This window comes from Pollicipes pollicipes, unplaced genomic scaffold (assembly GCF_011947565.3).
Source record: "Pollicipes pollicipes isolate AB1234 unplaced genomic scaffold, Ppol_2.1 Scaffold_7261;HRSCAF=8764_pilon_pilon_pilon, whole genome shotgun sequence".
NCBI lineage: Eukaryota > Metazoa > Arthropoda > Thecostraca > Pollicipedomorpha > Pollicipedidae > Pollicipes > Pollicipes pollicipes.
The window spans coordinates 25,294,410-25,580,620 of NW_023597054.1; the positions used below are offsets into that span (position 1 = coordinate 25,294,410).

At 56.4% G+C, this 286,211-nt stretch overlaps 4 protein-coding genes across 7 annotated transcripts in view; 3 read left to right on the forward strand and 1 right to left on the reverse strand.

Moving 5' to 3' along the window:
• LOC119111227 (uncharacterized) overlaps positions 1-11,516 on the forward strand; it is a 58,546-nt gene extending 47,030 nt beyond the window's left edge. Inside the window, exons 2-5 of the mRNA XM_037235045.1 lie at positions 8,227-8,416; positions 10,007-10,160; positions 10,550-10,819; positions 11,436-11,516. Of these exons, the coding sequence (XP_037090940.1) occupies positions 8,227-8,416; positions 10,007-10,160; positions 10,550-10,819; positions 11,436-11,516 (695 nt within the window). The remainder of the gene's footprint in view (positions 1-8,226; positions 8,417-10,006; positions 10,161-10,549; positions 10,820-11,435) is intronic.
• A 79,365-nt stretch (positions 11,517-90,881) lies between these two features.
• On the forward strand, positions 90,882-235,348 carry LOC119112033 (uncharacterized). The gene is given in 125 exon segments (XM_037235993.1): positions 90,882-90,957; positions 95,503-95,555; positions 104,307-104,511; positions 105,651-105,755; positions 106,650-106,766; positions 111,809-111,940; positions 114,405-114,520; positions 115,222-115,477; positions 116,878-116,997; positions 117,735-117,868; positions 118,854-119,091; positions 120,525-120,605; positions 121,440-121,562; positions 122,090-122,224; positions 123,128-123,361; positions 123,624-124,139; positions 124,465-124,650; positions 125,011-125,271; positions 125,561-125,986; positions 126,345-126,638; positions 126,914-127,355; positions 127,731-129,280; positions 129,556-129,744; positions 129,985-131,886; positions 132,163-132,609; positions 132,836-133,219; positions 133,420-133,592; positions 133,810-134,146; positions 134,452-134,650; positions 134,882-135,211; positions 135,459-135,985; positions 136,247-136,489; positions 136,750-136,884; positions 137,714-138,487; positions 139,561-139,704; positions 140,198-140,272; positions 140,518-140,598; positions 155,118-155,312; positions 156,863-157,033; positions 157,399-157,596; positions 158,066-158,236; positions 158,430-158,549; positions 158,726-159,544; positions 160,603-160,890; positions 161,376-161,651; positions 161,942-162,283; positions 162,603-162,920; positions 163,150-163,482; positions 163,952-164,272; positions 164,510-164,818; positions 165,050-165,186; positions 165,429-165,636; positions 165,997-166,320; positions 167,884-168,207; positions 168,438-168,767; positions 169,089-169,412; positions 169,525-169,848; positions 169,980-170,309; positions 170,504-170,818; positions 171,087-171,410; positions 171,775-172,107; positions 172,323-172,646; positions 172,930-173,253; positions 173,574-173,906; positions 174,199-174,516; positions 174,889-175,221; positions 175,439-176,086; positions 176,420-176,755; positions 177,069-177,389; positions 177,708-178,025; positions 179,021-179,353; positions 182,435-182,770; positions 183,266-183,574; positions 183,757-184,422; positions 184,538-184,861; positions 185,343-185,672; positions 185,815-186,150; positions 186,275-186,583; positions 186,695-187,357; positions 187,507-187,824; positions 191,480-191,812; positions 191,949-192,281; positions 192,407-192,715; positions 192,839-193,501; positions 193,653-193,859; positions 203,712-203,822; positions 204,045-204,377; positions 204,604-204,936; positions 205,048-205,356; positions 205,469-206,134; positions 206,442-206,759; positions 207,609-207,938; positions 208,366-208,695; positions 208,827-209,135; positions 209,264-210,241; positions 210,458-211,117; positions 211,462-211,770; positions 211,899-212,876; positions 213,093-213,752; positions 214,058-214,366; positions 214,608-214,943; positions 215,120-215,440; positions 215,726-216,043; positions 216,208-216,867; positions 217,316-217,624; positions 217,803-218,135; positions 218,332-218,661; positions 218,853-219,158; positions 219,442-220,089; positions 220,398-221,279; positions 221,510-221,728; positions 222,414-222,611; positions 223,537-223,734; positions 223,998-224,363; positions 224,884-225,294; positions 225,689-226,099; positions 226,346-226,921; positions 227,171-227,359; positions 227,699-229,647; positions 229,649-230,357; positions 230,755-230,955; positions 231,983-232,216; positions 232,555-233,057; positions 233,382-234,015; positions 234,223-235,348. Coding segments are annotated over 125 exon segments (46,257 nt in total). The 5' UTR covers positions 90,882-90,947; the 3' UTR covers positions 234,474-235,348.
• A 5,823-nt stretch (positions 235,349-241,171) lies between these two features.
• Positions 241,172-253,764, reverse strand: LOC119112368 (dnaJ homolog subfamily C member 21). 4 transcript variants are annotated; one of them, XM_037236526.1, is made up of 11 exons: positions 253,681-253,764; positions 249,304-249,407; positions 248,576-248,704; positions 247,462-247,570; positions 246,768-246,873; positions 246,207-246,374; positions 245,374-245,574; positions 244,738-244,871; positions 242,807-242,946; positions 241,733-242,013; positions 241,172-241,479 (listed from the first exon to the last, which is right to left on the reverse strand). In XM_037236526.1, exons 2-11 carry the CDS (start codon positions 249,398-249,400, stop codon positions 241,300-241,302), a joined length of 1,545 nt encoding a protein of 514 aa, XP_037092421.1. In that variant the 5' UTR covers positions 249,401-249,407; positions 253,681-253,764; the 3' UTR covers positions 241,172-241,299. The 4 variants fall into 4 exon arrangements, with proteins under 4 accessions (XP_037092421.1, XP_037092422.1, XP_037092420.1 ...); XM_037236527.1 differs by having other exon boundaries at positions 253,703-253,762; XM_037236525.1 differs by having other exon boundaries at positions 253,620-253,753.
• Positions 253,765-269,047: 15,283 nt separating this feature from the next.
• On the forward strand, positions 269,048-275,270 carry LOC119112455 (dynein regulatory complex protein 10). The gene is made up of 6 exons (XM_037236654.1): positions 269,048-269,127; positions 269,582-269,820; positions 271,059-271,208; positions 272,930-273,059; positions 274,355-274,480; positions 274,691-275,270. The coding sequence occupies exons 1-6, from the start codon at positions 269,107-269,109 to the stop codon at positions 274,823-274,825; spliced, it is 801 nt and encodes a 266-aa protein (XP_037092549.1). The 5' UTR covers positions 269,048-269,106; the 3' UTR covers positions 274,826-275,270.
• The last annotated feature ends 10,941 nt before the right edge of the window (positions 275,271-286,211 follow it).

Consider the following 286,211-nt stretch of genomic DNA (forward strand, 5'->3'; position numbering starts at 1 on the left):
CGTAAATTGTTCAGTGCATTCGTGAGGGGCATCATTCACGTAGATAAGACAGGAGAAATAGCCTCATTCCTCGGATAACAACCAGGAGAATGGAGATAAAGATGGACTGATACTTCAACATGCCTTTATCGAAACAATAGCAGAAGTGAATTCGTGGCATGGCATGCTGTCGGAATATCGACCCAAATATATCTCTATGCTCTTGGTTTTTCTCCGAGGAATAAGACTAAGACTACTGTCTGTCCTATTTTCTGGAAAACTTAAGCATGCCATCTGAGGGACGGGGATAATCCCCACCAGACACCGTCAAATCGCCCCAGTAAACCGCGAAATCCTTTCCCCTCCCCGCTCCCAGTGAAAAGCTTGATTTGCCGGTACCTCAATACCCGACAGCCTTTGAAGCAACTCGGGCCGGTAGCGGAGTTGTGGTGGGGTGCATTTGTGGGCATTGCGCCAAGCGTTCTAAAATGGAACGGACTTTCTTAAATATGAAAGGAATAAAATCAAAACTACGCAAGAGCCTGCTTTTGAAGCGTCAGACAGTCAAACAGGACAGGTTGGACAGGCAAGTCCGCAAAATGTATTGCGTACCGTAAAACAGCATAGCATGTTCTCGATCTTATTCTTAGGCGTCCAAGTCTGTCAGCTCAAATTTCAGTGTCCCCGATGTGTGCCAAAATTTTGACAACCATATGACCATGAGGTGCTATTCATGCTTGTGACAGTTCTGCTGGATTCCATTCTGATTGGTTCAATCTCAGGAACAGCTGCGACCGCAAGCAAGATAAGACAGGCCGCGTAAAAATGCAGCGAAGCCAGCAGACGGGTCAGGCCAAAATGCATAATTTCGAACATGACGAACAGGCATCACGCACGTTTCATCCAAATGCAAGTGGAGCCTGTCTGATTACCCTGGGATCTGTCGGCCTTTGTCAAACTGTTTCTGATGACAACGAATCACCTGAGAGTTTTTGGAGGCAAACACGATTTATCCCTCGACACTGCATTAATTGTCATAATGTTTACGCCAGATTGTGTGGATGTGGGATGTAGCTGACCCTTCTTACGGCACCCACTCAATACTTGCTACTGCGGTTTGTCCTGTCGGGGGGAGGAGGGGAGGATGGGAAGGAGCAGACAATGGGGAAGCTTCCTATGTGTTTCCCTCCATCACTTCCACCGCCCTTGCTCACTTCTATGACTGTTGTGTGACGTGCTGTCAAGCAATCCTTTCTTTAAACGCAGTACACCACGGTTTGTACAAAGCCTCGTCCATGCCGGTCTCCGTTTACGTAGCATCCTTTAAGACAATTTGTTTGTGTTTGCATCTTTTGGACACGCACATGCACCAAGGCAGTAACCGGTAAAGTATCCCTGCACGCCCACGCACCGGTGGCAAAAGCGACGCAATCATGCCAGTCCAATTTCTGCAGTGACTCCAAATGTGCAGCTTACTTCTACATGTTCCCATCGGGGGGGGGATGGAGGTAGGAGGGGTCAACGGAAAAATATGCACTGAAAACCGAGTGAAGAGCGCCAAAGGCTTCAGTGACCATTCGTCAGTGATTTACAAAAGTTACTTACTTTTGCGCATAAGATGACCACATTTACGGATCAAAACGCCCTGTTCGGGGAAAACGAGACCCTTTGCTGGTTTCAGAGGTTTTGTTATAGGAAACCTTTTCATTTTGCGTCGAGAAGGCTGTTGTATTAATCAGAACACCCCTTCGTTGACATTTCATGGATGTTATTCACATTAATATCTAGAGCGGAAGAGATTTGAAAGGGGAACAGAAGTCTCTGGTACCCTCCCCCCCCCAAATGCGACACTTCCCAGGAGGCCGCCCTGTGAGAAGACCCCATTTTGTTGAGGAGGCCAGCTGGCAAATCTTGCCCCAGCTCAAAATCTGTAGCACCGACCTCGCATGGGCCTGCAATTGATATATTGTTTTGTTGCATTTGATGCAAATTCGTAGTGGTTGATGGAGAATGTATGAACTTAAATATATTATTTAAGCCTTGCACTACGTAAAACCATCTTGAGTACATTAAACCACACATTACCTAAAAACGCCCTGAATACTTCAGACCTTCAAATATATTGTTTTGTATCCGCAAGTACCCGTTTTTTCTCTAGGGTCGGTGGGTGGAATAAAACTGCTAACCCTTGCGAGGCAATCTTTTATTCACTTGCCGGACGAGAAGGGGCCCCATGAATCCCCTGCTTGCAAAATTAGCATACTAGTGCCAAGTGGAAGAACTCTAACAAAACTCGCCTGATATTAAACATGACAACATGCCACATTAAAAACATGTTAAGTATTAAGCAATAGTGTTAGTCTTTAAGTATCAGTGCAAGGACCTGAATTGGTCAAACGCTGGGTTCCTTTCTTAGGAAAGCGTAGATGGTTAGTCCGCCCTAGTTTCCGGAAGTGGCGGAAATTTGCTGCCGTATATCTTTCTCAAATTGTTTTTTCTTCATGCCATTCAATGCGGACGGCTATGGCACAATATAATACTTTCCAATGCCTGCTTGTTGATAGGCAATAAAGCCAGCCACCAGATGCCTGTATCGCTTCTTCTATGCTGAAGGTATTGACTGTTCTCCTGAGCCCATTTTCAACACTAAAACGATGGTTAAATCAGCTAACAGTGTACAAACAATGATTTAGGCAGTTTCTGCGTCTTCAAACCTATGGGTGCTATGTCAGTGGAGAAGGTAGATTTGTATATCCCCGTCATGAAGTATACATCTATAGTTATGCCAGTGGCTGTAGCTGCGGCATCAAATCACTCATGCAGGTCCGGCTGCGTGGCGTGGCTTTCATGCGCTGTTGCATCAACTGAACGTGCAAGGTCAACGAAGCAGGACTTAAGAGACTAACCACATCTGTACACCTGGGCGTACTACGCATTCGACATAGCTCGACGGCATTACCTAATGACATTCGATATAGTTGTATTATGGTGTAGTATGAGATGCAGACACTAAAGGCAGCAAAATCCTTCACTGAGCAACTCTACAAGATCGTGTGATCGAACACATACGAAATGCGGCTAACATGACCTTAACGAAAAGGTCCTCACCCATGTTCCAAAAGCTCAGATCTTCAAAGTCTTACAGAATGTGTAGGAACCCCAAAATTCGACCGCATAACATTGCAACCGATCATACTGTTTGGTTAAGTTTTTTTTTCGTTTGGTTAAGTTTCATAATCTCAGTTGGACTCATCGTTTCATGGCACGGTCTTTCAGCGCACCGTATCACATTCATCACATGTTCATGCCCAATGCAGTATATGCTTTGGAAGCTCAAAGTTATGGTGCAGTAAAATGTTTGGTCGTTCACTAATCCGTTGCTTGACTCAGAACGGTTGCATGCGTTGTTCTGGAAAAGGTCTTCATAATGTGCAAGCTTGCCAACTAAGGGGCGTCGCAGAGGAGTTTTCCATTTTGCAGATGTCACGTGATGCTCTTGCGACGGCGGCTCACAGCCGGCCCTGTCGCTGAACCGCTCTCAAAATAAATACAGCCACCGAATACCTGCGTCGTTGCATGGTCCTAGTGGTTCCATGTTGCTATGGCTGGATGCCTGCTTTGATCACCCAAACACCACCAGGGTGAAGTTGTGCCTCAATGTTTACCTGTGCGGCCTGTGGGATCATATGCTCGGCTAGGTCTGCGGCACAAGAATGTAATGTCTGTCAAGGATGACATGGCTTCTTGCGACCACTTGCAGCTTCGGGGAATTTAGGCAGCTGGTCACCAGCCGACATCTCTTCGACCATCTGATGGGTCGTGTTTCCTCGCTGTTTGCGACACACGCCAGCACCGAACCGGGCGAGACTGCTACGAAAACGTGATGCCGCCGGTCAAGAGCTCTCGCAGGTGCTGTCCTGTCCATTTAGGATATCGCACCGCAGTAACCAATGGCTGAACTCATCACTGATGTAGGTTGTTAAATTCACTTGTCTGGCAGTCAAGCTCGTCAGTACACGCACACTTGTCCAGTGAAAGTCATACAGAGAATTCAGCAGGCACGGCTGATGGACACTGCAATTCTAAAATGTTCGAATATTGTCCAGGCACCGAGACGCTCAAGACCTATGTGCGTAGTATTCCTCACCAGCCAATCACAACGCATTTTTACTGCTCAAGGCTACCAGGAGCTGCACAGTATTCTACTCGAATCAGTTTATTATGTAGTTGTCTGGACGACCTGCAACCAACTAGCACATGCAAACCGAGCCTCATAAATGGCTCGCTTAGCATCAAAGGCCCGTGTACTGTGGATTACCTTAGCAACAAATACCCGTGTCCTGTGGCTTACCTACTTGCTCGCAAAGCCAACAAGATCTCCAGCTTTGTAAGTCTGGGGTGGTAAATATTCATTCTGAAAATGCAGTCAGTCTGGAAAACCTTATTATGAACAGCCATGTACGCCTTTTTTTGCCTTTCAGACATCTCATTTGATCAGAAGATACCGTGAGAAACAGTGAATGTCTCAGAGGTAAGATTTGAGCTTAAGTTACTAATTGACGACTCGGGGCTGTGCACAGTCACACTTAATCTACTTCCAGTTGATGTTTCTCTGTGTAGTGTATCATAATACAATATTGCTGTGCTTAGACCTGTATGCATTACTTGTTTAGAAAAGTTGAGATTCCCTGCGGCTGGCTGATGCGCCATCCGCTGCATTATGGGCAGCCATGTTTAACTGTACTTTTCCATGGTATCACCCATTCTTGATTACAAAGAAGGAGCATTTTTGTTGGGTTTCCATTGACCGCTTTCCTGGAGAACAGATTTCCTTAAGCTTTGGCGCTACGTGCTTATAAAAAAACTAAGACCGGGCCCAGGATATTTTGCAACGCCGAAATTACACCGTGTGTCACATGATTGAGCTGGCTCAGCGGCAACAAAACATATGTCACCAACCAGAATCGGTGTGGCAATCACTCTCACATACTCCTACGCAAACAGAAGATCCTGCACTGAAACTGCCTCCTAACAGCATTTTTGTTTCATGATGCAAAACGTCTTCAGCGAACCAGCATTGGCTGATGTGCTTCTTGAAAGATGTAAGCAGAATGAATGTTTGTCATTATTACTCATGTTTAATGATGACCGTAGCTAAGACCTCAGATACTGGCAGACGAGCCACTAACATCCGAGGCGTTTCTTCACCATTGCCTGCCGGTACGTCTTCGTCAGTAGCGTTTCTTGGCTGTGTGGTTACGTCCCACCTCCCCCATATCTCCCAGCCTCCCCACACACCTCCTGCTGTGGGACAGATCCAAGCGCGGATAAAATACGAAGGTTACGGGTGCAAAGTTCTATCACGCTCATCGTATAAGTCACACTGCCGGATTGCCTGCCAAAACGTCACCCATGCAGTTGAACGTGCTATGCTTATCGCATGCAATGCCTCATGACGACGCAGCCCGTACTTTTGCAGGACATTTTTTTTTAAGTGAGAAGCTGTTGAGGGCAACGGCGTCCGTGCGGGCTTCAATTGCTTGCCTACGGCTCCAACGGGCTGCCTACGGCTCCATCGGGCTACCTACGGCTCCATCGGGGGGCCTGCGGATCCAATGACGTGCCTGCGGCTCCAATGGGATGCCTGGGCTCAAGCGGGGGCCTGCGGCTTCAACAAAGCGTGAGCGGCAGCTGGTGTTCTCTGTCCCATGAGACCCGTCTCAGCCTGCCTCTCTGGCCGGACCAGCCGGATGCAGAATGACAGGCAGCCTGGCCGTCCAGTCCGGTCCGGTGCGGTCCGGCGTGGTTCGGGAGACCACCGTTGGTCTGTCCGGTCATCCGGCCTCGGACGTATGTTTGGAAGCCGTCCGCACGCCGCCGGTAACGTATAAACCCGCGTAGGACATGACGGCACATTTCTTTTCACAGAAACGGACGAAAACGGGTGAGATGACCCGGACTTGTCTTGAATCTCGCGGCTTGCACCCCTGAACCGCGATCCCTAGTCCCATGTGCCCTCATAAATTTGTGGGGACAGTGCACTGGGCCCAGCGGCGAACAAAAACGACGGCTCACCAACGACACAGCCGTGGATGATTTTACGATTAATAAACTATCACCGAGGGTCCCCCGAGTCCACTGAGAACACATCCGTGATTTACATCGCGGGAGGGAACTGCCAGGTGTCACGACGTGGCAATCTAGCATTGTCGTCGCTCGCTTTTTGCTCGATCGCTAAAGCGCATATCTTACGAGATTTCTGCCCGGCCCGCGAGGCGCAACGCAAACAATGTGCTGACCCCTGGCGTCAGGCGAAATAGAGCCGTCAGGCGACAGTTCAGTCTCACGCGGCGGAGGTCTGGCTTCCATCAGTGCAGGCCGCGACGGGGGGAATCTGCCGCTGCGGCTGGACCGAGCGGTTGCCGACCGGAGCCGCCATGGGACACGAGCTCCAGATCAGCGTCGTATTCGCGTGTGGTGGTCAGGAGCGCGCGCACCCCCAGCACTAGGAGCGGTCATCCCGTGGGCCGACGTCTTGGGTCGACGTCCCGTGAGCCGATGTCTCGGGGCTGGCATCCCGTGACCCGATGGCTCCAGGCGGTCATCCCGTGGGCTGATGTCTCATGGCCTGCATCCCGTGGGCCGATGTCTCGGACCAGGCATCCTGTGGGCCGATGTCTCGGACCAGGCACCACGTGGGTCAATGTCTCAGGGCCGCCATCCCATGAGGCGATGTCTCGGACCATGTATCTCTTGGGCCGATGTCTCGGACCATGCATCCTGTGAGCCGATGCCTCGGGCCATGCATCCCGTGAGCCGATGTCCTGGGGCATGGCCGTGACCGGACCGGTCTGCTTGTGATTTATCAACACCGTCGGGTGAACAGATCAGCTGTTTTTGCGTCACTTGATCAGGCTCAGACAGGGGTTGCGGGCGGCTTTTTATGTGTTGGCAAGAGCTGCGACTGATGCTATCGGATTCGAGACCGTTGGAAAATGTCAGAGACATGCACTTCCTAGGCGTAAAGGGCAGTAACATCTGAAATACAAAGTACACAAAAAGATGCTCCCACGTGTTGTCGCGCGATCGTGACCGTGTAACTGTGCGGCGTCGCTTCAACTTACCGGCATCGCTGTCCGGCGGCGTTGTGGACTTCCTAGACTAAAGGGCAGGAACATCTGCAACACACGGTATGTAAGCAGCTGCTCCCACTTGTTGGCTCGCGATTCTCACCACGCATTGCGCGGCGTCGCTTTGGATCGTGGTGTCAGCTCCCAAGATATGATGCGCTAACGGCGCAGCGTGTTGACAATTTCTCGACGCGTTTGTCTCCCGTTAGGATTCGACGCACTTCGGGTTAGCGACGTGTGGAAATACGTGAAAGGAGCGTGCACGACGTGCAGTTCCGTTGAACTCTGTAAATGCGCATTGCATGCGGCTGGTCTTACTGATATTGTTTCTACTTGTTTGTCATAACAAGCCCCGTAGCCCAGCCTTTATTGCATACCGCAGCAGCGAGAGGACGCTGCTTCGCCATCTCTGGCGCAGACGTAGCAACCATTGCCTTGCCTCTCTTACATCCCTGCCGCTACCTTTTATCTGAGCTGTGTAAGGAAGGGCAAGATTACAGGTGAAGATGGGCAGTGTCTCATGTTAAAGCAAAACCACACAAGCATGACATGAACACTTTTACGGCAGTGAAAGTAAGAGGTAAGTGGTTAGTCGGTTACTTGGAAACACAGCGATTTGAAGAAACACGCTTAGGATTCTCGTCTTTGAAATATGCGGTGCAATACATGCAGGCTAATTTGCTATCATTATGTTTTACCCACATCCACCGCACTTTTGAAACCTAGCGAGACGATGCGAGGGACACAGGCCTAAACACAGCCACGTGGGCCTCGCTTCGCCATCTTTCCGTCCGCACGATGTCAGTGACGGGCGCTGTGTGCCGCACACACGGCTCCGCCCCTGTTGCGTAGGTGCAGGTCTCTGTTTCCCCGGCACGCTGCGCCGGCTCGGGTCTGGTGAACTGCTCCCAGCCCTCACCCTCCCGTCCCTCCGGGGCCCTCCTCGGACGTTCTTCCGCGCACTGACGTGGCCGAGCGCCAGTGCCGCCCGACTCGGCAATGCCCAGCCTCCGGCGACCCTTGCATGCACGTGCAGGAGTCAGTGACCCCCGTCTGCCACGCCGCGTTCATCCCGGCGCCGTGCAGGGTGGCGCCGGCAGTCTGCCTCCCTGCGCAGAACGGCGGGTCGGCCAGGCCTGTCGGGCGCAAACCGCGCACAGGCCTGCGATGGCCATCCGGAGCCTGTCCCGCTCGCGCCTGATGAGGCTCGGCCTCACGCTCACCCTGATGTGCGCTGTTCAAGTGCTTTTATCTGCACGCCGAAAGGAGAAGAGGGAGAGGGTGGGCCTGCCCACCGATGTTGACAGGTGAGTGTCTGATGAGCTACATATGCGCGCAACACGGCCGCAATGGTTGCAGAAATGTGGCTTCCAGAAGTTTCCCTCAAGATGTCGTATTTGGAAGCGTTCTGCATAAAAAAGGTTTGGTGTACTGGAGCTAGTAACGTAGCACACGTGCGTTCCTCAGCACAACCATTAACCAGCAACTTTGCTGGTTGCCCTCTCATCCAAGTATGTTTCACAACACCGGTGGAATGTCACTTATGCATATTTATTGGTTTGAAATGTACACAAACGTGTCATACAACCGTAAGCGAATATGTCATGATAATGTGCCTGCTTCGGTCCTAGATGCAGTTGCCTGCAGCGTACTGGCTGTAGTCAACTCGTTTGCTCGTCTTGCTCGTTCCTTATGTCCACCAATTTGCTAACCAGCTGAAATGCGTACTATCATGCAAATTGGAGCTTAGATATTTCGATTCCTTACGGTCGAATATTCGACAGAATATTCGATTCGGCGCATATTCCAATACCAAAACCCACTCAAATCACAATCAATTTTCCTTGTCGTGTTTGGAATAATGGAAGGGTAACTTCGACATCACAGTGGTAGACGGGATAACATCGGGCCCTGGCAGTTCATCGGTACGTGAGGGCCAGCCAGAGCAAACCGCGCCGGAATGATAACACGTCACAGTGGTAGACGGGATAACATCGGGCCCGGACAGTCCATCGGTACGCGAGGGCCAGTCAGAGCAAACTGCGCCGGAATGACAGCAACTTCGACATCACAGTGGTAGACGGGATAACATCGGGCCCTCACAGTTCACCGGCACGCGAGGGCCAGTCAGAGCAAACCGCGCCGGAATGACAGCAACTTCGACATCACAGTGGTAGACGGGATAACATCGGGCCCTCACAGTTCACCGGCACGCGAGGGCCAGTCAGAGCAAACCGCGCCGGAATGACAGCAACTTCGACATCACAGTGGTAGACGGGATAACATCGGGCCCTGGCAGTTCATCGGTACGCGAGGGCCAGTCAGAGCAAACCGCGCCGGAATGACAGCAACTTCCACATCACAGTGGTAGACGGGATAACATCGGGCCCTCACAGTTCACCGGCACGCGAGGGCCAGTCAGAGCAAACCGCGCCGGAATGACAGCACGTTACGGATGTCCCCAGGAGAGTTATCTCACGGCGCAATTTTCGTGGTGGCCGTTTTGAAAGCAGTCATACGCAGAAATATTGCAGCGTTAAGATCGAAAGGCTTGTAAAGTGATAAAACTCACGAGCCACGGGAAGGAAATACGCAATTTTTTGCCTCTGTTTTGTTCTTAGCAATTTGGACTGGCTCAGTCCTTACGTTTTCTTATGTGGTGAGGAAATGTAGAATACGAAGTCGAAATCAATATCAATCAAACCATGGCATGCCCTTAGCAGTAATTCTACTCTCTGGCCTGATATTCTCACAAATCGTAACGCAGCTGGGTGCGTCCGATAGAATGTTACGCCTGACTAGATAGAATCTACATTTTCTGCTGACCTGAGATCTCCAGTCCTCCAGAAAGGTTCACTCCGGGTGTGAGTCATGCTGACACCAGCGCCTCCCTCCAGTCCAGTCGAGTCCGTCTGCCGGCCAGACCTGCGGGTGAACGTCCTGCCACCGATGGCCAACAACAGCCGCACCGTGCTGAGGGACCTCTTCACGTATATCACCACGCCCCACGAGAAGACGTGTCGAAAAATCACCCGCTTCGGCGGTCAGACAGTGAGTGGTCGCCGTCTTAGCTGTTCATCCAGCTGCAGCCAGTTGTGTGTGTGCCGAACGTCTTTGTGACGCTTAGTATTTGACGTCGTGCGTGACGTCTCTGTCTTGCGAATAACGCGTGCATGGGCGTGTTCGATGCATTTTTTGATGTCACACTAGGCCTTTTCGGAGCGTAGCTGCGCACTTGGAAACATTTACATGCCTGTGGACGATTGCCCGTCCCCGCCTATCCAGTCGATGATGATGGTCAATGATGAAAACCAACTGGCAATGTTTCAATGTAGCACATTGTGTGTAGTGCAATGTATGTAGTGAAAAGTCTTTAGCGCAATGTCACCAAGTGCGCAATGGTCTGCATTGCTGACTGAATGTCTATTGTGGCTTTCCAGACTTGGTTCTGGGACCGAACAGCTGGGTCTGATGGTCATAAGTACGTCTGTATGGACCCGGAGTTCGACATCCTCGGCACCAACCAATGTCTGGTCTACTCCTTCGGAATTTCCACCGACTGGTCCTTCGACTGGGACATGGAACGGTTCGGCTGCTCCGTCTTTGCCTTCGACCCGTTTGTCCGCGAGAAGGCCGGTAACCAGAACGGCACCATCGTGCTCTACAAGTACGCCATCGGGTCGGCGAGCAATGCCGATAACGAAGTCAACGTAAAAAGCTTGGCGCATCGACGCGAACGCTCGACTTTATAGTTGAGCGTTTGGGACACGCCCACAGCCAGATCCACTACATGAAAATGGACGTGGAATACAGCGAGTACGGTGTCCTGAAGCAACAGACGGAGCGCATGCACAGGTCAGCCCTCTTCAAAAACGTGCAGCAGCTTGGTGTCGAGCTTCATTTCAAAGAGTATATGCCGTTGCTGGACCACATGGACTATTTCCAGTCCCTTTATCAGATATTCCTGAAGATGCAGGAGATGGGATTTTATCTGTTCCTCTACGATCCGAACCGACTATTGCCACCAGACCTTGAGGTTCCTGGTTTGAGCCAGAAACTGTACTCGGCCATAGAGGTTGTCTGGCTCAAGACCCGGTGCGTGGGCCAAACGCGGGAGTCCATCTGGCACGCACCGCCACAGACGGCGTGACCGGGACCACACCCGACGGAGGCGTGGCCACGAGACGTGACCGAGACCCGTGCCCCGGGCGTGAGACGGCTGACTGTCGCCAGCCCCAGGCGCCGCCTGGGGCTGGCGACATCACCGCCCAGCGTTATCACCGCCCAGCAGACGTCCGGCAGCGGCGACGGCGGGTCCGCCGGCAGGCGCGCAGCTCCGCGCGCGACGACGGACGACCGACGGTGGCGATGGCGAAACCGTCGCCGCGCCTCTCACGCTCCCTGTAGCGACCGCACGGCCGGGCGGGCCCCGCTGAAGGCGAGGCGACTGGCCACCGTCGCCCCCTCCCAGCTCCGTGCCTGAAGGGGCGCCTACGGAGAAAAGTCAGGCGTTGGATTAAAACTTAAAGAACAAAATGTGTGTCAGAACAGCAAGCCAAATAACTGGTCAAGCTACCATTTTGCTGACAGTTATTTTGTTTTGTTTGGTGTTTGTTCTTTGTCAGCTTGTTCCGAATGGTTTGCATGGGAGGTTTTTGGCTTGAACTTATTGAAAAGTGTGATTGTGTGTACCCCGAACTCAGTGGCCGAATGCGCAGGTCCAGTTCGTCGGATGATGCCGCACGCTGCCTTTCAAATCTACAGCCGCTGTGTACTTACCGCACATCACTCGCTGGAGTATTGCTTTGTCTAGGCCTGTGTCTCCAAGACGAATCGACCGATTGCGTGAATAAGAATGGCAAAAGGTAACTGAGCGATTATGTGCGGAGATAATAAACCTAGGTTTTGTTCACCTCAGTCTGGCTTATTGTATCACCGGCCAAGTCAAGTGAGAAGCTGCCCTGAACACAACTGGTGTGTCATTTATTGTGTCACTTTTTAACTGCAAAACGCATATCAAAAAAAATATTTAAGTCCTGCTGCATTTGATGATTAAAGGAATTATCGGTCGGACTGCCTCACACGCGACGGTGAACTGCCGCACACGACGCCGACAGGGAGAGACTCTCCCCACGCGCCCCGAGCAGCACCTCTTGCACTCCTTCCAAGACTCATACCCGTAACACGATCTGCGTGCGACTGGCCGGCGCCACCGTGACGCATCCCTGTCGGCGTGCCTGCAGGGTAACGCACCGCCCCGAGCCGTGACTGTTCTCCGCACTCAGACATGAATCATCGCCCCACTCGGCTTACATGTTGACCCCCTGTCCCGGGGCACGGTCTACCGCTACACCTGCCGGGGTCAATACGTAACGAAAGCACAAAACCTGCTGAAACCTTTCTTGTTAAGTCAAGGTTATGTGAGGCCATGCTGTATCAGTAAGCCGCATTGCTTATTCAAATCCCTTCCAGATGCGTGCTTTCATGGGGAATTTGGCAACGGGCCGAGCAGGACACCTGTGGTATTATTCAATGGACAGTCTCATAAAAACCTAGTTTCACAGTGATCTTACGGTCAGGTGATATCACAAGGTCGAACTCAAATGGTCAAAGCAGCATTCGAAACCTTGACAATGATATCAATACCTTTCACCTGGTAGAGCTCCCCGATTCTAAAAGTTTTAAGGCAACAGTAGCTGGAGCTGTAACGATTTGTTGGACGTAGCATGGACTGATCACGCGATTTCTGACGAATATGGAGAGTGAGCCGTCGGCCGGCCATACATGGACGTCACACAATATCTTGAGAAAGGGTGCTTCATACGGCAAGCGATGAGACCAATCAACCAGTAGATAAGCTTGGTCTGAATTCGACGCATCCTGCTTTCGTCATGCATCGGTGCGCGGTGGCGTGGGGGTAAATTTGCCCCCACCCCCCACCCCCGAAGGTTTTCCATAACAGCTTCCGAACAGCGCGGCGTAGCCAAGGCAAACGTTCCAGAGCGGTAGGCATTTCAATCGTCAGTCTTTTGGTGGGAGAAATTAGATGTAACTGGTGAGATCGCTGACCTGTGGCAGGACAGGTCAGGCCATGGCGATCAGCGAAGGCAATTCCTAGGAGACCGCTCACTAAGATGCAACAGCGGTATCTTCGACGAAGTCATGCACCTTTGAGATGGTTTTTACAACAAGACACTTGAATTTATGAGCGGGACTAATTCCACTGGCCTTGGGTCAGATATGGAGGTTACTTCGAGGTCAAACCCGATAAGCTATTTAACTGGAAACCTTGCTTTTTTAATAGTTTGTGACGCTCATTTTGATTTTTCCGATCACAGGGACGTCAGTGAAGGTAGTCTTTGAGTCACACAAGTGTCAGAACAGGACATTGACCTTGAGTGAATCAGATTTACACTTTTTGAAGGTCATCGCTCAGGGTAGCCTTTGATATGTATTAAGATATTGAAATCAAAACAATCTCACAACTTTTCAGTCAATGTGATTTCTGAATGTTTAATGAAGTTACTGACCTGAAATAAACATCAGTGACCTTTTGCTAAGTCAAGGTATCTAGGTTAAACGTCGTGGCATAAGGAGGTCTGAGGGATCTTCAGCCACCGACCAGAAGTTTATCCGTATCGAACTTTTTCATCAGAAGGCTGTGACATAGGGATCTCCATGCTGTACAAAGTGTTTTAAAATACTCGCCTTTCCATCCTGTGATTGATGTGACTCTAGCTCACCTGATTTTTAAAGTCTCAGGGGGTCAAATAGACCTCCGCCACCCGGGCGGGATCATGTTCAACCGACCGCCGGGCACGTCCTAAATATTAATATCTTCCAGCTTTTACAATGCTGATCTAGCCGGTTAGGATCGTGGCCAGGATTTACATCAGGTGAACCAAATGTCGACTGTTGGCATATGGCAGCAGGCACGTAGCGGGAACTTTCACCGAGGTAGGGGGACAACGTTAACCTTGGTCTGACACTCACGGCTACCCGCTCTTAGTAATGCCATGGTCATAAAATGACCCTAGCGATCCCAACAGACGTTTTCAAACTCCAAGCCCAACTGATGTTGATGCGATGGATTATTAAAAAACGCTCTTATAGGTGTGAGTGTTCTCCAAGACATAGTAGAATAACTAAGCCCCAGTAAGATAAATGTGCACGTAGCACAGTACAAAATATGCGTAGCAGTGCATATGTTTCACACTTCTTTGACCCAGTGTAACATCAACCCAAGGAGTTACCTGTAATTCGTCACACTATGCTTTTCAACATGGCGTTGATGTGGTTGTTCATAATGAATCATCCTGGAAAGTGCATGTGCCATAAATTGCACACCGAAGGACAACTGGTCATGTTTGACGTAGTTTGACTTCTGATGACATGATCCCACAACCTCAGTCATAATCGGACCTGACATCGCTGGCATCAAATTTGATTGCACGTACAAACAAATAAGTAGTACACCCCAACTACCAGCCGATAAACTGTATTGTCCATACGGCAAAAACACTGACTATCATGGCCTTCAGCTAGGTACCTTGCCTTAAAAACTTTACCCTTTGGTCACCACCTGTTGGAAAGTGCTAAAAAAACTTACCGGATGGTTAAGAAGACCATTAAGTCAGCTACTGAAGACATCAGCATGAAATCGTTACAGGTTGTCAAGTCATCCAAGAAACACCACCGCGGTGGTGGTGGGGTGGGGGGGGGGGGGGGGGCTGTCAGATGCCCTTCTCGAGCGTGGGCTAAGATTCTCAAAGGATATCAGCCGCCAGCCTTCCGCAGTTTGGAACCAAGTACTTTACGCGTGGTACACTCTCTGCAGTATTTAAACTCTGGTGGGATGTAATAACCCCACTAGTATCAATAAACGACCAGTCTGCGGGTTTTCAGATTTAACACACGCCCGGGTGGCCGGCTGGATACCCTTCGCTCGAGTGGAGGGTTAATTTGACCCCCTGAGATCTCGGAACTAAGAGACACCAAACTCACAGGGTGTGTTGGCCTGTACATGACCTCTCCTAGGTGAAAGTTTCAGGCTCCTAGGTTATGACCTTCGGGTCAAATAAGGTCAGCCAGGATCAAATTCCGGATTGGTCTCCAAAGGTCCCCTAGAATCTTGGTAACTGTTCTAAGCAAAATTTCACACGCTCAGTTAAGATCAGTGTCTTTGTTTGACCTTCACAGGCGCTTGGGTGGCCGGTTGGATACCCTTCGCTCGTGTGAAGGAGGGTCAATTTGACCCCCTCCCCTGAGATCTCGGGAACTAAGAGAACTAGAGACACCAAATTCACAGGGTGCGTTGACCTGTACGTGAACTCACTTAGGTCGAATTTTAAGGTTCCCAAATCATGACCTTCGGGTCAAATCAGATCAGCCAAAGTCAAATTCCAGAATGGTCTCTTAAGGGCCCTGATTACCTAGGCAACTGTTCTAAGCAAAATTTCACGCAGAAATTTAAGATAAGTAACCTTGTTTGACCTTTAAAGGCCATGGTGACCAAAATGATATAAGACTGCTTTGAGTTTTGCATTTGAATAAGGGACAAATATTGCGCTAGGCAGTATGCTCCTAAAAGCAAAATGTTGACGTGGGTCAATCTAGGTAAGTGACCTATTCTGACCTATCAGAAGTCCATAGAAGGTGTATGATACGGTTTCTGCTATCAATATATTCGAAATGAGTACCAGAAATCAGCCCATACAGCACGGCCGAGACCAATAAATTAGGTTGATTTGACCTTGGTCTGACCTTCATACCTTACCCTAGGTCAATGCTAGTGTCAATGTTGTGTTACCTAAGAAAACATTTTAGAGATGTATGGCTTCGTTTAACACTTCGTTGGTTGATCTGATTGAACGATTCCATCGAAATTGGCTTCGCTGAAACCATGGTCTGACTTTGAGCTTTCATAGTTCAGCAACCGTACAAGGTACATCTATATTTTCTCATGATAAACGATCAGCTATTCAATTGTCTACAGCTATGCAAAATTTGGCGCGGCTACGCCACGCCGTTTAGAAATCAGTCTGGGAAAACCTTCGTGGTGTGGGAGTCAATTTGACCCCCGCTCGAGCCTGTGTTAAGTTGTCAGACTCATCCATTTCCCCCAATTATCATCCTCTCTATCCGCTTCTATAACATTTATGCAAACATAATTGAATATATGGCCGATAGCATGCCACAGCAGAGTTTGAATAACCACACCTAGACTGACTTCTATAGCAAAACCAACACCCAATCGGCCATTATATTTGACCCTCCACTATATTCACAGCATCTGCCAACAGCAAACCTGCTTTTAATAGACGTGGCAAATTGTTAACTACCGATAATATACTTGATGACATGAAAGCTCACTTTAATCGATTATCGCTCTTCAGTATGTACACATCTACAACGACCTATCCGTCAATACCGCCGGCTGTGACGACCAGACCAACACCAGCACCAGCTGTGACGGCCCGTGCTGTCACCATCTGACTGTGGTGACGCGCACAGCGGTGGCCAGCGCGTTCGAGACGGTGGCGGAGCAGCGTCGCCATGACCGAATGTGACGGTCAGACTGCAGCCATCGCGGCATGAACCAACCGTGGCGACCGTTCACACCGCTGACTGCTTCGTCAGCAGACGGCTGGAGCGTCACCACCGTCAACCGTGTTTACCAGCATTGACCGAGATATCGTGATATTAGGGCCGTGTCATGCTCATTAGCCTTTACTGAGAAATTGTGATGGTTAGATATGCTGAAAATATTTTGTTTCACAGTGGACATGTAGACATATATTCGACATTTACAGAAGCAATAACTTATCTACTGAAAAATGGTGCTCAGAACAGTCACCATCTTCAACCCAGTGCCAAGAATCAATAGCGCCGGTTGAACCGTTACTTAGCCTTCCCAGTACTTTCGTGATTAAAGCAGTTTCGAACAGCTGATCAGCACTTCAACCGCTCGCAGCAGAGACTGACAGTACCCTGCAGAGCCACACCGTTGTCACCGTCTGCTCCCCGTTTTAAGGGCGGTGAGCAAGCGTCAAAGAGGTAGGCAGGTAGCGCCGTCCGACCGGAGTTTGACACATTGCACGTTGCATATTGACCTTGACGTTCATATTAGAAGGCATGCAGTTTCGTGCTGCATTGCAGAAACAAGGTCCAAGTGCTGTTGTTTGCCTAAAACTGGAAGAAATTGGCAGGTATGCGTCATGGTCTATATTCGTCCGCAATGAATCCCGGCGGGTCTTCCGCACCTGATCTGACAGCTTGAAGGCTTGTAACGCGGGCAGAAGCTATTGCTAAATTCCGGACGTTCCCAGTTGCTGATTGGCTCAAATTTGTTTTCAGCTGCAGTGCATGCTTCTGTTGGATGAGAGTGATTGAAGGCACACATGTGCGTGAAAGAAACCACAACCAAACAGAGCGAATCTGGCTATCGTGATGGCTATCTGTCAATGTTTGTTTACACCGCGTGCCGGTCACCGAGTGGTTTTTCATCCGCGGCTATCTGCAAATGACTGTACGCCATAAAGTGGCGTCATTGAACACTGATGGATCTAAGGTGGAGGGGGAAACGTTTTGGACTCGCCCTAAACTCTTAAAAGGGGTCATCATATATTCGGGTCTTCAAATGACGAAATTCCAGTGCCGTCAGTTATAGGAAAGGTGATGATCGAAATATTGAAACCATAAAATCTTTCATGTTTGGCAAGACAACGGATGCTAAACAGCCGTTCTGGTCATTGAATTCAAGCTGCATCAGTAGCGGACGTTGTCTGTAAATATCATAGGATATACGATGAAGAGTTAGTTCATAACAAGATAACGTTCTCCGTACTGGCCTCAAAATATTTCGAAACAAGGCTTGATCAATGGCTTTTGTTTACCCGTCCCAAAAAGGTAGCGCGAATAAACGTTCGCTTCACGTACCGAAACCGATGGGGCTTGTACACCGTTAATTAGGGACACATCTAACATATTATACAGAACAGGGCATGCTTAACGGTTATGTAACGCTCTTTTAGGCCCACAGGACCGCCGGTAAAGTATATGTTTGGCTAATGATGACGTTACATTCCAAAAGTCCTAAATGATGTGGATGGATCTAAAGCCATGCCATGTATGAATATGTTGCAAGAAGTAGCGTGGTAATGCCATGTATATGACAATCATTTGGCATGGTGAGCCTTTCGTGCACCGATGTCACCGTGGAGGTCTCAGCAAAGCGTGACATTTTCTCCGGATTTTGTCGCTGTCCCGTGACTCCAGACACTTTTCTTCGGCGGGCTAAACGTGATATTAGTGTCACTGATTCAGCTGTCTCGCAAAGGCGTAGGGCTAGCGACATTGGGTCTATTGCCCATGGTGGGCTGCCAGTCTAATCTTGTTTCGTTGCTGACCCAAATTTTTGTATTCCAGGGCGCCATGTTATCATACGGCTCAAAAAGTGCCTGCGCATGTCCGTGGCCTTTTTTCATATTGTCATTGTTAGCCCCTATCATCCGTCCGTTTTCGTTAACAGAGAATGCCCCTTTTGCTGGAATGGATTTTGAATCGGATTGTTTCCAAGGTAGAATGTATTACTAGCACTCTAACCCCGCCATGCCAGTATTAGGATGCCGATTCAACGGCCTTGTTTTGCTTTGGGCCCTTATCGGAAAAGTGCCGAAAGGCCTTAAGCGTGCCATAGAACTCCACGCCACGGTCGCCCAATAACCAGTCTGACACTCTGTTGTCAATGTACAAATGACGCTCTTTAGCGATAATGGACGAGCTTCTTTCTTTGGTCTTGTTAATCATGTAAACGCTGGGGTGCAAACCCACCATCGCTCGTTTCACATCACGTTTGCAGCCAGCGGAAGGTCGGCGTTCTACTGAAGCTGGACTTCGACAACGGCGATAATTGTGTCTGGACGGCAGCACGTCGTCTGTGTGGTCATGATGTCAGAGCCAAGGCGGGTTCGCATAAAAGCCGCGCCTGTAAATCGACCCTGCTATAAATCCATCTGTAGAATCACCAAGATGTTTCCTAGGACTTCGAAAGTAATCGCACGTAGTTACATAAAAATAAATGCACAGTACCAGGATTGAAAACGGTTGCACTGTTTTAACAGCTGTGCACCTCAGGGCAGCATTACGGGAAAATTTGAAGTTCATCTGAGGTCGTGTGGCTAATGTGGTCTAAAATATTTAGCTACGTACTTCTACCATCTAAAGGAGTATATCGATTCTTATTCGAGTCCAAAACCTCGGACTGCAGGGTAGAAGTGCATCAGCAGGTGCAGCGCAGAGGTACGTCACCGGGTGCAAATAGTACCATTTTAATAAAGAGAAATTTTACTCGCTTTAGTTAAGCTCATGGTGCGCGCCGGTCCCTTATGAGTTTGCAGTGCCAATCAGGTACTATCCTAACTGAAGTTGGAATGGTTTCGTTAGTGTGTCACACATTTGTCATTGTTCAATTGTTTTTTATTTACATTCATTACATTGCATTTACAATAACAAATTACATTGCTTAATGTAAATTTGCGCGTTCGTTTGGCGCGCAACACCAACGAATTGACGTTACCACTTGCCAGACGGGTCTTAACGATAATGACGTCATCCGACAATTTTTGTTTTCAGGCCATTCACCGAATGGGTTAGCTTAGTCACTCAATCGCAATCTCCAAGTTGTTCTTATAATAGGCAAGTGCAGTGCTGGCGCAAAGGATTTTCGAGTCAAAAGGGATGATTCTTCTAAACGTCTTCAGGAAAATGCACTCGGAAAAATGCTGAAACCCTTTTAAAGATACTAGCTTAGTAAGTGTTGACAGTGCCGTCTTCCATTAGGCTCATTTTTCTCAACACTGGGGTTCATTACGCTGCGACATGCGGGCAATTAAAAAAGAATCCCACATGCAACATATTTATAACATATTGAGAACGCTCGCCATCAACACTAGGCAAACATGGCTGCATTCCAAACTGCCTAATTAGCCGGAATTTAGGTCACGTGGGCGGATTTATGCAGCGCCGCGGGCGTCGCACATGCCTACCAATTGATTCCATGCGAGGCCTTTATTCGTGTTCAGCGCCGGATCACGTTGCACATCGGTCTCGTATCCGCACATTATGAACGCGACATCTTGCCCTAGATACCTCTTGTCCGGTGTAAGCCCCAATTGTCGCCTGCGTGGTCTAGGGGAAAGATGCTGGGCTCTTAATCCAGCGGCACTGGGTACGAGCCCCAGCGTGGGCGCATTGTTTGACCCGACTGACATGGAGAGGTCAGCTGGCAACTGGCCAACGAGAGTCAACCCAGGCCCGGGGCGGCCGTGCCGCAGCATTGTGTGGCACGTAAAAACCTCCGCAGTCCTGTCTGGCAAAGGGGCGGAGGCAAAACTATCCGTTGAACTGGACCGCACGACTTGGGTGGCGGGTTCGGGGTACACGCAACAAGCTATGCTTAGTGGGTACTCTGAGCCCGAAGTCACCCATGCAACCCATTCGGAATAAATTTATTTTAAAAAAATTGTAATTGCCGCGTTCTGAGGCACGCAGCGATGATTGGGCATGTCAGCCCGGAGTCAGCAACTGAGATGTTTGTGCTCTGATATTGCAAAGGGGGTTCGGAGAGGAATGTAGTTTTGTTGATATGCATGCAAACATGCGAGAAGCTTTGGCACGCTTAATTAAGAGTTTTGCGTCCCATTTCTGACATGAGTTGCGTCGTTACCTCAGGAACGACTACAGGGGCATTAACATCCTTGCATACCAGGATGCACAGCATTACAAATGATATAGGATAGATAAAGGTTGCATCGTAGGTTGCACATCTTAAAGGTTGTATATAGATTGTACACTAGATAGGTCGCATTAGTGCATCTTGCCCATAATTTAAGATGTTTTCCAAAATTTTGTGGAACCTGATCAGTGCAGGAAGGCATCATACTCATCTCCCAGTCGCCACTGTCGCCATCGAAGTTCCTTGGGCATATATACAGCGGGCCAACATATTTTTTCGCTTGCATCCCGTAGGCATGTAAGCGAAATATTTCAACTCATGTCCCCGCTTATATCCCTACGGGATGTAAGCGAGGAAGTTTTGTCGCCATGGAGCAGCCCGTCACCGCTCTTCCACTTTTCTGAACTATTCGGGCGGGACCCCGGTCGCTTCAGAAACGCAGAGTAAGGCTTTCGGTTGACAGTTAACCAGGAGGAGGAATTCCTTTTAGACAGTACCTTGGATGCCCAAAAAGCATGTATTTGGCATTGCTGAGGACTCCAGGCGGTTCTGTCGGTGTCAGTATTGCTGCGGACTCCAGACGATTCTATCGGTGTCAGCATTGCTGCGGACTCCAGGCGGTTCTGTCGGTGTCAGTATTGCTGCGGACTCCAGACGATTCTATCGGTGTCAGCATTGCTACGGACTCAAGGCGGTTCTGTCGGTGTCAGTATTGCTGCGGACTTCAGGCGGTTCTATCGGTGTCAGCATTGCTGCGGACTCCAGGCGGTTCTATCGGTGTCAGCATTGCTGCGGACTCCAGGCGTTTCTGTCGGTGTCAGCATCTGGAAAGTTACATCGCGACGGCTGCTCTTATGCCTCAGAGACATAACCGCAAGCCCAAGATTAACCACTCACCATGACCTTGGTGATAAAGCTGGAGTCATCTCTAGCCCCGCAAACGGGGCAATGCGATGTGCCTTCTGGCCGTCACTCATCAGAATCAAGTGCAGGTTCTTTGCTCCGTAAGATCTGGCATTGCCAAATCGCCGAAGCCCCTTAACAAGGCGTTCCTTAAACGAGCGTAATTCAACGAGCGCATTCAACGCGACGGCCGCTTGCACACTGGCTCAAAACCTATGCTATTCACTTCATCTAGCGACAAAAGGTCCGGAACTTTTGGGTAGCGCCTCTCACCACCATACGTTGGGCGCAGAAAAATCGATCATGCCGGCTGACTCAAGGGCGTGTCCAGCGAAAGTGGGAGGTCGGCAATCGACCCTCGACTTAAATTGTCGCCCCTGCACCAAAGGTGCAGGGACACCTGTCATGCAAGTAGGGAGCGGAAAACGCCCCGTCGTTTTTTGCGGCGTAATCACAAACTTCATCCATCTCGGCGCCACTCTGGATCACAGCTCCCTCACTGACACGCCGCCCCTACCCGTATGCAAATCATGGATCTGTTCCTGCGGATCAATAATGGCAAAACCCAACGCTTCACCAGATAGCGTTGCAAAGGCCGCCCTCACGTGCTCTCAGCCCTTGCAAACATTACCTCTCGTCCCGGAGCTTTCCATCACTGCCCATTGTAGTTATCTGCAGAACACTGCACTGGTTCCGAGCAGAGGAGACCATCAGTGTCGGGGAAGGCCGCTCAGAATCTCAAAATGATCCAAGACGTCTCAAGTTTTGCATAGCAATATGGACCAGAAATATATGGTATTTGCTAGTCCATCTCCGCTTTATCCACGCTCACCCCCTCCCCTACACAGAGACACCACCAGCCGGTGATGCCGCGCCTGGTCCATCACTGGACCCCCCTTGCATCACTGCAGACCGTTGATGAAAAATGGCAAAGCATGGGCTTAAGGGTCTTGATTAAAAGAAAACTGACTAGAAACGGTGAAACTGAAGAACTGACTAAGAACGGAAACATGCGCCCATGCTTGAGAGAACTTCCGTTGTCATTGGTCGCACCCTTCCTCGAGTGCCCTGCTTGCTTTGGGCAGTGCCCCTCGCGCTGCGCAACTCGAGACCGAACGAACATGACCCATGGTGAAACACTGGCGGCATTGAACTGCTGGCCTTCAGGGTTTTGCGCCACGTCACTCATGGGTGTGTCAGAGTCCAACCGCGACTGCCGCCGGGTTATTCAGTGCAGCTAGGTTCACTTCGCAGCCCCGTCTTGACGTCCGCGCCAGGAGGTGATCCAGATGCTTTTGCATTTGCAAATGCATCGCATTGCATCCCATTGAATTTGCTCGGCCCCTTGGAGCATACGGCCGAGCTACTCGCCTCACCGCCGCAGAAAACGTTCTGCGCAGCGTCTTATTTGGGTGATACGACGCCACGTTTGTGCCGCCTCGGCTCAGATCGTGACGGGACCCCGCAGCCGAGTTCTTGCCCCTCGCTGGGGTAATCAAATCGGCCCATCTCGGTGTCAGTGCCCTGCTCGCTGTTGGACCGAGAGCTGCCACTGCTGGTTCTGCTCAGTCAGCTGCTTCTGTCGCCGGACTGGACTAGCCTGCAATCAGGGGCACTTTGAATTGTGTATCCCAGACGAACAGGGAAGTGGCCAATTTTTCCTCAGGGGATCAAGGGTAAATTGGATAAAAAGTCGCGCAAATTTAGACCGAATTCCTGTGCAACTGACCAGTATCTAATGAAAACTTATTGACGCGAGGAGGGGTTTGCTAGGCGTGTTCGGCTCCGTTGGCTCTCTTTTTGGCTACGTCCGTACAGGGGAGCACGCTTAAATGCGCAGGTTTCCTGTAATCAGACGCGGCGGTTGCTCCACTTGACATGAACAATCAACTTCTCATCTGCATCCCCAGTGAAGCGCACAGCGCGAGGTCGCGTCCTCCGCCGCCGCCGCGCTCCGTGCTGAGTCACAGCCCGAGTCGACCGGCAATGGCTGCCGCGCCGGCATCGCCGCGCCCCCGCCGCTGCCCGTCCGTCAGGCCGCTGGAGCCGTTTTTGCCGGGCGGCGCCGACGCTGGCAGCGCAGCGTCCGCCCGGCCGGGCCGTCTGCGGGACGCGGCAGCGCGGTCCGGCGGTGCCCCGCGCGCCGGTCTGCGGCGGTCGGGGGCGGCGCGTCGCGAGCGGCCGCCGCCGCAGCCTTGACTGGCCGGCCGCGGCCCGGCGCGCTGCCAGGAGAGCCGGCCGCCCGCGGTACCGGAACCAGCACGGGGCCTTGACCTTCCCGCGCCGGCCGGCTCCGACCGGTGGGGAGCGGCGCCGCTGGAGGTGCCGGAGCGGCCGGCCGGCGAACACGTCACACGAGGATCGGGAGGCAGCGCGACGGCGTCACAGCGTCATCGGACGGGAGGCTCCGTTACAGGGTGTCGAGGCGGCCGGCCGGCGGCAACGTCACACGAGGACCGGGAGGCAGCGCGACGGCGTCACAGCGTCATCGGACGGGAGGCTCCGTTACAGGGTGTCGAGGCGGCCGGCCGGCGGCAACGTCACACGAGGACCGCGAGGAAGCGTGAGGGTGCCACAGCGTCACCGGACGGGAGGCTCCGTTACAGGGTGTCGAGGCGGCCGGCCGGCGGCAACGTCACACGAGGACCGCGAGGAAGCGTGAGGGTGCCACACCATCACCGGACGGGACGCTCCGTTACAGGGTGTCGAGGCGGCCCGGCTGGCGTAAACGTCTTATGCTGACTGGCACGAGGGAAACCGGGGGTGAAGCAGCAAGGACAGAGTGCAGTCAGAGAGATAGGGCGACTTATTCCGCGCGTAGCAGGCACTGCCAAAACTATCCGATGGCGCTGCTCAACCGGGTAGTGTGTACGTTATTGGACGCGCTGGAATCGGCGGGTGTAGCTGATACTTTTCATGTCACTTGAGGGACAAGACGCATCATGTTTTATGCATGTTACCATTATTCGAGCTATCGTCCACGTCTAGCTATTTGCACACTCCAGACGTGTGCAAAGGTACCTGCACAGCACACGATGTACATGCACAGTACATGATGCGCAAGGATCGTACACGGCGTACATGGAGTGTAGTACATGTACGTGCACACAAATCTAGTGTGTACACAACATTTCGGCTAGTTAGTCCTCCAACAGTCGTAAGGTATTCTTGAGTCATGAGAAGAACTGGACGGCGTTTAGCTTTTCATCATTCGTGCGTTCTATTCCAAATTTTCTCCTTGTGATTGTTCAATTCGAACTGATGCCTTCTGATCATGAGTCCAGTGCTCTACCACTTAGCCAGACAGACAACGCACGATGGTTCGAAAGCTTCGCGCATCCGTGATACCGATACTTCGTTCCCAACAATTCCGTAAAACTTAGATGGTTTCTTAATCTGAAGCACTGGTCCCAACGTTGTGAATTTACGGGTGCTGCGTATACATATTTTATAATAATCCCAATATATCCCGATGATTTCACAATTGAAAATTCCATCTCTTTTGTCACGAGCAATATATTTTAACGCGTAAATGTGTTAATGTATGTGTAAGGTAACGTAAATTAAATAAATTTAACGTATTAATGTACATGTATCTAGCAGGTCGCGGGTGTTGCACTGGTACATGATGGCTGACACTTTGAAAGTACATCAATCAATGGGCCAGGCCGAGTTTCCCGTACGACAATTGACTCTGTCCTCGGTATGGTTTTGAATATGCCCTTGGCTCAGTTGACTCCGTCCTGTCCTGGCTTTGTTTGCCGTCTGGAAGCGAACCAGGTGTGACACATTCCAAATCGGAATGTGTCATGTATAATCAACATCGTGCTCTCAGGATCGTAATTATCAGCGTCGTATCCTGAAAGCAAGCAGTCCAAGAACACCTCATGATCTTTCAGGGTTGCGCTTAAAATGTTCTCTTATGTAGTGCAAAGTCAGTTCTTACATGGAAAGCAATCATTTCTATAAGAAACACGTTTTCTGCTGGCCTTTTTGCTTTTTTCTCCTGGCTTCTTTGCTTCCGGCTTCCGACGAACTGGATCGCACAACGCCATCAACTTGTCCTTTTCGTCACCAATCAAAGCTGAACTGTTCAAGACCTCCGGAGACCAATATGACAACGATGCACACAGAGAGACGGTGCTAAATGCCCCTATAAAGTAAACATGAAAGGAAAAGCCAGAACTTCCGTTTTTACAGTCACTACGAAGTTGCAACTTTTCCAATTTCCGTTTCTACAGTCACTACGAAGTTGCAGCTTTTCCAAGCCGACCAAAAAGATAGCTTCGATCGGACATGATCGAACCAAATCACCCCTTGCATATCCAGAAGGCCTTGAGGCTCTGACTTGGTCTGCCTTCTGGCGCCTCTAGCAGTGCTGGTGCATGTTATTGCCACGAGAGGTCTACTCTGGCGTCTCACGGTGGTCACAGGTTCTCCACAGAATCATGTCGCTGCGGCTCATCTCGGGGTCAGGTGGCGCCGATCACGCACTGCCTCAGTTCCAGGTCAATGCTGAGGTCCGTAAGACGGGGCCGCGCCACCACCGCTCGTTCGCAGCGGAGACGAAGCCAAGGCTGCCGGGCGCTGGGGCGACTGCTTGAACCCTTGCACAAATGTGACAACTTTCAAGGACATCGTCACAGTGAAATAGGGAGTCGACAGCGGAAGGAAACTAAATGTATACTCTGTCATCGGCCAAGTTCAAAGTCCCTATGCCCAAAAATGTGCCTTGAAGTTGCTGGTCAGCATTATGCGTTCCTCAAACAATATGATAGTGCTCCCCGCTCTTCGTTGCAAACGCAATGTCGTGTAAATCTGCACAAGCATAGCATCCACGCACGTACGCAACCGAGCACAGTTTTACTCATCACAAATGCAAGAACTCATATGAATCATTCGTGGGGATTAACCCACCACAGGACTTAGTTATGAATCAGCATAAAGCAGAGATATACATCTCGCTCATATGGACCAATACATACCAGAAATGGGCATCTGAGCCTCTCACTTTTCTTAGACAACGCCACAACGTGCATTTTCATGGCCAGATTATCAGTTTACCGGAAGTTGGCCTGCAGCACTAGGTTCGCAGGTGTTGCGAAATATGGGAAGGTTTTGAAACTCGTCAGCTAAGCAACGGGTTAAAGCTGACGCAGCACCCACCTGGTATGTTTCTGAACGCTCGAAAGCTTCAGCCGTTGTTTTCCGTGCGCTGGCATTGTCTGACATCTATTAGAACTGCCTGACCTAGCTTGGCGATGTCTGAAACGAGGTAGCATTATCGCTTCGCCTGGACTCGTTTGATGTCACAACAATATCCGACGTTGTGCCTGACCTGCCCTTACCGTGCCTGGCCTGTTCCGACCATGTCCGATCTGCCGTGACATTGTCTGACCCAACGCTCTCTCACTCTTAAATGCGGGATCAAATCTGCAGCATTTTCTGATATATCGTGGTCTGTCTTGCCTTCCCTGGACAGTCTGACCGTCTGTCCTGTCTAGTCTTGCCCGGCCTGTCCGACCCACCCCAGCCTGTCCGGCCTGCCCTGGCTTGTCTGACCCTCCCCGGCCAGTCTGACCTCCCACGGCCAGTCTGACCCCAAGCATGCCCGACCCGATCGACGGTGAGGAGCTGCCCAGAAGCGGGGGCGGGTGGGTCGAGGTCTGCACGCCACCATCCGCTGACTCACACAGCGGAGAAGGGACGGCGAGCGGGCGTCGAGGTCATCCACCTCGCTGCACCACTGTATTTGACTACTGGAGCCTGACGGGGTGGCTGCTGGTGAAGAATATCGACATGCTAACGGACGCCACGTCGCCCAATTAACCGGCAATTACCAGCGGTAAGCCCTGGCGCTAGATGGGCTTGGTGGGAGGGGGAATGCAAATCACTGCTATGGGGAGAGACAAACAAAAGGCGGCTGCAGGAAGGCGGCGTCACGTAAGACGAGACAGTTCAGCATGTCTGAGTCTGGTGCACAGGTTTCTAGCAGCTCGTGGCTTATCGGATGGAAACGAACGTCGATATACCGTGGGCGCTCACGCTCAGCGTGGCAATCAAAAGATCTGGCCACCGCCCACGCAGCATGGTGCCTGACCTCGAAAACTAGCCCAGACACCTGGCTCACTCGGCACTTGTCCAAGCGGCTCTCTGGGCATTACGCCATTGCATCAGCCCAAAGCTCGTTACAAGCTGTCCATGTCCACATGGATGACGCGGTCGGACAGGAATCGTTGCAGCAGCGCAAGCCCCGTTCCCCATCAGCACGTACCGGCCGCCCTCATGCATGGGTAGAAGCATATAAACTGGCCCGGTGTGCAGGCAAATGTTGCGACCGACGTTACGTGACCGAGCATCGAGAGTCACGTGGTCCGATGGCGGCTGGTCCTCATTCGCTGTTCTCACCCAGGCTCGGGGCATTGCCACTTACATGGCAGTGTCTGCATCACCTTCTGTATGCCGCTGGATAAGAGCAGTGGAGCCATAGTTGGACATAATGGCAACGAGATTATGGTAGGATCGGGACGTCGGAGGGCAGCGCGAAGGATTGCTAAGCCGTGCCGCACGGTATAGGATTGTGCGGTCCGAGGCTCACTCGATTACCTCTGGTCGAGACTGCTGACGCAGCCTAAAAACAATGTTGGTCGGAGGAGCCGGGAGTGGGGTCCGACTATTTTGCATCGCTCTGTTTTGCAGCGGTGGAATGCTCTGGCCGATCGTAAGCTATGACATAGACTGGATATTCGACGGATGCTATGGAAAAGACCGCACCGTCTTGGTCATTTCACCCCACTGCATCCACCATCCTCTCACATAGACATCATGCACTCCTGCATAAGGGACACAGCTGAGATGTTTTCCCGGCTGCAGCTTTCAAATTAGATTGGGTGGAGGTCTCCGAGGAAGCGAAGCTGCATGATGCCGCTGCAAACATCTGCATTGTTCTTCTCCACGGCACGCGGGCGAACCTTCCCAGAACATTCCACTGTGCACGGCCTGCCCCTTCGCGGCCGGTTTGCCCCGGCGGAATGCCTTTGTTGACTCCCCTCGAACCCTGCAGGACACACGTTCCCCTCGCCGGAACTCACTGGACGCGCTCCATAACTCACCAGGCGGTGGCGAGCCGGGCCGGCAGGCGGATGGGGGCGAGCTGCTCGCTTCTTCGCCGCGTGAGCATGGGTTTTATGACGGGGCCGGGCGTTCTGGTTGACTGCCGCGCCCGTGACGCGCCAGCGGTGAGGCTGTACCGCCGAGGGTCATGACGTCCTCCCGCGACACTGTCTTTGCATAGAGGTCTGCTGCAACAGACAGAGAACGAGCTGCGGACTTGAGTGGGGTTTGACCATGCTGGAGCGGTCAAAAGGAGCGGTAGGTCCATGCTGAGTCTAGAAGATAAGCTCACTCACGTCAGGCAAACGTCACGATCAGGGCTCGAGGCTGCCCGTCTCGCGACGCAGAAAAAAGTTGCTACTTCAGGTCATGTGAGGCTACTGACATCGGCAGACGTTGAACGGCACATGCTAGAGAACAAGGAACTGTAAACCTCGTGGGAAGGAAAACTGCTGGCCCCGCAGGATGGGAAGTTCAGACGACGGGGAACCAGTGACCTCAGATGACGGGGAACCGGTGACCTCAGACGACGGGGAACTGGTGGCCTCAGGAGACGGGGAGCCGCTGACCTTAGAGGACGAGAGACCTACTGACTTCGGAGAACTGGAGGACTCGTGGCCTTGGGCTTAATTAAGTTGTGAATACTGTGAGACCCAGCTGAGCGACGCGATCAACACCCTTTGCTGGGCCTTTCCTGGTTTAGATGCGGCTCCCATGATTAGGGCAAGTGTACATTGTGCAGGTACACTCACAGGAGTCAAAATAGCTATAAAAGCTCAGTGCATCCGGTGTGGAACAGCGGCGCAGCACGGAAGACAGAGCAAGCAGTCCGACCCCTGTCCGGTCAAAGTTGAGTGTGTGGCGCTCGGCGTTCTGCTTCTGGCATAATAATAGCACTCTTCGAATACCAACATTTACGAGCTTTGGTTTTTTAGGGTCTCATATGAACTTACGGATATTAACAAAAAGTTTCTTCGGTGTTTGTGGACTCCCCTGCGCGATCGAATTTATTGAGCACAGAACATGAGGGAGACACAGGTGCGGGGAGGGAGACAAACTTCATAAAGTTTTTCGGTTGTTCAGATGCACATATCCTGCATAATCCACCTAGCAAAGGGATTGCACGGATTTCCTTTCTAGTGAGGAGTGCAGAGGGCTACGCCACTGCTAATGAATTCCGCGGTCGTGGTAGTTATTGCAATGGAACTTAGGACATTGCGATACTTTTGCGGAGAATAACCGGGGTCATGGTCTGATGCTACAATGGGAATCAGCTAACTTCATCATCAAGTTAAAGAGTGTCCCACATACGGACCAAATGAGAAAAAAACCTGATCTGGTGGACTATCAGGACCTGCCACTTAGATAAATAGCACTAGAAGAATGGAAATTTATCACTACCAGAATATGATGCGAAATCAATTTTAGTTGTTTAGGAGTCCAAGATGCATGGTTCACCTTTCAGATCAACACTGGATTTCTTTCTTCTTCTGGAATTTCCATACGTCATGCCGTGCATGCGTATTTTTAAAGGCTTGGAGATTCTAGCGCACGCAAGACGGTGTTCATCATTGCGAAGTTTACGGTTCTTCTAGATGATTGTCAGATTTTGCACGACGTACGTAAATTGCGCAAAAAGGCTTTCAAGACGTTAAAATAGCCCTGCTCAACGTGCGGTGGCTTGCATTTCCAAAATGTTACGGGAAAATTGCACGCCAACATTAGCAACCCGCATTGCAACAGCCGGTCAGACAGCAGTCGCAGGCTGCCCTTCAAATCAACTTTAACCACTGATGACCTTTATGAAGTAAAGGTACGCAGTGTTTTGCGTTGTATGCCCCATGTGTCATTAGAGTCAGCGCATCATCCAGTCATTATTCTACACTGTGTTTTTATTGAACTTTGCATTTGAAAAATTGGAGAGGCTCAGCTGAAATAAGTACGTAGATCCAACGTTCTGCAATATGACTGTCACGTTTCAAAAACAGCCCTCCCGTGCTCTTATCGTCATCACACAGCTAAAAATGGTTTGCTGGATTGAGTAAATTTGCTCCTCTTTCCATTTTGTCCATTTTCCCTGCCATGTACAATCAAAGTACATTGTAAGGCTTGCACTAAAACTGGGCTGGATGATAATCAGCGCATTTGAGACACAATTGTGGGAATTGGCAATAGTGTAAGACGTTTACCAAGATGTTCAAGGTGCCGCTCAATATGCCGTGGCTGGTTTAATCAAAATATCGCATCACAATCACAAAATAACATCCACACCCAATGCTGAAATAGCTGGCAATTTTTTTCCTTCCTTGTTTTATGTTTTGTGCTAACGGTTTTTGTGCATTATGCCTCATTTCTACCAAGAAAGTGCTTAATGCCTCTGTGGCTTTGTGCGGTTCTGCAAGCGAAGCACTGGAGATGCTCAGGTGAGGTAAGCTCACACAGCGATTGGACGCAAGCGTAGCCCGCGGTGGGCCTGGTCTCACTTTGATCTCACTTTACATAGATGTCAGAAGATCCACGCTATCTCCAGATCACCTGAAGCTACCGCTAGCGACTTCAGCATTTATTTGCTTTTTGAGACGTTTTGGGTGGCTTAAAAAAATGTGCCCAGAATAAGAATCTACATGCATTTAAGGGTTCGGTGAGAGCAATGGTTAGATTCTGGGAGAACATGAACGCAAATGCACCTGATAAGATGAGACAGTCGTAGCATTACCAGCGCTACGCTCGCCCGTTCCAATGACTAGGCTTATCAGGACCCCGCTCTGCGAGTGCATGCTGCAGTTCGGTCAGCTCAACCATCAACCCAATATGTGCTTCCTCTTCTACGAGGATATGAAGCGCGACCTGCCGTCCCAGATCCGCAAGCTGGTCAAGTTTTTCGGCCAGGCGTACTCAGACGAGCAGGTGGATCAGCTGTTGGCGCACTTGCTCTTCGACAACTTCAAGAAGAGCCCGTACGTCAACCATGATCAAGGCAAGGAGATTGGCCTCATGTGCACCAACCGCTTCATCCGCAAAGAGAAGATGCGTGACTGGAAGAAAGACTCGTAATAAGTGGATGTCACATAAGCTGCGATGAACATGGAGAGTCCATTAGTTCATCGCATCAAGCCTTCTTGGAGGCATTATTGACACCTGTTCACCTGCATGCGTAGTAGGGTGGAAGGAAGCTCATATAAGGACAGTGGAAGACGGCTCGGCCACGCGCCTCTTTAGTGCTGCCAATATTTTTTTTTAATGTTAAAAGCTTAGTTAATTTTCCCAACTATTCTGCCTATTCTAATGTTTTGATCTATCGAGGTGCCCATGGCATTTCAGTAAGCAAACACACCACCACAGTACGGCGTTCCTGTAAACCATAAATGCACGTACTTCTACCGGATAGACAAAACCACCAGGAACGACTGCGTTTGCCCTCCTGGACCTAAAGAGATTACAACAGGGATGCCGCGCACACAGCAGGCTCACACAGTCGCCGGGCAGCGCATCACGTATACTGCAGTTGTGTTTGAGTTGCGTGAAAAGTTAAGTGCTAGTGGGCCTGATTTGAAAACAAAATTTCTCCTTTGGGTATTTGAATTGCATTCCACAACTTTTAACATTGTTTATTGCTTGTGCAATGCAAGGCATGTTAAGTAATGAATTGCAATAAAATGACCTTGCATTAACCATTAACTATATACATTTCAGTGGTTTGGTAAGGTTTACTTTGCAAGTCGTTATGTGCATTTGCGAGAAATGTCATTCACATAGATAAGACAGTTGTAATAGCTTCCATCCCCTGGAGAAAAAAAACCCAGCAGAATGGAGATATAGATGCGTTGATATTTTGGCACCATGCCTTTAACGAAACAAATAGCAGAGGACGTCACGACAACTAGGCTTCTGATATTCGTTCCGCTAAGGATAAATGTTGCCGAAATATCAACGCATTTATGTCTCCATGCCTCTGTGTTTTTTCCGAGAATAAGGCTGTTACTAAAATCTATCTTATCCAAGACTTCTATCTATCCAAGACAAGACTACCGGGTATGTTATATATCTAAGTGCATTCACATCTTCGTCATGGTGCTATTATACAATTATTCGATTCCCAGTCCCAGGTCCATTATATCTAATGTCATTGCCTAAATTCCTGTGTCATGTCTCACAAAATGTGATTCGTACTCGAAACTTGCCCTCGACGCATTAAACTGGTTGTAGGCCAACTGCCGTCCGTTGATACCATAAACCGTGCTAATGTACACCAGGCACTAAATTCGATGATCATATCTTGATTGACCCCGTGCACTGTATGGCCAGTAAGGTGGTGGTGTTCGCGTGACGTGTATATGACGCCATCCATATCCGGGTGACCCTCACATAGGCTGCGCGAAATAATTTATACAAGTCCACGTGCTTCTAGAACAGAAACAAACCGGTTGTACGTCTTAATATGGCATGACTGTCAGTTGCATTGAACGATCTTAAAATGTATGTCGATAGAAAACCCCATAAAATCGGTAGAAAGCCCATAACAAGCCCATCATCAAAGGGAGTGTTCCACAAGTGCACGAAGTTTTTATGGACATTTCTGACGACTGAGTCATTCAGAGATAATCAGCTTCGAGACACCAGCCTATAGACGACTCCATTGCGTCGGTATACCCGTAGATACCCATCTGGAGTGACCAACGAATATGGGCAATGGTGTTTATAAAAAGTTTGAGAAATCTCCGATATATACTTGAAGAAAACTTGCGCAATGGCTTTGCTTGCGGTCTTTCAGTGATAATCGCGTTCATGCATTCATTCAATCATTCACACTATTCTTGCAGTTACAACGCAAATCAAGTTTCTGCGTAAGATGTTTTGAAACTCTTCAATAACTTGAACTAAAGTCCTGGAAAAGTACAAACCGGTGAACAACGGAGAGGCACAGCTAGCTCATTAGGAATGGATGCCAACAGGGCCGACGCACTGTCAAAGTTGCGTCAAAAAAAAAAATACCCGTGGGAGCCTCTACCAGCCTTTGCACCGACATGAAGGCCCGGACTCCAATATGGTGCCCATGCTACGCATTGATCTTTGCCATACTGAGATTACCACAGAACCAACAGCCGGTTGCCTCCGCAGTGAAGCGTCAAGGTATTCTTACTCAATCCGCCACGTACTTTGTGAATTATGGAACGTTTGGTCACGGCAGTAGGCACTCCCAGCAGGATCTCAGAGGCCTCAAGTGCGCCAAGATCCCAAACCAGGGGCTGTCTGCATATTGCCCCAGAAGTGTGTGCCATACCGAATCATCTGTGTGGAATGACCACAGGGCAGGGGCGGGGCAGTAACCAGGATGTAAACAAGGAAGGATTCGTTCCAAGAAAGTCGAGGCTGGCGCGTCGTACCAGCAGGCACGGTGCGGTATCAAGACAAAGTTGTCCCTACTGTGCTACGAAAGAATGCGCACGAGCGGCGATAGCCACAGTAGCGACGCTTGGTGCTCGGACTGGTTCTATTCCGCAGCTGACTACCCCGAACATTCTCAATTCATATCCGTCTCCACTGCGTCGAGCACACAGGCTAAAGAGACTCGTGCCGACGAGCCACCCCTTGACCGGGTGTTCGGACGCACAGCCATCCTTGCCCTCCCTTCTCCAGGCTGACCGGCGTCCCAGCCCTCCGGCTACGAACGGTTTGCAGTCGGGCCAGACGATCCCCGTCCTAGCAGTCCAGAAACCAGTGAGCTAGAATTGCTTTTGAACTAGGGTGGGAGGGAAAAATTCCATCGCAAAAAGACCGTCCGGGAGGGAAAAACTCCATTGACGAAAGATGGAACTTGTGACCTAGTGACTGATGCTTCAGCAAACAGACATCTAGTTCCAGTAGGCATGAACGTAATATCATAAACCTGACAAAACTGTTTTGTTTCTTAACATCTTAGGCCGTTAAAGTAGAACAGAATACATTAAAGCATAGCAACTTCATGACAGTTTAATAAGCATACAAAATTCAGTAACACCAATAATTTAATGCTGCACTTTGCACTTACCTTCTACAGCATTTTTAACACAAAACAAAGGAAAGGAATTCAACGACAAAATAACAACAAAAGATTCAACAAGGATAAAGCGCTCAGACAACAAAAAAAACCTAGGACTCCTACACATCAGGTCATCACCAAGTCAAGCACAATGCACATATCTCTGGCTTCTATTAAGATGGGGTCAGGAAAAACAAACATTTTGTCACTGTTCCCTACAAAATACCAATGTCTTTTTCTATGAAAGTAGCCTAACTATGCCTAACCCAAACAGGCCCCACTTCATATCATCCGTCTAACTTGTCGGTGTCACAGCAGCAGTTGTGACTTACCGATTCCTGCACAATTCCCATTGTCACTTGCCATGCACTTAACCAACGTAACCCAACTTAGAGTGGCCCATATGTTGAACGTGATCTCAACTCACCTTTCTGGTGATAGCAGCACTTAAACATGATAAAAACATGATAAAGCTCATTTTTTGGCTGGTTTCAACTTGCGCTTGTGTTCAGTTTATTTGTGTATGCTTGTTGACATCAGACAAAGTTGACAACACACAGATGAAAACACTTTATTCTGATTGTCATGGTTAACCTCTGTCAATGGCAATAATGGGTATGCTCCACAAAACAACCGCTCTTCTCCAAAAGTAACATAACTTTTGGACGACCATGCCAGTTTTGCTGCTTGCCTTTTCAGCTGCAGCAAAGGCATCCATTTAGGCTTGTTAATTCATATCTAATGGCATAGTTTGAGATTTTGGCCTCACATTTTTAATGGAATGGTCTGACCATTTGCTTAATGCTGATATTTACCTCGCATTATAATTACTATGCAGCTTACAGCATTCCAGTGTTAAAAATATAGTGCATATATACGGTACAGTCACTTGTCAGTCAGCACATCATGACAACTATGGAAAACACCTGCTTAAAGCAACCATGAGGGACCACTTCAAGAAATTTAGGACAAACAATCAAGAATATGGAACAAAATAAGCCCATTACTTGCCTTGTGGCATCATAATTTTTCTCAGACAAAATTCGATCGATCAGAACAGCAAATGGCTAACAATGCTTACAAATAATGTGTTGAAAGCAGGTGAGGTAAGCAATTTCTTGGTCCGCAGGAGACTTACTGGCTTTTTCAGAGCACACATCTTCCTGGTCCCCCAAAACCAAAAGTCAGTACCACAGTTTACACAGCTTGCTGACAGACATAGCCGTCCCACTCCCCCCCCCCCTTCCCCCCAATATAAATAGCGATCACGTCCACCAACCTATGAGATTAAAATGCGAAACAAGTAAGAGGTGTGCATAATAAACATTTCTGGAGGGCAGAATTTCGCCATCAAACACTTCTGTACTAGCTGCGTCAGGTCTGTCCCAAAGCTCCATATGGCAGCATAAGAATAGCCTTGTCAGGTAGCCTGGTGAGTTAGACACTCGAAAGGCTTAGATTTATCATTATCGAGCACCGCCATGAACCAAAAATTGCTAACAAAGGGTTTAACAGGGCAAAAATGGCGGTAAAAATAAGTTTCGTTCTTCAAGCTGTGTCCTTCAATCCCTGTGAATTGTTCACACTTGGATGCATATCAAATATGTTTGGGCGGCTGGCGAATTAATCCAATTTATGCACAAAATACGTGCAAGTTAGCAGTAGGAGCATCTTGTACAGAAATTGATCAACATTTTAAGCAACAGGTCGTACCTCTGAAGGCAATGGGAAAAGAAGGAAGAATAAAGTGGTACCACACTCGTATGATACCAAGAAAGACAAAAGTAGTTAGACAAATATAAAGACTGATACTTTTTTGGAAAAGTTTTGTTACCGCCTGATTTGACTTAAAATGTATCAAAAAGTGTTCAAATTGTGACAGTCATCTTGTAAATTTTATTAAGAACACATTTCTTGAATTTTTTACTCCTGCATTTCGGGAGTGATGCAAGTTGGTCGTCAAGTTTCTTCGAGTAAAAGAAATACCTGGAGCAAAATTCTCTACCGGGCCTTGCTGGTGTTTGCACCAGGCTCTGCATTCGTGGTGTGGTGGTGAGACCAAAAAAATAGTGATGCATGAAAGCCTTGCATTTAGCACGATGAAGCCGATTGCAATGCATTTTGTAAACAAAACCAAACTTGATGCGCACAAGCGGCTGGAGACGCTGGGGTGGGGGGGGGGGGGGGGGTCTTGGGCTTGAGGGTATCTGGTGCCCTTGCCCTGTGCATACATAGACATGATTCAGATTTAGGTGAGGCAGGACATAGCCAAAGGTGTCCAGGCTCTGTGGAGCCTTGTTTATGCTTGGTGGTTTCAAGTGAGCTCGGTTTTGTATCACATCTGAAAACCTCAGAAAGGGAACGTGGGTTTGGCATGTCGGATTAGACAACGTCAGGCAGAAGTGAAAAGTTCACATAAAATATGGGGAAAAGGAGTGAAACATTGCTCCTCATGGGGTATTGCTTTACACCCAAAGTCAGCAATTCTAGGACACTGCCAGAAACATGCGACAAAAAAAAACTCCGGACGGACCACAAAGGACCCATCGCCTCTGCACCGCGCAAAGCCTGCAGCAGCACACCGAAGCGAAGATCGTCGGTCCCCGGTGAGGGTGGCAATGGGCCGCCACAAGCCGTCTCGTCCCGCTAATGTCCGCCAACTGGTTGAAACGGGTGATTTTGCCGTCATCCGTGTTTCACATTGTCCAGTGGCATTTTCGATGGAATGTTGCTATATTGACGTCATATTATCACTAGTCATGCAAGGACATGATCAATAATTCTTACACACAGGAAAGAAGCAAGGAACTCCGATTATCCCCGCACTACATTGAAAACCTGTGTGGGGAAGCGTTTTAAACGGATGGGTTCCCATCGCACTGGTCGCACGGGACGGTATGCTAGAAAATCGATGCGGGTATTCAAACATTCGCAGCGCATAATATAAAAATGAATCTCTTTTAAACATGAGGATCATGCCACCGATGTGTTCCTCGTCATGAGCCGTGGCTAAAACACGGTCTCTAAACCTGATTTCGAAGCCTCGTCAGCTGGTCTTTAAAATCTGTCTTGCATACTATCTCGCCGCCCTTATTTCTGCGACAACACCTCGTGTAGGATGCAGATCTGCCACTCCGGAATCACCACCCAGTGAGCAGACTCCCAGAGGAGAGCAGCATCTCACCAAGTCCCTCTAGTTTCATGGTGTATAATTTGTTTGACGCATTAACACCGGGTATTTTCTGCTGGCCTTTCACTGACGCTAACACTATCTGATGCTCGGACGTCGAATATGGTCTGCCTGAACTTCGTTTCCCAGCCGCCCTGAATAAGGCGCATCAGTGGTCAAGGTGTTGTGCGATCAGATTCTTCGCTTCAGCATCTGCCCTCATGCTTTTCAGCAAACGAAGAATGGTTCATGCAGTTTTCGGCCGCTATGGATGATAATGTAAGGACATTGATTGCTGTTGTCCGTTTTAACTAGACAATGTCCTTATTTCGTGGTCTAAGTCTCTCGGCATCATTCTTTAACCGCGCCAGTCCACGCGGAAACACCTGGGTCGTATTTGCTCTAAGTGTCTGAAGCGACGTTGAAGTTCTTCAAGTTCACCACTAGGCCACGGCGCGCTACGGGCCGCCGTACATCATAACTTATGCATGAAGCGTTGTTTGTTCGTCATATAACTCTGCTGCGTGGCTTATGTGGGAGGGAGCGAGCACGCTCCTCAACATCATCCGCTGTTCGAAACATGTCCTTGTGGTTAAGTTTGCTCGGGGAGTACTGCAACAGCTCAGATACCTGACACGTGATGTGCATGCCGACAGAGTACACTTTCTCCAATTTCGGCACTAAAGAGTGAAGGCGCTCGTTGCGCTCGCAGTCCTCCGGTGCATGCAGCACTTTGATATAGCACACACTATCCCAACAATTGTCGTAACCCGGTGACGCCTCTATATAAGGCGGAACGATTTTCTCATTATGTTTCAATTCAATAAATCCAACAACAGACGCGCATTACATCAAGTTCATAACCTTTGCTCCACGACTTAGCAGGCAATGCTAAGCAATGCCGTAAATGTGCTCCGCGTCCGATGACTGGCCTTATTATGGGATGGTCCGCGTCGAGACACCAGCCTGCTCGTTTTGTTTTCTGAAAAAAAACCGACTCCAGCACCCGACGACAAACACTCAATCGGAAATTCTCGCTGTGAAGTCAAATAATTACTCCCGATCCACTCGTGTGTTTTTACTGCCAACGCTTAGCGCACGACAAGATCTGCAGGCGGAACTTCGCCTGTTATGTGGTCCGGTGATGCTCACATGAGCAGTCTGCATGCACATCACGGACCAGGTGTTTGAGCTGTGGCAGCTGTGAGCAGGGACTGTGAACTCAATGTCCCGTGTGGAAGAAAAAACATCGGGAGCGGTCTGTGAAGGTCAAGACGGATGCAACTAAGCAATTGCTAGTTCCGTAACCACCTGCACTTCCCCAAAGCGTATGCTCAAGAAGCCAGAAGACCAGCTGTGTCGTTCAAATGTAACCTCTCTCAGTACTGCCATCTCTGAACTGCTCCACTCCGAACAGCCCTATTTTGTAGGCGACTCAGACATTTGCCTCAGTTGCTTGCTCCCCGGAATCGTACCTGGCCCTCGCGCTGACAGCCGCTCACCGGTGCCTGCCTGGCTGGCGCGCGGCCAGCGTCAGGGCCCTCGGGCGGTGGGCCGTCCGAGCCCGGATCGAAGTGGTCGGGTGCCAAGCAACCGACATGGCGGCGGCCCAACAAACGGTATTCCCAGTCTTGTGCCGTCCAGCAGTGAGAGGGGCTATGAGACGGACGCGGCCCATATGCCACCCGTTTAAACCCCGGGTTAAACTGCAAGCTCCACGCAGTGCACGAAGCTTACAAGTCTCCTGGCACGTGCCTGCTGGCCGCCGAAGTAATGAGCACTAAAATAAAACATGGGGAAGAAGATGAAAGCCGCGGTGAAAGACGAGACAAGCGAAAAGTACCAACGATTGTAGCCCCCAAGCAACGGCACCTTCCGCCTCGCGCAAATTATACGTGCCCAAGCTCTGCACCCCCGCCACGCATCACTTGAGCAGCCCAGCGTGACCAGCCTTCTAACCTTCGGGCTGTGAACTGTTCGCGGCCGGAGCAGCCGCCGAGCCGCCGAAACAAGACCGCCAGTCCCCCCCCCCCCCACGCGGCAAAAACAAGTGGCAATGGTACGGACACGATTGCCGTCCAACGATCAATGCCTTCAACCGAGGTTCGTTGCGCCCTCCCACTCACCAGTGGAAAAGTACGGCATACACGAGAAGAAAGGCACCATCAAATACCAAAACTCAGCTTCCCACCTTGTTTGCCCGGACGTTGGCAACAAACCGCTTGCCCCGTTCGGAACGGCACTTAACGTGATAACCCTTGCGTCCCCCAGAGTCCTTCTGTTCAATTTGCGCACTTCATCGCGATGTCAGCACATCGCCCGTTTCCCTCGAGCGTCACTGGCCGTTGCCTCCGCTCGATCTTGGCCTCTGTGGTGCTTACTCGCTCTGACGCTTAGCTTGGCATGAAACTGCTCAATGGTCAGCATCTTTCCCAACCAATACGCCCTGGGCCGCGTGCTGCCAGTCCGTGCCGCGTGACCTCCGTCCACTCGGTAGCCGTAACCTATGCGCGCTGAAGTGATATGCCCAATTCTTCCGGCCGCAAGTCCACACACCACCGCGATGGTGTGGGTCTGCGTGATCTCGTGGTCAGCCACGTCCTGCCATACGATGTGCTTTTGCTCGGATAGCGAACTTAGACCAGGTCCAACAGCCAGGAGAATTTGCGCCTTCCCTGCCTCTTGAACCTAGGCGAAGTTTGGTTTCTGTATCCACTGACGTACCTATGCGTGGAAGAACTAGCAGTAAAAGCCAGGGATCAGTCGTAGTGTCGAAGTCGTCTCTCGGGTCCATCAAGCCATTTTTTGTCGGTGTATGTGCCCGTAGTTGTCCTGCTTTTGAACGTACGCTTTTGATGTTATTGCTGACGCTATCCGGGATGCAAAAGCCAGAAATGGCACCAAACAATCGCAGGGGGAAAAGCTTGGCAATGTGGTATGGAAAACGACTGGTCATCGACGAGGTGCCAGTGAAATGCGTGCTATTTGTGGAACACCATTAATGGTGTTTTGACTCGTTTTGACTAGTGTGGGTAGGTATGGGCGCGTGCGTTCCGTATAGACTAAAAACCTCTTCATCTACATAGAACGGCTAGGAAATGACCTCAAGCCTACAAAACGAGCCCGGATGTCACCGGCGACAACAGCCCGCCTACACACGTCCAGTGTGTTGACCAGAACGGCGAGATTGTCTTCAAGCCGGCAAGACGAGCCCTGGATGTGAGTGATGACAGCAGTCAGTTTAGACACGTCCAGGGTGTTGACCTTCGGCTGATGAGAATCGTCCATGCAGATTTCGGCATACGCGATGACGCCGCTCGGCAGGAGCTCCACCTCGATAGTGTCCAGCAACACAGGACCGTTTGGTACCCCTTGCTTGTGCGATTTCGGGGCGGTTCTCCATACGATGATAAACTCTTCTATCAAAGCAAGCGAGCGACAGCCTACTCAAGGAGCATCAACGATATTCTCTTGGCGTGCAGCCGTCTCCTCTAGGTCAGGGTAGTACCAGCTGGTGGTCGTGCGCATATGGCTGACGTCTGCCCTTAAGGATACAGAGTGACCTCTCCCACGATTCTCAAACTGTTGCCCTGTGGCCGAAGAACGGGATGGCTTCCGAACGTCCTGATGACGTTCTAGCTGTCGACATTCTACCCACACGCATGCGTCATCGCCAATCACCACCTTGGCCTGCGCGTCCGTGCCGTTGAAGCTCTCTGGCTCGCAGTTGGAGTTAACTCATGCAGACGTCAGGCGATGCCGTAAATGATGCGGTTTAGATAACAGCTGGGGGAGAAGATGGCGCAGAGGCCCGGAAGTGTGTCCACGTCTAAATGTACCATGCCATGTCTCCAATCTCGATGCGTGGTGGGGTAACACCCCTGCACCCACTACAATATCTTTAGGTTTGAACGCCAACAGCCGTAGCCGAAGGCATCTTCTTCGTCATTTGGTGACCACTGGGTGAGCAAGAACTCCCATACCACAAGGTGGAAGAAGGAAGAGGAAGAAAAGATGGAAGAGGAGGAAGATGACGTGCAGTTTTATTCTGGCAGGATGGAACAAACCGATCGCTAAGGATGGACCTGAAAAAAGTAGTTGTGGAGGGTCATCAAAGTTTGATTCATGGCGGACCGAGTTCCTCTCGGTGTTAACACGGGCTCTGCGAAACTGTATTGTTGCAACGTGGACGACGTAGATGCAGTGTTGAAATGACGTTGGAATGCAGTAACTATCACAAATGCAGTGTCCGAATCGTTAATGACTTCATGTCCTTGATGGCGTTCTAGTTGTCCACGACTTAATGAAGATGTTGTCCTCGGCTCCCACCTTCTTCCTTGCCTGGGCATTGGAGTGAATCGTCCACATGAACCGTGCGCGTGAACCGTCCGTGCCCGACTTCTGACATGCGATGACACACCTCGGCAGCCACTAACGCAGGACGGTCCTGCGCTCACTCTTGGTGCGATTTCGGCACTACCCTCCAGGTGATAAACGCGTCCGAGCTATTCTCGCGCCACAAGTGTCCGCATTTGCCTCCTCCTGGTCCGAGTTCTACGTGATAAAACGCATGTGGCCAACCTAAGCTGTGAAGGGATAGTGCAACTTCGCCCACGGGTCATCGACGAGCTCGTCCCCCATTCCTGTCCTACCACCGATACCACCTGAGTTCGTATGTCCGCGCCGGTAAAGCTCTTTGACTCACAGCTGAAGTACTCGCGTCAGGCGGTGCCGTACATGATGCGATTTAGATAGCAGCTGAAGGGTGAGGTGGGCCGTGGATGAGAGGGGAATCTGCGTCAAAATGTCCAATGTCGCTTTCCACGGGCCAATGATGGTGTCTTGGTGTAAAGCCACGTTTTGATCAACGACCTGGCACACCGTGTACTCTGGCTTGGACAGAAATCCTTCGGCCAGGTCTAACCGGCCCAGTGATGGTCAACGACCTCCTGGAACACTATGTACTCGGGCTTTAACAGAAGTCCTTCGGCCAGATCTTTCCGGCCTAATGATGCTGTCTGGCTAAAGTGTCACGTTGTTACCAACGACCTCTCGACCTCGGCCAGGTTTTATCGCCCCAATGATGGTGTCTGGCTGTAGTGTTACGTTGTGGTCAACGACCTCCTGGGCACACTGTTTACCCCCGGCTTGGACAGACGTCCTTCGGCCCGGTTTTACCGCCCCAGTGGTGGTGTCTGGCTGTAGTGTCACGTTGTGGTCAATGACCTGGCACACTATGTACTCTGGTTTGGATAGGGGTCCTTCGGCCAGGTCTTACCGGCCCACTGATGGTGTCTGGCTGTAAGGTCACGTTGTGGTTAACGACCTCCTGGAGCACTATGTACTCAGCCTTAACAGAAATCTTCGGCCAGGTCTTACCGGCCTAATGATGATGTCTGGCTGTAGGGTCACGTTGTGGTCAACGACCTCCTGGCACACTGTGTACTCCGGCTTGGACAGAAGTCGTTCGGCCAGGTCTTACCGGCCCAATGATGTCTGGCTACAGTGTCACGTTGTGAACAACAACCTCACAACAACCTCCTGGCACAAGTCCACTGTGACCTCGCGCTCAACAATGGGCGCGTGATTCGTTGGCGTGCGATCTGTGGTGGAGGCGCATGGCCACGTTCTGACGATCTTTCTAAAGACTAGCTGTCGACGTACTCTTTCCACATGCACGCCTCACCAAATGATCACCACCTAGATTTATACGTCCGTGCCGCTGAAGCTCTGACTCACAGCTGAAGCACTTGCGTCAGGCGACGCCGTATATGATGAGGTTTAGATAACAGCTGGAGGGGAAGACGGTGCTAGGCCGTGAGGTGTGTCTGCGTCGAAATGTCCTATGTCGCTTTCCACACCCCAACGATGGTGTCATGCTGTGGGGTCACGTTGCGGCCAACGAACCTCTGGAACACCATGTGCTCTGGCTCGGACAGTGGTCTCTTGGTTACGTCTTACATCCTGTATATGTGCACGTCCTCGATCTCTCGATGCGTGTTCAGACACATCTGCCGCGTCCGTTGAACTGTCTTTACGTTGAGAAGCTAATTCGTAGCCAAGGTCGTCTCGTCATCGCAGACATTTATCTTTTGGGGAACGGCTCTGAGATATCGTGCAAGAGCTCCACCATCACAGCGTAGACGACCAAGACCACGCCATCGGTTCAGTCCATTCTAACCTTACGTGGACTGCCTCATGCCGTTGGTGTAACACTGACTACAAAAGATTTGCAGTCCAAACCAAGCTCAGCACGAAACCGCACGCCAGCATCATGCGTCTTTGATATACGTCTGTTAAACGTTTGCCTGCTTTCTCGCTGTGATTGCGAATATTTTGCCGGCATCCAGTCACCGTGTACATGGTATCATGAACCATAAAAATGGCAACTGATCCAAAGTTACCGCGCCCTGGATGACGTTCTAGCTGTCGACGTATTCTACCCACATGCAAGCCTTATAGCCGCTCACCACCTGGGTCTGTGATTTGCATGTTCAAGCTCTCAGGCTCAAAGTTAGTGCTTGCGTCAATCGTACATGATGCGGTTCAGAAACGGCTGAAGAAGAGGGCTCTGAGGTCGGAAAGTGTCTGCGTCTAAATACCTCATGTCATTTCCACGCCTTAACGATGGTGTCTGACTTTAGTGTCACGTTGTAGTCAACGACCTCCTTGCACACTATGCACTCCGGCTTGAACAGAAGTCCTTCGGCCAGGTTTTACCGGTCCAATGATGGTGTCTGGCTGTAGGGTCACGTTGTGATCAACGACCTCCATGCGCACCATGTACTCCGGCTTGGACAGAAGTCCTTCGGCCAGGTCTTACCGGCCCAATGATGGTGTCTGGCGACAGGGTCACGTTGTGATCAGCGACCTTCTGGCACACTATGTACTCCGGCTTGGACGAAAGTCTTTCGGCCAGGTCTTATCGCCTGCATGTGTACCTGGCCTCGATCTCCCGACACGTGATCGAACACAATTTCTACATCCACTGGAGCATTTTTTGGTTAGGATCCAACAATCCCAACGACAAACGCACGCGAAGCGACAAACGTGGAAGGTCATGAGATATAAAGTTTATATGGTGACAAACTGTGACGTTTCTGTCGGTGCTCGACACGAGGTCTCTATAAAATCGTAGTGTTGGAGTCGTAGAGCGCTGATAACGCCATGTCTCTGATGGTGTTCTAATTCTCCACGAATCGGTGAAGGTGTTGTAGCCTCCCACATTTTTCCTTACCTGGGCTCATAGCTGAAATACACGCGTAGGTCGCTGCCGTAGCTGAGACAGTTGAGATATCCTCGGAGGTAGCACACTGCGTTTCTGGCCGGGAAGTAAAACTGCGTATAAATGTCCCATGTCATTTTGCACTCTCACGCGATGATGTCTGCCTGCGAAGTCAAGTTGTGGTCAACGACCTGCTAGCACACGATGTACTCTGGCTTGGATGGAAGTCCCTCGGCCCAGTCTTACAGGGTGCGTACCTACAAGTCCTCGATCGCTTGAGACGTGATTAAGCTCAGCTTCTACATGCACTGGGGCATCTTTTAGTTGGGAATGAATCGTCGCAGCCTATTGCATCTTCGTAAAGAATAGCGTAAAAGGGTGGATATGCCAACCATTTTGACCAGGTGCCGTAATAGTCCAGCATAAGACTAGGGCATAAGAGATCTCAACTCAGACGTCTCCACGAGAGACGGCACCTGGTGTAGGAATTTCATGCATCTGAGGCAAAAGAAACTTGTTCTGAACATATTTGGCTGTTCCCGACGAGGAAAGACATCACAACAAATGAAAACATTGCAACAGCCGCGAACAAAACACGCTGACTTCCCGCGGTGTGGTCCACGACCTCGTGGAACACTATGTACTCCGGCTTTAACAGAAGTCCTTCGGCCAGGTCTTACCGGCCCAATGATGCTGTCTGGCTACAGTGTCACGTTGTGATCAACGACCTCCTGGCACACTTTGCACTCCGGCTTGGACAGACATCCTTTGGCCAGGTTTTACCGCCCCAATGATGGTGTCTGGCTGTAGTGTCACGTTGTGTTCGACAACCTCCTGGCACACTGTTTACCCCGGCCTGGACAGAAGTCGTTCGGCCAAGTCTTACCATCCCAGTGATGGTGTCTGGCTGTAGTGTCACGTTGTGGTCAACGACCTCCTGGCACACTGTTTATCCCGGCCTGGACAGAAGTCGTTCGGCCAGGTCTTACCGGCCCAATGATGGTGTCTGGCTGTAGTGTCACGTTGTGGTCAACGACCTCCCGGAACAATATGTACTCCGGCTTTAACAGAAGTCCTTCGGCCAGGTCTTACCGGCTAATGATGTTGTCTGGCTGTAGGGTCACGTTGTGATCAACAACCTCCTGGCACGCTATGTATTCTGGCTTGGACAGAAATCCTTCGGCCAGGTCTTACCGGCCCAATGATGCTGTCTGGCTAGAGTGTCACGTTGTGATCAACGACCCCCTGGCACACCATAAACTCTGGCTTGGACAGAAATCCTTTGGCCAGGTCTTACCGGCCCAATGATGGTGTCTGGCTGTAGTGTCACGTTGTGGTCAACGACCTCCTGGCACACTGTTTACCCCGGCCTGGACAGAAGTCGTTCGGCCAGGTCTTACCGGCCCAATGATGGTGTCTGGCTGTAGTGTCACGTTGTGGTCAACGACCTCCTGGCACACTGTTTACCCCGGCCTGGACAGAAGTCGTTCGACCAGGTCTTACCGGCCCAATGATGGTGTCTGGCTGTAGTGTCACGTTGTGGTCAATGACCTCCTGGCACCCTATGCACTCTGGCTTGGACAGAAATTATTCGGCCAGGTCTTACCCGCCTAATGATGGCGTTTGGCTGTAGTGTCACGTTGTGGTCAACGACCTCGTGGTACACTATTTACCCCGGCCTGGACAGAAGTCCTTCGGCCAGGTCTCGCCGGCACAATGATGGTTCTGGCTGTAGGATGTACTCAGGCTTGGACAGAAGTCCTTCGGCCAGGTGAAACGGATGAAACGAAAGGGATGTTCGTTTTCTTGGAAAACATCTACTTAACTACGCATAAGGCTCCATGCTTCATAGAAGTGACCAACGTTCCGGAGCCACCGCGATAACTAAATACATCGCGTAAAACCCGTTTTAAGACAGACTAACATGAATTAACATCTCGCACTCGGTAGCTAACATGCCTCCATGTTGTTTTAAGTTCACATGCTCAGATCAACGTAGTGTTACACCTTATTTATGTACTTGCCGTGCTACTTGACGATGCAAATTCCGACCTTTACAAGTTTCCTTGTTTTGGCGATCACTCAAACTATTTAACAAACTTTAAACGTCATCAACCTGTAATGAACACGCTACTGTTGATCCAGTGATCAGCTATGGAACGGAAAATGCTAGGATCTGTGGCTAGGAATCACTCATATTGCAACATTAAAAGCAGGTTTTTTGGTTTTTCGTTGCACCTTGTCCAATTATTTTGTCAGAAAATTGTTTTTAGTTAGGCTCGTTGTGCTCTCCCGCTCACCAATGGGGACTGCACAGTAGGAGCAGGCGGCCACGTTCTGTTGATGTTTTTTAAGACATTCTGCTGTCGACATGTTCTACCCATATGTCAGCGCATGGTCACCGCCTGGGTCTGCGCGTTCGAGCCATTGAAGCTCTCTGGCTCACAGTTGAAGTGCTTGCGTCAGGCGATGCCGTACATGACGTTCAGATAGCTCCGTAAGAAGACGGCGCTGAGGCCGGCAAGCGCCTGTGCCTTAATATCCCATGTCGCTTTCCGCACCTCAACGGTGGTGTCTGGTTGCAGGGACACGTTGTGGTCAACGATCGCCTGGCACAGGATGCACCCTGGCCTGGACAGCGGTCCCTTGGTCACGTCTAACAACTGTCTTAAACATCCCCGATCTCTCGATGCGTGGTCGGGTAACACCCATGCACCCACTGCAGTATCTTTAGGTTTGGAGGCCAACAGCCGCAGCCGAAGGCATCTTCGTCATCGCAGATATTTATCTTTTGGGAGCCGCTCGGTGAGCAAGGACTCCCATATCACAAGGTAGGCGGCGGAGACCGCGTCGTCGGTTTGATCGATCTAGCCATACGTGCACTGCCTCGTACCGTTGGTGCTACAGAACAGGCGTGGTGTCCCTGGCCAGCATGACCCTATGTGGCCGGACGTGCTAGATTCTAGGATGGTACGAATATCCCGCTCGTAAACGAAGTCTATGACGTCCATATCGACGGGACTAAAACATGTCCCCGTAATAAGCACGGAAGAGGATGAGGATCACGGTGTTATTCTCGCGTCATGGATCAAACCGATCGTTGAGGATAAGGCTGAGAAAAAAGTCGCTGCGGAGGGTCATCAAAGTTTGATTCATGACTGATCGAGTTCCTCTCGGTGTTCAACGCAACTCTGCGAAACTGTATTGTTGGAACGTAGATGACGTAGATGTCATGCTGGAATGATGTTGGAATGTAGTGACTATCACAAATGTATGTTCGAATACTTAATGACGCCATGTCCTTGATGGCGTTCTAGTTGTCCACGACTCAATGAAGATGTTGTCCTCGGCTCCCACCTTCTTCCTTGCCTGGGCATTGGAGTGAATCGTCCACATGAACCGTGCGCGTGAACCGTCCGTGCCCGACTTCTGACATGCGATGACACACCTCGGCAGCCACTAACGCAGGACGGTCCTGCGCTCACTGCTTGGTGCGATTTCGGCGCGACCCTCCAGGTGATAAACGCGTCCGAGCTATTCTCGCGCCACAAGTGTGTCCGCATTTGCCTCCTCCTGGTCCGAGTTCTACGTGATAAAACGCATGTGGCCAACCTAAGCTGTGAAGGGATAGTGCAACTTCGCCCACGGGTCATCGACGAGCTCGTCCCCCATTCCTGTCCTACCACCGATACCACCTGAGTTCGTATGTCCGCGCCGGTAAAGCTCTCTGGCTCACAGCTGAAGTACTCGCGTCAGGCGGTGCCGTACATGATGCGATTTAGATAGCAGCTGAAGGGTAAGGTGGGCCGTGGATGAGAGGGGAATCTGCGTCAAAATGTCCAATGTCGCCTTTCACGGCCCAATGATGGTGTCTTGGTATAAAGCCACGTTTTGATCAACAACCTCCTGGCACACCGTGTACTCTGGCTTGGACAGAAATCCTTCGGCCAGGTCTTACCGGCCCAATGATGGTCAACGACCTCCTGAAACACTATGTACTCCGGCTTTAACAAAAGTCCTTCGGCCAGATCTTACCGGCCTAATGATGCTGTCTGGCTAAAGTGTCACGTTGTGATCAACGACCTCTCGACCTCGGCCAGGTTTACCGCCCCAATGATGGTGTCTGGCTGTAGTGTCACGTTGTAGTCAACGACCTCCTGGCACACTGTTTACCCCGGCCTGGACAGAAGTCCTTCGGCCAGGTCTTGCCGGTCTAATGATGGTGTCTGGCTGTAGGGTCACGTTGTGGTCAATGACCTTCTGGCACACTATTTACTCCGGCGAGGACAGACGTCCTTCGGCCAAGTTTTACCGCCCCAATGGTGGTGTCTGGCTGTAGTGTCACGTTGTGGTCAATGACCTCCTGGCACACTATGCACTCTGGTTTGGATAGAGGTCCTTCGGCCAGGTCTTACCGGCCCACTGATGGGTCTGGCCGTAGTGTCACGTTGTGGTCAACGACCTCCTGGAACACTATGTACTCCGGCTTTAACAGAAATCCTTCGGCCAGGTCTTTCCGGCCCAATGATGTCTGGCTACAGTGTCACGTCGTGATCAACAACCTCCTGGCACAAGTCCGCTGTGACCTCGCGCCCAACAATGGGCGCGTGATTCGTTGGCGTGCGATCTGTGGTGGAGGCGCATGGCCACGTTCTGACGATCTTTCTAAAGACTCTAATCTTTACGTTGAGAAGCTAATTCGTAGCCAAGGGCGTCTTCGTCATCGCAGACAGTTGTCTTTTGGGAAACGCCTCTGAGATATCGTGCAAAACCTCTGCAATCACAGCGTAGACGACCAAGACCGCGCCGTCGGTTCAGTACATTCTAACCTTACGTGGACTGCCTAATGCCGTTGGTGTAGCACTGACAACAAAATATTTGTAGTCCAAACCAAGCTCGGCACGGAACCCCAAGCCGGCATCATGCGTTTTTGATATACGTCCTTTAAACGTTTGCCTGCTTTCTTGCTGCGATTGCAAATGTTTTGCCGACATCCAGTCGCCGTGGACATGGTATCATGAACCATAAAAATGACAATTGATCCAAAATTACCCCGTCCTGATGACGTTCTAGCTGTCAACGTATTCTACCCACATGCAAGCCTTATCGCCGCTCACCACCTGGGTCTGTGCATCTGCATGTTCAAGCTCTCTGGCTCAAAGTTAGTGCTTGCGTCAATCGTACATGATGCGGTTCAGAAACAGCTAAAGAAGAGGGCTCTGAGGTCGGCAAGTGTGTTTGCGTCTAATTGCCCCACGTCATTTCCACACTTTAACGATGGTGTCTGGCTGCAGTGTCCGCTGTGGTCAACAACCTCCTTGTGCGCCATGTACTCTGGCTTGGACATAAATCCTTCGGCCAGGTCCTACCGGCCCAATGATGGTGTCTGTCTGGCTGTAGTGTCACGTTGTGGTCAACGACCTCCTGGCACACTGTTTACCCCGGCCTGGACAGAAGTCGTTCGGCCAGGTTTTACCGCCCCAATGATGGTGTATGGCTGTAGTGTCACGTTGTGGTCAACGACCTCCTGGTACACTATTTACCCCGGTCTGGATAGAAGTCATTCGTCCAGGTCTTGCCAGCCTAATGATGGTGTCTGGCTGTAGGGCCACGTTGTGGTCAATGACCTTCTCGCACCCTATTTACTCCGGCGAGGACAGACGTCCTTCGGCCAGGTTTTACAGCCCCAATGATGGTGTCTGGTTTTAGTGTCATGTTGTGGTCAGTGAACTCCTGGCACTATGTGCTCTGTTTTGGATAGAGGTCCCTCGCCCAGGTCTTACCGGCCCAATGATGGTGTCTGGCTGAAGCGTCACGTTGTAATCAACGACCTCCTGGCACACTATGTACTCTGGCTTGGACAGAAATCCGTCGGCCAGGTCTTACCGGCCCAATGATGGTGTCTGGCCAGTGTCACGTGATCAGCGACCTACTGGCACACTATGCACTCTGGCTTGGACAGAAATCATTCGGCCAGGTCTTACCGGCCCAATAATGCTGTCTGGCTGCAGTGTCACGTTGTGATCAGCGACCTCCTGGCACACTATGCACTCAGGCTTAGACAGAAGTCTTTCGGCCAGGTCTTACCGGCCCAATGCTTGTGTCTGGCTGTAGCGTCACGTTGTGATCAGCGACCTCCTGGCACACTATGCACTCAGGCTTAGACAGAAGTCTTTCGGCCAGGTCTTACCGGCCCAATGCTTGTGTTTGGCTGTAGCGTCACGTTGTGATCAGCGACCTCCTGGCACACTATGCACTCAGGCTTAGACAGAAGTCCTTCGGCCAGGTCTTACCGGTTCTGGCTGAAGCATGTACTCAGGCTTGGACAAAAGTCCTTCGGCCAGGTGAAATGGATGAAACGAAACGGATGTTTGTTTTCTTGGAAATGTAGTTGTAAACATCTACTTTTCATGCTTCATAAAAGTGACCAACGATCCGGCACCACCGCAATAACTAAATTCATGGCGCTAAACCTGCATTAAGACAAGAGTAACATGAACTGACATCTCGCACTCGGTAGCTAGCATACGTCCATGTTGTTTTAAGTTCACATGCTCAGATTACCGTAGTGTTGCACCTTATTTATGTACTTCCCGTGCTACTTGACGATGAAAATTCCGACCTTTACATGCTTCCTTGTTTTGGCGAGCAGTACAACTTTTTAACAAACTTTGAACGTCATCAACCTGTAAGGAAGACGCTACTCTGTAGATTCAGTGATCAGCTATGGAACGGAAAATGCTGGGATCTGTGGCCAGGAATCACCCATATTGCAACATTAAAAGCTCGTTTTTTGGTCTTTCGTTGCATATTGTCCAATCATTTAGTTAGAAAATTGTTTTTAGCTGCGTTCGTTGTGCCCTCCGGCTCACCAATGGGGACCGCACAGTATGAGCTGGTGGCCAAGTTCTGTTGATAATCTTTTTAAGACATTCTGCTGTCGACATGTTCTACCCACATGTCAGCGCATGGTCACCGCCTGGGTCTGTGCGTTCGTGCCGTTGAAGCTCTCTGGCTCACAGTTGGGGTGCCTGCGTCAGGCGGTGCCGTACATGATGTGGTTCAGATAATTCCGTAAGAAGACGGCGCTGAGGCCGGGAAGTGCCTTAATATCCCATGTCGCTTTCCGCACCTCAACGGTGGTGTCTGGCTGCAGGGACACGTTGTGGTCAACGATCGCCTGGCACAGGATGCACCCTGGCCTGGACAGTGGTCCCTCGGTCACGTCTAACAACTGTCTTAAACATCCCCGATCTCTTGATGCGTGGTCGGGTAACACTCCTGCACCCACTGCAGTATCTTTAGGTTTGGAGGCCAACAGCCGCAGCCGAAGGCATCTTCGTCATCGCAGATATTTATCTTTTGGGAGCCGCTCGGTGAGCAAGGACTCCCATATCACAAGGTAGGCGGCGGAGACCGCGTCGTCGGTTTGATCGATCTAGCCATACGTGCACTGCCTCGTACCGTTGGTGCTACAGAACAGGCGTGGTGTCCCTGGCCAGGATAACTCCATGTGGCCGGACGTGCTAGATTCTAGGATGGTACGAATATCCCGCTCGTAAACGAAGTCTATGACGTCCATATCGACGGGACTAAAACATGTCCCCGTAATAAGCACGGAAGAGGATGAGGATCACGGTGTTATTCTCGCGTCATGGATCAAACCGATCGTTAAGGATAGGGCTGAGAAAAAAGTCGTTGCGGAGGGTCATCAAAGTTTGATTCATGACGGATCGAGTTCCTCTCGGTGTTCAACGCAACTCTGCGAAACTGTATTGTTGGAACGTAGATGACGTAGATGTCATGCTGGAATGATGTTGGAATGTAGTGACTGTCACAAATGTGGTGTCCGAATCCTCAATGACGTCATGTCCTTGATGGCGTTCTAAATGTCCATGACTTAAATAAAGATGTTGTCCTCGGCTCCCACCTTTTTCCTTGGCTGGGGATTGAAGTGAATCGTCCACATGAACCGTGCGCGTGAATCGTCCATGCCTGACTTCTGATATGTGATGACACACCTCGGCGGCCACTAACGTAGACTGTCCTGCGCTCATTGCCTGGTGCGATTCCGGCACGACCCTCCAGGTGATCAACGCATCCGAACTATTGTCATGCCTGGCATTTGCCTTTTCCGGGTCCGAGTACTACGTGATAAAACGCATGTGGCTAACCTAAGCTGTGAAGGGTTAGGGCAGCTTCGCCCACGGGTCATCAACGAGATCGTCCCCCATGCCTGTCCTACCACCGATACCACCTGAGTTCGCATGTCCGCGCCGTTGAAGCTCTCTGACTCACAGCTGAAGTTCTCGCGTCATGCGATGGCGTACATGATGCGGTTTAGATGAAAACTGAAGGGGAAGATGGGCCGTGGCTAAAAGAGGAGAGTCTTCGTCAAAATGTCCAATGTCGCTTTCCACGGCCCATTGATGGTGTCTGGCTGTAGAACCACGTTTTGATCAACTACCTCCTGGCACACTATGTACTCGGGCTTGGACAGACGTCCTTCGGCCAGGTTTTACCGCCCCAATGATGGTGTCTGGCTGTCGTGTCACGTTGTGCTCAACGACCTCCTGGCACACTGTTTACCCCGGCCTGGACAGAAGTCGTTCGGCCAGGTCTTACCGGCCCAATGATGGTGTCTGGCTGTAGAGCCACGTTTTGATCAACGACGTCCTGACACAGTATGTACTCAGGCTTGGACAGGCATCTTTCGGCCAGGTCTTACCGTCCCAATGATGGTGTCTGGCTGTAGTGTCACGTTGTGGTCAACGACCTCCTGGCACACTACCCCGGCCTGGACAGAAGTCCTTCGGCCAGGCCTTACCGGTCCAGTAATGGTATCTGGCTGTAGTGTCACGTTGTGTTCGACAACCTCCTAGCACACTGTTTACCCCGGCCTGGACAGAAGTCGTTCGGCCAAGTCTTACCATCCCAATGATGGTGTCTGGCTGTAGTGTCACGTTGTGGTCAACGACCTCCTGGCACACTGTTTACCCCGGCCTGGACATAAGTCCTTCGGCCAGGTCTTGCCGGCCGAATGATGGTGTCTGTCTGTAGGGTCACGTGGTGGTCAGCGACCTCCTGGCACACTATTTACCCCGGCCTGGACAGAAGTCCTTCGGCCAGGTCTTGCCGGCCTAATGATGGTGTCTGGCTGTAGAGTCACGTTGTGGTCAATGACCTTCTTGCGCACTATTTACTCCGGCGAGGACAGACGTCCTTCCGCCAGGTTTTACCGCCCCAATGATGGTGTCTGGCTGTAGTGTCACGTTGTGGTCAATGAGCTGGCACACTATGTACTCTGGTTTGGATAGAGGTCCTTCGGCCAGGTCTTGCCGGCCCACTGATGGTGTCTGGCTGTAAGGTCACGTTGTGGTTAACGACCTCCTGGAGCACTATGTACTCATGCCTTAACAGAAATCTTCGGCCAGGTCTTACCGGCCCAATGATGGTGTCTGGCTGTAAGGTCACGTTGTCGTTAACGACCTCCTGGAGCACTATGTACTCATGCCTTAACAGAAATCTTCGGCCAGGTCTTACCGGCCCAATGATGGTGTCTAGCTGTAGGGTCACGTTGTGGTCAACGACCTCCTGGCACACTATGTACTCTGGCTTGGACAGAAGTCCTTCGGCCAGGTCTTACCGGCCCAATGATGATGTCTGGCTACAGTGTCACACGTTGTGATCAACAACCTCCTGGCACAAGTCCGCTGTGACCTCGCGCTCAACAATGGGCGCGTGATTCGTTGGCATGCGATCTGTGGTGGAGGCGCATGGCCACGTTCTGACGATCTTTCTAAAGACTCTAGCTGTCGACGTACTCTTTCCACATGCATGCCTCACCAAATGATCACCACCTAAATTTATACGTCCGTGCCGCTGAAGCTCTGACTCACAGCTGAAGCACTTGCGTCAGGCGACGCCGTATATGATGCGGTTTAGATAACAGCTGGAGGGGAAGACGGTGCTAGGCCGTGAGGTGTGTCTGCGTCGAAATGTCCTATGTCGCTTTCCACACCCCAACGATGGTGTCATGCTGTGGGGTCACGTTGCGGCCAACGAACCTCTGGAACACCATGTGCTCTGGCTTGGACAGTGGTCTCTTGGTTACGTCTTACATCCTGTATATGTGCACGTCCTCGATCTCTCGATGCGTGTTCAGACACATCTGCCGCGTCCGCTGAACTGTCTTTACGTTGAGAAGCTAATTCGTAGCCAAGGTCGTCTCGTCATCGCAGACATTTATCTTTTGGGGAACGGCTCTGAGATATCGTGCAAGAGCTCCACTATCACAGCGTAGACGACCAAGACCACGCCATCGGTTCAGTCCATTCTAACCTTACGTGGACTGCCTCATGCCGTTGGTGTAACACTGACTGCAAAAGATTTGCAGTCCAAACCAAGCTCAGCACGAAACCGCACGCCAGCATCATGCGTCTTTGATGTACGTCTTTTAAACGTTTGCCTGCTTTCTCGCTGTGATCGCGAATATTTTGCCGGCATCCAGTCACCGTGTACATGGTATCATGAACCATAAAAATGGCAACTGATCCAAAATTACCGCGCCCTGGATGACGTTCTAGCTGTCGACGTATTCTACCCACATGCGAGCCTTATCGCCGCTCACCACCTGGGTCTGTGATTTGCATGTTCAAGCTCTCGGGCTCAAAGTTAGTGCTTGCGTCAATCGTACATGATGCGGTTCAGAAACGGCTGAAGAAGAGGGCTCTGAGGTGGGAAAGTGTCTGCGTCTAAATACCTCATGTCATTTCCACGCCTTAACGATGGCGTCTGACTTTAGTGTCACGTTGTAGTCAACGACCTCCTTGCACACTATGCACTCCGGCTTGAACAGAAGTCCTTCGGCCAGGTTTTACCGACACAATGATGGTGTCTGACTGTAGGATGTACTCCGGCTTGGACAGAAGTCCTTCGGCCAGGTCTTACCGGTCCAATGATTGTGTCTGGCTGTAGGGTTACGTTGTGATCAACGACCTCCATGCGCACCATGTACTTCGGTCAGGTCTTACCGGCCCAATGATGGTGTCTGGCGACAGTGTCACGTTGTGATCAACGACCTTCTGGCACACTATGTACTCCGGCTTGGACGAAAGTCTTTCGGCCAGGTCTTATCGTCTGCATGTGTATCTGGCCTCGATCTCACGACACGTGATCGAGCACAATTTCTACATCCACTGGAGCATTTTTTATTAGGATCCAACAATCTTAACGACAAACGCACGCGAAGCGACAAACGTGGAAGGTCATCATATATTAAGTTTGAATGACGACAAACTGTGGCGTTTCTGTCGGTGCTCGACACGAGGTCTCTGTAAAATCGTGGTGTTGGAGTCGTAGAGCGTTAATAACGCCATGCCCCTGATGGTGTTCTAATTCTCCACGAATTGGTGAAGGTGTTGTGGCCTCCCACATTTTTCCTTACCTGAGCTCATAGCTGAAATACACGCGTAGGTCGCTGCCGTAGCTGAGACAGTTGAGATATCCTCGGAGGTAGCACATTGCGCTTCTGGCCGGGAAGTAAAACTGCGTATAAATGTCCCATGTCATTTTGCACTCTCACGCGATGATGTCTGCCTGCGAAGTCAAGTTGTGGTCAACGACCCGCTAGCACACGATGTACTCTGGCTTGGATGGAAGTCCCTCGGCCCGGTCTTACAGCCTGCGCACCTACAAATCCTCGATCGCTTGAGACGTGATTAAGCTCAGCTTCTACATGCACCGGGGCATCTTTCAGTTGGGAATGAACCGTCGCAGCCTATTGCATCTTCGTAAAGAATAGCGTAAAAGGGTGGATATGCCAACCATTTTGACCAGGTGCCGTAATAGTCCAGCATAAGACTAGGGCATAAGAGATCTCAACTCCGACGTCTCCACGAGAGACGGCACCTGATGTGGGAATTTCATGCATCTCAGGCAAAAGGAACTTGTTCTGAACATATTTGGCTGTTCCCGACGAGGAAAGACATCACAACGATTGAAATCACTGCAACTGCCGCGAACAAAACACGCTGACTTCCCGCGGTGTGGTCAACGACCTCGTGGAACACTATGTACTCCGGCTTTAACAGAAGTCCTTCGGCCAGGCCTAACCGGCCCAGTGATTGTGTCTGGCTGTAGGGTCACGTTGTGGTCAATGACCTGGAACACTACGTACTCCGGCTTTAACAGAAATCCTTCGGCCAGGTCTTACCGGCCCAATGGTGGTGTCTGGTTGTAGGGCCACGTTGTATCATTACCTCCTGGCACGCTATGTATTCTGGCTTGGACAGAAATCCTTCGGGCAGGTCTTACCGGCCCAATGATGCTGTCTGGCTACAGTGTCACGTTGTGATCAACGACCTCCTGGCACACTATTTACCCCGGCCTGGACAGAAGTCGTTCTGCCAAGTCTTACCAGCCCAATGATGGTGTCTGGCTGTAGTGTTAAGTTGTGGTCAACGACCTCCTGGCACACAGTTTACCCCGGCCAGGACAGAAGTCGTTCGGCCAAGTCTTACCAGCCCAATGATGGTGTCCGGCTGTAGTGTCACGTTGTGGTCAACGACCTCCTGGCACGCTGTTTACCCCGGCCTGGACAGAAGTAGTTCGGCCAGGTCTTACCGGCCCAATGATGGTGTCTGTGTGTAGAGCCACGTTTTGATCAAAGACCTCCTGGCACACTATGTACTCCGGCTTGGACGGACGTCATTCGGCTAGGTTTTACCGCACCAATGGTGGTGCCTGGCTGTAGTGTCACGTTGTGGTCAACGACCTCCTGGCACACTATTTACCCCCGGCCCGGACGGAAGTCCTTCGGCCAGGTCTTACCGGCCCAATGATGTCTGCCTGTAGGGTCACGTTGTAGTCAACGACCTCCTGGCACACTATTTACCCCCGGCCCGGACGGAAGTCCTTCGGCCAGGTCTTACCGGCCCAATGATGTTGTCTGCCTGTAGGGTCACGTTGTAGTCAACCACCTCCTGGCACGCTATGCACTCTGGCTTGGACAGAAATCCTTCGGCCAGGTCTTACCTGCCTAATGATGGTGTCTGGCTGTAGTGTCACGTTGTGATCAACGACTTCCTGGCACACTATGTACTCGTGCCTGACGTGCCTGACCGCACGCCAGCATCATGCGTCTTTGATATACGTCTTTCAAACATTTGCCTGCTTTCTCGCTGTTATTGCGAATATTTTGCCGGCATCCAGTCACCGTGTACATGGTATCATGAACCATAAAAATGACAACTGATCCAAAATTACCGCGCCCTGGATGACGTTCTAGCTGTCGACGTATTCTACCCACATGCAAGCCTTATCGCCGCTCACCACCTGGGTCTGTGATTTGCATGTTCAAGCTCTCGGGCTCAAAGTTAGTGCTTGCGTCAATCGTAATGATGCGGTTCAGAAACGGCTGAAGAGGTGTTTGCGTCTAAATACCTCGTGTCATTTCCACACCTTGACGATGGTGTCTGACTGCAGCGTCACGTTGTAGTCAACGACCTCCTTGCACACTATGCACTCCGGCTTGAACAGAAGTCCTTCGGCCAGGTCTTACCGGTCAAATGATGGTGTCTGGCTGCAGTGTCATGTTGTGGTCAACGACATCCTGGCACAGTATGTACTCCGGCTTGGACAAAAGTCCTTCGGCCAGGTCTTATTGTCTGCACGTGTACCTGGCCTCGATATCCCGATACGTGATCGAACACAATTTCTACATCCACTGAAGCATCTTTCAGTTAGGATTGAACAATCTTAAACGAACACATCTTCGTAAATGGAAGCGTAACATGGTTGGTAATGCCAACCCTTTGATAAGCTGTCGTAACAGGCTAGCATAACGCTAAGCCGTAAGAAATATAAAGTCCAATGCCTCTGCACGCGAAACGGCAAACACACGCAAAGCGACAAAACTTTGCGGAACGTTATCGAATATAAAGTTTGAATGAGGATAAACGGTCGCGTTTCTGTCGGTGGTCAACACGACGTCTCTGCAAAAATGTGGTGTTGGAATCGGAGAGCATTAATGACGTCATGTCTTTGATGGTGTTCTAATTGTCCACCACGACTTGATGACGGTTTTGTAGCCTTTCACATTTTTCCTTGCCTAGGCTCATAGCTAACATGCACGCGCAGGCTGCTGCCGTTGCTGAGACGGTTGAGACATCCTGAGTTAGCACACTGCGTTTCTGGCCGGGAAGTAAAACTGCGTTTAAATGTCCCATGTCGCTTTGCACTCTCAGGCGATGATGTCTGGCTGCGCGGTCAAGTTGTGGTCAACGACCTGCTGGCACACGATGTACTCTGGCTTGGATGGAAGTCCCTCGTCCTTCGGCCTTCGGTCCTTCGGCCAGGATATATCGTCTTCATGTGTACCTGGCCTCGATATCCCGATACGTGATTGAACACAATTTCTACATCTACGAGAGCATCTTTCGGTTAGTAGCCAACAATCTTAAACGAACACATGTTAGAATTGGTGGGAACCCTTTTGATGAACTGTCGTAATAGGCTAGCATAACGCTAAGCCGTAATAAATGTAAACTCCAATGCCTCTGCACACGAAACGACAAACACACGCGAAGCGACAAAACTTTGTGGATGGTCATCGAATATAAAGTTTGAATGACAAACGGTCGCGTTTCTGTCAGTGGTCAACACGAGGTCTCTGTGAAATTGCGGTGTTGGAATCGGAGAGCGTTAATGACCTCATATTTCTGATGGTGTTCTAATTGTCCCGACTTGATGAAGGTCTTGTAGCCTTTCGGATTTTTCCTTGCCTGGGCTCATAGCTCACATGCACGCGCAGGCTGCTGCCGTAGCTGAGACGGTTGAGACATCCGGAGTTAGCACACTGCGTTTCCGGCCGGGAAGTAAACGGCCGAAGAAGAGGGCTCTGAGGCTGGAAAGTGCGTTTGCGTCTAAATGTGCTATGTCGCTTTCCACATCTCAACGATGGTGTCTGGCTGCGGTGTCACGTTGTGGTCAACGACCTCCTGGCAAACGATGTACTCTTACTTGGACTATAGTCCCCTGGCCAGGTCTAACAGTTTGTTCGTGAAAGATCGTCAAATATAAAATGTAATTGGTGACCTCCGTAACCGCAGCATGGAAATGGTGAATTTACGCGCTCCGAACGAATACAGCAAGCACCTTGTCGAGGTACATAGCTGGTATATGGTCTAAAACTCACGATTCTCGCTCAGATGGCTTATGCAACGGCAACGTCTGTCTCTCTCTCTGAGCCTGGTTTTAAGTCAGCTTGCCACGGATATGAACAGGTCCACGCGCTTGAGTCCCTTCCAGTGATGTCATAACGGGGTTCGCCCAGGCAGCGGTTGATTGATGTATGTTCTAAGTTCGGTACGGACGTTAAATAACTGTAAGCATGAAGGTGTGCAACATGCCACCCGATCCATTTTACGGGATCCCGTCATGGTGCCTTTCATGGAATGGTACTCTTGTGTCAGGATACCATGACCCGCCACACGATTTACTCTGGCTTGGACAGCAGTTCCTTGGTTCAGGTCTAACAGCTTGTGTATGCACAAATCTTCGATCTCTCGATGTGTGGTCAAACACAGCTTCTGCGTCCACTGGAGCATCTGGCTATTGGGGAGCCAACAATCATAGCCGATGACATCTTCGTCTTCGTCTTTGATCAGGCGTAATAGGCTGGCATAACGTTAGGCCATGAGAAATCTCAACTCCGGGGCCTCTGAACACGAAACGGCACCTGCGCTGGGAAAAATACCTACGGTAGAAAAAATCTGAGCTGAAAGGATCACCTGCTGAACACGTTTGGCCATTCCAGACGCGGAAAACATAATTTAGGAATCACGACTGCAGCGAGGAAATGTCCCGCCTTAACGCGGATGGCTGTCACGACCCAAAACATGCCACCCGGCTCACAATGTCCAACCGCCATTCTCAGTTCTTCATAGCCTTCGCTGTTTGAAAATTGGCTGCAAAAATGTCCGAATCCAAAACACAGTACAAGGAAACAGAACACAAACGCTCCTCGAGTCTTCTTGCCCAGGATATCACACACGCACACATACACACACACATTGGTTATGCACTGTCCGTTCCACCTGACCATGTCAAATTTGACCCTCATATTTTCCCCCATGTTTCGGCAAGCGGTGAACCTTTTTGACAGATGTCTAGCTCCACCAGAAAGTGTTACAGCGCTGCATTCGGTGATCCAATATTAGTTTACCAAACTACCTATGCGTGAATCTGCATCCAGATATGGCAATATTCGGCCAACGAGCTACGGTTTTCGATTTCGTCGTAGCTTATCATTTCGTTGTGTATTTTAATTTAGGGTTGTTGTGCCCCCTCGCTCACCATTATGGAATCGTGGCATGCACAAGCAAAAAAGCGCGGTCAAAGACTGGGATCCAGGCCTTCCACATTGCTGCTTTGCTGAGGGTTTGCAAGGTACTGTTTGCTTGCTCGGGCTGACACTTTACATATGACCCTTGCGTCCCCCAGACTCATTATGTTCGATCGATCGCTGTCACCGCGCTGTCCCGACATCGCCCATCCCATCGAGCACCCGTGGCCTACTCCATTCGATCATGGCCGCTACGGTGTTTGCTAGCCCTGATGCTGTTCCTCGCGTGAAACTGCGAATGTCGGACGTCGGCGTTAGCGAGGTGCCAGTGGAACACATGTTATTTGTGGAAGAGAATAACTACAACATCTACTTTACTTATTTCATGCTAAGAAAGGTGCCCCAACAGTGGAACTCTGCACCCTGTATGGTGGGAAATTCTGGGTGCATGCCTTCCGAATAAAGGCGGCGAACATATCTTCATTAAGACCGAAAAACGTTTAATTTGTCTTCAAGCCGGAATAAACGGGTCACGGATATCGGCCAGAGAGGACAGCCTGCTTAAGGACGTTAAGTATGCTGACAAGGACGGCGTGTTCTTAAAGCCGGCAAATAAGCCCCGGATTTCGCCCATGACAACAGCTCGCTTAGACAAATCCAGTGTGTTGACCTTCAGACGATGTGAATCGTCCGTGCGAGATTCGGCACATGTGATGACACCGCTCGGCGGGAGTCGGCACATGTGATGACACCGCTCGGCGGGAGTCCCACCTCGATCGTGTTCCAGAGCGCAGGGCCGTCCGGCGCCACTTGCCTGTGCGGTCTTGGTACGGTGCTCCAGATGATGATGAACGCATCTAAGATTTATTTTTTACCTCACAGCAGTCCTCCAGATGATGAACGCGTCTTTCTTTTCATTCCTGACAGATACGTTCATCATCATTTGGAGAACTGCTAAGACCTTTTCATGCCTGACAGCGGCCCTCCAGATATGATGAAGGCATCTAAGATCCTTTCATATCTGACAGCGGCCTCCAGATGATGATGAACGCGTCTAAGATCCTTTCATTCCTGACAGCGGTCCTCTAAATGATGATGAAGGCATCTAAGATCCTTTCATACCTGACAGCGGTCCTCAAGGTGATGATGAACGCATCTACGATTTTGCCATACCTCACAGCGGTCCTCCAGGTGATGATGAACGCGTCTAAAAAAATGTCATGCCTGACAGCGGTCCTCCAGATGTCGGATATGAAAGGCTTTTCATGCCTGACAGCGGTCCTCCAGATGAGGATGAACGCATCTACGATTTTTTCGTACCTCACAGCGGTCCACTAGGTGATGATGAACGCATCTACGATTTTGTCATACCTCACAGCGGTCATTCAGGTGATGATGAACGCGTCTTAAATTTGTTTAATGCCTGACAGCGGTCCCCCAGATGATGATGAACGCATCTACGATTTTTTCGTACCTCACAGCGGTCCCCCAGATGATGATGAACGCATCTACGATTTTTTCGTACCTGACAGCGGTCCTCCAGGTGACGATGAACGCGTCTAAGATATTTTTTGTACCCGACAGAATTCCAAGCATGACGCGGATATCCTGCTTCCCAAGATGATTTTGGGAACACTGACGGGATGTAAGATATAGGGTTAATAAGCACCAACAAGATACAGAGGGCAGGGTCGATCCGGAGGATGGAAAGGACCAATTCTCATAAATGAGACTCTGAATAATATGTTTTTTGTAAAAGGCCACCTAACGTCTAAGACCCGGCCCACGTAAGGTTGGAAGAATTGCACCTGCCGCGAACAAGACCTGCCATCTTCACATGGATGAGTCCCGTGCCAAGGTCGGCCGGCGCACAGTATCTAGCAATCACCCGAAGGATTTCGTGGGCTCCGTTGTCTGGTCTTGATGTGATAATTTTTTTGCCAAAGATCTATAGTCGAAGCCAAAGCACACCACGATTACGCACGTCGGAGGCACGCGCCTTTGAAACTGGTGTCTTGTGTTCTCGCGACTGATGGAGGGAAGTTGCCAACATCTTACACTATTTGTAGAGCGTCACGTTTCATTGAAGAATAGGCGCAGTCCATGACCCAACTTCAGCCTACCACCTTGTTCCCTTGCTGGACGTAGGCAAAAGACTGTTGCCCGCTCTGGCTCACGTTCCACATAAGAGCCCTCGCGTCTCCCAGACTCCTTCTTGTTTGATCATGCACCCTCGACCTCGATGGCCGGACGCCGCCCATCTCACTGAAACGCTCCTGGTCACCGCCTCCATTTGACCTTGGCCACCTCGATTCTTGCTCGCTGTGACGCTGACGCTCAGCTTCGCGCATGAAACTGATCAATGATCCCAAATTCCCCAACCCGTACACCGTGGAAGCGGTGCTGTCACAAATCGTGCCGTTGTTGCGCGCTGTTACACAGCCGTTGGACTCCGGGTCAGCCAATCTAGTTGTAACAGCTGGTGCACGCTGACCCAAAGTGACCTACACGACCTTTGCGTCATGAGTCCACACGCCTCGGCGGTGGCGTCGGTTGCATGATCCCGTGGTGATCGGCGACGGTATTCTTTCTGCTTGGATGGTGCACCTAGACTAGGGCGAGCAGCCAGCAAATTTACACATCCCCTGTGTCTATGGCCTGATCAAGTTTGCTGCTGCATCTATTTGCTGTTGAACTTCCCATCTGTGCACGCACCTGTGCGTGATAGAGCAAGCAGTATTACCAAAGTCTGGCCATCAAAAACGTAAATGATCGTCTTTTGGCTCGAGCGGCTTAGGTTATCAAATAGTTCACCAAATAGTTTAAGGGGGGGGGGGGGGGGGGGAATTCGACGCTGTGACATGAGAACGACGGGTCGTCACGAAGGTGCAAGTGAAACACGTTATTTGTGGAAGGTCATGAATCTAAAATTTGATTGATTAATTATACGCTGATACAGTTGCCAACAGTACAACCACTTGATGGTTGTACTGATGGTGGTTTGGTGGTTGATGGTGACTATGACAGTGTCCATCTCTTGCGTGTGTTGTGTATTTAATTTGACCTCACCCTTGTTCATGCAAAGCCCAGGGTATTGGCTTGAGTTGGAGCTTGAGATTGAGTGCGTGCTGTTGACTAGGGTCGTTGAAGGACGTGGAGTGACTGATGTAACATCCGGTCATCAAGGGTGGGGCAATGTTAGAATAACTTTTGTGAAAGGTGATAAAATATGGGACACGACTGAGGACATGAGACGGTGAAAATTCCTCCCGGTGACTGGGAGTAATCCTCTGAAGCTGCACCGTTCGCAGGTTGACGCGCTCTGCACGAATGCAGTGTATACCTTGTCAGGATAGTTCTGAATAACTGGGGCATGGCCAAAAGTTCACGATGTGCACCCTAGATCTCGTATCAGCGATGACAACGGCCCTTTGTGGTGAGTTCGGTGTGTTAATGTTAGGTGCATGACTTGTATATGCCAAGTTCGGGAGCTTGAATCTAGTTGCATATATACACAGGAGTTCCACCTCGATCGTGTCAAAGACCGAGGAACAGTCCGACTCCTCCTCATGCCTCTAAGGCCCAATCAAGTGATCAACTTGCGGGATGGGGAGCCGACAGTCTTAGCTGATATCGACCTCGCTGTCACCGAGATAGGTCTACTTTCTTAAAGCGCTTGGCGATCTCATCGGAAAGCTCGACCATAGTCCAGGCGGCGACGACGTCGGTTGCATCGATTGAGCCTTACGTGATGTCTCTCGTGCCGATGGTGCAACAGCGGAAAAAGTGTGACATCCCCGGCCAACATGCCCTCATATGGCCGGGCGCGATGCATTGGAGGGTGACACAGATATCGCGCTTCCAAGATTGGACGACTATATCGGCGGCGTCACCGGGACGTAAATCATGTTGTTCCGATAAACGCCAAACAAGAAAAGCAAAGCAGTATTGGTCGGCTGGGATGAAAAGGGCCGATCGTCAACGATGGGGCAGTGAATAAAATCGTTTTTGCGAGAGGACATCAGATATGAAATTGTATTCCTAACAAAGGCTGTGAGAACTCCTCCCGTTGTCCGTAGTAGGCATCTGTGACTGTGGTGTGGGAAATAGTAACTTGACGCTTCCGAACGGATAGACCAGACACCTTGTCAGGAAAGTCTCCAATAACTGGGACATTGTCTAAAACCTTTGATTGTTAGCATTCAGCGCGTTATGGTCGCTGTCGAACTCAGGATGGCTTGAGTTACATATATGCTGGATTTACACCTCGATCGTGTCAAGGACCGGGGAGCCGTCCGACGCCCCCTCATGCGTTTTGAGATGCACGCAAGCTTTTCAGGCGATCATGAGATCTTGGACGGGTTATAGCTGGTGATAGCCCCAGTTCAGTGCTCGACAGGCGATGTCGATGTAGATGTGATTGACATCCCTGCTGAAGGACTGAGGCCAGTCCAAGTGTCGCAGCCTCGGCCGAGGGGCTGAAGAAACAAGACCGGTCGAAGTGGCACCGCGCATCGTCTGAGGCTCCGTCATGCCGTCCATGACATGGCACCTTCGTGTCAGGGCGCCATGATATGACGTGCCTTGCTCTAAAAAGCCATAATGTTTATGTGTGGTTCTGGGATGACGCCATGAGGTTAAGTAGCTAGTCGAGATATCATCAGGTCATACAGTCCGATGGTTGAAGCATCATTACGTTGATACAAATTTGAATCGGCATGCAATGAGGTTGCGCTGGCTGCACTCAAATGGCCGGGGCAGTTTAACAGATTTTGTTGCAGCTCATCATGCAAAAAGCTGCAGCATAGTTTTCTAACTCACTTGTTATCGTCCTGTGTGAAGCAAATAAAAAGCAAGGCTCTGCAAGGCATAGTAACTTTGTCCTGTTTTTTTTTTGTATACAGCGTAGCGTCCGGTGATAGCAAGCAAACTAGCAAACGTGTTGCTTATTAGAGTCGTTTTACGTTAAAAGGTTATGGGCGGTAACCACACCGTTTATATCATCTTTCGTAATAGTCTTGCAGAACTATATGCCATTGGAAATGTCAACTCCGAAACCTTTGCTCGCAAAACGGCACCTCGAAAGGAAATTCATTCGTCTTGATGCGGGCATTGACCTCACAATACGATGATGCGGGCATTGACCTCACAATACTATGATGCGGGCATTGACCTCACAATACGATGATGCGGACATTGACCTCACAATACGATGATGCGGGCATTTACCTCACAATACGAAGCCTGCCCGCCGGAGATTTACGTCTATGATATCCAGACGCATGGTCGGGGTCAGCTTCTGTAAGCACCGACGGGCCCAAGAAACGTGGAACCGAGAATCCACCTCGTCGGCTCCGAACTAATGAGCACTGGTCGGCGGAGCCTTTTGTGATCTTGCCGAAGAACTCTAAGTAGGGTATCTACAAAGTCTTCGGTCGGACCAATCGAAACGTACGTGCCGTTCCATCCGCTTATTCGTGCATTCTTATCTGCTGACGCAACTTTCAGCTGTTGGAACCAGTTCTAACCCACTTTACACCACATAGCATCTGCTAGCGGAAATTCATGACGAAAGATGTGCATCAGTGTTCTTTATTTCTTTAAAAACCGGGAGGCGGAATGACATGTTACGGCTTGAAAATATTACAAAGATGGTGCAAACCACATTATAGTTCATATCAACGATCGTACCCACACGTCAAATCACCAACCCTATTAGGCTAGCCGAAATCTGAGTTATAAGAAGCCTCGTCTCCACAACCTATCTACACGACACGCCACCAGATTTTTTCACATATCTAAGGAAAGGAAAATGTTATTGGTGCGCTAATGGTTGAAAATGTGACAACTGTCGCAAACAACACAAACATATAACACGAATAGATACCATTAGCTGCAACAGGCCGGCCGTCGAGAGATATAGGACCACCAATCGAAACATTGGATAGGCTCTGTTATCCCGTCTTAATGCTTGAATTGACTGCAACAGAAAATAATCAAAACGGAACACGACACGAAAGTCCGTCTGAAATATACGTTTATATTCTTCAGACGCATGGTAGGTTTCAGAACGGAGCGAAAGCTGGAGGGACGCTGCAAGATACAACATTTGTGTACACAGTCACCGACGAGAACGGAAGGGCAGATGTCGCTATGCCTATCACGGTCACCTAGCGCGGTACGGAAACCCCCGCCGAGGATAGCGAGGTGCCTTTCTCTTCGGGACCGAACGCGTCCACGCGGTCCGTTGAGGCGCCCGCTGAGGCCTCCTTCTCGGGGAAAAGCCAGTCGTCGCAGATGGGTGTCCCACCACCACCTAGCCCAATGACGTCTCCGGCTGGGCCTCGGCCGCCGCCGGCCACCCCCCACCGCCGATGCTGAAGCATCTGGAACCCCCATCCGCCCTGGGCCGTCTCGTTAAACACGGCATGTCGTGGAGATCACCCACATCAGACTGGAGTCCACGAGCGCTGCTTGAGCTTCACTGTGGCTCGGATGAAGCTCTTAGTTCGAGTTCTGCTGACTGGATGCTGCGCCAAAGTGAGTGTGCACCCTCGTGTGTATGTAATGTAAAAGACCGCTCTAGGCATCACACTCTAGACAGCACAGTTCGCTGTATAATAAATGCGCTTCTCTATACGTCGTGGTTTGATAACATAATCGTACCCCGCACCACATTGATTGAGAGCCAATTGGCGGCCGTTATTTCTGGAAATCGCGCTCACGAACGTCAGATATTAACGCCTCGACAAGTATATTTTACTTGGCCTTGATCGCCACATGGCTTGCGAAATGGCAGTACTTGGATGATATCATTATGACGTCATGACTGGTAAGGTGACTTTGAAAAACTCGCCCCCCGATATCCCTTGTCCCATTTTAGTGGGCGTATACCTCAGGAACTAGATGGACTTAGGTCTCAAGAAGTGCGGGATTGTGAACAGCAACGAAAGGTCTTCAACAAGGCTATTTCAGTTCAAAACCCCACCTAAATGCGGAGCGCTCCCTCTAACGTTATTTTTTTAATCGCCATCCTTGCCTCTGCAGACTGGTCCTGGGGCCGTGTAGCCGGGAGGTCGCCCTTCCGGTCCTTTCCCCTCCAGGTGGCGTGGCCGCCGCCCTGACGCCGACGCGTCCACTGACAGGTTACATAAGGTGCACACGCGGGCAGCGCCTCGAGACAGCCATCGCTGCCTCCAGGGCGAGGTGCGCCCTCTGAAAAACGGTATCTTCGCTTATCGAACATATCGTAGCCGTCCATAGCGCTATTTTCGTCGTCTCCCCACTAATAGTCAAAACGGGTCGAGGAGTCGCATGACATGCTCCAAGACTAAGACGTCGGATATGACGTCATGTGCAGACCTGGATGGACCTGCCCTGAACAAATTACTGGAACAGTCCATTTTTGCAGCAGCATCCCTCCAGGCTGATCTGTGACGCGCGTATCCCATCGTGCGTCACATGTCACGGACCTGATCTAGGAATCCCGACGCGGGACCCGGGTCGGTTCGCCATGAGTAATCACTGCCCAGAAATGTCAAAATGCCAACGTTTGAAATACACATTTAGACGTCCAAGACATCACGCACTGCCTTCTTATGTGTACTTGCTACTACTACGCAGTATGCGGTATAGGTCATGTCCTATTGGGAGTTCGTCTTTTCGCTGAAGCCATGCCTTTGCACGTACATGGCGAACCAGACTGTAAGCGGATCACTACTTTCGCGGCACCGTTCTCATGATCACGTCACGAAATGCCAAAAATAAAATAAGAAATAAAAAAGGAAATAGCAAGGTGGTGGATCTTTTCAATACGGGTTGCAGTCAACAGCTCAAGTCTCTTGTAAACGAATTGGAATTGCAATCCAGTTTCCTGAATTGCAATCCAGTTATCCTATCAGTTCAACCTCGGAAGAGGGATTGCGATCCCCATTGCAGTTCTCTTTGCAAAGCCTTGAACCGTGACGAAACTTAGTCAGACGGAGACGTTGATGCGAGTGCAATCAGACATGTGTTTGACTCTAGCTGTATCATAAATCGGCTCATCAGTCAGTCGTTCTGGGGTGAGTCGTGGGCTGAGTAGGCTGACGGGGGGAAAGCCGCTTTGAGTCATCAGCTGGATCGCATTCTTCGTAAATTTCATCAGCTGAAACGTGAGCCAATCATTTTAACAACTTTATTTCAGTGAGTCATATGGCTCAAATTAAAATGAGAACATGGGGATACACAGCATACCTCGCACAAATGAACAGCTCTTTGCAAAAGACGAATTGAACAGTATGCAGCGTTAGTACATACGGATCACATTATTAGACTTTTTGCGAAATCTACGCAAAATTTGCTATCATAATATCTCGGCAGCGAATACGATATTGTTGATTCTGAACTTAAGTTTGTCAAATTTCAGCTAGGAACCAGAGGATATTACATTGAACAGTTGTGCTACATTCCTATGCCCTATACAGAACTCGATGAAATGTTGCGTAATACCTGCATAGCCCAAGGGCTCTAATCCAAGGGTTGATCATATTTTTCAATGGCAATTGTCACAACACTGGTCTAATATGACTCGTAACTATTTCCAAGCAACACACGACTTGCAAGTGATAATTTGGCGTTCAAAGTAAGTAGCCCTGAAATGCGGGTAAAGTGGCGCACGGCGGCCTAATCAATACGCGGCGCTGAAACCTGTTGCGTGGCCCTGGGTCAGCGGGCTCCCGCCCGTAGCCGACGGTGGTAGGTCACGTGACCGGGCGACGAGGTCGGGATGGTGCGGGACGCGCAAGGACTGAAGGATCGCGACGGCCGTCGCTGGGTGAGGATCGTGCATGGCACTGCGCCACAAATGCAAGTAAAAAGAAATGCAATAAATCTAACTCTAGTCCAATCCAGATCCATGTTGGCCGCCCATGGGCGGGTCTGCGCAAAGCGTATCAGTTTGCTATCAGCAGGTCAGACGAGAGCAGTGCCAGAAAAAGGGTTGCACGAGCGTGAGCCAAACGAGTTTGCTTATCAGCCAGATAGTCATTCGACTCATTTGACTCATGGTGACTTTAGCCATCTAAACAATCAGTTGAAATTTTCGCAAACTCTTAGCCCATTCCTTTAGCTAAAAGCTTGTGAAAGTTGCGACAAACAGTTCAAATATCCGAATACAGTATGCGAAGACGAATCAGATGATATAAAAGCTCAAAATGACTAGAAATGAACACATGGGATTTACCTTTGAACGGCAGAGTGCTTTGAGCTCATCCGGCCATGGAAGCCCGCTGTCGTGGCCAAATCGGGCGAGCTCAATTACAGGGAACGCCTTGAGAACGGTAGACAAATACTGTTGGTACACCACAACAGGCTTAAGCCCCGTCCTTTTCCCCGAGCTGCCGTGACGCCTCAGTTGGGCGAGCGTGAACCTGCCGCTGGTTCCAGATCGCCTGAACTGACCATCATGAGCCTGCCAAATGTTCGGACGAGCCCGCAGTTGTGAACGTCGTGCTACCGCTGGGTGCGAATGCAATGAAGGCCGCGGGCCTAATGACCGTTCCGGTGACCTCGAATCAACCTCCGATCAGATGTCTGTCTCATTTCATGACCAGGTTGGGTTTGCCACGAGCGCGGAACCTCCAGTTCCGACGCCGTGCGTGTCGCGGCGTGTCAGACGTCCGCCTGATCGGTATGGGTTTTGAGTCATGCTGATCGAGACCTGATCCAGATTGTCTAGGTTCTGTTCCGTCGATGTACTTCTGTCAGCGCTTGATTTTGCTGTGGTCTGTTTAAAGCCTTGTCGTACTGCTCAAATATGTGCCGCTAACATGAGAGTTAACGTGATGCTGGTTTGTTTGGAAATCGCACGGCGGTTGATATAAACTACCTTTGTTACTGTAAAAGCTTGCCGTGGAGTTGGTGAAGTGAACTCGACTATGAATGGATATGGGTTGTTAACGCTGAAAGCTCATTGCCACCTGCGGTCTTTGTTTTCCGAGGACCAAAACGCAGCCATTATCACCGGTCTCTGACTTGGCGGGTAGGTCGGTGTTGACTGACTGATTTTGTGGGCAATGTCTGACGGCTGACAGGATTATTTTGTTTTCGCTGATGTATCGTGCTAATCTTTGCTTGCTAGCGTGCAACGAATCGCCACTTACAGTTTAACCTGTATGTCCCAGGGACTGGCGTATGGACGGCGGCACCTCTACGTTGGCGGGACTGGCAGCCGAGTTTTGGCAGCTTCGGTAGCCGGTACGCGGTGTTGGTGGGTAGCGCGGTGCGGAGAAGAGTGACGCTCGCCGGTTTTCGGCCGCCGTCGCTTGTTCGGATTAATAACAGATGTAGTCGCAGGTTGTTATGGGACCTGGTGTAACGTTCTATATACTAGTTATATTATACAGCTTGGATTCCTTTTACGTATGGGGGGGGGGGAGGGAAGAGTATAAGGCTGGATTATTAATCACGCTTGTTATATATACTTATATATATACTTATATATATATACTTATATATACTTATATATAAATAAACTTGATATAAAATAAGATGCTGCTACTGGGTTAACTATGCTAAACGTATGATTATATGATTATTACAAAAAATGTCTAAAATAAATTGTACCCACAATATGTGTGTCGGTCGTGAGCCGGCTAAAAAAAAGTCTTACATAAGTCTGGCTATAATGCCTAACGGGCATATGACAAGACGGGGACACATGATCAGCCTGATGCGTGGTGCTGTTTTTTTAAAAGAAATGTGTCCCGAAAGCCTTGCATGGGAGCACTAAGCTGCGAACGCATGCTAAGATGAGCCTGATACCCGTACCAGGAACCCAATGCCGAATTAGAGGTACTCCACTTCAAATGACCATTCTGCCCCGGCCTTTACCATAAAGATCGTGTAACGACATCCCTCGTGTCGCACAATGTTTTTTGTCGGGTACCCGTCTGCAAGCTTGGCTCTCTCTAACCAGCTGGTAGCTGGCAACCACGTGCATGGTCTGAATATCAGATTAGTCTATCTGAAATTCGAACTCCGTGTCGATGGACTACTCGTTCTCCATCCTGTTCCCTCAGCCACGGTGCTGCTGTGCTTTCCGTTCCAGTAGTGCTCTGAAAGTCTACCAGAAATCTAAGAAGCCTGAAAAGTAAGTCTTAACTTCTAAGCGTTTGCTTCTAAACGTATGCCTTCGAGTATGTGATCTTCAAGCAACAATTACAATCAAGCGTGCAATGTAAGGTTTGTAAAAGTCTTAAAACTTCAAGAACTTGCCTCCATTTGTGCGTGAGTTTTGTGCAGGAAAACCTCAGGATGATCTGAGCCGCTCCCCGTCTCTTCGGGATCACGAATCAAGATAAGGCCACCAAGGCACATTTTAATCGGTATTTCAGCGGCGCGCCAATGCCATTTTTGCTTACAGTCGACATACTTTAGTCTGAACACACTGTGAGCATGTGGTCTGTGCTACTGCTCGCCTGGCGAAGACGAAAAGTCTTCCCCCGCAGAGAATTAATTTTCCAGGCTGCATGCAATATGTTCCGGAGTCTTGTTGCTTTAAGTAGACGGCCGGTTGCAACCAGTTTGTGGTCAGCGCACTCCAAATCGTGCTTCTGAGTCTATGACCCGACCTTCAGTGCTCCGTAATTGGGCTTATTACAGCTGAGGCTTTTTAGACGGTCGAGCTCATCAAGCCCGCCACCATTAAGCTAAACGTAAGGGCGACCAATTCTCTGTATTTCAGCTCCTGGCAGGTTCGCTAATTGGAAACATTTGGAGGACGGCCGGGAGCATTGCCCTGACGTCTGTAACAGACGCCTGCGGAGCCTCCTGTACCACACTGATCAGGTTGCAGTTGGAGTGCGTTTGTGAAGTACTGGCATTTGGGTTTCGTCATTTGTTGGTTGCCTGTCACGACGCAGTCCCATTTCAGGTAACTGGCGTTAATGGGTAACGCTTCACGCTAACCGGTCACGACAATGCGTGAATCGTAGTGTGGATCGTCGTGGGTGCGGGGACAGACGGATAGGAAATCCTGTCCTGTTCCGGGAAGATAATCACTGACATGCGGTGATAAATGGGAGAAATTCGCTTGCAAATCTGATTTATCAGTTGGGAGTTCTTGGGTCGAAAATCGTGGCCTGCAATACGCTAGGATGCGCTAGCTAAAAGGCGTTACCGCGCAAGCTTGGGTTACTTGGGTTGGGTTTAGGAGAAAAATCGACGTTTTGAGGTTTTGAGGTTTTGAAAAATCGACGCCAAATCCTTTTTTGCTCACATCATGCTGAGAAATGTGGATGAACGTATATTTGACTGACCCTCCCTCGTGAAAACGCGCGGTTCGTTATTACAACATATGCGTTTGCGCATGTGCCCGCGAACATGACGAAAGCCATCAGTCATACCGCTTCAAGGCTGCTCCTTTCATAAAGAACTATGTCGTCATCCGTTTCATTCAGATCCGCGTGCATTCTGAACACCTGGCCTGCTGCTTAATCGGTCCAGATTTGGCATCCAGCGGTGCCCCATGCTCGTCACGTCGCCGTGCACTCCAACACAGCAGTTGTTCCAAAGGCGTGTTGCGCGCTGCGCTGGTCAACACCGCCAATCCCGGCAAGCCTCAATCTCCGGCAAACCCCAATCTCCGGCAAACCCCAATCCCGGCAGTCAGCTGGCCGTCTCAACTCCATCCGGGATTCGGACCCAGGTCTCCCAAGCCAAATTCCGAAGCGCTACCAGCTAAGCCGTGTCTCTCCTGGCCCGGCCAGTTCTCAGTGTGAGCGACTTCGAACTTCTGAAAACATCGATCTAATCAGCCCAACGTGTCGACCACAGCAAGCCAGACCTGTCACTTTATCGCGCGGAAGAGCGGAGCTCCTTCCGCCTCCTCGCCCGTAAGCGACCGCAAACGTTGGTGTAAGAACATTTGTCCAGATCCCGTCAATGACGCATTGTCACGACGGATTACGGCATGACAGGGTCGTGATGTGCACCATGCACCACTCCTGGTACGAAGTGAACGAACTGGTTGTGAAATGATCCCACCATACTGGCACCCGCGAATAGGGCACATGCAAGTAAGCGCAAACGAGGCATTTATATGTTCATGTGCAGCAGACATTTATGGTGGCCGCCATACGCCCACGGGCCGGGCGTTATGGACTGCTGGCACTCACGGCTGCGACTGTGTTCTTGCCCGGGCACAACTAGGAGTGTTGCCTAAGATGCTACGGATCTTTTGGGGAATTTTGTTGTTTCTAGCTGCCTGTTGGTGATATTTATTCGGAGCATCAGTTATTTGGAAAAATGTGGCTGCATGCCACACGATCAAATTGGAATCGAGGCAATCGCACTAAAACAATCGTAGAATGTTCGCGATGGTGGCCTTCGTTTTCGCGACTGGACACCACTTAGCGGATTATGCAACACTGTCCCAAGCTGCATGGTTATCAAGCTCACAAGGCATCGCCCACGGCGCTGCGCGGTACGCCACGGTCGCCAGCCCAGCCCAGCCGACCTGCGGCACGCAGTGGGCACGCTCGGCCCCCGCAATGATGACCTCATGCACGCCCGTGCGACGGCACCCGATGGGCCGGCTCTGATGACCTCATACACACCGGTATGACGTCATCTGATGGGCCGGCGCTGAACCCGGACCCAGCTCTGTCTGCCGCCCGAGGGCACAGTGGGGTGCAGGCAGCACCGAGACCGAAGGCGAGCCGGGCAGCACCGTGGGACGGACTGAGCAAGGCTGGCCCACCGCGCTTTGTCAGTTCGCTGCGAAAAATGAGCCGACGAAGGCCTTGGGTTGACTCCTCCGCGCAGTCGTGTTTTTACCCGCCACTGGCACAGAGCCGAATGAACGAGACCAGCTGAATGGGCAAGAATTGTGACTGTTATCCTGCAACGCACTGTTGCCTCTTTTTTGGAGCCTCGTTCGGCAAAGACCGATGGTGCGGCAGGCTCACTAATACAGACAGTGAAACGTTTCAGGCAGCAATCACTTGCACCGACTGGCTATAAAGGGAATGTTCCACATTTCAGGACACTGAAAGAAGCATGAGACATGATGAAACCAGCTCAGTTATAACTATTGGTGTATTTTTAAGTGGAAAAGATTGTTCTAGACAACACAATTCTGTGTTTAGCAAGCATGTTCCTCAATGCGTCATGGCTTGATTGCATCATAATTATATGCACAATACTGACTGAGGGCCAATGACGGCCGATACATCTGGAAATTGCGTTCACGGACGCCTGACATGAAAGCTTCAACAATTTTTTGAGCCTCCTTGCCGCATAGCTTATGAAATGGTAGGATTTGAATTATCTGATTAGGGCGTCATGAATGCCAAGGTGACTCTGAAATATTCTCCCCGAGATACTCTCCTAATTTTCGTGGGCGCTTAGCCTAGACACTGGAGGGGCTTAGGTCTTGAGAAGGGTAGGATTGTAAACAGTATCGAAAGCCTTCAAGATGGCTCTTTCTGTTTCTAACTTTATGTTGTCAATGAACAAACTGAACAAAATATTTTACATACATGCAATAGCTTAGGTAACGTCTGCATGTGATTGATCACTTACAAGCTAAATACAAGAAACATTTTATGGCTCAGTTCGAACATTGTTTTACAAGAGCTTTCTCAATTCGTTAGATATCACAACCAACATAACTGAAAGCAGCATAAGCGTTTGCTCCTACGCAGTGCAAAACAGTCGCGCTTCGGCTGATGTATATGCAGGGACATTTTCACGAGGCTGCAATTCTGCAAGTGTCGACATTCATTTGTATGCAAATAAATGCGTGCAAAAATATGACGAGTGGAGGGTTGGCACATGCCCCCTGTTACCACCCTTGAACTTCGCTCTACACTTGGGCTTGTTTCATCATAATTTTAGCAATTATACATGGCTTAGATACCAAAAGAGTTCCAAGTTCAACTCCGACATGCCCTAATATATGAACTACATTGATTACGTCCTCCGTGGCTTCGATCGGAGCAGCCAGGAAAACCGAGCAATCTTCTTTACCACGAATAAACAGTAAAGCGCCCTTTTCCATGACGTTTTTATCCTGGTCTTGGGCAACCAACTCTGTCGTCGGGCGCGGGGTTCACGAAGGCAACATATCGGCCGTGGCCATCGCGAAGCTGAAACAGGAACGATCACGCGACGTCGCGCTGCCGCAAGCAGCGCCGGCCTACCGCCGCCGCCGGCAGCCGAAAGCGGCAGCACCGAAGCACGCTGAGCCACCTGATTTTCTCGTTCCCAACGAAAATCATGCGAAGTATGCCGGGCTGTGCATGCAGTCTGAAGCTAAAAAAACAGGGGATTGAAAACCTGCAAAGTGTTTCATCTGGGGTGAAACTGAAGGAAGTGATGCGCGGTAATCCTGGCCAAGGCCAAGCTGTCATCCGCGACGAGGCTGACGGGACTCGGTGTTGTTAGTCACGCCGTCGTCGTCTCGGTTAGGATGCTTTGCAGGCTCGCAGGAGGCGGGTTTTCAGCACGTCACCGGCATCTCGTGGGCGACCGTCGTGATGTTTTGTTTTCGGTTGAGACAGCTGAAGTCGGACCGATCCGCCGGGGCGTGTTGTGATGTCTGGCGAACGCTTGCTGTGCGCGGGGTACCTTAACGCAGATCGCTTTAAAAACGCGATGTAGGCCTGCGCAGCTCAGAAACACGGGATGAAAGCGAGCCGCGGACAAAGAAGCCAGAATCATCGTGGAGAACACTCCTGAAGGCAAGGAAACCCCTTTGGTGGAATTTGGGAGAGTCTGTAAGTTGGCAGCGAAACAACGGACTCCAGGAATAAATCGCGCGAAGCATCAATGCTAACTTATGATCTTAGTACAACAACTATATCACAAAGTGTACACAACTTATGATTGGGTAGTTCTTCCAACCGGTAAGTATGTGTATATCATGTCAAACAGTTGCGTACTGTTACTTTCGCACTTTTTGAGCCGTCACCCCTGTACCAAAACGCGACCATAATGAAAATACCACCCGGGAATACGCGTTCCGTATCACGCGTGGATCGCGTAAAGGCAAAACTTGGCAGCGAATTATGAGACAAATTTAACAAGGAACTTGCATTTGTATCGGTTGATAACACCCTTGAACGAGCATCCATCGTAGCTGGAAGGTCAATAACACAGCGTAACGACTCCGAACTCATCACGATGGTTCAGGCAAGTTCCGCAGCTGCATTATTGCTCTCTTACGCAGGCTATGGCTTGCAAAATTTACACAGCTGTTTACTTCTGCCTCCGTCCGTGTATGCAAGTGAACCGTAAGCAGCACGGCTTTACGGATTGAAAGCCATCTAGAGCAAACGTGGGCCGCGATGCAGTACATATGGCGGTGTGTGGGAAGTAAAGCGCTTGGTAAGGCGTGGCGGCAGAGGGTCATTGCTACTTCCGTACCCATTCCCGTGGGTACCTTTGTTGTATTCTGCTCCAGATCCAAGCTCCTCTGTAGTCCGCGTGAACTCCCAAGTTCCTTACAATACATGGGTGGATCCTCTACTTGAACGAAATGCACAACCCAGCCCTCGCACGCATGCTCTCGCTTGTGAGGCAATCCACACGGACACCCAAAGCACTATGTATTGAATCGTTCTCACTATCAGAATCTCGGAGCAGCAACGCGTCATCCCAACCGTTTACGAGCCTACCCACAGTGAGCAACTCCGTATCTACTCCGTCTGGACGCCGCCGCGGACTGGTGCCGTTCTGTGCGCCGCGCCTGGCCCCCTGGCGTGAGGATGCACTGCGGGACCTGGCGATGCTTCTGCTTAAAATGAAAACTTAGCCCTAGATTTTTATTTGGATGGATTTTGGATGGACCTCTGCTTAGCGTGGGATCAGCGCCCACGCTAAGCAGCGCTTGCTGCGTAAACCCCGACCTCATCCGATCGTGAAATTGAGGGTCAAGGATGAATAATTACTTGATTGCTCGTTATTTTGCCCATGGTAGGTCGTCGCATTTTTGCTCATGGATTGCTGGATATGGCGTTCCGCAATCATTAATTGGCATGTCGAAAATCAATGCAACACATTGTGAACGGAACGTTGCATGAACTTATGACGGGTCAATACACATGCAACATAGTCGCTGTTTGGGTACATTAATGGTTATCAATATCGCTTTAAATCATATGTGGACAAAATTAACTTCTATCAAAATGAATGCGGACGTGGGAAGACCGCCCGCTTGTCAGACCGCTCCGCAAGGATCTAATTTTAACGCTGACATATTGCGTCCACTGTAGGACCCCTTAGTCACTAATCCCTCTACTGCGGGGTAGCGGTGCAGCCTCAGCAGCTGAGTGCGTCGTAAAGCGCCAATGACAGACAGACAGTCTCTGCATTACCTCAATAAGGATTGGAGTCGACTGATAACAGTTCAGCAGCACCAGGTCAGATACACACCGGTAGGTGCCTTACACCACCCACTGATAAAAAACTAAACAAAAGCTAAACAAACAAACAAACAAAAAACAAGCAGCAGCACGTCTTGCGTGCCTGAATCTCTCCACGTAATCACCCTCCCTTAAGCACGGATAACATCGTTTATGTCTTGAAGTGTGCCAAATATTCCGCTGTTAAGTTAATTGCCAAAATTAATCCCCTTGATATGCGAAGGAGCCTGTAAAACCAGTGATGACACATACTTTCTGCATGCATTCATGCCCACATATTTGCGTCTGATTGTGAGCGATGTTCAGCATAGTTGGCGAGCCGAGCGCTGCGGTTATTATAACGTCCCATGATTTCTGAGCCCCGTCAAGCATTGGTGTGTCTGAGCCTGAAAATCAGCTTGTCCTGCCACCACGTTTGCATTATTTTTCACTGTCGCTGAGTGATTGACGGAAACCTTCGTGGAAACTCGTGTCATCCTAGGTGGCTTATCAGTGACACGAAGCTTTTTACCGTTGTCACCTACGCCCTAGCTAAATACGGGGAGCCTTGGTAGACTGGTGGTACCGGACCCGGCCGAGGCACACATGGGCGTCTCAGAACGGCAGACAATCTTGTGCAATAGGCATACAAACAACACCGGGCCTTCAGGGAAAGTAAAGTGGTGCGAAAATGAACATGACACCGTGAGAGTGCTGATAATGCACCAGCCCTCGGAAACTGTGCGTTTTGTCTCGGAACGACAAGCGCAGCAATGTCAGTGTACCAGTTATGTAATCCGCTGAAGCCCCCACGAATGCGTCCGTAATTGCCGACAGCAGTGTCTTATCTGCGGAATACCTCTCACAGCTGTTTCGAAACAGCCTGGTAGAGCCTAGGCCTGCGCTGAACTCCGTACTCAGCCGGCAGTCATGTCGTGTTGGCTGGATGGCTCAGGTTCTGCCGGTCATGGCGGACCGCAGACCGAGCACCGGCCTAGGGGAGGGTGAGCAGAGAGGAGGGGCTGGGCCGCTGTTGGCACGTCCATCGGCGGTACCGCCTCTGCCGCCCGTCCCTCCAGCGGCGCCGCGGCCGCGGCCGGGCAGCGGCGCCGGCGGTACTGGCGGTCCCGGCCGGGCGGCGGCGCCGGCGAACCCGGCGGTCCCGGCCGGGCGGCGGCGCCGGCGAACCCGGCGGTCCCGGCCGGGCGGCGGCGCCGGCGGTACTGGCGGTCCCGGCCGGGCGGCGACGCCGGCGAACCCGGCGGTCCCGGCCGGGCGGAGGTCTCGACGGTACCGGCCCCGCGAGCAGGCGTGACGAGCCCGTGCTGCTCGGCCGACGATCCCCTCCCCTCACAGCGGGGAATCACGGGAGTGCGCCGAGCCGGACGTGAGTTCAGGGTGCGTCATGACCCGACGGATGCCGTGGGCCGTGTCCGGACGTGGGCCGTCATGACGCCGTGGGCTGTGTTCGGACGTGGGCCGTCATGACGCCGTGGGCCGTGTCCGGCTGCGCTAGACACATCCATGGCCTTCACTGTCGAACGACGTGCTTTGTTGTGAGGCTTTCGAGTGTCTCTGCTCCAAAGTCATCTAACGACCAAGTTCAGATAATGGCTGGACTTAAATCGATTTTTTTTAGTTGCCAAAGTTGACGATTTAGCCTCGCTTGTGCCCGTCTGGTCAAAACCAGTGTTCTCCAGACGTTAGACCTTGGGTTACATGGTTGGCTTTAACTGTGGCGATAATGGCGTCTTGGCCTAGATTCGCGGACCCCGTCACACCCAAGTGACGTCAACATTAGCCGCCCATCCCCAGCCCAATGGGCTTGCATGTGGTGTAACGGCAAGGATTGTCTGTGGTTTAACCCATCCGACAGGAAATGTTCGAGACAGGCTTAGCGGCACGGTTTGAAAAGGATCCGGGCTAATAAGATATTGCGGATTCTTGCTAATTTCCACAGATCTTCTCAGATTCCCGCTCCTCTCTCTCTCTCTCTCCTCTCTCTCTCTCTCTCTCTCTTCCTCTCTCTCTTCTCTCTCCTCTCTCTCTCTCTCCTCTCTCTCTCTCTCTCTCTCTCTCTCTCTCTCTCTCTCCCTCTCCCTCTCGTCTCCCTCTCTCTCTCTCCTCTCTCTCTCCCTATCTCTCTCTCTCTCTCTCTCTCTCTCTCTCTCTCCCTCTCTCTCCCTCTCTCTCTCTCTCTCTCTCTCTCTCTCTCTCTCTCTCTCTCTCTCTCTCTCTCTCTCTCTCTCTCTCTTACTCTCCCTCCCTCCCTCTCTCTCTCTCCATCTCTATATCTTCCTTTCACTTTTATACCGCAGTTCTCACCTCTTTACCGTTCGCTATATTACTGTTTACATTTCCAAGTAGATTTCCCTTTGGTTTCCTCTTTCTAAAGGGCCTTTTTCTAGCATTTTCTCGGCATTTACAAATCTGCCTGTAATTTGTTGTCATCTCCGTGCAAACATTAACATGAATTATGATTTCCGACAACGTTTATTGCCCGTCCTTGTAATCGCTGTCCAGTACTATACTACACTAAAGCCTTAGTTTAGCGACAGATTCGATTCGGTATCGTCTCGTATCGTATTCGGTCGGCTCATATTGTTCGTCAGTGTTTGCTATCTATGAAGCGGCAGAATATCTGTATGAATACCCAATAATCCACATAATCTCGAGCGTGAAAGCTTTGTCAGGTGTGTTGAGGATTGGCCTGGATGATTCATGAAACAGCAGCATTTTCTGCTATATTTCTATGCAAAGGCGTATTCGTCAGGCTGGAGAATCCGCATTGGTTTTTGAGTACTCAACAGTAGATACTGCATGAACCTCTCCTTTAGTATTTAAATTATTGTTGGCAAGTGCTATATATAACATATCGCTAACACATCGCTACCCCCATTGATGCTCTTCTCGTACTTTTCAATCACGATCAGCCTGGTAAGATTTGAGATACAACCGGGGACGAAGTACAATTATTGACTTAACTCTCGCCTTGATAGGAAGGGGGAGGGGGGGGGGGGTCCAGGTGGTAAAAGACGACTCCTCTAAGGTTTTCTTTAGGGCATCTCTCCGGCATGTCGTAATATTACACCCACAGTCTATGGGACATCCATTGCGTATCTTTGACAATAGGCACGTGTTTTTGGCTTTTCTGGTTTCGGAAAAGTGGCGTTTTTTGAGGAGCACTGCACGGTCTCCGGTTGGCGCGGGCAGTGGGCGGCAGCTAACGATGTCGCGGAACGCACGCGGCGGGCCGATGTCGTTACATAACGCAGCCAAGTGTCATAAGGATGTGTTCAAAACGCGTACAAATGCACACCATTGTACCACAAATCGAACAGGAAGCATGCCTTTTCAAATTTTGTGTCGCCATAAGGCATGGCCTCGCATGTGTGATGTAAATCTGAAAAGTGTGATTTCCAAAACGGTCTGACCTCTGACCTGGCGTAATGGGGCCAATTATTGATCTAGCAACATACAAACTAGTACTGATTGCGAGAGCTAGCTGAAGTCCACTGGCGTCTCTTGCTAAGCTCTATCTTCATTAGTTTGGAAACGCAGGGGGATGGGTCGCATTGACCCCCTCCCCTTTTAGTCCGCGTTATGGAAACGGCGGATCAAGGCAAGGGTTAAAACTATATAAGCGAATCCAAAAGGGTCGGCCACGAGTTATCCTAATGTGCACACATGTGTTGCACAAGCACATCATATGTTGCTTTGCATAACGCGTTGAACACACATTCGCAAGTGATATGCAAGTACATTGTGGGTCTTCTGCTATCTGAAAAAGACCAACAGACGGTTTTTAGACTACTGAGTAATGTATAACACATGCGTTTTTATTCCCCGAGATAATACTGCCTCATTAGACGCTGGAAAGATGCAGATGCTGTAGTCATAGGATGAGACATGCGCTGTGGCTGGGACCGTTCGGGCTTGCGGCTGAATATGAGCCGTGATCAACACTTACATTAACTTTTACATCGACAGTTTCCAACGTCCAACAAGCCGGTGTCGTTCAAACGAAAAGCAAACATGTGTGACACGATGTCAGAGCGCTCGCCGTTCTATTCATAGCGTTATATAACGTCTGGCGCGTACGGGACGGAGAGGGTGCGGCTGACGTGCCGCGACGGGGGGAGGGGGGGGGGGGGGTAGGACCACGTAGCCCCGCGCACCCTGGAGCCGCCCAAGACTCAGGACAGACGGCATACGGCGTATGATCAGCTCTGCTCCAGCACGCTGATTTACGGCAGGACTACACCCGGGAGAATGAAAGAAAGCGAAAGGGAAGACTTCATCACACACGGCAGTCGCTGAGTGTCGGATAGTTTTAAATCCGCTTGCATTTGCCGTTCAGCAGTTCATGAGAACGTGAGCGGAATAACACACCTTTGTGCGCTCCAAGCCTACATAGCTGACCTCGACTGTGTGCCAGTTATGTGTGCCGGTATACGACTTATGTAATCTGGCGTGATCAGTGAGTTTCACACCGCGTCTGTAACGTCAGCTTAAGATCGTGTGCAGCAACCGTTCAGCATTTTTCGATGGCTCATCGAAGTGGAAACATGCTTTTGAAATGCAAAACACAGCTTCGCTTATGCATCTGGATTTTGTGATATGGGCGTATTTGTGTCCGTGTTCAACTGCAACCTCGTGTAAATGCTGAGGTCACGTAAGTTAAGGCAGTCATGTGAAAAACTACAGTCGCTGTTTTTGTACTGCCTGATAAGCATTGCGTCGCTGAGTACCTGAAATTGCCAGGCTCGGTTCTGTTCTGCACTGCCCTCATATTCACTTATTTATACATAGTTCTTAATTAATCGTATCTTACAGTTCCTTTCTGTAAACAAAATTCTAACTGAACTAACCCCCATTCATTAATTCGGACAGCCATTCGCAAATTAACTCAAGCGCATTTCAGGCTTCGCTGTATTTTCTCTGTAAGGACAGGATGAAAATATGACCGGCCTTTATTTGCCCATGGCATAGCAACAAAATGTCGCAGTACCAAATTATGATTCATGCGAAAGCTTTACCAAACAATAGAGAATTCTCTCAAGCATCGTTCCCGACAATTCACAAGTAAAGGAGCTTTTTACTTTGCGTAATCCAGATGAACCTCTTTCCCTAAGAGACAGAGGTCTACGCATCGTGCCACCTCACCGACAACACTAGCACACGTTTCATGTGAGAACTTGCGAGCCACCTGATCGATGGCTCCATTGCGGTTACCGAGGCTCTGCAGACACGGCACGCTCAGCTCTGCAGTCACCCTTCCTGCAGACACGACATTCCACGGACCCATAGATAAACATTCATGGGATCAGATCCGGATCGAGAGCCGGCTACAGGTAGCCCATCTTTCGGCTGATGTCTCGTTCTCCGGAGTGGTCCTCCAGCCAGGTCAGGGCACCGTCAGGGCATCACATGGCACGTCCTCACGAGCCAGTGGAGCTGGCTGCAGGTCTCACCGCCGCCGCTGAGACCGGAGACCGGGTCACCCGTCAGGGTATTGAGCTATGTGTGCCGCCCGAGAGATGGACAGGAGGCGCTTGAGCTGCCGGGGACGGGACTGTACGGCTCGCAGCTGCCCGAGCTGCTACGGTTACCTGCTCATCTCCTGCGGCCTCTTGCGTAATATCGCCCCGTCGTGCTGGAACCAAATGTGCTTCCTTTCTTCTGCAGCGTCGTGATCCTGCTGCCTAAAGAAGCGCTACACCAAGCCGACGTATGGCTTGTTGCTGACCGTCGAAGTGGAGCCGTCCGCACATGGGAAGAAGAGGACAAAGGGGATGCTGGAACTCATGGTGCACCTTCGGCTTAAACAGTTGGCTCTCCAGCACGCTGTCCGACAGCTCCATGGCCCATTCCGACGTTTGGATGTTTGTTGTCCAGTCCCGGTGAAAGTGGCCATAATCGCTGAAACAAATATGCGGCTCACAAACCCAGAATTGGCCCCAGCATACAACATCATCCAGGTGGGCAAGGAAAAGCACTGTTACTTTCGGCTCTTGCCAGCTTCTGGTAGAAAACCGCTTCGTAGAGAAAGAGTTTAAGGTCATTTCCCAGAATCTACAAATTGGTTGTGTGACCAGTGCCATCTTCCTAGACCATCTTTTGGATGGATGGAGTCCGTAGCGGTGACAGACCTGACCTTTGCTATGCCCCCTGCTGTTTTTTATTGTATCCTCCCCATTCGCCCTGTATTTTCGTTCATCATACTCGTTTTTCACCAGTTGACAGCTAGATGAAAGCAAATTATTTTCTACCACTCGGCAACTAGCTGAGGATAGTAACTTTGTGTCTGATTTCTGTTAGTTTTACATACCAACTTTCCACCAGTTGCAGCAGCAGGCGCCAACTGTAATCAACAACAAATCTCACGCAGCTCGCTACTGCGGTGTATTTTCGTAACAGCGCATTTTTAATCAGCCTTCCGCATTGTCCCAGATGCATCTCTTGGATGACCGAACCAAGATCGCATCTGGAGGGTCAACAGACAAGGCTTCAGCTGACGTGGCTTTAACGGACGTGGCTTCAACAGACATGGCTTTAACAGACACGACTTCATCTGACGAAGCTTTAGCAGACGTGGCTTCAACAGACGTGGCTTCAACAGACATGGCTTTAACAGACGCGACTTCATCTGACGAAGCTTTAACAGACGAGGCTTCAACAGACGTGACTTCAACAGACGAGGCTTCAACAGACGAGGCTCAGATGGCTTTTCATCTACAGCCACGATTCGTGACCAGTTCAGGCGATTGGGGTAATTCGCTCAAATGCTGCCGCTTGTTTCGCTAGGAGGCAAGGCGCCAGCCACGCGGAACTGCATGAAACGGAATGGTCTCAGTATATGCTTGGATTACAGTTAATTACGCTTTGTTCTGGTCATAAATCCTTTCAGATGTATGTTTAAACGATGTACCTGCGTACTGCACTGTCTATTTCAATACACGCTGCACTATGCATGTTTTGTCCCTGCATGCGAGGTCACCGAATGAAAAGCGAACAAGCGTTTTGCAATATATGTAGGTTAGGTATGCGACGGGCTTGGTCGGCCTACGCATACTTCTAAATAGTCCGCAGAGTCAAGATGTGAGTGGTAGGTTTATACATCAGCATACTGAAATAACATGCATGTGTACATTACACTACGATCACATATTCAAAAAGGCACACACTAAATTGTATCACTCGAAGGGGATAAAGCTCAAAAGCCTCCTCAAAAGAATACGTCTGCTATCTTGTGTTTTTATACTTCGATATGTTATATACTCTTTACCTATGTGTATGTCTACCTACCAAGTACACCATGCCACGCACCCTTTCTGAGTTTTTTTTTTGCATGGATATTAGTTGACTCTTGTTAGTTACTGCTTTCTTGAAGGCTGACGAATGTGAAAAACTTGTGTTCTACTTTAGACACCATGTACTGTTATCATCATTGGCCGCGTTTGCAGTGGTGGAGCAATCTTAAGGATCCCCATTAATGCGTTTCACCCAGCAACATTCTTCACACGCACACATTGCTGGTGCCGGCAGTTTACTTTGCAACTAAACAACACAGCGGTAGATAAAGACCCTATTTTCTTACTGGTGACCCACCGTTGAAGACCGAGGCAAGACATTTGTGGCGCATTTTATAAAATTATGTTGTTTGACATGGAAAAAATACACCGGTCACCATGAAGCAAACTCATTTCAAGAATACAATGCACGAATATCATAAATATCTACCAGCACTTTTTGCAGACTTAAGAGTTACTGACGAGCGACAGTTATTGGAAACAGACTGTCAAGCTGCCTGGATATGTCACAAAGGATGCTAACGGTGTTGGAATGCTGAACAACTGGCTTGTTTGCAATATATGCCGTCGGTGCGCTGACGCATGGCCCACATCGTTATGTAAGGGCTCACGCTGCGTGTTACATAAGCTGTTTAACAGATGGTTCGAGAACATATGTATGGGGTTAATCAATTCCCTAGGACATTGAACACTGCACATGCCTGCTCAGAACTAATCTCAATAGGTGTGTTTTCTTCCTGTCTAAATTATTCATGTTACTGCATTGCTATTTATACTCTCTGTTAGCGCGCTCAGGCCGGAAATGTGCACCACCTGGGTGCATTTCACAAGAAAATGAAAGGCCCTTTCCAAAGTGACCTTCCAAAACCAAATCACACAACCAGATGAACTAAAGGGTAAGCCAGATTCGAACTAAATTCCCATGTCAAGTAAGTCCTAAAACCGGTCCGGGCATTCCGGGCGAGTGACCGCCGTCCTCCCCAGCGTCCCGCGACCGTGAGCGCGCCGGAGTCAGCGCCGTGGGACACGCGGTGGGAAAACGCGCTCGCCGTCGGACAGCTTCCGATAACTGTGCCCGTCCCGGCGCCGATGGATGGGCCTGCGCACCGTGCCAGTCCCATAAAGCGCGCGCCTGGCCGGCCGGCGTGCGCCGCCGCTGGGAACCCGCTCCTCATCACCACCGGATGTCTTCTTGTTCCCATGTTGACGCCGGCGCAGAGCGGCGTTTAACGGGCTGGGGCCGGCCGAATCTCGCCGGATAAAAGCCGCTCGCCGCCGGCCGGAAGTGAAGGTCCTCAGGCCGTGGCAAGAGGAGGGCACTACCGTGCGACGGCATTTGCCACTGGTCGCTTAGATCAGCTATGCTGCTCTCTCTCTCTCTCTCTCTCTCTCTCTCTCTCTCTCTCTCTCTCTCTCTCTCTCTCTCTCTCTCTCTCTCTCTCTCTCTCTCTCTCTCTCTCTCTCTCTCTCTCTCTCTCTCTCTCTCTCTCTCTCTCTCTCTCTCTCTCTCTCTCTCTCTCTCTCTCTCTCTCTCTCTCTCTCTCTCTCTCTCTCTCTCTCTCTCTCTCTCTCTCTCTCTCTCTCTCTCTCTCTCTCTCTCTCTCTCTCTCTCTCTCTCTCTCTCTCTCTCTCTCTCTCTCTCTCTCTCTCTCTCTCTCTCTCTCTCTCTCTCTCTCTCTCTCTCTCTCTCTCTCTCTCTCTCTCTCTCTCTCTCTCTCTCTCTCTCTCTCTCTCTCTCTCTCTCTCTCATGTATTCTCCCCTTTCGTTCTCTCCCTAACTTTCTCTCTCTCCCTGTGTCTCTACGTCTCACTGATAAAAATTGGTCACACTCTCTACAGGCCATTCAATATTAGTATCTACTCTCATAAGTAAGATGGATGATGGGTCTGCGTTGACCAGGACCTGCCCCACATTGGACCGCCATCAGAAGAGCTATCTGTGTGAGGATGCTCCTACTCGTGTTTTGTACGCTATAGATATGAGAGCTCTTTACTGAGAAGGATTACGACTGGACTCCTCAGGGTCAAAACATTATTTGACACTTAAACAATCCTATAATGCAAGTGCACAATAAACCACATGACATGACCGCGTTTCAAGTGGTGATGCCGAAGTTGTGTGCTCACTCTGGATATGGAACCTGTAACTTGTGGCAAGTGTGCCCTGGTGCATGGCGCTTTTGAAGACTTTCCTGAAGTTTGCGCTTGCATGCGTTTCTTTTTTGCTGAGGACTTTCTTCTGTCGTTCATAATTTTTCGGAAACACCAAATTAGTTATAGTTGCCCATGCTTGACCGCATTTGTGTCCGCATGTTCAAGGCCTCACACCAATGGTGTCCTGGGAATGGTGCTCATCATCCGTTCATTCGCGCTTCCTGAATGATGTTCTTGTAATGGTATGCCGTCCATAACGCAAGGTTGTCATGACCACTGATGGTACGTCATAAACAAGACCCACTTAGAGCCTGCAAATGCTCGCCATCCTTTCCCACTGTAGTGTTCCTTACTTCCTCACCTTGAAAACCCTGATTACTTCCGTCGCAGAAAATCCGTAAGTGTGAGGCCTTCTGCCTACCAATAATATTATTCCGAGTGCGCGCTCAGTGTGCCGTTCCAAGCTGTCGCAGGTTAGAGCCCGCCGGCTGAACCCTGTACGTGACCCCCTACATAGCGGCTCTTTCGTGCAGCCCGTGTCCGAGGAGACCGCAATGCCCGCCACTCTACCCACGGTGGTCCCTGGTCCCTGCCGCCCTGCCTGCGGTGATCCCTGGCCTCTGCCGCCCTGCCTGCGGTGATCCCTGGCCTCTGCCGCCCTGCCCACCGTGATCCCTGGCCCCTGTCACCCTGCCCGCGATGATCCCTGGCCTCTGCCGCCCTGCCCGCGGCGGTCCCTGGTCCCTGCCACCATGCTCCCGGCGGTCCCTGGTCCTTGTCGCTCTGCCCGCGGCGGTCCCTGGCCTCTGCATCCCTGGCCGCGGTGATCCCTGCTCCCAGTCGCCCTAACTGCGGCGATCCCGGCCTCTGCCGCGGTTCAGAACTCAGCGTCAGTCTTCCGTTCGGCCGGCCGGCCGTCCTCGTCGATTAGCGGTAGGCAGCCTCCGCTCGCGCCCCTCGAGTGCATCGCACAACTGGACCTAATGGTTCTCCCATGAACTAACTGGACGGGCGCCGAGCATGTCACGCACCGAAAGCGTAGCACCATTTCAATGTCATTACAGCGGACGGGCGCCTCGTCTCTTGCGGCGGGGCTCATGGACTAACTTGCGCATGCGCATTCCATTACGGGAATTCCAACGCCACGCTGTTTGATGCAAAATGACATGGGAATGGTTGCCTCCTTTGTTTTCGGATCGTTTGGGGCCGAGATTGGCAGGATCCATCCGTCTTTATTGTACGCCATCTGGTTTGGCTGATAAGTATGTGTTTGAAAATATCGTTAACATTTGTGAAATAGTGAGTTAGGATGATGCCATGATGGTAGGATGGTGGCTTTGACCGGAGCACTCGGCTGAACTGTTGGTCTTCAGAACTCATGCGCTCCTGTCTATTTTCGGATCATCAAATCATCACGCATCTTTAGGAATGTGCCACGCGATGCGATCCCAATCATGCACTGGAAATGCTTTGTCTGATGGGTACCCGCGCATGGACAATGCAATCGCTTTGATCTGAATGAGTCCTGCTTGCGTAAGGATAGCCACTTTGACATCTTGTCTCAGCTGCCTCAATTTCGGTAGACTTTGCGCAGGTCATTGTCCTGTTCGCCACCGCCGTCCGAATCGCATCAGCATACCGCACGTTCGCCTGATCACAGACTTCAGCCCAGCAGCGCCCCATGCGATGTCTGAGAGGATTCCTCCGCCCGAGGGCCGCCATTATTCGACTCGTGCCAGCTGTCAGTCACCGTTGCCGCTGCCTCCTCCCAGGTGTGCTCCATCGGCTTTGTCCGCCAGCGTGGAGCCTTGAAGGGCAAACGACTCTCGCCCCCTGAAAACGATCCCCGGGAGTGGTGATCGTGAAGCGCGAAATAATTTGCATCCTCTTGTTTACGGCGGAGACCAGGTGGAGCGAAGCAGATGGGTCGTGGGTTCGCCGGGCGTCGATCGCTGCTGCGTATCGGACCGTCCACCCCTCTCCCGCCCCCTTCCGTCTGCGCCCACCCTCCCCCTATCACGCACGGCTGGGGGGTGACGAGAACCGACGGTGTGGCATAGCTTCCAGAACAAGCATCTTTCAGCGTCAAAACGTAAGAATGGCCGCAAGTTTTATGAAAAAGAATGTCGCGGCTCGTCACAGCTGCCGTGCTGTCTTCCCCACCCAAGGGCTCTCGCCAAGGGGAGGGTCCCCCATCGACCCTATTGGGGCGCCACTCAAGGTGGTGCAACCCGCTCATGGCCGAAGGGGGGCGTCTGGGCCGGCGGCTTCTGCAACGGTCGACTGTGTGGGCAGAGGAGCGGCGCCCGAGCAGTGGCCTTCCCTCGCGGCCAATCACAGTCCGACCGCCTTACGTCACTGCTTTCTCCCGGCGGCAGGCGGCGCCGCGTCGCGCCAGTCTGAGACGGACCGGTGAGCTGCCAACACCACCACGCCGCTGGAGAGAGTCCAGCAGTGCGGCGGCACTCATCAGCCATGTTGAAGGGTAAGTGAGCCGCGCACTGACGCCCCTTGCAGCTCCGCCGCGCTGCCGCGCCGGCCGTCGTCGCGCCGGCGTCGCCAGCTGGCGCACCGCAGCCGTGTTCGCCGTGTTCAAGGTGATCTGTGCAAAAACGTGCAACGGCGCTGCCGGCCCTGTGTGCAAGAGCGGGCGTCCGGGTGGCGGTGAGTGCGGCCTGGAATGCGGCCGTGCTGAGGCCGACCGACCGACCGACGGCCGACGGGGCGAGCAGCTGCCGCCCGACGCCGGACGGAAGCCATCGATTCTGCAGCGGGGCGACGCGCACCGGACATCGTTTATCGGCGGAGGAAAGCCTCGGCTGTCGCCGGCGGCGCGGCGCCGGCGTTCTGGGAGCGACCTCTCAACCCACTTCCTGCGATGGAGATCAGTGAAATCTATCCCGCGCTTCCCGTCGACGCGTATAGCGTGGGTCATTGGGGTCACCGTTAGAGGCGATCGGTCTTGTCCACAGTCCTGCGGGCGTGCCCGTTGCGATTTCTCACGGTCCGCCGTGCAGGGCAGGACCCGTTCTCGACATGACGTTCACGGTCGCCCACGTCCAGCCGGGTCCGTAGTCGCCAGGAAAGTGGCCCACCTCGGCGAAAATGATATGCGCGCGCGTGTTCCCATTCAGCCAGCCGTTTGAGGCGCTGATAGGGGCGCCGTCAGTGGCCCAGGCCAGCGTTGGCAGCGCTGGAGGAGGCCAGGTGCGTCCGGTGTGTGAAGTGGACAATCGCTCGTCCTCCATGGCGCCGCGGCCGCCGCGCCCGCCGCCGCCAAGGCCGCGTTACAAGGCCAGCGCTCGTCTCTGCAACGAGCCCGCCTCGGCGCTGGCCGGCCGGCCGCGGGTCACGATCCGGCCCGGGTGCCGTGACCCAGCGGCCGTGATCCGCCTCGGTCACGAGAGGCAGCCGTGCCAGCGCCCCGCTGTCCGTCGGGGCACGAACGGCGGGGTCGGCCACGCCCCGGCTGTCAGGCATGTCTCTCGCCGCCGCGATGGTCGCTGTCGCTCTGATTTGGGAATGCTGAAATGTTCCCGCAAATCGTAGTCCAAAACGGCGCAGGCACGCTGCCTGGCATCGATTGTTCGGTGGGCAGCTTTGTATGTGATTTGATATATGTTACCTATAGGCCGTAGACGTTATCCCCTTGACAAAATTAAGTCCCAAGTTGGGCGGAAAAGTACCTTCTGGCGCGTCATGCTCAGTGCATCAGTTTGCAAAAACGAGCTGTGGATTTTTGATCTTCACCGAAGTGGTCCAGATATAACACCAAATTACTTTCGCGTACAGTAGGTTAAGTGGATACTTTCCTGCACCCATGAACGTTTTTTTAGCAACGTCACCTATTGTCTTCCTGTGACCTGTCGTGCGATGGTTATCCACGTCCGTTTCTTATCAGCTACCAGGCTAAATCCTCTCTGAGCCCGATAAGAATAAACCTTTCGATTAATTGCCTCTGGTAGCGCAAATAATCAATGCAGCTGACATGTCTTTACAACCCAATAACTAGTTAAGTGATTGAATGATTGCTTCATGCATAGTCATGCTTTGACATCGATGCCCATCCGTAGATTTCTTGAGTCGTTATCGCAAACACAATGCCACAGCGATGTAACGCGCATTTCAAATTTAATTTTGAGCCCATTTTTCCCAGCCACTGCCAATTCGATCTTCGTAAAAGCATATCACCTGGCAGTAATCCGACCCGATTTAAGATGCGCTGATAGAGTGGGATTTATGACGCGTCTGCAAAAGGCGCCGCCGCCGGCGCTGCCGGGCCGGTGCTGGTCCGTGCCGGGCGCACACCCACCACCACTGCCCACGCCTCAGCCGGTCCGCACCCATCGGCGGACGCCGCCCCGGCCCCGGGCCGTGCCGAAGGTCGAGGAAGTGTCGCAGGACCGGAGGGCCGCGAGCGCCGCCCGCGCGCCGCGCTGCCGAGGACAGCCCCGGCCGCACTGCGGTGTGACGGGGTATCCAGGTCACCGAAGGGGTGGGGGTAGGCAGTCCGTGGCCATCTCCCACTGATCCGTGTCATCGCTGTCTGGTGCTCTCTCGCTTTCATTCGGTTTCCCTTTGAGTGGCTTATTCTTTAGATTTACTGTGCTTCTGGCCGTGTGGTTTTCAGTCTCTCTAAATGCTTTCTTCGCGCTCCTGGAATAGGCACATAAAGTACGTAGTGCGTTGATTTGGAGCCAGCTGAAGCTCCACTTGCTCAGACGCTGCACATTTTCTGGAGACCCCCCACCCCCACCCCCTCAGCCGCCCAGACACTGCTAGCCGTCCCCCAGCCTGCTCACCTTCGATCTATCCAGATATAAATCCGGCTCACGGCCTTCTGGAGAAGCGTGGGCGGCGGAGAGCGGAGAAAGGAAGCGTCTGGCTGGCTCGCCGAGGGCCCACATCTGCGCCGTGTGCCGGTCCTAGATCGCAGCGGTTTCGATTTTACCGGCCGGCAGGGTTGCGGTACTTTCAGTTTCGCTAAATGATCCGTGGGTGCCGTTACGCGCAGACGGCGCGGGTCGGCGGGCACCGCCGTGCGGTGTTGGCCTCCTGTGCGCCATTGCTCTCCCCCGCGCACCGCAGTCTCCGACGGTCCCGTTGTCGCTCCCAGCGAAGGCTCTCGGCGCCAGGCGGCGGGCCGACCGTTCGCGGCCGATGCAGGCGATCGGAACCGTTCTCCTCGGCTGCTGGCGAGCCCAGCCCTGGGAGTGTCCCACAGCATGAATCAGCCGCATGCCGCCGCGGCGCCATCAGCCGTGAGTTACGCGACGATGCGCCGGACGCGTCCGTCGCGGACGGGACCGCGGACGGCCTTTGCCGACCGCCGCACCATTAGGGTGGAATTCCGAAACGGTGGGAATTGTTCGTGGCCAGTTTCAGCGCCGCTGTAAGGCCGCCGGCGCGATTACCAGCGACCTTGGCGATCGGCTGATCGGCGCCAGTTGCGTGTCGGCCGAGTCCATCATTACGCCGACCCGGACGAGTCGTCAGCGCTCCCACGTGGCTCACGTTGAGTGGCATTGGCGCCGCCGTATTATCCGCCCGACCTGCCAACCTCCGCTCGCCGTGTGGGCGCCGGGAAGGCTCTGGTGCTCTGTCCGATCCAATAACCCGTCCGGTGCGCCACTGACGGTGAGCTGGAGCGGGTAACAGACCCCACGGCTGTCAACGTGCCGCCTCCTCCCTCTCTATCTCGGCGCGCGGACAATGGCCACCCCTCGCCACTCAGTAAATATCGGGCGCATTCCTGGCAGTCGGCGCGGATGAGTTAGCATGTCAGGGTCGAGCGGTCAGTCCTCCTGGTTCGTCCAGCCGGCCGGGTCATCTCCGCTGTTGACAGACAGCCCGAGCCGCGCACCCCATCCGGCCGCTGATGGCTGATTTATAGCGCTCGTCCTCTGTAGACGCCGCCCGCCTATCTGGCAGATCTGAGCACGCCACAGTGACCAGCGAGGGGGACGGCGCCCGCGCGGCGATGATCTAGATGGCGGCGCGGCCGGTGGTAGCCCGAGCTGTCACTCTGTTTACACTTGTCGCGCCGGTCCAGGGGGTCGCACGGGCCGGCGGGCGGCGCTCACACCGCCCGTAATTGAGGGTTCGCAGGCGGATCTAGATTAGGGCAATTTGCCGCCAGTAATGGACCTCTGTGTCAGGGGTCATCAGTCCTTCCCCGCCGCAGCGAAGGTACGCCAAGCCGCCGTGTGGAGGGTATCCGTTTTGGAAAATGCTTAGGGCTCTGAGAGCCATCCTGGGATGTTTTAGCGTCACGTTCCTCGCTGCCTTACTCGTGATAGGCGACCATGGTGAAGAATCTCCCTGACCCTGCGCCTACCGAAGACACAGACAGAAGCCGGCCCGGCAAGAGGCCTGCTGTTCGCGCCTAATGAGCCATGAAGCGAAGGCAGCTGCGCGGAAGCACCTTCTGTGTCTGCTCGGTCCGGCTGGCACGCGGCCACCTCCGTCACACGACAGACGGATCCGTCAGAACTGCTGACTGCCACGCGGCACGTGTGCCGGAGACGAAAGTCGTCACGGGTGATGTCGTGTGGACGGGAGCTCGCTCGCTCGCTCGGACGTGCGTGTGACGCGCTTTGGTGTGGAGCGTGCTTTGGAGTGCGTCGCCTGTTAGGACTAAGGTTTTCCTTTGTATGTCTTAATGTGATTAAGTGCTCGTGGTTTATAAGGGGCACGGAGGGAGTGGCCGCTATGTCTTGAGCAACTGCGCCCAGAACCCGTGGTATTACAGCCAGTCCTATAACCGAGGGAATCCGCCGTCCATCGGATTGTGCTGCCAAGACACGTGCTGAGCTGATGCAAACCAAGGCTGATGTTCCCAAGCGCCCCTTTGCTTGTTGTAAAGGCAGGTCAATTTGTGTCTAGGTCACTGCCTTTCAAATTGCATATACTGTGGCCTCGCTGCATACTTAGCGTGCAATGTATCCTAATGTCTGCAAGCGGGGTGTTTTTCATTTTTCGGTCATTGCACTACCCACGCGTACATCTGACATGCGCTTTCTGTTTTCAGCTGAGATGCCGTTCCTCGTGGGACTGGTAGTCTGGACTACCCTAGTCGCCGCGGTAAGTAACGACCCGCCCTGCCTCCTTTAAAAATGCCGGCGGTGTATAGCGGTGCAGTCCACCCCCAGCCGCCGGAGCCGGTATTGGCCGTCACCTTATCGGGGCGGGGGCTGGCGCCTGTCCACCTCCGCACACTCCGGAGGTCCGCGGCTACCCGGACCTGGCCGACGGTCACCAGGGCGGCCCTCGCCGGTCTGGAGCCGTCGACCGCGCTTGACCGCAGTCCACAGCGGCCCAATATGGGATCACTTTGGCAAGCTGTGGCTCACCCAGGCCCACCACAGCTTAACATATGTTTACCCACCAACATATGCAGTAGACCACCGCAATCGGTTATATTCAACTTTGGCTCGCATTGGTTCACCGCGAAACCCTTGTTTTCTCATGTTCCACAGTGGTAGACAAAAAGACCATGACCAACAGCTTTAGCGCGTTCCTGTAAGCCAGTCGTCGTTCGACTTGGCCTGAAGGATGTCTTTGTTGAACACACGGAGCGTCATCGCCATCAGGAATTGTCAAAACCCTGGCAGGCGGATTTGTCGCGGCGGCTTTTCGGCAACAGACCTCGACAGCTTTGAAGCACTCGCCGAGTTCGCAATTTTCTAATCCGCGATGACCGGTTCGTTAGAGGAAACGTGCGCCCGCCACAAAGGCGGCCGGCCGCCGTCGGTTTATCCGGACCGTGCACGTTAGCTGGTCTGCGAGCGCCGTTGCCACTGCAGTGGAGAGCGCACCGCGACGGGGAGGTCGTCGGTAAACGAACAGGAATGGACTGCTGAAGCCGTGTCCGCCGACGCTCGGCCCGCCTGTGCAGTGCATTCCGTGGCGTGCCCGGCCTGGCACCGTGACGTCGCCACTTGCACGCATGCCGGCATGTTGTCTGCGCCGGCCAACATGCAGATAACACTTCGTCCGTGTCATCCGAGCCGTGTCCTGCCCTGGTGCAGGCAGTGGCACCGGCCGCGTCCCGCCCCGCAGAACCGTGTACCGCCCGGTCGGGCGCAACGCGCGCCACGTTCGGCGCGCACGGTGTGGCTCACATCTTGCCCAGTCACTGCCCGAGTCAACGTCCGCCGGCGGACGTTGCGCACGTCCGGCCGTGGCAGACGTGCGCGCCGGGCGCTCGAGGCTCGGACGCCGGATGCGCGGCATGTGTTTACCGGCGGCGGCCATTAGACAGGCCGCTGCAGCCGACAGGGCAGCTGGCGCGGCGGCGAGGCGGCGGCGCGGCGCGGCGGCGGCAATAACGGCGCGGGCATAGGGCGCTGACCCGCCCCGGCGGCCACGGCCGCGGTCGCGCGGCGCGTTTTTGGCGGCGGCTGCTCGGTCCGCTGGCGGCCGAGCGCGCCTCGCCGCCAGCCGCCTCTCGCACCTGACAGAGCAACGGTTTGTTTCTGGCGCGGGGTTTTGTACAAACGCGCTGTTATCGTGCGCAGCCGGCCGCGGATCGGCTCGTGTCATTAACACTGGAGTCAGCTGGGGTGACGGCAGGAAGACGCCCCAGCGAGCAGGCGCGCGAGAGGACAACAAACGGCCAGCTCAAAAACGACCGACAAAGAGGCGGGGAGCACTGTTGTTGCGATCGCTATCTCCCATTGAGCTGATATTTTCTGTCGTGTTTTTCGGCCTTACGACACGCACCCTCAAGAGACGGAGGCATTGTGCAAGCGCGAATGGCGTTAGTCACCAGCTGGAGCCGAGATCGAGAACATGACTGCACCTTATGAGGGGAGGATTTCCCTCCACCGCGTGATGCACCTGAGAGGCTCGAGAACAGCCCTTGACAGACGTCCGAGAACCGCCCGCGTCTTCCGGCGCCTCTCCCCAGACGCTGACGTCACGCCTCACGTGACCTCACCTCGCCTGGCGGTCTGCTCGCATCCGGTCCACGGACCCCCGCGGCGGCCCTGACGCTCACACCGGCCAGCTCTCGGCCCCCTGGGCAGGCACACGCCGCTGCCGACCCTGTGAAAATCGGCACAATGCCGACAAGGCAGGATTTCTGCTGCGCCCGGCCTGCTCACCGCATGCGGCTGTTCACGGCGGTCGCACAATGCCAGGAAGCCGTAACTCCCGCGTCAGCCGACCGCCGTGACGTGTCGCCGGCGTCTGTCGCGCCGACTGCCGCTCGAGGAGGGCAGCGTCACGCAGCTTCCTCTCTGGAGCTGGTGCGGGACTCCGCGCGGCGTCGATCTCCGCCGCGCAGCCGTCATTACACCCGGCCCGGCGGCCATTGCGGTGCGGCGGCCGCGGCGGTCGCGGCGCGGCCCGTTCTGGGCCCGGCGCCGCGACCCCAACCGGCTAAATTGCGCCGCGGTCGCCAGCCGCCGACCCGCCGCGAGTCATTGACCCCGAAGATGGAGCATTCGGGGCGACGAGCAGTGCGGCGCGTCCGCCACCGGTGTGCGCCGGTGCCGAAAGTGAAAGGCTTGGCGTGAGACAGAGGGTGCGATCGACCCCTCTCCGGCGCGGGGCATCACTCAGGGGGCACGCGCAGCCCCGGTGTCGGCATCCGGCGCGCGCGGCCTCCCGTCTGAAGGTCACTGCCGAGCGCCGAGGACCGGCGGCGCCGGGTAACGAGCTGTGGTGGTCGCCGGCCCGAGCAGCGCGCGTCCCTCCGACGCCCGGGCCGCGTCGCGTCTGCCGCCAGCGGACCGCGCGGCAGACCTGGCGCAGCGCCGCTCGCTGGCGCACGCTCTGCTGAGGCAACTGTGCCGGTGCCGTGCCAGTGGCAGTTTTGCAGTCGCATAAATCTGACCGCCAGCCGCGGCGGGCCACCTTGCGGGAAACAGCGCCCGACAGTTCACAGCCACGGCCGTCCAAATAGCGCAATGTTGCCGCAAATGGGTTCATGGCGAGACCACAGGCACCGGCATATATGACGCTCCTGTCGTACTAAGCGGCCGTGGGCCTTACCCGCTGAACCCTGTGGCAATAAATACTGCGTTCTATTATGTATTCTGCGTGAGTAGGCAGTACATTGGTGCAACCTGCTGGGCCTCACCAAAAGTATGGTGCTGGTTGCGTGCCGCATTTCAACACGCCGTGTGTTTGGCATTCCGAGCCACGGCACATCAGCTTGAGAACTTCGTGGGCTGACTTCTTAGGATCACCGGATGTGAGGCTAGGGAGGTGCTAATGTTATGCACAATGGTCTGCCGCTGAGCGAAAGTAAATACAAATAAGGAAGTTTGTCCTTCTTCTCTTCCAGTGCTCGTGCTGCGAGAATACCTTCAAGGTCATGCCCGGATAAGCAGATGCATTATCATACAACCTTGGAAGTCACTAGACCATCGGCACTGTCACAAGATGAACAACAGGTCATTTGTTTCCGTTCAGTTTCTCGTGCAGGAGCGGGCCAACCTCAGTCACTGTCATGTAACCCACATTGCAGCCAATATCCCCCTCCATCGTCTCTTCGTTCCATCATCAAACCCAACTCCCTAGTATTGTCCGGGCATCAGAACGGTTGCATAATGTTCCGAGCCTTGTCGACTTCACACGCCACCTGTTCCGCACGCAGATGGCCCAACGGCCGCGCCGCACAAAGCGACCGTCACCCGTCCCATTGATCCCATCACTGGGGTCCGGTCGCCCCCGTGCCGCCAGTCGCGGTTATGTAAACGGGACGGCGGCGCCGTCGTCCACCCACGGGCGGCCGAGAGTGAAAGTGCGGCAGCCTCGCTCGTCATCGCTGCGAGGCGCGTCCCCCGCGCACATGTGACGCGACCCCTCGCAAAACCTGCCGCAGAGCAGCTCCCGCCCGCCGCTGACCTCCTCACACGCTCCGCCGGCCCCGAAATACCGCCCGGCACCGGCCTGGGCCGTCTGCACCCACCGGCAGCCGAGAAAGCAGCCCCCGGTTCCGATGGGCCGCCGGTCTGAGGTCAGCACGTGACCTCCTTCTCGGCGCCGCTCGCGGGCGGCGCGGGCGGCGCGGCGGCCGGCTCTGCGCCGCTGCTGCGTCCGCTGGCGGTCGATCGCGCGCCGCCCGACGGCTACTGGGGCGTCGCCGACGACTGGAGCCGCGTCGATGTGAGCGATCAGGCGCCTGCTGCAAGGTTACCGGGGCCCGTAATGGGGCCGCCGGCGGCCGCTCAGCCGCGACGAGAAACTATCCGCGCCGTCTGTGCCGCTTGCGTCGGTATGTCTGGCGCAACGACCTGTCCCGTGCGACGGCAGCCCTGCTGGTGCGTCGCACTGCGGCCGGCTTGCTGGCGGCCGGCCTGCTGGCTCGGTCGGAGTGGCTGGATTACGTCGCCTGGCGCCGGCGGCGGTGCGAGCAGTCGTGGCTAACCCTGGCGGTCACGGGCGCGGCAAGCCGCCGCCGCCGCGCCCGGCCTCCAATCGTTGACCCGTGCCCTCTGACCCCGCGGACATTCCTGATGTCTTCTGAATTAAGGGTCTGCCCGGCCGCCGGGCGTCCCTTTTTCGCTCCGCCGCCGGCTTCACATCAATCGGCTAAAGCGACCAGCTGTCACAGCCCGGGAGAGCCTCTCCCGGTGGCCGACCGGCGGGTCTGTTCGCTGAGCCGGGCGTGCCGGATCTGTCCAAGAGGTCCCGAGGTCACCGCGGCCCCCGCAGTCATCGTCCGCCCAACGTCGCGCCGGCCGGCTCCAGTGCGGCCACCCTGTTGGTTGACTCGAGGCTGGGTTTCTGCGGAGAAAGGAGCGTCGCAAAACCTTGTAACGTTTGCTTTGGCCAAGGCTTCCCCACCCGACTTCGTGCGATGCATGTCAATGCCAGCACATGGCGAGTCGTGCTCAGGTCAACGAATTGTGCGGTAGCTCCAAACGCGTCGTTATTCCAGGCGATGCTACTACCTTGGTGGCGAGGTAGCTACATCGCACGGCTGCAGCACGCAGCCGGCCGAGTCAACGTCACGGACCGGTGCCGCGCCTGACTCTTCCCTCCACAAAAAGCGCCACCGTCATGCCGATTCCCCCGACCGCGGCCGGCGCCCTCGCTTCTCCCTCCGGCCATTATCGCCGACCACATCCTTGCCATGAACAAAGCGGACGCGGCCAGGCCGGTGATCTCAGCCCGTCGGCTCTTCGCCGCGTCTGGCTCATGATCTCACACAGTTCAAGGCCGCGACACGGCGCCGCGCGGCCGGCGACCGGCGGCGGCGGCCGGCGCCCGCGGCGGCGTTGCAGTGGCGCCGCGGGCGCGACCTTGGTGCCGCTGCCATGACCACCCCCGCCGCCGCCGGCCAACGCCGGGCTGAAGATGGGGCGCCGGCGCGCTTCCGCGGGCTGGTCACGCGAACCATGTGCCCTGTGCGGAGGAGATTCGGAGAAACGGCGCGCCGCCGACCGCGGGAAAGCGCGCGCCGCGATCGGCCGGTCTCACGTGGTGGGTGCGGCTTCCCTCCGTTTGCATTAGTCCGCTGCGTGGGCCGCTCCGTCGGGAACAGTGGACGCATTCTCCCACAATGCGGTGTTTTCTGTGAAAGCAAAACACCGGAGTGACTCGTGGCGCTCCCCCGGGCGGTGAATGTCACCGGACCTGCGCCGCCTCCCATGGTCGCATTGGGACACCGGCCGATCCCCAGCCGAGGTGAAAACGGCCCTCATCACGATCGGGCGCCCGGCCTGTCAGATAACCGAACCTGACCGGCCCGCGCAGGCCCGCCAGCCCTCCGCCGCCCACCGGTCGCTCGCTCGCTGTTCGCGCGGTCCGCGGGATGCCGTTCGAGAGACGTCGGCATGGGACGCCTCGAATGCCGCGCGTTATCCGCTGCAAATGCCGGCATGAGTCGGAGCGTCACGCGACCGGGCACTCCTCGCGCCCTGCCCCTGGAGGCGGCGGCCTCGCCGGACCGTCGTCGCGTCGTGCCCGGTCATTCCTGCGGCGGCGCGCGGGGGGGGGGGGGGGGCTCCAATCTGGACGCTGCCGTCCGGAGCATTGTCGTGTCGGCCGCCGTCGGCCCGATTCGCCCGACTCCGTCGCGGCTGGCCGGTTTTTCTGGGCGCCATTGTTTCCGCCGTCGGGCCGTCTCGGCGGCGGCGGCCGCTGACGATCAGACATGAGGACGTCGGCCATGCACTGTTGCGCCGCCCGCGGCCGAGCCGCCGTCGCCGCCGCCGCCGCCGCGCTTCAGGAATCCAGCCGCCGGGTTTGATGACTCGGCGGCCGGCGCAAAAACGGCGGCAGCTGCCGCGCCGGCGACATGAACGACCGCAGTAAAGCGAGAACGCCATCCTGCGCTCCGTCATTTGGCCGCATTACGGGCCCACCCGGCCGGCGACGCCCGCTCCGGCCATTTGCATATGCGGCACCCGCTCCGTCCGGGGCGGGCCGGCGGAGATGACGGGTCTGACGTGCAGGACTGTCATACCGCTGACGCCGACGACTTTTTGCCGCCAATGACCGTCACGAGGTGGCGCCGTGCCCGCCGGCCGCGAAGGCGGCGCCGGATATTTGTTTACGACCCCGTAAAGTGTCTCGGATTCCCCGGCTGCCCGGGAGCAAGGTTACAAAGGAGGCGATGACTCCGGCGGAGGCCGGTCGAGGGGACGCCGGCGTCTTTAGATAATTGACTGTTTTGACGCCGGCCTGCGGCGAAGCCCTCCAGCTGCGCACCCGGTGGCGGCGCAGGCACACACCGCCCAGCCGTGCTTTATCCGTGAGTCATCGGGAGCCATGGGTCACCGCTGCAGCTGGCGATTGTGAAACCACATCGGGCTCCGGGCCGAGAAACCTTGCAGCCACCGTATATGGCGGGGCGGCTTTGCACAAGTCCCGTTCACTTGGCGGCCGCCGCCACGGCGCGACCGGGCGGTCCCCTGCGAGCGGCCGGTGGGATAGTCTCTCGTCCCCGTTGCAGTCACCCGGTAGAGGTGATACGCACCCGTGACGCATTGGGGTCTTCGCTTCGTCGCGCTCCGCGGCGCTACATTCGTGGTTCGCGTTAAGGTCGCCTGTAAGGTTCGCCGCACGCGACTGGGCATCTGAGGTCGCGCGGCCTCTTGATGATGTATTGCGGCGCTTGTTGAATCGCGTTCGTTCTGCCAACGACCAGCCTTTCTGCCAGGTCATGGTTAGCAGGGACCCTGCGTCAACAATGTGAGGTGCACACACATCCCGCTGTGTCTCCAAGGTGCTTCTGCAAACGACCTCGGGTGCGGCAGGATCTGGTATCTTATAGCAGCTGCTCAGGCATGTCTCTTTCGGAAATTATGTCATGAAAGGTGATACGTTATTGCGCTGAAAGCGGGCTTGATCTGAAATTTATTGATGCAAAGATTATTGCTGCTTTCAATGAACCAAACTGAACTAAAAATTTGGCTGACTGGATTGTCTGTTTATAAAAGAAAACCATCTCTATGATGGCACTGACGCTTAGCTGTTGGCTCAGAAATCCACTAGCAATAGGCTTTTTAGAGATGGCAGAAGCATTCGGCTTAATCAGGTAGCTACTTCATAACAACACATCATTGTATACAGCGCTAGACGGCGTAGGCCACGCTGCATAGGTATTCGGGTGCGAAGAAGAACGAAAGGGGATTGTTGTCACCCCAATGTCGTACAACTAGTTTGAATGATGGTGAATCAACGGGCGAAATACACTTCGACATCCCCTTCCGCGGAGGTTGCTGCATGGGCATTAAAGAATCCCATTTAATTGCTCAGAGTTGAAATTAGTGGATCATGGATGTCTGTACAAATAGGGGAAAGCAGCTGGCAAGTACCGCAACTGTTTTTTGTTCCCAAGTGAGAAGGGGTTTTTACCAGGGACGTGGGGCCGGTACAGCGCCAAGAACAGTGTCCAGCGGCCTTCCCAAGGCCGGCATTTACCCGGCCGTCCTTCAAGCGGTACAATGTCGGCCGACAGGACATTCAGCGTCGGCGAATAGCCGGACGACCTGAACTGATGAACTCACTTTCATGAGCCGCGGCTGAATTGGCGGGACATAGGGAGGAAGCGCCAGCTCCGGTCAGCCACCATTCAGCGGGAAATGGTCGGGAAATCGCTCCCTTTAGCGACGCCACAGCCACCCTGCCGAGCTGCCCGACACCAATTAATTGTCGACGCCCTGTAACGGGGAGTCTGGGCGCCGGTTATGTTAAGCTGCTCTCAATGGCTGTCAATGCACAGCAAATGGAGTAATCGGCGGGATGGCGAGCATCACAGAAAACGGGTTTAGACGATGATTTGGCTTACTTGTAGGGTTAGGCCATTTGTACGCTTCAAGCTATGCTCCCAGTAATGCAAAACTGCTCTCCTGAGTTATGCTCATTTCGACAAGAATAAGAGTAATCTCCTGGGGGTGCTTTTAGATGTCTGGCATCAATTACCATACTCTACTGCCTGGGTTCAGTGCCCAACCCTAATCGTCGCTCGTTTGATGCGATCCATCAGCGCAGGTAATGGAGGACATCACGTCTTGTCCCAATCAATCGCTTGCATTGTGACGCAAGCTCGACGACAGAACAAACCCGCAACGGTCGGCCGGCTGACAAAGGCCGCAGTCAGCTGCCCGCCTGGCGACCGGCGATGACCGTCTTGGAATGAGTTCACGGCAGAGGTCAGACCGCGCTCCTCAGGGTCACCGGAGCCGTCAACATTCCCTCATCCCGCCGTGGTGGGCTCGGTAACCTGGCTCTGCACAATCGCAGTGGGGGTGAACATGTTTGGCCGCGATCCGTTTGCGATCGGGCTATCGGGGTAGTATTCGCACGTGTTGCAGCTTTGTCTGTGGTCGCGGCGTGCGTGACGCTAACGGAACATGTCTCTCGCTGTTTCAGACGTTCGGCCAGACGCCACCTCGACAAGACTATGGTGGCGCGACACGGGAAGTGTTTTTTCTGAACTTAGAGGACGGCTATTTTGGCTGTCAAGTGAATGAGTCCTCCGAGGTGCTCCAGCTTTTCGAGCTCTCGCAATTGTGTGATGGTGTGCCTCAGTGCTATCTCGGCTCTGACGAGCTGACCAAGGAGCTTAAGTGCACAAGTAAGTCAAAATGTCATACTTATGTATTACGTACTAGATCCGGTTATGAGTTTCAATAAAGCTTGAGATACACTTAATCTAACCGTGCTCGAAAAATGATGTGTAAGAACCACGGTGCCCGCGTAGAATCGCAGAGTTCTGTCCCAATGCCAATCATGGACATTATTGATATCTAGCTAGTGTTTTTATCAGTGCGTGTGTGCGTCCCCGGGCGATTGGGGGGGGGGGGGAGGGCTATATGTGCTGCTCCAGCGACCATTTTCGATGGCTCCATCGCTCCTATAACACCGGTCCCACATTACCGGTCGATAATGCCATCTAAGCTCCCACGCCCCAAAAGGTTGTTCGATTGCGTTTTGCCACCAGTTCACTTTCGTTGACCCCAAGGTCACAACGGGTCATGATTTATTGCTCTTCGATTCCCCACTTCCGGCATTGTGTGTTATATTTGCTCTCAGTGTAAACATTGTGTAGTGCACAATGTGTACAAACGGTTGGCAAAGTCTTCGCCCGAGTTATCTGCTGATCTCTGCCAGCCACAAATAAATGGCCATGGTTCGCAAGTATTAATGACATAAAAGCTGCATCAGCTGAACTTTGCATGGGTAGCCTTGAGGTCGTTAAGAGATCCCGCCTACATACTGTGCATTAACAAGGCATCCGTTCTGCAAGAAGATCAAAGCCCCTCTTTGACTTAGTGCTTAACTCGTAGCATCAGACAATCTATATAACTACCCTCATCTCATTTCAACTGATCACGCGAAGGTGATGTCAGAGTTCGCGACATCAGTCGCCTGCAGAGCGGCTCGGCCGGTGCTCGGCTGCAGTCGACACGAGGGGCCCCTCCGACCCCGACCGCATCGGCGCCGTGACCCAGCGTCCCGATGGCTTTACGGTCAGGGCGAACCACTCATCGGAGCATGTTTTTGCCGTGCCGGGCGTGCTATGCCTGCGATTACGTTCTTGTCCGGCGGTGCGGCGACGGCGGCGGCGGCCGAACGGAGCCGGCCGCGCTCCGGCGGCGGCGGCCGCCCGGCCGTGGCGCGGCCGCCGCCGCCGGACCGGTCCGCCCCGGCCGCCAGAGGTCGTTGCATCGGCTGCGGTGATGGCGCGATGACCCGAGCTCAACTCTGTTCCAGGCACATGTCAGCTTGCTACCGGCCGGCCCTGTGTCAACGGTGCTTGCTTAGATTCTCAATGTCACTGCAACGACGGTTTCGGTGGCAAGGGCTGCGAGATGCCCGGTGAGTATGGAGGCGCTGCGGGGTTGGACAATGACCTCTGATGGTAATGGCGCAGATAATGTGTCGTTTTGGCTGCAAATAGCTCAATTCTTTTTCAGTTCCAGATGTTTGCATGCCTGGTTCGAATTGTTTGTGAGCTATCGCGGATGAAAGTCGCTTACGTTGATCATTTAGAAACAGACTATGACGTGGCTGATGTCGAATGACTCTGTCCCTCTGCCTCTACTGTTCTTCCGGGCTTGCGCGTCCCCCCTCCCTAAAAAAAACTTATAAAATCAAACGATGAGTCGACGAAAGACACCGGGCTTCTGGGCCGCGACGCGCGCACGCAATCACTTCACAAGCAGCCGCTGTCGCAAGTGGCGCCCCTGGGAGCGCGAGCACAGACCAGACGCGCACAGCGTAGCAGCTCTGCCCCAGGCAGGCGGGCCCCGTCGCAAACCATTAGGCCGCCGCTGCGTCGGCAGCCGGCGGGCGTCGCAGCAGCCTCGGCTCGCAGTCGGCGGGCGCCAGATGTAACGGCGTCGAGGCCGGCCGGATCGCGCTCGCTTCCGGTCGCTGCCCGGTCGGTCGCGACGCGGGCGCTTACAGGCGGCGCTCGTGACGCGCAGACGATCGCTGCGCGGCGGCCCGCCGGCGACGGTCGTGACGTAGATGTGCGGAAGGCCGGCGGAGGCCGGCGCGGACGTGAACATAGGAAAAACGCCCCGCCGAGTGGTGGCACGGCTAAGAGAGGCCGTGTTTCGTCGACCCCCCACCCCCATCAGTCTGCGGTTTTTATTCTCAAAGCCGTGTCTAACCGATTTGTTTCCATTGGCGCCCCGGCTGATGATCGATGGCGATCGATTGTCTCTGCGGACCCTGCGGCTTGGTATGACGCGGCGCTGTTTCCAGATGAGAATGAATGCAAGTACCGGCCGTGCGACATCTTCGCGCGGTGTACCAACACGATGGGCGGCTTCTTCTGTTCCTGCTTTCCGGGATACGAAGGAGACGGCCAGACATGCAAAGGTAAGGCTTCGCGTTGACGCTCGGCCGTCCCACTCACCCTGCGATCGCCCTCACACATCCTGTTAAGCCCACGGTGAAGGACTGTTTGTCCACTTCGACGCCAGCCGCGTATTGCCTGAAACGGGCGAAGCGTATGCGGTAAGCCGCTTTCTGTCACTCTCCGGAAGCCCACGCGCCGCCTGCCTGACAGAACTCATCATCGCGGCGTCTTTACTTTGTTTTGAAACTACACATAGGTGCGCAACAACACGGCTTTGACGGGACGGGCGGTAACGCTTCCAGACAGCTGCGGAGGGCGTTGGCTAAGAGGCCCTTGCCGGCTCCGTCGACGAACCGTTAGCATTATTCGGTCGTGTGTCTCAGCAGGAGTCCAGCGAGTCTAGCGAACGGGTGTGGGCGGCATCTGCTGGCTCTGAGCCAGTCGGTTAACCTACATCGGCCGCCGACGTCGCCTAGGAAACAATGCTGAACCGCCGACGCCATCGCCCACCGGACTCAGAATCCTGCCCTGGACAGGGCGGCCCGCAGGCCGGGCTGGTCGCGGCGGTGGGTGCGCGGGACGTCGAAAGACGGGCCCACCTCTCGGCCCGCGGGCCCAGGGCGTCGGCGAGTTAATGCGGCGGAACGCGGCTGACGTCAGCACCGAGCTTATGGGAAAACAGCTGCGCACACGCCCCGTGACGCCCCACCCCTCATCAGGGCCCTCCTCCTCGTCTGGCGGCGAGGGGTGCGCACCCGGCGCGTGGGCCGCCCTCTCCCGAGAGGGGAAGGGGGGGGGGGGCGAAGACGAAATCGCCCGCCCGGTGGACCCGCCCGCCGGCTGTCTCTTCCCGAGGGTATCAGACGTTGTACCGCCTGCTGTTGGGTCCATGGTTCGGCCGGGCACAAAGGATGTCGAGGGCAAGCACGGCTCGTAAATCGCGCTGCAGCCGCGCCTGGCTTGCCTCTCCGTTTGCAGAGCTGGCGCCGACTGGCCCCTGCTACTCGGTGTTCCTGGAACTCGTCAGCCGGGCATGAGATATAAAATGATGGGGTGACGGGACTCCAAACGGCGCCGTTCAAAATTCACTCTGCCTACTCTGCACGCCGTCGGGCTCGTGCAGGTGCAGTGATGGACGTGAAGCGGCCTCCGCTGCGGACATTCCCGAACTTTCTCCGTTCGGGCGCCGCCCCGTCTCTGTTTCTAGGCCGACCTGCCAAAAGCAGCGCCTCGTGATTGAGCAGCTTCGACCCACTCTGTCGCCGCCGGGACGACCTCCTTCATTTGTCACGCAGATGAGCCGGCCGCCAGTTTAAACAGCTCTGGCGCCCGGCCGGCCGCCGTGCCAGGTGTGGGATGGCAGAGCCGGGCGGCAAGGCCGCCAGGCCGACTGGCCCCGCCGCCACCCACGCGCCGCCCGGGCGGCGGCGGCTCCTCCGCCCGCGCCCGCCGTCCGGCAGACACGACCCGCCGCGCGCCCCCGCCCGACGCGCGTGCGTCGCCCTCCGACGCTCGTGACGGGCGCGGCGCGCGGCCGGACCCGCCGCCGGCCGTTCCGTCGCGCACTCCCCGGCCGCCCACTCCGGGTGTTTCCGTCCCGGAGTGACGGCCGCGGGGCGGACGCCTCGGCCGGCGGCGGCGGCGGGTCCGTCCAGTCCGCCTCGGCCGGTGTGGGCCGGCCACCAAGGCCGCGGTGGCAGGCGCCGCCACCGGTGCGACGGGCCGCGGGCGGCGGGCGGCGCCGCTGACGCACGCGGCGCCGCCGACTGTCGCGCGCAAGAGGCGCTGGCCGAGATCGGCCGAGGGACGGCGGCGGGGCGCGACGACCCGTGCATGACGCGGCGAAAGCGGTCCGGTGTCCGGGGTAGGGCGGCGATGTGTTATTACGTTAGGCTCGTTAGACGTTCCTATTGTTATAACGGTAGCAATGGCCGGGCTTAATGACGGGTCCCGAACACGTCACTCCATTAGCCCGATCATGTGTTGCGACGTCTGAACGTGCATATCGCATCGCCCGTGTTCCCCAGTGCCGGTCGCGCCGCGTTTGGGTCGATCAGTCGGGGCCTGCAGCCTCCGAGATGAACAGCTGCAGCACAGCGCTGCCGCCCCAGGCGGGGTTTCGCTTTCTGTGGCCATAACGGTACGGGGCCGCCCGCACGCGAGGCCCAGCCTGGCCCAACCACCGGACTTCGGTGCAAATCCTTGAAAGTGGATTTGCAGCTAGACGAGCCCGTTGCCAGCACGATGGATGCGCAGATAACCGAGCCTTGTTCGGTTCCCCGGACGGCGTCAAATTCATGAGAGCGTCTCAGCGAGGTAGCCGGATTTCTTCATGGAATGTCGCCTCAACCAGGGCCAGCTTGCTTGGTTTAAGGTGCAACTGAATTGCAGCCAACAGCGTGCTAGATGGCGGTGGATGTCTGATACAGCTGTGCGCCCCCTCCCCCTCCCCTGCCTCCAGTACCGGGCAGAACGCTCCTCACGTCCGGGGTGCGCACCCCGGGTCCCGAACCGCCGCAGTCTCATCACGCGCCGGCCCAAATTTGGCGGTTTGCGCAACGCGGAAGGCTGTTAGCGCATGCCAGCTTTCACTTTGACCCAGGCTGTTTTTCGTCGGCTGACAGTGACGATGCGCCATTGTGGCCTCGTATCAAGCAGCCGCCGGTCCTGGCGTCACGTCGATTGAGCCGGCATTTAACCAGCTGACACGCCTTCACCGGCGCGCTGTCACGGTCACCACCGCCCCGACACCCTCCGGTTCACCCCGTCGGTAACACCTGACCCCGGGCTCAAGCCAGCGCACCACAACAAGGCCATCCAATGACACGTCGATGCCTGCACACTGCGCAAGGAGCGCCTCGGCGACGCTGACGCGTCCACGCGGTATCGCCGGCCGACGGCCAATCAAAACGCGGCGCGCGATGCCGCGCGGCGGCGGTGAAAGTGCGGTCGGGGCTTTATCAGTCGGCGGCGGCGGCCGGCGGCGCTCCCGGCGGCGGCGCGTGCCGACGAGCCGCGCGGCGCCGATTTCCCTCCGCCTCCGAGAGGTGACCGGCCAGCGCCCGACCGCTGATCTGCGGCCCGGGAGAGGCCGCCTGACGGCCGCCTGTGAGAACGCACATGACGGAGGCAGGTGCTGAAAGCCGCACCCGGGCCGTGGGTGGGCGCGGTCACCTGACTCAGGTGGGCCGGCACGCGTTAACACGGCTATGACTGTTCAACTGGGTGGGTACACGGGCCAATGTCAGGCGATCGAGTCCAACGAAAGGTACAGTTGGAACGGGGGCGCATTTTTGCGCAAGACCCGATGCAGACAATGCCCCAACACTCCTTCCACAGCGGTTCCGCCCGCTCCCAATGTCAGACCACCTAGCTTTGCACCAAAGGCGCATTGTGCGCTGCCCCGAAACACACCCATCATCCATCCGCCACACAGAGGCCACTGACGCGCTCGCAGCAGTGGACTGCAGCTGTCAGAACAGACCAGGCCATACCGGACCAGACCAACAGGACCAGGCCGGACCGGACCAGTCCAGGATAAACCAATCGGGACCAAAGTAAAGCCAGCCGGACCAGACATGGCTAGGGTGGACCAGACCAAGCATGACTAGAACAGACCAGACCAAACAAGACCAGACTGGAACAGACCAGAGCAGACTGGCCAAGAACAGACCAGAACAGACCAGGACAGACAAGACCAGGCTGAAACAGACCGGAACAGACACAAGCGACTAGACCAGACCATAACAGGCAGAAGCGACCAAACCTGGCCGGATCGGCCGGCCGCCTGATACCGATTCGTGCTCGGGTACTGCGGACCTCCCGCCGGGCGCCCCAGGCCCGGTCCAACAGAACCGCCCACGGACCCTGCCGGCCGGCCGGCGGGCCGAGCCTGTATCCCTGCATCTGCTGATGACGTGGCTGGCATTGAACCGGCCCGACGGCCGCATTGCAGAGGATTTCTCTGGATCTGAAGATAAGGGCCGGCTGAGGTGGCTCGGGCTGCTCCTGGGCGGCACGGCCGGACGGTCGCCGCTAGACCGAACGGGCCTGCATCCAAATGAACCCAAGCTGTCTTTTCCAGCTTCGGGGCGGAGTGTTATTCCAGCGCATGTCTTGCGTGGGCGTGGTTTTCCTGACAAACGATATAAAACGGGAAAACTTTCTCCCGGACAATAGTTGCCCAGATGGAACACAGGCCTCTCGCGGCGGAAGTAATAAATTCCACGCTTTGTCCATCTACGTCTGCGCCGCCTCCACTGCGCGCGGCATCTCACGCACAATCACTGTTCCCTCTCCTAAATTCTGGGCATGGAAGCCGGAGCTGACCGGGGTGGCCAGCTGGCCGCCGCCGGCGGAGATGAGCCGCCGATAACCCGCCGCGCCCGATCGCGGGGCCCCGATAACCTTGTGCACCTGTTGGCCGGACCGGGGTCTGGCCGCTGCGCGCGGTCTGCAGCCGAGAGGCTGCCGGGAGGGGAGAAGCCGGAGGAGGATGTGTGGCCAAGGTCGTGCTTCGCCGGGCTCTGAGTTCTGTGGAATGTATTGGGATGTGTTGTTGTGTGTGCGGGCCTGCGAGCCGTAGCTGGGCAGACTCTGTGTATTCAGAATGTTTGGTAGCTTGCTCGCACACATGATCTCAATGGCGACGATTAGGTAAAATCTAATACCTTCACAGGCTATTCCACCGTCTCTTGTGCCTTATTAAAGAACCTGCCAGGATCATTCGATGGTCTTGGTTTCCTTGGCTCAGTCTCATTGGTGACCTACTGACCAGTTGCTGAATGTGTGCACATTGCTGTACAGAATCGTATGAATTGCACAGTGGCTTTCACATATACGTTCAATTCGAAATACTTGCCTCGGCATCCTGTCGTCCCAGACTCTCCTCCCGTAATCCAATGTTCAAAGAGCACCGTCCGCGCGTGATACAATGCCGCTCCTGCCTCCTGCCCGTGAGGTCATGCTATGTAGCGCCTGTTTCCCCGAGCGGTACCGAGCGCCGCTGCACGTCCGTAATGCAGGTGAACGGGCCTGTGACGTCACACCCTGTCCTCCGCAGACATCGACGAGTGCCAGGATCCGGCGCTTGCAGCCCGGTGCGTCCCCAACGCCGAGTGCTGCAACCTGCCGGCCCACTACGTCTGCAAGTGCCTAGACGGCTTCGAAGGCAAAGGCGACGAGGAGTGCCGAGGTACGTCCTGCTCCCCCCCCCCCCCGTGCCGGTGCCGGCGGTGGCGCGACGCGTCCATACCGGGCCGTCGCGTGACGGCGCCGACTTTTGCGGCGCCCTGGTTTGTCGGCCAATTTTTGCGGATCCTCATGGCGCATGGGCCGACCGAGATCCGGGAGGAGTGGGGCCGCTGCTGCGCGAGGAGTGCCGGGCACGCGACACCAGCGACGGCGTCGCCGCGCGCCGCCCACGGGCGTCATTGTCCGCGGTGGCGGCCGGCGTTTCACCCGGACCCGGCGGGGCCGCGGGCTCCGGCTGGCCGGCCGCCGTGCCCGCCGGCTCCCCAGCTGACCGGCCGGGGTCGGGGCGCCGTCGCGCCGGCCGAACCCGGCTCTGTTGCACGACCGGCCGCCATCTTGCCGCGCCGGGTGAACGACACGGCGTGCGAGTCCGCCCCGTCATGGGTTCGCCCGCCCGTGCCGCTCCGGGCCACCGAAACCGTCCCCGAGCGGAGGCAGAGGGCTCGGTCGCCGGCGAAACGCAGCGCTCGGCGCGGCTTCCCGCGCAGAAATCGCCACTTGTTTTCACTTTTGTTTGTGCGCGCGCGCGCCGGTGTGTGTTTTGACTTGGCGTCGGCCTGCCGGCGGCGCTCGGTGCGTCAGCTCGGTTGCGCCGCCGGCGCTGGTTAAGCAGCCGATGGCCATTTGTCGGGCGCGATCAGTCATCGCCGCCTGTCATTAGCCGGCGAGCGTGTCGCGTGTCGGTTACCCGCCATTTTCCGCGGCGCTCGGCGGCGGCCCGCCACCGTCGGCCAAGGGGGCGCGGGAACGCCCGACCGAAAGTGCAAATACGCTTGGGAAGGGTGGAGCTATTTGGACAGTGGAAGGGGTTAACGCGCCGAGCCGGCTTGATGGGGCCGACAGCCGACGCCGCGTGGGATGCCTTTGTCCGTGGCGGCGGAGCGCCAGTCTTTGACCTCCGGTCACGCCCTCGCAAAGCCTCGCGGCGCGGAATCGACGCAATTTTCTTCATGGTCGATGCGGCGACAAAGCGGCATCCGTAACGCCATTCTCGGCGCCGGCGAGCGGTGCCGGGCGGCCGACAAGTGCAGAGCGTTGGCCCCAACGGCGCCGCTGCAGCGGTCCAGTCGAGGCTCGCGCACAATGGCGCTCACGCCGGTAAAAATGGCAGATGGGCTCGACCGATTAACCGCGCAGAAGCCGCGTCACGTCTTGGCTACCGCCAGCGTTACCCCGCGCACCGGGCCTGCACTTTTGCGGGCATCGCGCCCTCCGCCGAAAAAAGTGCCAGACACATAACTCAACAAACGCGCGGGCGTCAATAACTTATGACTGCGGGCCGGCCGACCAACACTTTACCGCCGCGTTTTTGCGCGGCCCGCCGGCGATACCATTCATTTGGGGCTGGGCGGCCGTCCGAAGCCATGAAGCCGGGCAAATAAAGCCCCAGTAAAAACACGTGAGGCGTGGCGTCTTCTTCTCCTTCTTGCCGCCGCGGTCGCCGGCAACGGAGCGTGCTTCCTACGCTCACCGGCCGCCGACGCCGTCACAGCGCGTGCGCGGCGCGCCGCGGACCTCGCCTTCTGCGGACATCTCTGGCGCGGGCGGGTCCGAGATGTCTCGGAGCACCACTTCCGAGTGCCGTTTTTCTCCCGCCGGTCGGCCGGCACCGGCCATTGCCCAGGCGCACCGAAAACCGGCCAGGCGAGACCAACAATGTAAACTAACCCGGAACAGCGGCGCTGAGACGAGCGCGCCGTAAACGTCCGCGTCGCACCGAGAGCGCCGCCGCGGGCTGGACCCGATACCGCTCTCCGCGCCGGCCGATGCTAATGGCAACGACGAGCTCTCGGCCACCGCTGCCGGCTGCTAATGGACGCGTGTAATTACGCGTCCATCGGATATGGGGCGGTTTTTGTCCGCGGCTGCCGCGCGCTCTGTCCCGGGTAACGACCCCGGCAAGAGGCACCCGGAACCGCCGCCGCCGCCGCCGCCGCCGCCAGGAATTCTCGGCGTCATCCACCGGCGCTGGCGCCGCTCACGCACAGCGCACTCCGTCATCAGCGCCGCTGACGCGGCCCGTTTTTGCGCGCGGTTCGCCCCGAACGGCGGCGGCACGCAGCGGCGCGTCGTTTATGGCGTCAACGGCGGCGCGGGGTGCAGTTTGCGCGCCAGGGTGTTCTCATGGCGCGACGGCGGACGAGCGGGCTGTTCGGCGAGCGCGTCCAGGCGCGGCCAAACGGGGAGACGTGCTCAGCGGGCGCGGCGGACGCCGTCAGCCGGCCGCTGACGAATGGTCGCGATCCGCCGGGCGGCGGCGGTGGAGGCTTTTCTCGGGCCGCTGCCCGGGCAGATTAGGCCGCCTCGTCGAGAAATGGCCGCCGCCGGCTGCCTGCCGCTCGCCCGGTCGGCACGCGCGGCCGTTCGCCCCTGCGCCTCTCACACGTGCCGCCTCGTGCCCACAGATATTGACGAGTGCGAGAAGCCTGACGCGTGCGGAGCCAACGCCCTCTGCCAGAACTACCCCGGCAACTTTACCTGCACCTGTCCCGAGGGCTACGTGGGCAGCGCCTATGACGGGGTGAGTACGACTTTCCCACTAATTTCACAGTCGGAGCCACGGTCTTTCACGCCGGCTCCGGCCCTTTCAGAGCCGTGTCGCGGTTTAATTGGCGTGTCGGCGCGGTGCAGGTCGGGGCGGTCAGCCCTCCGCATCGGCGAACCCCCTTCCGGCGGGCGTCACGGCAAACGTGACTGAGTGTCAGCTCCTCCCGAAGTGCCAGACGAGATCAACGGGCACTGCAGGCTCGCCCGGCCGCCTCCCGTTCGGCTTCGGTGCATTCCGGCGTCGCAGTGGCCGTGAACGACCATAAAAACTGGGTTTCACTGCGAGAAAAACGTTATCGGCCATAGCTGGGCTTGACTTATTGCATGCGGCCGAGAAGCAGCCGGTGCCGGAGCTGACACGCCGGCCGTCGGTGGGCGTCCCCACCGGCGCCCGCCCGCTCTGGGAGCCAGCCAGGTCACACGTGAATGTCACGCGCGCACCTCCTGCAGGCTCGAAACCCAACCGAGGTGTTCTCACGCCTCGGGCCGGTCGCTTTGACTGGGCGGAAAGGCAACGTCCGGAGGAGGAAATATATGCAGGTCAGGGTGGGAACTCACAGAGAAATGCCCGCCGCTCGAAATGCCGAAAGGCACCGCCACGTTCGCCTGCCGTTGAGTGGCTGGGCCTGGACCTGCGCTGCCGATCTCACTGACTCGTCCTGCCCTACACGACAGTGTGTCGACTACAACGAGTGCGACGAGCGGGGAATGTGCGGTCCGAACGCCCGCTGCCGCAACACGGCTGGCGGCCACGAGTGCTTGTGCGACGCCGGCTTCATCGGTGATCCGTACTCGCGCGCCGGGTGCCTCGACCTCAACGAGTGCACCAACGAGCCGTGCGGCGCTGGCGCGCTCTGCAAGAACACGCCCGGCAACTACACCTGCCTCTGCCCGCCCGGCTACCGCGGCGACCCGCTGGTGCAGTGTCAGGGTGAGTGGCCGCGCGCCGCGCCCGCCGTCCGCGATCGTTGTGCCTGTGATTAACCGGCGAAACGGTCCCGTAACTCGGAGACTAATGACACCCGGCCAGGGTCGGGGTCGGCCGCCGTGTAACAAGGCTTCTCCGTAACCCGCGCCGCGGGCGCGTCACCGGACGGGCCGCCGGTCGCCCCGCGTCCAGTTCACCCCGTGAGTGCGCTCGTACTGACCACTGGCAGGTGTGGTGCTGCATGCGTCACGGCGATGACACGTGTGGAATGTGACGGCATATCCCACTGACTACTGATGTCTCACCGCCCCGTCATGCACCTAACTCTAATGTACATACATGCGGTCCCAGATGTCGCCCCCTGCCCGGCTAACCCCTAACTTATGCGCCAAGACCGGGACGAGTGCCTGGAGGGCGCCGCCGGTCCCGAAGACGCGGCCGTCAACGCCAGCGCGCTGTGCGGCGCCGGCGCCATGTGCATGAACACGCTCGGGAGCTTCAAGTGCGCGTGTCCGCCCGGGTACACGGGCGACGCGGCGGCGGCCTGCTCGGACGTCAACGAGTGCGGCCGCCCGATGACGTGCGGCATCAACGCCGCCTGCCGGAACGAGCCGGGCGGCTTCGCCTGCTTCTGCCCGGAGGGCTTCACCGGCGACGGTCGCGTCGTCTGCGAGAGTTAGTGACGTCACGGCGCGCCTGGCGCTCCCGTCTTCCGGCGCCTGTCGCTCCTGCGAGGTCACGCCGGGCCACCGCCGGTGTCGCCGGCCGTGACCCGCCCGCCGCCGCCGGGCCCTTCGCGCGCTCTGTTAGCTAGCGTAGTAGAAATCTTCCGGCGACTGTTTTGCAGCTCCGAGACGCCCGGCGCCAGCTGACTGCCAAGCCAGCTGAGCTGTCGGCGGCGACTGCAAGACGCTGCGGGCGTCCGGCACTCCCACGCCGGCTAATTGGCCCGACTTTCTCCGTGCGAGTCGCTTGCCAGGCGCCTGCTCTTGTCCCGCTCTGCCTGCCGAGAGGCGACGACCTCGCAACTCGGCCGCCTGGCTTTGTTCGCGAGAGTGCAGCACTGGAATGCCCCGCCCGCGGAGGGTGCACGGACGGAGCGGAGCAGCGACCGCCGACGGGCGCCCGACCTCTGACCTTCCGACGCGCCCGCTCGGCGCCGCTTCTCTGTCCGCCTCAGCGAGCTAGCGTCTAGATGTCCGCCGTTCATGATGCATGTCGTTAATTAAAGTATCTAGCCATTACGTTATTAGGCTGTGGTGTGGTCGTCAGTCTCAGCGAGCGTCCTCCGCGGGCTAGCCTGCGGCGCAATTGGATGACGAGAGACGAGCAGCTGCCACGTTTGAAAGCGATTAACCAATCAGAGCACAGCAGAACGGCCAGTAACGCGATCCGTTTTGCAGACGTCGACGAATGCTCCAAGAACCCCTGCGGAAGCAACGCTCGGTGCATTGACACCGTAGGCAGTTACACGTGCCAGTGCCTGCCCGACTATACCGGAGACCCTTACAAGGGCTGCACGGGTAAGCGTGACAGCGGAACGGACAGGGCAGGCCATGCCCAGTGCCGCGGTTTGCAGCGAACCGCAGCCATCTGCCGTCACGGGATGCTCTTGCGCGAAATGAGAGTGCTTCGATTTGAATTAACCATAACTGTTTAAAACTAGCTGGCCATCAAGTGTCATTGTCCCCTGTAAATTGGCTCCACCTCGTTTAAATTGACGTCGACCTGAGTGGCCTCGTGGACGTTTGGCCCGGCGCGTCTGAGCCGGCGGTCACGACTGGTGGGCGCCGGTCGCAGACGCCGGGCGCTTAGTCGACGAACTCGGGTCCGGCCGGAACGTGTCCGTTCGGACCGGTTGGTCCTGGTCCTGACCAGCAGGTCCGCGGCGCCGATCGGTCCGGCGATACCGGCTCGCTCGGCTCCGAGAGAAATCGAGCCGGCCTGCCAGTCAAGTATGACGGCCGACCGCCATGCGCCTCCCGGCCCCCAAAATTGAAAACGCCCCGGCGAGGGCAGCCGTGGCGCCTCACGCCCGCCGCGCCACATTCAGTGCCAATCACTCACGCGCCGCCGCGTCGCACGGCACGGCGGCATCGCCATGCAACCGTCAGTGGCCGGCGGGCGTGGGCGCGCGCCGGCGCGCCGAGGGCGGCCGCGGTGCCGGCCCGTTCCTGGCGTCCACCCGTCCCCAATTGGCGCGCGCCCGAGCCGCGCGGCCGCCTCCGCCGGCCGGAAAGTGACGCCCCTTTCCTTGCAGACATCAACGAATGCGTCGTGTACGGAAAGCCGTGCGGTGACTACGCCATCTGCAAGAACACCGTGCCGGGCTACTCGTGCCGCTGCCCGCAGGGCTACCAGGCCAACCCGACGCCGGCGGTGGCGTGCGAGCAGGTGGGCGCCGCTGGGCTAACGGCTCTGCCCGTGCGGTCCGATGTTATCGCCGCGATGACCGCGGCGGGGTGACGCGAGAAGGTCAGGTGTCCGGCGCCGCGTGTGTTGGGTCAGCGGGCGGTAACTCGCGGCAGGGAAGGGGAGGGCGCGGCTGGTGCGACCTGCAAGGTCAGGTGTCAGGTCGGCGGAGTGCAGCTCGCATTCAGAGGAGGGCGTGGTCAGTCGACGAAAGAAGGCCAGGCGTATCTGAGGGACCGTCCGTCATGGTGGACCTGATCGAGTGGAAGGATTGGTAACTGGGTGTTAAGTAAGTGGTCGGATGGGTTAGGGCTACCGCTTCCGTACCTCTAGATACAGAGGGGAGACTGTGGCGCAGTAGCTGTACTGCGCGTCTGGGAAACCGGAGGTACTAGGTTCAATTCCCTCACGCTGGCTGCCAAGATGAGAGGCAGGCGACTCCACATGGCCACAGCCGCTACGTGCACCATAAAGCCCCAGCGACACACCCAGGATAGACGGGATCAATGTAGCGGTTCCACGGATGGAATAATTGTTCGGATGAATGTCGTCCTCGTCTGGTGTCCGAACAATTATTCCATCCGAGACACTAATTCCACGTCTCAATCCTTTCGCAAAACTGTAACGGTACCACCTGGCCGACAAAAGTCAGTCTTTTTTGGCGGTTTGTACGTTGTCGACGCGGGCATCTCTAGAGCCATTTGTGGTCTGAATGGCCTCCGGCTGCTGCTGACTCACGACAGCAATTTAACTAGCTCCGAATGGGGGTGTAAAAAAGGAGACGGGCGCCTGACTTCAGAGTGACAGATCAGGCCATTTTGGGTGCTGGTCCTTAACGATATGCTGGGGCAAATAAGCCTGCGAGCCTGTCGCGATGGGCGCTGGCTCCTCCGATTTAAGTCCTGGCGGTCGCTGATGTCCTCGCTCCTCCTGACGGTCGCTGACGTCCTCGCTCCTCCCACCTCAGGTGGACGTGAAAATCCTCTGCCAATCGAACTTCGACTGCGTCAACAACGCCGAGTGCAAGGAGGGCCAATGCTTCTGCAAGAGCGGCTTCCAGGAGCGCGGCACCACCTGCGTCGACGTGGACGAGTGCGCCAAGAACCCGTGCGGCGCCAACTCGCACTGCGTCAACCTGCCCGGCAGCTACCGCTGCGAGTGCGACGCCGGGTTCGTCGGCAACCCGCCGAACACGCCCTGCCGCGGTAAGTCGGCCGACCCTGACCCGGCCCGTCCGCAGATATGGCCGCGCCGACAGCACGAGCTTTCACGGCGCAGCGCCCGTGCGCCTCTGCGCCTGGTAACTGCGCCGCGCCGCTAATGGTGCAGTAGACAGATTCAGCTGTCAGGGAACATCTCAGCTGCTGCGAAGGAGCGGCGCCGTCTGCCACGTCATGACGTCATCAGCTGTCATTTCGTTCGACGGTACCGACTGTCTCACGAGGACGCCGCTGTCACACTGTGAAGTCATCGTCGGGCATGTCATGCCGTCGCCTTCTGTCATGCCGCACGACAGTACCATCTGTCATGTCGAAACGTCACCTTCTGCCACGTCACATTGCGTGACATGACGTGGCTCGTGACCCGTGTACGGGAGGCGGGACGCGGGCGAGCGGGAGGGCGGGGGCGGCAGCCGACTGGGGCGTGTGCCGGTCACTCGGGCGCCCGCTCTGGGCGCGGCGGCCAGTGAAAGTCGGTCGACCGGCGCGCGGCCGCCGCCGACACACTGGTCCAGAAAGAGCGGCGCGCGCCGCCTCCATGCCGGCGGTGACCCTGACCGGCACGGCCCCGCGGGCACCCAGCTGACCCGGCCGGCCGCCCGCAGACGAGGACGAGTGCGCGACAGAGCCGCCCCCCTGCGGCCGCCGCGCGCTCTGTACTAACACGCTGGGCGGGTACCGGTGCGAGTGTTCGCCCCCGCTGCGGGGCGACCCGCTCGTGGCCTGCTTCTGTGAGTGGCGCGTCACGACAGTCACGGCCGGCTCACGGCCAACTCACGGCACGCACCGGGGAGAGGCGGCGAATCACGAATCACGAACGAGTCAGATCGGACGATCGATGGTGACGCTTCTTCTGACGGACGCTGGCGGGCCTCGTCTGTAAAAACCGCTTCTTCGACGGCTCTTGCCTTCTCCTGTCAAGCGTGTGTAATTCCATACGACGCGGACGGGCTGTTTGAAATGACGCGCGCGTGCCGCCGATGAGCGGCGGGAATGCGGCCGAACCTCAGTCGCGTCACAACTTGGCTGCCGGTGGTGGGCTCCTAATGCAACCTGTCTAAACAAGTGAGCAGTAGCCTTGAGGTTGAATGTCGCGGACGTGTTTAAACTGATGTTTGCTATTTATACCCCGGAGGTGATAAACTTCAGCGATAAACTATCGTACTTTGGCAGCTTCGTGCCACCTAATCCGCGCGGACGGGATGTTTTCACTCGGCGCAGGGCGGTGCAAATCCGCATAGCCGAAAACAAAGTCCGCTTGGCTCCAGATTACGCACACCAGCCGGGCGTCGAGTGTAAACAACGCGAGCCGCGCTGCTTCGCGACCTCACTGAACCTGCTGACCCTGACGAGCATTTTGACCTTGACGGTACTTACCAGACCTGACCTGACCTGACCGGACGGCAAACCTCTTGCAGTACGAGACGCTAGGTGCGCTTGTGACAGCGTGCCTTGGAAGGCCATTCCTGTTGAATCCAGAGGTCGGATGTACGACCGTGGTAAGATATGCCTTCTACAGATCTATCTCTCGTTTTCTCTTGAGACTCTTCAATTTCGCTGGACGCCATGACGTTAGTTACGGACCGGCTGGGTCCAATCTCTTCTGTCCGGTTGGCCGCCCTTTCTTGTCATATCGACTCTCGAAATCTCCGCTCTTTTTCGGAGAAGCCTCACTTGCTGGCCCTTCTGCTGCATATCGTCAAATCTAAGTGTCATCGTCTGTGGAGGCAGCCTGACAACCTCTGACACAACTCTTGGGACTTTCTCTGGCGCACATGTGACGCTTCCGACCGCGCCGATCCATCCCCAGTTGTCACAACGCCTGTACGAACACCTGCCCCGTGCAGGCAACAGCACATCACGTGACACCCACCGGAACCGGGGCACCCTCACGCGGCGATAGGCCCCGGACTGTGCGAGTTAATCGCGAGCCCCTGATCGGGTGCGAGCGTGGCTCCGCACGCATGCGCCACGTACCGTCCGTGCCGGCACCGGATCAGACAAACGAGCACGGCAGCGGTCCTGATTGCTGGCGGTGTAGTGCACAGCCCCCAGCGGAACGCACAGACCGCGCGCGCACTCGTCACATCTCGAGTAGCCGGAATGCATACACACCGTATTCGTAACTCACCTGTAGCTAGACAGCACGGAAATTAGTTGTTGTTAAACCAGGTATTAGTCTTACGCATAAATACGATGACATATCAACATAAATAATCAATTGACAAACGTTAAACAGTCACCCGCTGACAGACTGCTAACACATCCTCACCTCCATTACGTCATGGACCCCTCCCCTGACCTGACCTGACCTGACCTGGCCCGACCCGCAGCACCCTGCGACGGCATGGAGTGCGGCCCGCATGCCAAGTGCAAACCGGATGGTCTGGAGGCGCTCTGCATCTGCGACGACGGCTGGACCTACGACCCGGTCAACGTCAAGGCCGGCTGCGTCGGTGAGTGACCTCAAGCGGCCTCGGGCGTTAGCCGCGCCCATGACGCCCAGAAGCGTCATGGGCGCGGCGGAGCCCACAGAACGATGAGATGAAGGTCGCATCGAGTGATGTGATCGTTCGCGCCTTACCGCGTTTTCAGATGACTGCCTGGAATGTCCGTGTCTTTGTTCTTGGTTCGAGGCCGTCGCAGTGAAACGGAGGGAATACCACCTGGTTTCGCTGTCAGACGCTGGTTCTGTGGCCTTTCCACCTCCACCTTTTGCTGACGTCACAGGCGCAGTTACGAATCTGGGCCATGTGACCGGCACTTTAAAAACCGATCCTTCGAATTCCGTTGCACGGCACATGGCAAAAAGGTGATCTCATGCTAATGGCAGACCTCTATCAATGCCTTTTTAAGTTTCACAGCAAAAACCTTCCAAGAGCAATGCCAATTAGAGGCTATTCAGATCCGCCACGTCGTTGTCGTACGAGGTCGAGTCGCGCTTCACTGCGTGTATACGGTTGCGGTTTATGTGTGTCCGCAGACGTGAACGAGTGCGACCCTCTGCTGGGCCCGGCGGGCATGTGCGGAGAGGGAGCGCTCTGCACCAACACGGCCGGCAGCTACAGCTGCGCGTGCAAACCCGGCTACTCGGGCAACCCGCAAGTCAAATGCATGGGTGAGTCATGAGTCATGAGTCATACGGACGTATCTTGTTCCGGGATTCGAATATTCGTGTTGGATTTTGTACGGTTGCTTAAGGCTTTCAAGGCGTGTTTGCGTGTTGCGAGATCAAAGAAAAAGCAGGGTTCAGAAAGAAGAGTATGTTGCGCCACGGCCCGGCCTCGCCACGCCATGATGAGTGCGGCCGCACGGGACGGCGAGTCTCTTCGCCACTGTCTCCGCCACAGTCTGACGTTTGGATTGTCCCGCGGCCGCGAATGCTCTCATTAACAACTGTATTGACGCTTTATAAAGCCTGTTGTCCTTGAGAATCGCCGATTCCGGCACGTTTCATATTGTTCTCGCCGGAGAACCTTTGTCGAACAATGCCGTCCGGCCGGAGCCAATTTCTATGCGTATCTTTCGTGGTCTTTGAACCGTACCGATTAACTTGAAAAGCCGGGACGGTCGCGACCACCAGCACGCTGACTGTCAGATGGTCCAGCACGCTCATGGTCCAGTTATCGCATTGCGGCCTGCGGTGTCCGTCGTGCCCATTATTGCACAGCTTCCAGCCCTTAAGCCCATTTCAAGGTGATGCAGGATTTTTGCACGAGCCCGGCTGGCTCGCCGGCGCTAGACGGAGCCGGGTGGCGCCGCCAGATTCATCCCCTGGTGGTTCTGGCACAAACCGGTCCGTTACCAAGGTCGAGAGGCAGGATCGGGCCGATAAAAAGTGAAATGATCTCTGCCATGCCCCTGAACGCTGAGCAGCAACGCCGTTCGTTCTCACCACGCTCGCTTGCGGACGTAGTCTGTCCGCAGCGAAGTCGAGCATACTGCGCATGCCGAACCATGTGCACCTTTCGCTGTCCGTCACCGCCTGGGTAACCGTCTCCCCCCCCCCCCTACCCCGCAGACATTGACGAGTGCCGAAGGCCGGGCGCCTGCGGCACGGGTGCCATCTGCGACAACACGCCCGGCTCCTACCAGTGCTCTTGCCCCGAGGGCACTGAGCCGGCGCCGGACGCGCAGACCCTCTGCGTGGCGCTCATCACGTGCGGCGGCGACGACGAGTGCCCCGGCAACGCCATGTGCGACGCGGTTGGCCAGTGCCTGTGCCCGGAGCCCAACGTCGGCAACGACTGCAGGCGTGAGTGCCCGGACCGGGCGGAGTGACGTCGGCGGTACCGTTACGGAGCGGTCGTCGGGCCGCCCGAACCCTGCCATGGGCGGCTTCTGGTCGCGGAATGTGGGCTGAGACCGATAAGAAGGTTGTTTTATTGACCGTTTTTCGTTGGTGGTTGCCGCGCCGATGACGCCCTTTTTGACTCACCGGCGCTGTTGACATTTTCGGGAATGATATATGACCCTGCCGCGGGCGAGACCCGCTGACCGCCCATCTCCGCCCCCAGATCCGTGCGAGGACGTGTTCTGCGGCCCCAACGCCGAGTGCATGCTGATCAACGGCCGACCCAAGTGCATGTGCGCCTCGGGCTTCACGGGCGGCGCGCTGTCGGGCTGCGTCGACATCGACGAGTGCGCCGCCTCGCCCTGCGCGCCGGGCGCCGTCTGCCGCGACGAGCGGGGCGGTTTCGTCTGCGAGTGCCCGAGCGGTGCCGAGGGCGACCCCTATCGGCAGGGCTGCCGCGAGCTCAAGGAGGCCGGCTGCGGACCCGACCAGCCCTGCCCGGCCAACGAGGAGTGCGTGCGTGACGACGGCGCCGCCGCCGACGTGTGCGTCTGCATGCGCGGCTACCGGCGCGACGGCGCCTTCGGCCGCTGCGTCGACATCGACGAGTGCACGGAGGATGCGGCGAGCGCGGCGCGCGTCTGCGGCGCCAATGCTATCTGCACCAACAAGCCGGGCACATACGACTGCAGTTGCCCGCCCGGCTTCGCCGGGAACGCCTTCTCCGGATGCGAGACGCGTGAGTGTGACTTTCGGACGGCGTCCGGGTGACGGGTTCGAAGAGAGGCGTGATAGAGGGAGCACTGGGACGCTCGGAGCAAGAGGCAGAAGCTGAAGGGATCGTCAGATGTTGCGGAACTGCGATTGTCACATTGTTTTAGATTGTTGGGCATTCCATCATCACGACTGACGTGTCTTTTGGCGGCCGCTGTAATCGTAGAGATCGTCGATAGTTAAATGTCAAAGCAGCCAAACCACCAGCCGCACTTCGTAACCGGTTTTGCGGGTACACCCCGCCATGCCCAGGCTCCTGTGACCTGACCTCGCACGCACCCCGTCGGCAGAGTCGTGCTCTGGCTCCGAGTGTGGCTGCCTGCCGCCCTTCAAGCTGACAGGAGGGGTGTGCGCCCTCGGCCGCTGCTCGGGCTCCACGGGCTGCGACCCGGGCGCCCGCTGCGTGCCGCTCGGCCGCCAGAGCTACTGCGTCTGCGACCAGGGCCACGTCGCTCAGCCGGACGGCACCTGCAGGGGTGAGTCAGCCGGCTGGGCGGCGCCGACAGCGCCCGAGAGCGGGCGGACGGGGCCCGCAGATGACTCCGCTGATGTGACGACCTGCCGCCTCGTTGCGTCAGTGTTACGTCGTCGTGCTGCGGCTGCAAGGTGCAGTGTGCAGGGTCTTCCACTGAATAATGTTCGCCGTCGTAATGAATAATTCACAGCTGAAGCCGGCTCTGTATAGCGTTATGTGGGAGTCCAACCGAATCTCAGGGGCATTAACGGGGTGCTAGTTTACTGCATCGCCATCTTGCTGACTAGACCCACTGTGCAAACGTTGCCCATCCCACCCGTCTGAGCCGCTGACTGACAGTCCCCTCCCCTCTCCCCTTCAGACGTCGACGAGTGCTCTGAGCCGACCCAGGACGGCCGGCCGGTCTGCGGCATCGGCGCCGACTGCGTCAACCTGGTGGGCTCGTTCGAGTGCGCCTGTCCCGAAGGCAGCTCCGGCAACCCGTACACTGGCTGCGTGGCCAACAAGGTGCAGTGCTCCAGGGACAGCGACTGCGGCCAGAACGAGAAGTGCGTGCAGCCGGGCCAGTGCGTGTGCCCGCCACCCTATTACTCCGACACCGAGGACGGCAACAAGTGCAAGAGTGAGTATCGCTCAGTGTCAAGGGACGGGCGTCTGGCTGTCTTTGCCGTCACACTTGCACGCCTCCTCTTCAGTGTTCTGTGGTAGTGTTGTGTCCTCATCGCAAGCTGGGTGAACCCAATTCACACGCTCAAATTATTTGTAGTTTCTGTGTGTTGTGGCTGAGAACGTACGTGTTTTCCCGTGTCGTGCCCGGAAACGTACGTGTTTTCTCGTCTTGTGCTGAGCGCACATTGCCCGAACCACGGCCGTCTCCCTTGTGTTGGCACGCGTCTCCCGTGCCGCGGCAGGCCCGTGCAAGCGGTTCCCGTGCGGCGTGAACGCCCGCTGCACCCCGTCGGACCCGCCCAAGTGCCTCTGCGACGCCGGCTACTCGGGCAACCCGTACGAGGGCTGCCGCGACCAGGACGAGTGCCGCGACAGCCCGTGCGCGTCCGGCGCCAGCTGCATCAACGAGAAGGGCAACTTCAAGTGCATCTGCCCGGCCGGCACCAAGGGCGACCCGTTCGTGGCCGGATGCACAGGCAGCGCCACCGGCTGCGCCTCGGACAACGACTGCGACGGCACGATGGCCTGCACGGACGGCCAGTGCCGCAACCCGTGCGAGCAGCTGCCGTGCGGCGCCAACGCCGTCTGCGAGCCGGAGGGCCATGCCGCCTGGTGCCGCTGCCTACCCGGCTTCAGCGAGGCTGCCGACACCGGCGACTGTGTCTCAGGTAGGTGGCGCTGCCGGCGGCAAGTAATCCGGGTAATGGGTGCAGTGCCGGAGTTCGTAGTCGTCATGGAGTGGTGGCGCCCATTTAGTTGGATTTATAGCTATCAGTGACACGTGCCTGCACTCATCGAAAAAGAACAGTCCATACCGAGGTAGTTCCACCTCATGGTACTGCACGCAACGGGGATTAAATAAGCAAATTAACTGCTGATTTCCTCATCCGTGCTACCTGCACAAAGCTCAGCTCTACCGTAACGTAACGTCACGCCGGGTCATCGGCATCACATATCGGCAGCATGCTCCACCGCACTCCGCGCAAGCACTCGCCGTTAATTGTCGTGTCTTTCCCGCGGCCGCAGAGTGTGACGGCTACCTGTGCGGCGACAACGCCGAGTGCTTGGTCTCCGCCGACGGGCCGACCTGCAAGTGCCTGGAGGGCTACAACGGCAACCCGTTCCCGGGCGGCACCTGCTCGCCGGACGTCTGCAGTCCGCAGAGTCCGTGCCAGGGCTCGGAGGTGTGCGTCTCGTCCCGCTGTAAGGTGCGCTGCGAGGGCGTCACCTGCGGCATCGGCGCCAAGTGCGACAAGAACACCAACAGGTGCACCTGCCTGCCCTTCCACGTCGGCAACCCGGACCTGCTCTGCGTGCCACGTGAGTGCTGGCGTGACGCCGCTGAGGTGGCTCGGCACCTGGCCCTCCCGGTTTTAAGGGTCGATGAAAGAATAGCGCTTCTCGCGTTGCCACACGCAAGCAGAAGATCCGATAGTCCGCTTGATTGATTGAAGTGGTGGAGTTTAAACGTCGTCAGCTTTTCTAGCCACCATGATGGACGTATAGCTCTTGACATGCCCTCAGTGGCCCTGCAATCGCGATTTTCTTGGTCGAACTCCCAGACGTGACCTCTAACCTGGCCTCTGCCTCTCCAGCCACGCTGCCGCCCGTCTGCGAACCGTCCTGCGCCAAGAACGCCCACTGCGAGTACGGCCAGCCCAACAAGTGCGTCTGCAACCGCGGCACATCGGGCAACCCGTACGAGGGCTGCGGCTCGTCGGCGCGCACGTGCAGCACGGCCTCGTGCGGCACGGGCGCCACGTGCAAGGAGGGCAGCGGCCGGGTGGACTGCGTGTGCCCGGCCGGCTACCGCGGCAACCCGTACGTCGAGTGCACCGACGTCGACGAGTGCATGGGCAACTCGTGCGGCATGAACGCACTCTGCATCAACACGCCGGGCTCGTACGACTGCCGCTGCCAGCAGGGCTTCCAGGGCAACCCGTTCCTGATGTGCATGCCGCCCAGCCCGGCAGAGGCCAGCTGCGAGAGCAACCCCGACAGCTGCCAGTGCTCTGCCAACAGCCCGTGTCCCGCCGGGTGAGTCGACGACGCGCAAACACCGTCCAGCAGGCGGCGTTTTGGTTCTTCATAAGGCTGACACCGTGACGTTTCTGATAGGGCGGCGTCCATGCTTTGAATGTTTTCCGCGGCAACATTTGTCGTATCGGTAAGCGTTGCCGTTTGATGTTGTTCATGTCCTTTGAATGAATGTTCGGTCTTGGTGTGAGTAGATCGATGCAGCATTTTGGTCAGGTATGTAGCAGCTTAAGGACGATCTTCACGCCTGCTCCTGTTGGAAAAGCGAGCCTTCAAGCTGTCACATCACGTACCACATGGAGATGACAATGCTTTCTCTGCGTGTGCCCCGCCTGCACGCCGGGCCGTGACTGGAACGCCCTCTCGCCGCCACAGGTATGACTGCCGGAAGAGCAAGTGCGTGAACCTGTGTGCCGGGGTGGCGTGCGGACCGAACGCCGTCTGCAGCGGCGGCAAGTGCTCATGCCGCGCCGGCTACGAGGGCGACGCGTCCGATCCCAAGGTGGGCTGCTCCACCGGCGGCTGCCAGAACGACCTGTACTGCGGCGACGACCAGATTTGCCTGCCGTCGGCTGGTGGCCGACGCCAATGCGTCAGCGCCTGCTCCAAGCTCACCTGCGGCCCCAACGCCTTCTGCGTCACCGAGAACCACCGCTCCAGCTGTCTCTGCAAGGACGGCTTCCGAGGCGACCCGAGCAACCCGCGCGTCGGCTGCCAGCCAGCCACGCGCACCGACGAGTGCTCCACGTCCCGTGACTGCGGCAAGGACCGCCCCGTCTGCACGCTGGACGAGAGCGGCCGTAAGCAGTGCCTAAACCCGTGCGACACCTTCTTCTGCGACCAGAACGAGGAGTGCTCGGTGCGGCGCTCGCGGCCCGTCTGCCTCTGCCGCGACGGCTTCAAGAAGAACCCGCGCACCAACCGCTGCGAGAGCCCGGGCGTGCCCGAATGCGCCACCGCCGACGACTGCCCCGGCACGCACGCCTGCCTCGCCGACGCGCTCAACGTCAAGAAGTGCGTGTCCGTCTGCGACCGCACGCAGTGCTCACCCAACTCGCAGTGCGTGGCGGCGCAGCACCGCGCCACCTGTCGCTGCGTCGAGGGCTTCTACGGCAACCCCAACGACCGCGCCGGCTGCAAGCCGCTGTCGCGCAACTCGTGCTCCTCGGACGCCGAGTGTCCGGAGACGGAGGCGTGCCGCGCAGGCGACGGCGGCCGCCAGTGCCTAGCCGTCTGCTCCGGCCTGCGCTGCGGCCCCGGCGCCGTCTGCGTCGCCAACAACCACGTGGCGCAGTGCCAGTGCCCGCCGGGCAAGTACGTGGGCGCGCCGGCCGACCCGGAGGAGGGCTGCCGCGCCGTCGGCTGTCTCACCAACGGCGACTGCCTGGCCACGCAGGCCTGCAACCGGCTCGACTACCAGTGCTACGATGTGTGCCGCGACGCGTGCGGCGCGCACGCCGTCTGCCTGGCCGAGAACCACAACCCGGTCTGCTCGTGTCGGCCCGGCTACACGCCCAACCCGAGCGCCGAGACCGACTGCGCCGCCGTCGATCTGTGCGCGGCGCGCCCGTGCCACTCGTCGGCCAAGTGCGTCACCACGCCCGGCTCGTTCTCCTGCTTCTGCCCGCCGCGCCAGATCGGCGACCCGTACACCACCGGCTGCCACCCGGAGGGCGAGTGCCCTGGCGGCGAGGCCGACTGCCCGCCCGACTCGGTCTGCCTGCGCGGCCGCTGCGCCGACCCGTGCCAGGGCGCCTGCGGCAGCAACGCCCAGTGCAACGTGGTCGAGCGGCGCGCCCAGTGCAGCTGCCCAGCCGGCTTCCAGGGCAGCCCGGAGCCGGCGCAGGGCTGCGTGCGCACCGTCACCGGCTGCAGCAGCGACGCCCAGTGTCAGGACGACGTCTGCATCAGCGGCCAGTGCCGAGGTGAGTGGTGTCAGGCTCTAGTCCGGCCACGGCCTGCGACTGCGTCCTTGGCAGGCTGTGCACGTTGTCGCTGATTGCAGTACGTGACGCTAATGCAGATCCATCAGTGTAGCACTATATTTGGAGCCTCGACTTACTTAAGTACCCCCGTTTTCATCGCGCGACTTCCCGTTAATCCTGTGAGCCACGCAAATGCCCACCTAACATCATTCTTCCTCCATCTCACCATCAATCGTCGTGAACGCTGTCGCTGACGTCGGTGCGCCTCGTTCCAGCTGTGTGCTCCCGCACGAGCGAGTGCGCCAGCGGTGAGCGCTGCGTACGCAACCGCTGCATGCTGCCGTGCCTGTCGAGCACGCAGTGCGCCAGCGGTCAGACGTGCGACGACGGCTTCTGTGCGCTCGGCTGCCGCGCCAACGGCGACTGTCAGCCCGAACACGCCTGCGTCAACAACAAGTGCCAAGGTGGGTGGTCGCGGCGAAGCCGTGCTCGGTGTGTGGTGGGTTGGGAGCGGAACAAACATCCCAAAACACTCCATCTGATTCGGACTAACTGCGACGGTCGGAATCATGTTTCGCTGCTTCTTAGTTGACCTTCGTTGCCTTGCATTTTGACCGAATGTCAGTAACAATCGATGCGCCTTTCTGTTCGGGAACAACCATCGTCTCATCACGGTTAATGGCAAGCGGACGTGTTCGTTTCAGACCCCTGCAAGCGCGACGGCTCGTGCGGCGTGAACGCCCTCTGCACCGTAAAGGAGCACCGTCCGCAGTGCGCCTGCCCGGCCGGCTTCACGCCGAACCCGACGCCGCAGCAGGGCTGCACGCGAACGCCGACCGTCTGCGCGGGCGACGACGATGCCTGCCCGGACAAGATGCGCTGCCGCGATGGCAGCTGTCGCCACGGCTGCCGCGGTAGCGCCGACTGCGCGCAGGGCGAGCGCTGCACCAACTTCGTGTGCGCCACCGTCTGCTACCAGGACAACAACTGCCTGTACGGCGAGGTGTGCGTGGACGGCACGTGCCGGCTGGGCTGCCGCTCGGCCGCCGACTGCGCCTCCGGCCAGGCCTGCGACGGCGGGCAGTGCGCCTGCGCGCCCGGCTACGTCGCCGACGACGACGGCTGCGAGGACGCCGACGAGTGCGAGAACCGGCCCTGCCACCCGACCGCCACCTGCATCAACCAGCCCGGCTCGTTTAAGTGCGTCTGCCCCGAGGGCACGGCCGGCAACCCGCTGACCAGCCCCGGCTGCGGCTCGCCGAGCGAGTGCTCCGCCAACGGCGACTGCGCCGGTAACCTGGCGTGCGCCAAGGACACGGTGGGCGGCCGGCGCTGCGCCGACCCGTGCCTGGACGCCACGTGCGGCGCCGGTGCCGAGTGCCGCGTGCTCGACCACAAGCCGGTGTGCCGGTGCCCGTCCGGCTACCAGGGCGACCCGACCGACCGCGCCGTCGGCTGCTTCCGGCCGCAGTGCAGCGTCGACAACGACTGCCCGGCCGACCGGCTCTGCGACAGCTTCCGCTGCGTCAACCCGTGCGACTTCGTTCGCTCGTGCGGCCGCGGCAGCTGCCAGGTGCAAGACCACCAGGCCGTCTGCTTCTGCAGCGCTGGCTTCGAGCAGGGCGCCGACGGGCTGTGCGTGGACGTGGACGAGTGCCGCGCCAGCCCGTGCCACCGCTCGGCTGAGTGCCGCAACGCGCTCGGCTCCTTCAGCTGCGTCTGCCCGCCCGGCACGGTCGGCGAGCCGGCCAGCCAGGGCTGCCGGCGCCCGGGCGACTGCGAGGCCGACTCCGACTGCCCCAGCTCCGCCGCCTGCCGGCTGGGCCGCTGCCAGAACCCGTGCGAGGCGGCCGCCGCCTGCGGCCCGGCCGCCGACTGCGTGACGGTGGCGCACCGGCCGCAGTGCAGCTGCCCGCCGCAGACGTCCGGCGACCCGCTCACCGGCTGCTCGCCGCTGGAGTGTGTCGACAGCGCCGACTGCGCCGCCGCCCAGACCTGCGTCCGCAACAAGTGCGTCGACCCGTGCGGCGCCTTCTCCGAGTGCGGCGCCAACGCCGACTGCAGCGTGGTCGACCACCAGTCGCTGTGCGCGTGCAGGCCTGGCTTCACCGGCGAGCCGCGCCTCGGCTGCACGCGCGTGCTGCGCTGCGGCGGCGACGAGCAGTGCCCACAGGGCCAGCGCTGCAGCGGCGGCGTCTGCTCCGAAGCGTGCGGCTCACCCCGCGACTGCCTGCAGGGCCAGCTCTGCCTGGAGGGCACGTGCCGACCCACGTGCAGCGCCGACGCGCAGTGTCCGCAGTACCACAGCTGCGTCAACCAGATCTGCGTGGAGGAGGTGCGCTGCCGCGCCGACACCGACTGCGGCGCGCAGGAGCGCTGCCGCGCCAACGCCTATGGCCAGGCCGAGTGCCAGGACGTGTGCAACGGGCTGGTGCTCTGCGGCAGGAACGCCGAGTGCGTGGCCAAGGACCGCCAGGTGGTGTGCGTCTGCAAGCAGGGCTTCCGCGGCGACCCGCAGGACGAGAAGACCGGCTGCCGGCCGATCGAGTGCGAGAGCAACACCGAATGCCAGCAGAACCAGATCTGCACGGACTACAAGTGTGTCGGTGAGTGGACCAACACTGGGCTGGAGGCAGGCTGAACTTCAGCCCCGCCAGTCCTTTACGCTCGGCTGCATACTGTGGTTGGCTTTCCGAGTCATGTTCATCTTGGCATTTTCCCAACGCAGTTGTTTGCATTATTTTGCGTCTGAAAACGCAAGCCTATTGGATGAAAGATCAACGCTGTTTCCGTGCGGGCTTGATTTTTCGTGTGTCGTGGGTTCGGCAGTCAACATTATTCACCCGTGAATTACCCACTGACCCTGCGCGCCCTCCTTTCAGTGGCCTGCAAGGTGAACAACCCGTGCGGCGAGAACGCGCTTTGCCTGTCGGAGGACTACCGCGCCGTCTGCTTCTGCCGCGAAGGCTACGTCGGCGACCCGCTGACGCGCTGCGAGCCAATCGACTTCTGCAAGTCGAGCCCGTGCGCCAGCGGCGCGCGCTGCGAGAATCGGCCCGGCTCGTTCAAGTGCCTCTGCCCGCTGGGCTCCATAGGAGACCCGTACGAGCTGGGCTGCACACCGGCCGTTGAGTGCAAGCTGAACGGCGACTGCCCAGGCTCGGCCGTCTGCAGCGAGGAGGGCGGCGAGCCCAAGTGCGTCGACGTCTGCGAGACGGCCCGCTGCGGACCCAACGCCGACTGCAAGGCCACCAACCACAAGGCGTTCTGCGTCTGCCGCCAGGGCTACGACGGCAAGCCGGACGACGTGCTGCAGGGCTGCCGACCCAGTGAGTGGCCGTTCACATCAACTGTAGCGTCTTCACTTTGGCTCGATCAAAGCTACACATGTCGTTAGCTAGAAAACTGCGCTATGTACCATTCGCTGACGACGTTTTAACTAGGGTCAGTTTGTTATGTCTTGTCGATTCGCGGATATGGAACTTCAGCCTTAGTCAAGGAGACTCCCCGGCCAGCCTCGTCACCGCTCACCGGCGTGACTCTTCTCTTCCACAGTCCCGGTCAAGTGCACCTACAACCAGGACTGCCCGCGCAACACCGTGTGCGACGGCGGCCTCTGCCGGCCGCCGTGCGCCACCAGCTCCGAGTGCGCCCTGACCGAGTCGTGCGCGCGCGGCCAGTGCACCAACCCGTGCAGCTCGGACGCCGCGTGCGGCCTCAACGCCGACTGTCAGATGCTGCGGCACGAGAAGCAGTGCTCCTGCCCGCCGGGCTACACAGGCTCGCCGGAGGTCGAGTGCGTGCGCATCCCAGTGCCGTGCCAGAGCAACCTGGACTGCGGCCGCGGCTTCTTCTGTCAGGAGAGCGTCTGCAGGAGCGCCTGCCAGGCCGACGCCGACTGCGCCCTCAACGAGAAGTGCGTCGAGGGATCCTGCATGTGTAAGTGCCGACCATCCCGAGGATTGGCGCTGTGTTGTCGGGAAGGCGGACGTGTTCTTAGACGCTGAGACCGGCGAATGAGTGATTGATTCCAGTGTGGTTTTTACGGCACGATGCTGAACATGAGAGGATTTTCTAGACCGCACTGGTCTTTGGCGGTCCAGAGGGCTTCGCTGACCTGCATTTCCTTCTCTCACCAGTGACCTGCCGCGTGGACAACGACTGCTTTCTGGGTCACGTGTGTCCGAGCAACCTGTGCGTCATCGGATGTCGGGCCAACACCGACTGTAACTCGGGAGAGGCCTGCCTTAACAGCCGCTGCACCAACCCGTGCGACGCCAGCGCCGTCTGCGGACCCAACGCCAAGTGCGAGGTGGGTGACCTGAACATCGGACATGACCGCCGCTACGGCCCCCAGCTCGGAGCGTGCAGATACCCTTCCGTTGTGACATTTGAGTGTGATAAGCCTGCACGAGTGGACAAACAACTGTGGTGTTATGCCATGGTCCCATGCACACTTCTAACGTTTCCAACGCTGCCCATCACTCGCGGCGTGCGTGCCCGCCTGACATTTCGGCGCCGGTCGACAGGTGCTGAACCACCGCGCGCAGTGCAGCTGCGCCGCCGGCTTCATCCCCAACCCGACGGCCAACGTGGCGTGCGTGCGCGAGCCGGTGCCGTGCAGCGTCAACTCGGAGTGCGGCTCGGGGGCCGTGTGCCAGGGCGGCCAGTGCCGGCCCATCTGCAGCGGCGACCGCGGCTGCCTCCCGAACGAGCGCTGCGACGACGGCCTCTGCATGCCCGGCTGCCGGCTGGACGACGACTGTGCCAGCGGCGAGATCTGCCGGCAGCTGGTGTGCGGTGCCGGCTGCCGCGCCGACACCGACTGCGCCGCCGGCCTCAGCTGCGTCAACAACAAGTGCATCGGTCAGTGGCCGCCGCTGGGAGGCGCAGACAGCCGGGGATGGTCACGGGGTCAGAGAGCTTGTGGTGGACCTTAGGAACGATGAGTTTGCTGCGTTTTTTATATCTTGCTTATTTGCTTCGAATTACTGCAGTTGTGGCTCACTCTATCCTTATGCGGTCTTGGCTGTCGTGTGCATTCCGATTGTCAAATTTCGTGAACTTCTTAGCTGTCGTGCAACTTTTATTTCAGTCATCACCCGGCGCTACCCTCGTCGGACCCTGATACGAGGTAACCGTACGCGACTAACACCCACCCGGCTGCACAGATCCGTGCGCCTCGCCCACTGCCTGCGGAACCAACGCGCTCTGCTCGGTGTTGAGCCACCGCGTGCAGTGCACGTGTCCGGCCGGCACCACCGGCGACGCCTACAGCAGCTGCCGCGCGCCTCCCACCGCCTGTGACGCCGACAGCGACTGCGACGACGGCTCCTGCTACGGCGGCGCCTGCGTCGCCAAGTGCTCCAGGTGAGACGCGGTGGGAGGCACGGCGGGTGGGTGGAGAGCGGCTGGCAGCTCGTGTGAGGGTGCTCTATTGGAGACGCGCTTGTGGCGGCGCGTTAGCCTGTTCCTCCGATGAAACGCTCATGGGCTCCGCACATTGTGCGGTCGGCGTGCGCGTGCATCTGTTTTTGACGTGGCAATCACGCAAAAACAGCCCATTCTGCACTAGTCTGACGCCAACGTCCTCGGCCGCAGCGACACGTCCTGCCTGAACGACGAGCGCTGCGTGGGCGGCATCTGCAAGACCATCTGCAGCTCCGATTCGCAGTGCCGCGACTCCCAGATCTGCCAGGGCCGCCTCTGCCTGTCCGGCTGCCGCACGGATGACCAGTGCGCCGCCGAGCAGGCGTGCATCAACCGCAAGTGCCGTGACCCGTGCCAGGGCACGGCCGCGTGCGGCACGTGCGCGCAGTGCGACGTGGCCAACCACCGCGCCCAGTGCACGTGCCCGGCCGACACGCGCGGCAACCCACAGGTGGCCTGCACGCCCGTGCCCAAGCGTTGCACCAGCAGCCAGCAGTGCGGGTGAGTGGAGGCGGGTCTGCTCTCGGGCCTAACGTAAATGAGTATTGTTTGACCTTTGTCAAAGCGGTATTTTTACAGGACGTGTCTCATCACGTTTTGTACCAAATAATCTCCCTGTTTGAACAAAAAAAGGTCTTGTTCGTCTGCATCATCCTCATTGCCTGGGCACGGCGCTGACTTACGCCACGTCTTCCCTCGGCACCCTGCAGCCCGTGGCCTGCTGACGGCCGCCTATTCTCCGTTGCAGCGGCGGCAAGTGCGAGTCGGGCCTGTGTCTGACGCAGTGCGCGGGGCCGTCCGACTGCGGCTGCGGCCACAGCTGCGCGGCGGGGGTGTGCCGGCAGCGCTGCGGCGCCGACGCCGGCTGTCCGGCCGGCGTGCTGTGTGCCGACGGCCTGTGCGTGGCCGGCTGCCGCTCCGCCGACGACTGCCCGGCCAGTCTGGCCTGCGCCGACGGCCAGTGCGTCGACCCGTGCGGCGCCGGCTCGCCGTGCGGCACCGGCGCCGAGTGCAAGGTCTCCAACCACCGCGCCGTCTGCCTCTGCCCGGACGGCTTCAACGGCAACCCAAGTCAGGCGTGCACCAAGGCTGGCTGCGCGCGCGACGCCGACTGTGTCGACCCGACCATGGCCTGCATCGACGCCCAGTGCGTCAACCCGTGCCTGCAGCCGGAGGCGTGCGGCGTCAACGCGCAGTGCAAGGCTGTGCGCCGGCGCGCCTTCTGCCTTTGCCCACCCGGCTACTACGGAGAACCCAAGGTCCAGTGTCGCAAAGGTATGTGGAGGGCGGATGTCAGACGCTAGAATCTAGTTACGAGGGACGAGAATGGTGGGTGGTAAACACGGATACATTTTTTTTTTGTCTTACAAATAAGGTCTTCTTGCCGTTGTGTAACCGGAGAGTCACTGCAGATGACAACATGCAGAGCAGGCATCAAGCTGCCGTTGTAACGATCCATTCTGAAGTAAAGTTTCTAAGTCAGCTAAAACAGGTGACCATGGATCACATCTGGCAACTCTTGCTATCCGTTCGCAGAGGCCAACGAGTGCGTGCGCAAGCCGTGCGGCGAGAACGCCTACTGCACCGACACGCAGGACTCGTTCACCTGCACGTGCGAGGAGGGCTGCGTGGGCGACCCGGTGCGCGGCTGCGTCTGCGTCGGCAACCAGTGCGACACGCTGCGCTGCGGTGTGAACGCCGAGTGTCGCGTCTCGTCGCAGGGCAGTGCCCAGTGCTACTGCCCGCCCGGCTTCCCCGTCGGAGACCCCAACGTCCGATGTGAGTGGGCCTGCCCGAGAGAACAGCCGCGCAACGGCGTGCTGACGGCACGCTCGCCGTTGCTTCTGCTGCGCGAGGTTCACGTTGACACGGTGGTGGTATGAGCAAGCAGTCCGTTGACGTGGTGATCACGCCCACTCCCGTGAGTCGTGGCAGCTGTCTTCATAGGCCAGGCCAGTCCCTGCTTATTCTGTGTCGCCCTCAGTGGGTTTGACCTCTGACAGTTGACCCCTGCTGACTCGTCGACCCGGCTCCACCAGGCTCGACCTCAGGCCGCGTCGACTGCCGCACCACTGGCTGTGGACCGAACGCCGAGTGCGCGCGCCAGGGCCTCGGCTACGCGTGCCGCTGCCGGAGGGGTCACACGGGCAACGCCGAGGCCGGCTGCAGCCGAGGTCAGTGCCCGCCCGGGCCTGCCGCGCGACGGTGGGCGGCGGGGGGGAGGACGGGGCAGGGGGAGGGGGCGTACAAGACGGGTCAGCACGGATCAGGAAGGGTGCGGCCGGTAGCGTATGATACGGGCTGACGGGATGGTGGTCTGTCACTGTTGGCTCAAAATGGCGACAGAGCTGGAGAGCAATTCGGGACGAGGTGTTATGCCATCAGCGTGAGCGGACAGACACCATGCCCTAAGTGGCTTTTCTGTAGATGGGATCGGCTGTTATTTATATATCAGCCGTCGATATCTAAACGCTGCTATCAGGCAACTTCCAATGAAAGAGAAGAATGACGGTATTTGTAAACACAAGGAGAAGACCGGATGCGCATCCCAAAATTCAACCCAGGCGGTCAAGCAAACAGGCTCGTTCGAAAACAAAAGAAATAAACAAAGTACACTCCCACTTCTTCACACACTGTTATTCGAAGGTTGGCTTGAATTTCGTCTTGAGTGTAATTGTTGGTCTTTCTTGCCCCTCAACCGCTGTCGAGTCGTAGTCGTTTAGTCGTGTGCATGCGACATTCCTTCCCTGACCGTGTGTGCTCTACTCGTGCGAAGCCAACGACGACGCGGCAGCGTCCTGTGTACAGTCCCTGCACGCCGGCCGGCGGCGGAGGAAGACGAGGTCCCTCCGCCCCGCCCCGCCCCTCGGCTCTGCATGATCCCCGCTTGTCCGCCCGCGCCCGCTCGACCGCCACCGCCGGCGAGGGACCTCGACTCGCCGCCGCCGCCGGCCGCCGTCGGCCGCATGCGTCTAACCGCGCGCCCTCTCCGCCTCGGACCAGAATCTGCATGCACCCGAGACTCAGACTGTGGCACTTCGGCGGCGTGCAGCGCCGGCGAGTGCGTCGACCCGTGCGCCGTGCGCGGCGTCTGCGGCCAGAACGCTCTCTGCCAGGTGGTCTTCAGCAAGGCGCGCTGCTCCTGTCCGCAATGCTACGTCGGCCAGCCGTCGGTGCTGTGCCGGCCGGACCCGGCGTGCGGCCGCGTGCCGGACCGGCCGGTCGGGCCGCGCACCCGCTGCGACCAGGACGCCGACTGCGCCGACAGCCTGACCTGCCGCGCCGGCGAGTGCGTCGACCCCTGCTTCGGCTACACGCTCTGTCCCGAGGAGAAGAAGTGCATGGCACGCGAACACATCGCCACGTGCGTCTGCAAGTACGGCTTCGTCGTCAACGAGAAGTTTGAGTTCGTGTGCGCCGGGCCGCGCGTGGAGTGTCGCGCCGACGACGACTGCGCCTCCAACCTGGGCTGCATCTCGGGCAAGTGCCAGAACCCCTGCCTGCTGCAGAACCCCTGCCCGACCAACAAGCGCTGCGACGCCGTCAACCACCAGCCCATCTGCGTGTGCACCAAGGAGTGCGAGCCGTCCATTTCGCTGTGCCTGAACGACCGTGGCTGCTCGGACAACCTGGCCTGCGTCAGCTACCAGTGCGTGGACCCGTGCCAGGGCTTCAGCTGCCCGCAGGACCGCCCTTGCTACGTGGAGGACCACAAGCCCATCTGCAAGTTCTGTCCGGCTGGCTTCAGCGTCGACCCCATCTACGGCTGTATGAAAGGTAACGCTGCACGCAGGCTGGCCGGCCGTGGCGCGCGCTAACTCGGCAGCCGCCGCCACTAACGTCCTCCGTCGGGGAGACGCGTCACACCTGCCCTGCTTGTGAATGGCAGCGGCGTCCTGCGGCGTCCCCCGCGGCGATGCGGGCCGTAGTGGACGCCGCACCCTGAGCGGACACCATTCAGCAACGCTTCTCTCTCAGTGTTGCACCATGCAACGGTGGTCTCATTGCCCCCGCTTCGATGCAGAGACGTCCAGCGCGTGGATGGTGTCCCCTCACCGCTTCACAACTGCTTATGCGCTTCCCCTAAAGCTTTGTAGCGGTAGAGTACAATAAACATCCACTCCAGCGGGTAGAGGACTCCGTCGTCGACCGTCTTCCGTCGGAGCTATACATGCGGCGTCCGGCCGCCTCGTGCCACTCTCTGGACGGCCTGGGCGGCCATCCTGACGCAGACGAGACAGTCTCTCACCCACTCAGACTGGCTAATACAAACTGTATACAGTACGCTACTGATAACGCTTTACAAATACCGTGTCTGTTTGCATCTTGCCGCATGTGGTGGTGGTGGTTTCATGCATGGCATGCGCCCTTTGACGTGCATGTCTGTTGCTTGCGATGTTGCATGCCCGTCCATCTTTTCCTTGAGTAGTCCGAATCCCCCAGCTGGTTACACCACATATCCACGTGTAACAAAAGCCAACAAATAAACAATTACCAACGACGCAGTTAACTAGAGAGCAGAACGCTTGCTAATAAATCGCACTCATCCGTGTCATGCTTCACTGTTGCATTTGTCGCCCGAGTGCTACAGGGCACAGCCACTCATCAACGATAATCACCCCGTCAGAGGCCGCAGCGAGTCACTAATCACTTAACTCGCTTACTGGTGCAACCGAGCGACACGTTTGCCTGCGTAGCTGCGTCGATTGCGCGGAACTGTGAGACCCCGGTGAATGTCCGACCTTGGAATGCGACCTTAACGTAGCCCGTGCGTGACGGGGCCGTGCGGCGCGCTCGGCCGTGGTGTCGTCACCGCCTCCGCGCGTGACGTCACTGGCCGCCGTTCGCAGTGATTGGCTGTCGGGAGAACGACAACTGTCCGTCAAACCAGGCTTGTATCAACGGCGAGTGCAAGAACCCTTGCCTGCTGGTCGACCCGTGCGATGCGCCCGAAGTGTGTCGTGTGGAGGACCACAACAGCGTCTGCGTGGATGGTACGTCAGGAGAGACAGGGTGGCAGCGGGCATCTGACACGGCGGAGGAGAACGGCGCGGAGGTAGCAGACATTTCAAGGGCACTCACATGATGACGTTGGATTCGGATGCAGGACTACTTCCAGCACACCTTTTTAAGGGACATCATGGGGCGATAGGGGCAGCATCCTTTCCAGTCAGTTGCCGACTTGAAGGGTTATTTTACGTTTTATCCATCTCATACCTAAACAATCCAGCGTACTGTCCTTCAACAGCATTGGCGAAATAAGCCCCTAGTTTTAACAATAGTTGTGTGTGAAGTCACTCAGCGCATGGACTGATGCTTCTGGACGTCATTTGGGGACACAGCGTGATTTGCGCCAGTCTTTTTCTTAAAAGAACGAGAGTGGCCACATGGGGGGATCAAAACGCTGGGTGGGGCACATCCACCTGGCCTCAAGCATCTCAGACATTCCACCACGTCGGGGAGTAAACCCCGACTTCGCTCCCGCAGACTGCGGCTGCAGCTCCAATGCTGATTGCGACATCGGCGAACAGTGCGACGGCTGCGAATGCCAGAAGAGCAGAGGTAAGTGGCGCTCGACGGCATCAACATGTGCCCCCTTTTGGTGCCTTGCTAGGGCTTAGCAGGACAGAGTCAAAAGTGCGTGCTGTTTTCCCTGGCTAGCGCTTCCCTCGTCCAGCTGAAATCCATAAACTTCTGCCTTCGCACCTCCCGTGTTGCTTGCGTTGCCGATATTCCGGCTGTTGTCAGCCGTTGATTTGCGTTCCGTGGCCTGGAACGTGCCTGTGACGCCGTCGCCCGGCCGCCAGTTCCCAACATCGGCTGTGTGCCGGGCAGCTGCGACGACGACGACGTGTGCGACGAGGAGACGGGCGAGTGCGTCGACTCAGGTAGGTCCCCGCGCCGCCGGCCGGGCGTACTCCCGTCTGAATGAGCCGCGTGAGAGTCGCTAAACGACGCCTGAGTAACCCGGCGCTAACTGCCCGTGCCCGCCGCCCGTCTAAACCCACTGCATCGGCACGGTTTGAAGCGCACCCGGCGGTCACGCCGTGCATCGCAGCTGTAGCGGATGATGCATTTTGGCCGGCGGCGCTCGGTCGTGGCATGTTGTTAACGCCTCCCGCAGCCTGCCCGCCCATTAACCCGCCTCAGACCCGCCCTGGCCCTCACCCGCCCGCCCAGGGCCGCCCCACCGCCGCCCGACCGGCGGCTAAGCCGACCGCAGCATCGCTAAATGGACCGCAGCATCGAACGCCGCCAGTGGAGGGCATCTGGATCCAGGCTTACGTGCTTCCTACGCTGTCCGCTTTCTTTCTAAACCCCTTCTCCAGAGCAGTTTCTTGGGTCTCGTATCTAAAACTAGCTAGAGAGCCCCTTGGGTCTGTTGTATAGACTTTGCTTGCTGCAGAGAATGAGAAAAGTGCGCTTGGCTGCAGATGGTGTGCAGTAATTGAGCAGGAATCACCACAGGCATGATATGCGTTTGGAATGACTATTAAGTCATCGGTGCTGGGCTGGATCTGCATGTTGAGGTGCATGAAGCTTGGCCACTCACAAGATAAAGACGGATGCGTGCGGAGTATGTGTTGGTGTGGTACCGGGAGGTTTGCTACGTGTTCGCTTCCACATGTATCTTTTACAGACGAGTGGCGGCCGCTTCATGTCCGGCGGTCGCTGCCACGCCGTGTGTAGCCGTTCTAGTTCCGCGTCCTGTCGTCTCTCGATGTTGTCCATTCGGGTTAGAACCAACGCGACACACACGCTCACCTCTTCGAAGACACTCGGGCTAGGCGAGGTAGCTCGCACTGCACGCGTCTCTTTCTCTCTGTCCTCTCTCGGCGTCCGGCCCGGCCGCGAGTCGGACCGAGCGGCGCGCTCGGCCGTCGCTGACCGCGCGCTGTGTCCAGTGCCGGGGCGGCCGGCCACCGTCCGACCGCCGGCCTCGGGCTCGCCGTGCCGCTCCAACGGCGACTGTCCGCCCTCCGAGACGTGTCTGGAGGCGCGCTGCTCCGACCCGTGCCGCTGCGGCGCCGGCGCGCTCTGCTCCGTCCTCCAGCACCGGCCCGTCTGCCGCTGCCCCGAGGCGCACGTCGGCGATCCGGCCGTGCTCTGCACGCCCGCCGGTACGTGCGCGGGCGCGCCGTACGTCCGCGAGCGTGGGGTTTCGACGATCGAACGTGCCAGCCGAGAGCTGCGTGCTAACGTAACATCGCTAATGCCCCAACCTCGTGCAGCGTTACTACTCACTAGCACTCGCTCCCCGGGAGTTTGACAGGCACCGGGGCTGTCATTTGGTTCAGTGGCGTAACACCGTTCACTGTGAGTAACCTTCACGTCTGGGAGCAACATTAACATCACAAGTACTCACTGTGCCACACGCGCGATGCCCGTGTTGTCGAAGTGCTTCGCAGCTCACAGCTCACATCATTGTCTAACTGTCATGAGGGTGATGCAACATTGTCGGATCCGCCGCACATAAGAGCAGTGGCAGCAGTAGCTGGTGCCTGTGCGACGGACCAACAATGCTGCACAGCCTGGTCGTGGCCAATCCGGCGCGCTAACACTGTGTTTTTGTCCCTAACAAGGCGGCACCACACCGCCGACGGGCGTGGCCACGCTCCGTCCCCGGCCCGGCCTTCCCTCGACTTCCACCGACCGATCCGGGGGTCAGTCTGACCGGTACCTACCCTCCCGACGTGACCGGCACCACGCCCGGCGAACCCTCCGACCCCGCCAGTCCCGGCCAGGTTACGGGGAAGCCAAGCGAACCCACCGGACCTGGGGGTGACGATGCCCCTTACAAACCCGGGCAGACCACGGGAAGACCGAGTAGACCCACTGGTCCTGATGGCGTTGATGAGCCATACAAACCCGGGCAGACCACGGGAAGACCGAGTAGACCCACTGGTCCTGATGGCGTTGATGAGCCATACAAACCCGGGCAGACCACGGGAAGACCGGGTAGACCCACTGGTCCTGGTGGTATTGATGAGCCATACAAACCCGGACAGACCACGGGAAGACCGGGTAAACCCACTGGTCCTGGTGGTGTTGATGAGCCATACAAACCCGGGCAGACCACGAGAAGACCGAGTAGACCCACTGGTCCTGATGGCGTTGATGAGCCATACAAACCCGGGCAGACCACGGGTAGACCGGGTGGACCCACTGGTCCTGGTGGTGTTGATGAGCCATACAAACCCGGGCAGACCACGGGAAGACCGAGTAGACCCACTGGTCCTGATGGCGTTGATAAGCCATACAAACCCGGGCAGACCACGGGAAGACCGGGTAGACCCGCTGATCCTGATGGCGTTGATAAGCCCTACAAACCCGGGCAGACCACGGGAAGACCGGGTAGACCCACTGGTCCTGATGGTATAGATGAGCCCTACAAACCCGGGCAGACCACGGGAAGACCGGGTAGACCCACTGGTCCTGATGGTGTTTATGAGCCATACAAACCCGGGCAGACCACGGGTAGACCGGGTAGACCCACTGGTCCTGATGGTATTGATGAACCTTACAGACCAGGACAGACCACTGGCCGGCCCGGTAGACCTTCTGGTCCTGATGTTGTTGATGAGCCTTACAAACCAGGGCAGGCCACTGACAGACCCGGTAGACCTACTGGTCCTGATGGTGTTGATGAGCCTTACAAACCCGGGCAGACCACAGGCAGACCAGGCAGACCCACTGGTCCTGATAGCATAAGTGGACCACTCAGACCCGGCCAGACCACAGGCAGACCGGGTAGACCCACTGGGTCTGATGGGATAGATGAACCATACAGACCCGGACAGAGCACAGGAAGACCAGGTAGACCCACTGGATCTGATGGGACAGATAAACCATACAGGCCTGGACAGACCACAGGCAGGCCGGGTTCACCTGGCGGTAGACCTCCGACCCGGCCGGGTGACCCCACGCGTCTGACAGAGCCCACCACCCCTCCCACCCCGACATCCGGCCCGAGCCCGCCGGCCAGCTCGCGCTCACCGTGCTCAGCCAATCCTGACTGTCCGTCGACGGAGGCCTGCCGGGACGGGGTGTGCGTCAGCCCGTGCCGTTGCGGCGCCGGCGCTCGCTGCGTGGTCACCTTCCACCGCGCCCTCTGCCGCTGCCCACCCGGATACGCCGGCGACTCCTATGTCGAGTGCCTGCCCCGGGGTACGTGCTAACTGCCCGGCTAACTCGGCCCCTCTGGATGTACAGCTGTACAGTGTACATACCGTTGTACGGTGCGCAACGCTTTGTCTAACGCGCTGGTGTGAGGGTAGCACAGTGTGCAGGATGGTGTGCAACACTGGTCTATTAACGTTTATGATGTTTTTTCCTTAACATCTGTCGTGTACACGTTGACACCGTAACTCATCCCGTAATCACTGCATAACCCCGCAATCGCTGTGTGTTTAATCAACGTGTCTTTTGGGTCGTAGTGAACGGGCGGCGGTGAGCTGAGTTGGTCCCACTCATCGTTTGCTACGTAAAACAAAATTCATAGTCTCCATTTTTTCACGAAAATATATTATAGCTGATCAAATTATCAGCAATTATTGAGCGTCAATAATTCTTGAAGCCTATTTCACAACGTTAAACGTAGCGTACAGCCACAGACCGAGCGAGTGACACCCGGCCGCCCGGTCTGAGGCGCCATCTGAGGGGACCCGCCAGCCTCCTGGCCCGTTCACTGCGCCCGGCACCGCCCCCACCGCCGCCACTGACCACTAACGGCCGGCAGGCTCACCGGCTCTAACCAGGCCGCCGCCCGGCGGGGCCGGCACGCCCCCGCCGAGGCCGGTGGTGACCCAGCGGCCGGGCGCCGGTGTCGCGTGTCGTCGCCACGACGACTGCGGCGCCGCCGAGGCGTGCGTGGCCGCGCGCTGCGTCGACCCGTGCCGCTGCGGTCCGGGCGCCGTCTGCCGCGTGCTTCAGCACCGGCCGCTCTGCCTCTGCCCGCCGGGCACGACCGGCGAGCCCAGCGTCGAGTGTCGCACCCCCGCCGGCGGCGCCGGTACGTACCGCGTCGCGCCGGCGTGCGCTTCGCCGGCGGCCCTCTGCGGTCGCCGCTCGCTCGCTCGACCGTGTTCGTTCCGGGTGGTTGTCGTCGGCTCGCCGTTTCGTCTCGCGTCGGTCAGAGTCTGACCTCGCACTCAGCACCGTCACTGTGTATTTCAGGCGCGGCTGCACCGACGGCGGAGGCGCCGCCCGTCTCGGTCACAGTTCTGTCTGGTCCCACCTCCCCCGCGACCCCGGCACAGTCACCGCCTAACCAGGTCACGGCCCTCACCGACTCTGCCGCCACCCCCGCCACTCCCCTGGGCCCCGGCTCGCAGGTCACGACGCCCTCCACGGTCCGGCGGCCCGACTCCGCGGAAGGGGGTGCCACGGAAGCCGCGCCGACCGCGCCCGCCACCACCGATACCGCGGTGGAGACGAGCAGCGAGGGTGACTCCTTCACCGACCTGCTGAATTTCGAGGAGCTGAAAGCCAAGCTGACCACGCAGACGCCGCAGCTGCTGCCTGAAGATGACGTCACAGATGACGGGTATCCGGAGAACAGAAATCCTCCCGCGGACGTCGATATCACACCCACGCCAGGTCCATCTGGGAGCGGGCCGACTGTCGGAGCAGGACACGACGCCTCCTCCGAAGATGCTACGGTCAAAGCGGGCGACTTTTCGACCCCACCGTCCGCAAACGTTCCATCAGAAGAGAGACCGGGGAGCGAAGCTGCATACATTGAGCAGGGCACGGCGACTCTGCCGGCGGACGGGAGCGGTCCACTGGTGTCCAATAGCTCGGAAACGACGCCGCAGGACGTCATCGTCTACGGTTCCAGTGTCACGCCACCGACGCAAGCTCCGCCGATGGCGGGTGACCCGCTCGACGGCACTGACCGGGTGGTGGCGTCGCCCACCGCCGGCCAGGACGCTGAAACTCCTGATGAGTTCAGTGACGTCACCTCGGAGTCGCCAGTTTTGCCAGCGGGCGTGACGGCTACGCCGTCTGGTGTCCAGGTTGGCGTTACGACATCGACTAGCGGTGACGTGGCAGAGAACGTGTCGTACGCGCCGGCTAGCGCTATAGACAGAGGCCCCACTGGGGGCGCTACAACCGCGACGATTACTGTGGCAGATGGCACCACCGCAGCCACGGCTATAGTGGGAAGCGATATCACCACACCCACACCGACTTCGGCTGCAGCTGACGGGGGAACATCTACTGCTGCCGTATCGAAGGAAAGTACAGCCAGCGCAACCAGTGAAGCTGGACCGATCGCGGAAACACCAGATAGTGGTGTCGTAGGAACGGGCGGAGGCACTCCTTCACCGTCCGACGGTGTCGACAGCAGCTCTGCCCCGGCAGTCACCTCGAAGGATAGCGCCGCCACGACCCCAGCGCCGGCTGCAGCCCTGCCGGGCGAAGACACACCGGGGCCAACGCCCATTGGCTCAGGTGGTGTCACACCGGCACAGGATGGAGTCGACGTAGACCCGGGGGTTACGTCTGGAGTTCCTCCGGAGGGAAAAGACCGCGTCACGTCTGCAACATCGGAGGCCGCGAGGGACACCACGTCCTCCCCGTCTGGTGGAGCAGCGGATAGCACCACGATTGCTCCGACCGATGATGTAACAACATCATCAGCAGACGCGGGCCTGCCGACAAAAAGAACCACTGAGTCGAGCACACAGGCTGACAACACACCAGATCATCTTGGAGTAGACCAAACGACAGCCAAAGCGATCGGAGCAAGCGTAGCCTCGCCTACTGCCTCTGGTGTAACAGCAGAAGATGGGACGTTTTCAACGGCTGTGGGAACGGCTGAAGGTGTGACGTCATCTTCAGCTGTAGACGTCACTGGTGAATTAACTACATCTACATCGACTGGAGGTGCCACAACAATTTCGCCGACTGGAGGGTCTATAGATGGTGGGACATTTTTCCGTCCTCCGACCTCTGAATCAGATGGTGAGACATCTATCACCAGCATTCCTTTGGATGGGGTCACTCCATCCCGTGCTCCATCATCAATAAGCACGATGTCGGATGAATTTCCCAAGGAATCAACACAAGCGGGAGCCGGCAGCACACCTCCATCAGTTGGTCCAGGACACTCAGGCGCAGCGCCTCCGTCCCTTGCTGATACTACAGAGGGTGCCAGTCAAACCCCAAACACAACGGCAGCCGCCAGTGCCACTCCCGCCAGCCCTGGGACGAATCAGATCGCAAACAAAACAACGGACGGATCGTATGGTCCAGCCACCGACACCACACTCTACCAGAGTGAGGGCGCAGTCAGCACCGCGGTGGACACCGCGACAGACAGCATGACCCTGCAGTCCACTGCAGGGAGCTCAACCTCACGGCCCGCTGCAGGAGGTTCAACCCCCTCCACTGCGACGGACGGCTCAACCTCACGGCCCGCTGTAGGAGGCATAACCCCGCAGTACACTGCAGGGGGTTCATCCCCCTCCACTGCGACGGATGGCTCAACCTCACGGCCCGCTGTAGGAGGCACAACCCCGCAGTACGCTGCAGGAGGTTCAACCCCCTCCACTGCGACGGATGGCTCAACCTCACGGCCAGCTGTAGGAGGCACAACCCCACAGTACGCTGCAGGAGGTTCAACCCCCTCCACTGCGACGGACGGCTCAACCTCACGGCCCGCTGTAGGAGGCACAACCCCGCAGTACGCTGCAGGAGGCTCAACCCCCTCCACTGGGACGGACGGCTCAACCTCACGGCCCGCTGTAGGAGGCACAACCCCGCAGTACGCTGCAGGAGGCTCAACCCCCTCCACTGGGACGGACGGCTCAACCTCACGGCCCGCTGTAGGAGGCACAACCCCGCAGTACGCTGCAGGAGGCTCAACCCCCTCCTACTGCGGCGGATGGCTCAACCTCGCAGTACGCTGCAGGAGGCACAACCCCGCAGTACGCTGCAGGAGGCTCAACACCCTCCACTGCGACGGATGACTCAGCCTCACGACCCGCTGCAGGAGGAACAACCCCGCAGTACGCTGCAGGAGGCTCAACCCCCTCCACTGCGGCGGATGGCTCAACCTCGCAGTACGCTGCAGGAGGCTCAACCCCCTCCACTGCGGCGGATGGCTCAACCTCGCAGTACGCTGCAGGAGGCACAACCCCACAGTACGCTGCAGGAGGCTCAACACCCTCCACTGCGACGGATGGCTCAACCTCACGACCCGCTGCAGGAGGCACAACCCCGCAGTACGCTGCAGGAGGCTCAACCCCCTCCACTGCGGCGGATGGCTCAACCTCGCAGTACGCTGCAGGAGGCACAACCCCGCAGTACGCTGCAGGAGGCTCATCCCCCTCTACTGCGGCGGATGGCTCAACCTCACGACCCGCTGCAGGAGGAACAACCCCGCAGCACGCTGCAGGAGGCAAGACCCCTTCCACTGCGACGGACGACTCAACCTCACGGCCTGTTGAAGGAGGCTCAACCCCACAGTACGCTGCAGGGGGTTCAACCCCCTCCACTGCGACGGATGGCTCAACCCCGCGGCCCGTAGCAGGAGACTCAACTCCCTCCACTGCGACGGATGGCTCAACCTTCCGGCCTGCTGCAGGAGGACCAACCCTGCAGTACGCTACAGGAGGCATAACCTCGCGGCCAGCTGCAGGAGACACAACCCTTGCCACTGCGACGGATGACTCAACCTCACGGCCCCTTGTAGGAGGCAAGACCCCCTCCACTGCGACGGATGACTCAACCTCACGGCCCTGCTGCAGGAGGCACAACCCCGCAGTATGCCGCAGGAGGCTCAACACCCTCCACTGCGACGGATGACTCAGCCTCACGGCCAGCTGTAGGAGGCACAACCCCGCAGTACGCTGCAGGAGGCTCAACTCCCTCCACTGTGACGGATGACTCAACCTCACGGCCAGCTGCAGGAGGCACAACCCCGCAGTATGCTGCAGGAGGCTCAACTTCCTCCACTGCGACGGATGGCTCAACCCCGAGGCCCGTAGCAGGAGACTCAACCCCCTCCACTGCGACGATGATCAACCGCGGCCCAGTGCAGGGGAGACACAACCATTGCCACTGCGACGGATGACTCACCTCACGGAACTTGTAGGAGGCAAGGCCCCTCCACTGGACGGATGGATCAGCCTCACGGCCCGCTGCAGAGGCACAACCCCGCAGATGCTGCAGGAGGATCAACACCCTCCACTGCGGATCGGACGAAACGACTCAACCTCACGGCAGCTGTAGGAGGCACAACCGCCGCAGTACGCTAAAGGAGGCTCAACCCATCAACTGAGACGGATGACTCACCTCACGGCCCGCTGCAGGGGGTCACAACCCCGCAGTATGCCGCAGGAGGCTCAACCTTACTGCGACGGAATGACTCAACATACGGCCAGCTGCAGGAGGCACAACACCGGCAGTTAGCTGCAGAGGATCAACACCCTCCCACTGCGACGGATGACTCAAACTCACGGCCAGCTGTAGGAGGCACAACCCCGCAGTATGTTGCAGGAGGCTCAACCTCCTCCACTGCGACGGATGGCTCAACCCCGCGGCCCGAAGCAGGAGACTCAACCCCCTCCACTGCGACGGATGACTCAACCTCAAGGCCCCTTGTAGGAGGCAAGACCCCTTCCACTGCGACGGATGGCTCAACCTCACGGCCCGCTGCAGGAGGCTCAACGCCCTCCACCGCGACGGATGACTCAATCTCACGGCCAGCTGTAGGAGGCACAACCCCGCAGCATGCTGCAGGAGGCTCAACCCCATCCACTGCGACGAATGACTCAACCTCACGGCCCGCTGCAGGAGGCTCAACACCCTCCACCGCGACGGATGACTCAACCTCACGGCCCGCTGCAGGAGGCACAACCCCGCAGTATGCTGCAGGAGGCTCAACCCCCTCCACTGCGACGGATGGCTCAACCCCGCGGCCCGAAGCAGGAGACTCAACCCCCTCCACTGCGACGGATGACTCAACCCCGCGGCCAACTGTAGGAGGCACAACCCCGCAGTACGCTACAGGAGGTTCAACCCCCTCCACCGCGACGGATGACTCAACCTCACAGCCAGCTGTAGGAGGCACAACCACGCAGTATGCTGCAGGAGGTTCAACACCCTCCACCGCGACGGATGACTCAACCTCACAGCCAGCTGTAGGAGGTACAACCACGCAGTATGCTGCAGGAGGTTCAACACCCTCCACTGCGACGGATGACTCAACCTCACGGCCAACTGTAGGAGGCACAACCCCGCAGTACGCTGCAGGAGGTCCATCCCCCTCCACTGCGACGGATGGCTCAACCTCACGGCCCGCTGCAGGAGGCACAACCCCGCAGTACGCTGCAGGAGGTTCAACCCCCTCCACCGCGACGGATGACTCAACCTCACAGCCAGCTGTAGGAGGCACAACCACGCAGTATGCTGCAGGAGGTTCAACCCCCTCCACTGCGACGGATGGCTCAACCTCACAGCCAGCTGTAGAAGGCACAACACCCTCCACTGCGACGGATGATTCAACCTCACGGCCCGCTGTAGAAGGCACAACCCCGCAGTACGCTACAGGAGGCTCAACCCCCTCCACTGCGACGGATGGCTCAACCCCACGGCCCGCTGTAGAAGGCACAACCCCGCAGTACGCTGCAGGAGGTTCAACCCCCTCCACTGCGACGGATGGCTCAACCTCACGGCCAGCTGTAGGAGGCACAACCCCGCAGTACGCTGCAGGAGGTTCAACCCCCTCCGCTGCGACCGATGGTTCATCCTCACTGCCCGCTGGAGAAAGTACAACCTCGTCCACTGTGACGGATGGCTTAACCTCACGACCCGTGGTAGGAGGCACAACCCCGCAGTACGCTGCAGGAGGCTCAACCCCCTCCACTGCGACGGATGGCTTAACGTCACGACCCGCTGCAGGAGGCACAACCCCCTCCACTGCGACGGATAACTCAACCTTACGACCCGTGGCAGGAGGCACAAGCCCCCAGTATGCTGCAGGAAGCTCAACCCCCTCCACTGCGACGGATGGCTCAACCTCACGGCCCGCTGTAGGAGGCACAACTCCCTCCACTGCGACGGATGACTCAACCTCGCGGCCCGCTGGAGGAGGCTCAACCTCCCCTGTTTCGACTAGGCCGGGCACGGGCCCTGTTACGCCATCGCCGAGTGGCTCCGCGACAGGGGTCTCCACGCCTGCGTCCATTATAGGTGTCAATGAGGCCCTCACGCCAGTCACAGACGCTATCGGAACAAGCACTTCAACGTCCTCTGAAAGTGTTGGAAGCATCGTTGGAGTCACACTGTCGTCTACTGGCGCTTCGGATGAAACCACAACACCGGAGACCAGCGTTGGGGAAGCGGGGAACGTAGCTTCGACTGTGGCACAAGCTGATGTGGTGGTCGAGAAAGCGTCTACTCCGACGGGTACCTCACGTCCTGGTGTCATCACTGTTGCACCGCCCAGCACGCCTCTTGATGACAGCAGCGCTCCAGTAAACGACACAGCTCCAGTTACGATGTCCTTACCCCTCCGGCGTCACCAAAGAGGTGACACCCACGCCAGCCACAACGGGCGGGTTCGGCCTTCCGTCACCGACCGCAGGCGGCACCGGTCCAGAAAGTCTCTCAACTCCAGAGACCACCACAGCCTCGTTCTCACCAGGCTCCGGCCGGCCTCCTCCGGCGATGACCACCGCCTGGCCAGCAGGGGGCTCCACGCTGCGGCCGGGCGCCGCGCGCCCCGCCTACCCGCTGAGCCCTGGTGAGCGGCCGTCCTCGGCGACGGACGCCAGCGGCGGCGTCGTCACCGACGTGGTGCTGCTGCTGCCGAAGCCAGAAGAGGATGAGCTGGAGCCGCTCGGGCAGCGGAACGAGACGGCTGCGGTCCAGGCTACGCCGCCGACGCGGGTGGGGTCCACCGAACCCACCGGAGTCGGGATGGGCGCGGGCATCACAGTAGGGACGCCAGATGGAGCGTCCGATGTGCATAATGCGACGGTCGTAGACACGGAGGATGCCACTTTGACACCGCTGGGAAGACCGCCGGCAGCCGTGGATGACGGGACGGTTGAGTCGCGCGTGCCGCCGGGCGACGGCCCGCCGGCTCCCGAGGCGGGTGTCGTGACCGAGACGAGCCTGCCCGCCAACCTGACCTGCCTCTCCCAGGCCGACTGCCCCGGCTGGCAGGCGTGCGTGTCCGGCTCTTGCTCGGACCCGTGCGCCGCGCTGCGCCCGTGCGGCCCGGCCTCTCTCTGCACCGTCCGTAACCACCGCCCGCTCTGTAGGTGTCCGCCCGGACACATGGGAGACCCGATGACCGGGTGCACCCCTCAAGGTACAACACACCGGTCCGCCGGTCCGCCCCGCCCCGTGCTCCTCTCACCGCTTCAGTCGCCCCTCCGCACTAACCGCACGCACCTTCGCCCCTCTCTGTCCCCGCCGCCGCCGGCGCTCTTGAGGACGTGCTCCGAATCTTCTTCTTGAGTCTGATCTGTGCCGACGTCCACGATTTTCAGGCGCTGGCCTCCGTTCGGCTCGTCGTCTTCCGTCGCTCTGCAGGTCGCACGCCCTCGCCGTGTGCTCGCTCGTGCGCGCGTGCCCGTGAGCGTGCCTCTTACGCCTGCTGTCTGTTGGCTGCCCGACAGGCGGCGGTGGCGCGGTGCCGCCGCGGCCCACCGCCCGACCCAGCTGCTCCTCCGACCTCGACTGCCCCGACAACCAAGTCTGCTACGACACGCTCTGTAAAAACCCGTGCGACTTCGATAACATGTGCGCACCGAACGCGCTGTGCGACACGCGCGCGCACCGGCCGCAGTGCCGCTGCCCGCCGGGCTCGCACGGCGACTCGCGCGTGGCGTGCCTGCTCGACAAACGTAAGCCGACTGAGGGTGCCGACCGCACCCGCCAGACGGCCGCCCGGCTCCAGACCGATCCTCACAGGAGGCTTGACCCGCCCTCGCCCGGACGCGCGCCCGGCTGGGAGACAGGGCTGCATGCTGGAGGTGTAACACGACAGGCTGGAGCCCGGCGGCCGGACTGGAAAGAGACTCGGACGATCTTGCTAACGGACTGCTTACGTTGCTCCTCAGAGTTTGAAGGTCATTGATAGTCTAATGCGTTGCACGCATTAACGGTAATTGCCGCTCACAACAATACATATCGAGTACATCTGCTCTAAACGTAACCGCATTGACTGCAACATAACACCGTGACTGTTGACCGTGACATGACCTCCCTGACCTGCCGCTTTGACCCGCTCTCACCGCCACCCAGTGGGCTGTCTGAGCGACGTCGACTGCCCAGACGCCCAGTTCTGCGTCGACGGCGACTGTCAGTTTCCCTGCGACGTGGGAAATCCGTGCGGTACCAACGCCGTCTGCTACAACCAGAATCACGTGGCGCAGTGCCGCTGCAAGGAGGGTTACCATGGCAACCCGCTCCTGCTCTGCCTGCCAGGTGCGCCCCGGAGACGTTTCTGTGCAATGAGCTGAAATTCCGCACTATTTTATATTTGACCGTGCGCCTGGTCTCAAAAACGTAACAGACGCAAACGAGCGCTTTGCGGAGATGCCTTGATGACGTCACACAAAGGGCTGCAATGCGTCTGAGATTCACACAGACGCAACAGCGCCGGTCCGCGTTATCTATCACTGTTCGAGGCCAGGCTTGAGAGCACCGTAGAGCCGCGCCGCCGAGCCCGACGCCGACACCGCTGGCCGCGTACCGCCGGCCGCTAACGGCGGCCGTTCCTCCGCCTGACAGCCGGCTGCATGCGTAACACCGACTGCGCCTTCGCGGAGGAGTGCGTGCGCGGCGACTGCGTGAGCCCGTGCCGCGCCTCGGCCAGCCCGTGCCACCGCACGGCCGTCTGCCGCGGCGTCGACCACGTGGCCACGTGCGAGTGCCGGCCGGGCTACGCGGGCGACCCGGCCGCCGGCTGCGCGCCGCTGCCCAGCTGCCGGCAGAGCGCCGACTGCCCGCCGGACCTCTCGTGCATCGAGCGCGCCTGCGCCAATCCGTGCCTGGAGAGTCCGTGTCCGGCGTCGGCGGTCTGCCGCGTGCAGCAGCGGCGGCCGGTGTGCGCGTGTCCGGCTGGCTTCACTGGCGACCCAGCGCGCGCCTGCGTGCAGACCCAGTGCCGCTCGGACCGCGACTGTCCGGCCGGCACGCGCTGCAAGGGCCAGATGTGCCGGCAGCCGTGCAACTTCTGCGGCCTGGACGCCGTCTGCCGGCAGGACCGGTGCGCCTGCCCCGAGGGCTACACCGGCGACCCGGAGAGGCAATGCACGCGCAGTAAGGACGCCTCCCTTCGACTCTTCTCCCTGTCGCATGCGCTCTTCCGTCTCACTGTCTCAGTCACGATTCGGACGCCACTTTTGCCGCCGGAGGCCGCCTGCAGCGGCCAGGCGTGGCGTGACGCAACGTAACGTAACGTGACGCGCTACGCCTTGCGCCGCTGTCCATCTGTCCCGCCTGTCAGCCGCTCCGACTGACGCCGCGCCGACCGACAGTTCCCGGCTTGTGCCGCGGCGACGACGAATGTCTGCTGAGCGAGGCGTGTGTCGAGAGCCGGTGTCGCAGCCCGTGCTTCTCCACGCCGGCGCCGTGCGGCCTGCGCGCCAACTGTGACGTCATCAACCACCGGGCCATGTGCTCGTGCCCGGACGGGTTTGAGGGCGCGCCCAAAGAGCGCTGTGACGCAGGTAACACTGCACGCGACGCACGCTGCCTGGCTGTCCGCGGTGACGGCTGACGCACGCCCGACACACCCCCGACGCCTGACGCACCACGCCCGACGCCTTGTCCCGCTGTCCTCGGGGGACACTGTGTCCTCCCGTGCCGCCCTGAGGACGCCTGTCACGGAATGTCGGCCGACGTCGGCCCGAGCATGAGAGACTCGGCCTGTCCAGCCGCTGCCTTGGGTGTGCGTGTCTCTGCACGCTCTGAGGTTCTGCGGTAGATGCGTCCGCAGGCTTCTCTCTTGGTCGTGGTTAGAGTCCAGCATCGTTTCCGACTGCGGAGCTTCGCGGAAGACCAGGAAGCATGGCGCTTCTGGACTGGGTAGATGAGGACCTTGGCGCCTGCTGATTGCTGCGATGAAGCAGCGATAAATCCAAGTCTGGTGGTGTTCGCTTGCATGCGTCGAACACATAAACGGCACGCTGTGATGCTGCAGCTTGTAGGGAGCATCGCTCCTTATGCCAGCTGCTCATGCTGTGCCACCACGGTCTTATGTCCAACGTCAGTGTTTGCAACAGTCTCCGTGAGCCTCGTTTGATAAGGCTTCAAGCCTCACTCAACGGGCGGTCGTGACCCGGCCTGACCTGTCGTGCGGTCTGTGTGCTCGGCGTGCGCCGCTCCTGCCGCCAATCCGCCGACTCCGCTCTAACGCCACTGTACGCGCGTGCCGTAGTGCCGGCGCCGCGGCCTGGCTGCTCCTCCGACAACGACTGCTCGCGCGCCGAGACGTGCCACCAGGGCGTCTGCCTGGACCCGTGCAACCTTCGACCGTGCGGCGCCAACGCCTTCTGCCGGCCCACCAACCACAAGGCGTTCTGCGTCTGCGAGCTCGGCTTCACCGGCAATGCACAGATCGAATGCGTCAAGTGTGAGTAGCCTACCGCCCAGCCGGGCTTTGGTGACGGTGTGACGCAGGGACGGCGCTGCGGCGGCACCTCTTCCCGCTGGAGCTCCGTTAAAAGACGGGCCAAGCTGTGTGCGCCGTTTGAGGATCCCAAAAACATTAAGATGCCAAAATATTTACATTTCTTGGTTGGGATCGGTAAAATGTCTGCCTTGAGATCAAGACATAGAATACATTTCTCCAAGAAAAGGATCAGGCCTTAGCCATTTGCTGTGCCTCAGAAAACATTCAGCGTTTTGTTTGTTTAAAATAATCTAGTGGCTTAAAACATACGTTTAATGTGATCAAATCCTGACCATCCTATACTTGGAACGTGAGTCACCTGTGAATCGCTGTCTTCCATGCGCTATGCGAATCTTCTCACACGGTGATACAATGTGTTCAAGTGGTAACTGGAAACACACGTCTTGCAACGCTGACTTTGGTGTGTTATCTGCTTACCTGAAAAGCTTCAACTGTGTTCTCGTCTGCCACCTATCGTCACTCGTCTTCTTTCACGTGTAACCATGACGCCAGGATGAACCGAGTTTGCAACCTGAAGTCGCCGCCTCCCCGAGCCCCACCTGACCTGCCCTTTCTTTGTCACGTGCCAGCCGGTCCCAAGGACGTCTGTAAGACCATGTACGATTGCACGAACGCAAAGACGTGCATGTACGGCCGGTGTGTGGACCCGTGCAGCCTGAGCAAGTGCGGCCAGGGTGCGCTGTGCAAGGCAGAGTACCACGAGGCCGTCTGCTACTGTCCGAATGGGCTCAAGGGCAACCCCATGGTGGAGTGCTCCAATAGTAAGCGACACAGGCTTGGATGCTTCTATCTTTCCTCTCCGTCTGTCTTTATCTCTCGCGCAATTTCGTCGTCCATAGACACTTCTGTCTTGGCGCGTCTATTGATCATGCTCAACCCGATGCACCCTTCTGCGTTTGGTTTGTTGTCTTGCGCCAAACCAACGTGCTCAGCAAATTTTGATCGTGGCATCGCTTTTTCGTCTTCGCTGCTCTCACTTTTTTCCACAACGTCTTTTTTCTTGTAGTGGGAGTCTTCCCTCTACATTTATAAGATTGATTATTCACGTGCGTGGCTCTGGTTTGACCAGTGAGTTTTCCAATATAAATCGCAACAGAACGTGCTGGCATAACTGGGAGTGTCGCATGCGGTGGATTGATGCATGATTTGGGAGGTGCTGGTTGCTGTGCATGCTGGCGGCTTTACCGAAGGACTGCAAGACTGCAACGACTATTCACCACATTCCAGATCCCACTACCAACTCACAGATCTAACCATTCCTAACAGCGTGCCTCTCCATTGCAAACAAGCGGCGGCCCGAGACTATCACGGAGAACGAGCGACCACGCGCCGGCTCTGGACCGGTATCAGCATCGCTCCAGAGCCGCGCGCCCGCGTGCACGCGTGCAGCGCGCGGTCGCCCGTCTCGTGTGCGTGTCTGGCCGCCGAGGTGTGAGCGGTGCTTCTCACCCACACGCTAACCCCGACGCTAACCGGGGCGGCGCCGCCAGTGACCTGTCGGGGCAACACGCCGTGCCCGTCTAACCTGCGCTGCACCGGCATCTACTGCGTCGACCCGTGCCCGGAGACGCTGTGCGATGCCAACCAGCGCTGCCTCACGGAGAACAACGTGCCGCGCTGCGTCTGTAAAGAGGGCTTCGGCGGGCCCGACTGTCTGAAACGTGAGGAGCCGACCGACCGACCGACACAACCGAGCTGCTGTCTTCTCTCCGGCGCCGCCGGTTTCTCTTTTTCTCGCTCCCAGTAGCTATACTCTCGATTTTACCGGTTTCGTCGACGGCCGTTTAAGCTCAAGCTGCGCTACTCTGTGGCCTCTGAGCTCGTAGCTCTCTTGACCGCGTCTGTCCGTTGTAACGGCCCCGTCTTTAGCTAACCCACCGCAGCTGTGACGCGGAGCCGGCCCAGTAGTCCGTTTTACGGACAGCTGTCTGCGTCCGCCTAGCTTACTTCTCTGTCGCTATCTTCCTCGCTGGCGTCGCCTCGAAAGGCCTCTCCCCGCTGACAGCGCGCGCTCCCGCCCTTGCAGTGGACGGCGGCGCGTGCGTGGCGGCCGCCGACTGCCCCGGCAGCAAGGCTTGCATTAACAGACAGTGCATGGACCCCTGCCTGGTGGAGAACCCGTGCAGCGCTTCGGCGCGCTGTCTCACCCGCCGCCACGTGGCCACGTGCACGTGCCCGGCCGGCCAGACGGGCGACCCGCGCGAGCGCTGCCACGGAGCAGGGAGTAAGAGAACGCGACTCGCCGCCCTCCCGACCCCGCCTTCTTCGCGGCCTCTGTTCACACTGACTCCGAAGCCCGTGGCATTCTCCAGACGACATCTGAGGCGGGCTGTGGAAAGACCAGTCTTCGAGCCATCAGAACAGCGATGGCTTGGTCTGGCCGTCTTGCGGCGGCTGTAGCAGCGATAACTTTAACAAATGCGGCACATGTCAGAGCAACAATGCGGGCATATGGCACACGGCGACCCTGATTCTAGCGTGTCTAACCATGTACATAATGCGTGACTGAATGCCGTAACACATCTACCCAGCCATCGCCGAGAGCTTAACTTTTAACGTTAACCAGCGCCGCGGCCGCCAGCCCACGTTGGCCAGCAGTAACACATGACGTGGGCCGGCGAGCCTGACCCGGCCGGCGGCCTCCGGGCGCGCCGCCGCCGCCCGAGCGCCAGCTGAGCACCCTCTCCCGACAGCGCTCGGCTGCCGCGCCGACAGCGAGTGCCCCAGCACAAAGGCCTGCATCAACGGCGCCTGTGACGACCCGTGCCGCTGCGGCACCAACGCTCTCTGCGACGTCAGCGGCCATCGCGCCGTGTGCAAGTGTCCGCCCGGCTACCAGGGCAACCCCAGCATCAGCTGCCAGGGTGAGTGTCTACCCGGCTACCAGGCAACCCCAGCGTAAGTTGCCAGGGCTAGCGGCGGCTAGCGTGGTGGCTGGCTGAACCAGGTCGATTTGCTGAGCAAAACAGACAAACATCTGACCACAGTATAAACATCTCACAGGAGCCGGCCACCCCAGGATGCAGATTTTGACGTGATGTCTTGTGCTTCTTTCAGTTCCCTACCGGCCGTGCGCGCCCAGCCCCTGCGGCATTGGCGCCATTTGCGAGATCGATGACGGCAATCCAATCTGCTCCTGTGCGAAGGGACAGACGGGGAATCCGTTCGTCAAATGCAGTGAGTACTACTTGCCGACGCGTATCCCCAGTATGTGTATGTCATGAGCTGAAGGTATTCAGGTTTGTGTCGAACCCAGGAAGCTTTGCACACCATTTACATCACGAGATGTTTAAGTGATTCGTTTTCCATTTAGTCATCAGGTACCTTCATGCGTACCTTGCTGCGTATTCCAGTGCCTGACGGCGACGAATGCGACGATTTCGAGTGCGGCGCCAACGCCGACTGCCGCGAGGTGAACGATGAGCCGGTCTGCTTCTGTCTGCCTGGCTACACGGGCAACCCACCAGCCACCGCCTGCACGCCCATCCGCAACCCCTGCGACCCGTCCCCTTGCGGTCCCAACACCGACTGCAACGTCGTCAACGGCTTCCACCGCTGCACCTGCAAGACGACCTACTTCGGGGACCCGAACACGATCCGCGGGTGCACGCCGCCGCGTGACCCGTGCAACCCGAACCCGTGCGGCGCCGGGGCTCGCTGCGACGCCAGCCGCAACCCCAACTGCTACTGCCCGCTGGGCACCATCGGAGACCCGTACCGCGGCTGCAAGGCCGAGGTCGTGGCTGAATGCGGCCCCGGCGACTGCGGCCGCAACGCCCAGTGCTTCGTGCGCAACAACAAGCCGCGCTGCATCTGCATGCCCGGCTTCATCGGCGATCCGGTGAACGGCTGCCGGCCCGAGAACCCGTGCCAGCCGAACCCGTGCGGCCCGCGCGCCAGCTGCGCCGTCTCGCCGAGCGCCGAGGGCATCTGCACTTGCGAGCCGGGCACCGTCGGCAACCCGGACAGCCCGCTCGGCTGCCGGCCCGAGTGCGAGGTCGACCAGGACTGCTCGGCCGCGCAGGCCTGCGTGGCGCAAAAGTGCGTCGAGGTCTGCGCCGGCGCGTGCGGCGTCGCCGCCGACTGCAAGGTGGTCAACCACAAGGCCGTCTGCACCTGCCCGCCCGGCTACTCCGGAGACCCGCTCGCCCTCTGCCAAGAGTTGGCCACAGGTACGGGCCGCTGTTCGGTAGCCGTCGCCGCCGCTGCCGCCCGCTGGCCGGCCGGCCTGACCCGGGTGGCGGCCGCTGCGGGGACCGACGATGCCGTGTTCGCGTCGGTGCTCGCTGCGTTGATGTGTACGTGCGTACCCCATGTTACCGTACTGTGGCCTCATTCCCACCTCACCCCTACCACCTCGACGACCTCACAAAAGCGACACCGCCGACACCGCCGCAAAAGCGACGCCGACAACGCGAGAAAACGACCGTCCAGACGGCGCGGGGAAGACGCGACCAGGTAACGCGAACCGGTCTTGGCATGCGGCTGGCCACGGCACGCGGGGCGTCCGTGGGTCGCCGGCGCGAGTGAAGACGCCGCCTGATTGCCCGCACTCGGCACCGGCACCCGACGATGGGCGCATGCCTGCAGCCGTGCTCCGACGGCGGTACTTGGCACCCTAGCGTCGCTGGATCGTAGCACCGGTTGGCGGTCGATGTAGCGGAGGCGAGACCTGGCACTGGCGTTTCCTTGCTGTGGAGGACGCGCGGAGACTGGCGGCTTGTCCGCACGCGGCGCGAGATGGCATGTCTGTGACGCGCATGACACACGTGACGCCCGCCACTTCTTCGGCGGCGCGGACTTCACCACGCGAGCACTCTTGACCGATAGCTACTTCGCTTCCTATTCGATGTTGCCGAGCTGTTCCCTGTCTCTTCCCAGTGTCTGCCTGCATGGGCGTGGTCACTGCTCTCTGTCATATGACCCCACCCAAAATGGCCGTCTGGCTTGCTAAGTAACGATCTCAGTCCTGACAAAAATGAGTTGGTGATACGAAGCGGGACATTTGTTGCAAGGCTGGAAAACTGCCCCCAATCCGGCGATCTGAAGCCACTCCAGCAGCATGTCAGTTTCTCTGGCTTCGAAAGGCCACAAAGCCTCTACCTCCCCGCTACGCGGCGCAGTGACCGCGCCCGCCCGCTTGCCTGTCTGTCTGCCTGTCTCTGTAGCCTCGTGTCCGGGGCGTCGGCGCCGCATGCCGCATGCTCAGCATGCCCGGCGCATGTTTCAGTGCGTCCGCCAACGGGCCGGCCGGACCCTTGCGCGCCGAATCCGTGCAGCCCGCAGACGCTCTGCTCGAGCGTCAACGGGCGGCCGCTCTGCACGGCGCTGGAGAAGCCCGAGTGTCGTCAGAGCGCCGACTGCGCCGCCACGCTCACCTGCCTCGGCGGCAGCTGCATCGACCCATGCCCCGGGTCGTGCGGCGTGGCCGCCGTCTGCGTCGTCCAGGACCACCGGCCCATGTGCAAATGCCCGGCCGGATACGTCGGCAACCCCTACCAGCAGTGCGTCCTGCAGCGTGAGTATCGCCAGAGGCAGGCTGAGAGTCATCCACCGCAGAGACGGCTCAGCGGTCGTCTCCAGATCGCTCAGTAGCAGAGGATGGAGACACTCTGAGGACTTGTGTCTCCTCCTGTTATGTAAACTTCAGGTTATGAGCTATTTCGTATTGGCCCGTTTTAAGAGCGCCGCATCCAAGCAAACTGTTAAGTAAGGGCATAGAAACAATCTCAAAGTTAAGTGTCTCTAGATGTCTAAAGCTGGAAACATAGATAAGCGTCGCCGCCGGCACCAGCTCGCTACCTGCCGCGTGCCGCCGGCGCCAGCTGTCGGTGCCGCGGCCGTCCCGGCGCCAGCTGTCGGTGCCGCGGCCGTCCCGGCGCCAGCTGTCGGTGCCGCGGCCGTCCCGGCGCCAGCTGCCGGTGCCGCGGCCGTCCCGGCGCCAGCTGTCGGTGCCGCGGCCGTCCCGGCGGGCTGCCTGCTGACCGCACGTCACCCCGGCAGCGGTGACTGTGCCGACGGAGCCGGCCGAGCCGCGGCCGCTGCCTGAGTCCTGCCCGCCCGGCCAGTTCTACACCGACCGCGCCGGCTGCCGGCCCGAGTGCGTACTCAACGCCGAGTGTCCGTCCGACCTGGCCTGCATCCGCAACACGTGCACCAACCCGTGCGTCGGCGTGTGCGGCTTCGGCGCCGACTGCAAGGTGGTCGGTCACAACCCGATCTGCAGCTGCCCGCGTACTCACACTGGCGACCCGTTCATCCGCTGTGTCCGGCAGCCAGGTGAGATGGGGCCTTCCGCTGCCGCGCGCGCAGGCGGGCGGGACGGGACGCGCAGGGCCGCAGCGGTAGTCTTCGGGTGCTCTCCTGCCTCCGGGATTGGCGTGGTGCTGACGAGAAAAATGCGCTTCCATACCGAGTCGGTATGCTGGTTTGAGACCGGCCGTTGAGTGAGATCGCGCGCGGCCAAAAGCATGTATTTCGAGTGTGATATGGCTTAGTTCAGATGTGTCGCACGACCGCCGCACTGCAGGCGACGGCCGCGTCACCACCCCCGCTTCCTCCCTTCGCAGTGACTCAGCGGCCGCCGTCGCTGCCGACGGACCCGTGCGTGCCGTCGCCGTGCGGCCAGGGCGCCAATTGCAAGTACAACGGCGAGCGGCCCGTCTGCTCGTGCCCGGCCGGCTACCTCGGCAGCCCGCTGGTGCTGTGCCGCCCCGAGTGCGTCCAGGACTCCGAGTGCTTGCTGCAGCGCGCCTGCATCGGCCAGAAGTGTCGCGACCCGTGCCCGGGCTCGTGCGGCGTCGGCGCTGAGTGCTTTGTGGTCAACCACAACCCGGTGTGTACGTGCCCACGCGGCTTCTCCGGCGACCCGCTGACCCGCTGCTCCCCGCTGCCCGTCACGCCCAAGCCTGGTGAGTGGCGGCCGCTCCGGCGCCGTTGGGGTGCGAGGGGAGTCGGCTCTGGGAACGGTCTGTGCGGGTGGCAACGCTCGACTCCCGTCAGTGTCAGTGGCGAGGTGGTTGTATGATGAAGCATGGAGGGTGATGAGTGCGAAAATGTACGTAAAATGGAATGCAGGACGCGTGGTAAAGCCAACAGATGCCGTGTCAATATCCTGTGAATCGGCTGCTCTTGAAATGGGTCGGTCAGGTGGAAGCCCTCCGCCGGTGTGAACTGGTCTGTTTTCCTCGTCGAGCCAGCCGTCTGACCCGCCCCCTGTTGCCGTTCCAGCCGTGCCGGCCCAGGTGCAGCCATGCGTGCCGTCGCCGTGCGGCCCCAACTCGGAGTGCCGCAGCCCCGGCGACCGCGCCGTCTGCTCGTGCCGCGCCGGCTTCCAAGGCAGCCCGCCGCTGACGCCCTGCTACTCGGTCGGCTGCACGTCCAACTCGGAATGCCCGCCGCAGCAGGCATGCGTCAACCGCGACTGCCGCGACCCGTGCGTGGGCGCGTGCGGCGTCAACGCCGACTGCCAGGTGGTCGGCCACCGGCCGGTCTGCTCCTGCCCCGAGGGCCACAGCGGCGACCCGACGCTGATCTGCCGACCTCGCCGTAAGTGCTGCCAGACAGCGGCGTCGGGTCACGGGGCGCAGAGCTGCGCTCGTCGCAGCCGGGGGCAGCATGCTGCGACAGGGTGTGACTTGCGGGTGTTATCTGTGGTGGCTCAGAATGGAGGCGGTGTCGCTTCTTTCAAGCGGCGCGTGTAATGATGCAGGGTCGTCGTGCTTTTCATCGCGTGCGGTTGCAGGCGCTGCTGACACCGCTGTTCTCTGTTCTTCAGCGGTGACGGTGCGTCCGACCGCGACGACGCCGTACCGGCCGTGCAGCCCGTCACCCTGCGGCACCAACGCCGAGTGCAATGTCAACAACGGCTACCCCATTTGTTCGTGCATCAAGAACTACTACGGCAACCCGCTGGTCAGCTGCCAGCCGGAGTGCACCGTCTCGTCCGACTGCCCGCCGAACCGCGTCTGCTTACGGCTGGCCTGCGTCGACCCGTGCCCCGGCCTGTGCGGCGTCGATGCCGTCTGTGACGTCATCAACCGGCAGCCGCAGTGCCGCTGCCCGGACGGCCTGACCGGCGACCCGTACCAGTTCTGTCGACGCCCGCCCGGTGAGTGTTACCCCGCCGCCGTCGCCGTGGAGCAGGCCCAGCGTCGTGGCGCCGGCGATCAGAGACAATGGGTGATGGGTGATGGACGGGTGATGGGTGATGGGCGGGTGATGGACAGGCTGCGGGGGACGAGCTCTGATGCGAGCTGCTGGCCGGGACTGGGCCCGGGGAGTCCGAGACCATGTCGGTGCCAGTCGCTGACCAGTGGACGAGTGGCTCGCAACGCCGCCGTGATGATATCTTGTCCCAACAGCAGCATCTACAGACACTACTCCGCGTGGACGCGGCCGATGGCTGACGGCCGCTGCTCCGTGTGCACGTGACCGGTTTCTGACGGCCGCTGCTCCGTGTGCACGTGACCGGTTTCTGACGGTCGCTGTTCCGTGTGCACGTGACCGGTTTCTGACGGCCGCTGCTCCGTGTGCACGTGACCGGTTTCTGACGGCCGCTGCTCCGTGTCTTCCCGCAGTGACGCCGCCGGCGCCCGTCTTCCCGTGCCAGCCGACCCCGTGCGGCCCCTTCTCCGAGTGCAAGGAGGTGAGCTCGCGCGCCGTGTGCTCCTGCGCGCCCGGCTACCACGGCTCACCGCCCGGCTGTCGGCCCGAGTGCCTCATCAGCGCCGACTGCCCGCCGCACAAGGCCTGCTCCAACAAGCGCTGCGTCGACCCCTGCGTCGGCGTGTGCGGCATCGGCGCCAACTGCGAGGTAGCCAACCACAACGCCATCTGCAGCTGCCCGCGCACGCACACCGGCGACCCGTTCGTGCGCTGCGTGCCGTTCCCGGTGACAGGTGAGAACATGGTGGCGTCCGGCTGAACGGTCGGGGAGAGGCAAGGTGCCTGTTATGATTGGGACAACGCGGCAAGAAAAGTTCCGTCTGATTCCAGAGATTGCCACAAAGGTGGTCACACACTAATCGAACGAACGTGACTTTCTCGGGAATGGCATCGACCTGCTTTCACCTCACGTTTTCCTACCGCCCGATTGGACCTGGCATGACGTGACGTCTACCTTTTGCTGCCAGCAGAACCACCGAAGGTGGAGGACCCGTGTGCACCGGGCACGTGCGCCGCCAACGCCGACTGCGACAACGGCCAGTGCACGTGCCGGGCCGGCTACTTCGGCAACCCGTACGTGCAGTGCCGGCCCGAGTGCGTGCAGGACTCGGAGTGCCGTCGCGACCAGGTCTGCTTCCGCACCAAATGCACGGACGCGTGCCCGGGCCTGTGCGGCACCGGCGCCGAGTGCCGGGTCATCAACCACGTGCCCATGTGCTACTGCCCGCAGGGCTACCATGGCGACGCGTTCGTCAGCTGCACGCTCATCCCCGTCACACGTAAGTCGACTAGAGTGGGCGTCGAGCGTTAAAGCAAAGGGCGTAACGAGCGCGCCCAGCGTGCGGTGACCGGTGACAGCGAAAGCCTAAGCGTTTGCCATCAACAGCATAACCAATTGTTTCACTGGAAGGTTTTAATCACGCTGGTGCGACGCAGTCAGTGGAGCCTGGCCTCCCGCCACCAATCGTGTGCACGCACGGGCCTCTGACGGCCTCCCCGGTCCGCCGCAGCGCCGCGTCAGCCCGCGCCCGGGCCGGACCCCCCGATCGTGGCTGTCAAACCGTGCTACCCGAGCCCGTGCGGCCGCAACACCGAGTGCCGCGAGGCCGGCCAGCGGGCCGTCTGCTCCTGCCTGCCCGGCTACCAGGTGAGCGGCGCCAGCCGACCGCAGCCTTCTCACCGCGCACACATCGGTGGCAAGGCTTTCTTACTGGATGACGGCTGCTGATTATAACCATGGCGCAGATGTGCATTCATAAGTCAGTCGTGTCAAGCTTCTGCCGAAGCTTTGCAGCTTCAGGGAGACGGTCTCCCGCCGCACCTGAATGTGGCTCGCCAGTGGTTGGCCAGACACCTGTGCGCTGAATATGGGCGTGGTCTGTGCCACAGGGTGACCCCACGCTGGGCTGCCGGGTCGAGTGCGAGACCTCGTACGAGTGCGCCGCCCAGCTGGCCTGCGTGCACAAGAAGTGCGTGGACCCGTGCCCGGGAACGTGCGGCATCAACGCCGACTGCCGCGTGGCCAACCACGTGCCGGAGTGTTACTGCATCAGCGGCTATGAGGGCAACGCGTACCAGGCTTGTCGGCCGCGGCCAGGTACGGCAGTGTGGCAGCCGTGTGCGCGGGCTCGATGGAAAGGTAGCTCGACGCCTGCAGGTCGCGCGAGCTGCAGTCAGGCGTGAGAGGCGCCGCCTGATCACCTGCTGTCCGTGAGGCTCTGCGTAAGCTGAAAGCAGGGAACGAATGATATTGTAAATGCAATTTCAGAGAACACCAATCTGGTATCTCGAGGAAAAAGCCAGATTCGAGCGTTTTAGCTTAAGTGGGTGTCAGTATTCAAGCTGCACTTGTAGCTGCAGCACTAGTGGCCACCTCAAGAGAAGCGTTCTGCCAATGTACCCCCTTGGGTGTGTGCGCTGCCCTCCGTCCTTGACCGGCTGTCGGGCCGTGTTACAGTGACGCCGCCCCAGACGGTTCCGTCGGACCCGTGTCTGCCGACCCCGTGCGGCGAAAACTCGCAGTGCACGGTGTCGCAGCGCCGACCGGTCTGCTCGTGCAAGCCCGGCTTCCTTGGCTCGCCGCCGTACTGCCGGCCCGAGTGTGTGGTGCCGCAGGACTGCGCCCTCCAGCTGGCCTGCATCGGCCAGAAGTGCCGCGACCCGTGCCCGGGCTCGTGCGGCGAGGGCGCCGACTGCATCGTGGTCAACCACAACGCGATCTGCAGCTGTCCGCGCGGCTTCACCGGCGACCCGTTCAGCAGGTGCACGCCGCGTCCTCAGAGTGAGTACCGAACGGCCGCCGTCCGCCTGCCGCCGGCGCTCGGGCACGCACTGGGGTCAACGACATGGGTCAGCTCCCTGACGTGGTTCTCGTTTTACTCCAGCTTTAAATCATGGCACCGTGATATCGATCACAGTCAGAGGTCAAACGTTTTAGTAAGTGTAGCTTTGCTTCACGCCATGCGGTTTTGTAACACAAAATTCTCAAGCTTCATTTCAGCAATATGCTGGGCCCGATAATGTGAACCCAGTAAAGACAGATCAAGATTTAAGCTCTATTCATAACAGCACTTTTGTTCACACGTATTGGAATTAGACAACTTGGCTGTTGCTACGTCCAAGCTTCAGGAAAATATAAAATTTTCATCCCGCGAGAAGTGAAAGGTACCATTTTTATGTTATTGTTTAATTCTTTTCATTTTATTTTGATACTTTTCCATTCCATTTAAGACCGCTTAGGACCACTCATAAGAGCGCAGTAATCCGTGTGGCTGACGCGATCGCCTGCTGAGCAGTGTTACGGTGGTGGGAGCTGCTGGCGACCATGCCTCTGCGCTGTGTTCCAATATAACCTTGTGACACTCAACCGCAGCGGCGACTCTGTGACAAACAGATGAGACAAATCGTATGAGCCATGCTTGTCCGCTACTTTCCAAGACCACTCTGCTGCCGACAAGCGCCGTAGCCTGGGCTGACTATGACAAACTGGCTAAGCGCGCAGCTTCCTGCAACTAGGCCGGCTGACCACGTTGTGACGATAATGCAGAGCAGCATCGACCATTAACTACATCAGAACGTGTTGCGTGACTGGTCTACTCACAGCTGCTTTAGAAGGGACCAACAGCGCATAACGCCGCAACTTATCCGCCGTCGCCTCGTTGAAATGCGCCATGAGACTGAGCGGCGGTGGGACTGATGTCAGGCTTACGAGGCTCCGCTGCGTTCTTCGAGCGCCCAACAGGTGTTCCGCTGCGACTCACCCCGCCGCTGCGGTGCTTCGTTAACTGATCGACCATGCTTGCTTGTCTACTCATTGCTGCAGAGGGGTGTGACGTTCGTTGGCCGTCGAGCACGACTGGTCCACAGACCGGGTGCTTTGGCGTTGGTCCGTCGTGGTCCCGGTCTAACGCTGCTTTCCGCCTCGCGGTCCGCCTCAACGGTGCTGGTCTCCGCGCAGAGCGCTGACTTGGGTTCGGAAGCTGTGCGTCCCGACGTGTTGTCGGCATCGAACGTCCCGGATTGGTTCGATCCAGTGGAGCTGATGTGGCTTCCGGATTGGTTCGGTTCATCCATGACGTCATCCGAGCTCCTGCCACCAGCTTCGCTGTTGGCGCTCTGACGCTCTAGTACCGTGTCCATCCATCGCAATCTGAAACAAACCGGTGCATCACGCGCTGATGTCACGCCACGCGCGCGCGTCCGAGAAGGCTCAGTCGACATTTTGGTGCCGATCCAGCAGTGTGGGGACCTCGTTCCGGGTCGGGGCGAGGTCTCCGCCCAGCTCCGCTGGAGTGCCGCGGACGGACGGGCCGCGACGGCGCTCTCCACGGCTGCTGTGTTTCAGCTCCGCCGCCGCCACCCAAGGCGGTCTGCTACCCGGGCGTCTGCGCCTACAACGCCCGCTGCACCGAGAACAACGGCGTGGCTGTGTGCACCTGTCTGCCCGGATTCTTCGGAAACCCGACCGTCTCCTGCCGGCCCGAGTGTGTCACGCACGCCGAGTGTCCGCGCAACGAGGCCTGCGAGCGCAACAAGTGCATCGACCCGTGCGAGGGCATCTGCGCGCCGACAGCGCTCTGCCGCGTGCACAACCACGTGCCCATGTGCTACTGTTCGGACGGCTACCAAGGCGACCCGTTCAACGCCTGCACGCCTCGCCCTGTCACCCGTGAGCATGACGCACGCACGACACACCACTTCTGTGCATGTGCTGTAAACTGCTGTTTAGAAACAGTCAACTTCCTGGGTTGCCTTTTCTTAGTTGGTCAGTCTCATGAATGTTGCATGACTTGTACGGGTACGTACGTGGGTTAGTTTTGAGGCGTGGTTTTATTATCATTTACCATTCTACTCCGGTACCGCCACTATGCATGCTCAGCCTACCCACCCTGTTTATAGCGCGCCCCACGGCGCCGACGTACGAAGAGCGTGACCCGTGCGACCTGTCGCCGTGCGGCCCCAACACCAAGTGTAGCGACAGCAACGGGGTGGCAGCCTGCAGTTGCCTGCCTGGCTACCAGGGCAACCCGACCATCGGGTGCCGACCCGAGTGTGTCTCCAACGAAGAGTGTGCGCATGACAAGGCGTGCGCCCGCCAAAAGTGCGTCGATCCGTGCCCAGGAGTGTGCGGACCGAACGCGCAGTGCAAGATCCTGAATCACAACCCAGTCTGCTACTGCGTCCAAGGCTACACGGGCAACCCCAACCAGGGATGCCGTCCCATACCCAGTACGTAACAGCAGCTATCGGCGACTGGGGGTGTGTTGCCTACCCAGTGCGTAATGCGCTAGTTCAGATCCCTCCGGTAAAGCTGATCTGAGTGCTCGGTCCTGTAGCCCATCCCATGGAGACTCATTTTAACCTGTAGCCACAATCACAATCAGCACAATCGGCTTAGACCTGAAATGTTCTCAAAACCAATCAGAATTCACGTTGACGGAATATGCCCCTTGCAAGAGCTGGTCAAATGGACCAAACATGCAATGATAACTTTCGCGGTTTGATACCAACGCCGGCGGCCTTACATCCCCGGCCATCTCGCCTCCATAGAGACGACGCCGCGACCGGACGTGAAGGTCAACCTGTGCCAGCCGAGTCCGTGCGGCCTCTTCTCGGAGTGCCGGGAGCAGTACGGGCGGGCCATCTGCTCGTGCCAGGACGGGTACCTCGGCGTGCCGCCCAAGTGCCGGCCCGAGTGTCTTGTGTACTCGGACTGCGGCGCAGCACTGGCCTGCATCGACCAGCACTGCGTCGATCCGTGCCTGGGCTCGTGCGGCATCAACGCCGACTGCCGCGTGCACGACCACAACGCGGTCTGCAGCTGCCGCGCCGGATACGAGGGAGACCCCTTCACGGGCTGCGTGCCGAGACCAAGTACGAATCGATTACTTCTCTGCTCGGGGTCTGCATTGGGTTCATATTTTGGCATTATGAATTGACACATTGCCACTTGCAGGCTCTAGGTAACCTGCATGCCCTTTTTTAGCCCCACCGCCGCAGCCCGAGAACCCATGCTACCCATCGCCCTGCGGCGCCAACACCGAGTGCACGGACGACGACGGTCTGGCCGTCTGCAACTGCTTGCCTGAGTACTTCGGCAACCCGTACGTTTCCTGCAAGCCCGAGTGTGTGCTGGACACAGACTGCCCCCGCGACAAGAACTGCTACAGGAACAAGTGCAAGGACCCGTGTCCCGGCCCATGCGGCAGCGGCGCGGAGTGCAGGGTGGTCAACCACATCACCTCGTGCTTCTGCCCGCCCGGCTACACGGGCGATCCATTCGACACGTGCAAGCCCACGCCCGTCACCAGTAAGCATGGTCCTCCTACACAGCCCATTTTTGTTTTGCATGCAGGCCTTGCATTCGCATGTTGATATGCCGCACACACAATGCCAATGGCCCTACGTTGCCAAAAAGGTGACCACGGCCTGCCCTCGCAGCTACGCCGCCGCCGGTCTCGGACAAGCCGACCAACCCGTGCCAGCCGTCGCCGTGCGGGCCGAACGCGCAGTGCTCGGATCGGCGCAGTGTGCCCGTGTGCGCCTGCCTGCCGGGCTACTTCGGTAGCCCGCTGGACGGCTGCCGGCCCGAGTGCGTCACCAGCGCCGAGTGCTCGCTCAGCAAGGCGTGCGTCAACCAGAAGTGTGTCGACCCATGCCCGGGCTCGTGCGGCGCCAACGCCGACTGCCGCGTGGTCAACCACGCGCCCGAGTGCTCCTGCCTGCCTGGCTACGCGGGCAGCCCGTACATACGCTGCTCCCCCAAACCCGGTATGCATGCCAGAGCACGACGTCCGCTGCGTGCGGTCCGTTTGCTGTTTGGTCTGGAGTGATCGTCGCGGATACAGTCTCTCTGCATGCCTCTCGCACTCTGTTTTGCACTCTTGCACGCCTCGCATGATGGCCGTCGCGCCTGAGCCCCGGCGCGGCCCTGACCGCTCGCTCGGCCCCGCCCTGTGTTTTAGTCACGGAAAAGGTCACCAGTCCCTGCAAACCGAGCCCGTGCGGCCCGAACGCTGCGTGCCACGAGAAGAACAGCCGTGCGGCCTGCTCCTGCGATGCCGGCTACCTGGGCTCGCCGCCCAACTGCCGGCCCGAGTGCGTGGTGAACGCCGACTGCCCGTCCCACCTGGCCTGCTTCGGCCAGAAGTGTCGCGACCCGTGCGACGACCAGTGCGGCGACAACGCTGCCTGCCGCGTCAAGAACCACAAGCCCATCTGCCACTGCGTGGCCGGCTACACGGGCGATCCGTTCCGCGGCTGCTCCGCCATCCCGGCCAGTGAGTGTGCTGCCGCTCGACCGGCGGCGTCCGGTTCACTCCAGCGGCGTCCTCTCGTTCGTTCCGCCGTCGGGGCCTCGGTCGTTTCCATTGATCGTTCTGCAGTCGCAGGCCAGCCCGTGGCCGACCATCGTCCAACAGGGCTGGCCGCTTCGATGACACCCTCTCCGCAGACGACTTCCGTCCGACGCATGTGACTGACAGTTGAGTTTAGAACCCGCTGCCGGCCGCCTGGGCCACTGTACTGACACACCGTGTCTGCTTCTAGCCACCCCGCCGCCGGTCAGGGAGGTGTGCTACACGGGCGCGTGCGGCTCCAACGCCCAGTGCCGCGAGCACAACGGCCTGCCCGTCTGCTCATGCCTCTCCGAGTTCTTCGGCAACCCGTACACCGGCTGCCGGCCCGAATGTGTCACGCACACGGAGTGTCCGCGCAACAAGGCCTGCGAGCGCAACAAGTGCATCGACCCGTGCGAGGGCATCTGCGCGCCGACAGCGCTCTGCCGCGTGCACGACCACGTGCCCATGTGCTACTGTTCAGACGGCTACCAGGGCGACCCGTTCACCGCCTGCACGCCTCGCCCCGTCACCCGTGAGAATATGCCACCTGCTGTCTGTCTTCCTCGCACTGTTTCTCCGGGCATGTGGCTTGAAGATTGCGGCGTTATTTTCCGTCGCATCAGCGTCGCAGATGCCCCGTATTTGCTTGTGTTATGAGCGCACTGGAGTCCACTCTCGGAATTTTAGTTGCTGCTCATAACGTACTCCTATGAAACACTGATCTGTCTTTCGTCGTGCGTAATTGGTTTTGGTATGAGCTTTGCGATATATTTGGCACTGCACGCGAAATACCACGTACATTCAGAGCTGTGTCTCAGGGCGGGCCTGACGCACGTGATGTGTGTTTTGCAGCCGCTCCGACGGTGGACCTGACGCACGTGATCTGTGTTTTACAGCCGCTCCGACCGCACCAGCCGTTTTCGAACCGCGCGACCCGTGCGAGCTGTCGCCGTGCGGCCCCAACGCCCAGTGTAGGGACACCAACGGGGTGGCAGCCTGCAGTTGCCTGTCTGGCTACCAGGGCAACCCGACCATCGGGTGCCGACCCGAGTGCCTCTCCAACGAGGAGTGTGCGCATGACAAGGCGTGCGCCCGCCAAAAGTGCGTCGATCCGTGCCCAGGAGTGTGCGGACCGAACGCGCAGTGCAAGATCCTGAATCACAACCCGGTCTGCTACTGCGTCCAAGGCTACACGGGCAACCCCAACCAGGGATGCCGTCCCATACCCAGTACGTAACAGCAGCCAACAGCGAGTGAAGCTTATTGCCTTTCATGCTTGGTGTTTTAGACAACTTATGAATCCACTAGATCTATGTGGGATGACGTAGACGATGTAGGAGAGAAAACATTCGCAATGTAATGCCTTTGATAAATTGAGTGCTAACCCTAAAACTAATGTGCTCGTTTCGCGTATTCGTACACCATTTGCTCCTCGTTTCCGCAGAGACGACGCCGCGACCGGACGTGAAGGTCAACCCGTGCCAGCCGAGCCCGTGCGGCCCCTACTCGGAGTGCCGGGACCTGAACGGGCGGTCCTTCTGCTCATGCGCCAAAAACTACTTCGGCTCGCCACCCGACTGCCGGCCCGAGTGCCTTGTGCACTCGGACTGCGCCGCATCACTGGCCTGCATCGACCAGCACTGCGTCGATCCGTGCCTGGGCTCGTGCGGCATCAACGCCGACTGTCGCGTGCACGACCACAACCCGGTCTGCAGCTGCCGCGCCGGATACGAGGGAGACCCCTTCTCGGGATGCTCCATCAGACGAAGTACGCCACTCGGAAGCAGTCGCTGGGATATGGAATTTGGGAAATAACGTGTCCAGACACCTTTTGATTAAAGTTTGGATTCTGCTTTACTGTGCGCGTTTAACGGCTGGATGGTCAAAGAATAGCAATGTTGCATTTCATTTTATGCTTACACCAGTCTCCCTGCATCCACCAAGGAGCACGTCTGCCAAATGCCGCAGTCTAGCCGCATCACATCGTTTGCAAATTTTATCAGTCGTCAGCGAGCGAGTGGAGTGAATGGTGTCCGCCTGCTGTTCTGCAGCCACGCCGCCGCCGCCGAGAAACCCGTGCTACCCATCGCCTTGCGGCGCCAACGCTGAATGCAGAGACAACAACGGCTTGGCCGCCTGCAAGTGCCTGCCCGAATTCTTCGGCAACCCGTACGCAAACTGCAAGCCCGAGTGCGTGCTGGACACGGACTGCACGCGCGACAAGAACTGCGTGCGCAACAAGTGCGTGAACCCGTGTCCGGGCCCGTGCGGCAGCGGAGCAGACTGCACGGTGGTGAACCACATCACCATGTGCGCCTGTCCGGATGGCTACATCGGAGATCCGTTCTCACTCTGCCGGCCGGTACCTGTGACAGGTGAGTGCCGATTTTTTCCGCCCATTCGCAAAGGCATCGAACACTTGATAGCTAGTCTGCGGAGATTTGAGCTATCATCATTGACCGATGTTCTAGGAGTAAAATTTGCTCAACTGTTTTGAAGAGGCGTATTCTAGACGTCATCACGCATCTTTGTGCACATGCTGACTGAAGTGTTTTGTTGCGGGCCGTGAGATTGCGAGGAACCCAATCACGCACCAGCAGCACCCAGCCGAGCCTTCGTCGTGTCGCCCCGCACACCATCCACGCCCCGTGCCTCGCGGTGCGCCGGCGCAACTGACGGCGCCGTGTCCCGACAGCACCGACGCCGACCGTGGAGACGCCGCCGGAGAACCCGTGCCTGCCCTCGCCGTGCGGCTCCAACGCCCAGTGCTCGGCCAAGACTGACGTGGCCGTGTGCGCCTGCCTGCCGGGCTACCACGGCGACCCGACGACCGGCTGCCGGCCCGAGTGCATCACCGATGCCGAGTGCAGTCTGAGTCGGGCCTGCGCCCGCCAGAAGTGCGTCGACCCGTGCATCGGCGTCTGCAGCATCAACGCCGACTGCCGCGTCGTCAACCACAAGCCCATGTGCACCTGTCAGGCCGGATACGAGGGCAACCCGTACTTCGCGCGCTGCGTCATCAAGCCGCGTAAGCTGGCCGTGGATTTGGGGGGGGGGGGGGGGGAGTGACGCCCGAATGTAGTGCGTGTTCTGGTGTACATATTTTCCTGAATTTGCGCTCCAACGAACCATGTCATCAATGCCGTTGTTCGGCTTCTCTCGACTCGAACCGAACCGTCGAACTCGACTCGTCGAAATCAATGCCGTTGTTCGGCTCGACTCGAACATCTCTTTCATGCCTGTTGAACGCTGTGGGTCTTATGGGGCCTCTGAACGATGTGGGTCTTATGGGGCCTCTCCACTGTGCCTGCCCCTTCCAGAGACGGAGCCGAACGAAGCGGAGCCGTGTGAGCCGACTCCGTGCGGCCCGTACTCGACATGCCGCAACTCGAACGGCCGCCCGGCCTGCTCCTGCCTGCCCAAGTACCTGGGCAGCCCGCCCAGCTGTCGGCCCGAATGCGTGGTCAGCTCTGACTGTCCCAGTCACCTGGCCTGCGTCGGACAAAAGTGCCAGGACCCATGCGCTGACTTCTGCGCCACCAACGCCGAGTGCCGTGTGTCCAGCCACGTGCCGGTGTGCACGTGCAGGTCCGGCTACCAGGGCGATCCGTTCGTCGAGTGTCGACCTAAGCCGCAGAGTGAGTGACGCGACACCGCGGACTGACGCCGATGCCGGCCGCGCCTCGGCGCAGGGTGATTCCTGTTTCGCGATCCCTAGGCTTGCTATTCATGCAAGGGCCAACCGTTTCCTATAAGGGAGGGCTTGTTTCCGACCGTGAATTGTCGTGACGCGGACTTAATGCATTGCACACGCCTTCCCAGCTTAATAACGTAAGGAAACTTGCAAGGCCGTTAACAATACTTATCCGCTCCAACGGCTCATACGTCCGTGGTACGGCCAGACGTTCTTCACACGATGACATGAGAGCAGACAGTCGGCCATGACCGATGTCCTGGCTGTGGCGCGGTCCGGCGAGCCCTGTTGTGACGCGCGTCCATCCGCTTCGCAGCGACCCAGCCACCGGCGACGGAGCGCAACCCGTGCTTCTCGGGACGTTGCGGTCCGAACGCACAGTGCCGGGTCCACAACGGCCTGGGTGTGTGCAGCTGCCTGTCAGAATATTTCGGCAATCCGTACGAGGGCTGCCGGCCAGAGTGTGTGGTCGACACCGACTGCGACCGGTCCAAGGCCTGTGAGCGCAACAAGTGCGTGGATCCGTGCCCCGGCGTGTGCGGCACTGGCGCTGAATGCCGGGTGGTCGACCACGTGGTCATGTGCTACTGCCCGCAGTACCTGACCGGGGATCCGTTCTCCGCGTGCGTCCAGCCGCCGCCGCCATCGAGTGAGTCACGCCTCTGCACGCTGCCTGGCAGTGCCGTTCAATGCGAGCCTCGTGGTTGTCCTGTATGGAGGACGGAGTGAGGGGTTGCATGTGTACGCTGCTATGTCGGGCTCTGGATGGTAGAGTGAGTCGCAGTTGCTCAAATGCTCATTCCGTCGTTTGCATGATGTGTGGCATTGGCTGCCGGCACTAGCTCACGCCCTCTCGTGCTTTTCAGCGGCGCGTCCGACGCCGCCGGTGGTGGTCAACCGACCATGTTACCCGTCCCCTTGCGGCGTCAACGCCCAGTGCACCGAGCAGAACGGCGCGGCGCGCTGTGCGTGTCTGCCGCCGTACGAGGGCGACCCGTACGTCGAGTGCCGGCCTGAGTGTACCTCCAACGCCGACTGCCAGCGTCACGAGGCGTGCGCCCGCCAGAAGTGCATCGACCCGTGCCCGGGCGTGTGCGGACCGAACGCCGAGTGCCGCATCACCAACCACAACCCGATCTGCTACTGCCTGTCGGGGTACAGCGGCGACCCGTGGCAGGGATGCCGCGAGGTGCCGCAGACGCCGGCCACGCCGCAGAACCCGTGCCAGCCGTCGCCGTGCGGGGCCAACTCCAAGTGTCTCGACGTGGCCAGTCGCGCGGCCTGCTCCTGCCTGCCCTCCTACATCGGCAGCCCGCCCCACTGTCGGCCCGAGTGCGTCGTCAGCTCCGACTGCCCCAGCCACCTGGCCTGCATCGGCCGCAAGTGCCAGAACCCGTGCCTGGACGTGTGTGGGCTCAACACCGTCTGCCGCGTCGTCAACCACAACCCGGTGTGCAGCTGCAAGCCCGGCTACTCCGGCGATCCGTTCGGTGGCTGTATCCGGGAGCCCATCAGTGAGTATCCACCTGCTGCGGAGCAGCTCGGTTGGGGTGGGGGCGAGCGGTGTCAAACGATATGCGCCGGTCAGCGTGAGTGAGCGTAGACGTTCAAGTGGGTGCCTTCTACAGAAACCCAAACGCTCAGCCAGTTCTCGTGCTTTAAGCAACTTGTCAGGCATGGTGTATTCGCACGTCGTGCCAAATCATCGACAAATGCTGAGCAATGCTCGCTGTTGGCTGCTGCAATGCTGGCTGTTGGATGTTGCAATGCTGGCTGTTGGCTGCTGCAATGCTGGCTGTTGCGGTGCCAGTCCTGGCACGATCTCAGACGCTGTCTGCGCCCGGCAGCTGTGCGGCCCACCGCACCCGTGGTGGATGACGACCCATGCAACCCGTCGCCATGCGGCACCAACGCCGAGTGTCACAACAACGACGGTCTCGGCGTCTGCGCCTGCCTGTCCGAGTACTTCGGCAACCCGTACGTCAGCTGCCGGCCTGAGTGCGTGCTGGACACGGACTGCACACGCGACAAGAACTGCGTGCGCAACAAGTGCGTGAACCCGTGTCCGGGCCCGTGCGGCAGCGGAGCAGACTGCACGGTGGTGAACCACATCACCATGTGCGCCTGTCCGGATGGCTACATCGGAGATCCGTTCTCACTCTGCCGACCTGCCCCCGTTACGAGTGAGTTCACCCAGAGATTTACGACGCATTTTTCAACACATCGCCGTTTACTCTTTACGTGAGCCGTTTAATTCTGTTGATATACATGACATATTGTCCAGCGACATAACCTCACCGCAAATCAACAGCCCCGTCGATTCACCAGATTTACCTGGCTTTGAATCGATTTTCTCGTCATGCTTTATCGCTTTCATGCTTTCTCGTTTCGTCTAGTTTTGGTGCCACGCGGGCTTCATAAGATCGTCAGCAATGTGAAAACGCCCCCCCCCCCGTCCAGGATCACCCCACTGATCGGCGCGCGCTCCACCCGCAGCGCCGCGGCCGCCCGTGCAGACAAACCCGTGCCAGCCGAGCCCTTGCGGCGCCAACACCCAGTGCAAGGACACGGGCACGGTGGCGGTGTGCTCCTGTCTGCCGGGCTACCAGGGCGACGCCGTGTCCGGCTGCCGGCCCGAGTGCGTCACCAGCGCCGAGTGCCCGGCCAGCAAGGCGTGCGTCAACCAGAAGTGCGTCGACCCGTGCCCAGGCCTGTGCGGCGCCAATGCCCAGTGCCGCGTGCAGAACCACAACCCGCTCTGCGCCTGTCTGGACGGCTACACCGGGAACCCGTATGAGTCGTGCCGCCCCGAGCCGGGTGAGTTGCGAGGCGAAAACTGCAGAGGAGGGCTGGACACCCGCTGCTTTGTTGGAGGACGGCCAGTCGTGGGTTTCAATGGCCTAGGCATGCATAGAACATCTAAAGTGCGTCAGGACTATCCCGGCACATTTATTGCTTAAGTTAGAGTGGGTGTCGCGTCACCCGTTCCTCCCTCATCCTGTTTCATCCGTGCTTCTGGATAGGCTGCTTTTTCAATACGCCCGCGTAGTCAGGTCCAGGTACTGCTTTACCATCGTCCTTGCGGCGGCTATAGGTGAGCCAGCGGGCCTCGGCTGACCCATCCTCCTATTACAGTGACGCCGGCTGAGCCATCCGACCCGTGCCGGCCGACTCCGTGCGGCGCAAACTCGCTCTGCCGCGATCTCAACAGCCGCGCCGCGTGCGTTTGCCAGGCCGGCTTCGTGGGCTCGCCGCCCAACTGTCGGCCCGAGTGTGTGCTCAACACGGACTGTGCGGCCCATCTGGCCTGCGTCGGACAAAAGTGCGGCGACCCGTGCGCGGGGCAGTGCGGTGCGAACGCGCAGTGTCGCGTGGTGAACCACCAGGCGCAGTGCATCTGCCTCAGCGGCTACCAGGGCGACCCGTTCACCGGCTGCCGACCGCGTCCGCTGAGTGAGTACAGCCCCCACCTGTCTGCCTGCCCGCGCCGGGCGGCGCCTCGAGGCGCTCGCCCGCGCTTGCCAGCCGCTCGCCCGCCCACCTCAGTCACTCACGCTCCTGAGCAAAGCCAAGCGAGCCTGATCAAGTGCAAAGCCAACGAATTTGGTCATGGATATTCGATTCGTGGCGTGCATGTGGTTTGGCTCAGGAAATTTTCGAGCAATGCCTTATAGTCCAAAGATTTAGGTCAAGGCGGGCGAACGGTTGGCTTATGCATGGCATAGATTGCCTGCAAGCATGCTGTATGTATGCACTATGTTTGCACGCATTTGTGCACCATTTGCATGTTATGCAATGTTTTCAGCTTGTCTATTTGAACCGTCGTCCAGAGCGGAAGGTAGGTGCCGATATACATAGGTTACAGTTAGCGTATCGTCAAAGTATGCATAGCACAATGCTTCCGTACGACGCAGTGAGTAAACATTCGGCATTGGGTAAATGGGTATGAACAGGTAATAAAAGCGTCCGATGCCAACAGTTATATGATTGGCGGATGCTTGCGTCTGGTAAGGGCGTTTCTGCGATATTGCGTGAAAAAAACATTTTGAGAAACAAAGGTGCGCTTATAATGTATGAACGACGAAAGATGAAGCTGGGTATGACAAAAAGTATGTGTAGCATAGGGGACCAAATCATCATGCATCGCTACGAGAGTGTCAGGGGCGTAACTACCAGAATGAGGTTGCTGGAACGCGGTTCACCCTAGATAAGATATGATATGGACGGGTTAAGATACATACCTTTACACATAATAATTTGTATAATCAAAAGTATCAGCGCGTACTGGGCCATACAACCCCAGCGGTGGTTACGTCCCTGGGTGTTTGCACCCGTTTTCGGAAAGATACTCGTGTTTCAAGGCTTCAACGCCGAATCAGAGCTTAGTTTATCGAAAGACGAGCGACTGCGCTTGTATTATGTCTGACCGGGTTTGTGGCTTTCTGCAGCCACGGTTCGCCCGATTGTCGAAGAGAGAGATCCATGCAGTCCGGGCTCATGCGGCTCGAACGCCCAGTGCCGGGTCCACAACGGCCTGGGCGTGTGCAGCTGCCTGCCGGAGCACTTTGGCAATCCGTACGAGGGCTGTCGTCCAGAGTGTGTGGTAGACTCCGACTGCGACCGGTCCAAGGCCTGTGAACGCAACAAGTGCGTGGATCCGTGCCCCGGCGTGTGCGGCTTCCGTGCCGACTGCCGGGTGCACAACCACGTGCCCATGTGCTACTGCCCGGAGGGCTACCAGGGCGACCCCTTCACGGCATGCACCCCGACACCAGTGACACGTAAGACCCCTATCCATTCCATTTCTCATAAGGTCCGTCAATGTGCCCGCATGGCTGATGCCAGACATTACAAGAAGCATGCATGCCAGTTTGTTTGCATTACGTGCACGTTGAATGCTGAACATTGCACGAATGTCACGTGCTGCATCGTGTGCACGCGGTCTGCAATGCACTGCATGTTTGTTCGAACAGCATGCTGGAAAATCAGTTTATGTGTTCTCAGTACCGCCACCACCAAGGCAACCCCAGGCCGTTGACCCTTGCTACCCGGCGCCGTGCGGAACCAACACCGAATGCACTGCCAAGGATGGCGTTGCCACATGCAAGTGCAAGCCAGGCTTCCCGAAGGGTGACCCGACTACCGGCTGTCGGCCCGAGTGTGTCACCAACGCCGACTGCGCCCAGACTCTAGCGTGCGGGTCACAGCAGAAGTGCGTTGACCCGTGCCCGGGTCTGTGCGGACGGAACGCAGAGTGCAGAGTCATCAACCACAACCCTCTCTGCACGTGCAATAATGGATACACCGGACCACCATACCAAGGATGCACACGCATACCACGTAAGGCTCGTTTGTGTTTCAAAAACTTAATTACTAACGCAGTTATTACGACTGAATGTATTCAAAACTTAAAATTGGTTTCATCCTACACTTTCAATAGACATCTGCAGCTTTCATTATCAGAGGAAAATGAAATGCACGTCTTGCATAGCTGGCTATCTGCATGGTATTCTTTCCCTTTCAGCTGAAGTGCCAAAGCAGACTTGCTATCCGAACCCGTGCGGTGCGAACTCGGAATGTCGGGAGTCGAATGGCCGTCCGGCCTGCTCCTGCCTGCCCAACTACCAGGGCAGTCCGCCCGACTGTCGGCCCGAGTGCGTGGTCAGCTCTGACTGCGCCAGCCACCTGGCCTGCGTCGGTCAGAAGTGTGTCGACCCGTGCCCGGGATCATGCGGACAGAACACGGAGTGCCGCGTGCATAACCACAATCCAGTCTGCTCCTGCCTGCGCGGATACACCGGGGATGCATATGCCCTGTGTACGCCCATACCCCGTAAGTGCGGCGTGACCGAGCATGGTATGTGTGTGATCCTGCATGATTTTATATGAAACTTATTGTTGGATGCATATTACATGCACACATCCTTACACAGGCATGCCATTTCAGAAACACCTGCACCCACGGCGCCCGTAGTTGCGGATCCCTGCTATCCGTCGCCGTGCGGAGTAAACGCCGACTGCAACGATAAGAACGGTGTGGGGGTGTGCATTTGTCGGGGCGAATATTTCGGCAACCCGTACAGTGGCTGCAGGCCCGAATGTGTTCTGGACACCGACTGTCCCCGAGACAAGAACTGCGAGCGCAACAAGTGCGTCGACCCGTGCGAGGACAGATGTGGCTCCGGAGCGGAATGCCGCGTGGTGAATCACATCATCATGTGCACGTGCCCACCGGGATACACGGGAGATGCCTTCTCCTACTGTAGCCCGGTGCCGCAAACTGTGCCACCACCACGGGAGCCGCAGTACACGAACCCGTGCCAGCCGGCTCCGTGCGGGCAGAACGCCCAGTGCCAAGAGAAGAACAGCGTGGCCGTGTGCTCGTGTCTGCCGGGCTACCAGGGCGACCCGACAACCGGCTGTCGTCCGGAGTGCGTCTCCAACGCCGAGTGCGCTCCGTCGCTGGCCTGCATCAACCAGAAGTGCAAGGACCCCTGTGCTGGTCTGTGCGGTGTCAACGCCCAGTGCCGAGTTCTCAGCCACAACCCGCTGTGCAACTGCCTGCCCGGATACGACGGAGACCCCTACAGAAGCTGCGCAGTGGCCAGAAGTAAGAGCTTCGACGCGCAAATCTTTTAAAAGCGATCCGAATGAAAAATCTTTTGTGACAAAACAGTGGTTTATGTCTAACACAGTGCCTGCATGTAGCGTTCCGCATGAACCCAAGGCATGCTGACCCTCGTGCTTTCACCTTTTTTAGCCGAACCACCCCGGCCTGAGAACCCGTGCCAGCCGACCCCGTGCGGTGCGAACTCGGAGTGTCGGGAGCAGAACAACCGTGCGGCCTGCTCCTGTCAGAAGGGCTACGTGGGCTCCCCGCCCGCCTGCCGGCCAGAGTGTGTGCTGAACACAGACTGTGCCGGCCACCTGGCCTGCATCGGGCAGAAGTGTCGCGACCCGTGCGTCGGAGAGTGCGGGGAGAACGCCGACTGCCGGGTGCAGAAGCATAATCCGGTGTGCCTCTGTCGCATCGGCTACACCGGAGACGCGTTCAGGGTCTGCCGGCGCATCCCTCCCCGTGAGTGCCGCCGAGGCGATTGGAATTGTACTTGACTGAGGTGGAGTTAAGCGCTCTTGAATGTTGGATTTCGTAGCAGATGTGTGTATCTTTTAGGAACTTACGGCGGTCGAACGCGTGGGACAGTTTCCGATGCTTTTATATTCTTGGTTTTCGTTGTTCGATGCATGGCTGTTCGGGTCATGGGTCCTGTAGCTTCTCGCTGGGATAATGATCGCTTCGATTTCTGGAGGAGGTCAAGCCGTGATCTTGGTGCTGTTTCTTCAGCGACGCCCGTGGCTGTGGTCGATACGAAGCCAGAGAATCCATGCGGTCCGGGCAAATGCGGTCCGAACGCCCAGTGCCGGGTCCACAACGGACAAGACGCCGGGCTGCGCGTGCTGACTGTGCCAGAGTACTTTGGCAATCCCGTACGAAAGCTTGTGTGACCCAGAGTGTGTGAGGTAGACTCGTCCGCGCCCGGTCCACCCGCCGTCGCTGGGGATGGATGGAGCGCAACAAGTGCGTGGATCCGTGCCCCGGCGTGTGCGGCTTCCGTGCCGACTGCCGGGTGCACGAGCACGTGCCAATGTGCTACTGCCCGGAGGGCTACCAGGGCAACCCCTTCACGGCATGCACCCCGACACCAGTGACACGTAAGTGTCCTCATTGATATCCTTGGTTCCATGCAAATCGAAAGAGTCTCGTCCTGAATGATCTGTTATGCTTATGGCATGTTTCAGCATTGCATGATACGCATGATACCCGCGCCCAGCTGCATGTTGCACGTTCCCAATTCTTGCAGCGCCATGCAAGCCGGATGAGCCCAAGGTCGTTGAACCTTGCTACCCGTCGCCGTGCGGAGCCAACACCGAATGCATTGCTAAGGACAGCGTGGCCACATGCAAGTGCAAGCCAGGCTTCCCGAAGGGTGACCCGACTACCGGCTGTCGGCCCGAGTGTGTCACCAACGCCGACTGTGCCCAGACTCTGGCGTGCGGGTCACAGCAGAAGTGCGTTGACCCGTGCCCGGGTCTGTGCGGACGGAACGCAGAATGCAGAGTCATCAACCACAACCCTCTCTGCACATGCAATAATGGATACACCGGACCGCCGTACCAAGGATGCACACGCATACCACGTAAGGCTCGTGTGTATTTCATAGACCGAAATGCTAGTGCTGTTACTGGCACGGCATTATGTATTCAAAAGCGAAATCTGATTTTGCTCTAGACTAGAGATTCTATTCCAGAGATTTACATCGGGATCGATATAGTTGTCTGTAATTAACTATTATTGCATTGATCTTGCCGAGGCTATCTATCACTTTCCTCCCGCGCCCTCTCTCTCTCTCTCTCTATTTCAACATCCTTTTGAGATATCGGGATATCAACAACTTACGTCCATCAGGATATTTATATTATTATAGATGGAAGGTCATTATAGATGGAAGGTCTTCTTTTAAGCAAGATAGGATGGGCCCTGGACCTCCTCCCTTGTGTTCAAAAGGAAGCACCCCAGTAAACGAGCTTCTCGAACCAGAAAAGCAAACTACGTTCGCTACGGAAGACATGCATTAATTTAGCTTTATCAGAACACCTACGTGGCAAACTACATATCCTGCTCATTTTTCCAGCTGAAGTGCCAAAGCAGACCTGCCTCCCAAACCCGTGCGGTGCGAACTCGAAATGTCGGGAATCGAACGGCCGTCCGGCCTGCTCCTGCCTGCCCAACTACCAGGGCAGTCCGCCCAGCTGTCGGCCCGAGTGCGTGGTCAACACTGACTGCGCCAGTCACCTGGCCTGCCTGGGACAGAAGTGCTCGGAAATATGCGAGAACGTCTGCGGGGTGAACGCAGATTGTCGCGCGCAACGCCACGTGGCCACGTGCACGTGTCGCACGGGATACACCGGAGACGCCTACTCGTACTGTTCTCCAATACCCCGTGAGTTTCCATTTCCGGACCGAGAAAGAGTTACATGGCTGCGTGTCTCGCATGATAATGTTTATTGGATGACGGCGAGCAGTGGCATGGCGAGGTGGTTTCGCACGGTGTGCGCTGCACGGCACCTCTTGCATGACTGCAATGCCGCCCGTGCAGCATGTCACAGCACGGACCATTTTCAGAGACGTTGCCTCCGCCGGTGGTGGCGGCCGTGGCTGATCCGTGCTTCCCGTCACCTTGCGGCGCCAACGCCAAATGTCAGGGGAAGAACGGCCTTGGCGTCTGTTCGTGCGTACCGGAGCACTTTGGCGACCCGTACGCCGGCTGCAGGCCCGAGTGCGTTCTGGACGCCGATTGTTCTCGAGACAAGAACTGCGAGCGCAACAAGTGCGTCGACCCGTGCGAGGACAGATGTGGCTCCGGAGCGGAATGCCGCGTGGTGAATCACATCGTTATGTGCACGTGCCCACCGGGATACACGGGAGATGCCTTCTCCTACTGTAGCCCGGTGCCGCAAACTGTGCCGCCACCACGGGAGCCGCAGTACACGAACCCGTGCCAGCCGTCTCCGTGCGGGCAGAACGCCCAGTGCCGGGAGCGGAACAGCCTGTCGGTCTGCTCATGTCTGCCTGGCTACCATGGTGACGCGACGGTCGGCTGCCGGCCGGAGTGCGTCACCAGCGCCGAGTGCGCCCTGCACCTCGCCTGCGCATCACAGAAGTGCATCGACCCGTGCGCTGGCCTGTGCGGCCCCAACGCCGTCTGCAGGGTTGCCAACCACAACCCGATGTGCAGCTGCCTGTCGGGATACGGGGGAGACCCCTACCGCCGCTGCACGCCGGCCCCGAGTAAGCATGCCCGCATCTATGCACGCTGGACAGACGGATGCGATTTTTGTGCATGATTCGTGTGTACTGCATGTTGCCTGCGCATGGAGTGTGACCCCTACCCGTGTCCTTCTAGCCGCCCCGCCTCGACCCGAGAACCCGTGCCAGTCGGACCCGTGCGGGCCCAACGCCGACTGCCGGGAGCAAAATGGCCGTGCCTCCTGCTCGTGTCACAAGGACTACATGGGCTCGCCACCCAACTGCCGGCCCGAGTGCGTGCTAAGCACGGACTGCGCGGCCCACCTGGCCTGCGTCGGCAGGAAGTGCCGCGATCCGTGCCAGGGTCGGTGCGGCATCGAAGCACTCTGCATCGTCCGCAACCACCAGCCGTTATGTCGGTGCCCGGCCGGCTACACGGGCGACGCCAGCCGCCTGTGCCGACCGGTGCCGCGTGCGCCTTGTAAGTGGCTGACGGCTCCCTCTAGGATTCCACTCGATAAGCTCGCGATGGGATAGGTCGCCTCCGTCCAGCTGATGGGAACTGTTTCCAGAAGAGGCCCCGGGTAGATGGTTTGAAAGCGTGGAGCGGTTCGGTGATTTCCCGGGAGCATCGTCACATTGGGGTATTCTGTGCAGAAAAGAGGTGGGCTGTTGAAGACACATATGGACAGTGCTCTAGCGATGTTATTGCTCAGGAGCAGTTTTGGGTGCGAAGGTGATATTTGCACCAGTTAAGGGCACGGTTCACGATATCCGGAGAGGTGGTAACCTGAAACCAGCCGCGTCAAGTACAAAACAAGGTTTAGGATGGCACGCTAAGACATTAGGCAAAGAATGGTTGGAAAGACTGGCTTTGTACCTATAATTGAGTTCTGCTGAGACATCGGCAGTGTTTTAGAAATGTGACCTATTTCAAGCGTGAAACTTCCCTCCCATTACAGCCACGCCGGCTCCAATTCCTCAACAAGAGCCGTGCTACCCGGGCAAGTGCGGTCCGAACGCCCAGTGCCGGGTCCACAATGGACTGGGCGTGTGCAGCTGCCTGACAGAATACTTCGGCAATCCGTACGAGGGCTGTCGTCCAGAGTGTGTGGTAGACTCCGACTGCGACCGGTCCAAGGCCTGTGAGCGCAACAAGTGCGTGGATCCGTGCCCCGGCGTGTGCGGCTTCCGTGCCGACTGCCGGGTGCACGAGCACGTGCCCATGTGCTACTGCTCGGAGGGCTACCAGGGAGATCCCTTCACTGCCTGCACGCCTGTACCACTGACACGTAAGCACAAGCTATGCACATGCTGTCTTTCATGAATGCTGCATGCCTATGGCGTTGCCTGACATATATCAATGCTCTTCTTGTTTATACGAATCACGGAATGTTGCATGCCTAAGAAAATCCTCCGCCCCTCTCCATTTAGCTCCTGAACCGACAAAGCGGCCTGAGGTCGTTGACCCTTGCTATCCGTCGCCGTGCGGAGTCAACACCGAGTGCACTGCCAAGGACGGCGTGGCCACATGCAAGTGCAAGCCAGGCTTCCCGAAGGGTGACCCGACTACCGGCTGTCGGCCCGAGTGCGTCACCAACGCCGACTGCGCCCAGACTCTGGCGTGCGGGTCACAGCAGAAGTGCATTGACCCGTGCCCGGGTCTGTGCGGACGGAACGCAGAGTGCAGAGTCATCAACCACAACCCTCTCTGCACGTGCCATAATGGATATACTGGACCACCGTACCAAGGATGTGTGCAGATTCCACGTAAGCATCATTAACTCTGTATTATCGTACCAACACGTTACACATGAAATTGACAACCTGCACCTGAAAAATGAGAATGCATTTGCATGGCTGCACCACCGCATGGCATGCTTCTGTTTTCCAGCTAAGACCCCGAAGCGGACGTGTGTCCCGAACCCCTGCGGTGCGAACTCGAAATGTCTGGAGCAAAACGGCCGTCCGGCCTGCTCCTGCCTGCCCAACTACATCGGCAGTCCGCCCGAATGTCGGCCCGAGTGCGTAGTCAGCTCTGACTGCGCCAGTCACCTGGCCTGCGTCGGAGAGAAGTGTGTCGACCCCTGCCCGGGATCATGCGGACAAAACGCGGAGTGCCGCGTCCACAACCACAACCCGGTCTGCTCCTGCCTGCGTGGATACACCGGGGATGCATATGCCCTGTGTACACCAATCCCTCGTAAGTGGAGCTAGCTTCTGCGAATAAGATTTGAGTTCGATGAGATTATGTTAACTTTATATTCGTTGAACATGTCCTGGTCAACTTCTTAAACACCCACACGCTTCACAGAAACACCTGCACCCACGGCGCCTGCAGTTGCCGATCCCTGCCATCCGTCGCCGTGCGGAGCAAACGCCGACTGCAACGATAAGAACGATGTGGGGGTGTGCATTTGTCGGGACAAATATTTCGGCAACCCGTACAGTGGCTGCAGGCCCGAATGTGTTCTGGACACCGACTGTCCCCGAGACAAGAACTGCGAGCGCAACAAGTGCGTCGACCCGTGCGAGGACAGATGTGGCTCCGGAGCGGAATGCCGCGTGGTGAATCACATCGTTATGTGCACGTGCCCACCGGGATACACGGGAGATGCCTTCTCCTACTGTAGCCCGGTGCCGCAAACTGTGCCGCCACCACGGGAGCCGCAGTACACGAACCCGTGCCAGCCGTCTCCGTGCGGGCAGAACGCCCAGTGCCAAGAGAAGAACAGCGTGGCCGTGTGCTCGTGTCTGCCGGGCTACCAGGGCGACCCGACAACCGGCTGTCGTCCGGAGTGCGTCTCCAACGCCGAGTGCGCTCCGTCGCTGGCCTGCATCAACCAGAAGTGCAAGGACCCCTGCGCCGGTCTGTGCGGCGTCAACGCCCAGTGCCGAGTCCTCAGTCACAACCCGATGTGCAACTGCCTGCCTGGATACGAGGGAGATCCCTACAGAAGCTGCGCAGTGGCCAGAAGTAAGAGCTCAGACGCTTCGTTATTTTATCAGTTACGTTACATGAAAATGCTGACAGGTGATTATCGTTTTGCACGTATTGCATGGTACCGTCATATATCACAGACCTGCAAGCGACGCATGTAAACCTTCCTTTTCCGACCTTCGCAGCCGAACCACCCCGGCCTGAGAACCCGTGCCAGCCGACCCCGTGCGGTGCGAACTCGGAGTGTCGGGAGCAGAACAGCCGTGCGGCCTGCTCCTGTCAGAAGGGCTACGTGGGCTCCCCGCCCGCCTGCCGGCCAGAGTGTGTGCTGAACACAGACTGTGCCGGCCACCTGGCCTGCATCGGGCAGAAGTGTCGCAACCCGTGCGAAGGAGAATGCGGCCAGAACGCTGAGTGCTCTGTCCAAAATCACCGGCCAGTGTGTCGATGCCGAAGCGGTTACACCGGGGATCCGTTCCGACTCTGTTCGCCAGCACCGAAACGTGAGTTCATCAAAGTTGCCACTTGATCACTTTTCGGATTTGTTTCGGTGACTAGAGGATTGAGGAAAATGGGGTCAGCGCCCTTATAACAGGACATGCCAGAAAGAGATATTCCAGGGCCATGCATGGTATACATATGCAGCATGAAACATGTAATTATATTATTTCCCACCAAATTTCGTTTGGCTAGACATAAATCAGCTGTGTGTATTGTCTTGCAGCTACTCTGGGTCCAGTCATACTAGAACAGGAGCCGTGCCACCCGGGCAAATGCGGCCCGAACGCCCTGTGCCGGGTCCACAACGGCCTGGGCGTGTGCAGCTGCCTGCCAGAGCATTTTGGCAATCCGTACGAGAGCTGTCGTCCAGAGTGTGTGGTAGACTCCGACTGCGACCGGTCCAAGGCCTGTGAGCGCAACAAGTGCGTGGATCCGTGCCCCGGCGTGTGCGGCTTCCGTGCCTGACTGCCGGGTGCACGAGCACGTGCCCATGTGCTACTGCCCGGAGGGCTACCGGGGAGATCCCTTCACTGCCTGCACGCCTGTACCACTGACACGTAAGCACAAACTATGCATATGCCGTCATTCACGAATGCTGCATGCCTCTTGCGTTGCCTGGCATACATCAATGCTCTGTTTAGTTATACGAATCCTGGGATACTGCATGTCTAAAAAAAATCCTCTGCCCCTCTCCATTTAGCTCCTGAACCAACAAAGCGGCCCGAGGTCGTTGACCCTTGCTATCCGTCGCCGTGCGGAGTCAACACCGAGTGCACTGCCAAGGACGGCGTGGCCACATGCAAGTGCAAGCCAGGCTTCCCGAAGGGTGACCCGACCACCGGCTGTCGGCCCGAGTGTGTCACCAACGCCGACTGCGCCCAGACTCTGGCGTGCGGGTCACAGCAGAAGTGCATTGACCCGTGCCCGGGTCTCTGCGGACGGAACGCAGAGTGCAGAGTCATCAACCACAACCCTCTCTGCACGTGCAATAATGGATATACTGGACCACCGTACCAAGGATGCGTGCAGATTCCGCGTAAGCATCATTAACTCTGTATTATCGTACCAACACGTTACACATGAAATTGACAACCTGCACCTGAAAAAATGAGAATGCATTTGCATGGCTGCACCACCGCATGGCATGTTTCTGTTTTCCAGCTAAGACCCCGAAGCGGACGTGTGTCCCGAACCCCTGCGGTGCGAACTCGAAATGTCAGGAGCAAAACGGCCGCCCGGCCTGCTCCTGCCTGCCCAACTACATCGGCAGTCCGCCCGACTGTCGGCCCGAGTGCGTAGTCAGCTCTGACTGCGCCAGCCACCTGGCCTGCGTCGGACAGAAATGTGTCGACCCGTGCCCGGGATCATGCGGACAGAACGCGGAGTGCCGCGTGCACAACCACAACCCGGTCTGCTCCTGCCTGCGTGGATACACCGGGGATGCATATGCCCTGTGTACACCAATCCCTCGTAAGTGGAGCTAGCTTCTGCGAATGAGATTTGAGATTATTTCAGCTTTATGCTTGATGCATATGTCATGGTCAAATACTAAAGCACTCACACGCTTTTCAGAAACACCTGCACCCACGGCGCCTGCAGTTGCCGATCCCTGCTATCCGTCGCCGTGCGGAGCAAACGCCGACTGCAACGATAAGAACGATGTGGGGGTGTGCATTTGTCGGGACAAATATTTCGGCAACCCGTACAGTGGCTGCAGGCCCGAATGTGTTCTGGACACCGACTGTTCCCGAGACAAGAACTGCGAGCGCAACAAGTGCGTCGACCCGTGCGAGGACAGATGTGGCTCCGGAGCGGAATGCCGCGTGGTGAATCACATCATCATGTGCACGTGCCCACCGGGATACACGGGAGATGCCTTCTCCTACTGTAGCCCGGTGCCGCAAACTGTGCCACCACCACGGGAGCCGCAGTACACGAACCCGTGCCAGCCGGCTCCGTGCGGGCAGAACGCCCAGTGCCAAGAGAAGAACAGCGTGGCCGTGTGCTCGTGTCTGCCGGGCTACCAGGGCGACCCGACAACCGGCTGTCGTCCGGAGTGCGTCTCCAACGCCGAGTGTGCTCCGGCGCTGGCCTGCATCAACCAGAAGTGCAAGGACCCCTGTGCTGGTCTGTGCGGCGTCAACGCCCAGTGCCGGGTTCTCAGCCACAACCCGATGTGCAACTGTCTGCCTGGATACGAGGGAGACCCCTACAGAAGCTGTGCTGTGGCGAGAAGTAAGAGCTTAAACGCTTCTTTCCGCTGTCACCATGATATCAATGAACTTCCACGCATATAATGGCTGCCGCATGCGCTGCATGATGCCTGCAGATTTCACACACGTGAAATTAAGGCACGCTGACCTTGCGTCTCTGACCTTCGCAGCCGAACCACCCCGGCCTGAGAACCCGTGCCAGCCGACCCCGTGCGGTGCGAACTCGGAGTGTCGGGAGCAGAACAGCCGTGCGGCATGCTCCTGTCAGAAGGGCTACGTGGGCTCCCCGCCCGCATGCCGGCCAGAGTGTGTGCTGAACACAGACTGTGCCAGCCACCTGGCCTGCATCGGGCAGAAGTGTCGCGACCCGTGCGAGGGAGAATGCGGCCAGAATGCCGAATGCTCTGTCCATAACCACCGGCCAATATGCCGATGCCGAAGCGGTTACACCGGGGATCCGTTCCGATTCTGTTCGCCAGCACCGAAACGTGAGTTTGCTCTTGCTGAATGAGTATAGGACGTGATGCGTAGCGACCAGTAAACGTAAGACGCAATGTTAAGATGTAAATCACTGATAGCACCGCTGCACAAGTCTCCTAACTTTAAGAGGAGTAGGTTGTTCGTCTTTGAATTCCTTGTGGCCACACCGGAGCGCTTATGCAAATCACCCATGATTTTATTTTTGAAGGCATTCAGCGCTGTCCACCTCTTGGTGAGCTACAGGAGTTTTAAAAGACATTCATTATCATCGATATTATACAAACATCACTCCTTCGTCGGGTTAGAGAATCTCACAGCCGGTAGACAAGGTACATTTTTTTGTAGAATTCATTGGCTCTATCGGGTCAACAGCATTGACTCCTTGTGGCGCGAGCAGTTTTATGCCCACATTTTGAAGCACGGTATCTCAAGTGTGCACGTTGACGCAGGGGCGGTGTGTTCAGTTTATGAAATGAGCGCAGCATGTATCCGAATTTCGTGCCTATTTTTGATGCGTGCATCTGCCTGAGCACTTCAATATCGGAAGCGTTGCATAGTCATGATCAATGTGCCGATTTAATGTGCTTTAAGCGGATTTCGTTTTGTCATGTCACTTTCGGGGTGACGGAGTTATAACCTGCCGGCACTTCAAAATCTATAAATGCTTCTAGATGTTACAGGCACTTATTGCAACACGAAGATTGGAGGGCATCTGGTCGCAAATTTAGCAGTTTGAGGCTAATGCGTCAGGCAACGACGGCAGAAACATTTCAGTATGCCATGCGGCAGCGCCACGCACGTGTTTTGGTGAAGTGCTGGCTATTGGTCCAATTTCACATCGCACACCTGCGCCCACCCCCCTTGGAGTTCAGAGCGATGAGCCGCACGGCTCAGTTTATTGCAGGTATTCCCTGCTTGCTGTTCTTTTCACCAAAGATGTAGCTGATGCAACATTATTTCACAGCCACACTGGCTCCAGTGATCCCCGACCAGAAGCCGTGCTACCCGGGCAAGTGCGGTTCGAACGCCCAGTGCCGGGTCCACAACGGACTGGGCGTGTGCAGCTGCCTGACAGAATACTTTGGCAATCCGTACGAGGGCTGTCGTCCAGAGTGTGTGGTAGACTCCGACTGCGACCGGTCCAAGGCCTGTGAGCGCAACAAGTGCGTGGATCCGTGCCCCGGCGTGTGCGGCTTCCGTGCCGACTGCCGGGTGCAGGACCACGTGCCCATGTGCTACTGCCCGGAGGGCTACCGGGGCGACCCCTTCACTGCATGCACACCTGTGCCTCAAACATGTAAGTATCCTCCGCTATGCAACGGAGAATTTACGCGGTGAAAGAGCATGCTGGCTGCATTTTGCCTGAACGGTTTACACGTTTGCCTGCCACATCCTATGCGTTACATCCAGTACAACTTACGCGCGCTTTGCAGCGGAGCCTCCAAAGCAGCCCGAGGTCGTTGACCCTTGCTACCCGCCACCGTGCGGAGCCAACGCCGAGTGTATCGCCAAGGACAGCGTGGCCACGTGCGAATGCAAGCCAGGCTTCCCGAAGGGTGACCCGACCACCGGCTGTCGACCCGAGTGCGTCACCAACGCCGACTGTGCCCAGACTCTGGCTTGCGGGTCACAGCAGAAGTGCGTTGACCCGTGCCCGGGCCTCTGTGGACGGAACGCAGAGTGCAGAGTCATCAACCATAATCCGATGTGCATCTGCGAAAGGGGCTACACAGGATCAGGCTACCAGGGATGCACACCGATTCCGCGTAAGCCATCATCCTGTAAAGTTTCTATAGTTTTATGGCTACATTTATTTGAGCACACTATCCGATGACATCATTAGTTTTCAGGGGATTGCAATGAATTTTGCAGCAAGGTGCCTCTTTTTCAGCTGAGGTGCCTAAGCAGACTTGCTACCCGAACCCGTGCGGTGCGAACTCGGAATGTCGGGAGTCGAACGGCCGTCCGGCCTGCTCCTGCCTGCCCAACTACCAGGGCAGTCCGCCCGACTGTCGGCCCGAGTGCGTGGTCAACTCCGACTGTGCCAGCCACCTGGCCTGCGTCGGACAGAAGTGTGTCGACCCGTGCCCGGGATCATGCGGACAGAACGCGGAGTGCCGCGTGCACAACCACAATCCAGTCTGCTCCTGCCTGCGCGGATACACCGGGGATGCATATGCCCTGTGTTCCCGGATTCCTCGTGAGTTTCACTTGATGTGCATGATGAGCGTGGCGAGCATGTCTTTATACGCATGATTCATTTTGATATTGCAATCAAGTTACAAGTCACTTTAAATTGCTTATAGTCCAACACGCTTTTCAGAAACACCTGCACCCACGGCGCCTGCAGTTGCCGATCCCTGCTATCCGTCGCCGTGCGGAGCAAACGCCGACTGCAACGATAAGAGCGGTGTGGGGGTGTGCATTTGTCGGGGCGAATATTTCGGCAACCCGTACAGTGGCTGCAGGCCCGAATGTGTTCTGGACACCGACTGTCCCCGAGACAAGAACTGCGAGCGCAACAAGTGCGTCGACCCGTGCGAGGACAGATGTGGCTCCGGAGCGGAATGCCGCGTGGTGAATCACATCATCATGTGCACGTGCCCACCGGGATACACGGGAGATGCCTTCTCCTACTGTAGCCCGGTGCCGCAAACTGTGCCGCCACCACGGGAGCCGCAGTACACGAACCCGTGCCAGCCGACTCCGTGCGGGCAGAACGCCCAGTGCCAAGAGAAGAACAGCGTGGCCGTGTGCTCGTGTCTGCCGGGCTACCAGGGCGACCCGACAACCGGCTGTCGTCCGGAGTGCGTCTCCAACGCCGAGTGCGCTCCGTCGCTGGCCTGCATCAACCAGAAGTGCAAGGACCCCTGTGCGGGTCTGTGCGGCGTCAACGCCCAGTGCCGGGTTATCAACCACAACCCGATGTGCAACTGCCTGTCTGGATACGAGGGAGATCCCTACAGAAGCTGCGCTGTGGCAAGGAGTAAGGGCTCAGACGCTTCGTTATTTTGTCACAGTTACGTTACATGAAAATGCTGGCATGTGATTATCGTTTTGCACGTATTGCATGATACCGTCATATATCACAGACCTGCGAGCGACGCGTGTTAACCTTCCTTTTCCGACCTTCGCAGCCGAACCACCCCGTCATGAGAACCCGTGTCATCCGACCCCGTGCGGTGCGAACTCGGAGTGTCGGGAGCAGAACAGCCGTGCGGCCTGCTCCTGTCAGAAGGGCTACGTGGGCTCCCCGCCCGCATGCCGGCCAGAGTGTGTGCTGAACACAGACTGTGCCAGCCACCTGGCCTGCATCGGGCAGAAGTGTCGCGACCCGTGCGAAGGAGAATGCGGCCAGAACGCTGAGTGCTCTGTCCAAAACCACCGGCCAGTGTGTCGATGCCGAAGCGGTTACACGGGGGATCCGTTCCGATTCTGTTCGCCGATTCCACAACGTGAGTAATCTTCCTGTTGGTAGCTGAACATGTCCTATGTACGTTGATATCAGCACGCTCTTATTCAACATAGCGGTGTTTTTTGAGTGCCACGACTTTAAACTAAACAGTTTAAAGTCGTGTCACACAAGTGAGCCAATGCGACTTTTAGTTCGCTGCACACATTAATGAAGAAAAATTTGCCATGCGGTGATTTCCGTCTTGCCCGGAGTAGTTTTCCTGGTGATAATGGTGTGATCTGCCTCTGGCTTTATTTAGACAATTTTAAGTTTTTTGCTATGCAATCTAACCTTACCAACTGTAGTCTCGAACAAGACATTATCACTCTTACTGGCAGGCCCAGCACAACCGGTCACGCCTCGGCCACTGCCGTGCTACCCGGGCAAGTGCGGTTCGAACGCCCAGTGCCGGGTCCACAACGGCCTGGGCGTGTGCAGCTGCCTGACAGAATACTTTGGCAATCCATACGAGGGTTGTCGTCCAGAGTGTGTGGTAGACTCCGACTGCGACCGGTCCAAGGCCTGTGAGCGCAACAAGTGCGTGGACCCGTGCCCCGGCGTGTGCGGCTTCCGTGCCGACTGCCGGGTGCAGGACCACGTGCCCATGTGCTACTGCCCGGAGGGCCACCGGGGCGACCCCTTCACTGCATGCACACCTGTACCTCAGACGAGTGAGTGCTCTCCCAGCATGTTCTGTAAAAGTGTTTGCATGACACCTTGCACGTTTCCGCTGCATTCAGGCAACACGAGTGCTTGATATGACTTGCATGTGCTCCTTGCATGTAATTTCAAGCCTGCCCATGTTGCGTACTTGTGGAGATAAAACCTTCATTACCAGTTATTGGAGACAAGTTTATAGGATGGGCATCCTGCGATGGAAAATTACAAAGCGGCAGATTAAGGCAAACTGTGCAGCCAGGCCAAGCACAGCATACTGCGTGCTCGACGCACGCATGCTCTTCCCATCATGCATGCCCGAATATTTCGTTCTGCAACAACCGCCGTGGTTGCAGTTAAACCAGCAGAGAAGCCGAAAGATGATGATGCTTGCTATCCATCGCCGTGCGGAGCCAACGCCGAGTGTACCGCCAAGGACAGCGTGGCCACATGCGAGTGCAAGCCAGGCTTCCCGAAGGGTGACCCGACCACCGGCTGTCGGCCCGAGTGTGTCACCAACGCCGACTGTGCCCAGACTCTGGCGTGCGGTTCACAGCAGAAGTGCATTGACCCGTGCCCGGGCCTCTGCGGACGGAACGCAGAGTGCAGAGTCATCAACCATAACCCTATCTGCACATGCAACAACGGATTCACTGGACCCCCGTACCAGGGCTGTGTGCAGATTCCACGTAAGCAAACATTTGCCAGCAAATATTAACACGTGCCCGGGTGGCCGGTTAGATGCCCTTCGCTCGGGTGGGGGGAGGGGGGGGGGGCAATTTGACTCCCCTCCTGAGAGCTCGGGAACTAAGAAAGCTAGATACATCAAATTTAAAGGGTGTTTTGACCTGTACGTGAACTCACTTAGGGCAAAGTTTGAGCCTCCTAGGTCATGATTTTCAGGTTAAATAAGGTCAGACAAGATCAAATTCCATGTTGGTCTCCAAAGTGTCCCCAGAACCTAGGGAACTGTTTCTAAGCAAAAGGTCACAAGCCCATTTGAGGCCAGTGACCTTGTTTGACCTTTTGAAGGTCATTGTGACCAAAATCATGCAAGACTGCCCTGAGTTTTGGATTTGAATAAGCGACAAAGATTAAGCTAGACAGTATGTTTCTCAAACAAAATGTCGATCCAGGTCATCTTAGGTCAATGACCTGTTCTGATCTCTAAGAAGTCAATGGAAGATGTATAATGCGGTTGCCGCTGCCAATAGATTCGAAATGAGCACCAGAATCTATCCCATGCGGCAAGTCCTAGAGTAAAATATCAGGATAGCTTTGACCTTGGTCTAACCTTTATAGCTGACCTTAGATCAACATAATTTGCTTATTCAGTTTATTCTGGTGCCTAAGAAAGCATCTCAGAAATGAATGGCTCGGTCAAACAGTCCGCCATTGTATCAGATTGGATACTTTCCTAGAAACGGCCTTCGCTGAAACCATGGCCTGATTTTAACCTGCCATAGGTCGGCAACCTCACAAGGTACATCAAATTGCTTTATGTCAAACAATCCGCTATTCAAATGTCTACAGCTATGCTAAATTTGGCGCGGCTACGCCCTGCCGTTCGGAAACCATTCTGGAAAAACCTTCGGGGGGGGGGGGTGACAATTTGACGCCCCACCCGAACGCGTGTTAACCTGCTTCTGCCTTCCAAAACATTTTTGTTCTTAGATAGCGTATCCATGTCCATATGTCTGTTCCAAGCCTTCAAGGGAACATCTTTTTGCAGAGGAGACGCCTAAGAAGACCTGCTTCCCGAACCCTTGCGGCTCTTACTCAGAATGTCGGGAGTCGAACGGCCGTCCGGCCTGCTCCTGCCTGCCCAACTACCTGGGCAGTCCGCCCGACTGTCGACCCGAGTGCGTGGTCAACTCCGACTGTGCCAGTCACCTGGCCTGCGTCGGAGAGAAGTGTGTCGACCCGTGCCCGGGATCATGCGGACAGAACGCGGAGTGCCGCGTGCACAACCACAATCCGGTCTGCTCCTGCCTCCCTGGGTTCCGCGGAGATGCATACGCCCTATGCACAAGAATTCCTCGTAAGTCAACCGTTGTAATGGCCGAAATCATGCTGCACAGCATTCATATACAATTATGTAATTACGCAGTTTATTGAAATCTCTGTTGCGATGAATTATGAAACTCTCAAGGAATGCATGCCATTTCAGAAACACCTGCACCCACGGCGCCTGCGATTGCGGATCCCTGCTATCCGTCGCCGTGTGGAGCAAACGCCGACTGCAACGATAAGAGCGGTGTGGGGGTGTGCATTTGTCAGGACAAATATTTCGGCAACCCGTACAGTGGCTGCAGGCCCGAATGTGTTCTGGACACCGACTGTTCCCGAGACAAGAACTGCGAGCGCAACAAGTGCGTCGACCCGTGCGAGGACAGATGTGGCTCCGGAGCGGAATGCCGCGTGGTGAATCACATCATCATGTGCACGTGCCCACCGGGATACACGGGAGATGCCTTCTCCTACTGTAGCCCGGTGCCGCAAACTGTGCCACCACCACGGGAGCCGCAGTACACGAACCCGTGCCAGCCGACTCCGTGCGGGCAGAACGCCCAGTGCCAAGAGAAGAACAGCGTGGCCGTGTGCTCGTGTCTGCCGGGCTACCAGGGCGACCCGACAACCGGCTGTCGTCCGGAGTGCGTCTCCAACTCCGAGTGCGCTCCGTCGCTGGCCTGCATCAACCAGAAGTGCAAGGACCCCTGTGCCGGTCTGTGCGGCGTCAACGCCCAGTGCCGGGTCATCAACCACAACCCGATGTGCAACTGCCTGCCGGGATACGACGGAGACCCCTACAGAAGCTGTGCTGTGGCAAGGAGTAAGAGCTCAAATAGTTAATTATTCTGTCAATTTGATACAAAAGCACTTATTTGCATGCGATGGCTGCTGCATGTATTGCATGATGCCTGCACATGTCACAAACATGAAATCAAGGCGCGCTGACCTTCCGTCTCTGACCTTCGCAGCCGAACCAACCCGGCCTGAGAACCCGTGTCATCCGACCCCGTGCGGTGCGAACTCGGAGTGCCGGGAGCAGAACAGCCGTGCGGCATGCTCCTGTCAGAAGGGCTACGTGGGCTCCCCGCCCGCATGCCGGCCAGAGTGTGTGCTGAACACAGACTGTGCCAGCCACCTGGCCTGCATCGGGCAGAAGTGTCGGAACCCGTGCGAAGGAGAATGCGGCCAGAACGCTGCGTGCACGGTGGTCAACCACAATCCCATCTGCCGCTGTGAAGCTGGTTACCTCGGCGATCCCTTCCAGTTTTGCGCGTTGGTGCCTAAAAGTGAGTCCAGACATTTTGTTCGGGAAGATTTTGTTAACCTGGTTTTCCTTACGAAGCAGTTATATTTACGACGATATTTATCAAACTGGGTTCGTACGCGGAGCGAGAACAGTGTTTTATCACTTTTTAAAAGATATTGGATAAGATCAGGCAACCAAACAAACTGAAACAAAATGCTACACCATTATTATATTGTCGGGGTGTTTGTTGCTTTCACTGAGCACCATTTTCGCAGTAAGTTAGATCATAAGGTCGGTGTATTAAACATGATACGATAATTAAGAACACCGATGGCTCTGGCCGAATTATGGTCTCCAATGCTCAACCACAGTTTAATTGCAAGATATATTTTTCTTCAGCTACGCCGGCTCCAATTCCTCAACAAGAGCCGTGCTACCCGGGCAAGTGCGGCACAAACGCCCAGTGCCGGGTCCACAACGGCCTGGGCGTGTGCAGCTGCCTGACAGAATACTTTGGCAATCCGTACGAGGGCTGCCGGCCAGAGTGTGTGGTAGACTCCGACTGCGACCGGTCCAAGGCCTGTGAGCGCAACAAGTGCGTGGATCCGTGCCCCGGCGTGTGCGGCTTCCGTGCCGACTGCCGGGTGCAGGACCACGTGCCCATGTGCTACTGCCCGGAGGGCTACCGGGGCGACCCCTTCACTGCATGCACGCCTGTACCTCAAACATGTAAGTGTCCTGCTACCTCTTCCACCTGAAATGGAGCATGTGCATGATCTACGCATGTGTACGATATTTCGGAATGCCACAAATCTGCATGAATCACTTGGTATATCATGTTCCTGTTTCCACATTATAAACGCCTTGCAGCGGAACCACCGAGGAAGCCAGTCAAGACTGATCCTTGCTATCCATCACCGTGCGGAGCCAACGCCGAATGCATTGCCAAGGACAGCGTGGCCACATGCGAATGCAAGCCAGGCTTCCCGAAGGGTGACCCGACTACCGGCTGTCGGCCCGAGTGTGTCACCAACGCCGACTGTGCTCAGACTCTGGCGTGCGGGTCGCAGCAGAAGTGCGTTGACCCGTGCCCGGGTCTCTGCGGACGGAACGCGGAGTGCAGAGTCATCAGTCATAATCCGCGCTGCACCTGTCTCAGTGGATACACTGGAGCACCGTACCAAGGATGCACTATTCTAAGACGTAAGGAGCTATTCACGCGCAAAATGTCACTGCATTTGTTGAACAAAAGAATCATTGATTACGTCTATTCAAACAACCCTGCGGCATGCTCCATTTCTTCCTTTCTTTTTCAGCTGAAGTACCAAAACAAACTTGCTACCCGAACCCGTGCGGTGCGAACTCGAAATGTCAGGAGCAAAACGGCCGTCCGGCCTGCTCCTGCCTGCCCAACTACCATGGCAGTCCGCCCAACTGTCGGCCCGAGTGCGTGGTCAACTCCGACTGTGCCAGTCACCTGGCCTGCGTCGGAGAGAAGTGTGTCGACCCGTGCCCGGGATCATGCGGACAGAACGCGGAGTGCCGCGTGCACAACCACAATCCAGTCTGCTCCTGCCTGCGCGGATACACCGGGGATGCATATGCCCTGTGTACGCCCATACCCCGTAAGTGCGGCGTGACCGAGCATGGTATGTGTGTGATCCTGCATGATTTTATATGAAATTTATTGTTGGATGTATATTGCATGCACATACCCTTACACAGGCATGCCATTTCAGAAACACCTGCACCCACGGCACCTGCAGTTGCCGATCCCTGCTATCCATCGCCGTGCGGAGCAAACGCCGACTGCAACGATAAGAGCGGTGTGGGGGTGTGCATTTGTCGGGACAAATATTTCGGCAACCCGTACAGTGGCTGCAGGCCCGAATGTGTTCTGGACACCGACTGTTCCCGAGACAAGAACTGCGAGCGCAACAAGTGCGTCGACCCGTGCGAGGACAGATGTGGCTCCGGAGCGGAATGCCGCGTGGTGAATCACATCATCATGTGCACGTGCCCACCGGGATACACGGGAGATGCCTTCTCCTACTGTAGCCCGGTGCCGCAAACTGTGCCACCACCACGGGAGCCGCAGTACACGAACCCGTGCCAGCCGGCTCCGTGCGGGCAGAACGCCCAGTGCCAAGAGAAGAACAGCGTGGCCGTGTGCTCGTGTCTGCCGGGCTACCAGGGCGACCCGACAACCGGCTGTCGTCCGGAGTGCGTCTCCAACGCCGAGTGCGCTCCGTCGCTGGCCTGCATCAACCAGAAGTGCAAGGACCCCTGTGCGGGTCTGTGTGGCGTCAACGCCCAGTGCCGAGTCCTCAGCCACAACCCGCTGTGCAACTGCCTGCCGGGATACGAGGGAGACCCCTACAGAAGCTGCAAGGTGGCAAAAAGTAAGAGTTGGCGGGATATCATTGTCGACAAACGGAACGTATCAAATTCGACACTTTGTTCTGCATGTCACATCCGATTTTGCACGGTTGCATGCCAGTGCTCCATTTCACCGCATGGCTCCTGGTCGTTCACAAACCGTTCCAGCATGTTTGTTTCCCTTTTTAGCGGAACCAACTCGTCCTGGAAACCCGTGTCATCCGAGCCCTTGCGGTGCGAACTCGGAGTGTCGGGAGCAGAACAGCCGTGCGGCATGCTCCTGTCAGAAGGGCTACGTGGGCTCCCCGCCCGCATGCCGGCCGGAGTGTGTGCTGAACACAGACTGTGCCAGCACGCTTGCCTGCATCGGCCAGAAGTGTCGCGATCCATGCGAGGGTGAATGTGGCCAGAACGCCGAATGCACAGTGATCAACCACAACCCGATTTGTCGCTGCGAGTCTGGCTACACTGGAGATGCATTCCGGTATTGCTCACCGGTGCCCAAAAGTAAGTTGCGTATGTTGTTGTGTTGTCATTTGCTCCTTGCACAAAGGATTACGCATCACGGCTCCATCTCACTCGGCTGGTCTGTATGGAAATCGAACGTATCGTGAAACTTGGTGTCGTGGCGGTTGGAGTGAATTCTTCTGTAGGTAGATGTGTTTACTGGAGATTGGCGTGCTATCGGTATGCTACCTATGGCGTTTTGAACGGACCGTATTTTATCTCCGGTACGAGGACAGAGGCATGGCACGATATTATATTTATTCCGCATTTCTCCAGCCACGCCGGCTCCAATTCCTCAACAAGAGCCGTGCTTCCCGGGCAAGTGCGGCACGAACGCCCAGTGCCGGGTCCACAACGGACTGGGCGTGTGCAGCTGCCTGCTGGAGCACTTTGGCAATCCGTACGAGGGCTGTCGTCCAGAGTGTGTGGTAGACTCCGACTGCGACCGGTCCAAGGCCTGTGAGCGCAACAAGTGCGTGGATCCGTGCCCCGGCGTGTGCGGCTTCCGTGCCGACTGCCGGGTGCAGGACCACGTGCCCATGTGCTACTGCCCGGAGGGCTACCGGGGCGACCCCTTCACTGCATGCACGCCTGTACCTCAGACGAGTGAGTGCTCTCCCAGCATGTTCTGTAAAAGTGTTTGCATGACACCTTGCACGTTTCCGCTGCATTCAGGCAACACGAGTGCTTGATATGACTTGCATGTGCTCCTTGCATGTAATTTCAAGCCTGCCCATGTTGCGTACTTGTGGAGATAAAACCTTCATTACCAGTTATTGGAGACAAGTTTATAGGATGGGCATCCTGCGATGGAAAATTACAAAGCGGCAGATTAAGGCAAACTGTGCAGCCAGGCCAAGCACAGCATACTGCGTGCTCGACGCACGCATGCTCTTCCCATCATGCATGCCCGAATATTTCGTTCTGCAACAACCGCCGTGGTTGCAGTTAAACCAGCAGAGAAGCCGAAAGATGATGATGCTTGCTATCCATCGCCGTGCGGAGCCAACACCGAATGCATTGCCAAGGACGGCGTGGCCACATGCAAGTGCAAGCCAGGCTTCCCGAAGGGTGACCCGACCACCGGCTGTCGGCCCGAGTGTGTCACCAACGCCGACTGCGCCCAGACTCTGGCGTGCGGGTCACAGCAGAAGTGCGTTGACCCGTGCCCGGGTCTGTGCGGACGGAACGCAGAGTGCAGAGTCATTAACCACAACCCTATCTGCACATGCAAGAATGGATACACTGGATCACCATACCAAGAATGCTCCGAAGTTAAACGTAAGCTCTAAATCATTGATTGCAAAGCCATGCCACAGTCTAGAAATACAATTGATTTGGTGGATTGATGCGCATTTGACACAATTTGCAACCTGCTAAATGCATGCTGTTCCTGACCTTTCAGCTGATGTACCGAAGAAAACTTGCTATCCGAACCCGTGCGGTGCGAACTCGGAATGTCGGGAGTCAAACGGCCGTCCGGCCTGCTCCTGCCTGCCCAAATACCTAGGCAGTCCGCCAGATTGTCGGCCCGAGTGCGTGGTCAACTCCGACTGTGCCAGTCACCTGGCCTGCGTCGGAGAGAAGTGTGTCGACCCGTGCCCGGGATCATGCGGACAAAACGCGGAGTGCCGCGTGCACAACCACAACCCGGTCTGCTCCTGCCTGCGAGGATACACCGGCGATGCATATGCCCTGTGTACACCCATACCCCGTGAGTGTAATCAGCTTCTGCGAAAAATATTCGATATTTATGACATTGCTTCAACTTAATTGTCTGGTGTATCTTGCATGGCGAAATTTTCATCACCACACGCTTCACAGAAACACCTGCACCCACGGCGCCTGCAGTTGCGGATCCCTGCTACCCGTCGCCGTGCGGAGCAAACGCCGACTGCAACGATAAGAGCGGTGTGGGGGTGTGCATTTGTCGGGGCGAATATTTCGGCAACCCGTACAGTGGCTGCAGGCCCGAATGTGTTCTGGACACCGACTGTTCCCGAGACAAGAACTGCGAGCGCAACAAGTGCGTCGACCCGTGCGAGGACAGATGTGGCTCCGGAGCGGAATGCCGCGTGGTGAATCACATCATCATGTGCACGTGCCCACCGGGATACACGGGAGATGCCTTCTCCTACTGTAGCCCGGTGCCGCAAACTGTGCCACCACCACGGGAGCCGCAGTACACGAAGCCGTGCCAGCCGACTCCGTGCGGGCAGAACGCCCAGTGCCAAGAGAAGAACAGCGTGGCCGTGTGCTCGTGTCTGCCGGGCTACCAGGGCGACCCGACAACCGGCTGTCGTCCGGAGTGTGTCTCCAACGCCGAGTGCGCTCCGTCGCTGGCCTGCATCAACCAGAAGTGCAAGGACCCCTGTGCCGGTCTGTGCGGCGTCAACTCCCAGTGCCGAGTCATCAACCACAACCCGATGTGCAACTGCCTGTCGGGATACGAGGGAGATCCCTACAGGAGCTGCACTGTGGCAAGAAGTAAGATAGATGCTTTCTCATCGCGGCGGTTATTTTTCATCACTTAAGAACCAAAACAGACATTATGTTAAGCTGTTGTAGCTGGTTACACAGAAGCCTAAACTGAGGGTTTTTCATGTTTATCCTATAGTTTCTTGCTTTTTGCATGTTTGTTCTCATGGTTCATGGTTCATGAGTCTCATGTTCTCACGATTTTCCTCATGGTGGTTGAGGACCATTTCCAAGCATGCGTATTCGTGATTACAGCGGAACAACCTCGGCCTGAGAACCCGTGCCAGCCGACCACTTGCGGTGCAAACTCGGAGTGTCGGGAGCAAAACGGCCGTGCGGCCTGCTCCTGTCAGAAGGGCTACGTGGGCTCCCCGCCCGCCTGCCGGCCAGAGTGTGTGCTGAACACAGACTGTGCCAGCCACCTGGCCTGCATCGGGCAGAAGTGTCGCGACCCGTGCGAAGGAGAATGCGGGGTGAACGCTGAGTGCACAGTTGCCAATCACAATCCAGTGTGCCGGTGCAAGCCCGGGAACACTGGTAATCCACTCCGTTACTGTTCACCAGTTCCCCAAAGTGAGTCGCTGTTGCCAAAGATATTATTATTTTCATTATATCACACTATGAAACGTTTGGGCATTTCAGTTATACCGCATATTGTGTATTGAACCAGTAAGATCTACTCGCATAAGTTGATGGGATCGAATTTCTGATTAGCTTACAGTTAATTCGTATGATTTCAAAAACTTTTCAAACCTTATTCGGAAATGTGTTTCACACGCCCACTCAACTCTGCAGCAACACCAAGACCGCAAGTATTCCACAAAGACCCTTGTCATCTCGGCAAATGCGGCCAGAACGCCCAGTGTCGGGTCCACAACGGACTGGGCGTGTGCAGCTGCCTGCCAGAGTACTTTGGCAATCCGTACGAGGGCTGTCGTCCAGAGTGTGTGGTAGACTCCGACTGCGACCGGTCCAAGGCCTGTGAGCGCAACAAGTGCGTGGATCCGTGCCCCGGCGTGTGCGGTTTCCGTGCCGACTGCCGGGTGCAGGACCACGTGCCCATGTGCTACTGCCCGGAGGGCTACCAAGGCGACCCCTTCACGGCATGCAGACCTGTACCTCCAACACGTAAGAATCCATGAGCTATAATTTTGGGGATGCCATGACGCTTCCACCATCTTATGGAGTTAAATCAGATTGAACAACACGGATATATTAAGAGATATACCTACATCTGCTCGGATATGGTTAAAGTCTCTGATCCGCTGTTTTCAGTTTATCTGGTGCCACTCTAAGTCTGATATTTTTCTCCATACTCATGTCATGTATCTTGCAACTGCTGCCATTCTTGCAGCTAAACCAACCGAGACACCAGTGAAGCCCGACCCTTGCCACCCGTCGCCGTGCGGAGCCAACGCCAAATGCATTGCCAAGGACAGCGTGGCCACGTGCGAATGCAAGCCAGGTTTCCCGAAGGGTGACCCGACCACCGGCTGTCGGCCCGAGTGTGTCACCAACGCCGACTGTGCCCAGACTCTGGCGTGCGGGTCACAGCAGAAGTGCGTTGACCCGTGCCCGGGTCTGTGCGGACGGAACGCAGAGTGCAGAGTCATCAACCATAATCCGCGTTGTACCTGCCTCAGTGGATACACTGGAGCACCGTACCAAGGATGCACCGTTGTCAAACGTAAGATCCGCTGATATCTGTGCTCACATGATATGGATACAAAGCAACCAATTTTAATATGCAAAATTACCATGCATGCAGCGTTTGGCACGGTACTTTCTATCTTTTCAGCCAACACGCCCAAGCAGACTTGCTATCCGAACCCGTGCGGTGTGAACTCGAAATGTCAGGAGATGAACGGCCGCCCGGCCTGCTCCTGCCTGCCCGAGTACTTGGGCAGTCCGCCCGACTGTCGGCCCGAGTGCGTGGTCAGCACTGACTGTCCCAGTCACCTGGCCTGCGTCGGACAGAAGTGCGTCGACCCCTGCCTGAAGGCATGTGGACTGCACGCGGTGTGTAAGGTGTACCGGCATGCCCCGGTGTGCTCCTGTGCACCGGGATACACTGGATACGCCTATTCGGGCTGCACGCCCGTGCCCAGTAAGTCCTATCTCCTCCACAGCTCACAATTCACATATCTGGACAATTTGAGGCGACTGATTTTCCACGCGGCAGCCACAGCCTGGATGCTAATGTTCTGCCGCCTTTCCAGAACTTCCGGCTTTGCCGACGGCTCCAACCGTGGCTGATCCTTGTTACCCCTCGCCGTGCGGTGATAACGCCCACTGCCAGGCCAAGAGCGGTCTGGCCATATGCGCCTGCATTTCCGAACACTTCGGCGACCCGTACGCCGGCTGTCGGCCCGAGTGCGTGCTGGACACGGACTGTCCCCGGGACAAGAATTGTGAGCGCAACAAGTGCGTGGACCCGTGCGCGGGCGTGTGCGGCACCGGCGCCGACTGTTCGGTGGCGAACCACATTCTGCGCTGCAGCTGCCCGGCCGGCCACACGGGCGACCCGTTCTCGCGCTGTTTCCCGGCGCCGGCGCTTCCGGCGCCGCCGTCGCGGCCGCTCGCCGAGTCGCCGTGCCGCGCCCAGCCGTGCGGCCCGAACGCCGAGTGCCGAGAGGTGCGCGGCGCGGCCGTGTGCGTCTGCCTGCCGGGATACCGCGGCGACGCGACGGCCGGCTGCCGGCCCGAGTGCGTCACGCCCGCCGACTGCCCGCCGGCGCTCACCTGCATCAGCCACAAGTGCCGCGACCCGTGCGCCGGCCTCTGCGGAAGCAATGCTCTCTGCCACGTGCAGAACCACAACCCCTTGTGCACGTGTCGGCCGGCCTACACGGGCAACCCGTACCACGGCTGCCAGATCACGCCTTGTAAGCACCGGCTGCGGGGAGAGAGCACGCCAAGCGTGTCGCGCTCAGCAATTCTGCCGCGTCAAGTTCAGCAATGCACATACACGGATCTGACGCTATATATGACTGATTTATTTGACGTATATCGGATTTACCTGTCATGTAGATGACTTATGCATCCACACTCTCTGATATTTGTACGAAACAAGCTCGAAGTTTGCATGCGTTTGCATGGTGCCTGCGTGTTTGCATGTCTGCCCGCTGCATGGTGCCTGAGTGCGCCCCTTGCATGTCTGCATGTCCTTACATGTTCCTCTGACCTCCTCAGCCGAACCACCCCGGCCTGAGAAGCCCTGTCGCCCAAGCCCGTGCGGCTCGAACTCGGAGTGTCGGGAGCAGAACGGCCGCGCGGCCTGCTCCTGTCTGAAGGGCTACGTAGGCTCGCCTCCCACCTGCAGGCCAGAATGTGTGCTGGACACAGACTGTGCCAGCACACTCGCCTGCATCAGCCAGAAGTGTCGGGATCCATGCGAAGGTCGCTGTGGCACTGACGCCGTGTGCGTGGTGATCAACCACAGTCCGTCGTGTCGCTGCCCAGAAGGCCTTTCTGGGGATCCGTACAGGTTCTGTGCGGAAATACCAACACGTGAGTTTGTTTCCAACTCGTCAGCACCAGCGGGCGTTCGTTGTGGTCGCGCTTTCATTCACTGATCCTTGGTGTTGAAGTCCGCGGCTGTTTGGACGACAGCTTGGGTTGGCTGACTCGCTTTGGATCTGCGAAGACGATGCAGTCCGGGATATCTGCCGCCGTGACGCACTCCTGACGTGCTTGTTTCAACGACGCACGATGTTGGACTTAAAAAATTATCAGCAAGTTCGGGAAGGGACCATAAACAATTTGGGAACACAATTATGAGGGAACGAAATGAATGACGGCGATAGCTCATTCAATATTGGGATAGGGTCTAATAGGTGCAGTGCTATGTATTGGTAATTAGCGCAATTAGACGTCAAGTTAAATGATTCTGATAGTTGAGGAAATATATTCGTATTCCTTGTCACACAACCTGCATCGCTCATTTACTACGGAGTTAGCATTCGCTATTACATTAATGCCCAGGTGCAGCGTGGCGCGTTATTTGCGCGTACCTTCTGTTGGAGGTTCGCTTTTCTGTGTGTTCTGAAGAATTTGCAATGCCCATGTAGATATATATATATATATATATATATATATATATATATAAGTAATAATATTCTGAGCGTTATGTCATTCTCATTGTTCTGTACATAATGATAGCCAGGATAATCTTAGATATATGCGGTCCAATAGAGCATACTGAAGCCTTCAAGATCCAGGTAAGTGCAGTGTTATTGTAAGGCATGACCTGTCATAGAAGTAAAGCCTTAAAACAGATAGAGACATGTAAATTCGAAGCCACCACTGACTGTATCAGAGCGGCAAAGGACGTGTACTTGATTGCTATTTCAATTGCAGCTACCGAAGCGACGAGAACACCAGAGAACCCATGCCACCCGGGCAAGTGCGGTACAAACGCCCTCTGTCGGATCCACAACGGACTGGGCGTGTGCAACTGCCTGCCGGAATACTTTGGCAACCCGTACGAGGGCTGTCGTCCAGAGTGTGTGGTAGACTCCGACTGCGACCGGTCCAAGGCCTGTGAGCGCAACAAGTGCGTGGATCCGTGCCCCGGCGTGTGCGGCTTCCGTGCCGACTGCCGGGTACAGAACCACGTGCCCATGTGCCACTGCCCAACCGGATACCAAGGAGACCCCTTCACGGCATGCGCGCCGATTCCACAAACACGTAAGCAAGTTAATCAACGTTGCGCATGAATCAATCGCCGCTAGGGTGCGTTGTCCTGCGTGAATAAGGCACTCGGGAATGGTAGATGTTGGGGGCTTAACGGTTGGGTGTTACGCGCCCTCGGCACCTAGGCGTGAGGATCCCAATCCCGGCGGCGCACTAGGCCTTGAGCACTTACATGACCGCTGCAGTCACTGACGTCCCATAAAAGACTGAGCGGCAACGTGCTTCGACGTCCTTAAAAGGCGTTGGACATCACAAAAGGCAAGTGTGATTCGTCTTGTATAGTGCGCCGCTGGCTCGTGTTGATACGCCTCTGACGCCGCACTGCACTTGTGTCGATGTCAGCTCCGGGGAGCATTGCGGCATGCGCGCGTGGTCGAGTAGCTGTGCATGTTGCATGATGCACGTGTTCCGTTCCTGACAGCGCCACCGACCGCACCGACAATCGCCGAACCGTGCTACCCGTCGCCGTGCGGAGCCAACGCCGAATGTAGCGCTCACAACAACGTGGCCACATGCAAGTGCAAGCCAGGCTTCCCGAAGGGTGACGCCACCACCGGCTGTCGGCCCGAGTGTGTCACCAACGCCGACTGTGCCCAGACCCTGGCGTGCGGGTCACAGCAGAAGTGCGTTGACCCGTGTCCGGGTCTCTGCGGACGAAACGCAGAGTGCAGAGTCATCAACCATAATCCGCGCTGCTCCTGCCTCAGTGGATACACCGGTGACCCATACCGATCCTGCACGCAAGACATTCGTGAGTACCTTCTCTCTGTACACCTGTTTTATTTTTAGTTTTTTTGCATTATTCAAATGGCATGCACGTTGAACAGCCAACACAAGTGTTCCCAAAACTCCCTTTCGATTGATAAAATTTCGCGTTTCCAGCTCGTGAGCCGGTGAACCCGTGCTATCCGAGCCCGTGCGGTGCGTACTCGGAGTGCCGGGAGAGCCGCGGCAAGCCGGCCTGCTCCTGCAAGCCGTCATACATCGGCAGTCCGCCCGAATGTCGGCCCGAGTGCGTGGTCAGCTCTGACTGTCCCAGTCACCTGGCCTGCATCCAAGAGAAGTGCAGGGACCCGTGCCCGGGCAAGTGCGGTCTGAACGCCGACTGCTCGGTTCGCAACCACAACCCGCAGTGCAGGTGTCTGCCTGGATACATCGGAGACCCGTACTCACGCTGTCTCCCGCAGCCACGTAAGTTCCCTTAAACCTTTGTATTTCCTTGGGCTGTGCCATTCTCACAAATTTACTCAGGTTGTGTTATGATATTTGAAGAGCGGTTTCCACCGTGCGCAGAAATCTGACCGCAGCCTGTATTACAGCTGTCACACCGAGACCTCCCGTAGTCGAGGTGGACCCTTGCTATCCATCGCCATGCGGAGCCAACGCCGACTGCTCCAACAAGAACGGTGTCGGAGCTTGCGATTGCCGACCGGACTACTTCGGAAACCCGTACGAAGGTTGCCGACCCGAGTGTGTTCTCGACACCGACTGTTCCCGCGACAAGAACTGCGAGCGCAACAAGTGCATGAACCCTTGCCCGGATCGCTGCGGCTCCGGAGCGGAATGTCTGGTGGTGAACCACATCATCATGTGCTCCTGTCCACCGGACCACACCGGAGATCCGTTCTCGTACTGCAGTCCTGTCCCCAAGACCACTCCGCGCCCGCAGCAGCCCACCAACCCGTGCTACCCGTCTCCGTGCGGTGCCAACGCTCAGTGCCGAGAGGCCAACAGCGTGGCGCTGTGCACGTGCCTGCCCAACTACCAGGGCGACCCGACGACCGGCTGCAGGCCAGAGTGTGTCTCACCGGCCGAATGTCCTGCGCACAAGACATGCGTCAACCAGAAGTGCGTGGATCCGTGCCCAGGCGTGTGCGGACAGAACGCCCAGTGCCGAGCCATCAACCACAACCCGGTGTGTGATTGCAATAACGGCTACGTGGGAGACCCATACCGCCGTTGCACACTGCAGCCAGTGACGGCACCGGTTGTGGTTGACGAACCGTGCTCACCGAGCCCTTGCGGATCAAACGCTATTTGTCGGGAATCGAACGGCAAGGCGTCCTGCAGCTGCGAGAAGGATTACGAAGGAAGCCCACCGGACTGTCGCCCACAGTGCGTCATCAACACTGACTGTGCCTTCACTCTGGCCTGCATCGGAAAGAAGTGTGTGGATCCGTGCCCAGGCCAGTGTGGTGCGAACGCCAACTGCATCGTGCAGAACCACAACCCCGTCTGCAGATGTCAGTCAGGATACACGGGCGACCCGTACCGATACTGCTCCGTCATTCCTGCCAGTAAGTGAACAGCTTATATTGATGTCGGAATGCTTGATACACCAATATGCTGATATCATCCCAGCACTTGCAAGAAAATGTTTTGTTTTGCAGCCGTAAATATATTTTTAGGTGGTAACTGTATCATTTGCGCAAGCAAGACCGTTATTCATTCGCAAAATACGTCAAGCAATTAAGTGCAAAACCATATGCGACTAACGTCATGCTTACTTACAGCAACGGAAAGGCCAAGAGCACCAGAAAACCCGTGTTCCACGGGCACGTGCGGTCCGAACGCCCAGTGCCGGGTCCACAACGGCCTGGGCGTGTGCAGCTGCCTGCCAGAGTACTTTGGCAATCCGTACGAAAGCTGTCGTCCAGAGTGTGTGGTAGACTCTGACTGCGACCAGTCCAAGGCCTGTGAGCGCAACAAGTGCGTGGATCCGTGCCCCGGCGTGTGCGGCTTCCGTGCCGACTGCCGGGTGCAGGACCACGTGCCCATGTGCTACTGCCCGGATGGCTACCGGGGCGACCCGTTCACGGCATGCTCACCAATCCCGGTCACCCAGCCTCCGAAGGAGCCTGTGCCGAGGAACCCGTGCTACCCATCGCCGTGTGGACCCAACACCGACTGCAAGGATAAAAATAACGTGGCCATCTGCACGTGCAAGCCAGGCTTCCCGAAGGGTGACCCGACTACCGGCTGTCGGCCCGAGTGTGTCACCAACGCCGACTGTGCCCAGACTCTGGCGTGCGGGTCGCAGCAGAAGTGCGTTGACCCGTGCCCGGGTCTCTGCGGACGGAACGCCGAGTGCAGAGTGGCCAACCATAACCCGGTCTGCACGTGCCTCAAGGGATTCACTGGTGACCCGTACCGGACCTGCACTAAGGACATCCGTGAGTATTTGAATATCAGTTGGTCGTATCAATGGCGCTATTGGGTGAAACGTCTACTACTGAAAATGAACTCTAATAAGCCATTGCCTTCTGCAAGTACCGTGCCATACAGATGCGACTGAGCGAAAAACGCTTTACCCGAAGTGAGTGGAAGAGCGCAGTTGTAGGTTCCACTGGGTGGCCATTACAAACTGTTCTGATTGCGCGTGCGCAAAGCCACGTTCCTTCCCAAGCACATTTATAGACACACGGTCTATGTGTGGTGAAACTGTGTGTCAATGATTGCGCTGCCAGTGCTTTGCATTCATGAACTGCAGGTAGCTGACACTTCTGGCTCCTTCCAGCTCGTGAGCCGGTGAACCCGTGCTATCCGAGCCCGTGCGGTGCGTATTCGGAATGCCGGGAGAGCCGCGGCAAGCCGGCCTGCTCCTGCAAGCCGTCATACATCGGCAGTCCTCCCAGCTGTCGGCCCCAATGCGTGGTCAGCTCTGACTGTCCCAGTCACCTGGCCTGCATCCAAGAGAAGTGCAGGGACCCGTGCCCGGGCAAATGCGGTCTGAACGCCGACTGCTCGGTTCGCAACCACAACCCGCAGTGCAGGTGTCTGCCTGGATACATCGGAGACCCGTACTCACGCTGTCTCCCGCAGCCACGTAAGTTCCCTTAAACCTTTGTATTTCCTTGGGCTGTGCCATTCTCACAAATTTACTCAGGTTGTGTTATGATATTTGAAGAGCGGTTTCCACCGTGCGCAGAAATCTGACCGCAGCCTGTATTACAGCTGTCACACCGAGACCTCCCGTAGTCGAGGTGGACCCTTGCTATCCATCGCCATGCGGAGCCAACGCCGACTGCTCCAACAAGAACGGTGTCGGAGCTTGCGATTGCCGACCGGACTACTTCGGAAACCCGTACGAAGGTTGCCGACCCGAGTGTGTTCTCGACACCGACTGTTCCCGCGACAAGAACTGCGAGCGCAACAAGTGCATGAACCCTTGCCCGGATCGCTGCGGCTCCGGAGCGGAATGTCTGGTGGTGAACCACATCATCATGTGCTCCTGTCCACCGGACCACACCGGAGATCCGTTCTCGTACTGCAGTCCTGTCCCCAAGACCACTCCACGCCCGCAGCAGCCCACCAACCCGTGCTACCCGTCTCCGTGCGGTGCCAACGCTCAGTGCCGAGAGGCCAACGGCGTGGCGCTGTGCACGTGCCTGCCCAACTACCAGGGCGACCCGACGACCGGCTGCAGGCCAGAGTGTGTCTCACCGGCCGAATGTCCTGCGCACAAGACATGCGTCAACCAGAAGTGCGTGGATCCGTGCCCAGGCGTGTGCGGACAGAACGCCCAGTGCCGAGCCATCAACCACAACCCGGTGTGTGATTGCAATAACGGCTACGTGGGAGACCCATACCGCCGTTGCACACTGCAGCCAGTGACGGCACCGGTTGTGGTTGACGAACCGTGCTCACCGAGCCCTTGCGGATCAAACGCCATTTGTCGGGAATCGAACGGCAAGGCGTCCTGCAGCTGCGAGAAGGATTACGAAGGAAGCCCACCGGACTGTCGCCCACAGTGCGTCATCAACACTGACTGTGCCTTCACTCTGGCCTGCATCGGAAAGAAGTGTGTGGATCCGTGCCCAGGCCAGTGCGGTGCGAACGCCAACTGCATCGTGCAGAACCACAACCCCGTCTGCAGATGTCAGTCAGGATACACGGGCGACCCGTACCGATACTGCTCCGTCATTCCTGCCAGTAAGTGAACAGCTTATATTGATGTCGGAATGCTTGATACGCCAATATGCTGATGTCATCCCAGCACTTGCAAGAAAAAGTTTTGTTTTTGAGCCGCAAATATATATTAAGGTGGTAACTGTAGCATTTGCGCAAGCAAAACCTGTGTTCATTCGCAAAATATGTCATGCAATTAAGTGCAAAACTATATGTGACTTACGTCATGCTTACTTACAGCAACGGAAAGGCCAAGAGCACCAGAAAACCCGTGTTCCACGGGCACGTGCGGTCCGAACGCCCAGTGCCGGGTCCACAACGGCCTGGGCGTGTGCAGCTGCCTGCCAGAGTACTTTGGCAATCCGTACGAAAGCTGTCGTCCAGAGTGTGTGGTAGACTCCGACTGCGACCAGTCCAAGGCTTGTGAGCGCCACAAGTGCGTGGACCCGTGCCCCGGCGTGTGCGGTTTCCGTGCCGACTGCCGGGTGCAGGACCACGTGCCCATGTGCTACTGCCCGGATGGCTACCGGGGCGACCCGTTCACGGCATGCTCACCGATCCCGGTCACCCAGCCTCCGAAGGAGCCTGTGCCGAGGAACCCGTGCTACCCATCGCCGTGTGGACCCAACACCGACTGCAAGGATAAAAATAACGTGGCCATCTGCACGTGCAAGCCAGGCTTCCCGAAGGGTGACCCGACTACCGGCTGTCGGCCCGAGTGTGTCACCAACGCCGACTGTGCCCAGACTCTGGCGTGCGGGTCGCAGCAGAAGTGCGTTGACCCGTGCCCGGGTCTGTGTGGCTCCAATGCCGAATGTAGAGTCATCAACCACAACCCAATCTGCACGTGCAATGAGGGTTATGAAGGAAGCCCTTATGCATATTGCACGCGTGTGCCAGGTATGTATGTGGTTGAAACTCATCATGCCATACGTTAGTTTGTTGTCCCATTTATCATTTATTCATCACTGTATATTGCATCGGGCTGCCTAATTCTCGTTTCGCTCCACATGCTTAAACATACTGGTTTTTCTGCCACATCTCGGGATGCTTTGGATCCCTCATGTTGGACGTGTGTGGTATTGGTTAAATCTTTGGGAGTCTGGCGTTAAGCGATTGGTGGTTTTAAGACACGTCATGGTCGTTTTCTCTACGTGACGACCAGCCCCAACGCATTCCCGCTTCACCCGTGAAATGCGTTTCAGCTGAAGAACCGAAGAAAACTTGCTATCCGAACCCGTGCGGTGCGAACTCGGAATGTCGGGAGTCAAACGGCCGTCCGGCCTGCTCCTGCCTGCCCAACTACCTGGGCAGTCCGCCCGACTGTCGGCCCGAGTGCGTGGTCAACTCCGACTGTGCCAGTCACCTGGCCTGCGTCGGACAGAAGTGCGTCGACCCGTGCAGCGGCACGTGCGGCAGAAACGCCGAGTGTCGCGTGCAGAAGCACAACCCGCTCTGCTACTGCCGGCCCGGCTTCACAGGCAATGCCTACTCCCAGTGCTCGCCCATTCCAGGTACGCATGCTCTCGCCGCTGCCAGCCTTCACTTGTCGTGGGAGCATCCTGGTCCATGTGCGCTTTTTCTATCCATCGGAATGGCTGGCCAGTCTCCCAGGTGTGAAATCTCACATGTCGGGGTTGTCGGCGCCGTCTGTTGATGTTCATTTGAAACTTCGGGGCTCGTCGACATCAAAGGTCATACTGCGTCCTGCGTCGTCTGCTCGGATTTACCGATATCGTGCACCCTCCGCCTCAGCGACCGCACCTCCGACGCCGGCCTCGCCGACCGACCCATGCTACCCGTCGCCGTGCGGATCGAACGCCCGCTGCGAGGAGAGCAAAAGTCTAGCCATCTGTACGTGCCTGCCTGAGTACTTCGGCAACGCGTACGTCGGTTGCCGGCCCGAGTGCGTGCTGGACACGGATTGCGCGCGTGACAAGCAGTGCCAGGCGAACAAGTGCGTCGATCCCTGCCCGACACCGTGCGGCGCGGGGGCCATCTGCGACGTGGTGAACCACGTGCCCATCTGCCATTGCCCCGAGGGCATGGTCGGAGATGCCTTCGCCGCCTGCCGTCCAAAGCCAGCAGACCGTAAGTTCGCAGACTGGCGACCTGGCTCGCAAAATACATCATAGCCTGATTCGTGACAGCTTGTGCATGACGCCGCGTGATGTACCCGCGCTTCGGCGGCGAGCCGCGGTGCCACTGTTCCGATGAGACGCTGCCGGCCGCCGCGGGAGCCACCTGACCCGTGCTCGCCTCCGCAGCGGTGCGACCCGTGCAGCCGGCCAACCCGTGCGTGCCGACGCCGTGCGGCGTCAACGCCAACTGTCGTCTGCTGAGCGGCGTGGCCATGTGCGCCTGCCTGCCCGGCTACATCGGCGATCCGATGGAGCGCTGTCGCCACGAGTGCGTCACCGACTCCGAGTGCTTGGCCGACAAGGCGTGCATGGCCAACAAGTGCCGCGACCCGTGCGACGGCACGTGCGGCTACCGCGCCCAGTGTCGCGTGGTCAACCACCAGCCGCGTTGCACGTGCCCGCCCGGCTTCAGCGGCGACCCGTACCGCGGCTGCTATCCAGCACCAGGTGCGTGAGCCTGTCGACGGCGGCGACTCTGTGTCGGAGATGGAGGCTGTGCTGTACAACACATAGCCTTCCGGTTCTAAATCGCGTGCAGCGCACTGCGTTCTGTGGAAACGGCCTGTACAGGTTTTCTTTGGTGCGCTTGTTTGCTCCTGACGTTTTCAAGTTGCCAACTTGCACTCTGCCGTTGGCGCTCGGCTATGGCGGCACAGGAATGTCCAGGGATGGCGTGATAGCTCGACGCCGTTTTCAGAAATGCTCTCAACTGACCTGGTCGCTTGGTTTCAGTGACAGTGACGCCGGTGGGAGACCCGTGTCACCCGACCCCGTGCGGCCCGAACTCGGAGTGTCGCGAGCAGAACAACCGCGCCGCCTGCTCGTGCCTCAAGGGCTACGTGGGCTCGACGCCCAACTGTCGACCCGAGTGTGTGCTCAGCAGCGACTGTGCCCAGGACAAGGCGTGCATCGGCCAGAAGTGCCAGGACCCGTGCCCGGGCTTCTGCGGGACGAACGCCGTCTGCGACGTGCGCAACCACAACCCGGTCTGCTCGTGCCAGCCCGGCTACACCGGCGACGCCTACCGCTACTGCTCGCCCGTGCCTGAACGTAAGCCAGCCCTGGTTGGATTGGATTTGCATGGCTCATGTCACCCAGAAGTCATGGTGTTATTTTTCCTTGTTCTCTTTTAGTTTTTCAGAAAGGTCATGTGTAGCATTATCTGTCTGTTCGTATCTGCGGTGTTATTTATTTTCTCCATTGCTTCATTGCAGCTACACCGGCACCCGCTGAGCCACGGAACCCGTGTCAGCCGGGCAAGTGTGGCCAGAACGCCCAGTGTCGCATCCACAACGAGATCGGCGTGTGCAGCTGCCTGCCTGAGTACTTCGGCAATCCGTACGAGGCCTGCAAGCCGGAGTGCGAGGTCCACGCCGACTGCGATCGGTCCAAGGCCTGTGAGCGCAACAAGTGCGTGGACCCGTGCCCCGGCGTGTGCGGCTTCCGTGCCGACTGCCGGGTGCAGGCGCACGTTCCCAAGTGCTACTGCCCGGAGGGCTACCAGGGCGACCCGTTCACGGCGTGTCGACCGGTGCCGCCGCCGCAGGAGCCGGTCACCCGGCCGCCGGCGCCCACGCCCTGCTACCCGAACCCGTGTGGCCCGAACGCCGAGTGCAAGGACAAGAACGGCGCAGGCGTCTGCGCGTGCCTGCCGGGCTTCCCCAAGGGCGACCCGCTCTCCGGCTGCAGGCCCGAGTGCGTCGTCAACGAGGAGTGCGCGCAGTCGCAGGCGTGCGTGCGCCAGAAGTGCGCCGACCCGTGTCCGGGTGTGTGCGGCCAGAACGCGCGCTGCGCAGTGCGGAACCACAACCCGGTCTGCGAGTGCGAGGAGGGATACCGCGGCGATCCATTCTCAATTTGCCTGCCGAAACCAGGTGAGGGCGGGCTTCGGGCTAAGCTGGTGTCGGTGGTAGGTAGTTCTCGGCGGCGAGCTTCGCTTGCACTTCATCGTCGGTTATTTGAATTTGGAACAGAGCCCGTTCGGCCAGTGCCGACCATTTCAGGGCTATGGGACGAAGGAGAATGGTTAACGGTGGGGCATGACTAGATGCATCAGGGGACCCGAACGCTGACTCTTTGCCCACGGATAGACCCCTCTGCGGGGAGTGTGCTTGGCAGTCGGATTGGGGGGGGGGGGGGGGGCACCAGGGCGACTTCGGTCCACTCTTGGCTGGCGCGTGCACCCTGCCCTGGACAAGCGGGGCGTCGCGAGGACTCAGGTTAAAGCATGATAGATGATGAAAAAAGAAATCACATTATGTCATCATTTACGAGACCTTTGCTTTGGTTGATGGGCTAATGTGCCTCTTGTTCTCATTCCAGACGACACGCCCAAGCAGACATGCTATCCGACCCCGTGCGGCCCTTACTCGGAATGTCGGGAGATTAACGGCCGGCCGGCCTGCTCCTGCCTGCCCAACTACCTGGGCGACCCGCCCAACTGTCGGCCCGAGTGCGTGGTCAGCTCTGACTGTCCCAGCCACCTGGCCTGTCTCGGACAGAAGTGTGTCGACCCGTGCCCGGGAGTGTGCGGCCAGAACAGCCAGTGCCGCGTGCAGGATCACACGCCACTATGCCTCTGCCTCGTCGGCTACACGGGCAACCCGTTCGTGGCCTGCCGGCCGATACCAGGTACGGGACAAGGACTTGTTTTCCACCTTGACGGCTCGTTCTGCTGCAATCGATGTTCGGTTCAGGCCCGTAGACTCAATGAGACCCATTCTCGGCGTGCCACCAACGGACGCGTGCGTCTTTGTCGCATGGCATTTGCGGTCCATGAATATGCGTGTAACCTGAGTCGGCCCTCCAGTGACGGTTCTGCCGACTGCACCGAACGTCGGCAACCCGTGCAACCCGTCGCCGTGCGGATCGAACGCCGAGTGCGAAGAGCACAGTGGCCTGGGCGTCTGCAAGTGCGTGTCGGAATACTCTGGCGACCCGTACGCCGGCTGCCGGCCCGAGTGCGTGCTGGACGACGACTGTCCGCGCGACAAGCACTGCTCGCGCAACAAGTGCCGCGACCCGTGCCCGGGCATGTGCGGCCTCAACGCGGAGTGCCGTGTCATCAACCACATTCCGATGTGCTCCTGCCCGGCTGGCTACACTGGCAACGGATTCTCCCGCTGCTACCCCGTACCGCAGAGTAAGTGGACGCCGCCGCCGGTCGCTGGTCGCCAGTCGACTCGGGCCCCGTGTGCGAGTTTGGCTTTGTTTCTGTGGCTCCTTTCTGCATGCAAGAGCGTCTGTTGTCAGCACGCTGCTCGGCTCTGGTTGTTGAATGGTTGAGCCGGTCTGTTGTGGACGTCGTGGTCTGACCTTCGTTGTGTCGCCGTTCGCAGCGTCTGCGCCGACGATCCCGCCGCTCCTGCGCGACCCGTGCTACCCGAGCCCGTGCGGCACGTACGCCACGTGTCGCGCGACCAAGGGTGTGTCGGTCTGCGCGTGTCTGCCCGGCTACCAGGGCGACCCGACCGTGGCCTGCCGACCCGAATGCGTCGTGCCCGCTGAGTGCCCGCTCGACAGGACGTGCGTGCGCGAGAAGTGCATCGACCCGTGCCCGGGCACGTGCGGAGCCTACGCTCAGTGCGTGGTGCTCTCGCATAACCCCATCTGCACGTGTCCGGCTGGCTACACCGGGGATCCCTTCAGAGGCTGCTACCCGGAGCCCGGTGAGTGGAGGCCGGCCTAGCTTTGCAAAGGAGGTTCTCAGAATCTCCTTTCTTCTCAGAATCTCAGAAGTTCGGAAGTGCAAAGCCTCACCGGTGCTCAATGGTATTGTTGGGATGACGCGACTTCTAGATGTGCAAAGCTGTTCGCGTGTGGCTGCGATCGCCTTCACGCCGCCTTTGTGCCTCCGCAGAGCCGCCGCAGAGAGACAACCCGTGTGACCCGAACCCGTGCGGCGACGACGACGACGCGCTGTGCCGCGTGGTGAACGGCGCCGCCTTCTGCGCGCGGCCGGAGCCGACGCCGCAACCCGAGTGTGTCACCAACGACGACTGCGCGCGCCACCTGGCCTGCGCCAACTTCCACTGCCGTGACCCGTGCCCCGGCAGCTGCGGCGCCGGCGCGCGCTGCGACGTGGTCAACCACGTGCCGCGCTGCAGCTGTCCGGAGGGCACCACCGGCAACCCGATCCGCTTCTGCGCTCCGGTGGTGGCCACCAGTAAGCGCCCGGCCGTCCGCCCCGGAGACCGCACCGGTCCCGGCGGGGCGGGCCCCGACCCCTGTACCGTTCACGCATGCCTCGCACCGCCGCATCTTGTTCGCACGCACCGTGTATGTGTGTGTCACGCGCAGACGAGCGTGTGTGAGTCTACACTGCCAGCATGGTGGCGTCCGCCGGACGCGTTTGCATCGTGCTTGCATGCGTCTGCCGCCTGTCCTGAGCATGCTGCATGGGCGCCCGCCGGTGGCCGGAGCCTGACCGCGTGTCCCCCGTGTTTCAGCGCCTTCGCCGCAGCCGCAGAACCCGTGCCGGCCGTCGCCATGCGGCGAGAACGCTGAATGCAGCGCCCAAAACGGTCTGGGAATCTGCCGCTGCCTGTCGCTCTACACCGGCAATCCGTACGTCATCTGTCGGCCCGGCTGTCTGGACGACTCGAGCTGCTCCAACGCGCAGGCCTGCGTGCGCCAGAAGTGCGTCGACCCGTGCCCGGGCGCGTGCGGCCACAACGCCCAGTGCGAGGTGATCCGGCACCGGCCCAACTGCCGCTGCCTGCCGGGCTTCCAGGGCGACCCCTACTCGCCGACCGGCTGCCTCCTGGTGCCGGTGACGGCGCCCTCGGTGGCGGAGCAGCCTCGCGATCCGTGCCGCCCGTCACCGTGCGGCGACAACGCCATCTGTCGGCGCAAGGGTCCGACGGCCGCCTGCCTCTGCCGCGACGACTACCAGGGCGACCCGTACGTCGGCTGCCGGCCCGAGTGCGTGCTGAACGCCGACTGCGCGCCGCAGCTGGCCTGCATTCTGCAGAAGTGCCGCGACCCGTGCCAGTGCGGCCGCAACGCCGACTGCCAGGTGGTGAACCACGTGCCGTCCTGCATCTGCCAACAGGGCATGACCGGTGACCCGTACCGGCTCTGTCTTCCGGCTCCCAGTGAGTACCGCGACGCGCCCGAGCTAGGCGTATAAACTGGGCCGACTTTCCTGATGTCGGTCTCTGCGTTCGGTGTCTGTCGTGTTTAACGCAGCGAGTCGGGAACGACATTGTATCTCATTGTTACACAGTCAGATAAATACCAGCAGCGCTGTATTGCGGCCCTGGCTGCACCATTTCGGTGCGAGGCCGTCTGAAAAGTCAATATTTGTGCCGACAAACAAAACGCTGCAGCAGCTGTTCGTGTAACCTCCCCGACCCCCTTACGGCGGTCTGGTCGCGCCCGACAGCATGCTCTCGCCCGACAGCGTCGCCACCCGACCTGTGCAACCCGTCGCCGTGCGGCCGCGGCGCGCGCTGCGAGGCGAGCGGCAGCCAGGCCATCTGCTCGTGCCCGGCCGGCCTGTTCGGCTCGCCGTACGTCGAGTGCCGGCCCGAGTGCACGGTCGACTCGGACTGCTCCAACACGCGCGCCTGCGTGGCGCTGCGCTGCGTCGACCCGTGCGTCGGCCGGTGCGGCGTCGGCGCCGTCTGCGACGTCTACAGCCACCGGGCGCGCTGCTCCTGCCCGCCGCCCTACGTGGGCGACCCGTACGTGCAGTGTCGGCCGCCGCCAGTCCAGCCGACCGCGGCGCCGACGCCGCGGCCCGAGTGCGTCGCCGACGACGAGTGCGCGCTGACGCAAGCTTGCATCAGCCAGCGCTGCCAGGACCCGTGCGCGCTCTACCCGACCGTGTGCGCCAGCAATGCCGTCTGCCGCGTCATCCGGCACCGCCAGGTCTGCTCCTGTCCCGACCAGATGACCGGCAACCCTAACGTGCTCTGCTACGAGCTGGGCTGCCGCTCCGACGCCGAATGCCCTCTGTCGGAGGCCTGCATGCAGCGCCAGTGCCAGGACCCGTGCAAGTTCCTCGACTGCGCCCGCAACGCCCGCTGCCACGTCTCCAACCACCGCGCGCGCTGCGAGTGCCTGCCCGGCACGCTGGGCGATCCGTTCTCCGGCTGCCGGCGGCCCGAGTGCACCTCCGACCAGGAGTGCGCCTACTCGCACGTCTGTCGCGACGAGCGCTGCACGCCCGTGTGTGTCGACGCGTGCGGCACGCTGGCTGAGTGCCGCGCGCTGAACCACCGTGCCAGCTGCAGCTGCCCGCCCGGGTACACGGGCGACCCCAACACCGCCTGCAAGCCAGGTGAGTCCGCGTGGCCGGGCGCGCACCAGCCGCCGCGTCACGCTGCCTGATGGTTGGCTTTGAACGGTTACGTCATCCGACGGTGGGGTTCAAATCGTGGTGATATTTTGACGTGGCGCGTCGCTGTTCCCCGCGCCGCGGGTCTTCAGCGCTTCTGCGCGAGTGTGGTCCGCCCGCCGTTCGGCGACCCCGTGGCGCGCTCGCTCTGACAGACGCCCTGGCACCGACAGTGCCGGAGGTGGAGCAGCCTCGCGTCGAGTGCACCACCGACGCCGAGTGTCCGTCGCGACACGCCTGCATGAACACACGCTGCGTGGACCCGTGCCGGACGATCGAGCCATGCGGTCTGAACGCCCAGTGCCGCGTCATCGACAGCCTGCCGTCGCGCACCATGATCTGCCAGTGCCTGCCCGGCTTCGTCGGGGACCCGGATGTCGAGTGCCGAGCCCGTGAGTGTGCCGGCCCGGCCGCGTGCTGCGGCACGCTCGGGACAGCCGGACTGCCGCCGCCGCAGTCAGGCGCAGTCTCTCGTGGTCATATGCTGGCTCGGCTCTTGGCTGTAGAATTGCCGCGCAGAGTCAACGCGCAAGTTTTGTTGCGCATATGAGCGTGAGCCCAGCAACTTTTACTTGAGGAAGACGTGGTTGAGTCTTTCGTTTCCGTTTGTCACTCGTGAACTTGGAGCGCTAACCCCATGTTCTGTATGTTCGCAGGTGCTTAACTCGCTAACAACATGCGAATGAAGTAACGAACCTTGATCCTTCCCGTCATATCTCGCATGCTTGTGCACGAAGGATGTGCCTAATGATATTATTTTTCAGGTGCCTTTATCCTTCCCCCCCCCCCCGCCCCATTGCGTTGTGAGTTGACTCGAACGCTAACATCGCAACTCTGCTGTAACGTGCCCTAATCCTTACCACTGAGTCTCGCTTGTGTGCGTGCGCCGATATCAACAGACTAACGACGTTTCTCTTTCAGCATCCTTCATCCTGCCCACTCGATCCTGCGTTAACAACATGCCACAGCCGCGTCGCGCGTGTGTGCTCGCGTGCCTATGCTGCGTGTCCGCCGGGCCGACCTCTCGCGGGGCCGCTGCCGGCGCCGCCCGCCGCCTAACCGCGCTCCGTGTCGCAGCGCCGCCGCCGGCCGCCGGCTGCTCCTCCGACTCGGAGTGCGCGCCGACCGAGGCGTGCCGCAACCGGGCCTGCATCGACCCGTGCCGCCTGCTGAACCCGTGCGGCGAGAGCGCCGTCTGCCGCGTCGAGAACCACGCCCCGACCTGCAGCTGCCCCGACGACTGGCTCGGCAGTCCCTACGTCGCCTGCTACCAGGGTGAGTGTGCATGGCCGGCTGGGAGCGAGCTGGCGCCGCCAGGATGCCGCCGACGGTGGTGCCGGTGGTGCCCCCGGTGAAGGTGACGGCGGGGTGTCCGGGCCCGGGGTGCGCGACGTCGGATGAAGCTGCGTTTCTGTGCGGCGATCGGCGATGCCGGGCCGCAGTGTGATGCGGTGCTGGTCAGCCGGGTAACTCCTGTGAATAACGTAACCTCCCCTGGGTGCTAAGCTTGTAAGCATATACACACCTGCATAAATATGCTACTAAACTAATGAGCAATGCCGTTTGGCTCGTTGCTACGATGTACATAACACGTCCGCTTCGGTAATTACCATAAGTGATAGGAGCTGCATTAACCCTGCCATATAACACCGGCTTTGTGAACCGGCTCCGTAACCTGCCCCGCTCGCTGACGGTGCTGATAACGCTGTATAACACTGCTGGTGACGCTACACGGCCGGTGGTGAGCCCGCCTGGTGCTGGTGCGGGGCCCGGCGGCAGCCGACTAACTGGGCTCAAACGGCGCCGCAGCCATGTTCCGTCCCAGCCGACGGTGTGAGGGCGAGGGCGAGTGCAACGACATCGACTCGTGCTTGGACGACCGCTGCCAAAACCCCTGTCTGGTGGCCGACCCGTGCCCGGCGACGGCCAAGTGTCGGCCCTACAAGCACGTGCCCTACTGCCTGTGCCCGGCCGGCACCACGGGCGACCCCAATGTCAACTGCACGGCAGGTACAGACGAGCGGCGCGGGGTCGATGGGTGCTGACAGCGTGGGGCTCGGTGGGCCGTGGTGTACGCTGTCATCTGGTGTCGCCGGAGTTTCCAGATGCAGGCGAGGTCTGCCGTGAGTGATGACCCCGCGTCTCATCAGTCGGCGCCCGACGCTCCGATCGCCACTGACACGCCGTGCCGCATCCGCAGCCGATGAGGAGGAGCCCGAGTGCAAGCGTGACACGGACTGCGCCAGCGCCCAAGCCTGCCTGAACGAACGCTGCGTCGACCCGTGCGTGGCGGCCAACCCGTGCAGCCGCGATGCCAACTGCCGAGCGCAGAACCACCGCGCCTACTGCACGTGCCCGGTCGGCTACCTGGGCAACCCGCTCGTCAGCTGCTACCGACGTGAGTACCGCGCCGTCCGCGGCCACGCTAACACCGCCCTGCCCTCCTGCCCGCCGCCTCCCGCCCCGTCCGTAGCTAGAGACGGCATCCGCTAACGCTTCGCCTGCCGACGACCGACCGACGACACGGACCGAGGTGAGGCGACGACCGACCGCCAGTCCCGGCTTGTCGCCCGCGCGAACTCCCTCTGCCTGCAGGCTAACACCACTAACCACCAGCGGCGGCGCGCCGGGGCTGACGGCCGTCCTGCGTCTCGCCTGCAGCCGAGTGCACGCGCGACGAAGACTGCCCGCTGGACCGCGCCTGCCAGGCGGAGACGTGCGGCGACCCGTGCCGCGCCAGCTCGTGCGGCCGCCGCGCCGAGTGTCGCGTCACGCGGCATCGGGCGCAGTGCTTCTGCCCGCCCGGCACGCAGGGCAACCCGCTGCTGGCCTGCGTCGACGTCGGCTGTCGCGTCAACGACGACTGCGCCGACCACCAGCGCTGTGAGGCCAGCAGCGGAGCGTGCGTGGCCGTCTGCGACGGTGCCGCCTGCGCACCGAGCGCCACCTGCAAGGCCGAGGACCACCAGCCGCTCTGCACGTGCCCGCCCGGCACCACCGGCAACGCCTACTTCCAATGTGAAAAAGGTGAGGCCGCCAGTTGTTACTTCGTGGCGCACGTGCATCGTTTGCTGTGCGCATTTGCTAGGTTTGGAGGGTGACATGTTTCACAGCTGCCACACAGAACGCAAGTTGTGCATGTTTATTCAGTTTATTCTCTGTCGTCCCACACCTTTCACGCAGCTGGTTGCGGAAAGATACTGTTTCCACAGGTATGACGTCCAGCACGGGTTATACATATTTGTTCACAATTCATTTTCCGTCTGGCTTTTTTCGCACAACTCTTGTAAACTTCGGGAGCCCCACTTGAACATACAGAGCGCGTGGTGCCAAAATGTACATTTCATTCAATATTGCCAAATTAATGGAAGTTTGCCAAAAGTGTGGAGAAAATCGGGCACAGCCATGTGGTCAACATTCACCGGCCGCTCGTCTCACTTCTGCACCAACACCCGCTGCGACCCGCTCCGCCCTGCCTCCGCCGTCACCGTCGGCGCCCCGACACGCCACCCGCCAGCCACTGACCACCGTCCACGCCGCCTTCCAGACGAGCCGCGCGTGCCGAAGCCGGCGTGTGCCGTCGATACGGACTGTCCGTCGGGCCAGGCCTGCCTGCAGGAGCGCTGCCAGAACCCGTGCCTCGTGATGAACCCATGCCGTGGCGGTCAGCAGTGCAGCGTGCAGGACACCGCGCCCTTCCGCACCATGGTGTGCCGCTGCCCGGGCGAGATGCTGCTCGACAACTCAGGCCTGTGCCTGTCGCCGGCCATCGTCGAGCCCGAGTGCGCCGTCGACGTCGAGTGCGACGACTCGGAGCGGTGCCTGCGCGGCGCGTGCGTGCCCGTCTGCCGGCCCGACCCGTGCCAGGCCAACGCACTCTGCGAGCCGAAGTCGCACCGCGCCGTCTGCCGCTGCCCGCCCGGCTACGTCCAGGACCGCTACGGAAGCTGCGAGCGCGGTGAGTGCGTCGCGTCGACGTGGAAGGCGCACCTCGGGAGCTTGGACGTCCTTTGCGCTGTGGCGAGAGATCTGAAAGTAGAGGTTGCGGTGCATGGTTAGGTTATGAGCAAGATGACACTCTCGCGCAAGAGAACGCACCGCCTGTTCACCCACCGAGAGTGTTGCCACGCGTTCGCCACCGGCTTAGCGTTTTTCTGTTCTCGACACTAACAAGTCAGTCTTCGGTGATGAAAAACCAGCGTTTGTCCTGTCTCAATGTGCTGTCGACTTCAGGTCTGCTCTGAAAGCCTGACAGATCTGTCGGCCGGCGCCTGATCCGGACACGGTCTGCCAGGCCGCCCGGTGGTCCCCGCCGACCCCGCCTGTACCTGACGGCGGCCCCCTCCCCGCAGAGCGAACACCGACGGTGCAGCCTCCGCTCGTCAGACCGGGCTGCCTCTCCGACAGCGAGTGCAGCTTCGACTTGGCCTGCATCGACGAACGTTGCCAGAGCCCGTGTGCGGTGCGCAACCAGTGCGCACCTAACGCGCGCTGCGAGGTACGCAACCACGGCCCCATCTGCAGCTGCCCGGCCGGCTACGTGGGCAACGCGCTCATCCAGTGCGTGCCACAGCCGGAAAAGCCGACAGCCGTCGGCTGCCGCGGCAACGATGACTGCCCTGCCCAGCTCAGCTGCCAGAACGGCCAATGCCGCTCGCCCTGCAACTGCGGCGACAACGCCGACTGCAACGTCATCAACCACCGCGCCATCTGCTCCTGTCGCCAGGGCTACGACGGCAACGCGCAGACAGGCTGCTTCCAGGGTGAGTCGCGTGCCAGCGCCGGGTCCATTTCGTGAAGAAGTGCTTTGGGATGGCAGCGTGATTTTCAGTGGTCTCTTAAGCGGCTCGATGTTCGTCATTTGGAGAATACTGCCGTACCCGTAGCACTGCAAGCATACCAACTGTCGTGTCAACTTGAAAGCACGCGATGGATGGCTACGGCCTGAGACGTTTGGGATGCCTGACCCGGCGACACTCTGACCTGACTCGGTCTCGCCTGTATTGCAGTCGGCTGCCGGGACGACAGCGAGTGTCCGTCGTCGGCCGCCTGCATCAACCGGCAGTGCGTGGCTGTGTGCGCGGTGCGGAACCCGTGCGCGCTGAACGCCCGCTGCGCCGGCCAGAACCACGCGGCCGCCTGCTCCTGCCCGGAGGGCTTCCAGGGCGACCCGTACACCCGCTGCCAGCCGGTCGGCTGCCGCTCTGACGGCGAGTGCGCCCCGAGCCTGGCCTGCCTGAACCAGCGCTGCGTCGACCCGTGCCTGTTCCAGAGCTGCGGCTCCAACGCCGAGTGCCGCGTCACCAACCACCGCGCCCAGTGCGTCTGCCGGCCGGGCACCGAGGGCAACCCGCTGTTCGCGTGCCGCGTGCCCGAGCCGCCGACGGCGCGCACCTGCCAGCTGGACACCGACTGCGCTGCGCAGCTGGCCTGCATGTCGGGCCAGTGCGTGAACCCGTGCCTGGAGGTGCGGCCGTGCGGCCAGGGCGCGCGCTGCCTGGTGCTCGACACGGCACCGTACCGCACCATGGTCTGCCAGTGTCCGGCAGGCTACGAGGGAGACGCCTACCAAGGATGCCGACCCAGTAAGTGGCGGCCCGGCTCTGGGCCGGGATGGCGTATGGCTGGCGTCACAGACGCAGTGAGACAGACGGTTAGCGTCTGCTGCCGGTTGCTTTAGCGACTCGATGAGCCTTTCGCGTTCACCATCCGCGTGCATCCGGGCCAGATCAGCGTGTCACTGTCTCTGATTGGCTGCCCGGCTGCATGAGCCGCCGTCCAGTGTCGCTCGCCGCGTCCATGGGTCACGCTCTGACGGCGTCGCCCGTCCCCAGTCATCGTGGTCACACCGGAGGGCTGCGCCTCGGACAGCGAGTGCGCGCCCCGCGAGGCCTGCATCAACAGACGCTGCCGCGACCCGTGCAACTGCGGCGACAACGCTCGCTGTGACGTCATCAGCCACCGACCCATCTGCACGTGCAAACCCGGATACGAGGGCAACCCGCAAATCGCCTGTTTGGCGGGTAAGCACCGCGAATCGTCCGAGACTAGGATCTCTGATCTGGTTTTCCTTGCAGGGATGCACCACCGTTAAGAGCATTTCTTTCTGTTTTGATCATTGCTGCTCAGTCCACCTACCTTCGGAAGTTGTTTTCTATCTGTTTTGGTCAGTGCTATTCAGCCCTGACATGAGCTACACTAAGCAGATCCGGGTGCATGCCTCTGCACTTCGCAAGTCAATGCTTTCCTCACGCGTTCATCGTTGTCGAGCGGCCATTGCGATTATTGGTCGCTTCCCGATGCTGAGGTCGGCCCGTGCGGGGCGCTGGAACCAATCTGACGGCAGCACTCTCCGTCTGCAGTGGGCTGCCGCTCCGACAGCGAGTGCAGCAGCCGCGAGACCTGCTACAGCGGCAACTGCGTCAACCCGTGCCAGGTGCAGGACCCGTGCCTGCGCAACGCCGAATGCTACCCGGAGGCGCACCGCGCCCAGTGCCGCTGCCTGCCCGGCTTCGAGGGAGACGGCAAGCGACGCTGCTCGGCCGTCGGCTGCTCCTCGGACAGCGAGTGCCCGGCCGACAAGGCGTGCTACAGCCGCCAGTGCGTGAGCCCGTGCGTGTTCCAGAACCCGTGCGGCCCGGGCGCCGACTGCTTCGTGGCGCAGCACCGCGCTGAGTGCCAGTGCCGGCCGGGGCTGGTCGGCAACCCGCTGATCCGCTGCGTGGAGGAGCCGCGCCGCGAGTGCACCGTCGACACCGAGTGCGGCCGCCGGCTGGCGTGCGTGGCCGAGCGCTGCGTCGAGCCGTGCGGCGCCATCGAGCCGTGCGACGACTCGGCGCGGTGCTCCGTGGTCGACACGGCGCCCATGCGCACCATGGTGTGCCGCTGTCCCGTCAACATGGTGCCCGACAACGCCGGCGGCTGCACGCCCATCCAGGTGGCGGGCACAGTGGGTTGCGCGGCCAACTCCGACTGTCCGTCCGAGCAGGCGTGCGTCAACAACCAGTGCCGCGACCCGTGCGACTGCGGCCCCAACGCCGACTGCCGCGTCGTCAACAACCGCGCCATCTGCTCGTGCCGCGCCGGCTACTCGGGCAACCCGAACGTCTTCTGCTCGGAGGTGGGCTGCACGTCCGACAGCGCGTGCCGCTCCGACGAGGCCTGCCTGAACGGCGAGTGCGTCAACCCGTGCGTGTACCGGGACCCGTGCGCCATCTCGGCGCAGTGCTACGCGCAGGAGCACCGAGCCAACTGCCGCTGCCCGGCCGGCATGGAGGGTGATCCGTTCGTCACCTGCCGCCCGGTCGGCTGCAGCTCCGACTCCGAATGCTCGCAGACCCAGGCCTGCGTGAGCCGGCAGTGCGTGGACGTGTGTCTGCTGGAGACGCGCTGCGCGCCGACGGCCGAGTGTGTGGCGCAGCGCCACCAGGCCGTCTGCCGCTGCCCGGTCCACATGCCGCTGGGCAACCCTCACTTCAGCTGCCTGCCGCGTCTGCCGCCGATCGCCGCCGAGCCCGAGTGCCGCCAGGACCGCGACTGCGGGCCGCAGCTGGGCTGCGTCGCCGAGATCTGCCAGAATCCGTGCGCCGTGCTCTCGCCGTGCCACGCGTCGGCCGAGTGCCGGGTGGTGGACGTGCTGCCCGTGCGCTCCATGGTGTGCGTCTGCCGGCCGGGCTTCGTGCCGGAGCGAGACGGCGTGTGCCGCGCCGTGGTCGTGCCCTCGCCGCCCGGCTGCACGGCCGACTCCGACTGCCCCAGCAACGAGGCCTGCTTCAACCGCCAGTGCCGCTCGCCCTGCAACTGCGGCGAGAACGCCGACTGCAACGTCGTCCACCACCGCGCCGTCTGCTCCTGTCGCCAGGGCTACGACGGCAACGCCAACATCGCCTGCCGTCCGGTGGGCTGCCGCGGTAACTCCGAGTGCCCCAGCGACCAGGCGTGCGTCAACAGCGAGTGCGTCAACCCGTGCCTGGTGCGCAACGGCTGCGGCATCAACGCCGAGTGCTACGTGCGCGGCCACAACGCGCTGTGCCGCTGCCTGCCCGGCTACGAGGGCGACCCGCAGGGCCGCTGCCTGATCGCCGGCTGCCGCAGCAACGACGACTGCCCCGACAGCCAGGCCTGCATGAACCGGCAGTGCGTGAACCCGTGCCTGCACGAGCGGCCGTGCGCGCCTCGCGCCGAATGCCGCGTGTTCTCGCACCGCGCCGAGTGCCGCTGCCCGCCCGGCTACGCCGGCAACCCGCTGATTGCCTGCGTGCTGGAGCCGCAGCCGGAGTGCCGGCGCGACGCCGACTGCGCCTCGCGGCTCGGCCTGCATCGACGCCAAGTGCGTGAGCCCGTGCCGCGCCGAGGACCCGTGCGGGCCGGCCGTCGAGTGCCGCGTGGTCGACTCGCTGCCGGTGCGCTCGATGACGTGCGTCTGCCCGGACGGCTACGTCGGCGGACCGGAGCGCACGTGCCGTCCGCTGACGGCCGTCACCATCGGCTGCCGCGCCGACGACGAGTGCGGCGCGCGCGAGGCCTGCATCAACGCCATCTGCCGCACGCCCTGCCAGTGCGGCGCCAACGCCGACTGCCAGCTGCTGGAGCACAAGCCGATCTGCGTGTGCCGGCCCGGCTACGAGGGCAACCCCAACCTGGGCTGCCACGAGGTGGGCTGCCGCAGCAACGAGCACTGCCCCGGCACGCACGCCTGCGTCAACGGCCAGTGCGAGGCCGTGTGCGACGAGCGGAAGCAGCCGTGCGGCGAGAACGCCGTCTGCGAGGCGGTTGACCACGAGCCGCAGTGCTCGTGCAAGCCGGGCACGCAGGGCGACCCGCGCTCCGTGTGCGCCGCCATCGGCTGCGCCGACAACTCCGAGTGCCCGCCGGAGGCGGCCTGCGTCAACGCCAAGTGCGTGGACCCGTGCGGCCTGAACCCGTGCGTCGAGCCGGCCCAGTGCAAGGTGTTCGACAACCAGCCGACCTGCGTCTGCCCGCCCGGCTACGAAGGCACCCCGGAGGACGGCTGCGACGAGAGTAAGTATCCGGCCGGGTGGACGAGACGCCCGGCCGAATCAGCTGGGGTCACTTTTTTATTAAAGTTCACTTCAGTCATATGCGTAGCATGTTGGTTTCTATTCAGAACAAATGCAATCAAACGGAGCGAAGGCTACGATAATTTCATTTGCCGTTAGATGCATCACTCCAGTCCGATTCGAGTCTTCCCCGGAAGCAGAGGCGGCAGTTAGCTAGTCGCCACCGTCGCGCCGGCATCACGCCGTCCGCTGTCACCGGCGGCGGGGGCGCTCCTCCGCCCACCGTCCCGACTGACCTGCGCCACTCCGCGCCGGAATCACGCCGTCCGCTGTTACCAGCGGCGGCGGCGCTCCTCCGACCACCGTCCCGACTGACCTGCGCCACTCCGCACCGCCAGTTGTCGTCGGCTGCCGCTCCGACTCGGAGTGCCCCGCCGGCCTGGCCTGCATCAACGAGAAGTGCGACAACCCGTGCGAGAAGTTCGAGCCCTGCAATGACAACGCCCGCTGTGAGGTGGTCAACACGGAGCCGGTGCGCACCATGAGCTGCGAGTGCCTGCCCGGCTACCGTGGCAACGCCACCGACGAGTGTCTGCCCAGTAAGTTTGCCCCGGCCGCGGCGCGTTCTGCTGGCAGGCAGCAGAGCTTTTGGGGAGAGGGGGAACAAAGCCTAAGTATTTTTTGTTTTAACTCTGATGTTAGTGCGCGGGTTTTGACGCTTTTTAAATCCGGTGGTGGTTTCCTTCTAGCTTGTTGTGGTGCATGCCTGGGTTTGTAGTTGAGCTTAATGCTTTTAAGGCAAAAGTAGTTTGCGCTCCGATTGCCCGCGGGAGAATTCCATGATGTATATACCCTTGGCTCGCTGCATGTGTTGTACTCTACATAGCAATCGTCTTTTATTAACAAATCACTCTGATTGCTTCTAATATATGCTTGAAGAAGCTGGTGGTCGCTGTGGCGCTTATCGATGTTGTCTGACCGACCGGTTTGGGAGCTTTTCCGCTTTGTTGTGGTACAAAATACAAACGGGCAACCGTGAAATGCCGCATGTTAACCGGAACCTTCTATTGCAGGCATTGCCGTCTCTAACTACATCCTTTATCCTCGTGCAGTTGTGTAATGATAATGTTATCCACTGGCACGAAAACCTCAACCAAAATTGTGTTCATTTGATTTTGTTTGGTGTGTATGGATGCATAATGTGCAGCACGCATGAATGGACGAATAGTATTGCACATCTGCATATTCTCAAACGCTTTAAGGGCTGCAGCGTTGAAAGGGAAGGCCATGGGATGCCTGATCATCTCTAACTGGATGCTGAGGTCATGTCGTATGCTGCAGTACTTATCCAGTATCCTAACAAGCGATTCAATCCCTAGTAACTGATAACAAATATAATTAGACAATAGTTGGTTGGTGATTAGATTGGTCATCGGCGAGCCGACTGTCGCGACCCTCGATCAAGGCGAGCCGGTCGCACTGGGTGGGTTACGGCGTGCGCACGGTCGCACTGGGTGGGTGATGGTGTGCGCCGGTCGCACTGGGTGGGTGATGGCGTGCGCACGGTCGCACTGGGTGGGTGATGGCGTGCGCCGGTGCGTCTCTAACGCGCCGCGATGACCGCAGTCGCGGCCTGCCCGACGGACCGCGGCTTCGTGGTCGGCGCCGACGACCAGTGCATCTGCCCGCCGACGTACGCCGTCGGCGAGGACGGCTACTGCGCGCCCTGCGACGAGGACCTCGGCTACAAGATCGACGACGACGGCCACTGCGTCTGCGCCCTGGAGCGTGGCATGGTCATCGACGTCAACGGCAACTGCGGCTGCCCGGAGACATTCATCATGCTCAACGGCATCTGCAGTGAGTGTGGCTACCGGCCGCCGTACCGCGCGCCGAGTGGCGAGCGCTCAGAGCTTTCTATGGTCATCGGACGCCTTTGCTCGGCTAATTGTTCTTATCCATGGCAGCATGAGGGGTCCCATGGCCGGCCCACCATGTGTGATTTCACCGGAGTACGTGAAAATGGCCGGACGCCGCTGAGCTGAGCCGCTTGTCCGCATCTGCATCAGGGGTCCGGGTACATGTCACAGCCGCGAGAGGGCCTCAGTCGCCTCTGCGCGCGTCACCCCCGCCAGCAGCCATGGTCCGCGACACGTGGCCCACTCGTGACGCTGACCTGCCCCCCCCCCCCTCCACAGCCGGTGCCGTGACCTCCGAGCCGCCGCGCGAGTGTGAGGTGGACGACGACTGCCCGATGGACAAGTACTGCGAGCGCACCACCAAGACCTGCAACGACCCGTGCGCCTTCGAGCCGTGCGGCGTCAACGCGTTCTGCGCGGGCGTCAACCACGAGCCGCTGTGCCGCTGCATCCCGGGCCACACGGGCGACGCGTACAACGAGTGTCGCAGACCGCGCACCGACATCCCGTCTCCCAACATGGTGGTGAACTGCCTGCACGACGGCGTCCAGGTGGACATCAACGTGGGCGACCCGCAGTTCAACGGGCTTATGTACGTCAAGGGGTACTCGCAGAACCAGGAGTGCCGCAAGACGCTCGGCTCGGACAAGACAGGACAGAGCGTGGACTTCAAGGTCATGTTTAACACGTGCGGTCTGATCCACGTGGACGGCGAGGCAGACTTCGTGCTGGTGATCCAGAAGCACCCGAAGCTGGTCACCGCCAAGGCACTGGCCTACCAGGTGAGACAGCGTGCCGCTGGTGAAGGGGACACCCAGAGACTTGAGTGGTCGCTGAGCGTCCCGGGGGTGGGAATGGGCCTCTTAGCGTCCCCGGGAGTGCGCGTGGGTCAAGACTTCGCAGCGAACGCGTGGGACCTGGTTTGATCAGGCGACGCTATTCATGTAACAGCTTCAGTGGCTGTCACTACGGGCTGATGTGGGATGCAGCGGTCGTTACATTAATGCTGACCGGGTGACCACATGAGTGGCAGCCTGGGACACCCTTTGAAGGCTGGAACTGTCGATGCCCGTGCCGCTCTGACCCACCCCGCCTCGCCGCCGCAGGTCCGCTGCGTCTACAAGACCGGCGAGAAGACCATCAACATCGGCTTCAACGTGTCGATGCTGACGACGGCCGGCACCATCGCCAACACCGGCCCGCCGCCTACCTGCACCATGTCCATCTGCACCAGCGACGGCGAGGAGATCAGCACGGCCAAGATCGGCGACCAGCTTATGCTCAAGGTGGACGTGGACCCGAAGGATATCTACGGCGGCTTCGCGCGCAACTGCATTGCCACCACCGTCGACGAGGAGGAGGAGAACGAGTACCTGGTGACCGATGAGAACGGCTGCGCCACCGACCCGTCCATCTTCGGCGAGTGGGCCTTCGACCGCCAGAACAACCAGCTCAAGGCCATCTTCAACGCCTTCAAGTTCCCGTCGTCCAACAACATCAAGTTCCGGTGCAACGTGCGCGTCTGCTTCGGCCGCTGCCAGCCGGTCAACTGCAACGGGCTGGACGCGTTCGGCCGGCGCCGGCGCCGCTCGCCGATCACGGATGAGCAGGAGGCGGTGATCCGCCAGTCGGACAGCCACTTCCCGGGGCAGCTGCGCGAGGAGATCGTCGTGCAGAGCAGCCCGATCCTGACCTTCGAGCAGAAGGAGCCCACCGAGAACCGATTCGTCGACCCCGAAGGTAGGTCCGAGCGCCGGTCCCGCAGCGAGCAGGCAGACAGCCGGTCACTGCTGGCGCTGAATGGGCCGCGTTTGTCGTGGCCTGCTCGCGTTGTGTGCATATTTCTGTTCGGTGGTCACGCTGAACGCTGTCGCTGTGTGCTGCGCCAGTGCTCCTGCGCGGCTGCGCCACCGGGACCGCACGTGACGCCTGACCGTGTGCCGCCAGATCCGACCGTGCAGCAGGCGGGCCTGGGCCCAGACGAGATCTGCGTCAGCAAGCTGGGCTTCATCATCGCGCTGATCATCACGGCGCTGCTGGCGCTGGTCGCCGTGGCTATCGCCATCAGCTGCTGGCTGATGGCCTACCGGCGCCGGCGCAAGGTGGACGGCCCGCTGCCGCATCCGCCTGAGTTCCCGAACCCGCTCTACACGACGCCAGAACCGCTGGCCGAACCCAGCCCCGACTACCAGAGCTGAGCGGCGCACGTCGCCCGCTCAGCACGCATTGTGATATACCACGCGCGGCCGGGGGCCGAGTGAACGGCGACCGGGGGGAGTGCGTGCGACAGAGGGCGCCGCCACACGAGACGACGGGCGCGGACAGTATTACGGCGCCGCGTGAAGTGTGCTGCGTCCGACACCCCGGCGCTTTTTACCTGTGACTGCCAAATATGCCCCCGGTCATGTCATGTGCTTTTTTGAAGTGTGTCCTCGCCTGATATTGACCAAATCATCTATCACACATCCTCTGCTCCACACCTGTGTAGGACAACGCTTGCACCGCTCTGGTACGTGTAAAGAGTAAATGGACCGAGAACACGGCGTCCGCTTGAAATTCTCCGGCGACGCGAGCGCCGACGGCGGTTCGACTTGGGGAAGTTCCGCCACCGGCCGCACCGGCCGGGAGGCGCCAGCATCGCCGGGCCAATTTTGACCGGCGCCACCCGAAGGAGGGATAGACAGAGTTCAGAGAGCGAGCGAGCGAGCGAAAGTGATGCGCGCTATTGTTGTTTGTGGGAGACCAGTTGTTATATGAATCCGTCCTCTCTCCCGATATGCGACGCGTTCTCTATCGAGGTCCGTTAGACTCGAACACTGGCTCTATTAACTGTTCTCTCGCCAGTGGACACACCAGTGACAGAAACATACAAGCCTAGTGCATTCTGTGCTCTGTCTGCCATTCACAAACATACGTACTACGCGCTACCAGTCTATGCTCCGGCGTTAATGCGTAAACCAGGTGTGATTCTCGTCTTCGTCTAACAAATAGTCCGCCAATTAACCTCGAACGCTGTCTGTGTAAAATATTTAATTTTGTAATTGTTTTGGTCAATAAATTTTAATAATAATAAGATGATCGTGTTGGTGGGCGTAGAAGGGAGGACTGTATTATGATCACACACCTGTACTGCCGGTTACGTGCGACCAAATCGTAGTGCGCCTGTCCGTTTGACGAACGGACTCACATATCGTGTGCGTCAGTTTTTACCTCCGGTTCCCAAGACAACATGGCCGAATTTCGGTTTACGAGACAACATGGCTGAATCTCGGTCTACAAGACAGCGGCGCTAAATGTCACCAGGCCAGAGACCTCCACGCAAAGAGCAAGGCCATCAATTTGGAGATTAGAGCGTACATTAGATATAAAGCGTAGATAGACATAGATTAGAGCGAGCGAAAGTGATGCGCGCTATCATTTTTTTGTGGGAGACCAGTCGTTATATGATCCGTCCTCATCATATAACACCCAGCCCTTGTCTGATGAGCAGAAGATGGGGACCGTCCTCATAGTTTTTATTAAGTGCTGAACGGTTTTGAGAACGGTGTCGAAATTTTGGGTACTTGGATTTACACCATTTTGACACATGCACGATTCTTAAATTTCTGATTTTCGTAAATTTCTTATTCTAAAATTTTCGAGCATTTCATCATCAAATAAAAAGTCACAGATGGCGTCTATTTCTCTTAGGAAAGGCGCCCCAAACAGATATCCCCAAAGCTTTAGTCTTATCAAAACGGCTGTAAAATACATTAGCTGTCGCCGGCTGGGCGCATGATCTAAGTAGTAATTGGCTGTGCGTCTCCGAGTGATCAGTCACCAAGGTCACGCGACTGCGAGTGATGTCACCAACGTCGCGCGGCTCCGAGTGATCAGTCACCAACGTCGAGCGACTCAGAGTGATCAGTCACCAACGTCACGCGACTGCGAGTGATCAGTCACCAACGTTGCACAGTGACGCGGCCAACAGTCGGTCCAGAAATCCGCAAGAGGTGAACATGGGCTCAGAAAACTAACCGCTCACAACGGAATGCTGCGAAATGGAGGCGGTCGTCTCTGAAGCACAGCTCGCACAGCAACAGCTCGCAGCAACGACACACGAGAGTTGAACCCTGCAGTCGTACCAAACATATTTTAAAAGTCTGGCAGCACGAGACGGCGCGGGAACTCAGCCGGGCCCCAAGGCGGTAAGCAGACTGTGTGAAATAAAATGCATCAAGACAATCAGAAGTTATGAGATGCCCCTAACCAACAAAAGCGCATTATAGTTCCCTGATTCACGCTCTGGGAGAGCATTTTCGCGACCAAAGACAAACTGGCCGGTGAGCGTGTGAAAAAGTGAAACGAGCATCCAAGTGGTCCCAGTCCCAATAGAGCCAGAGCCCTCCACGCAAAGAGCAAAGCCATTGATTTAGAGAGTAAGAAAGCGAGCGAAAGTGATGCGCGCTACTGTTCTTTGCAGCTGGCGAAAGTGAGCAGAGGTCGAAACGTCCGCGCGTTATGTTCCTGTGGCACCGAAGAATCGGGAAAGCGCCAACCCAGCCGTGCACGACGTGCTGTTCCTGCTGGACAAGGTGGAGATTTCTATCGATGGCGTGCCGAGCGAGAAAGGCCGTTTAATAATTGAATAATCTAATAAAAGATAAAAAAGTGAAGCATGAACGTCATGCAAAACGTGATGCCCTAACATCTATTCACAAAACAAAACAGCAGCAAAACGTGTATCATGGTGAGGTGCTTGATGCCCACCGTCGTCACACCCGCGAAAACGGACGTCGGAGGTCAGAGGTCAAAGTCATGCAAAACGCCGTATTCAGGAATTGATTTTTTTATTAGAGAAATCCAACTAAATCAATGTAATAGTGAAGCTTGTGATGTTCATTTCCGTTACACCTACACAAACTAAATATCAAGATCAAGCGTAAAGGTCTTTTAAGACGAGCGTACCCTGGCATTTTTCCGTTACAGAGAAATCGCAATGGTGAGAGTATGATGTTGATGCTTGTGATAGCCGCCTTCGTACACTGAGTTGTACATACTTTAGTTGTAATGAGATTCGGGCGTGGATAAATTCGGGCGAACGTTCCACGTCGGGCGTAACGCGGCTTGCATGGATATGCACGACCTGTGTAGCTGTCATGTCCAGCGGGTGTTGCGCTCATACTTTTTATGTGCGCATCGATCAATGAGAACGATGCAAATTGGAAAGGTTGGTTCCAAATTGTATCGAAAGGACCTCGTGCTGTGATGTCATACAGTCAACTTTTCGAAATGAAGGGCCTGTCACTTTGCGGCCCTATGCCGGCCGCCGTCTACCAGCCTCACATGACCGCCCCGGGGGGCCGTCGGCCGAGTGACGTCACTCTCGGGCGCCGAGTGGGTTATACGCGGCCGCAAAAATTATACCCGTCAAGTCCTGGGCGTCTGGCAAACAGGCCATTCAGATCCGTAAAATCTGTCCTGCCTCAAACAACGCACGCCATCCGTAACGTAATTACATACTTCCCGCAAGTCATCATCGGCACCTCACCAACCAAGGCTTGCATCGCATAGCTGCCGTATCACAAGCGATTTCTCGCTTCTTGATTGGCTGAACCTGAAAGCCCGGCCATCGCGTCATGTCGCATTGCTTCTCATTGCTTAATAATGACGAGATATCACAATTTTTAGCGCGTGGTTATCACTGTTTCCGTTCGAAAAAAGCATAAAAGGAGAACCGTTACCGCGCTTGCCCATACATTCACTCGACTTCGACAAAACATTGCTGTTGGTTGTGTGCGTGGACAACGGCGTAGAGAGGGCATTCGTGTGAGTTTCTGGCAAATAAAAGCCCTAAACTTACCAAATATGCTCGCCTGACTCACAAGCATTGGCACGAGCTACACCTGTATCGTCATTGGTCCAACCAGCAAGCAAACGGACGCCTGCTTGTTTAGACAGCGAATGTATTCATTGGTCCACCAGCCCTTGGACTTTGCCGCTCAGATCATCGACCACGCGTTCCAATGCAACAAAGGATTCAACAATCTCATCACAACAATGACCGACCGCTTCCCTGCCACCAAGCAGGGAAGTGGTCACGGGCGCAGTGAGCGTGAGGGTTTGGGGAACGCACCCCGGGGTGTAGTTTCACATTCAATCGAACGGGCTCCGATCACCTCACCCGCAACTGAGCCGCCAGCCTCCAGAGTCGTCCGAAATGTATTATGCTCTGTTTATCGTAAGAAAGAACGGAATTAAAGCTGGTCAATCAATTCGTCACGAGCATCACGCTGAATTTTTTTTTCAAACAACAAAATTGGTCGGAAGGCCTGCAGGACAGCACTGCGGATCTCTCGAAGCAATAGCAGTTTTGGATGTTTGCATTGCTTGCAGCAACTTCATGTTTATATTGTTGGTCGAAATATATATATATATATATATATATATATATATATATATCTATTGGCGCTGGGGTTATTTTCGTTGGCAATTATTTTCACGTTCTAAATTCATTGCCTGCCTTTGAAGCAAGTTATGCTATACTTTCATTCGGTAATTGCTCCAAACTGGTGCTGTTTCATGAATAACGTGGGAAAATCCCAAACACAGAAATTTAATTCGCTTAGTTCCATTGAAGGTATTCAACAAAACGCTGAACATTCAGCTGCAGACATATGCACAATACATCCAGCTTAAACACCCCACACATAACTACATGCCACATCCACGTAAACGCTACGAAGCCGGCTGAAAAGAACGAAACGGAAAAACTTCTCATGATCGATGTGTCATACTGTTCTCATTCATCGTTGTCGCTGCCAGAGTCGGTGCCGAAGTCGCTGCTATCATCGGTTGTTACGACACCCGGTGGGAGATCTTCCAGCAGCCCGTCATTCGTCCAGTACTGCTGCTCCAGCCTTTTGACGTGTTCACAGCACTTACTCCAGTCCTCTGGAGAGACAGCTGCGACACCTGCCTCCACCAGCCGTTCTACCTCCGCCATCCGCCTCGTCAAGTTACCCTGTCTTATCACGCGCTTCATCTGTGCCCACACTAACTCTATCGGGTTCAAGTCGCAGCGACACGGCGGCAGGCGAACGATCCGATGACCATGATCTCTAGCAAGGTTGTCCAGAAAATATTCCTTCTTCCGGTTCTGGGACTTGACTAGCTCCAGCAGCTCCACCTTCCGCGTGCCTTCGTCGATGGTCACACCTGCCTGCTGCAACCACTCCTGGATTTCCGCTTTACGCCAGCTAGGAGTTGGCACTTTTTGGCACAAGCGGGAATGATATGAGGCATTATAATGATGATCACAGAGTGCTCTGGCACGTTCGGAAGCAGGCACTCGGTGAACCACTTCTCGTAGCAGTCGGCGTTCATCGACATATGGTAGTCGGCGTTCTCGCCATCGGTCCTGGGGTGGAGAAGTGCGCCCGGTATAAATCCTTTTGAAGAGCCGGTATGGACTATGATAAAACGTTTTCCTTTTCCAATGGCGTTCTTCCGTCCGTTGATTTGACTACCGTCCAGCCACGCCAAGTCCTCCATATCGTACTGATTATGCCATGTCTCGTCGGTATAAATGATTTTGCTATCGGGAACTTCTCTACGCAGCCTCCTCATCTCCCGCAAGAACTGGCATCTCGTTGCTGCAATATGAGGTTTCTCGATCAGGATCTTGCGCTTGTCGATCCTTCGGTACTTAAATCCGTTCGCGAGTAGGTGTTTTCTTGCGGTGGATCTAGACATGGTGACGCCGAGCTGTTCGTGAAGAGCCTCCGTGATGGTGTCCAGAGTAACATGTTTTCCGTCGATGTACATTTGGTGTACCATCCTCCCCATCGCGCAAACATCGAACGGATCTAGATCTACCTTTGGTCTTGCTGCAGCTGGTCAGGATCGGCTTGGCGACTTCAGTCAGGCACCATTCTGGGCTTCACGTTGTATGCGGTAGACTGTAGTCTTCCCAACGCCCGTTACAGCTGCTGTTCTTAATAATGGACTCTCCCGGACGGCGTCGTCGTCTCCCGCCTTCAAATTCATGTCCCGGTCTTCACACGCTATAAACAATTTCCCTCCTTTGTGCCCCTCCAGACGCTGGATTAGATTTTTCATTCATTGGTAAGTAGGTACTAAAACATAAAAGATATAAAAAGGCAATGAAATATACAAGAAAAAAAATATAAAAACTTTTCACTGTGTAAAATATTACCGCAACACCAAAGCGACGCCGGTCATGATGCCGGTAATTTTGGGGGCTACAGCACACTCGAATAATGACCCACGCGCAAAAAAACGTGCAAAACCGTTGGCAGCACTTTAATTCCGTTCTTTCTTACGATAAACAAAATAGTTACATCCATGGGCCCAAGTGAGCCCCGCATGGAAATGGAGCTAGCTTCAGTCATTTTTCCTGACTTAGATAGGCCTGGCTCCTCACCAGCTCTTGCAAAACTACGCCACCAGCGCGCTCCCCTGTTCACGCCCTTGAAGGTCAGACCACGCCGGGCCGGTCCCTGCCGTGGCCGCTGCGGACCGGACAACGAAGCTTCGGTCCGGCAACAGAGGGATGCGGCCGGAGGAGCGGTGTGCGGACGACACGGGACGGCGCGTTCGCCTGACTCGTCTGGTTTCGGCCCTCTGACCACCCTCTGTCCGCTACCCCACCCCCTCATATCGCTCTCGGAGTGCACAGAAGCTGGTTCGCTCCAGCCGAAGGCGGCCGGACGGCAAGCCGCGCCACCGGCCTGCACGTGTGGCGGGGCGATGGTCCCCAACGCCGCGGGGGTGGCGCAGCCGAAGAAGAGGCCGCCTAACAACAGTCCGGCTGTTAGGCGACAGTCCGCGGACTCCTGGGTTCGGCCGGACACTTCCCAGCCATCAGTGCATCGTCCACAGCACATGCATGCGCTCAGTACCGCTTGACAGTGTATTGTAAAAATTATCCCAGATTCAACAGATTAGGGAGATACCACTGCCCAAACTGGCGTAAAAGTACGTATAAATATTCAACAAGAGAGCGCTAGCAGATCTATCACGTCATCGCTTCTTCTTGCCCTTCTTCTGCTCAGTGCTGTGCGCTCCTGCTGCCTTACTATCCTTTAGCACGGCATGGCCAGTCTTTTTCAAGTGATCAAACAGTTTGTTCTTAGACTGAAACTCAGAACGGCAAACCTGACACATTATTTCGTTTGCTTTGTCCTCTTCTTCTGGTGCCACCTACAAAAGGACACATGCGGTTAGACAAAACCCTTACTCTGACTCAGTCACTACACATTTTTGTTAAAGCCCCGAGACAACAAACGGCGACAAAAACTGGGAATAACGGTCATGACAGCGGCAAAGGCACTGCTCAACGGGCAGTCAACACATTGAGGATATCTACGAAGACAAATCAATCGCCAGCGCAGCACACGCGCTGATGACAACCAACCACCGGTGCCGGCGGTACGAACACTGCTGTTGACCTCACCGTCTGCTGGTGCTGCTGCTGTTGTTCAGCACGCGCCTTCTTCCTGGCGTCCTTGGCCTTCTTGCCCTTCAGTTTGGGCGGCGCAGGGCCGGGGCCGGGGCCGGCGCTGGCGGTGTCCGTCGGCTGGGGCGACTCCTGCAGCCGGAGCGCCGCCACGGCCGCCGCCGCCTCGCCGTCGGAACTCGGCCCCGCCTCGCCGGCGTCGGCTGGCTCCAGAGTCGCGGCCGGCCGCCGCCGCTTCTTGCGGGTCCTCCGGCTGGCTGCCGGCAGCGGGCTGCCGCCTGCCAGGCGCGCTACGCGTTAGCGGTCGGCAGGCGGGAACGGACGCGTCTCGGTCGGGCACGAGCGCGACAGATGTCTTGCATTCGACTAGCGGTTTACCAAGATAGTGCGCACCATGTCATTTGTTCCTTCATCTGACCCATCCTTTTCCTGGCCTGTTCTGTGTGGCATTGGTATCGGATCGCAATACCAACATGAGGTGAATGAACAGCTAAATGGACATGATTTACCCTCAATCCTACAGAACGGAATCCAGAACTAGATCCCTTAGCTAGGCTAACAGCCATAACTTCTGGCCGTCTTTCCACTGGGCGAAGACAGGAATGAAATAGATCAACACCTGGCACACGAACCGATTTGCGCATATCACCACCAAATCGTAATGCAAATTCCATTGTAACGGCCAACAGCGGGCGTGCTTAAACAATACCAATCTGGTCTAACCATTACGTCAGGGGCATTACGTTCCACAGCATGAGCCATATCTGGAACCACGCCAGGGTGGCAGTCGAAAGCTTCTTAGCACCGTGAAACTACACAAGACACGTCGTGGATGACTACCAAACTACAATGACAACACCGTGACAATGTGACACTCAGCACGGCAAGAACACAATCAAACTGAGCCTGGCTACACCTCTTTCATGAAACTTCACGTCCAAACTCTTGCCAGTGAGATGTCCTTTGCGTTTCAATGATTGGCCAAAACATGCTTAGGATCCAGACAATGCCCTTGCGGATGGTCACGCATATGCGCACATACCACAGAGCACAGCGCACATTTGTCCTCACTTGAGTCCGTGCTCTCTCCAATACTCTTCGTGTCGGTAGCGGGTAGTTCTCCATTCATGAGTTCGTCCTCTTCTAGCATGACCTCCTTGAGGCGTGCAAGGTTCTCCCGGTGTTTCTTGGATCCCTCGTGATTTTTGAAGCTGGAATATAAGTTTGCACAACTCCTGTCCTATGCTTTACGTTTGAGGAATAGTGAGCCATGCATGAGTGAGTGGTAGGTACTATATGTTGCTAAACGTTGTACGAAAACGGATAATCACCAATTCGGGGGAGAGACTAACAAAAAATCACATCAAGCAGACATACCCGCGCTCCAAAACCACCCATCCAGTCGCTTTGGAGCCTGCACCATTCGATTCAACGCATCAATTCAACGAAATAAGGTGGACATGGCCTGGCAATACCGTTGTTGTTGTTTATTGGTGTCTTCGGGCGCGCCCACTGCTGTGGTCATTTGGCACCGTGACCTAACCTTAGATCAGACATCTAAAAAACGCGAAATGGAAATTGAGTATGCCAAAGTAACAAACTCGAATCTCGGACCCAATACTCCGATGCGTGATTACTCCTATTCCATGCGTCATACCTGATTATCCGTTTCAGTTGCGAGTATGGTGATTGTACGTCAGATCAGAGGTCATCAAATTTCCACAAATTCCAAAATAATTGCCTGCAGACGACTGAGACTTCAGAGCGTGCTGCTCGGATCCCTGCGAAACCTTCACCATTCGGTGCGTCACGCCCGGTTCTTTCGTGGCGTTGCGTACATGGCGCATTTGGCGTTGCGCACCATTCGACGCGCTGCGCGAAATTCCCTGCAGCTGTTTACGAGTATGGTGGACCATGTTCGCGTACAACGCGGTGAAGGTTTCACGACGATTGGGGCAATGCGACAGCCCCATCCCTGTCTAGCAACACGATCTCCGTGCAGGGACAGGACTAGCGATGGGCTCCCAGATTTGGGTTGTCTGCTGGCAAGAATTTTAGACTCCGTGAAATTTGATGACTTTTCACCTGATCTGGGGTCAACATATTAGCAATGCAATAAAAAGACAGGCATGGTGCATCGCACGATGAAGGTTTCGCAACGACCAGAGTAACGGGTTGTCAGAGCTACGTTGCATGCCTTTGCATGTGAAAGTTTCCCTTCGCGTTCTTCAAGCGTTTGACTCTAGGTCAGGTCACAATATTTCTACCAGCATGCTTACCCCATCAGGCCAAATCCATTGATAAAAGTTCAAAAGCACTCGGATGAGCGGTTTCGGAGAACAAGCGTGTCTGCTTGACGTCGGTTTTTTACAGGGTAACATATGTCAAGTGGAAAGATGCTCTGGGCATCCACTGCAACATGATACTAGGAATACACTAGCAGGTGTGCAATGTAGGCTAGGACTTCAGTTCACACTACGCATTTGACAGACTGTAACGCGGGTGCCACAATAGTGAATATATTTAAATTTTAAATGAATGCTATATCCAGAATTTCCGCAATAAGCTCGCAAGGAATCGCGCACTACATTACATTGCATTGGCTGTTAGTAAAACAATCGGTATGTTCTGTAGGAAAAAAAGGGGGAAGTTCTGGATTATCCAGCTTAGAACCCACAACCTTTCGATTACGAATCTAAGACGTTACCAACTGGACCTACTGAAATCATGATGCATATTTGGAAGGTCAGAAAACTCACGGCGTACTGTGGACGAGAACTTGATCTGGTACGCCTTGGTGGTTTAGCTTTTCCAAACAAAAAATGATCCGTTAATCCTCGGCGCAAGATAAAAAAGTTTCCGGAACCCGGACCCACCGAAACCCGTGCAAAGGAATTTGATTTACACCTTGGTAAAAAAGACGTGAACCCTATGGGCCCCTCAACCAGTTCAGTGACAAGTGCTAATAACACGTGGTGTTGAATACACCCAATAGTACTCACGATTTGTCCGTTTTGAATATTTTATCACAAGCAGGGCAGTACAAATTATTGTCGGCATCATCTTCATCGCTGTTCGACGCATCATCGCCAGATATTTCCTCGCCGAACTGTCGGGCAATCGCGGCTTCCATTTGCTGAAAATCGTATAAAGTTACGATCATAAACAAACAAAATGTCATGTGATATCACGTTTTTCCACAAAAAGGCTTTCAGAGCAGCAACAATGCCCTCAAGTACCGTATGTTTCGTGTCTGTCCCTTCTCTCAGCAGTTTTCTTCCCACTCCCAGTCGTACCCATCCCCGCCACATGCGCTTCAAAGTATTGTAACTGACACGATTTGTTCCTTCCAGACTTCAAATAGCGTGCCACGGAGAAAAAATATTAAATACCAAAGACTGTGGCCGCATCACCCCAAAGCCAGCACGATACCAACCATAAAGAACCCATTCACTACAGGCCATGGGGCAATAACGTGACATCGGGACACGACTAGAGCCAAAGGTAGCACTACATCATCATGCCTGGCACGCCACCGACTGGCAGATGCCTCCCTTCGCTCGCCCGACCAATACGAACTGAGCCAATGCTGAGTGCCGCCTCCACCCGGGGCCCAGTGCGCCGGCGCCGTTCCTCACCTTCAGCTGATCCTCGTGCTGGTCTCCGCGTGACCACTCGGCCTCGCGGAAACTGGCCAGCTGCTCCAGCCGCTGCTGACGCTGCTGCTCGCGCAGCTGCTGCACGCGGCGAGCGTTCTCGGCGGCGCGTTCCTGCAGCAGCCGCTGCTGCGCCTGCACGCGTCGGTCGCGCTTGCGCACGAACGCCACCAGGGCACGCACCTGCCGGCGGCACGAGGGCGGCGCTGACAGGCAGTGGGGGCGGGACGGCGACTGCCCACGGTCGACACCGCCGACGCGACGCAAGGCCAACCAGTCTCCTGACGGAGGCACTGCCACAGCCCGGAATACGGAACGGCAAAAACAGCCGCATCTCTGTCGCGCTACATTTGTTGGCACTGTAGGGCTGTTTCAGGTACATGTGTTCCTCTTTCTAAAGAAGTGAAGAAGTTTTTGTCACGCCCAGTCCATTGAAAATCAAACACCGCACAGTGCTTTGCCCCTTTTCTCTCCCCCCCCCCCCCCCCCCCTCTTGGGTTCGGTCTCTCGGTCTCTCTGGTTAAAATTAATGGAAAGTTTCAAACGAAGACTAGAACACAAAAATCGCCCCTTATGAAGCCCACGTAATAACTCGTGGATTAATCGCTACTTCGATGTACACCCCCAATACTTATATTTTACGGGTGAAATATGGTTCAGAACATCGTCCTCGTCCGGTGTGTTAGTACGTACACAACGTTTCGGGTTGTGAAACTGGTCACATCACACCGGTCGGGGAACTCGGCGGGAGCAGGATAAATCGTTGGAGCCTGCTTCGCGGCCGGCGGCCGACCGGCGCGGCCGGGCCCTCTCACCTCCTCGTTGCGTTCCTTCCTGGCCTTGTCGCGGATCTTCTTGTTCTCCTTCTCCATCTGGCGGACGGTCCAGCGGTTCGGGCCCTGCCGAATGTCGTACTTGTCCAGCCAGGTGTACGTCTTGCGTGTGCAGTACGACTGCCAGTAGGCGTAGAAGGGCTGCACCACCTGTCGAGGTACACCACGTTATGTCTTGCTGCGGCATGGACCACGAAGGGGAAGATGCGCATGCTCGTTGATCCCCGTGCACATGCACACAAGCCAAAGTTCTAGGCCCAGGACAATAACCAACTAGCCGTCACTTATTCTGATCACCGAATCAAACAAAAGGAAACAGTCACGGCGTACAAAACGGTTCGTACGACCGGCGCGTACATTCGCAGGCCTTCACATACGCTATCCAGAGGTATTTGGTGACTGCAAAGCGCCACATATCATGGTATTGTAGACTCGCACGCGAATTGAGAATTCCTACTTGCATGGTGAATTCCTAGTAGAATTTCCTAGTAAGTTCATTCAAACACGATGCACTGAGTTGGTGCACAGAAGCTGGAAGCCCACCTCTTCAAATACGCTTTGACTATCACCAAACTCAGGAATCTCGAAGTCGCTGTCACCATCTTTGGTAAATTCGGAATCCTCAGCTGCCAGGGTCTTAAAAATCTCCCTGAAACAACTGTCATCATTTTGTTGCCATTCCCAAGAGTAAATGTACGCACCAAACACGAATGGGAGATAACAATGACCGGCAGATTGCACGCATGTTTCCAATGGGGTGATTATATACATATACCTTTATAATATATATATATTATAAAGGCATATGTATGTATGTATGGCAAATGCATATATTATGTGTATATACATATATGTATGTATGTATATATATATATATATATATATATATATATATATATATATATATATATATGTGTGTGTGTGTGTGTGTGTATATATATATATATATATATATATATATATATATATATATATATATATATATATATATATATATATATATATATATAGATCACTGATAATACATGTCAGAATTGCACTTCTCTAATCATGTAGTTCATGAACACATTAAGCAAGGATTATATCACACGCACTGTAGAACATAACCACATATACTAAATAAACATGAGGTGTATCTGTGGCGATGACTACATGTTACGTCATACCGTTCAGTCATAATTGTCTCTGCTATGCACACGTCACAGCTACTAGTGGCATTGAAGAAAATTTAACACACCTGTAGACTGCATAAAACCCTTTTTCGTCATCGGCGTAACCCGAATAGCAGGATGCCGTGAAGTATTGGTACACGTTCAGGCTGTTATCCTTGTAGTCGTTGTCAAATCCTGCAATGAATTACTCCATTAATATTCCATACGGATGAACATCTTACGGCCATAGAGGAGTCGGAAAAGAAGCGATTACAGACGTGCACTGCAGCTTGAAAGCAGCACGCGGGACATTAACCGTGAGAACACCTTGAAGGGGTGTCATCTAGACTGTGTTGTTCCCTTATAAGAAGGCCACTGCATGTTGTCCAAATTCACAGATTTTTCGTTGCTCTTTTGCTTTCACCATGGGGTTTACAATGGCATAACGAGCACGCGGAAGTCGCACTCTCACTTACAGAGATATTTGCTGCCATGAAACAGTACGGTCACAATGCCTACGCCCTTTGTTTTTCTTTTCTTTTTTTTGGTGGGTAAGCTTTCATTATGAATCATTGGTTTTGCCAGCTCTAAGCAAATGCGACCGGAGGCTGTTTTCGCAAGCGTGTTCTTTCTTAAAAGGAGATAAAATTGGCTACAAATCCGCCCTCTTGTAAAAGGACACAAAGTTGGCCCCAAACCTATCCATTTTTAAAACAGCAAAATTGACTACAAACGAGAACAAGTACACGTGCGTATATCACAAATGCATGATAATACACTGCCACATTCCCACATGACGCATTCAAATTCCATTTCACCACGGCACAATACGATCCCGTCACAGCTTGGAGGGGTTTAATTACACTGCCCCTTATATTTCCGTAAGGGGCTTCCGGAATATCCCTAGGCGAACAAAGACGCTGCAGTACCTGTCAAGCATGGGTGGCAATCCACTTAATCCACCACTTACCTCTATTCACCATAACAGCACACCAGCAATCAAATCACAAATTTAGGTACGATTAACGCCAGTGCTCTTCTGCCATCGATCTTATCTCGGGCCCATCTCCGCGCGAGTTCCTCGCAAGGAAGTCCAGTGACAGACAACACAAGTTAAACTGCCCAACAAAAGTGCACCGCTTGGATTATCCGCTTTGACGGGCCCGGGGTCACGCCTATCACGCGTTGAAGTTCTCTCACCTCCGCGGATAATTTGTTCCCGGTGTCTATCGTAAAACGCCCGCTCTTGTGGATCACTGAGAACGTCGTACGCCTGCTGGACAAGTCGGAACTGGGCAGTCGCCTCCTCTTGGTTGTTGAGATTTTTGTCTGCCAGACACGAGCTGTCAGCGCGGGTGAAGGTCACAGTTTAAGGTCGAACTAGATACGTACGTTGTTAAATGCATTGCGAGGAGCATTATTCACATAGATAAGACAGTGGTAATAGCTATATTCTTCGGAGAAAAACCAGGAGGATGGAGATATAGATGTGTTCCGAGGAGACCGAGGAATAAGGTTATCACTACCGTCGATACAAGCAGACTATCGCTAGTTGCACAGGATACCATCCACGATGGCGGCACGTAACAGCAGAGCGAGCCTTTGCTAACCCCATATTCCTATTGCTCAAACAATGCAACAATCATCAGTACGCCGATTGTGTGGACATTTAACAAAGCACTTAGCAGACAGGCCATTGAGTGTCATTCCCTATAAAGTCACACTGCAGTGATGCGCACGCTACGGAATATGCGACACCAACAAATCAAAATACAAAAATATCATTGGATAAGAATACACATGTTAAGATGAGCACTGCATGCAGCAAACATCATGACAAATAGAAGCATCACAAGCGTTCTCAATTATCAACTCATCATCACAGGAAAAACAAAAAGAGTGGCTTTCTGGCCTATCATATCTTATACCTGGGTGCCATTTTAAGGCAAGCTTTCTGTAAGCTTTCTTGAGGTCTTCTTCATTGGCATTTCTTTCAACAGCGAGCACCTCGTAATGACACTTCATTTTTCACCTGTTGAACACAAGGCAAACAATTAGTTGGAACATCCGTCAGGCCCCGCACTTTGTTGTAAAACAAAAAACCAATCGTCAGGTGGGGACGGTGATACTGGGAAGTGGGCAACAACATTTGTGATCACCAGTGTTGTGAAACTGCGCCAAAGGTGATCAAATGACCTATCCTTCCTCTGTTTTATTTGTAGAATAACGTCTTACACAAGGTGCCAAAAAGCAATCACGACAACTTGGCATGACTGCCGCATCCTTACGCCAGATGCTGCAATGAGGCTCTACCTCAATGGTGCCGAAACCCCCGGTAATATACTGTTACATGTTATATAACTGCCACCCTTCGCCACCCGACGAGCTCCGCCGCGCGCTATGCTCTGCGACCACCCATCGGAGCGCGGGGGGGGGGGGCAGATGACCTGGGACCAACCGACGTCCAGCTAGAGGTCCCTGGCTGCTGAGGCGAAGGCTGCGCCCAGGACCAAGGGCGGTTGTGTTCGCGCTTCCCAGCCACGAGGTGTGCTCTCCGCCCCTGCACCACGCCTCCGACGACGTCACTGGCCTCGGCAGGGGCGTCGTGAGACGTGGCTACGGCTCGGGGCACACCCGAGAACTGTTTCCTATCTTCTCCATCGCTGACGAATGCCCGGTGACAGCGAGCCCCTCCCCCTCGCCCCCTCCCCCACCCTGCCACACTTATGTGTACATGTGCGCAAAATGCGATGCTGGCGGAACATGCTTGTGACAGCGACAAGGTCAAAGCAGGATCTTGTTTCCGACTGATGTGTTCACGTTCATGTTCTGAGGCACACACGACCACTACAAGTCGTCGTTATTGACGTTACTGGCGTTTTCTTGTCAGAATCACATGGTTGGTGCCCTCGACTCACCTGGCACCTTTAAGACTGTTAAAACATGTACATATGACGATTGTTCAGTTTTCAAAAACTGCGACAGCATCAAAACTTTTGTTGTTGTTCATTGGAGTTTTCGGGCGCGTCGACTGCAGTGGTCATTTTGCGCCCAACAGCATCAAAACTAGCACCTTTTAGATTTGGTTGGGATTTCAGCTCTTTCGGCCAAAAGTGGTCATTTCAGGGCTATGGGATAAAGGACAGAGGTGCGTGGTGGGGCAGTAGAACGGCAATCGTGGCAGATCTCCGATAACGAGCCTAACCCCGCACAGGAAACCCTGTCCGCGGTTTGCAAGGGTGAAAAGTCGCGGTTTGCTCGGTGCAAGGCTCATGCCAAGGCTGCAACTTACGTCCGTTCAAGGCTACCGGTCACAGTTCGCCCCGGAGGGTCGTGACGTTGGGGGTAGGGGGGGATTACAATTGAAGTGTTGGGAAAGGATAGATGGCAGATGATACCAACCAAATAAAGAAAATGTTTATTTGAAGGTGATACAGACATGCTATGCATGCTTCCTCAGACCAACCATTCTTTCATTATGTGTATGGCAAATTACTGATATGAGCTTAAAGGTTTAAAAAAAAAACATCTAATGCATTCTGCTCAGTGTGTTTATCTCATCAATTCACATAAATCATTTCAAGGCCTCCTCTATACATGGATTGTACACACCTTTTTTGACAAACTAAAAAGTGTGCCAAGCATAGGGTATTCCAATGAAGATCATTCCTAACCCATTGTCCATGTACTTAAGTTGCTGGTGCTCTGTCTAAGCACATATTGAGTCAATACAAAGGCTTCAGTAACTGGAAGCATGCTCCTGGTGCATACATACTGAAAATCTCTATGGGACATGTTCATGAAGGCTTACTAAATGTGATAAAGCCAGACAAACCAATACCACAGTCAAACAGCATACAGAGAGCCCACACACGGCATTACTTCAACATTATATTTCCAGTTTTCACAAAAGGTACCAAAAAGTTCCCATCAAGCATGTGTGACAGCCACCTCAAAACCTGGTTTGGATAAACCAGAAAAATTCACATGAATTTGAGATGATAGAGCTCCTAATAAGTTGACTATTCATTTGTGAATGCTCACAAAACCCTTTGCATAACTCGGGCTATGACCCTGACCAGGTATAAATACATTGTACATGCAAAGCCAAAGTCAGCAGCTTTGGACACAAAAAAGTGAAAGCTCAACTCACCAACCCCTCATGAGGTCAAAACCAGATACAGTTTACCACATGGTTTTGTGAAACCAAAACCATTTTGGCATCTGCAAACTTCATCAATGTTTTGCATATTTATTGGAGAATGGGACAAGGTTATCAAGGCAGTGGAAAATTTGTATTTTTAACAGTTGAACACATCTGTATCTTTGGCAGCTGAGCATATTAATATATTTTTGCCACTTTCTGTACACAATGTATGCTGTCATTTTCTGAGAACCCTGAGCATACTGTCACTTTCTGTAAATCCTGTGCATTCTGTCACTTTCTGGGAACCCTGAGCATACTGTCACTTTGTGGGAACAGTGAGCTACAGTCACTTTTGAAACATAAGGAGAAAACAATACAGACATGAAAATTTACGCCCAAAACCAGCTTTCAAGCCAGAATAAAGGACATGAAATATTGCCATTTTTCAACTTTGTCTTTCACCATGATGCTGGAAACCAAAGTGGCGTCATAACAGAAGCACCACACAGTGGTGTCAATCTACCACAAGGCCTACAATAAGGCCAAAAACTTTACACAGACTTCTCACAGAACAGAGAAAATTTATGAAAGAAAGAAAGATATGTGAATCAAAGCAATATCCTGCAAGTTACATTCCTCTAGATCTTCACAAGACATTGGTGAGCCATGCGCTCAAAGAAGATTAGTGGGTTCAGCCTATTCTTATCATAGATTTATGGATGATGCTTTGCGGCCCACCAGTTTATCATACACACCAAAAATTTCTGCATATTTCAAGCATCCAAAACTAGCTAAGTCTACCAACAACACTAAATAATTTTGACCATTGTTACCTATGTGCACTGAATTAGTAGCTGATAGAACTCACATAACATATGTCTAAAACCTTGCCTGACCAGTTTCATGTAAAGCAATGCAGGGATGCTTTGGTGGTACTGTCAAGACAGCCACTGACATGATCTAAACCATTAATATTAGAGTCATTTAATCACAACATTTTGAGTAAAATAACTAAGCCAGAGTAAACTGACAGAAGCTTTTATGACATGCCACAAAATTCATAAAAGCTCATTACATGACAAAACTGGTTTAACTTTCCATCTTATTTAACTGCTTAACACCAAATTAATTGCTTTCTTTTCCAGATAATGGCCAAGGAACAGCTGTTCAACATTATGCTACTGCCCAAACTTGATGCATCACATATGTTCCAACATAAATATATTAAGTACCACTGACAGCAGTAAATCATGGTACATGTACTTTGATATAAAAATCATACTTTCATCTAAGTTATACTCATGTGTCCTAGTTACCTATCACTGGTATTATACACTATTATGTATTTATGTTAGACAGCCCACAAACCATGCAGATTTGGATGAAATCTTGTTGGGAAAAAGTTTGGGCACAACTTCCAATTTGGGGCAATTTATCAACAATGTGTGGTACACATTAAGTTGGAATATTGACAGCACCTCATTGTATTCTATGACTTACAAAGCTAGCAGGATCAAGTCAGTTAACCATGGTACATTTTGATGACATATTGGGGCATAGGTAAGACATGCCTTCCCATTTGGGGTGGTTTATCAAAATATTCAGCCAGAAATTAGTGAGCTGGACCCTTAAGGGCACCACATATTCTAAGATATATTTACCTTGTCAAATCACATAGAATGACAAGTTCTTATCATACATCAAATTGTGGGGGTAGGGTTAACAAAATTTACCCAAAAGTGGAAGTTAATTATCCTATTTCAGGCACAGTTCCATGTCCCCAAAAACATCATTGGTGTATTTGCCATGGTCTACAGACTGGAGCAAAAGCACAGAAAATAACCCAATTTGATGACAAACCAAATTTCTTTGAGGGGGGGGGGGGGGGTAAGTAACGTTGTCATGGTTAGCAGACTTATTGCTAAGCAGACACTTCTATTCTAAAAGCACATTGAAATTTAATTCATAAACACATGCCTGTGGGTAATATTATATTAACAAATCGCATCACAAGGTAACAACATTACATATGGCCTGCACGATTCCCTGCACTAATGCAGCCGCCAGGTCTACAAGCATGCCAGACCCGCTACTTACGCCTGACGTGGCGGCGGCGCAATACAAAATGAACTCCCTCCTTGATATGGTTGCACCGTACCTAGAATGAATACGGGTCGCACCTGAACGCAAGCTTATAATCCGCTTACGCCCTGCGGACTCATGAGTGGCTGTAGGAAAATATTGCGCCTCGTGTCGCAACACGCGAATGTTCCAGGGAATGTTTCGTCGTCAGAGCGTTCAATTTGCCGCCGAATTTGTAGTCCGCAAGTGTGATCTGGAAACAAAATCTCCCTGCCTCAAAAATACTCAGTGATTGAAGTTACTTCACTTCATGGGGATCGTGAATTATAAAAGGCCACTAGGTCTGCAGGTCCCGGTCTCGTCAGACTCCCGGTCCGGTAACCAAACAGTCTCAAATTATGGGTAGATTCAGTGTGCGATGTCATACATAACGTCAGCCCAGTGCATATCAAGCCTAGACTTGAACTGCTCAACTGAGGTTGACGACACGACCGGGTGTGGAAGAGCCTTCCAGTTGTTGACGACCCGCGTGCTGAACGAGTTACGACGGACAAGAGTACTAGCTCGAGGTTTTCTCAGCTTCCATTGGTGTCCTCTTGTCACCTTTAAGTTGCGCCTCGTCAGAAACTCCTCTTCCGACAGCGACATGCATCCTTGAAATAGCTGGTACACTGTTACCATGACTTACCTGCGACGACGGTAGTACAGCGAGGGTAATTGGAGGAGTCTGAGCTTCTCAGAGTGTGGCTGGTGCCTCACGTCATAGACAAGACGGGTAGCTCGTCGCTAAACTCGTTCCAGCCGCTTCTGGTTCAGTTTGCCGCACGGGTCCCAGATGACGTTGCCATACTCTAAGTACGGACGTACTAGGATCTTAAAGACCAATGACAACGCGCGAGCATCGATGTTGGCAAAAGACCGCCCCACGACCGCCAGCATCTGGTTGGCTTTGGAGATCGCTTCCGCCGTCTGCACATGGAGCTTGAGTCTGTAATCCACGAAGATCCCGACGCACTTCTCGGTTGACTCGACCGCGATTTCGGCGCCGTCCAAGAAGTAGGTCAGCCTCGGGTAGCAGTTCCCGATATGCATTATTTTGTACTTTCCTGCACTAAAAAAGGAGGACTCGAGAGGAGCAGCCACTCCTTTGACCACTTAGCCAGGGCGTCGAGGTCAGCCTGCAGAGGTAAGTCAGTCAGGGACCTCGGGACACGACAGTCGACTTTGGTGTCATCCGCGAACATCTTGACCACGCTTCGCACTTGCTCTGGCAGATCGTTCACAAAGATTATAGAAAATGTTGATCCAAGCACTGATCCTTGTGGAATGACGCTGACGACGTCGGTCCAATCCGACTTCAAGCCCTGGACCCGTACTCTCTGCATCCGGTGGGTAAGAAAAGCCATGATCCGGCGTAGCAAATTACCTCTCACACCGTAAGCATGAAGCTGGAGAGCAGACGGTTATGAAGCACAGAATCAAGAATTTGCCAAGTTCAGGCGCGCCACGTCCACCGGCTCTAAATTATCTACCGCGGCGCTCCAATCTTCAATGACTTCTAGTAGCTGGGTGATGCAGGATCGCTTTGGGAGAAACCCATGCTGGGCTGCATGAAGAAGTGCAGACGTCGAGAAGTGATTAAGTAGGGGATCACGGACGAAAGTTTCGAGTATCTTTGGAGGGAATGGCAGTAAAGCTCACTGGGCGGTGGCTCCCTGGGGACTGTCGGTTACCTTTCTTCAAGATCGGGGCTGCCTCGCCAAGCTTTCACTACTGGGGTAGCCAACCGGATGTCAAGGATTTCGGAAAAGCATGCTAGGGGGTACAGCCAAGATATCTGCGGACTCACGCAGAAGCCTTGGGTGGACATCGTCTGGCCCAGGACCGCTCGAGGCCTTCAGAGCACCCAATGTTTTTGCCAATGCCTGGATAGAGATGTTCACGTTATCCAGAAACAGTCCAGTAAAGTTGCGCGGCAACACAGGCGTGGCACTAGTCCTTTCGTCCGTGCAAACACTGGCGAAAAATTTACAGGGGACATTGGCATTCCCTTCGTTACTGCTGGTCAACACTCCATCATCGTCAAGAACGTCCTCTACCCTGCATATTGTGCGTAGTCCTGAGTTGGCGTACCTCCAAAAGGCATTGGGGTTCCTTTTGAGGTCCGCTACGAATCCCATTTCATACTCTTTCCGGAGGTTTCTGGCCAACTTCCGAAGGTCATTGTGACGCTGCACAACCCTGACATAGTCCAGGACATCCTGCGTCCGCGTGTACGTGCGCCATAGTCTTTCCTTAGTCTCTTTAGCCGCATGGCCCCTGGGTTCATGTACAAGTTATTCTTAGCTTTATTCCTTCTCTTGACGGAGCAAATCTCATTAGCTCTGGCGATTCTCTCCTTGAAGAACTTGTAAACATCTTCGAGGCTAAGGTTTCGCATCAGGGACCAATCGATTAGCCTGAGGCCGTCAGCCAGATGTCCGTTGAAAGTTGAAATGCTCAAAAATTGAAAATGCTCATTGATGGATTGAAACAAAGGCCAGGTGTGAGGGACGAGATTGTATGACCTGTAAAGCAGATGCAAAAGATGGCTGGAGCCTTTTGTCTCTAATTCGTCGGATCAGTGTTCATGTACTTAAAACTTATATTCATCTGCAGCAAAGCCAGGCCATTTCGGGATTTTGGGCTATGACAAGACAGACATGGATATAGATTGGTACGCTTCCGGTGGGTCACTGCTCCGCTTCCTGCCCAATTTGGTCCCCTCAACGGTAGTTTGACCCCCATCAACCTTCTGACGTCTAAACACAAACAGGACATGACCAATGGAACATCAAATTAATAAAAATTGTAAAGAAGGCTTCCGTCACTTGTTTTACAGGTAAAAAGAGCACAGAAATTTGAAACTGTGATAGCATGTTCACTTGAGAGCAGCTTCCTGACCTAGTGACACTTTCGAAGCTCCGCGTTCGTACAGCGTTTGAGCATTTTCTGTCCCTCCTGCATGGCGTTCGGTTTTAATGACACGATTAACGTGTTGTTGACTTTTTTCCCGTTTCGTGCCATTGTGTGGGCGTTTTGATTAATCAGCGATGTTTTAAGCTCTACAGATTGCAGCAAGCCGCGTCATTGTGCCACACCATATCGGAAGATGAAGCAAGCTGCTGGTCGGATACTGGTTGAATTTACGACCCAAACACGTGACCGAGTTATTAGACCCTGCGTTCAGAAGTCTTTAAAATGCGCCGCCCTCCACTTCGAGGCATACATCTTGTGGAGCAGATAAGTTAACCTGACGATCGACACCTGCCGATTAAACCGAGAGCGGCCATCGCCCGACAATGACCACCAAAGCAACACTAACCGCCTCGGGCAGGCCTAACGCGAGTACTGAGTTAAGGCCTGCACCCCGCCCTGTGGCTACCAGCCAGGGGTTTCCGTGGCAGTCTTTAATAGGTGCGCACTTTACTTTGCACTCTTTACTCCCCAAGCCGCAACGTTCAACAATGTTTGAAGTCACATAACATCGGCCCCATGTCGCGTACCGAAACCTGGTTTCGACAGTCGGCGCGAAACAGAATGATAATGACGCCCAATGACAGCATCTGCTGTCGAGACAGAGGGAGGAAAGGTATTAGAGCAGGGCTGTAGTTCCTTATGTCTATTACTTGGGCGGAAATCCAATTACATTACGTTGCGAAGGAAGTGGGTCAAATCCTGGGAAAAACTTATTCTGTGCATAGACGTGAGAACAGGGGGCGGGGGGCATGTCTCCCACTTTTCAAGGTGGGGGAGGGGGCGGCAGTGTTAACTGCTCCCCCCCCGCGCTTTTCCGATTAAGGTTGTGCTTGGCCTACTTTTGCAACGCATTCAAACATACATGCCTATTTACCTAGTTCACCAGCCCTCTTCCTCAAGATGCGTCATCTTTTTCGTTTGCTTGTTGGCCATCGCTTAATGTCACAAAAGCAGGCCAACGCCGCGCGGCCTATGGAGACTGCAACGCCGGACTTTCAGGCTGTTGCTATGACTTGCAAGCGCGTATATTCAAAACCATATTGCATAGTCTCTATCAGTATTCAATTCTGACTGGATCTTGAACATTTTAAGACGAACACAGATTAGCCATGTAAGTACAAGCTTAGGTCCCAATTTCATCCACAATCTACGTTCATGGATCCCTTAACATCTCTGAAGAAAACAGAAAAACACGGAACTGGAGCTTGCGTGACAATTATTGGACCACCTTTGGCAATCAGGGATTCTGTTGCGTCAATGAGGGTTCCTGTGCTGACCCAGGGCCAACTGCGCGGGTCAGAAGGTCTCCCGTGTCAGGGGGGAACAATGTAATTGATATATCATTGCAATGGCCTCCGAATCGACCAGGAGATCCCGCCCCGTGTCGCTAGAATGACAGCCAGAAGACGCTTCACGGTGGGACGGAGTGGCCCTTCAGCTCTTGACCGGAACCGGTAATGTGCCTGTAAGATAACGATACCAAGAAGAGCGCGGCTGGCTGCAGTCAAAACGCTACCGGCACCTCCCCGCGCACCCACCCCGCGCCTCTCCTCTCTCCCACTGCCGCCGCGCCGGCCGGTCCTGCCGGCAGTCAGCTGACTCAACCGCCAGACAGGGCTGAGGAGACGACCCCACATGTATCGGCTGGCCGGCTCGGCGTATTCACAGCACAGTGCCCTTGGTGTTCTACTCAAGGGGCACCTCGCCCGGAAGGAAATAAGGGGCCTCAGTTTTTGAGTAGAGTTAAGGTCTCATTACTGTTGAATAGAGTAGGTCGAAATAATCTTTTTTTTTAACCGACAAGGCCATCCCATTTTTGCCTAAGAACGTTCATTTTTCAGAATGGATTAGTGAAAAAGTGCATCAGAAGGTTTGAACATGCCCGCAAACTCGAGAGCAAGGACAGCGATGGTCTGGGTTGCAGCTTCCGTAAAACCGAACGGCGTCGACCACTGCAAGTGCCACCAGACGGCGGGCGCCGTGTCAATCTGTCTTCTGGACAGATTAATCGTTACAGAAACACGAAAAATAGAGAACCTAGTTTTACTCTTCCAGTTCCACCACCAGATTCCAGCACCACTTCGCGGTGCTTTAAGGGCCGATCTGTTCTTATCATCAGTCTAAAAATCGCACATGTGAAACAGGCGCCCAGACTGTCTTGTAGATGTAAGATTTGATGTCCTGAAGCGTTCAAAAGTAATTATTTCAGAGGCGCCACCATTTTCGTCCACCCCTTAGTCACGGCTCGGTATTAGCTGTTGAACCAACGCTGCGCGGCCTGCGGAGACTGCAACGCCTGGTGTTGAGGCTTTTTAAACTAAGATTTGCGAGTACGCGTGCTCAAAATTATGTCACATAAATTGCACTACTAACCGATTCAACTGTTTAAAGACAATTATTTCGGAACCTTTATCATTTTCGTCCTCCGGTGGACCATGACGAAAAGTTAACTACTGAGCTCCGCGGACTTTGGAGACTGCAACGGCTGGTGTCGAGGTTTTTGTTCCCTAGATTTGCGAGCGCGTATGTTAAAAGCCACGTTATATAAATTGCATCACTAACCAATTCTGCCTGAATGTTAAACATTTCCAGACAAACATGGCTTGGCGATGTTAATACACATTGCTGACCACTCGACCTACAATCAAAATTTTCACCCTCAAATTTCGATCAAACATATCGATTTACAATCTACCTTCGCTATGTCCTCCATGTTTGTAGAAGGCAGATAAAACATTATGAAAAAGCTTCTGAGTTATATCGGTTTAGAAAGAGTCCGGTAAGCCGTGGCAACTGAAGGACACCAGTGATTTATTCCATGCAGTCGTTAAACGCCTGATTTCTGCAGCTTATTGACCTTACCACGCGCTCGGGTGAGGGGCAAATTGACTCGCCCCCCGAAGGTTTTTCCAGAATGATTTCCGAACGGCGCGGCGCAGCCGCGCCATGTTAAGAAGGGCTGTAGACAATTAAATAGCGGATCGCTTGGCATCAGAAATTTAGACGTACTTTGTAAGGTCGCTGACCTACGGCAGGTCAAAGTCAGGCCACGGCTTCAGCGAAGTCAACTTCTAGGGAATCGTTCATTCTGATGCGACAATGGAGTGTTAGACGAAACCATACATATCTGAGATTCTTTCTTAGGCAACACAAATATTGAATGTGCAAATTGCGTTGACATAAGGTCAGGTATAAAGGTCAGACCAAGGTCAAAACCTACCTATTTTATTACTCCCGGGCTTGCTGTATGAGATAGTTTCAGGTGCTCATTTCCAATTCCTTGATAGCAGGAACCGCATTATACATCTTCCATGCACTTCTTAGAGGTCAGAATAGGTCATTGATCTGAACTGACCCAGGTCAACATTTTGTTTTTAGGAACATACTGCCTAGCGTAATCTATCTCGCTTATTCAAATGGAAGACTCAGAGCAGTCTTGTATGATTTTGGTCACCATGACCTTCAAAAGGTCAAGCAAGGTCAATGACTTTGAATGAACATGTAACCTTTTGCTTAGAAACAGTTATTTAGGTTCCAGGGGCACCTTAGAGACTAACCTGGAATCTGACCTCGTTTGATCGTTTTGACTTGACAGTCATGACCAAGGAACCTCAAACTTTGACCTAAGTGAGTTCACGTACAGGTCAACACACCCTGTGAATTTGGTGTCTCTAGCGTCTTAGTTCCCGAGATCTCAGGCGGGTCAACTTGACCCCCTCCCGAGCGAAGCGTATCTGGCCGGCCACCCGGGCGCGTGTTAAAAAATTTAAACAATTGATTTCACGGTGGCTTCTGGTTTCTGCTCTGGTTAAAACGTAAAACAGCCACGAAACAAAGAAAACCGTATCCTTTGTTAGCAAGTACACTAAATCCGGGGATATATTTGTGTGGAGGATTACCACACGGGGGGCTTTTGTCAACGTTGTGGTCCTCTTAGCAAGACTCTGGCTGCCCTCTGCCTACACACAAAAGCAGATCAAGTCATCTACGCTGAATGACGGGCAGTTTAATGTCCATTGGGCCAATTCGTACCTAAAGTAGGCAGGTTCCCGGTGGAATTTTTCTGGGGTGGTGTGGTGTAAGGGAAGATAATTCGGAAAAGGTACTGCTGCAGGTATCCAATACATGTTTTACATCCCAATTAGAAGCAATGCTGATCCAGAACTGTGCAACAAAGCAGCCATACCATTAGTTCGTGGTCAGTCATTCGGAGACAGCGGGGCCAGGACAGTGGCCACCGACGGCGGTTGGGAGCAGGGCTGAGACAAGGAATATAGGACAGAATGGCCTTCAGTTCGGTGGCTTGATTTTCAAAGGAGAATCTCCAGTTCCATGGCTTTTGTTACATGGTTTTTGGTAGTTTCAAGCCTCCAGATTTGTTTCCGCCTAAAATGCCACGACAATTCTTATCTCTTGAAAAGCATGAAGCGAAATGAAGGCGCATGCAAAATCTGTTGCACTGTGAGCCATCGATTCACTTTAAAAATTCTCACCAGCCAATGCTCAGGCTTTATTTTGGCATCTACCCTGTGGAGACAGATGCCTCCTCAATGACCCGAAATGCCTACCCGGTCGTCGAATTTCGGCTCCCGAGGAAAGACAACCTTGAAATGGACGCATAATCTTGGGAAGCTGGAGGACCTTATTTCCTGAATGACATGGATGAATCGGATAGGACAGGAGTGTGCACCAGTGAAAAACAGCTCTAGATGCGTATCTAGAATAGCAGTCATTGCATTTGAATAAAGATAACCTCCATCTCTATCCCCCCCCCCCCCCCCCATCCCACCGGTCGTCGGGCTTGTTTACCAGAAAAGCTCCTAAAGTATACCCTGAACTTGGCCCTCTCACTTTTTAAAACGTTCCTACGTCTTTGATTATGTGGTGTATTTAGCGCTAGCTTTCCCCTCGCTCAGTCTCCCAAGCGTATTTTGTGAAACTACATCTCTGTGGTGGGATGACACCTGACGGACTCCCCACCAGATCCCTCCAGCATCAGGCTTGGGACTCAGGGCCCATTACACAAAGAGGAACAGGCCAGAGCCCGCGATTTACTTCGGTCCAGGCTACCACCCTGACTGACTTACCCTGAGACTAACAAGAGTCCTGCATGACGAACAGCCCAGAGTCGGCCCGGGACAGTGTTCGAGGGCCCGCAGAGGGTCCCAGAGCCCCTTAGGACTGACGATCAAGTGTCCGAGTGGAGGCCACAGAGAGCTGGCTATAGGTCACAGTAATTCCGCCGGCCCGCAGGGTCGGGCCTTCAGATGTCAGCCAGAAGGTCTCCTGTACCGAACGGGGACACCCTGGGACAATACGGGCCTCTATTACGGCAGGGACAAGGCCGGGACCCACGATTTGCATTAGTCAGGGCCCCGGGAATAATGAGGTCCCTGTGTCGGTCAGGGGCCCCAGTACAGAACGGGAAGCCCTCCATCTCATTTCAGCCAGGGACCCGTTATGCAGAGCTGGAGTCTGTGCCATCAGTCATTGCTGCTTGCGACGATAAAGGATATTTTTGCGTCATTCAGGGCCCCTGTGTCAACCCTGGGCCAAATGCCCGTGTCAGCGGGCTCCGGCGCCAGGCACGCGACCAAGGTATGACTGATCGCTGTGAGAGCTTCCGTACCGACCAAGGCTTCCAGGGATCCTGCTCTCGAGTTACTAGCGTGACATCCGGCAGGCACCCCGCACTGTTACGAAATGGCCGTTTAGCTCCTGGCCGGGAAATGTGATGTGCCCGTCGTGTTCCACCCATTGGGCCCTAGCCCGGAAAAGGTGAGGAGCTTCCTTTTTGTTCAATAGGGTGGATCAAAATGAAATCAAAAACAGGAAAAGCCTACACAAATGAAGACGTCCATCCCTGTTCTGTCGTCCAAAGGTCAAAAGGCCTAGGTGCCATTTTTGGGAAAAATAAGTTATCTATATCGTTCGACGCAGCTCGAAAAACTGCGCATTGACATATATTAAAAACATATCTGCAAATTTGTGTTAAGACTACATCCAAATTCCATTTTTTGAAAAGGCCCAAAAAACAAATGTCGTAACACATGGTAAAGGTAAAAAGGCCTAAGCACCGTTAGTTCGTGAAAAAGTCAACCGTTCCTGGTCAACCTGTTTAAGCCATGGTAAAAAAACGTAACTGTCCTTCGGAACCGCCACACACCTTTCCTTGCGTCGGTTGTGGCACTCATTGTTAAGCCTTTTTCCCGCAGGAAATGGAATGAACTCTTCCTCTTTCGCGAGCGTAAAAAGGCCTGCCGGCCTCAGAATCTGGATGGACGCAGTATGGATGCGACCCTTTTAGCGACGCAATAAGGAATCCGCAAAACCCAGGCACGCGAAATGCGCGCCACCTATCTACGCGCAGCACTAGCCACAGTCAGCGCTGCTACAGCATGGCGTAGCAATGGCAGCGCTGCGCCGTTAGCGATGCTTCCCTTAAGTCTTCCGTCTCGGCGGAACGAGCTAGCCGCGAGGCAAACACGCACCGTCTCAATGTGTTCACGCTATGCCATGCTCGCTGACCGTCCTGAAACACCCAAGTGCTGACTGCGGTGTTCCTTCCGCATTGGCCACTCAGTCTGACTTCGGGAGCCGGGTGCCGTCCCGCGTTTTTGGAGAGAGTCGAAAACGGAAGCTCTTCCGGCGCTCCAGACGTCATTCTCCTGACGGTGACGCAGCCAGAGGGGAGGGGTAATGCCCTGCTCCCCTGGAGATGGCGGGAGCTCTCGTACTTCTTGCCAGCTTAACCCTCGCCCTGATTCGGCGTTTTTCGAAACGCAGGACTGACATGGAGGGGGGGGGGGGGATTGCTACCATCCGCTGGCATTTCCAAACTAATGAATATGTAGCTTAGCGAAAAACATCATAAGATTAGTCTCAACAGTATATCGCGATGGGCACTAGTGTGCATGTTGTGAGTGAAAAATTGCCCCTACAATGGCAGGTCGAAGGTTGAATTTGCCTATGAAGCCGCACTTTTTCAGGTTTGCAGCATCCTACCTCCGAGATCACGCCTCATGGTGACACGAAGCTTACACAAGTGTGTTCCTTCTTTAGCTTTGAGTACCATGGTGTGTGTTTTTTTTGAAAGAGTTCAGTTATGATATATGGCTCCCTTCACTGTGACAAGGCCGGCCCGCCGCGCACTTTCCGCGGTATCGTCGGCTACCGCCCGCCGCCCGCGCCAACCGTGGATCGCAGCAGTCTTCCTCAAAAACTGTCAATGCTTCAAACCAGAAGAGCTAAGAACACGTTTTTCGATGTCAAAACACACGCAATGGATGCCCCACAGGCTATCAAAAATTTGTGCGCGATTGCACAGCTTGTGGGAGAGGCATCCTCAAAAGATCTTAGGAGGGTTGCGTCAACCTCCAGCCCCTATCAGGGTGAGGTAACAGGCCGGTAAAGCTTTAAAATATAGGCAACGGGTCCTTGAAAAATCATAACTGCATCCCGAACCTAGAGGATTCCTCGAAAAAAGGGCTCAAAAAGCCACGACAGGAAAGGGGACATGGTTGAAAACATCCCCTATGCCACGATGTGGTGCTTTCTTGCGCGAAATCCTACCCACCACTGTCTGCTGATCAGGAGCGGCGCCAAGCCTTTTGAATTGGAAAGGGCAGGCTTTTCCAAAGGGCCTCCTGGGCAAAATTGGGCTTCCCCACAGGAAGTTCATTTCTTAATAGTGTCGCATTCGGGGGGGGGGGGGGGAGCACGGGGGGCACGTGCCCGCCTCCCTATAATGGTTTCATGGTATTTATGAGCATCCTTTGAATGCTTGTCAACAGTTAAAAAATCACGGACACGAGCCTGCAATGATTCATGCAGGGCAAAACAATATCGACCCAGCAAAAGGACCACCCTATACATATACGGGACCTCCTGTTCTATATCGAGGGCGTATGATACAAAGAGCATCATTCTAATCCGGAATTAAATCCTTCCGACTCACAAGTGGAAATGCCTCCAAATCCGAAAAAAATTATTTCTTCCCAGTGCTTAAAATACTTGCTTTTCATGCAATGGTATGGATGTAACATTGAGTTGATATACGTTGAAGGAACCACGTCCCCCCCCCGCCCCGCCACCCCATGGTCTCGAAGCACTTTTAGCTTCAGTAACAGGAAATGTGCATTTCTACATACCTTATTTTTTCTAAACGCTCTCTTGTTCTCCAGCCACCAATGCTCGCATGGCAAACAATCCATAACGTTATCCTTTATATCACTTTCTAACCTCATGGATGTGTTACACTTACACTGCGAAAAAGCAGGCATACACACAACGACGGGTCTAGGCAAAAAGCGTCGAAATTAGCCAGTGGATGGCTGAATGCCGTCCTGTCATTGAGCGCACGTCTCACGGCCACCGGCATGCAGGGAGTGGGCGTCCACAATGCATATGTCAAGAAACGAGGACACCTCTGCGCGCCCAAAACAGGAACACATCGGGACATTTGAAACATACTTGCTAGCGAGCAAACGGGCCGTCGCTGCCGGCACGGCGGCGGCGCCTCCGCGATGGTGTGAGCGGCCCCTCTGCCGATTGGTCCCCACCATCTGGAGCCCATATGTGGGCCACGTGTGTCTATGGGGACACGCGGGCGGGGACGCACGGTCCCTGCCGAGCAGTCCACGTTCAGGCTCCGACGGCGCGGATCAACGCGAGCCGCGTCAGCGTTTACGGACGACGACGACGACCTCGGAGTGTGCGAAGTCGCGCTTCCAACCCCTCTCTTACACTTGTACCGCCATGCGGCTCGTTTTGGTCCTTTAAAATATTTTCGGCCTCCAAGCGTCGAAAATCATAGCCAATTAGAAGGACTGCCACATCAACATGTGACAAAAATACGGTACCGTGTAAAGCCAGGCGTCATTTCGACATATGGCATAAAAAGCTCACCAGAATGCTAATTTGCAAGTCCAAAACCAAGGTTAGACAAGGAGGTAGTACCCTGTTTCCTCTGCATGGGACCAAAAATTCGCAGATGACTGGACATTTGAAAGCCAAACACCCAGTCTAATCTAGCCTGCCAAAACCCCGCGTCTCGAGAGTAATCAGCTGGGAGTTAACTTTTGTGGCCAAAAAGCCAGCAACGCAAACTAGGGATCCAGATTGTGATCTCTAAAACGAGCAGACTATAACAAACCTTGAAGTTCAAACTAAATGTGAAATGACGGGATAGTACCATCGCTATATACAACCGATTGGTACAATCAGGGTGCTACTATGAAGCTTGTTTTCTTTCCAGCTAGCATAATACCGTATAACTTGTGAGGAGCGTTTTGGTGTACGGCGGTTTCATAGGCGTAGGAACAGCGTGGAGGTCATGGTCCACACCACACTTACAACTCCGCCCTGCAGTTCCTGCCGACTGGCATAAGCGACAAGGAAATCGCCGCGTCATTCAGACTTCCATTCCGACGAATTATTTCTCTTTGTCATATGCGCCATAATGAGCAGCGATATTTTGAACTCGTTGGCGCCGGGTTGCCAGGGGCGTCGGCCGTTGGTCGCCGTTGCCAGGGCAACGATTGACGCCGCACGGGATCATACGCTTCGCCAGTGTTGGAAATGTCGGCTACGTGCGTAGGAACTGTGGGCCCGTCGCAGTATTTCTGTTGATAAGGTCGGTAGCAGCTAATGTAGCTAAAGAAGTGAATGAGAGCCACTGATGAGATAGTCTTCTGGTAATAATCTTAGATGTATATAACGAAAAGTTAGCAGCTAAGCACAGAGTGCAGAGATACCGCACGTGTGCACTGAAACGTACCATGACTGGATTGGAAGACGCCGAGGGCGATGCAGAGGGGTAAGTACCTACCAAAGTCCCTGACAGCTCTTTCTCCCTCGTTCTGTAACAGGGGTGGTAACACCTTGGGAAACGTGGGGACGCGTCCCCCACAACTCTCAGAAAGTTAGACTGTTCACCACAACCTCAGAAGGACCCGAAATTGTCAAATGTGTGTATATGCATGCGTCCAGGTGAAGCTAGTATAAGTGCAAAATATTAGCTGCCGTAGAAATAACACATAATACAATGTGCGAATCCTCTCAATATGAAGCTCCTCTCACTGCGGGCGCCAAAACGCAAACGCCAATTTAGTTGCCCAGCGTTTTTCCCGCGGTTCTTGGCACCTGTTCTGCGGGTGTGGGACGTTGGTTGCGGGGAACATAGATTCCCAATGTTGAGCTCGCAATCCCAATCTTGACCTGGGTTCCCACGACATGGAACTATACCCCAACACGATATTGGTTCTGTAATGAAACCTAACATTTTGAAGGGAAATAAGTAAACATCAGGCTTATAAACTCATGCTTTTCTGAGACGCTGCGCAAGATGTTTGGATAAATTTTTCAAAAGGTTCTTGTATTTTTATGGCGAATCAAGGCTGTTTGTTTTATCACTCATTCGTCCATGGCCTTGTGTGAACAATAGCCACGCATCTCCTCGCGCTGCGTAAGTCACTGGTCAAGACAATGAATGTTCCACAGTGCAAGCGCCAAAAAACAAAAACAAAAACGCCGGTAGATTTTCAGCCGCAACACCGACAGGTAACACGGAATGAATCCCCCCTTAAAGGGAGTGCTCCACATTTGTGTGGTGTTTTGAACTTAGATAACCATCCTGGAGATCACTCGGTGCAGTTCACAGCCCAGCCTTTCTTAAGACCCAAAACGCTGTTTTTTTTAGCTCCACGCCCGCGAAGATGTACAGACTATTTCGGACTGAGGAGAATTTTGACAATCCTCGCGGTGTTGCTCACGTGGTCATGGAAGTGGAGATCAGTGAGAAGTGATGGCCCGAGGTGGTTGTGACTGTGCGGTAGGTGTGTGCTATTTATCACAAGACTGGGAAAAGGGACGATCGTCAGGGTTATTGGTTTGGGTCCGTCGAATAGTCTTAAGTCGTCGATAGGCACGGGTCCTAGCCCGGCGGGTACTAACTTCCTTGGTCGCGTCGAAATCGTGTCAAGTTTTTTCACCGCTTGGCAGGTGGGAAGCAAACGGGAGAGGTGTCATCCATGTAGAAAGGACGTTGCCGTGTTTTTGTCAGCAAAGTCGTTAAGGCAGATGAGGGCTAGTCAATTTTCGAACTCTGAGACATGAGGTCAATCAGCAGAACGGTCTGGGTTCCGAAAGACTGGCACCAACGCGAACAGTTTGCGTTGATGTGATGATTGATATGCTTCTCTAACATATGATTTGAGCCATGCCAAGACACAGCCGGCGACGCCACATCGAATTTCGTATTTTAGAAGAGACTGTCACGGTGCATTTTGTAAATCATTATTCAGAGATGTCCATACGTACCGAGGCAGCATTTTCGTTTCTTTGCACCGTCGAATAGAGTTGGTGCGCAAGGCATATCGCAACCTTAAGTTGAGATTTTGATCATGGACTGTAGACGCTGTTTTTTTCGCGTAAGATGATAGAGCAGCGGAACGAAGGGCTGTTTGGCCGACACTGAGAAACGCCTGACATGATCCTTTTGTGTAAAAGTAGCCGTAATACGAGACTACTTGATTGGACTAGAGCAAAATCCGAGGTGAACTCAGTTGCTTTAAAGCCGAGTTGAAGATTGCGCAGCGAGGAGGGCGATGAACTTATGGAGTTCGATGGGTATTTAATGTCCCAAAATTTGTTTGCGTCTAGATGACTAATGCTTTGCCACCTTGGAAACAGTGACTTCAGCCTTCTGAAAAGAAGGGATATGTGGTTTGAGAAGAATGGGCAAGAGTTGTTTGTTGGTGTCGAGCCATGGTGTCTGGAATAATTTTTTGGCAGGGTGGATTTGTTGTCATCCGTCTCTGTGAAGCCATCCTGCCTAATGCGTGAGGTTACGCATTGGATACATCAAAAGCGATTACCGCCATCAGAACAGCATGGTGTACATTGTTTCAGTGCCACCCAACGTCGTCCACCAGTCATCATGGGGAGCTCCGATCGCAGCACTACCCACTCGCAGACTACCAACGAGGTGTCGCTGCCGTGCATCGAGTCGGAGCGGATCATTAACAGCCTGGATCAGCTGCTCGCCAAGCTGCACATGGTGCTGCAGCTGCCGTTCGTGTGGAGAGACCTGGTGGCTGAGTGTGGCCATCGTCTGTCCGAGGAGCTGGGCCGCGCCGTCGAGACGTATCTACTGTTGCGCGGTCAGTTCCGGCGCGACGTCGAACAGCTGCTCGCCAGCGTGCCGCCTCCCAGCTCCGACCACAGCCTGGAGACGTTCGATGTCACGGGCACGGGCAGCGGCGACGCCGAGGCCGAGGAGGCACTCGAAGCACCCAGCAACGGGCTGCTGGGCACGCCGGGCGCCGACGAGGCGTGCGTGGCCGCGTTGGCCGCCACGATCGACCAGCTGGCGGCGGCGACGCGCCAGCTGGTGCGACAGTGGCGCCACCACGCCGACGCGGCCGACCTCAACAGCCGGCTGGGCGTCCGGTTCGCGGAGCCAGTGCGCCAGTTCCTCGAGCGGATGTTTGCTCTGCGGCGTCAGGTGAGTCAGTGGTCCGACAGGCGGCCAAAGTCGGCCGAGGCGGCCGAGCCACGCACGAGTCCAGCCGTCGTGTCCACGCTGACGCTGATGACACAACGGAGACAATAAACGCCTTCTTGTTTTGTTCGACGGTGTGCTTCCGACGTAAAAATAGGCTGGTACTTCCACTAACCATCACTCCGAGGCTTAAGCGACGCCAAATCTGGGCTCTATTGCGCTTATGACAGCCGTTAAGCCCTAAGATAGGCACTGCACACGAATAACTTATTGGGCCATTGACATCGAAGCCTCGAGCATTGGCTGACCTGGTGCTAGTCACTAGCCACGTACACAGCGAGTTACCGCTCTCTGACATCGATACGCCGGCGCCCCACTCCCGGCCGCTGTTAGTCCCTACCCCGGCCGTCTGGCCGCACTCTCTGTCCATCGCTGTGCGGCGGAACGGCTGCCGCAGATGTACCTGCGCCTGCTGACCACGCCGGAGCAGGAGGCGAGCCGGACGGAGAGGTTGCGCGCCATCTGGCGGCATGACAACAAGAACTTGGTGACGCTGGCCACGCTGAGGGCGCGCCTGGCCAGCCTGCTGCAGGAGCGAGACACCGACCGCCAGCAGAAGACGGCCATCATCGAGCAGCTGGAGCAAGAGATCGGCTCGGTGGAGCACAAGGCCACCGAGGACATCGCCAACATCATGTGAGGATGCCGACCGGTGTGCGCTGCTGCCCGCTGCCGACGGCTTCGCTGCGTGTGGGGCGGGCCATGAGGTCGGCTGGTCGTCGGTAGCGCATCGTGCCTTTTGACACTGCTGTTCAGCCGACATGTTGCGCCGCTGCACCCGTGCGGTCGTGCAGCGGGATGAACAATAGCTTGCCAAGCCATGTGGGGCGATGTTCCAGCAGACCTGTCTAGCTTCTGGGCAAAACATTGAGACAGAGTATTAGGAACGACCAGTGTCAATAGTGGTACAATAACTTGACGCAATCAATGCTGAAAACCTGCAGTTAATATAGATGTGATGACGGTAGCATTGTTAGCTTCCCTACAAGTTATAAGTCGATTTGTGTCGAATCGAAATGGATACACTGCACGCATTCCTTAAAGCGGTTGCTTTCTCCCAGAGGGGCAGCCGGAGCCTTGGTAGGGGGGGGGGAGGGAAGCACAAGATTGACGAAGGGCCCCGCGACTTACACTAAATGCTGGTCAGCTGGCGGATGAAAATGATGATTATCTGAAAGAAATACCTTTCAACGCTTTAGGACATCAAGTCGTACGCTTAGAAGGCAGCCTTGGTGTACATTTGGCGTGTGGGATTTTTATATTTATAACAGGGCGGATAACCATTTACATTCCCGCAGACAGTACACCCCTGGACCGCTGGGCCGGACGACCCTGTGGCCTCCCGGGCTTAATATGACCTCCGGCCAGCCCTTCGGGCCCCTCCTGCTCTCAAATCGGGACATGGAGGGAGGGGGGAGGGGCACCTCCTTGCGGTGCTTCCTGCCTGCGCCACTTTTTTCTCCAAAATGAATAGCGCCATCGGCTTTAATAGTTGCGAGCCCTAATTTCTTACCGTGCCACGCTACATGGAAAGAGTCTGATGAAACGTGCATCATGAATGCGTAGCTGACGCATGTCTGTTGTCCGGTGTTAGTGTTTTTTGCATGGTTCAAGGTCGTATCACGGTCATTCTAATGCGCATTTCCCTAAGACCCTTTTCGCCTATCCGGGCATGAATCCCGGCAACATTCTCAATAATACTCCAACGTGGCTGAAACCTCCGAATGGCTTGCAGCCTTCGGTGCGTCCCCTTGAGTCGATCGTGATGTGCCGTGGTCAGCAGCGGTCCGGGTGGTGACGACCGCTCGCCTGACCGTCTGACCAGCGGCAGCAGCCGGCGGGGCGGGGCGGCTCAGCAGTGCCGCGCTTCGCAGAGCCGAGACCGACGGCGACATAACTGCTGAGAGCGCGTCCTACCACATGGAGCGCGACCGGCTCCAAAGGCTGTTCGAGCGCAACGACACCGGGCTGAAGCAGCTCCGCGCCGCCAATCGCCTGGCCGAGACGGCGCTCAAGAAGCGCAAGTGAGGGCACTGAACAGGCCCGTCATTGGGCGGTGACATCCAGCTCACGGGTTGTTGGCTGTGCAGAGGGTTTTCCTAGAAAGCGACGCGTACCTCGGGTGCCAGGTGCAGCAGCGCCGCGATCTTCGAGGCAAAGCTTGAAGGGGCGGGTCCTACGATGCCTGTGTAGGAAACTGCAGCGCGCTGTGATGATACATTCGCTGCATTTATTTTTGGCAGTTTTTTTACTGCTGTAATCAACTCCGCAAACTTGTGGCATAAATATGGGCCTACGAAAGGCGATTACGGGGATATTTACCTCCATTTTGATAGCGTTTTAGTCCATATTCCAGTCCATACTGCTGTGCTGTATAAAGTACAAAGCGCAGAAGAAGCCATAGTTCAGCTTACGGGTTTTGGGATTGAAAAGTCCCATTGGCAAACGAATGTGCTGCTCCTAAAAAGGTAAACGGAAAGCTCCTTTTTGACGTCACGAAAGACTAAATATTTGTTTCGTTGATTCTTGCAAACAAAAGCTGCCTGCGGGCAGCATCGAGGCATCTGTAGTTTGTCTTTGAATGTTGGCTGACATCACTGAATATGCCCAGATTTAGCTGATTTAGCGGGTCTAGGTTGGTATATGGTGCCGGAAAAGTTAAAGCTGTATGAATTACATTACGCGTTGTCGTTGTCGAAACAATATAATTGTTCTGATCACAATTGGATGAATGATGTGCCATTTAAGTTGGGGTGCAGTGTACACTACAGTTAAGTGCATGTCCTCCATTATGACCAAAGGTAAAGGGATCTGGCTCATGACATGATTTCTGATTTCTTCTTCTTAGCTCTTCATTTCAGATCATTTTCTCATGAAGCAGGCTTTCGCAGCAAATCCGGGACACCCGCAATGGTTGCCACGTTTCCACTTTGATGTGCCTCAACATTGTGGATTGAAACACTTCCAAAATGCGACTATCACCAGGTGGAGGCCGCCTTCTGTTGGGCCGTCCGCGTCGAGGCCATCTGCAACATCATTAGAGCGTGTGAAAACTCTGGCAAAAGGACATACACCGTGCGAATCACGGAGTACCCCTGCCAAATTCTCCATATCTAATTCAACTACAATGTTTCGGTAGACCCAATGCCTTGAACATAATTCATTCCATTATCAATCAAGCACATGAAAAGCGCATAATAATCCAAAAATTGTCTTGTGGATCAGTCGAAGATTATCCTGCATTGGTGTATGCATATTGCTGGACAAGTGAAGTCGGTGAGCCCAATCATTTGACCTGCTACCGGAAAACGGGATTTCCTAATTGTGCATAGATTACGGCATCTCCTGATTCGTAAGATATCCCATTTTTGCGAGGCATTCCGTCTTTGTAGTGTGTATGTCTGCTGGCTGCTGGCTGTAACATGGGCTCTACGGGAGACGCGTGCGCTGTACTACAAAATATAGAGCACTAGGTTGTGGTTATGCAACCAGCGAGACCAGCCGAAGAAAAATGCAAAAATGATAAATTTCCTTTGAGCTGCACGGGTGCCTTTAGCCTTTTGCCTTCAGCCTTTTTGCCTTTTGCACGGCTGAAAAGGTGCTTTTAGAATCAAAGCGTTGGTCTCTTTCTCGGCAGAATGGAGTTGTAAACGCGTTTTTGCGATCGTGGTCCATTGAAGTGCATGATGCTAGTACCCGGTACTGCTTGGTTCCCTCAATAAAAGGCCCCTTGCTTGTGCCTCAGGTACAAGATCGAATCAGAGCTCGAGAATTGGTTGCAGAAGTACGATTCCGAAATGACTGAGAAGACGGAGGAAATTGAGTCACTACAAGCAGAGTTTGAAGCCGAGACAGCGGAAAGAGAGGAGTACGATGTGAGCTGGAGAGCGATAGCGTATGTTCTAAGCTCGAGGGACTTTATCACCGACGACATCCAGCCACAAAACAGCACACAAGGGGCCCCTGTTCGACCCTCGGTTCGGCAAAGAGTTCCTAGATTTGGTGGACCATACAACAGCGGCCCGCCACATACGCTGCGGCCTCTGCTTCCAGGCGTTTCACGTTAGTCGTGCGCTGTCTGCGCGCCGTGGGACAGCACCTCCGCGCCCTGCACCACCGATCAGCAAAGGTCGCGAGCCGTAGCGGGCACACGTGGAGGTCGTATTGGATCCTGGTCGGGCCAGCCTGTAATCGACTACCGAGCTCCGACGTGCAGCGGAGCTTTTAAGATTAGGGCGGAAAGCAATGGCAGCAAGCAAAGACAAGCACTTTTCACCGTTGCAAATAGTCGATTAGAGGAGCAGTGATTTGTATTGACATGGGACAGAATTCCCCTCGACGCCCAAACATCTTTCGGATGTTATCATCCGTTGTGTTTCTCAACTGGGCCATACCGAAGTTAGTTGGCATTATTAGCGCTCCATGGCGTTCATGTTTGTCTTTTAAGCCCATCTGGATGATGCGTTAAACACACGATCTTCTGAAAGTCTCATGGTTTACCCCACCAAGCATATTTCTGTAGAAGTCGCGGTTGTTTGATCCATTGGCCTTCAGTGTATGGTATCATTTATCGTTGGCTTAGACTGAATCACATGTGGCAGAGTGATTAAGATTCCTCTGCGTGACGTCTGTGCGATTTCCAAGCCTTTGAATCACTCGACCCGTTTCATTGGGCTCAGTTACGTTGTGTTCAGTCGACAGCAGTTTCGAATGTGTCGCTTTCGTAATGAAACGCCATTAGTTCACTGTTAACGTGTTTACGCAATGTCACCTTTGATTACAGCATGAGCAATGTGCTGCAAAACCAGACATTTTGGCTGACGGCTTAGAATTCTTTTATTCAAAGTTTGAAACGGAAGCTACCTAAATATGTTGCCATGCCGGTTTGCTACCACTGTTCAAAGCCAAATTGGATTGAGATGTTCCAAACTAGTTTGTCTTTGAGCTCGAACAAAAAATATGTTCCTAACCACGCACTGGTACACAACTTAACGCACATAACAAACGCTGTGTGCATTTGCAGCCCTATGGGCCAAATCACATCCTTGGCTTCTGGATCTGTGCACTGCCGGTGGATATCCCTCTCAACTGTAGGCTTACACTTGCAGCTGGGAGCGATTCGCTGCATTTGTGAGCGTGCTGTGTGTTCATGCCACTGTTTGTTGTGCAGGCAAAGGTGGAGGCCATCAGGGACCGTTATGACTCAATTATCTTGAAGAGGGAAAGGTTGGAGGAGCTACGCGTATTAGAGGAACAGCTAAATATAAAGAAAGAATCGGCAGCTGTTTATATACAAGTAAGCATATTTGCGACGAAATTTCAAGAACACGCGGCGTGCAGCTGTGATCTGGAAATAGCGTGCATGGTTTGTATTTGGCTGTGACGTCTGATCCCTGTTTGATGGACTCGTGGCGACAGGGATTTTAATCACAACATGACATTTTGCTAGCGTATTGACTCATGCGTATTGTCTACTGTTTACTGACATATGTATATTTCACTTCAGTACTTCTGGCGTAGATATCGCGCTCACAAGAAGCACAAGAAAGGAAAGAAAGGGAAAAAGGGCAAGAAAGGCGCAGGAAAGGGTGGAAAGAAAAGCAAAGGAGGAAGCCCGAAACACAAGAAGGGCAAAAAGTGATATTCAACGTCATCTTCATGCTTGCCCGAAGGGCGGCATATGTTATGCTTCAACAATATGCGATCGTATTTTTTGCTCACTTTCTTCTAAATGCTGTTTAGACCCGTGTTTGCCATATAATGCATTGAATCAAATATGACATTCTTATTTCCAGACACAAATTATGTATAGGTTAATAAAGGAGAAACACTAAGATGGTGTGTTTTGTAATATGTGAGATGTCATGATATCATGACCGCAGTTAGGGTGGATCAATTACTGAAATGTCGGAGTTGGACTGTGCGTATAACGCTGCAGCACCCGGTGTTGCGCATAACATCCGGCTTGTGTCATTTCGAACATAGTTTCCAGTGAAGGCGCTGTCACTTCCGGTGAAACGGAAACTGTTGAGTCCAACTTCAAGTTTTGGGCATCTTTGTAGAGCTGTTGGAAGTTTATATTTCATTGAACGATATAACTTGTATTTGCAAATTGAAAGTTATTATTTATAATTTGTATTTGCAAATAAACGAAAAGAAACAAAACGAAAAACTATATTTGCAAATTTTCTTCTGTTCACTTGACATATCAAGTGTCGTCAGAACACACAAACACAGAAGCCCAGGAGGAACAGCTCCTTGCCGGTTGGGACAGTTCAAGGTAGATCATGGACTTGCAATAAGAAGGCACCAGCTTAAATGACGGCAACCCCAAAAAGAATGTTCGGGTTGTGACGCGTACATAATTAAAAAACCAAATACCACCTAGTGCTTATGAGAATACAACAAAATTACGACTGCCGGAGATGCATTGCAAACCAGCCGAACCGTTATGCACGTACTGATAAACCAGACGAGGATGATAGCCCGCACAATGATTCCAGTGGTGATTATGATAACTCGACCCAATGCTTCGGAGTAAAACCGAAGTATTTTTCTGGTAACCTGATTCTGAAGGTGCATCAAATATATAAATTGTTATCGGCGCTAGCAATCGAATCCATGTCACGAACATTTACGGAGCCGAAACATGGCGTCGGAAGAGAGTGTTTGTAACCGCTCCGTAGTCCTCATGTAAGAGGTTCACATAGTTGTTACTGAACGCGGCTTACTATTCGAGATCATAACGCACAAAGGACCATTTTGTGTTGAAATGTTCAATATTCAGTCCGAATCAATTGATGAAAAAAAATGATATAGCGCAGCTTTAACGTGCACGCTCGCAAATCTCAATCATAAAACATCGATGCCCGGCGTTGCAGTCTTCGTGGGCTGCTCGAAGCGGATCTGCAACTAACACTAAGCGTTGGCCAACGGGGACGGAAATCTGGTGATAAACCTGGAAGAATAACAGCAAACTCTCTATTTTTGGTGTTGTGGTTATTGCTAATCCGAGCAGAGGAGAACTTCAAAATTGTAAAGATAAAAATACACGCCAGCGTAATTATTGAAAAGAGCAGACTTCTTTTGATGCACTCTCGCAAACATATTTCACGCCCGTCGATCCGGCGCGCACGGGCCCGCCGCCCGCAATTACGCAGTGGCTAACGCCGTCTGACTTTATGCAATCTGCAACCACGGTCATCACTGTTCTTGTTCCCGAGATTGTGAGTGTAGTGTCAAAACTGTTCGATGTAATTCGTTCCACTAGTCAATACCGTAAAAGGATGAAGGTTCTCAGGCAAATATAGGCTGGCTCTTCTTTTTTGACTCATTTCGACCCACTATATTCAACACTAATGAGGCTCCCTACATTTTTCGGGCAAGGGACTCCTCGAGTAAAATACTAGGGGTAGGGACGCATTAGTGTCAGAGGGCTCCAACCGACGCAAGAAATCTCTGACATTCGGGGTTCCACCCCCGGTCCTGCTCAGCAAACATCCCCCTGGAGGACCCGAGGCCCCTTATTGGCGCGGGATATGGTGTTGGCACTGTGGGCCCTGACCAACATTGGAGACCCGCATCGTTGCAGAGGCCCCGGCCAATGCAGATCGCGGGTCTGGCCTTGTCCCTGCTTGGGGAATGGGCCCTCAGAGCTCAGACCGACACAGAGCCGACTGTTCGGTCGGTGGCGATCTCCAACCGAAATGGAGGACTGTCTCTGCACTGTCTCAGACGTCCCTAATCGGTGCAAGAGGCCCTCTACCTGACATTTGAGATCACGTCCTTACGGACGGGTCCCTAATGTGACCTAGACCTGCAGCCAGCCTTCGGTCCGTTCATCCTTTCAATCGAATGCCTGATCTTTGGTCTCAGGACCCCTTGGGCTCCTCTTCAAACACCCAAAACACCCCACTCAGACACAGCTCCTGGCCGACTCGGAGCCACTTGCCGACACGGGACCCCTGTTAGGCACTGGGAGCTCCTGCACGACACAGGAGCCGCTGATTGTGTCGGGGACCCAGGCCAATGCAAATCGTGGGCCTGGCCTTGCTCCGACTTGGAAAATGTGTTCCCAGAGTTTAGACTGACACGTAGCCAGCTGTTTGGTGTCGGTGGTCTGGCCGCCACGGACGCCCGCATCGTCTCAGAAGCCTCGATCGGTGCAAAAGGCCTCCAACTCGGGCCTTTTTGCCTAACCAGGGCTCCTCTGCTAGATTCTGTGGGGCCGCTGACAGAGACCGGGACCCCGACCAATGTAAAAGCGGCTCTGCTTTGCCACGACCAATGTAAGATGGCCCCGGCTTTGTTTCTGCTTGGGCAATGGGCCCTCGGGCAGGTCTGAGTTCACAGTTCGTGGCCCGTCACCGCACACTTGCGGCCGCCGAGGACACATCAGCCGCGCTGGCTACTCACGTCCATCATCAAAAATAGCGGGATACCTTGAATCGCTCGGCGTTTATTTCGTGTTACAGGCACTGAAACAGCACAATGACTAGGACGTGAGACCATCGAATCCTACGTTCAGATTCTCCTGAGTGTATTATTGCAAGCATGTACACACGTACACACACAACGGTTGACAGTATTAAAGGTTGGCACGATTTTTGGCTGCTCCTCGATCTATTTCTATAATACTCACAGTACAAAACGTAAAGCTTCAGGTAACCTACCCTCCTATAAAAACGCTACCACAGCGAATGCGCGGGATTTTCGTCAGCCAAGGCACACCTAAGCGGAAGCTCACGCATGAGTACGGCAAGTCACAAATGGACAAGCGCCGCAGATATGATCAAGGATTTGTGGCATACCGAGTCCTAAAACCGGCCGCCACAAGGCAGGCCACGCGACTGAGTAGTACCCGGATCACCGTCGGTACATTCGTTGTCGGTGGGCGTGACCAGAGTCCATTGCTATTCGTTTGGGGCGGAGGGTCCTCGCAGACCCACGCTCAGCGGTCGTCAGGCGCTGCTGCGGCCATTGACCTCCGTCCTGGCCTCCGTATAATGCCATTCGACGACCTCTCTCCCCCTTCCCCGTCCCCTCTCAAGCCAGCGTTGGCACAAACCTGCCCAATCTGCGCCGGCGCCCCTTACGTAACATCTCCCTCCCGGGTCAGTGCTTGGCGTCGACCATCTCCCCTACCTCACCCCGGGGTCAGAATGCGCGCTCCTGGCTGATCGTCTCCTCGCGCGGGTCAGCGTTCAGCGCCAACGGCTGACCGTCTCCCCGCACAGGTCAGCGTTCAGCGCCCCTGGCTGACCGTCTCCCCGCGCAGGTCAGCGTTCATCACCTCCGGCTGATCGTCTCCCCGCGCGGGTCAGCGTTCAGCGCTCCAGGCTGACCGTCTCCCCGCACGGGTCAGCGCTCATCACCTCCGGCTGATCGTCTCCCCGCGCGGGTCAGCGCTCATCACCTCCGGCTGATCGTCTCCCCGCGCGAGTCAGCGTTCAGCGCCACTGGCTGACCGTCTCCCCGCGCGGGTCAGCGTTTAGCGCCCCTGGCCGGGCGGCGCTGCGGTCGGGAGGGCGGCGCCGGACGGGCCGTCGGGTCGATGAGGCCGACGCGAGGCGCCGCCGGCGAGAACAGCCGGCTGTAGCTGGTGTCGCGGTTGGCCAGCTCCAGGCCCAGCTGCTGCTTCTCGCGGCGCAGCGCCTCCGCCTCCCGGTCGCGCTGCTGCAGTGTCTGGCGCAGCCGCTGCAGCTCCAGCTGGTCCTCGGGCCGCGGCCGGGCCTCGGCCGCCGCTGCGCTGCCCGTCCGGACACGCACGTCACCGGCCGGCCGCGACGCAGCGGGACACCGCCACAGACCGACGTCCGGACACCGCCACAGACCGACGTCCGGACAGCCGGGGCTCGGCACAAGCCAGCCTCGCCACGGACATGGGCAGGCACAATAGGGTCGTGTAACATGCTGACCCCGGCATTGATGGCCCTCGGTACAGTCGGACCTTCGTACACACAGACCTCGGTACAGTAGCGTCCCGGTACATCCGAACCTCGGCACAGTGGCGTCCTGGTAACCCGGACCTCAGCAGAGCAGCGTCCAGGTACGGGGCTCGGCACAGCAGGACCCAATCAGCAGGGCACAGTCGAATCTCGGTACAGTGGGATGGCGGAGATTCAAAAAGACGTAGAACAAGCGCATGCAATACGCACACAAGTGGAGCAGGACCTGCTGTCCGTCAAGCCAAGTCCGTTGCTGATCCGTAAAAAAACACGAGCGTCAACAGGAGTCGGATGATGTTCCAGGACCGCATGAAGCGCACAGGATCATAGAAGCTGTCGGCGACGACGCGCCAGCGGTGCGGCTTACAGGGTCTCCAGGGCATGGATCCTGTCGTCGGCGAGCCGTGCCGCCAATTGGCTGTCTGTGCGCATGCGCTCCAGCTGCAAGGCGTGCTCCCGCTGCATGTTCTCTATCTGGCGCTGGGACTCGGCGCGGAGGGCCTGCAGCTGGCTGGCGGGCGGCAAGGGACGGGGGACGGGAACGGGGTCAGGTCAGCTCGCCGGACGCCCGGCAGTGACATCATTAAACTGTGCACGACTACGTCAGCCTGGGGCATTGACCGCAGCAGCTACATACGGAAAGACTGGGAGCGCTCTAATCAATTAGTAACTCTACGGCGTGCGCACGTCCACGAAGGCTGGCTAACGGACTCCGCTTAAGAGCAACTTGTGAGTCTTCATTGTGGCATGCGTGGTACCTGTAGGAGCCCAGCATACGGGGACCCAGTCCAGTTATCCCCATCACCTGGAGGTTACCTGACCAGACACCACGAATAGCTGACATCGCGAGTGATCTAACTGCCTCCACATATGACGTCATCCACCAGATCCGGCGGCCCCGATCACTGACTTGTGGCCCTCCTCCTGCTGTGACGTCATCAGTCGGACCTGGTGGTCCAGGTCGCCGCGCGTCTCGGCCAGCTCGACGCGCAGCTGCTCCGTCAGTCGGTCCCGGGTCGCCAGCTCGCTCCGCAGCTCGCCCGTCTCGGCTCGGTGCTGCAGCAGCGCACCGTGCCCGCATCAAAGCGGCGCAGAGTGACGTCACAGGTGAGGGCGGTGACCGCCATTTCTCCACACAGCAAAGGTCAACGGGATGGGAGGTACGCGTCTAGACAACTCTCCGGCGCGTGTTGTACCGCAGAATCGTGGAGGCTGCGCCACTGCCATCTTGAGCTTGACAATGCGCAATGCACAGCCATAGAACATAAATGCATAAGGAATCAATCCCGAAAACCTAGGTATTTGTGCAGAAAAGAACGCGCTGGGTCATGTTATGCCAAAGCTCAGGCATCGAAGTGTCACTTTTGATAGCTCATAGCTCGCATTGCGACAAAGTTTGGTCCATGAAGTATTTATTTGTAAGCCTGAACCCCTTTCCGCGAAGATTACAGCGAATGAAATGGTCAGTCAGGAGTTATAAATGCTTCTCAACTGCGACGCTTTGAAAATGTCATGTTTAACATCCATACCTAGTTCACTCCGTCAAATGCCAAAGATTCAAGCCATGGTGAAAAAGTTGTAATGGAGGCCGCATTGCAGGTGTCAGTAGGTTAACAAGTCTTTACATACATATAAAACAGATCTGGCTTGTCGACATTTTCCGCTCTGAATTGCATAAAAATAGAGCTGTTGGAATTGTAATGGGTGATGTTTGGATTCCCCATACAATACACACCACAACGTACAAAAGCTCCAGTGGGCAGATACTAAATGGACTTGTTCAGCTATCACGACACCGTTCCTACCGTGAGCTGCGACCAGCCGCCCCTCTCCCCCACTGGCGCCGGATGCCAGGAGCAATTGGAGGCGTTGCGAAAGGCCAAGGGGAGAGGCGGTGGCTAATAAGGCACGCGAAAAGGTTGAGATAAACCACGCTTGGTTGCCACACTCACACTAGTTTCATACAAATGCTAGCATACCACCAGTAGAGCTGAGAGTGCTCGACTGCGATAAGGGGGCGATGCTTGACAGGATGCTCCAATATCACCATCCAGCTTGCTTGCCCGCCAGTACTCCCAGGAGCCAAGGAACGATCGAGGGGTGGTCAAAAATGAAGCGCTATTTTAGCTGCCGCGGCGCAGGCAAAATTTACTCGGAATACGTTCAGTAAACCCACTTGCAGGAGCAATGGTGTGCTGTCACGACACAAAGATCGGGCGTTAGTGAAAATATGACAAAAGCCATTAGTCAAATCACGAACAAGACTTAAGGTGCCGTACCAGGACCCGAAGAACTGTTCTGCAGCTGTGAAGAAGCGGCCAATACGTTTAACAAGAGCACCAAAAGGGAAAAGACATTCCCCACGAGTGTCAGCTGCATTCAACTAGAACCATAATCTGCACGGCCTTCAGGAAGTGGGGGGAATCGCCCTGGGTAATGTACACGTGGCAGGAGCAAACAGCGGAGCAAACCCTCAGTCTGGACTGGGGACTGTTGTGGACTCTGTGGACGGAGTCCACATCGTTGTGGACAGAGTCCACAGAGTCCACAACGATGCCGCCAGATCACGACAGCCGCCGGTCGACAGCGCCCGTCGCACATTCCACAGACTGAGGACAGCACCGGCGGCGCTGTCGACGCCTGGCGCTCGCCGCCAGCGGTGCCAGCGCCTCTTCAAGATGAGCAGGATCAGACCTGCTGTGGTCCGAGCCTGGAGCCTGGAGGCGGCGATAGCAACAGCGCAACCCTCTAGCAGCAATGGAAACCCCGGAGACGTAGGCTAATAGCTTAGAGTGTACAGACCGCGTCAAACAGCCGACAGCAGGAGGAAGGGATGTTTGAAGGAACAGCGGCCAGCCACGGCGCGAGGGAGGAACGATTTGGAGCTTGTAGGATAAGTCAGTATGGAAATGCTCACTCCTTTCGTGGAGCGTAGTGCTAACAGGTATCGGAATTCGCGAATACCTCCTTTAAGATCCAAGCATTGATGCTTTTTCGCGCATAAATGGCGCAAATTTGAACCCAAAATTGCTGTCTTCTCGTTTTTGAATATCGGGTTTGCGGTGAGCGCGAGACCTGCCACAAATTCAGCAACACATCCCCACAGCATGCGAGAGCCCAGGCGGCTCGCAGCGGCCGGTGCCGGTCGCACCCACCTCCGTCTGATCGCAGTCGCGCAGCTCACGGGCCAGCTGCAGCTGCTGCTGGGTCAGCGCCAGCTGGGCGTCCCGCTCCGCCAGCAGGGCGTCAGCGGCGGCGCGCGCGTCCGGCCCGGAGCCCGGCCGCTTCTCTGTCAACCGAGGCCGTGCCGTGAGGCGGCGCCCGGCTCGGCGGCCTGACACGGCCGTCTCCGGCGACCCCTGCGCCGGGACTGGGTGAACACATCGCTGCTCGCCGCATCATGCACTGGCTTAGTATGGATGTCCTGCTGTCAGAAATGAGCCACGTTAACGTCTCCTAGACACTATCTTCTCTCAGCACGCGCTCAGCAGCCGCTGCCGTCGCGAACGCGGATATGCGCCCTGCGACCAAGGTTGGCAAGAAACCGGCTGACTTCGGTTAAGGCGAAACTGGATTGTGGTGAAAACATGAGGCCCACGAGCACTACCGCAACCACCAGATTATAATTCGCCACGCTCACGATATTCTGAGGACAGATTTTTAAGAGGGTTGGATCAAATGTTTGGACTGTTGTGGCGTGATGCGTCAGTATGTGCTAGCAATGGTGTGCAAACTAACACAGCGGACGAGAACATACACACACTACACAATAGTCGAACAATCATTCCATGTGATACTAATACATTGTCCCAGTTGTTCCATGCCACAATACCACTTGTAACGGTAGCCGTGTTGACATAACATTTTATATTACCATATAAGCCGCGGAAACTGCAAGAAAAACATCGGCACGTAAAAATGCGTGGTTGCTGACGGCCGGTGCGTTAACACGACTGTCAGCGCCTTCGCGTGAAATGTAAATTCTATGAAGGCATCATTTAGGGCATGGAATGGCGCTATAGGTTCAAAAGCGCTTGCATAATATCTGCACATGCCAATTGTTTCACACGGCGACGCCGGACATTGCTGTCACCACGGTGGACATGGGGCCCGGCATCCTTATCCTTGTCACGCCGCGGCTGCAGCCACTTGCTGATTGGTTTATATTTCACTCAGGATGTGTCACTAGCCGCGAGTGTCCATCAGGTGGACAACACTTGTTTGATAAAGCAGGTCTAACCATAGTTAAAACCGGTTCAAGCCAACGGCTGGACCAAACTTGCCAGCCGCGCCAGACCTCGCGTCGAAGGAGTGAACTGCGCGGTGCGCATGCGCAGTGTGTCTCACCGATGCTCGGTTGCTGCCGGCCGGCCGCGTCTCCTGCGCCCTCCTCCTCGTCACTGGTGTCCGACTGCCCGTCCGGCGGCTCGGAGGGCGGCGGCGGAGCGGCGTCCGACTCGGCGCCGCCTGACCACAGACAGGAGGCTGAGGGGACGGCGGAGCGGCGTGTCACCCGGCGCCGCCTGGACACAGACAGGAGGCTGATGGGACGGCGGAGCGGCGTGCCACCCGGTGTTGCCTGACCCCAGACAGGAGGCTGAGGGGACGGCGGAGCGGCGTCCGACCCGGCGCCGCCTGCCCCAGACAGGAGGCTGAGGGGACGGCGGAGCGGCGTCTGACCAGGCGCCGCCTGACCACAGACAGGAGGCGGATGGGACAGGGAAGTGGTACCAGCTGACCAAAGGTGACAGCCGGAGGAGGGGGGCGAGGGGGGGGGGGGGGGGGGGTGGCGACAAGGCAGCGACGGGCCGGCTCGGCTGGACTCGCTTTTGTACGCTCGGTGCCACCGGGGTGTTGTCATTAGACAACGCGATTCAACGTTTCGGAGCACCGACAACACGGAACGGCATTTGCAGTACTGAAGTATGCGACGCCGCAGTGTCCAAGCACGGCGAACAGAACGCTCCAGCAGACACCGCCAGCACCACGGCGCGTTTCAGTCCTCCGCTGGCCCTCACCTCGTTCTCCATTGGAGAGCCGCTGCGCCACCGCCCGCAGCCGCTCGTGCAGGTCTCGCACGATGCTCTCGGCCTCCTGCTGCCGCTGCTCCATGTCGCACTGGTGGCTGGCCTGCATTTGTAGCATGGCCTCGTGGGTGGACTCGAGCTGTGGGTGAGGGGGGGGGGGGAGGAAGGATGACAGCGGTAGTCAGTACCAACTCGGCGCGCCGGCCATGCTCCAGCTTAAGAGGAGCTGAGGCTCATGGGCGACAAGTCCCAGTGGTGCATCCCGATCAGGCAGTCTCGCACAGGCGTAAACCTGAGGTCCGCGGCTATCACATGTGTCTGCCCTTTCATAACGATGTGCGCGACAAGGATCATCAGCGGAAGGTTGGATTACTGTGGCATGCTGTTTAAGAACGAATGAGGCACATACCAACATGTTCCAAATGCATCGTTTAAAGCGTGTGTTGGTGTATTTTAAGCTACGTGGCTGGGTTATCATAACGCATGTGAAACAAAGCACCACAAAAATGTACTTAATCTTAGAAGCAGCCACTTCACGAAACTAAGACGTCGGAACACGACGCTAGCAACCGCGACATACTGGCAGTCCTCTGCTAGTATTCGCACCACACCATCCGCTGCTGAAGCTACCTCACCTGCTGTCACGGCCGCCTCACCTGCTCCTGCAGCTGCCTTACCTTCAACTGCCGCTGCAGCTGTCTCACGTACTGTTACGGCTGCCTCATCTGTTGCTACAGCTGCCTTGACTTCACCTGCTGCTGTATCTGCCTCACCTGCTGTTACGGCTGCCTCACCTGCTGCTGCAGCTGGCGGGCGCGCTGCTCGACCTCCTGCAGCTGCTGGTCGCGGCCGAGCCGCATCGACTCGACAGCCAGGTGCTTCTCCTCGGCGTGCAGACAGCCGAGCTCGGCGCGCAGGCGGCCCAGCTCGGCGCGCAGCCGGTCCTCCCACTCGGCGTTCAGGGTCGCCCGCGCCTGCTCCAGCTCCAGCCGACTCTGCTCGTCCAGCTTCTGCCGCAGCAGCTGCTGCTCCTGGCCGACAGCACGCCGCGGCTCATCCCAGACACTGAGACGGCCGGCAGCTACGGCACCTAACCAGGAGCTGCCTCAGCTGATACGCGCTCTCAGCACGGCTCACGCCATCTCGCGCTGCTGTACTCCCGCCAAATGCGTCAAACAAAACCGGCCACCCCGCACTTGGCCACTAACCACATGACCGCCCGCGCCGCCCTAAGCGCCTGCGCCGTTCGGTGCCGCCGCCGGCGCACTCGTCACCGGTCGCCAGGGGCCGACGTACCCACCTTCTGTATGGTGCCGACGGCGCTGTTGTGCTTGGCGAGCAGCTCGCTCAGCCGGCGGTTCTCCTCGGCCGTGCGCGCCTCCTGGGTGCGGCTCATCTCCACCTGGCGGGTGCCCACGCGCAGCTCGCGCATCAGCTCGTGCGTCAGACCGCGCAGCTGCACCACCTCCGCCTCGAACGAGCGCAGCGTCTCCACCTGGACCGCGGCGCGCACAGACATCTAGCGGCCGGCAGGCGAATGACGGGAGACGACTCCGTCCTTTTAAGCGCAGCGAGCTCTATGCATTGGGCGGCAGACAAGGGAAGAGGTTTCCATAGGCTTTGCAGGCTTGATTACCGTTTTTCTGCTGGAAACACAACCACAATCAGACGAGGACAGAGACGAGGCCGGAGTCATCCTGCGGCATGTTGAGATGTTACCACAACGGGCAACATTACCCGTCTGTTACCGTCAGAAAATCAACACCAAATGAGATGAACCATGCTGCCTGTAGCTTCTCGCTCACGGAGTGCGTTTGCTAGCAGGGAATGTAAGCTCTCTTTATCAAGGCACACGCAAACGACGGAAACTCTAGAAACGTTGCAAGATGCACACATGCAATAAGGACACAGCCACGTCAGAACACAACAATCTGACAAATACCTTTCCGCCGCCTACCGAGGCAGGCTGTTCAATATCAGCGTCGCGTTCAACCAGCAGATGCACACCAGCGACAGCTTCCGCTGTGCTGACCAGTCCGTGCACCACAAACCC

Excerpts from the sequence above, each read along its gene's own strand:
- LOC119112368 (XM_037236526.1), bottom strand. The coding sequence starts at position 249,400 with ATGAAGTGTCATTACGAGGTGCTCGCTGTTGAAAGAAATGCCAATGAA. Across the intron at positions 248,705-249,303 it reads TGCCTTAAAATGGCACCCAG|ACAAAAATCTCAACAACCAA; the intron begins GTATAAGATATG and ends CGTGTCTGGCAG. Across the intron at positions 244,872-245,373 it reads AGCACGAGGATCAGCTGAAG|CAAATGGAAGCCGCGATTGC; the intron begins GTGAGGAACGGC and ends TACGATTTTCAG.
- LOC119112455 (XM_037236654.1), top strand. The coding sequence starts at position 269,107 with ATGTTTGCTCTGCGGCGTCAG. Across the intron at positions 271,209-272,929 it reads ACGGCGCTCAAGAAGCGCAA|GTACAAGATCGAATCAGAGC; the intron begins GTGAGGGCACTG and ends CTTGTGCCTCAG. Across the intron at positions 273,060-274,354 it reads CGGAAAGAGAGGAGTACGAT|GCAAAGGTGGAGGCCATCAG; the intron begins GTGAGCTGGAGA and ends TTTGTTGTGCAG.